Below are 288,358 nucleotides of genomic sequence, written 5' to 3' on the forward strand. Positions count from 1 at the left end.
TAACTTTTAAAACAGTCTGAACTGAGGTTCTCAGTTTTTAAATAAAATCCCAATGCCAAGTACAGGAGACCTCCCTATGAGCTTTTCTCCATGGAGGGCTGGGAGGTCCCAAAACAATACAGGCTACTGCCATTGCTTAGCTGCCCATCAAAACTAGATTATAACACCTTATTGCCAAAGATACATCTTGGATATGATATGCAAAGAAATCAAGCTGGGACCTATCTGGAAGCTCTTGCCCTACTGTCTAGTGTTCACGGTATTATAAGGAGCTGTTTTGGCTGCTGGAGGGGTAAAGACAATATTTTAACCAGCTGTGGTCCCTTCTTGCTACAATTCCAACCTACCAGCCAAGACACCTCCACTGGTGCAGTAGCATGCCTGGGGGTGGGGAGTGGCTAACTTCTTTCTGATTAGATTTGAGACTCATTCCACAGGAAAATAAAATAGATGTATTATAAACCTGGTCAAAGCCAAATGCCCTAGGGTGTACCTTATTACTGTTCTTCCGATAACTGGACGTGTTGTCAAAGTGTCTTCTAAATATTTACGTTTATACACACAGCCTGGCGCTTGATCTGCAGCAGGTGAAAGTGAAGGCAGACTCAGAACTGGTCAAACTCCTGAGAATAAGTGACTGTTTAGTGCTTAGCCCTAAGTGGGACCTCCACACAACCTCTGTGAAGATTCAGGCAACATCGCAGAAGGGGTCCAGAAAGGTTGTAAGAACCTGGAGTTGGGGAGGAATGCTGTGAAACACTGTCTTCTCAATACAGCATCATTATTACAATCGTGACTTCACAACAGCTATGGATACCTGCATAAAATCTGCATAAGACTTAGTCCTTCAGCTTTTCATCATGGAAGGGGGCAGGGCTCATGAGGCCCCAGCCCTTTCTATGGAGTCACTGGGGCAGTACGTGTGCCTGGGGCAGGTTGCTATTTTTTGCAGGAGCACAGCCACTGCCCATACTTTAGTAACTTTCTATCCATGCTCATAGAAGCAATCCTAGCTAAACTCAGTGTGTCCAAGGAAAAAGAAGAACAGGACATGAGGTGGGAGGGACTAGCTGGCAAGAAGAAACCAGAGGCATAGGAAGGGGATAAAAGAACATAATTGGGGGTGAGTAAAACCACAAGATATTGTATATGTGTATGCAATAGTTAAAAAGTAAAGAAAGCTGCCTTTTAGAAGCTCGGATATTATCATTCATGTTCCTACTTCAGCAAAGGGAGAGATGAGGAGGTATTCATGGGACCCAATCTGGTCTTTCTCTCCCAGGAGCAGCTGGATAATTTCCAAAGGACCTTTGATTGTCACAGCTAGAAACAGGGTGTTTGAGAGGGCAGGGTGGGGCGTGACTGGCCTCTACTGCAAGGAAATAAAAAGTGCACTTTAGCAGCTCAGAGACACAGAAAATCCCCCAGATTGAATAATTGCCCATCCATAACAGCAGGTAAAAAATCTCCCGTAGCACTATGAATGTGAACATAATAATTATGATGGCACGTTGGAGGACAGGAATCTTCCCACTTCTTTATGAGTCCTAAGCAATACGGTCTAAGAACTTATGGATAACATATCAAAAATTCCTTTGAATTTGTTGATATGATAAACTTAAAAGTATGAGAAAGAACACTCACCATTACCTAACTAGAAAATAGTTAGATTGTTACTGATAGAGAGAGAATCAGTTACTAGCGTCCATATATTCCCATAGAGTTTCTAGATTACTAATGTCAATTACATTTGACACTTACCTCTAATACCGCTCTTCTATTAGTAACCACTTAGCCAAGACGGGGATGATGTATTTTCGGCAGTCATTTCTTCTTTAAACTTATCTCTTGAGTTCCTCCAAGCCTTCGCAGGTCAACTGTACTTTTATCATTAGAATAGGAGAAATACTCATTTTATGCTATGATTTAGAATAAACTACTGTTTCCGCTTTTTCTTTCCTCAACAATGCGCACAGTTTAGTTAGTCCTTCAGGGAAACTAACCCAGACTCTTGTGAGTATCTCGTTCTCAACCATATAAAAAGCTATGAGTTAGTTTGTGTGGAGACTATATTCTTGTATTTTGATGATTACTAGGGGAAATCTAGAGAAAATCCATAACCAATGAATTCCAGAAAGTCTTGGTTCATCTTTCAAACTAGAAGCAAGCATAGAAGGTAAATTACACTAGAAATATATTTTTGCAAAATAAAAGAAGGGACAGTTCCTTACACTGTATAGTCTAGAACATTCTAGACATTGTGCTATACATTTTTCCTAGTCATTTAGTAATGTCAGTTCTCGCTCCTTTTTTGTGATGCTGGGAAACAACAGTTGGAGGATAATTGAGAGGAAGAAAAGATCTGAATGTTTCTGGATTTTGCTTTTCCCAGCAGCATGGTCAGATTGTTCTTCTTTCGGTGATTTCTTTGTCTGTGCTCCCTAAATTGTACTGTGTCCCACAGAGGCACAAGCAGCAGAAGGGTGGTCTCCTCAACAAATGTCCTAGTCTTCCCATTGGTGTCTCCTTTCATCTCTAGAATGACCTAGGGCTTTTGAGTCTATGGATCTAAAGGGTGAGCATTCTCCTGCAGTTCTGAGTCATTTCTGTATTCCCCTGTCATTAATTTCAGTTCTAAAACATCTTTTTAAAACAATCCCTTGGGACTGGAGAGATGACTCATCAGTTAAGAGCACTTACTGCTCTTGGAAAGAACCTGACTTCAATTCCCAGGATTCATGCCGTGGCTCACACCTGCTTATAACTCTAATTCCAAGGGATCCAAGAACACCTGCAAGAATACAGTGCCGATGAGCTTGTTCAGGGACACAATACTCCCTCACTCATACACACATAAAAATTTTAAAATCAATTCTTTATATTGAATTCTCTCTGTTAAAATTATTGACAACCTTGTTTTTCTAATTAGATTTTGTCTATGACAACCTTTACCTGATTATGACAACCTTAGAAGTAAATGAATTTATGTACAAGGGGTTTATTAACTTGTCTACTATTTCAGGGCAACCACAAATCAAAACTAGAATATGGCTCCAGATCTATAAGCACAAAGTTGCTAATATTTCAGGAGGAACCAGAGACAGAGAAAGACAACTATAAGAAATGTGTGCTTTCCTATTTTAAAATGTAATTTAAGAAGAAAGGTATAAGAATTATAATCATCTCCCTCTCTTCTCATATTTCCCTGTATCATTGTCAACCTATTAATAGATGGATCCTATTTCTGCTTCCTTGCAAGTCGTGGCTACAATAGCGAAAGGGTTATGAAAACAAAGGGTGATGAAAACAAAGGGTTATGAAAACAAAGGGTTATGAAAACAAAGGGTTATGAAAACAAAGCTACAGATGTGCAAGGATAAGAGACAATAGCTCATTGGAAACACTGAAAAAAATTACAGAACTGTGGGGGAAGTTGAATAAGATGAATCAAGGCCAGGTTGTGGTGGTGCACGCCTTTAATGCCAGCACTAGGGAGGCAGAGGAAGGCGGATCTCTGTGAGTTTGAGGCCAGCCTGGTCTACAAAGTAAGCTCCAGGAAAGGCACCAAAGCTACACAGAGAAACCCTGTCTTGAAAAAAAAAAAAAAAAAAAAGATGGATCAAGACTAATTATAACTGAGGAAGATAACAAAAGTCTCCAAGAGGGCCAGAACAGACCTCAGATGCCAGAAAGATTAAGAAATGGAGGGACCAATTTCTTTCTACAAGGTGATTTAAAAACAGAGGGATTAATTGGAGTTCTCATACACAGCAGTTAGACTGTATCCTGCTGTGGGATGTTCTGTATGGCAAATGTGTTGCTTTGATTGGTCAATAAATAAAACACTGATTGGCCAGTAGTCAGGCAGGAGGAAGTATAGGCGGGACAAGGAGGAGAATAAAGCTGGGAAGTGGAAGGCTGAGTGAGAGAGACACTGCCAGCTGCCATGATGACAAACAGCATGTGAAGATGCCGGAAAGCCACGAGCCATGTGGCAAGGTATAGATTAATGGAAATGGATTAATTTAAGCTGTAAGAACAGTTAGCAAGAAGCCTGCCATGGCCATACAGTTTGTAACCAATATAAGTCTCTGTGTTTACTTGGTTGGGTCTGAGCGGCTGTGGGACTGGCAGGTGAGAGAGATTTGTCCTGACTGTGGGCCAGGCAGGAAAACTCTAGCTACAGTATCCCTTTCCTACATTTTATAGCTCAGTGGTGACATGTCCCAGTAAACCAGTAAATGACATTGAAGGACAGCCAGAGTTTGGTAAAGTTCACCTCAAGGGCAGCCTTTTTTTTTTTTTTTTTTTTTTTTTTTTTTTTGGATTTTCGAGACAGGGTTTCTCTGTGTAGTTTTGTGCCTTTCCTGGAACTCACTCTGTAGCCCAGGCTGGCCTCGAACTCACAGAGATCCACCTGGCTCTGCCTCCCGAGTGCTGGGATTAAAGGCGTGAGCCACCACCGCCCGGCTCAACAGCAGCCTTAATGAGACTGTGGTGTGATAGAGAGATGGAAGGGAATCTGGACTTGAAGGGGTAGAGTGTGGAGAAGAGTCTTAGGATGCGCTCAGTAGCTCCTAAGCCATAGAATTAACTGGTCTTCTGGTATAGTGCTTCATCCTGCATATGAATACAAAGCAAAGGTGATGTAGATCCACGGGGAGGATGCATTGTGAGACTTTCTATAGGAGAGAAGGGACTGAGCAAAGAGTTGGGAGAAGAAACGTGACTATGAACCGGCTAAATGGGGGATGAGAACAGAAACCTGCCCACAACATTTTTCTACCCTTGGTTACTCTTATCCTGAACAACAACAATACCAAAAAAAAAATGATACCTCAAAATCACATTATACAGACCACAAAGTGTGGCCCATTGTCAAACTGCCAGCTCTGTGAAGCAATAGCTTGCATTTAAAGAAAGAAACCTTATCGGAAACCTTCTTGAGAGACTAAAAGAACCTGCAGTGAGATCCTTGCAAGTGTGGCAAAGTGGTGGCACACTTCTCTAGACGGAGTGGATATCCCCTAGGCCCCTTGCTTATTTGGGTACCACCTGATCTGTGTCAGAATTTGACATCCCTGGTAAAGTACTTGCCTCTTGAGTACCACCAAACCACATGTGTGAAATTGAAAAATATGTTATCTATCTTTTCAAAGAGAGAACTATTAGGAACCCCATCCTGTTACTCTTGCTCATAGGCTGAGTCTCAGATGAAGTGAAATACCATTTATAAAATAATTCCTAATTGGATGAATGCTTCCAGTAGTTGGTACCAAACTTTCTGGGCTCCTTCAAATCCATTCTCATAAACTCAGGCAGCAAATTAAAACCACTGTCGCTCAGGGGTTTCTTTGGCCATCCGTTACCTATCAAACTGATCTTGGCAGAGCGCCCTTTCCAGACTTGCTTCTGCTTGGTAATTTATCAAATTCTAGTTGCTAGTGTGGGGTTTCATTCTTAAAAAATTGATGATGAAACGCACATCCTAGAGTCATTGTAACTTTTTTTATTGGAATAAAAGCGATTAAAGGGGTTCAAGCCTCTGTTCACTCATGCTTTCAAGAATAGTTCTCATCCCGCTGCCCTTATGCCCTGCCTCATTGGTCACTGTTCAGTTCATGTTCTTCTCACAGGGCAGTGGATATCAATATAGTGTAACAAAGAGCTATACAAGAACAAGGGGACGCCCAGGGACAGCTGGTGAAACTACCTCCCCGGAATGTGATGAAGAGTCGACTATTAACCTAAGACTACACCATGGCTACTAACTGGTACCAAAATAACAAGCCCTTTTTCAAAACGGCCTCAAGTTAACTCTAAGAATGCTTTCCTACCACTTAACACACTTGGCTAGGATTGCCGGTGCTGTTTCCAGCCTACGGAACCCGCTCTCCTTTCGTGGGTCATCTTTTTTTTGTAATGAAATGACTTCGTAGGGTTTGGTTTTCTTGTTCAGTTTCTTTTCTCTTTGCTTCATAATTTCTTGAAAGCGAATTCTCTCCTTTTCCTCCTCATCTTTCTGTTTTTGGGCCTCACATGCTTCTTCTTCTCGCCTTAGGGTATCCATGTCTCTTTGCCACTGTGACAGAAATAATAATTCATTTACATATTGTTTTCCATGAAAAAGTACACGTCAAAATAGTTTTTCAAATCCCTTCATTATATGCCATTCTCCCTTCACCATTTTGCAGAGGCATGCCTCAGGTTTCTTATACTCGAGCAATTTTGAAAACCGCACAAACATATACATGCCCCATGGAAACAGAATTTCCTCCTAAAAGTAGGATTTGTTTCTACATCCCAGAGTATTTAGTTGTCTTATACTGTTATTTCTATGACAGCATGCATTATAAAATGAAAGATACAGCTGAAACAAAATAAACAAACACAAAAGGATAGAAAATACATATTAAAAGGCACAATCTTATATTATCCCTAATAGGCTGAAAGTGAAATTAATAGTCATGAAACTTCTTCACCGTGGCAGACTATGGGAGAGTTAGGAGGGTGTAAGCAGTGTTGGAACTAATGAAGAACAAACACCTTGAGGAACTGACCCTCTTCTAACACAGGCGCTGGAGGAAATGGTTAAAGGGAGGAGTGAGCCCTCTTCAGTCCGAGTGAGCAGAGTGGAGTCACTCCTGGCAGGATATGCTGGAAACCCCTAAGAATTCTTCCGGCACCCTCAGCTCAACCCATAGCATGCCATTCAGCCTTACTGACAATAATACAGTCTTGCAAAATGTTATAATACTCACATGAGTAAACTTTAAATCTAAAGCATAATACTTATATATTTATAGTGTATAAATGTTTAAATTTTAATGATACAAGAAATAAGTTACAATATGTTTTTTGAGATGTTATCTGCACAACATTATTACATATTCAGTTTCTTATAAAATAATTTTTGATGAAATACACAGAAAATTGTGGCAAAAACATCCATAATATTCAAGCACAGCCTGAAACTCATTTAGTTTAAAAATCTGTGATATTCAATAGCAACAGATACTTTTTCTCATATGTAAAATCTTATACTTTATATTTGGCCTTTTAAATTTTTTATTGTTTGCCTGTCTCATAAAATTATACCATTCATTGCTACATGCATCCATTCCCATCACATTCCTTTCCTTCTCCAGAGGGAACCCTTCTTATCAGCAAGTCTTTACTGTCTACTTTTTGTGTGCGACTCACTGAGTTTGGACAGTTTCCTGCCCAAACGTGGGTCAGAGCTTATTTACTAGAGCAAGGGCAATTTATTAGAGGCTGTCCCACTGGAGAAAATGACAGCCCAGCCTCAGTGACTGTTGACGGCCAATAGCCCCTCAAAGATATGTGAGGACTCACATATAATGAAATGTGGAAGTGCCCAGTCTTGTGTAAATCTTGTGCAGGTAACCATGATGACGTGAGTTCAATGGCTACAATGTGACCAGAAGACCTCTTTCTGCTGTGCAGCTCTTGAGCCTCTAGGACACACACACACACACACACACACACACACACACACACACACACACACACAGGTTTAGTTCTTATATTATTTTCAAGTAAAGAGAATTACATCACTTGCCCCCTCCAGCCCATCCCAGCCGCCCTCCCTCAAACCTCTCCCATGTCTCCATCTCACTCTCAAGTTGATAGCCTCTTTTTTTATTATTATTATATATATATATATATACATGTTTGTGTACATGTATGCAAAAACAAATAATTACAAGATGCTGAGCTCATTTTTGTATTTTGTAAATATATGGTTTCATGCTGAACCACCTTGCCTTGGATAACCAATAATGGATGAGGCTGACTCCTCTTCCCAGCAGTTGCCTGTAGTTCTTTATCTAAGAGTGGAGAAACCCACAATTTTTTTGCCTTTCATGTTAAGATTTCCATTGATATTGCCATTGTTCTGGTGCTGTTTATGCAGCCATTTCTAGGAGAGACTGTTTCACAGACATCCTAGCATTTCTGGCTCATACAGTCTCTCTGCCCTCTCTTCTGCAACCTTCTCGGAGCCAAAGATACGGGAGCTGTGATGTAGATGTATCTGTTGGGTCTGAGCTCCTCAAATCTGCATTACGTCCAGTTTCTTCTACAATGTTTCTTGAACCTTGAAGGGGTGATATAGTTGTTCCATCTGTGGCTGAACACTCCATCACCTATTCTTGGCAATTTGGCCAGTTATGGATTACTGTATTGTGGGGGTCCACAAAGTTTTCTAGTGAGACCTGAGCTTGCTTTACCCAGCAAGGCTGCATTATGGGATAGCTTGACCATGTGCATGGTTACCAGGTGACTGGAAGGGTCTGCACTTGGCTGTGCTAGGGGGAGGTCTTTTGCCCCACCTCTTGGCATTCCTATAAAAAGCCCTTTAGATGAGACAGGAAGGGCCAGTGAATATTGATCCAGGCCCTCCCGAAGCTATCCTGTGTTTCTGTCTGTCTCTTCTTCACACTCTTTCTACCTAATATTTCTTACCCCTCTCTCCTCAAGAGTACCCTGGAAAAAGTGGGAGCCAGTCTCCCACACTGTATTAACCCCTACCCAGTGTAGTAAGAAGGTTGGGTGCAGCACTAATATATGTATGTATATAAACATCAGTAGTTAATGTGCACTTGGTAAAACAATAGTATGAAGTTTTCCCTAGGGTCTACCATCTGCCCAGCCATTGGCTTCTAACCAGGTTGACAGTACCAGGAATGTATTGTCCCCCATGAGACAGGCCTCAAATACAATCAGAAAATGGTTGGTTATTCATATAACTATCATACTACTAGTGTGCTAGAGGGTACAGGTCATTGTAGCTCACAGGAGTCACAGCTGGATAAAATGGTTGATGACTTTAATCCTCAAATAGCCTTCATATCTCTTTCTATCACTATCAAGGCTAGTCAATAGGGAGGAAAATTTTACCTAAGTTGGAGCTTGGTTTCTGTATGTCCTATGACCAAAGCATGTGGTGTCTTCAGCAATAATAATGTCTTACTATCAAGTTCTGGTGAGCAATGGCAAGGATGATAGCAAATAGCTTGCATCACTCTGGAGCCTCCCTAGTCAACAACTAGTAGTAGAGATGTCCCACGCCTGTGCTAAAATTTCATTTATTTCTCTGTGGCTTTCAGGTGGAGGATTATCCATTGACAGAGAGTACCTCTATTCAATCTCCTCTCTCTCTCTCTCTCTCTCTCTCTCTCTCTCTCTCTCTCTCTCTCTCTTAAAGATTATCTGCTTTAAGAAGCATTATATAGTATATTTCCATATTGGTTTTTCATCTATCTTCCCCTCACCCCATGTTCCTCCTCTGCTTGCTAAGAACTTTTTATTCCCAGTATTGCCCCTTTTTACTCTCATATTCAATGTGTTCTACTGTTTCCTCCTCCCTTAAGGCCTCCTCCTACCTTCTTTCAAATGGAGTCTATCTTTCTGGGCCTTATGGACACTAAAATTTAAGTACACACTCTAAAAATCCATAGCTAGGATCTGCACATAAGGGAGACCATGAGGTATGTATCTTTATGGCCTGTATTACCTTATTCAGTCTAACATTTTCTAGATGTACTAATTTTCCTGAAAATTACATAAATCTATTCTTCTTTACCACTGAACAAAATTCTGGTTTATATACTCGAGCGTGGAAGTGCAGGGATGTCTGTTGTAGGGTTTGGAGTCCTTTAGGCATATGTCTAAGAGTGATAGAGCTGAGCTATACAGCAGCATTAATTTGAGCTTTCTGAGGAACATGAACTGTGATTATCATAGGGGCTGCCCAGCAACAGTGACAAAAGGGTCTCATTTTTGTTCATCCTCACAAGAATTCATAGTTACTTGTTTCTTTAATAATAGTCATTCTGACTGGCATACACTATTAAACTACTTTGAATTTGCAATTTTCTGGTGGCTAAGGATGGTGAACATTTATAAAAAGTATTGATTGTCTTTTGTGTTTCTTCTTTGGTGAACTCGACCTTCAGTTCCTTGGACTATTTTTAAATGAATTATTTGTTGTCTTGATATTCAGACTTTAAGCTCTTTCTGTATTCTAGAGTCTAACTTTCTGTTGTGTGTAGCTTCTCCCAATCTGTAGGCTTCCTTTGCAGTGTAGACACTTTCTAATCACTAGTTTCCACTTGGTTGGGAGCCTTATTTCATGGCTGGAGTCCTATTTGAAAGGCCTGCCTATGTCTTTAAGACCTGCATACATTATCCTCTAGTAATTTCAGAATTTCAGGTCTAATGTTGAGGTCTTTGGTCCTTTTGGAAATGATTGATCCAAGTACTATATTGAACAAGCATGAAAAAAAAAAAATGAGTGCCCTTGCCATCTCCCTAGTGTTAGTGGGGAGGCTTCAGGTTTTTCTCCATTTAAGCATGATATTGGCTATAGATGTGCCAAATGTAGCCTTTGCTTAGTTGACCTGTGCCGCTCCCCCAGACCTAGTCTCTCCAGAGCTTTTATTATGAAGGATTTTTTGCCAAAGACCTCTTCTATATCTATTAAGATGATTGTGTGATTTATGTCTTTGATACTGTGTGATGAATTAAATTGATTGGTTTTCATATGCTGAAACATCCCTGCATGTCTGAAGTGAAGTCAACTTGACCAAGGTAAATTCCTTTTTTTTATGTTCTTGAATTTAGTTTGCAGGTATTTTATTAAGAATTTTTGGGTCTGTGTTCATCAGAGAGATTTAGTCTGTAGTTTTCTTTTCTGGGTATGTCTTTGTCTGCTTTTAGAGTTAGGATGATACTGATTCTGTAAAAAGAGTTTAGAAGTGTTTCTTAATTTTCTATTTTACAAAATAAGCTGAGAAATATTGGTCCTAGTTCTTCTTTGAATATCTTGTTGAACTAAAGCTATTCAGACCTCATTGTGTTTTAAAGTTGGGATATTTTTAATGACGCTTTCATTTTTGTATTTGTTGCAGATCTACTTGTATTATTTGTTTCCTCTTGGTTTAATTTTGATAAGTCACATATATCTATAAATACATATAGATTTTCCAGTTCAGTGGAATATAAAATTTTAAGGTATTTCTTCATGATTTTTTCATGTTGGTATCTCTTATAATGTTTTGCTTTCATTTCTAATTTTTCTAGTCTGGGTCCTTTCTCTCCTTATTTTGGTTGATCTAGCTGAGTTTTTCCAACTTGCTTATCTTCTCAAAGAACCCAACATTCTGTTTTAGTGATTCTTTGGGGTTTTTTGGTTTGGATTAGTTTGGTTTTCACTTCTATTTCGCTATGATGTTAGTTACTTTTCCCCATACAGTGATTTGGATTTGATTTGCTCCTGTTTTCCAGCCTTAAGGTACAACATTAGCTCACTGATTTGTGAACTAACCCTCCCCTCTGAGCTTTAGGTGAGTCTTGCTCAGCACTGAATTCATATATATGATTATTATTACATGCTCATTTTTATAAAATTCCAGAATTTTTACACTTTACTTTTCATTTCTTCATAATTCCGCGGTATATTTAATCTCCATGAGTCTGTGTATATTCTAAGGTTTCTCTTGCTGATTTGTAGACTTGTTACACTGTGATCACATGGAATATAAGGAATTATTTCAATTTTCCTGGGTTTTTTTAGATTTGTTTTGTGCCCTAATATGCAACCTATTTTATGCCAAGTTCCTTGCGTGTGCTACTGAGGAGAATGTGTATTTTGTAGAGTTTTAGTACAATTTTCTGTAGATGTCTGCTCGGTCCTTTTGATCTATAGTGTCATTTAATTCCAGTATGCCTCTGCTGAACTGTCTAGTAGTGAGAGTAGGGTATTAAAGTCCTTGAATATTACTATGTTGTGATTAATGTCTGTTAGGTCTACTTGATCTATAGTTTCATTTAATGCCAGTGTTTGTCTGTTGAACTTCCTAATGGAGAGGTAGGGGAAGCAAAGTCACCGACCACTTGTTTTATGATTAATATTTGAGTGTAGATCTAGTTGCATTGTTTTATAAAATTAGTTGAGCCTGTCTTTAGTGTGTATATATTTAAAACTGTAATTTCCTCTTGATTGATTTGTCCACAGTTATCAGTGACTATCTCGTCTGACTAGATTCAGGTTGAAGTCTATTTTCAGTGATGTCTGTTTTCTTCTTGGTTCCTGTTATTTGGAAGATCTTTGTTCATCTTTTCACCCTAAGGCAGTGTCCATCTTTGATGACAAGGTATACTTCATGAAAGCAGCAAGAGAAAGGAACCTGTTTCTAATCCAGTCTACTAGTCTATGTTATTTGATAGGAGAATTAATACTATGCTGAGTTTTAAATAATATATGTGTGTTGATCTTGACATTTTGTTGTCTTTGCAGTTTTTGTTGTTTTATTTTTTAAAATAAAGATGAGGCTTTATTAGAGCATTCAGTGAGTTTTCTCTCAGAATCAACTTACAGAAGTACTTATGCTTTCAGCACTAGGTAAAGGTTTGACAACTTCAATGCATTTCATTGAATTTCTAAGGTGGAATGAGGCACAAATCCAACACAGTGGTAACCATTTAAATGCTTTCTCTGTAATATGAATTTTCTAATACACAACAAGTTTGGAAGAATGGTTTCAGCATGTTATATGACAGACGTTTCCTGGGGAAAGGTAACATGCACATATATCTACTCACACTAAAAAGGGAACTGACAGCAGGCCAAAGTATGGGCGCCAATAAAGTCCAACTTGGTAAACCAGTGAGCTGTTTGTCGGTCACTTACAGGAATATGGGTAAGGTGTTGCATACAGGAGCAGACTCAAAGACAGCTGCATCACAATAGGCCACCCCAGCATGAGACTCAGATCATGAATCCCTGAAACCTGGAGCACACTGCCCATCTGCAGGCATCACGAGAGACTGGAGAGTGGCCTTTACTGGTGACTCTCTTGGTTTTCGCCTTTTTCTGGCAGCATTGCCGGTCTGAGTGGCCTCTAGGGAATTAGTCTGGTTGCTTCTTTCTGGCAGCTGCACTTGTCTGAGAGTGACTCTCCACATTTTCTGTTGGTGTACTCTTCAGGAAGGAGGGGCCTACTGAATTTGTTCAGGCTCAGGGACCTCCTGGAGCTTTTTTAGGTGCTTATTTACTGTCTTAATCAGCTTCCCCTCATGATGGAATATTTCAGTCTCCAGGAAATTGCTATATAACAGAATATTCTTCAGGCTTCCATTTTGTCTTCAAATTGATTTTTTTTGAGGTTGAAAAGTAAAATGTTTTAATGCAAGATTTTTCTCATATTGTCACATATTCAGATTTTTTTTTCAGTATAAACTCTTGATGTTTTCTAAGATTTAAAAATTTCTGAAAGTCTTGTACAGGTTTCTCATGTTCACAATAAGTCTCTAGTGTGTAGCCTACAGTGGTCTGTAAGAAAAGAGCTCTGGATAAAGCATAAGCCACATTATTTATTACAGAAACTTTTCTCTCCAATGTGTTTTGCTGATGTCTCTTAAGACTGGGTGTAGTGTCACATTCACTACAAAGGTAAGGTTTTGCTCCTGTATGAGTTCTCTGCTGTGCACTGTTTTGAGGCTATTGTAAAGCATTTGTCACAATCACAACATTTGTAAAGTTCTTCTCCTGTGTGAATCCTCTAATGTACATTGAGATCTGAGGACCTGGTCAAGCATTTCTTACATTCACTACATTCGTAAGATCTGTCTACAGTATGGGCTCTATAATGGTCTTCAACTCAAAACAACTGAGAAAAGCCCTTATTGCCTCTTTACCTTTGTAGGGTCTCTCTCCTGTAGGACTTCTCTGCTCCACTGGTAAATAATATGTCACATTCACCTCATTTGTAAGGTCTCTCTTGTCAGTATGGGTTCTCTAAGTAATGGTTTTTAAGGTCTGACAAATAATGAAATGACTTATCCTGTTCTTTACATGTACAATGTTTCTCTACAGTATTAGTTTTCTAATGTAAAGGATTTGTCACATCCCTTGCGTTCATAAGATTTTCTTCCAGTGTGGATTCTGAAATGGATTTTAAAGTATGACAATGTGCTATAGAAGTTACCACGTTCTTTGCATTTCCAGGTTTTCTCTACACTATGAGTTATCTGATGTTTGCATGTAAAGTCAATTTTTTTGTCATGTTCTTTACATTTATTTCCAGGGTAAATTCTCAGACTTTGACTAATGCTGGAACACAAATGTTTTCCACAGTCTTTACATTTGCGAAGTTCTTCTCTGGTGTGCCCACTTTTCTGTCTGTTTTGGTTTGATGATACAACAGAGGCATCACTGTGGTTACTAAATGTACAGTTGTTGCTTTTCTGTAATATCACCTGTGTTATAAGGCACATGTGGGAAGGATCCATGAATCATTTTCCTGAGCTCATTACATGTACAACTTCTCTTAGATAGTCATTGGCTAATAAACAATTTGTTTTGAGCCTACATCTAAGACCTTCTTATGTTTACCACACATTGTATGATGGTTCTCTGATAGTCATCCTCTGGAGAAGCAGCCATTTCTCCCTGTTTCTCTCCTCTGGAATTCTCTCACAGGAACAATTACTGAACCTCTGCGATATAAATGTGAGGGCAGTGTTCTCATGAGCAGCAACTAAGAAACTGATCACATTCCAGTCCTGTTCCTGGTGCCTGTTTACCAGCCACACTGTTCCTTTTACCTGGGAGATTCCATAGCCACTGAAGGGCAGGTCTGCCACTGTAGTTTCTTTCCCAGATCCCACCACCACCACCACCTGGCTCCTGGAGGTACCTCAGAAAAATGACCTTTTGTTCATTTCTTGGTGCTTTTTTTCTTTAATGACTGTCTTAGTATTTGTTGTAACTTCTTGGGTATGTTTATCTTTCTCTTTACTCTTAAATACTCCTCTTATTCTTTATAGAACTTTCATGGTGATCATAAATTCCTTTACTCTCTCCTGGTCATCGAAAGTTTTTGTTTCTCCAATTTTAATGGCTTTGCCTTGTATATTAGGTTGGGTTGACAGTTGTAATCTTACAGAATTTGAAATGCATCTTCCAATACATTCTGACTGTTAAGGCTTCTAGTGAAGAGCCAGCAGTTAATCGAATGGACTTCCCTTTAAGTATGACTTGGTATTTCTCTCGAGAGGCTTTCAATATACATTTGTTCTGTATATTTAGTGCTATAACTATGATATGACATGGGGAGTTTCTTTTTCTGTTTCTATCCATCTGGTGTTCTGTGAGCCTTTTGTCTCTGGATGGGCATCTTCTAGATTTGAGAAATTTTCTTCTATGATTTTGTTCAAAATATTTCCTATTCTTTTTGCATGAAGTTATTCTCCATTTATGATGATAATACATAGATTTTGCCTTTTTATGGTAGCCCAAATATCTTTTAAGTCACATTCACACACTTTAAAAGATTTGTCATTAATCTTGACAGACTGATCTGATCTCTCTGACTTGTGTTTGAGCCCTAAAATTCTGTCCTCTGCAAGATTCATTCTGTTACTGAGGCTTCCCAATAAATGTTTTAATTTACTTATTGTATTACTCATTTCCATCATTATTTTCATTTGGCTCATCTTCAGTGGTCGTATCTCTTTACTGAGTTCTATTTTTATCTCTTGAATTGACTTATTTAATCCCGTTGTTTGTGATCTCTTGAAATAATTTTGCATCCTCTTTGAGGTATTTTTAAAAATATATTTATAACTGTTCTTTTTTAAGTGTTTGGAATTTTATCTGGGTTGTCTTCATTCAGGGCCATTACTATGGAATTGGTATGTGTTGAAGATAAGTTGTCCTGGTTTTTCATTTTCCTTGTGTTTTTTTTTTGGGGGGGGGGCTGGGTCCTACCCATCTGGGGTTAGATCAGTGGGTAACATTTTTTGTTGTTGCTGTTGTTGTTTAATTTGGATGGCCTTTCTACTTTTAGTGGAGATGTTTGCAGATTTTAGGAGATACAGGTTTTAATTAGCGAGATGACATTTTCTTCTTTTAGTCTGTTGTTTAGGGAACCAGGCTCTATCCTCAACCTCACTGCAAGTTGAGTACTATTCTACTACAACAGTTGCAGTCCATCAAAAAAAACACCATAAAAATGGAATATCAATTGACTACAAAATGGTCATTCCTTGAGTACCAATTGTTATGGGTAGTAAAGAGACACCAATATTACTGCATGCACTGGTATATTAGTTATTGTGGGTAGGAGTATAGAGAATAAAGAGAAGTAAATCATAGTAGGAATGCTTATTCATAACTTGTTTCTCTATGGGAAGTAGAGGAAGAGAACATGCATAGCAGAGGGAATGCTAGAAGCAAAGAAAAAAGATGGGTTGGCAATGTGGAATTTTCATTAAAGGTACACCAAAAAGAGAGAGGTAAGGTTATATACTCAGTGTAGAACAGTCTATTTCTCAGAAGATTGGATCAAAGATATTGTAAACTAGGTAAGCCTGTGTTCTTTGTGAGACATAAAGAATGACAGATCTAGAGGAAAACAAAGGTATGAAGAATAAGGGACACAGGTGGCCTGCAGAGGCTGACCTTGGGCAATAATGAAGAGCCTAGAGGGTAGTAAGAGCTGAGTGGAGACTTGGTATGGGGTTTGATTCTCAACTGACTTCCTAACACACTAGGCAGACCTTGGGGTTGCGGTGGAAGTATAGGTGGGCTCCCTAATCATAAATGGCAAACCAAAGGTGAGACCAAAGTACAGGCAGGTTTTGAAACTTCAAAACTGGTAATTAACTCTTCTTTTTTTATTTATTTCATTTAAAACAATTTATTAAAAGTCTGCTTTTTATTATAATATAAATGACAACATTTCTTCTTTCCCCTTTCTCCCTCTAAACCTTATCATGTACCCCCTCCCCGCTTTCCTGCAAACTAATGGCCTCTTTTTTACTAATTTTTATCATATACAAGTTATATATGTACATATATATATACATATAATATATATATATATATATATGTATATATATATATATATATACATATTCCTAAATATAACCCACTCAGTTCGTATGATGTAACCTGTATGTATATTTTCAAGGCTGACCATTTGGCAAACAACTGGTGCATCTCTCCCACTCCCAGCTTTCCTCAGTTGCCTGTAGCTCTTTGCATAGGATTGAGACCTCATGAGCTTTTCTCCATTCGGTCTGCCATGTGTTCTAGTGTCATCCTTGTTCAGCTCACATTTAGACAGTCATATTGATGAGGCTTTATGGATATGGCTTCTGATGTTACCAGAAAACATGATCTCACAGCAAACTCCCTGGTTCTCTGCTTCTTGCAATCCTTCTGCCCCTGCTTTCAAACTATTCCATGAGCCAAAGGAGCATAAGTATTTATCTTACAGATTTATCATTTGGGACAGGGCTCTACAGTTCTGCATTTTGATTGGCTGGGGTTTTCTGCTGTGGTCTCTGTCTGTTGCAAAGAGAAGTTTCCTTGAGAAGGGGTGAAGACTGCCCTTCTCTGTGGGTGTGAGGGCAAATGTTTACAGACTGTTGTTAGGGATTATGCTGGGTTAGTAAAGTAGAAGTTGTAGATTCTTCTCCCATAACCATGACTTCACTGGCATTGAGTAGTTAGGTAGGTTTTCTAGGACCCAACACGGTCTCCCTCTTCTTAAGCAGGTCTTAAGTCCAATTAGAGAGCTGTTGGCTACTACCAAAGTATACATGCCACTACTGCATCCTTAACATTATTGTGTCATGCTGGTTGTTCTCATAGCTGTGTAGGAATGCTGGTGGCCTCCCTCTGGAAGCTTGTATAATATCTTCTGATATCATGAAAGCTAGTCTTCAAAGAGGGGGAGTTCAGGTCAGTTCCAGGCCAGGGTATCTCTGGGCTCTATTTCTTCAGCAACAAGGCCTGACCATCCACCTCTTGTGTGTGTGGGGGGGGGGGAGGTAACAAAGACAACAACAACAGACTGTATTTGAGGAGTCTCTGTGACAGTCCTACATAACACCTAAAAGAAAGCTGTTCATGGCTGCTACTGGAGTTTTAGTTAGATGGTCTTTGGCACTTGGAGGGAGCATTGTCAACCCATATAAGAAAAGTTTATTAAAATTCTGTATGTATAATTATGCACAGAATTACATGTATTGTAGGGTTTTTTAAGTTATTAGTTAATAGTATGATTCCTTGTGGCCTTTTCAGACATCCTTATTATTATTTACCAACATCTTTCCTTCTCCCATATTTACCTCCCTCCCCTTCCCTAAAGAGTCCCCCTTTTTGCATTTCCCCTGTGTGATAAGTAAATCTTAAGATTTGCTAGTAAAATAAGATTTTTTTAAATCCTTAAAATAGCATGTACAAATATATCAATGTGTTTGAAAATAGTAAATAGGTTTTTATCATATCTTTATCATCCAGAAGATAGATTTTTTTCTTTTTCCCATTCTTCACATGGTCACAATCCAGAATACCAATTCCTTCTTTTCATTGGCCTCCATAAATACAATGCCAGTTTGTTTTAGCTACCCATGATTATTTCAATTCAGATGACATGGTGTATTGTTTTGATTCTTACCTACCATTATTATTTTCATTGTGTTACCTTCAAGTTGATGGGAAATGGAAACACCACTTACTACTTAATTCATCCCATGCACTCAACAATGCAGTCATCATGTTATGGATTATTGCAATGTACAAAGTAACTGAATTTGTTTTGAGTAACAACTAACTCCCCTCTTCCTTGCATGTTATGGCCATTCAACAAAATAAGTTGATTTGAAAAGAAAATTGTACCTGTAAGCTACAAGTATATATTTTTGTTTCTTCTCAGCATTACTGGTCCTACAGTCTGACAATTCTGCTTACTGACTATAATCCAAGCACTAAAATCAGCTGCCATGAGCTGGGAGGGCAGGTGGAGCAAGAGATCTGGAAATTTCATTTTGTGCACACACTCAGTGATTTACTCACTTTAAAACTTAGGGAGAGTAATTAAATTGCAATCCATACTCCATGGTTGCTGTTGGTAAGTGTCTAACAGGGCTGCTGTGATGACTGAATTAACTAATGTCAGAGCGGGTTTCAGAGTCTGAAGGATAAGGACGGACAAACATCTATTGTCTTATTCATTTCAAAGAAAATTGTATATGAAAAGGAAGCTTTAATAATATAATATCCCAAAGCACATCCAAAAACGTTCCCAAATTAAAAACTACAAACATTAGCAGTTTTATTAGGCAATATATCAAACAATTTGGATTTAATAATTTCTCTAATTTTTTTTTTCAGAGAGGATTGTTTCATACTTATTCCACTACAACACAAGCAGGCCCACAGCAGTGATTCTTAGACGATGCTTATAGCTTTGGAAAAAGCAAAGGATGGTGGTTCATAGATGCTATCTCACTTCTTTTCTCTGTCATTTAGACTATTATCTTCCACTTTGTTAGCCTTAAGGATCCCAAATCCACTTGAATACACACACATCTGTGTGTGTACATTATATAACAAATTGCTATGTGTATATATATGTGTGTGTGTGTGTACATTATCTATGTATAATGTTGGCAAGTTATCTAATATAACTTATCCCAGATAATTTTGATGAAGTGATTAAGAAAATATAAATTTTGAAATTTGTGAATCATTAGGTTTTGAGAAGACTGACATCTAATTTAGTAACTGGCCAACAAAATCTTTGTTAGTCTATAACAGAATAGAAGTATACATCTGATTTTGTGATGCAAAGACTATCAATCAGTCGCTGAAACCCAATGCTTATACCTATTATAAGACTTGCTTAAATAGCATGTGATAACTGACCATTCAATACAACCAGTAATTGAAATAATGCCTTCTATATTTTTAAGAAATCACTAATTTAGTAGAATGAAATGTAATCTAGAATATAACCAAATCTGATATATTATACTGAACTACTAGCAATAAAGTGATAAAAATAATTTAAACATATACTGTATGCTATGGCTTCCATGTGGTATTTGATGAGAAAATAGAAAATAATATCTCTCCTACTTCAGCTCCATTGCTTTAAAAATGTAGGAATAAAATGATGCTTGTAAGGTAAGAGATCATCAGCAAAACGGATTAAAGTGTTTTTTGTGAATGTCCTTATTTTGCCATTGCTTATTTAACTCTACTATGTACAAAGCAATTATAGATCCTTCTTAAATGTTAAGGGTAAGGTCATTGAAAAGAGAGTAAACCATTTTTTGTTCTATTTTTAGAACTATACTGTAGAAGTAACTGGTGTTCACTACCTAATAACAGATTTTTGTTGTGAGATATCAGAACTAATTCAGGAAACAGGATGAAGTTAGTGTCTCATGAAGTACCATGACTCAGTTAAGACATTAAGGTATGGCATCCCACTGTGTAAGTGTTGTGGTGCTTCACAGTGAAGCTTGGCAATGGACAGTCATGGATCAGCTCTTAAACATCACCTATGAATGCCTCAGTATCAGAAATACATTACATAAGTCAGTTTGTTTTTGAAGAACAAGAGTTTTATGCTAGTTTAAGGAAGACATTTCCTAGAAATGTCAGAGAAGCTATGCCCATGAAGTCTCATCAGCAAGGCTTCGAGAACAAGACCAGAACATGGATGCCACCATTAGACATGCTAACATGAAAGGGGGAAATATCATAGAGCTTCAACACTAGACAAGACAAAAACCCTACAGGTAATTAACAAATGCTAAGATTGAGAGAGATAGACTTCCCCAGGGAAGAAGCCCAAAATTGTTTATCCAATACCAAGTGTTTAGCCCTGAGATCATATATATACACTTAATATTATACAGACAGAGCAAGTTGTATTTATATATTTAGGAATGTAAATATATAAACAATTACATACATACAAGCTATAGATTCGAAAGAGAGTATGGGAAGGGTTGAAGGGAAGTAAGGAAGGGTCAAAATAATGTAATTCTATTTAATTTTTTAATTAAAAAAAGCAAGTCAGACTTACATGATGGTCAACGATTTCTGCCAATTTCTTATCTGCCTTGGTGAAGAAATCTGGATACGGAAACATGGAAATATCTAATACAGAAGTATGATCCCTTAAAAAGAACACAAAAAAGATATGTCTAGCATTAGGTTTAGGTACTATCCTTAATGTTTAAGTTTTAAATTAAGTTTAAATTACATTTAAGTTGCAATTTACTATTAAGCATCTTGATGCCACTTTATTAAACTAAAGTGCTTACTCCAACTAGATTTCTGGTATGTTAGTTTTTAGTTTGTCAAAGTCATTTTGGATTACCAAAACTAACATTTTGGGGGATAAGATATAACATATAGAATGAAAACTAAAAAATAATAATTTTTTAAAAAAGATAATTCTCTTGTGCCAGATGCAAACTCAACAGCTGGCTGATACATAGCAAATGAGATGTAAGGGCACAAAGGGTAGAGTTAGGATATTGGAATATCATTCTACTCAGTGGGGAGATGAACATGCCCATCTTTCTCTGACGCAACCCTGCCACCTTGAGAGCTCTAAGTGAGGCCTAAGCCTACAAGTTTGACCTAAGAAATGATGAAAACATGATGTGATCTTCATATTTCTTTAAGTTCGTTATATTGCTGTGATACTTTAGCAAGAGTTTGTAAATTTGCTGCTATTATAAAGCTGGTCCCCCAACTAAGGCAGATTTAGAGCCAAATTGTCCACATAATAATTCTACTATTAAAGATACTATGAAAAAATAGTGCATAGTGAAAAATATGTAAAGAAATGAAATGGTGGGAGAGTGGGGAGGCTTGAGAAGAAAACAGAGTTTTAAAAAGAAAGGCTTAGGGAAGAAGCCAGGGAAAGAAAACTCCTGAGAAATTTCAATATCCCCAAATGCAGTCTGATCAATATATTAGTTTGGAGTTATTAATTTTCTCATATTTGTTGCCCATTTCATTCTAACAAGCTCTACATTCTTGATTTCCATTGCCCCCTTGCAGAACCACGGTTACTGTTCCATCCTGCAGCAAACCCTTTCCAGATCTCCATCTACCTCCACCACAATGCTCCCTTCCCTGTAAATTGTCATCATCTCTCATCTGGACTCAAGTTTCTTCTTTAGAATGTGTTACTCCATGTGGTGGTTTGAACAAGAATGGCCCCATGGGTTGATGTGGTTGAATACTTGATTCCCAGTTGATAGAACTCTTCAAGAAAGATTAGGAAGTATGCCCTTGTTAGAGGAGTCATGTAACTGTAGGTGGCCTTTAAGGTTCCAAAAACCCATGCCACTCCCAGTTAGCTCTTTCTCTGCATAGTGGTTGTGTCTCGAGCTGTTAAATAAATGATAACCAAGCTATATTCCATAGACCCTGAGAGGTTATATATAGATGAAGGGACTAGGAGAGAAAATAGAATATATTTTATGGATGGACCAGGGGCAGGGGGTGAATTGGAACAGGAGGATCAGGTGGGGAGGGGGAAGGGAGATAGGTTTAAAGGAGGGAATGCATGGAGAGACATCTAGAATTGAGGGGCATTCAAGGGGTGATACAGAAACCTAGTTCAGTGGCAACTCCCTAAAATACATGAAGGCAATCCTAATGAAGTCTCAAAATATAGAAGGAGATGGAGTCCCTACTGGCCATCTTTTGTCACCAAACAAAGTTTCCAGTACCAGGACTAGGTTTCATCTAGTTGGTAAAGGGGTTGGCCAAAAGGATTCCTTGGAAATCCCCAAACGACCCAGCTATTTCCAAGAAGATAGATTGCTCTCTCCACAGACTGATAGCAGTGCACCATTGCTGAAGGCAACACCCACACAACTGAACATGGTGCCTACACAGAACCTTCACCACTAGGTTCTAGTGTCTTTGGGATGGAACAGTACTCTGAATGCTACCAAAAGAGAACCATAAACACCAACTGAGCTACAAAGCCTTTGATCTATAATGCTGTCCTGCCTGCAAAATATGCTCAGGCAATGGTGGCACAAAGCTTGTGGGAGTAACCTGCTGTGGAATATCTTTCCGTACGCTGTGAATATGTGTGGCTCCCATTGGTTAATAAATAAAGCTGCATTGGCCTATGGCAGGGCAGGATGGAGCCAGGTGGGAAATCCAAGGGAGAAAGAGAGAGAGAGAGAGAGAGAGAGAGAGAGAGAGAGAGAGAGAAGAAAGGTGGAATCAGGAGACACTGCCAACTGCCTCCAGGAGAAGCAAGATATGAGAGAAGAAGTAATATCACGACATGGCAAACATAGATTAATAGGAATGGGTTGAGTGAAGTTGTAAGAGCTAGCTAGCAAGAAACCTGAGCCATAGGCCATACAATTCATAATTAACATAAACCTCTGTGTGTTTACTTGAGACCAAGTGGCTACGGGACCAGGCAGGACACAGAGAAACTTCTGTCTACAGAAGTAAACCAACATCTGATTTGACTTAAGGCCCACTCCACAAAATGGAACCCATGGCTGATACTGCTTGAGCTACCGAGAAACAGAGACTAGATAGCCCAGAGACCAAGGATAAAAACAAATACTACTGGTCTTAAAAAACAAAAATAGTAATAAAATGGCTTGAACTGACATTCCCCTATGCTCACGGATCAGTGCCTTGTTCAGACGTTATTATGTCTGAATTCAAGTTATTCAGACCATTCGGATCATTGCTGTCAGAGAAGCTTCCTCCTGCAGATGGAAATAAACATGGAGACTCACAGTCAAATATTACACAGAGAGAGGAAGACCTTGAAACACACAGCTTTAAAAGAGATGTCTCCATAAAATCTCTCCTCTCAGAGCTCAGGGAACCCTAGAAAGAGGAGAAAGAAAGAGCCAGGAGGGATGGAGGACACCAGGAGAATGAGGCCCTATAAATCAACTGAGTAAAACTCATATGAGCTCACAGAGACTGAAGCAGCAAACACAGGACCTGCACACATCTGCACAAGGTCCTCTGTAAATATATTATAGCTTTCAGTTTAGTATTTTTGTGGGACTCCTGGGTATATGAATGATGGGCCTCTGATTCTTGAGTCTGTTCTTACGGCTCTTTTCCTTCTGTTGGTGTTTGCCTTGTCCAACTTCAATGGGATGGATTTTGTTTTATTTTATTATTTTGTTATGTTTTGCTGTTATGTTCTTTTTTGATGAAACAGAAATGGAATGAATCTGGATGAGAGCATGAACTTGGGTGAGTAGAGGGAGGGGAAACTGTAATCAGGATATATTGTATGAGAAAAGAATCTGTTTTCAGTAAAAGGGCAAAATATGTAAGCTTTCAGGTAATGGTGGCTATGGACTCACCCTCCGAAGCTGTAAGACTCAAAAAATCTTTCCTCTATAGGTTTTCTTGGTCATGGTGTCTCATCACAGCAGCAGAAAAGTAACTAAGACAGGCGTTGATACCAGGGAGTGAGATAGTGCTGTGATGGGCCCTGATCATACTATTTGGGGGGGGGGGGATGTGGAAGACGTTGGGACTTTGGGCTAGAAAAATAGCTGAAGACTGTAAGCAGGGCTTAATGAACCATCCTAGCAGGAACGTGGAAGACAGCTAAGGGCAATATGAGCTATGGATGCCCAGCTCAAGAAGTTTCAGAGGGTAACAAGATTAGCAACTGGCTAGCATCATTTTTGTGATATTTTAGCAAATAGTATGGCTTTTTTTTGCCCTTGTTCTAGGAATATACCTAAAGCTAAACTGAAAAGTTTTGGACTAATTTTGTTGGCAGAGGAGATTTCAAGACAGCCTGATATTGACTCTGTTGCTTGGTTATTAGTGATTACTCTTGCAAAGATCTATAATGAAAAAAGAGCAAGCAAAGCAAAAAAAAAATGTACAGTTTGAAAAGAAAAAGAGCAAGAAGAAATTTAATGCTAGAGCCAAGTCTGATGCTCAGAAAGATGAGAAGTTTAAAGAAAGGCCTGATGGTGAATGGAACAAAGGGAGTGGTATCCTCAGAGCAAGATCCCATCCAGATAAACTTCCAACTTGTAAGAAGGAAATGTAAAAAAAAAAAAACAAAAAAACAAAAAAAAACAAAACAAAAACTTCTCTTCCTAAGCTTATTCAGTAAAGAAAAGCAACAGATCAAAGCTTGTGCAAATGTAATTCAAGGGGAAGACCAGATTCCATCCCAAGCAGGCTTTAGAGTCATGAAGGACACAGCAGTAAAGGGGTTGTGGAATCTTCCTCCATGGTTAATCTTCCTCCATGCTGCTGAGGGCAGGAGGGGAGGGGAGCTCCCTGCATGGAGGCTCTGAGAGGACATTGTGTGAAGCTGTGAAGGTGAAGCCTGTATTGTGTTGGAGAACTCAAAATGTTGGAAATGTCAGAGCCATGGGATACCTGGCAGAAGACCTGAAGATGGGGAATGGAACTAGCCCAAGTAAGAGAAATGTGTTTATTGGTGAAATTATTAAGGCCACTCCACGTAGTTAAAAGGGAGGTTTATTTTGTGGGGTAACTTACAAGTGAAGGGATAGTTTACAGGGTCTGGGAAAGGTGTGGCGCAGTCTGGCAGTATTCTCTGGAGAACTCTACTTGGTCTGTCTCCAGCATCCAGGGTCCAGGAACTAAGATAGCCAGCGCATCTGGAGCTCAGGTCTTTAAGGTCGTCTCTTGGCCCCGCCTTGTAGGCATGACAGTTACCTAAGCCTCAATGGGGGTTGGAACTTCCAGATCAAAGCTGGAATGGCTACCCACTACATTTCCCCCTTTTGTCTAAATAAGAAGGTTCTAACCTAATACAAGACTATATACAAAGGAATGGTTATCAAATATTATCAAGGAGTAATGAGGGATAATGACCTAGATAAGATGGAACTACAACCAATGCAAACCATATCAAGCAAGAAACACATATTAAAATCCAGAGAAGTCTAGAGCGTAGGTAAATGGCATGTTACAAAGATCATTCCAAAAGGTGTCCTATCCTAAAGAACCTGAATCTAATACTTAATATGTTCTATCTAAAATAATACACACACACACACACACACACACACACACACACACACACACTAAGTTGTAACTATAACTGCTAGTCTTCAATCCCATCAAAGACCTGAGAAGGAATATAATGGTACCTGAGAAATGGAAGATGGATGCAAGCAACTTTCGGGAATCTTGCAAGAGTAGACAGAGACAGCTGGCAGCCTGGACAGTCACCTAATGTTTCTCAGCATTGTTGGTGTGTTCAAATTGGCTACAGGCCTAGAGTATCTGACAGACCATTTTCAGAAGCAGAAATTCTGAAAGACCATCTTACCCTGTCTTGGCAGAGTTCAGAGGTCACTTTTTCCTTGTGTCCCGCTTGTCCAGAAGTATTGTCAGCAGTTGAGGCAAGGGCAGTTCTTTGCCCAGTAGGCCATTTTGTGCCCAGAAGACAAACTTCCAAATGGAAATGTCTTAGAAGCCCAACGTTCTCTCAGGATCAAATTGGTGCTGCCAGGAGCAATTATGTCTCACGTCAACAGAATTCTAAGTTATTTAAATGCCATATTCTCTAGGTCTATGAAGTGTTTGAAGATTACCTGTCCATCCGACCTATGTATCTGTAAATATGGATAACTTAACTAACATAACTATAGAGATGACAAGTATAGGTGACTATAAATCTATGTCTTATCTACCGAAATAACCTAAGGACTAAGGCTTCATGTAAACAAGGTAAACAGTCTGTAAGCAAATGTATGGTAAAGGACGATGACTTCAAAATTATGACAATACACAAGATATTTATGACAGAGGTAGGAATGTATAGTGCGATATGCAATATGACAATAATCTTAAATATATATCAATATATAGAATATCCTAAACAGAAGTAGAATGTACATACAGTATGACAGATATAAATTTACATTTGTATCAATATACAAATATTTCAAATAAGAGTAGAAATTACCCACTACATGTGTTGCGTTTAGAAAAGCTTGGAGAGAAGAGCCATCTCAGCCCTTTGATACCTGACACAGAAGTACAGGATTTGAAGTTTTCCCTGCTGGGTTTCAGCCTTGCTCCAGTATGTGGTCACAGTTCTCCCATGCTTCCTTTTGGAATGGCAATACGTATTCTGTGACATTGTGTTGGAAGTATGTAGTTTGCTTATTTTTTATTTGAAAAGGTTACAATTAAGAAGTTGCCTTGATTTGGACTTTCTACCTGTTCACTATCTCCCCATTAACTACCATTATGGAATCCTGACATATATTATGTATTTGTGGAAGTGGTTTCATAATATGATTCCCAGTTGTCTTATTTCTCTACCTCATAAGTTCACTTGCAATTGCTTCATCATCCCTGTCCCCCTCACTGTTGTTAGTTCGCATATGTTCTCAATTGTTTTCCTAGTCTCTTCTCTGCTCTTCTTTCGTGCTCATTAGGTTAATACTTTTCACTCAAGCCCAGTGTCATAGTATTTGATCCTTCAGGGACCTTTTCTTGGTTACACTCATCTCAGCTGTAACTTTACATTTATCATGAGCCTATGTGAATTTAATGTTTTCCCAAGTAGCTGCCTGACCAAGAAGGTTTTTTATCAGTTTTCTTATCAGTCTCAAGTGCCCAAGACAGTGTCAGTAAATACCCCATGATGTTTTCATGTTTCCCAGATGATTGATGAACAAGTGAAAATTTTAATGTGCTTTAACCCTCTATGTTTTCTAATCCAGTATTAGAAGCCCAGCCCATAAATACTCAGAGGAGTGGTACCCAATGATGCAAGAGGATCACAATCAGGAGACAGGTTCAGAGTGAAGCAGATACTTGGTTCAAAGGAAGCAACATGCCACCAGGGAACATGGAGTGCCCCCTCCAACCCCGTAATATTGAAAAGCAGCATGGGCAGAAGAGCATTGCACTCTCCTCTCACTGCTCTATTAAAACATTAAAGAGAAAGGTGTCTCTAGAAAGCTGGGAGTTGGAGGACAGACAAGGGCTGACACTTGGGTTAACTATATTCATCCCACAAAAGCTAGGCATTTCCAAATTCAAAGAATTATGCTAAGTACTGTGAAGAGCAAGATAGAATCTTAAAAATTATTTAAAGGTTAAAAGCATTTAAGTAAGTTGTCTCAAATTCCTTCTTAAATAATATATACAAATTTTAAGTGCAAATTATATAGTGCTAAAAGGAAATTTTAAAAGGAAAACTTAAATGAATCTGTTTATATATTTGTGGTTTCTAGTTATATTGGTTGATTCATTCACACCAAAAACAAAACAAAACAAAACAAAACAAAAACGCATGGATAACAATGACTGTAAGACAATATAAGAGTGAAGGAAGCATTCAGTGAAATAATGAAAATCATGTTAAGCATATGATTTTGCTTCCATTGTATAGCTTTACTGTATTTTTAATTTGGAAAAATAATACTTCTCACCTCAAGGAGGTAAAGTATGCCTCAAACACTGTACAAGGATCAGCTGTAACATTGTTACATTATCAACATAATGTAAAGGAGGCTTTTAGCTCATACTTATCAATTACAGCACAAAGGAATGAATAAAAGAAAGCAATTGTGATGAGTCTTTAATGAGATGAAGTATTTTGGTGTTTTATAGTGAGAAGTAGAGAAACAGTTTTCCTGCAATTCATTGTTTCATAGTTCTGGAATGTTAGTAGTTAGTTCCTCCAGCAGTTCCAACGGGTGTGTAATGTTGGGGGAAAGGGGAGCATGCTTCTGGCTTCTCTCTTAGCTTTTGGGGGGATTGGCTATCCTTGACATCCCCTAGCTGGGGAAATACATTATCCTCATGTATCTCTCTTCCCAAGGGCACTTTCTTGTATGCCTCCATGTGTCTACTTTTCTGGTTCACAATGGTAGCTTTTTCAAGAGCATAGGAATACTGTCATCAGATTTAACATGACCAAAATAGCTCTAATGTTGTCCCAGTCTAACTAAGCTTTAGGTGGGTGCCTTTTAGGCTACAGGCTCCTAGCATCTCCCTAGTTTTATAACCCAGGATATTTTTTTCATGGACCTAGAGCCATTCCTTTAACTATAACCATCAATGAAGTTAACCACCATTCATCAGTTTCTGTGGGAAGGCCGGTAGCCTTGGATAAGTTACAATCAACTAACACATAAAATGAACCACTTTCTTCTCTGCACTTTCCTACCATCTTACAAACGCTCCTGGTTTTTGCTTCAGGTAATCTGAAGTTCCAGTTCTTCCTCCTGTTGAGCGTTCTCGAGTAGAACCCTATCTGCCTGCTTACTATACCCATTACAATATTTCCTTGATGCACCTGCCTAACCAAGCATGATCTTATCTTCAGATCCTCATATCCATCAAATTTGTAAAGACTTCTTTTGTTTCCCAGTAAAGACACATCCAAAGGCACTAAGAGTTGGGGTTAGGTAGCATGTTTGGGAGAACTCAGGTTGACACACTACAGACTACACAATATAGTGACAGAACAGTGGGAGGGAATACAGAAGGTTGATATGGGGAGAATTATGAAGACCAGGTATGGCTGGGGCCCAAAATGCAGTGAGGATGAGTGCCTCCCTCCTTCCCTTAGTCACTAACACAGCACTCATTGCAAAGAGGATGTTGTCCTAAGGATTGAAAAAATGACAAGAGAAAGAAAGTATTAGATACTGCCATCCAAAGCTTCTGTGTTCTCATGGAAACACATGCAGACATCTACAGGACCCTGAGAAACTGTTGTAAAATGGTGTAATACAGTTTTTGAGTTACAAAGTGGTAAAATATCTTCCTGAATGGATTCTGTGTGGTTGTTCTAATAGAGCTGTTGAGCTAGATGAAAAGTCACACTTGTGACCTCCTCAGTTTCTTTCATATGTCAAGGATGAGGAACACACATGGATGCTTTCCAAAAGGTGTGACTGATGATAGGATTCTTTATGCAGTGTTGTCCCTGAGTGAGAGTTCTGTCAGGCAGGACACAGGGGACAGGTGGCACACACAGATCAAGGCCTCTATGACCCAGGAAATGAAAGACTATTGATGACATCTATTAAGATGTTGGAAACCTCGCAGGATTGGTGACACAAAATTAGATGCAAAGCAATCAACAACCCAGAATTGAGGAAAAAAGCATTAAAAAAGTAAGTGCCACATTCACAGCAAAGTTTTCTCTCGCTGGGTTTGCTTCGTACTTGGAGAAAGGTGAAAGGCAAGTATGTGTTTTCAGAACTTTTAGAATAGCACAGAATGCAAACTTGGAAGTCCTGAATCTGCAAATTGGGAAAGACTTTTCATAAATATCTCAGTCTCTCATTTGGATGTCATGAAAATCTATAATTTGAAATTATATATGAATCATAAATAGGTTTAAACTAATAGTTAGATTCCCCTTGAGTCAGATCAGCCAGCCATCAGTTAGACAAGCATCCTCCCAATAATCAAGTTAAAACACAGAAGAAGGTAATTGTTTTTGGATGCACTGAGTATCCACCAGATTTATATATTCTTTAAAAAAATCTATTTATCTTTATTTAATATGTATGGGTGTTTTGCCTGTATGTACGTGTGAGCAGTGCTGAGGCCAGACAAGGGCTTTGGATTCTCTAGAATTGGAATTTCAGACAGTGGACAGCAACATAGGTGCTGAGAATTGAACCTGGGACCTCTGCAAGAACAACACATGACTTAAAATGCTGATCCATCTTTCCAACCCCCATTGATTTCTAACTTTTCATACATATATCTCAGCATTCATTAAAAATCAGCAAAACATAAAAAAATAGAAAACTCATATGGAAATTGTAAACATGGACTTCTAAATAACTATGACAGCCAGGCTGAGGGTGGGCACAGCAGTAGAGCAGTTTGTCTAGTGGGCATAAGGTGCCAGGTTTGTTCACCCTCCACCATTCCAAAAGGGAAAGAAAAGAAAATGATAAGAATGTTCAAATAAAATAGTGAGAAACAGAGAATTTCACCAGAAAATAGGATCGTATATTATTAGGCTTATAGTCTAATAATCTACATATTAACACTAGAATGGAAAAAGTCAACACATGAAATGTAAGATTTATCAGAATGATATAACTATAAGCAGAAAAGAAGATTGGCAAGTGAGAAGATTTTTTAAAAAGTAGAAATGAAAAAATAAAAAATAAAAATAAAGTAGAAATGGATGTGCTAGAGTAAGGACAAAAGAGCAAGGGAAGAGAAGAGATGGCCATGTTAATGTTCAACATCACATTCTTACCATAATGGAAAGCTGGAAATAGCCCAGATTTTACCCGAAAATATGTGGTTTTTTTTATTTTAAGTATAACAAATGAATGAACCACATAAAAAGATTAAACAAAAAAAAAGATATAAGAAAATATACAGCATAATTTTACTTATACATATTAAAACCATATAAAATAAATATTGCAGTTTTAAGAATGCACAGAGTTGAAGAAAATAATTTTTAAAAAAAACAGAAGAATGACATAAAATTTATAATAGTTTTACTTTTTGCAATGAAGAGGAAGAAAATCAGCTGAAAAGAGATACACAGAGAGTTTCCCTCACCACAGTTTGCAGAAAATAAGACCAGAAATCAGAATTCAAACTGATCCCAACTTTCTCAAGGCCCTGAAAGCCCCTGAGTATGTCTACAATGCCTTCCCTACAATGCAGTGCTGAAGCTCAGCTAGCCTTAAGAAAAGAAGACCTGAACATTTCTCTTCATTTTTCTTAAGAACCATGCTTAGAAACTAAATATTTCAAATCTTTTGGGGCATATTCAACTATAATTTTCAAACTCAATAGCCCACCTGTCAGATTTAATTTTTCATACATTTCTCAAAAAGGAGGTTTAAAATTAGGTGATTTTCTGAGTGCTTAAGGCAAAGATCTTTATCCCAGTTAATTTTTTTTTTAATTTTCTATTTGGGATGGCTGAGTGATGCAAATTGTAAATCATGTCTAATCATACTTTGAATATTACTTTTATTTTCTTTGCCTCAACTGACTCACCCAAGCACAGTCTCAAGTTTATATGCCGCTGCTTAGAAAGGATAAGATTTAAGGTATTCTACAGGAAACAGCATTTAAAGAAACTACAGAAACATTACCATCAAAGACAAACTAACACCAAGCCAGTTTTCTTGGCTACTTCTAAAAGGTAGACTGTAAGTAAAGGTTTATTCTCAACTGGCTATGGTTTATACCACCACCTGTGCCCACACTTACATTCTCTAGTAACAACTGAACAGAGACTTTGTGCTGTTCTCTAGATTTTAAGCTGTTGGTAGGGCTGATGAGCAAAGTTCTCATAACTACTTAATGTGGAAAACAGTCAGAGGGAGACTCTGGGGTCACTGGACCTCTGACATTCCCAATAAGGCTGTCTCAGGAGCTCTGTCTAAGACACTGGCTTCTATAATTTCAGTCCCAATATTCCCTGCCAGCCAGACTTGATCTAATGGTTTCCATATAAATTTCTGCAGGAGAGATTCAAGCACCTTTACCATGTTGAATAGAGCTTACAGAAGCAACAAAGCAACACATAATAAGTGATTTTTAACATTTTTTTTCAACTGATGGTCAAAATACCCTGTATACATGCTCCACGGAAGCAATTCTTTCTATATTTCTAGACATAAAATGCTCCAGTTTGGAGCTAAGCAAAATCTGCTGATACTCTTACATTGCCCACTCACTAAATGCCTTCCTGCAGTTTGTCAACAATCTCCTAAATCAATTTATAGATCAGAGTCTGGGGCCTTTTCATTACTTGAAGTGTAGACACTAATCTGTGTGATTTTCACAACAGGGTTGGAATGTGCTTGATGTAAAAATAAAAATTAATGTCAGAAGATCCAGTCAGGCAGACATATGCAAAGTGGTTTCACAGAGCGGGTGACATGGTGCTCCCCCGAGAAGTGTGGCTGCAACAGCACCTCTGAAGTGAATCAGGAGAATGAGGAGTTAGTAGAGAGGTTGCTGTGGGATGTCCTGTATGCTGTGAATATATGTTGCTATGACTGATTGATAAATAAAACACTGATTGGCCAGTAGCCAGGCAGGAAGGATAGTGTAGGCAGGACAAGTAGAGAGGAGAATGCTGGGTGGAAGAAGGCTGAGTCAGGGAGATGCTGCCACCACGAGGAGAAGCATAATGTAAGATACCGGTAAGCCACGAGCCACGTGGCAAGGTACAGATTTATAGAAATGGGTTAATTTAAGATATAAGAACAGATAGCAAGCAGCCTGCCATGGCCATAGTTTATAAGTGATATAAGTCTCTGTGTGTTTACTTGGGGGACGTGAGTGGGAGAGATTTGTCCTGGCCGTGGGCCAGGCAGAACCAGGAAATCTTCAGCTATAAGAAGTTACTGAGAACTGGACTGCCTATGATGCAAAGGCTCTGCATGTGGCTGTGCGTGTGACGTAAGTGGCTGTGCATATGAAGCAGGTGAGAGTAGCAATGCATCCTGAAAGGCAAGACCGGCAAAGCACGAGGGATGCTTTCCAACTTGAATTTTAGTGGCTTTGTTTGATTGGTTGGTATTTGTACGTTTGTTTGTCTTTTCATTGTTGGGGGGCATGTTGTTTGGTTTGGTTTGGGTTTGGGTTTTATTTTATTGTTTTGGCTTTTTGTTTTGTTTTGTTGGGGTTTTTTGTTAGTTTGTTTTTACATTCATTGAAATTGGTGGCTCTCTTGGACTGTTAGGATATTGTCATTATCAACCTGGGAATACTCTAGACACTTTTCTGTTTTCTCTTGGGACTGACCCTTGCTTCCTATCTGTTTCCTGACCCAGTTCCTTATGAGGGAGCAGAGTACGAAGTTAAAATATAACTAGTGAGCAGAAGTTAGTAATGTGAAGCCTGACACTGCATTATCAGATTCAATAGACTGTGGTGGGATATATTTAGGTATCATTTGTTATCTTAACTCTACCCAAACAGAATAAATTTTATATGAAATCTTCCTAGCTAACCAAATATTACCAACCAAATATATCCCGGGACAGTTACAGTTCTAGAGTTGGTATAATTAGTTTTCAATACCCTGAAGCAAGTGTTTCTCGGTCTCCTTGCTTCTAGTGCGTGATATCGTCATCATCATTTCAAGAAAATGATGTTAACCAAGACACTGCCTCCATTTTCTTCATGCGCCTCTTGTCAAGTCTTTGTGTTTATGACCAAAATAATACAAAGACAGTTGGAAGCTCTGGTTGGGTTGCTGGGAATGGTGAAAAATGATTCTTGTTATGGAGTGATTGCGTAGTGATTATAATAGTTGTATAATGCTACATAACAAATTACCCCCAAATTAGCAGGCTAAAACAACAGACATTTATCTTCTCAATTTTTCTGGGTCAGGAATTTGGGCAGTGCCCAACATAGAAAGGCACTGTCGCCAGGTACCTCAGACATCTCAAAGCTCAGTCAAGTGAGCAGCCACTTATGACTTTACTCACGTGACTTTGCCAAGCCTCATGACATTATTGGTTGTTGGTCAGACTCATCAATATCTTGCTACTTCAGTCTGTCCTGAGAGCAGCTCAAAATGTGGCAATTGATTTTCTTCAGGCCAAGTGCCTCCAAGACAGAAGTAACATTTTGCTACCTAACCTTGGAAGTGGTTTCTCATCACAAATGGCCCACTCTACTCATTAGAAGTTAAGAATTAAGTTCATACCACGTCCAGTGAAACCTATTAGACATCGACATGTATACTTGGGAGTCAAGGATTACTGGGGATCATTGTAGAGCTGCCCTCTCTGGAGTCAAGCCCTTTTCTGAGAAAAATCCCAGGATGCCAGCACGTGTGGGCCTTTTCTGCTGCACTCAGAAGAGGGCATCAGATAGTGTGTGCCTGGGTGTGTCATTCCGAGTCATGAGGCGAGGAGGAAAAGGAGTTATAGACAAGCAAGGGCTCCAAATCCAACCACAGTTTTAGATGACGTCTTTATTTTTATCCGGGACTACGGCCTTGTAGTCTTTGAGCTTCTAAGCAGGAAAGCTGTATGATCAGAATTCTGTTTCAAAAATCACTGCTCTGACGATTGTGCAGATTGAACAAGAAATACTTGGCGATGTGGGACCATTTCTGAACCAATTGAAGTAGAATGGCGGTGGTAATTATGAAAGATTGGAAGAGTGATCTTAGCAGAAGAGCAATTGATTGCCATAGCAACTATACAGATTTGGAGGAAGAAATAGAAGGATGTAAAGGGTATGCTTTCCCCTCTCTTTCCTGCCTCTGAGTGACTTCTTTGCTGCTGCAGAACATACTTAACAGTATGCAACTTTCAGTTTCAGACTCAACTACCGGGGATGCCAAACTTGAGTGTCCCATGACTGTCTTACTCTAGAAGCTTTCAGTTATGATGTATTGTTTTGGGGGAGCATGTTTCCATAATTATAAGATACACTGACATTATTAGTAATAGTAACTAGCAACACGTCTGGCCATTATCCCTTCTTATTTTCAGAGTTGTAGGTTGACACCAGGGCTTCATGCATGCCAGGCAAACACTCTTCCACTGAGTGACGTCCACGGTTCCAAATTATTATTTTAAAGTAGAATATCCTGGGCTTGGCTTCTCCCTCTCATTCATTACAGTATGGCTCTTGAATAGAATCTGATTAGTGGAGCCAGCATGCTGAAAACTGAGCACAATCTGGAAGCTGGATTTTCTGAAGCAATACAATGATCTAGGAGTCATTGGAGCTATGTTTAAAATGAGAACTATTTAAATGGAAGTGGAGAAAGTGCTTTTCAGATTCCTGAATCTAAAAGCAGACACAACCATTTGGTTTTAAGACAACACAGGTCCAAGCATCACAAGGTGTCTGACACTGTAGCACCAAGGAGACGCTTTCACCCTCCCCACATCTCATCGCTGATACTTATAATTAGACTCTAGAAAAGTAATTTAAAAAGCAAATAGAAGAAAACTGAGGGGTAGAGATTGTAGTATATCACGAATAAGAGTCTGCTGAGGAGGAAAAGAAGAAAGCTGGTGGTTGAGGAGAGGGGACTAGAAAGGCCCGAGTTTTCAGATATAGTGAGAGTTACCATCACTGGAATATCTGAGATCCAGGAAAGACAGGTAGGAGAATGCCACATCCAACTCTCACAAGCTAGTTCTTCTGTTTTACATGACAATGGCCATCTTGAATCAGAGCTACTGAGCTGTGGTGACCACCCTCAGAGGACACTCATGAGGTCAGGCCTACTAACTCTTCCTGGGGATACAGGTGGAGGCTCATGAGAATCTTGGACCTAAAGGGATTCTAGGGCTCATGGGGCTCATGAGGATGCCAAGGTTCAAGACCACTTATGAGCTCCGCCCTTCCCTGAAACTATGTAAAGGTGAAATAATTCACTTTGGTGGTATAGGTGCCCATACTAGCCAGGAGGCTCTTCAATGCACAGATTTTCACAAGCCATCTACATGGTGGATGAGTGGAACTCTTCTGGTACATACTAGTAACCACGGATACTTCCTGTGCTGTAGATGCCTTTCAGTCATCCATGTTTCTGTAAGCAACCAATCCCAATAAAATGGATGATTCACCCAGCTGGACTTGGATGGAATTTGATCCTCTCTATATGGGCCAATGGGTGTTTTGTTTTGTTTACATCTCTGGAAAATCTATATGACACCAACACAGCTAGAGTACTTATATGCCTTCTAGAGCTCAGGAACAGGCTCGGCATTTTGATTATCACCATGCCACATAGATGTAGATCTAAATGGTCTCTCATTGTCATATAAATATGAAGGCAGGAACACAAAGACAAATTATAAATATGCCTACTGGCAAATGTCAGTCCTCTGTAGAGTTCACTTTCACACATAGCAAGTAGAAGAACATTGTCAAAAGTCTCAGAATCATTGCAAGGAAAGAGTATTGATTCATCATTTCATAGATGAAGAAGAATATATAATTCTAAAAATGATTTTCTATAAGAACAGGGGGAAGGGAACGAAACTGGTACTTGATGCCTTTGACAAAATGTAAGGTGTAATATCTATAAAATAGGAGACATTTAGAAAAAATGGAACAAAGAAAAACTGTGGAACGAAAAAGTATGGAGTAGAAACAAAACGTGTCACAGTGAAGATTAACACAGCGACAGTCATCGACAAAACAGAAAAGCTACTGTGACAATAAATCTATGGTATGGAGCAGCCACTTGAGACATCTAAGTCCAGAGGAAAATATGAATTAAAAATAGAGAAGATAAACTAGATATACCAGCCCATGGCTGTAACCTCTGCACTCAGGTATTTGAGGAAGAAGGATTATGGAAATGAGGCCAGCCTTCATTACATAGTGTGTCTGGGGTCCAACCTTTTTGGAATTTTTTTTTTAAACCTTGGAAATTTTCTTATTCTCTCCAAATATCTACAGTTTTTTACTCACCTCTTAAACTGTTGCAAGTTCTGTCTTGTAAAGATAGCCCTCACTCTATGATGCCTTCCACAAAAGCAGGTCAAGCAAGGAATTTAGTCTCAGTGCTTGACAATTAAATGACATGAGCACCAACTGATCAGAATGGGTGACATAAAGGTTCTGACAAACTGATACTAGATGCCAAAAACCAAATGCCACTGTTCTGGTGCTCTGTGTCATTCTTTGGATGTAGGCACTCCAGTCCATAGATGTGATCTTCAGGCAAAAACTGTAATGTGTACATCAGAACCCTTAGTGAGCTTGTCTCGTGCATTCAACTGGACCACATATACAGCTCTACCGGTCCCAGTGATAGCGTATAACTCCAGCCTTCTCGCCTGCGTCAGTTAAAAACACATGCCTCTCTCGGTTATCCTTATCCATGTAAATGGCATGGTGGATGCAGGGAAGAACGGAGCCATAAAATCAAAGAGTCTGTTACTGGATGGCTATAGGTTAGACTAACAGACAAGGCATGCCACACTTGACTGTAATAGGATAAAAATACGTGTTCACTGCACTGAACCATTGTTAATTTAGGATCTGTTTCTGGAGCTAGCTTTGTTTAGGTAGGTTGTTGGCCCTTCTATTTCTTTAGACTCAGTTCTCTTAGGGGAGAGATAAGTTTATGGTTCACATACTTTTGTTTGAACATTTATCTTTAAGCTGAAAATGCCCAGACAATAATTTTATTTGCAGAAGTGTGTGTGTGTGTGTGTGTGTGTGTGTGTGTGTGCACTTCCTGAAACACACCTTTTAGATAATCACATTTACAAATGAGAACTGTGTTCTATGCTGTATTTCAACAGCTCTGGCTGGGTCTTTGCTGGCCCCACACTGTCTTCAGAGGAAAGCCCAAAGTCTCACGTGGCTTGCAAGGGTCACTGTTCTGCTCTTCAGGCACAGCCTAGAGTGTTTTCCCTCACCATTCACTTCTTCTTCATTTAGTCATTTAATCCTCTTGCTATTATTTTCAATAAACTCTCATAATCCTTTGCCTTAATGGGTTTTATTTTTAGTTCTGTTCCCTTCACCTAGGATAGCTCTCCTCCTTCCATGCCCTAAGTTGCTTCTCCTTCAAGGCTTAGCTGACTTAATTGCCTACCAACTCAACATTTCCTCACCTCTTTCACTGTGTTTCCTTTCAGGAATGCTCCTAACCCGTTATCTTCCTCATGCTTTTTATTATTAATAATTAGAAAAGCTATTTATAAAAATATTAAATATGTAATAGGTATTTTAAAATCTCAGTGAATATAGTATATTTCATCCTTTCTGTAAGTACAGTAAGTAATATAATTTTATTTTTTAAAGTTCAGCAGTTTATTTAAAGACAAATTTTTCCATAAAGAAATGCTAAAATGCTCAAAGATGCCTCAGTTACTGTTTCTGTTCACTTGTTAAATGAGCTATGGTCATTTGGGGTCACTTCTTTACAAGTCCCTTCTAAAGGAAAGGTGGCTACAGTATCTTGGCTAGAAGAAGTAACCCTTATGACTATAGTAAAATAAAAATGTTTCCTGTGCCAAAAATTTGATACATATGCTCAAAGAAATAAAGTAAAAGGCAGTATTAATTAATTATATAGAATTCATTTCAGTTACTAAATGAAATATTAATAACATTAAGTAGGAAAATGTGCTTTGTATCACTTGTAGCTGGTGAAATATTGCCTAGCTGTTTGGTCAGTATCTTACAACATTTTAGTTTTCTTTTTGGACACTCCTCTCAATTTTGAACAAAGCAACAGAGTGCACTTGTATCTGAAGAACTCATCCAGATCGTTTTAATTTCCTTGGGATTGATTTTGCAACCTCTGAGGCACAGGAAGTGTTTTGTTCTGTGTGCATACGGACAAACCCTGAGTGATTTAAAACGAGCCAGGTCAGTGCAGATCAATTTAGGCCATGGTGACCCATGAGGAGATGCAAATTAGGATTCCGCAACTGGGACCAAAAATAGATTGCGTCAAACACTCTCTGTGCAGACTCTGTAAATCATATTAGGAAGGAGAGCCATGAAAACCCCCAACTATACTACAGCAGTATGAACGAGAGGCAATGAAAAAACAAACGAGAAATATCCGAAAAAAAGATGCAGTCTCTGTTTTCATACTGTGTTTAGCAGTTTAGGAGCAAAGGCCCATAGCAGGGACAGCTGAATGAAAACCCACTAAAGACTCCACACCAATTGTGTGTGCCACCGACCATTTCTCTTAACTAGCCAGGAACAGACAGTCGTCCATCCCCAGTGCCGCGTGCAGACACTGCGCACGCATGCGCGCAAATACTCTTTAGCGTGTGAGTTGCTTAACAAGAAGCTATGGGGTGCCGCACCATGAAAACTAAAAGATATGAACTGATCGGTGAAGTGTCTGCACCTGAAAGGAAAACATGCTTTATCAGAATCACATTATTTAATAGTAATTGCTTCATGAAATGAAGATCGCTACTGTGTCTACTCAATGATTCATTTATTAATTTTCTGTAAGTGACCTTATAGCTTCTTTTGTTCCAGTTCTCCAGAGCACAGTGAGGCCTTCCTCGGATCTGCTAGCAGAGTTGTGCACTCCTTGTGCTGACAGCCTCAGGTAAAAGCCGCTCATTTCAATGTCTACCATATATCCTAACCCTAAGCTTTAGAACTCAGTAACAAGTACTCGGATATAAACACTTCACATCTGGCGGGACTCCAGATCACACGGTGGGAGGACTTTAGCTCTGCCTCTGTCGCTAGCAGCTGGGTACGTCACCTTATAGAGTTCGAACTCATCCTTTGAACCTCTCCTCTGAGCCGTTATCTCCCTGTCCGCACTCTCTGACCCTTGGTTGCTGGGTTTTTTTGTGTTTTTGTTTTTGTTTTTTGAGTTTTCCATCTCAGCTGCTATGTTTGATTCTTCTACTATTTACTTTTTAATCAGCAAAGGCTGTTTCATATGAAAGAAATAAAAGTTCAGTGGTCACCACTATAAATCATAATCACCTTAGTTAGCATCATCTGGATAAGGAATATTGCCGGACTAGAAACAATATTACAAAATGATGAGAAAAATACCAACTAAGAGTAAAGAACATTCCTAAATGTATCTGAGTCTAAAATCCATGTCTGAGGATATAAAAAGTGAGAATAATGGAATTAAAACCAGACAAGTCCATAATTATACTTGAGTATTTCAGCAATTCTCTCTCAATAATTAATATAGACTGTAGGAAGTAAATCAATAAAGATATAGGAGACTGAAATAACCATGACAAATGACTTTACGTATTAATTAACATTAATAGAATAGAACTAACAACAACAGAATATAAAGGATTTTTAAGTGCACAAGAAACACTCACAAAATTAGATAATATTCAGGATCATAAATCAAATCACAACCAATACAAGAGAATAAAAGTCATCTGAACAGGGGGTCATAGGAACACATACATGATGAAATCAGAGGGCCATGCAGAGCCAGCCCCACCCCCACCTTCCCTGGCACAGGCCCTCCCTGGACACTGTAGCAAGAGACCTGGTATTGACCCTTCTGAGTGAACTCTCCCCACCCTACTCCCAATACTCAGAGAGATGGCCCACCCATCACCATGGCGAGAGCTGACCATGATGGCATGAGCAGAAGGGAGATGGTCCCACCCTTCACCTGAAGTAGGCAGCCCAGGTGGCCTGGACTGATGAGCTCAACTACCACCCAGACCCACAGCTGGGCCTGGGGTTGGTCTACCCTAACATCCACCCCATCCAGTACCTGCTGGAGCTCAGGAAGGGACTGGTCCTGTGAAACGATACCCACAAAAGCTCCATGACTCAGGGTGGCCAAAGGATATTCTAGAGGAGTTCTGGTGAGGACCCAGTGATGATGGTGTACCAGAAACCCGAGGTCTTGAACCAGACCAACAACTCATGGCAATGAACATTTGCAAGGCAGGCTAACTGGGCAAAATGGTACACTGTGTGACTAACTGCAGCTCCCAATTTGACCAGGACAAATGAAGAGGTTTTGGAGAGGCGGGAAAGATGGAGGAGCAAAGAGGGGCGCGGGGGGGGGGGGATTTTTTGTTGTTTGTTTTGATTTTTATTTCTTTTTGGTTTTGGTTGGTTGGTTGTTTGCTTGTTTTGATTTGGATTGGTTTGATTTTTTTTTTAATTTTCTTTTGGGGGCACTGCAGAGAGGAAGGGAGGCTATGGAAGAACCAAGAGATGAGTGAAATTAGGGTGCATGATGTGAAATTCCCAAAGATTCAATAAAGAAATTACGTTAAATTTTAAAAATTATATGACACATGAGACCATGAAAACCTTAAACAAGGAAAAAGGTGACAAAAAAAATCTAGGGCATCTCCAAGTACTCAGAATCACACTGTGTATGTCTAGATGTTCCGTGATTCAAAGACAAAGTCACATAAAGATTATAAAGTGTTTTACTAAGAGGGACACATGGATCACCCTGGGAAGGGGAAATAAATGAGATCTCCTGGGTAAACTGGGGGCAGGCGGGGTGTAGAGGGGTGAGGATAGGAGATGAGAACATGAGGGATTAGGAGTTGGGGGAGGAAGGGATGGAGATGGAGAGCAATGAAAGAGATACCTTGAAAGAGGGAGCCATTATGGGGTTAGGGAGAAACCTGATCCCAGGGAAACTCCCAGGAATCTACAATAATGACCCCAGCTAAGACTCCTAGCAATAAGTGGTAAGGGTGTCTGAACTGGCCTTCTCCTGTAATCAGATTGGTGACTATCCTAACTGTCATCACAGAACTTTCATTCAATAACTGATGAATGCAGAGATCCACAGCCAAGCACTGGGTCAAGCTCCAGGAGTCCAGCTAAAGAGAGGGAGGAGGGATTTTTTTTAAGCAAGGGGGGACAAGATCATGATGGGGAAACCCACAGAGACAGCTGAACAGAGCTCGTGGGAGCTCACAGACTCTAGACCAACAGCTAGGGAACCTGTATGGGACCGACCTAGGCCCTATGCATGTGGGTAACAGTTGTGTAGCTTGGTCTGTTTGCAGGGCCCCTAGCAGTGGGACCAAGATCTGTCCCTGGCACATGAACTGGCATTTTGGAACCTATTCCCTATGGTGGGATGCATCGATATGCCTTAATGCAGTGGGGAAATGCCTCAGCTTGATGTGCCATGCTTTGTTGACTCCCATGGAGGTCTTACCCTTTCTGAAAAGTGGATGGGGGCAGGGGGTGGGAGGTAGGGGATAGAAAGAAGGTGGAGGAAAGAAACAGGAGGAGAGGAAGGAGGGGAAACTGGTTGGTATGTAAAATAAACAGATAGATAGACAGACAGATGATAGATAGATAGATAGATAGATAGATAGATAGATAGATAGATAGATAGATAGGTAGATAGATAGATAGCTGGAGAGTTTTCTCTCTGGGTCCCACCAAACCCCGGCAATCCGACAGCCCACTTATAAAATAAACACACAGACACTTATATTATTTAAACAGTTTGGCCTAATGCCTCAGGCTTCTTATTAACTGTTCTTATATCTTAAATTAACCCATTTCTATAAATCTATACCTTGCCACGTGGCTCGTGGCTTACCGGCATCTTCACATGCTGCTTGTCATGGAGGGGGCTGGCAGGTCTCTCCGACTCAGCCTTTCACTTCCCAGAATTCTCCTCTCTCCTTGTCCCGCCTATACTTTCTGCCTGGCCACTGGCCAATCAGTGTTTTATTTATACAGAGCGATATCCACAGCATAGATAGATAGATAGATAGATAGATAGATAGATAGATAGATAGATAGATAGATAGATAGATAGATAAAATACAGAGGTATTTTAAGCAGAAGGAAGCTGAAAACAACAACATGCTAAACGCAGCTGAAACAGTCCTTAGAAGGAAATGAATACAGGAAGACACAGGATGCTCGTCATGTTAGGAAATGTTACAAACTCTTAAAGCTGTGATCTTTAAATAACAAAGAAAAAATTATACCCTCAGAAATAAAGGGAAGCATTACAAATGCAGTAAGATTAACAAATGAAACTGGAAGTGGAAAGCAAGCAAGTCCATCTCTGCTCTCTGTAAATATGAATTTTATAAAGGGAGACTACAAAAATGGTCAAAATTAGAATAGTAGTAGAAATCTTATTTTAGAAACTCAGACACTTAAAAAATATACTACTCCAAACACATTAATTCTCATCACTTCAACAAGAGGACCCCAAGGGGCAAATGTCCTCCAAGGCATGAACTAGAGAAGATACTTGTTCTAGAAGAAGTGGATACAACATGACTATGCAGTACATTAAGGAGCTGAGCTCAGAGTTAAAACACTTCCATGAGAAAGAATGCTATGCTGTGTCCATTCACCATCATGAAGCTTTCAGGAAGAAACAATGTCAACTCAGGGGACGTTAAAGCCCCAATTTCATTAAAACCACAATTCCCATACATTTTTTGAGGCCAGTGCTGTCCTGACCCTAAAACCATAAAAGATGCTACCAAGAAATGCTAATGATAAAATTTCCGATGAACACAGGTATAGACACTTAAGTAATCAAACAGAATGGGAGCAAAAACTCAAGTGATACCTAAAAAGAGATAACAAGAGATACACACAGAGGAGTTACTTCAGGAATGAAAGACTGTTTTAGCATTGACAAACCAAACAGTGTAATTACCTATATCATTAGACTCAAAATGGAAAATCTTCACAAGTTTTACTTCAACAAATAACATAAAACCTTGTAGCCCATAGGCCAAATTCAATATAATGTTATTCACTCCTTGAAAACCTTAAGAATACAAAGGAACTCCTCCAATCTGATAAAGAATGTGACAGCCTGTGTCCTTTTCCACACGATGATGACAGTTGAATGCTGTATTGCCCAAGTCGGAAGCAAAGTAAGACATTTTCTCTTATGGCTTCTCTTCAGCAGTGAGCTGCTGTCCAAGCTAGCTTTAACTGTCAACTTGACACAGCCTAGAGCCACCTGAGAAAGGAATTTCAATTGAGGAACTGCCCAGATCAGATTGGCCTATGGGCATGCCTATAGAGATTATCTTGATTGTTAATTGATGGAAGAGGGCCCAGGCCACCATGGGCATCATCATCCCACAGGACCTGAGTAGAATAGGAACGTTCGCTAAGCATAGTCTCACAGGCCAGCCAGCAAGCACTCCATCTCTGTGGTTTCTGCTTCATACTCCTGCTTGACTTCCTGTCCTCAAAGATGGACTGTGACTTAGAAGTACAAGACAAATAAATTCTTTCCTATCATATGGTACCTTTGGTCAAAGTGTTTTATCACAACAACGGAAAAGAAACTAGTATGGGGGGGGTAACTAGAAATTTTAATGTTTTTAAAGAAATAAGAAACAAGGGCGGTGGTGGCGCATGCCTTTAATCCCAGCACTCGGGAGGCAGAGCCAGGGGGATCTCTGTGAATTTGAGGCCAGCCTGGGCTACCAAGTGAGTTCCAGGAAAGGTGCAAAGCTACACAGAGAAACTCTGTCTCAAAAAACCAACAAAACAAAACAAAAACACCAAACAAGAAATAAGAAATGAATAGCTACAAAGGTCTCCAATTTTTCCAAATGTTAGTTGACAGGACTCTCTATAAAGTCTTCGAACACTCTAAGAGTTATTAAATTTATAACTGAGTTTAATAAAGTTATGTGACAAGAGATTAATAGACATAAAAACATTGTGATTTTTACATATAGAAGACTAATTAGAACTTAGAGTAAAAAATCTGTAATGACATCAAAAACGCAATAACTGGATATAAATTTGAAAAAAATATGTGTAGGATCCATGTACTACAAATTTTAAAATACTGGTTAAAAAAAACACCCAAATTTACGTAGATGAAACCAAATACTACTGTTCTGGCAAAGCAACATAGCAATCAAGTGATTGATTACTAGTGACGTTCTCATACTCATACGTTTATCTTTCTCGGCCATCACCAGAGAAGCTTCCTCCTGCACTAGATGGAAACAAACACAGAGACCCACAGCTGAAAAAATGTGCAGGGAGTGAGACACCTTGGAAGACTCAGTCCTAAATGAGAATGTCTCCATGAAATCCTTTCCCTCGGGACTCAGGGAACTCAGCAGAGGGGGAGACAGAGAGATTAGAAGAGCCAGAGGGGATGGAGGACACCCAGGAAAAAGGATCTTCCAAACCCAGGAGAAGGGATGCACATGTGAACTCAGAAACTGTGGCAGCATGCACAGGGTCAGCACGGGCCTGCTGGGGTCCCAGCACTAAGGCAGAAGTGGCCGCAAGCCCACATCCCTAGCCGGAAGCTCTCTCCAGTTGATAACCACTCCCAAATAACAATCGGTTTTAGTCTCACTGGGAAGCAAACGGCCCTAACAGGGAGGATGCTCCATGGCCAGCAGTAATTGCCAAACCAAAACAAGCTCAATCCCATTTTTGGAGGTTCTTTTCCTCCTGGTGCTTTGTCGTCAAAACTCTTTTTTATTTTTTCCCTTACAAGTTCTTTGTGTATTATGGTTTCCGGTTTTCTGTTTTTCCGGGGTTTCTTTGTGTGAGAGCGCGTGTGTCTCCGTGTCTATAGCGTTTCTTGAGCTTTCTCTCCGGCTCCTTTTCTTCTGTTTGTTTGTTCTTTGTTTGGTCCTATTCTGTCCTGTTTGTTTGTTTTTTTATCTTGTTTTATTGTTTTGTAAGTGCCTGTTTGGACTCTAAGGAGAGAGAAAAAGGAAAGATATAGGTTAGTTGGGAGTAGTGGGGAGGAGCTGGGAGGAGCTGGGGTGGGGAAGCCACAGTCAGAATATATTGTATGAGAAAAAAGCTACTTTCAATAAAGTAAAATAAACTGTTTTCCACTGGATTGGGGGAAAGGGAAAGAGGGAAGGAAGGAGGGAGGGGAGAGGAAGGGGGAGGGGGAGGGAGGGAGGGAGGGAGGGAGGGAGGGAGGGAGGGAGGGAGGGAAGAAGTACACAGTGTTTGTGAGCTAGGGCAGCAGACGCTGAAGTGATTCCATTTTACAATTGACCTAGAAGTGGAGTATAATCTCACTGAAAATTCTTGAAAGATTTTAAGCAGCCGTAGACAGACTTCAGAATTTACATGGAATGGCAAATTTTAAAACCCTGAAATAATGAAAATGGTACTGAAAATTGAGAACGCCACCTGGTTTCAAGACCTAAAGAGCTGCACATAAAGGAGAAGGTATGGCTTTGATATTAAAATTGACAAATGTATTTTTGCAATAAAAATATTTAAGAAGTATATTCCTATACTCACAGCCGACTGTTTTTTATGAAGGAGAAACTGCAATTGCAATAGGGAAAGCGGTCTGGGAAGCAAAGGGTGCTGGGTAAGTTGGACTCCCACGTGTGATAAAAGTAACATTTACTTGTATCTTCCATGATACAAAAGTGGAATCAAAGTAGACCATAAACTTAATATAAGTAACAAATAAGAAACTTTTACAATAAAAAAAGATAAATGAGAAAGTTTTCATAAATTAGACCAGACTTCTTATTTTCTATTCCAAAACTATGACCAACTAAAACTTAAGGACTAGATTTCATCCAAATTTTTAAGTATTTCCCTCTTATGTAGAATACCAAGATTAAAAATAAGCAACAGACAAGGACAAAATGTTTGCTAAATAACTGTGTGCCAAAACATCTATACTATGTAAAAATATTGGTAAATTTCATTAACTGATAACAATGAAAGTAGGCAAGTGGTTTTACGGAAGTTGATGCAAGATAAAGGATGGTGTACGGGTGCCTAACTAGGACCCAAAATTCACTGTACATAACGAATCATCAGCAAAGGCAGCTTCAAGCCACAGCAGGCCCGTGAGAACAACTATGAGCAATAAACAGACAACCAAGGCACTAATGACCAGTGCTGCCCATGGGAACTCCCATAAATTCCTGATGAGAAGACAGCGTGGAAACCGCGCCTCTAGACACCATCGTGTCTGTCTTACCAAAGTGCTAGGCAAGCATTTACCACACAACTCAGAACTCCACCTGCAGGGATTTAAACAGGTAAAGGAACATAAAAATACATTGATTTAAATAGTGGGATATTTATGGTCACCAAAAAAATTCTGGGACCCGAATCCCTTGAAATGGTACAGAAATCAACACTCGGCACAGATACACAATTAAATGCTAGGCAGTGCCACAGAGCAGCTTACTCCTACACACAGCACAATGGCATGGGAAGATCACAAAGGCATCACGGTAGAAGAAATCGTTTAGGAGAGATTGTAGGCAATTTGGGTTAAAGTAGTAAGAATGCCTCGTGGAAATAATGGTACATATTAGAAAAACTACTCTAAACTGCTGATATTACAAAAATGACTCAAATAAAATGTAACTGAAAATTGGATAATTATAAAAGATATGTATTAGAATTCTAATAAAATTATAAGGTAACAAAATAATTATATATGTATATGAGTAAATACATAATGTTTTATTATGTTTAAGGATTAGAAATTTTGTCTTCTCAATGTTTATTCTTATAAATCAGGCATTTTTCCATCAACTACATCTTCAATGTCTTTTACCTGTTTATTACAAACCTTTAAAAATGATTTTCTGTTATTTCAACTTGACTGAAAGCACGTCTCCAATCTTGATTGGTTTGCTTGATTCACTTTTGTTATGCGCTGGTGAGAATTTGGGCTACAGGTTCTGGTTTTGCTTTTTGCTTTGCTTTGAAGTACTAAGAGCACTTATTCATGGAGATGGAGATGTTAGGGGTGTGGGGTTGCAAGGCATCTGTGACCCGAACTCCCTAGCCTCTCATTCTCGCTTCACTGATTGCTCGATGTATTAAATGTCAATAACACCTACACCGCAGGTTGATGATCAGCAGAGACATTCAAAATGCTTGTCACTGTTCCAAAATTGCTGGGCATTTGAATCAGTTTTTATGAAGTTCATCTTTTGCAGGCTTTTGTTGTTGTTGTTGTTGTTGTTGACTCTTTGACAGTTTTGTGTGTGGGTGTAACGATTTTTAGTCATTTTCACCTCAATTACGCTCTCTCTCCTCCCCACTCCTCACACTGAAGCTCCTCCTCTCTCCAACCCATCTCTCCCATCTCTGCCCTACATTCGTGTCTTCCGTGTGTGTAGCACACGGAGTGTAGTCAAGGTTGCTTTCATGAACACAGATGGGAGTTAAGTATTCAGAACAGACAACTTATCAGTGGATGCATCACAGATAAGAAAGTGATCCCCTTTTCTCCAGCTACAATTAACTGTTAATAGTCCCTCCGAGAATCATGGGGCCTAATTAACTTTTCCTGCTTCCTTGGTGAAATGTTGATAGGCCTAACCTAATGTAGGTGTGTACTGCTAACCCCACTGCTATAAGTTTACAAGTGTGCAATGGCCAAGTCACGTCCAGAAGATGTCTTTGTTCAATCTACCTCCCTATCTGCCAGCTCTTCTGTTCTTTCTGTTCCTTCTTCTGCAAGGCTACAGGTTACTTTTAAACATTTTGTCTTCATTTCCTCCACCTTTCACTTGCTATTTTCCTCTTTGTCTCTTTCCCCATGTCTTAGTTTTAGAATTTTATCATCCCCCCCCCAAAATGGCTCATTGTTTTGGGGGAAAAAAGGTGATGCATGGGCTTTGTGGAGCTCCTGACTTTGAGCAACAGAGAGATGATGCAGGTCACTGAGCCATCTAGAGACTAAGCTCAGTCCCCTCTTCAGGAGTTGTATCTCTTAATTTCCAGGGTCATAGCCTATGTAAGGCCCAAGCAAGGCAGCAGGACACATATTCGATACCCTTCCCAGGAGAAATGGAGCCAACTGAACTCAGCAATGAGCCTGACTACCACCTTCCTCTCTCTGTGGGACACATCATCCCCAAGTCCATGCCTAGCACATGATTTTGTGAGTTCATGCCCACTCTCTTCAGCTCCTTTTCTAGGTTTGTTATGGTTATTTTTCCTTTTTTTTCCTTCTAGTTCTGTGGATGTTCTATTTAAAGATTTTTATATCCCCTTATGTCACAGAGATGGGATGTTGGAGAGTTAAACATGAGTCTGTTGTAAGCTTGGTTAGAGGCTCTGGTGTAGAAAATACTCCAAATAAATATTTGCTAAATGAACTTGTTTAAAATGACATCTAAGATAAAACAATATACCTATATTCTACTAAATTCCTTTTTTGGGTTGTTACTTTCAATCTACTAGAGCACATCAAATGAAAAAGAATACTTCCAGGGTAACAAAAATTAGTCCCTTAGGATGTGTGATCTTGGGCATCTTTGAGAAGACAAGGGTATTTCTAAGTATACTTACCAGCCTTTTCCACATTCATTTTGTTTACATCCTTCCTTCACGAACATATATATCAAAGGTTACATTTTATGCTACTGCATTAGAAACACCAAATTTCTGCTATTTTCATCCATCCTGGCAGCCATCCCTGACCCCTGATGATAGGTAGGCATGATAGAAATATCTCTAGACCATGTGGACCAACTCTTCTTTTTATTGAAGGTTTTATTCTTTGATGTACCAGCAGGTTGGTGTCTCTCAGTGTCAAAAGGCTCACAAAGCTTCAAAGACACAGAACACAAAGACTGATCTTGAAAATACAAAATCAAATGTTCATTTTTTTAATCATATGAGTAAGCCTGACCTTTTTACTTTACACTAGTGAATTTAAAACTTTACCAAAGCGTTTATACTCCCCATTGAAATTCAAAAATAGAAATAGTTGATTGCAAAGGTCATTAATTAAAAATTGAAAAGCTATTCCAGGAAAATGCTAACTCATAACTACAGTTAAAATTACAATTATGAAAGAAAAAAGTCATAATTTTTCAACTTTATAGCAATCCAACAAATGTTAGCCAAAAACTATGACTATTAAAAACCAGTGGGTAAAAACTTAATAATGAACAGGATATTTAATAATAACAAAATATTTCCCTACAAATTTGTTAATTAGAAAAGAAATGGAAAGTAGCTTTTCAGTGCAAGAATCTATTGGACACCCCTTAACCAAGCGATGAAATTGAAAGTAACCAATAAAAGTAACAGCTATTATACCCTAGATACAATGCACCCACAAGGACATGTTGTTTTTCTACTATTCAGGCTGAAGATGGATAACCTGAAACCAGCCATGATGAAATATAGTCAGGTAAGCTTCAGTCCACAAAGCAATCTCCTGTGGTCCCTAGAAATTTAAGATCAAGAAACACAAAGAAGGTTGGAGAATGCTTCAAATAAAGAGAGAACGGAGAAGCAGCAACTGAACACAATGTGCAGTCTTGCACCAGAGGCTGGATCTGGAGGAACAAGAACTATAGGAGACTGTAAGAGGGGTGGAAATTACAGGTCATGACTGATTTCATGATAGCATTGGATTAGTTTCTATTTCCTGGTTTTGATCATTGCTGTGTGTTTATATAAGAGAATGGTCTTCTTTTTCTATGTTTGATACTATCAGGAAAAGGGGGTGATGGGTACCAAAAATGCTTACAGCAGAATGCCAAATATTTACTTAATACAAAACATTGCAAGATGTTTGTCATGTTTCCTGAATCATTTGTTCGAGCATTTTTTAAAAATTATCTTTAAGGAAATCTTACTACTTCATACACACACACATACACACACACACACACACACACACATACACACACACACACACAGAGAGAGAGAGAGAGAGAGAGAGAGAGAGAGAGAGAGAGAGAGAGAGAGAGAGAGAGAGAGAGTACTGTGTATATCATTTAGGTATTTACTAGCTATGATTAAGCTTTACATGATCCAACCATTAAATTTACTAAATGTATTCATTCAGTCTTGCCTTTTCCCTGTCTAAGCCATTCTTCATTCTATTTTTATAATATTCTCTCTGCTGCAGAGTCCAAACATATAGAAGTTATTCCTATGCTTTTTGCCAACCTTTTCCATGGCTCAAATTATTATATTCATAAGTTTTGTTAGTCCTACTTTTCTTTCAAACCACTCTCTTCTAACTCCATTACTCTTTCCGTAGTCCAAGTCCACTAGTGCATCTCACCAATACTACACTAGCATTCCTACCTGGTCACATGTGTTCTTCAGTCACACCAGCCTTTCTGCTGTCCCCTAATAAGCTAAACTGAGTGATTCCCGCCTTGGGGCCTTTGTGATTGCTCTCTGAAATACTGACACTCCAGGGTTTCGGGGCTGTCTTGTTTGTAACATGTAGACCTTAGCTCAGTTGTCATCTGCTCAGGGAAGCCTTTCCTATCGACATTTTATAAAGGAGCCACACAAATTTTCCATGCCATTACTTGAACATTTTTTATGGCAATTTGCACACACTAATCTGTTATGGAATATTATTTTAATTGGGCAAAGGTATGTTACATTTTTTTATGCTGTGGAAAATTACTTTAACTGTGTAAAGGTGTGTTAATTTTTTTGCGCAGCATTTGTTTAATTATGTAAAGGTGTGTTGCATTTGTATCACCTTGCCTGCCTAAGGCACCTGATTGGTCGAATAAAGAGCTAAATGGTCAACAGCTAGGCAGAGAAAGGACAGGCAAGGCTGGCAGGCAGAGAGAATAAATAGGAGTAGAAATCTAGGCTCGGGAGAGAAGAATGAGAGAAGAAAAAGGAGAAGAAAATGAGGGAGAAAAAGAGAGACATGCTCAGGGCCAGAAACCAGGCAGCCACCAGCCAGCCAGACACAGAGGAAGCAGGTAAGTAGGACATATAGAATGAAAGAAAGGTAAAAAGCCAGAGTCAAAACGTAGATAAAAAGAAACAGTTAATTTAAGATAAAAGAGCTAGCCAGAAACAAGCCTAAGCTAAGCCAAGCATTCATAACTAATAACAGTCTCCATGTCATGATTTGGGAGCTGATTGTGGCCCAAAAAAAAAGCCTGGTACCCTGATCTTAATATTCTAGTTATTTGTCTTCTCCATTAAAAGGGCCTTAAGAGAAAAGAACGTGCCTTCCCTATTAATCCCGATTGGCTGAGGAAGTTGTATATGATTAATAAATGGTTATCAGTGAGTGAAAATGAACAAATTATTCATGAAATGAATGAAAACGAAGTGCTACATTAGAAACACAGCCTTGTAATATTTCTACAGAGCAACATCTCACTGTGCATTGTTCTAGTCAGCAATTTTAGACCATGTTGGCTTTGAGTAAACAGTGAAGTTGCTGAGAAAAGGAAAGCAAAAACATCTCTCTTCAAGTCTAGACAAATCATTCCTGGAGACAAACTAAGCCTTGAATCTAGACCTATGGATGCTGAAAGTTTGCTCAGAATACCATTAATTGCTAAGTGTTTGCAACTGGAAGACTGCCATAAATATAAATGGAAACCTGGGATCTCTGCCTTGCTGCATATGGTGTGACCTTTGAGTTCAAATTTATTCAGATGACTCTCATATTTTAAAAGCATCATCTTTATGTAATAAGGAAAATTTGACACATACTAAGTAGAAAAATTATCCTGTATTTTAAAACATATAGGAAGAACTGACCATTTTTAACAAAAGATAGTGGAGATAATATTAGTATAGCATTTGGAAAGACCTATATACACAAAGAATCTTTTACCTGTTATGTATCATCTATCTATCTATCTATCTATCTATCTATCTATCTATCTATCTATCTATCTATTTATCATTTACCTATCCATTTGTTCTATATCTCTATCATATTTATGTATGATATATATCATTTTTCATGAAGCTATTGCAGAATTCTATGCTTCTAACCACTAAGCTGCATGCTTTTCAAAGGACCTGAATACAGCAACTCAGAAGAGAAGCATATGAATGTTTCTACTGCTAAGTTCCCAGGGGAAGCCCACAAGAGCCTACGACTGGTTTCCTGAAGTTAGTATATCCTTATGAATTGACAGTGTCTTCCTAAAATAATAGAAGCAATCAGAAACCACACCGAGAAAGCACCATTGGAAGCGCAACACTGTGGAGAGAGAGGAGGGAGCTGTCTTCACTTTTTGCTGCTGCATTAGCACACTGTCAAACGAAGATGCTGATAAATGAAGACAGGAAGAATTGGGTCAAGAGGATCAGCCTTCTTGGAAAGCTGTCTCGGCAACATGCTATCAGTGAGACATCAAACTGGAAGTTTCTTAGAGCTGTGGTCATGTCCAATGTTCTATTTGTCACTGAGACCTTTACCTGACATAAATGTCACACCCAACTCCTGAAGCCACTCCATCACTGTCATCTGTGACTGATGGCTAGCATCCCATGACAAGGCAGGGTCCATGGAAGGGTGGCCACCATTCAGCCACTTTACTGGCCTTAAGTACTTTAACATTTTAACTAGATCAAGACTCAGAATGACAGTCTGAATGCAGCAAAATACTACTTTATTTTTATCTTCAGTGTCCAATTTATTTAATGAAGATTTTAATTTTCTACTTAGATGACCATGCCATCTCATTGTCATATATAAATAAAGACATTAAATGTGTGCTTTAACAACTTGATAATTCAAAAAATTATGCACATATGACTCCAGATTATTATCTGGGACTCATCACTAGTAAAACTGTAAAGGGACACATCCCTTAATGACAGAGGTGCATTCTGAAAAATGTGCCATTACATCATGCAACTATCATGGACAATACCTACATCAACTTAGATGCAATTACACCAACTTGCTGCACATCTAGTCTATATGACATAAACGCTGGTAGACAAAGGCATGACATATATAATATAGACTAAAATGTTTATTATGTTATGTTTGACAAATATAGTATCTATTACAAAGTATATATATATATGTATTTATAGTAATATATATATATATATATATATATATATATATATATCCCATTCTTTGTTTCTAGGGTCATGATGAAGAAAACAGTATGAGATGAAATCAAGTACAAGAGAAAATGGCCCAACTCAGATATGTTACTATCATATAGAAGAAAGTTTACACTAAAAGTTATATATGATAGTATAGTAAATCTGTAAGCCAGTAACATAGTTATGTGTTATCATTACCTAGTATTAAGTCATACACATACGTGACTGACAGTGTGGCACTATTTACACCAACATTGCCATAAGCCAACAGTAAACACATGACATTACAAGACTAGCTAATACAATGTCACAGGAAATGGTAATGTTTTAGCTGCATCATAGTCCTGTGAGATCACCATTGTAGACAAGGACCATTGTTGACTGAACCATCATCATTATTCACATGACTTAATAAAATGTATGCACAGGTGTGTCTACAAAGCCACCATTTCTGTATTACTCTTCTTCCTAGTGGGGCTTGAACCAGAGAATTTTTGCATGCTAGGCAAGTTCTTGCTCTACCACTGAACTACATTCACAACATGTCTTTCCTTTTTATTTTGAAATCAAATTTTTCCAAGTTGCCCAAGCTCCCCTTGAACTCTCCCTGTAGCTCACACACGTCTTGAACAGGAGAATCTCCTGCCTCAGCCTCCTGAGTACCACCAAGTCTAGCAGCATTGTGGATGAAAGTAACCATTTTGAACGTTAACTGAGTTATTATTATGAGTGATACCAAAATTGACTGAATTAGTCCCAGCACTTGCATGCAACATGGTACTAAGAACTCCTAATTTGTTAGAAAAAAATAGCAGTGTATTAATTCGTCCCTCAGTTATTTACTACCTAATCTACATTGGCTCCCTTCTGCTGTAGTAATGAGACAGGGCAATGCTCCTGCAGGAAAGATCCTGCTCTCATGACATTCATTCTAAAGACATGTAATGAACTGGGAAAATATGTGCCTCATCCAGGTAACTAAAAACAGGAGATTTTAAAAAGATAAGTCTCAGAGGTGTAAAACAAATGAAATATATTCATGTATTCACCATGTGAGTGCTACTGTTGGAACAGAAAAAAAAAAAGAGATGTGTGGAGAGATTGGATGTCACCAAAGAAAAGCCAGTAGCTACATTAACAGACTCCCCATATCCCATTACAGTGTGGGAGCACAGACAGCAGCAATCTATATCCACACAGGGAAATGGGAACAAACAACCTCCCAAAAAAATCTTTGAATAAAATTAGAAGGAAAAAAAGACACAGAATGTCAAGGTCATAATTCACAAAGAAAGCTTCTTCAGTGACATAATTTGGCCCTATAGGCTATTCCTCATGACATATCAACTATAAACAAACAGTTTGCATGTTGAGAAAAAGACCAGAGAACAAAATTTTGGTTTTTTTCAATGTTCACTTTTTGATTTTGTTGTCTCCTATAATCAAGCATTCTCTCTTTAAGTAAGTATGATTCAATAAGTCAAGTAACTTGAATGAATGGTGACTTTCATTCAAATGATAGATAGATAGATAGATAGATAGATAGATAGATAGATAGATAGATGATTGATAGATAGATAGATAGATAGATAGATAGATAGATAGATAGATAGATAAGGGATAGATGATAGGTAGATAGATAAAGTAGATAGATAAGAGATAGATGATAGGTAGATAGATAAGTAGATATAGAGGGAGAGATAGAAGAGATAGATGATAGATTGATAGCTAGATAGATAAATAGAAAGTAGATAGATAGATAGATAGATAGATAGATAGATAGATAGATAGATAGATAGACAGATAATTGTTTTCTCCTCTTTCCACTAAGGTGAATTCATTTCTAAACTTTAAAAATCATAGAACAATAAACCTTTGCTTTTAAAATTATGAAAAAATCAAAACTGAAAGCACAGAAACGAGAATGGGAAATACAATGCACGAAGGCTGTCCAGAGGAGTAACTTTTTATAGTAACTAGGGCTTGACTTATTGGCTGTGCAGAGGAGAGAAGAGGGTTGATTCCTAAGGCATACTACTTACAAAAAAAAACAAAATTAGAATCTTGCAATTCTAGTTTGAATTATGAATGTACACTTACACATTGAATGAAATAATGGGTTCATATTTATGCTTATCTGAAAAACAGTATTTTAAAGGAAAATATATTTATTTCAGCCATGTTGCCCAGACTTACCTTGAGGTCATGATCCCCCTGCCTCAGCCCCACCCATGTAGGTATTACAGGTGTAAGTCTTCAAAATTAGATTTTTTCAAACCTCCTTAACCCTACCAAGCTAGAAATCATATACACTTAAATTATTAAATCAAACTACTAAACATCAAGAACAAAGAGAAAGATATTAAAAGTGACCAGAGGGAAAATATGTGTGTGCACAAAAACAAAGATAAAGGGAATAGCAGGTTTTTATGTGTATAGCTAGTACAAGATAGAAAATAACACACAAAAGAAATGGTCAAACTATGTTTAAAGAAACAACACTCTCAACACAGAATTCATTCCCCATAAAATAGTCTCCCTCAGATATTAAGGTACAATAAGCAATTTTCAGATGGACTTAAAGAATCCATCTCCAGTGGGCTCATATATTTTGTGCCATAAAAATATGTTTACAAAAGTCCCTCAGGCAAAAGGAAAATAGCATCCGGTAACTCTGGATTCTGCAAAGGAATGGTGACTAACAGAAGCAGTAACTATGTGAACACAGAGCGAGTTCCAGGCAGGACTACATGGTGAGACCCTGTCTTGATAAAGAAGAAAATTTGTATATGCACAGATGCGCAGTGGTATATTATTAAATCATAAAGAGGAAGTAAGTCCTGTGATTTGGACAAAAATGAGTAGAACCAGAGGACATCTGATTTACCTAAGAAATGTAAAGACTGAAGTATCATGTGTTTTATCTCATACACTGAAACAAAGTAATAAATTTTTTAAATGAATTCTAAAAAGAAGGAGTGCTGGGGACTAGAAAGAGGCAGGAGTAAGCCGGGAGGCTGGTGTGATGAACATGGGGAACAGAATCAAAGCATGATAAGCTCATGGATGTATCAGCAAAACCATTGATCTGTACAATATGTGTTAATATTTCTAAAAAGGGTATTTTGTGTCTATAAAAATGCCCATTTGTAGGGAAAAGCCACAGAAAGGCTGCCTATGGTATATCACAATGCTCATGAGTGATTCTAAAGTCTAGGCAAAGACTTGTGTAAGGCCAGGTAAGGGGCAGATGCGATGCCATTGTTAATCCTTTTCCCTTCATTATCCTGCTTCTGTGGCTGGAGCTATAGTGAAAAGCAAAGGTGTAGCTGAGAAGTGGGAACTGTGTTCACATCTGCTGTCCTGTGGAATGCTTGGGGAATTGTTTATGCAGGGCCTCACCACTTGATTAAATAAGGAACTGGGCAAAAGCACCAAAGGCCCCTGTCTTCACAGCCATATATAGTCTGGAAGCACCTACTCCAGTTTCTGTGAAACACTCATGAAATGTAAGAGCATCCAGACCTTTCAGAAGTCCAGAACCTGCACAGAAAGTCTGCTGCAAGCTATTGCACTACTTAGAGCAAGGAGATAGGTTATTTTCATAGCTTTTATTATAAGTAAGTCATTTTGTGTCATTGATTGTTAGAATGACCCGGCTAGCAGGTCAAAGAATGCAAGAAAATAAGTTCTGTAGCTCAAAGAAAAATGTGTTTGAATTAGAAACTATGCTTCAGAAACCCAACCTTTTATTATGTAGTTAAAAAAAATAAGATACTGCAATTACTAAAATGTCTCTTGAAATTATTTCTCCCCACTCTGGAGATGGTGTTGAGTGTGTAAATAGTCACATGGGCACTGTTTCCTTTACTCCTTGGGCAGAGCCCACAAGGCAGACCCTGCTATTCCCCTTTCACATAAGAAACAAGCTCCAAGGACTGACTGAACTATAACAAAGAACTGAAGTCTTCAGACAGCACATACGGCCCGTACCATGTTCCCTCAGATATATTTGGCTGATGAATTAAATCTAAACAACCAGCCCAGGTGAAAATTATATCTAAAAGCATACTCTTCTTTGTTTGGAGGAGAATGAATGAAAAAAATTCCACTTGGTTTAATATTGATTTTGATGTCGGAGCTGAGGTCTATATTTAGCTACCAAATTGACTGTTTTATTTTTCCTGACAAATTAACCTAATTGAGTTGCTTTGGTGTCATCCATTACACTCAATCAAAAACCCTGGGTGAGTATTCTTCAGTTTTGTAAAAAATAACAAGTCAATGACTCACTGTTTCAAACACATTTGCTTTACCATGATAGGTTCCCTACTCTGAAAGTAGCACGTTTCTTCAAATTATAATTATTTTTATCCTTAAAAGAATCATTTAATTTAGTATTCCATTTCATCCTTTCCTGGTAATCAAATGGAAAGTAGACTATCTAAGACACAATCAGAGATGAAAACAGAAACAAAATGTATCATCCTCTTACAGCATAGTCCAAGCATGTTAAGAGAATGATGGAGACTAGGATCCCCAGAAGTCTTCATGAACACTAAAGATAACCACTATGGCAGTCATTAGGGAGGCGAGGTGGTAAGGGTCCCATACCCTTTAACAGACTGATTTTTTGCATCCTCTTAGTGAACTGGAGTCCTGTCAGCAGCCCTTCCATTCCTCTACAAACAAAAGCTACACTCCCAAGTAAGACCTCACTGGGTGCAGAAAGGGGAAGTATTGGTCCAGTGGTAGAAAACGTGAGGTTGAAGTGATACAAAACACAAAGCGGAGACAGCGCTTCAAGATACTAGTTGTCAAGGTGAACAATGAAGGCAGCTTGGCCTGGAGGAGCACAGTGCAGAGGGGGAGAGGGGACCCCAATGGATTTTGTGGGGGAAGTTCAGTTGTAACTGAACCCAAGACAGTACTCAGGAGCCCCGGAGAGGAAAAGGGCACACTGAAATCTCATTTGAGAAACACAAGCTTCACAAGGCTGACAGCAAAAGTCCCCCTGTGTTTGTTTCCTTGCCTTTGTCTTTTCTTGCTTCATAACTGAAGAGGGAAATGCCCCATTACCATTCACAATCCATACAGCGATGTTTTAAATTTCTTGTAACTAAGGAAGCCACAGAGAAAACAGTCGGGATTTTAATTTTTCTTTTTAAGTTATGGATCGTAAAAAAGGAAAAAGAAATATCTAACCAGTAACAATGATCAACAACAATGGTTGAAAATAATAGAGTTGGGAGTGTGGAGATGGCTCAGTGGGTCAAATGTGTGCTATGCGAGAGTGAGAACCAGAGTCTCATGTTCAGTAGCCCCGTAAGAAGCTAGGCATGGTGGCACATGTCTTAAACCCCGTTGCTGGAGTGAGATCAGAGTTAACAGGAGGAACCAAGGTTTGCTGGCCAGCTAGTCTAGTCAAAATGGCAACCATGGGTTCAGCCAGAAACCTTGTCCCAATACTTAAGGTGGAGAGCAAAGTTGATCTCTGGTCTCCACATACACATACATAGGCAAGCACATCAGCATCATATACACATACACACACACACATATACATACATGGGCAAGCGCATCATCACACATGCATGGTACACACACACACGCACACACAACACACACACACAATAAAACAAATTCATTAAGGAGCACAAATAATATGGTTTTTAAAGATAATCAGGAGAAAATGCTCACATTTTATTTTTCTAAAAAGGACATACATGAGATCATGATATAAAAATATAAAAAAGTCCAAACAAGCTGCTTTTTAAGCATATTAAAATACTACAAAATATTGAGAAGATGCTAAAGCGTAACAAAAAATGAAAATGCAGGACATAGGACAGCATTGGCAGAACTGATGAAGATGAGTTCATATAAAAAGCCACTTATTAAACAAAACATTAAATTGACAATGATAGAATTTTATGTCAACAAAATGTAAATTCCACAAAAAGACATAAAGACCATCAGTGCTGCTTTCATATACATTTCAGAAACTTGCAAATGTAGAGCATATTCCAGTGATTTAAGGAAAAATAAATCATTACCTAATATGGTGTTTAACAGTTGGGTAAAAATACCTCAATGTTTAAATATTATGAACATGATATATCACAGTAACTAATTAGAAGGAAAAAATGTGCTCAACAAGTGAACAAGAACTGCTAAGTCACTGGGTAGTGGTGGTGTACACCTTTAATCCCAGAACTTGGGGGCAGATGCAAGTGGATCTCTGTGAGTTCAAGGCCAGCCTGGCCTACAGAACAAGTTCCAGGACAGCCAGGGCTACACAGAGAAACTCTATCTAGAAAACAAAAACAAAAAACAAAAAACAAAAAAAGACCTGCTAAGTCCTGACAAGCACATGTTAAACTCCTAACCAGCCATGCCCAGGCAAACCTTCAATAGCAAGGAATCTGCCTTTTCGCAGGGTGACTCAAAGACAGTCATTAGCCAGCATATGTTTACAAGATTGCCTGGATACCCTAGTCTAGAAAAATTAAAGAAAGAAATATGCTTGTTACTATAGGTGAGAGGATATACAACACAGATAGACGGTTGACCATGAAAACTTCAAGACAAATGAGAGAGTTCAAAGGTTTCGTTAAATATAATGATCATAAATCAATAGTCACGATATTGAGGAACCACTTTGAATTATATGGAGCAATGTACATAATCTCATTTATAGATGAAACATCTAAGTGAAATGGAATTATTATTTTCCAATAATTCAAATTAAAATTCAAGTAAATTATTAAGTTTGATCTTTAAATCTACAGAGAAGTAAAGGATGATAGATACATAAGATCAAGTTACTCATGAGAACTGAAGAAGAGGATTGGCTCTGACATAATGACTCATGGTAGAACCATAACCACTAAAACTGCAAAGACTCTTAGCAACAGTGGAGAGCGTGCTGAACTGTCGGTCTAAGGTAATCAGATTGCTGACTACCCTAATTGTCATCATAGAGCCTCCATCCAGTAACTGATGGAAGCAGATGCAGAGATCCACAGCCAAGCACTGGGCCTAGCTCTGGGAGTCCTGTTGAAGAGAGGAAGGAGGGATCATATGAGCAAAGGAGGTCAAGATCATGACTGGGAAACCCACAGAGACAGCTGACCTGAGCTCGTGGGACCTCACAGACTCTGGACCAACTAGGGAGTCTGCATGGGACTGACTTAGACCCTCTGCATATGGGTGACAGTTGTGTAACTTGGTCTGTTTGTAGGGCCCCTGGCACCCCGGTGCATGAGCTGGCTTTTTGGAGCTCATTCCCTATGGTGGGATGCCTTGTTCAGCCTTAATGTAGAGGGGAAGGGCTTGGTCCTACCTCAACTTGATATGCCAGGCTTCACTAACTCCCCATGGGAGGCCTTACCCTTTCTGAAGAGTGGATGGGGATTGGGGGGAGAGGTGAGGGGGAGTGGGAGTAGGGGAGGAAGGGACGGACTGTGGTTGGTATGCAAAATGAATAAAAAATTTAAAACAAGAAAAGAAAATATGAGAAAGTAAAAAAAAAAAAAAAAAAAAGACAGGAGGCAGAGCCAGTTGGATCTCTATGAGTTCGAGCCCAGCCTGGTCTACAAATCGAGATCCAGGACAGGCACCAAAACTACACAGAGAAACCCTGTCTCAAAAAAAAAAAAAAAAACCACTGTAGTATTAGCACATAAACAGACAGAACACGGAATTCAGAAGACACTGGATGTGTGTGGTATATGACAAGTGTAGCTATACAAACCTTTTGCAAAGGAATTACATACATGGAATGCAAGATAAATTGTACTGCATATGGGAAAACAATAAAATCAAATCACCACAAAGTGCTGCACACTAAATATTTTAATATTATAAAATATTTCAGACAGGTTAAACTCTAAGTGTGAGATCAAAACTGTGGTGGTCTGTTAAAAACATGTCACAATGTATTTAGGTAAGAAGAAAGAAAATATTTTTAAACAAGATACAAGCACTTAGAACACTTAGAGAATATAAGTAATTAAAAACAAAAACAAGAAAATAAATCCTAAGGAAAATGCACAGAAAATATAAACTTTGGGGAAATATGGGGTGAGGATTTTAATTTAACTTAAATTTGTGATCAAAAGAGTCAAACAAAGAATAGAAAACTTAGCACAAGAAATATGAATCAGAAATCTACTGAGGAATAGCCATTCAGCCTCTTGAAATATCACAGCCCCATGAGAGGAATAACAGGATGCAAATCAAAATATGTCACCAAGTGGCAAAAAAAAACCAAGGCTCTAAAATAAATTAGTGTCAAAATTCGGAATAAGAGGAATCCCCGTACACATTACCGCACAGATTACACAGCCACTGTGCAGAGTGGTCGCATCCCAGCCAGCAAGCTGTACATGCACTTGTACTTCCTGGACTCAGAACTGCTTCCAGGCCTGTCTCCCTAAATGCCTCACTTGTGTGCCCCAGGAAACATGAGCTAAAATACACACACAACATTAGTTGGCGTTTTGAGATCATATCATTTCTTCATCCTTTTCCTCCCTCCAAATCCTCCCACATACCCTTCCTTGCTCTTTCAAATCCATGGCCTCTTCGTTCACTGATGGTTGTTACATGCACATGTGTATAGACATGCTCAATCTGTGTAATGTTGCTTATGTGTATGTTACCAGGGCCAACCATTTGTTATTGGATAACCAACTGATATGCTCTCCTGGAGACGGTTATTCCTCCCACTCCCAGCTTCCCCTCACTCCCTGTAGTTTTTGCAGGACTGAGGTCTTACAGACTTTGTCCGGTCTACTTTGGCATGTCTACTGGCATCCTCTTGTTTAGCTTATGTTTAGGCAGTCATGTTAAAATACCAGAACAAAGTAGATGGCTTATGGATACACTATTATCTAAAATAAGTATAGATCACTGTGTATGAATGAACTGATACCGTCAGATTTCAGAGTAGTATTAATTTCCCAATTTGAGAGAGCAAAGGATAGTAATGTAAGAAAAAAAAGTGGTGTGTGTGTGTGTGTGTGTGTGTGTGTGTGTGTGTGTGTGTGTGTGTGTGTTTTCAAATAATATGAGAGGAATGAATCTGTGCAAGCTGAAATTCAAAACATGCTTGCACCTTATTTGAGGTATGTGAGTATGAATGTCCCTCATCCCTAGAGTCCATACTTTGTCTGTAAGAAGCATTCAGGCATTCTTTTAGCCTGACAACATTTCATTTAAGTGCAATTTCAAATGAGACACTGCTCACTCCAACATCAAAGTCCAGGAAGGTGTGAGAAATGCCTGTCTTGTTTGCCTGGATGTGAGGGTGACTCTGCTCTGAGAGGCAGGCACATCACACTGCAACATCCACCTCCAAAGCAGTTTTCTCCCTTGAAGTCCTCTCCAAAATTAAAAGAACCTTTATGTGCAATGCATCTTTGTGCATGTTTGTTGGTTCCTGGTAACTAAACATCGTCTTAAGATGAGTTGTGAGATGTCTTGCATGGAGAAACTAATAGTGTACATTAGCATGTGCAAACCCTGGTACGCAATAGTGTTGCATGTTCTTTGGAACTTCAGCTAAACCTGAGAGGGAAATAGCCTGATAACCACATCCGTATGGATTCAACAAGCACACACACTTAAGTTCACATATCTCTGAGGAATTTATTTAACAGATGTCAGCAGTATTCATCCATGAGAAGTAGGTCGTGACAGGCTCTTTTTTCTCTTCCATGTCTACATTTTCTATTTTTCCTCACAATATTCTTGTTTTACTCATATATTTTAAAGTTTTCTCATTAAACTTAAAATGCAGAGGCCCTCTGAAAAGACTGAGGTTCAATTTGTACTCAAAGAACAATGGAATAACAAGTCACTCAGACAAATACAAATCCTAGCCTATCAGCTCAAGCTACCAAGAACTCAGTCTAGTTAAAGTCTGTGTCACTTGTTGAATGGCATCTCTCTTGCATATGAAATCCAGACAAGATATGTTTTTATAATACTTTTAATTATAATATAATTACACCATTTCCCCCTTCCCTTTCCCCAATCCAACTCCCCATATGTATGCCCCTTGCATTCTCTCAAATGCATAGCATCCTTTAATTTCTTTAATTGTTGTTATGTGCACGCATACACACATACACACACATTCTTAAATACAGAAATACAACCTGCTCAATCTCCATAATGTTACCTGTATGTACATATCTCAGGTAAGCATCGTTGCAGAAAACCACACCCAATCAAAATGCAGAGAACAAGAGAATGTATGGTGCCCAGTCCTAACTAATACATCTACAATACAATCCCTGCACCTGAGGCTCAAGAATCATTGACAAAGACATAGCAGAAAGATGAGCCAGAGGAACAGAAAGTTTGCTGTCTGATTGTGTCTCCTAGAGATGTCAGAGAAGCTACACCCATGAAGTCTCATGGCTGCCTAAAGACAACCTGAACAAGGACACCACCAGTGGATGTGCTCACTTGGAATGAGGATAGCTCATGGGGTCTCAACCGCAGACAAAGGACTGCAGCAACTAGAGAATTCAGAGAGTGGGAGAAATGATCATCCCCAAGGAAGAGCTCCCAGCTGGTATGCAATACAAAGAGATATGCATACAGGTAACAAGATGCAGGCAATATTTAATGATATAATGAGGAAATATGTAGAAAATCCATCTGGATTCCAAAGGAGTATAATTTTATTTCCTTTCTAATTTTTGTTAAATGATTTGAGGTTGTAGCCATGTAACAAAGTCTTTCTTAAATCTGTTTCATGGTAATACATTTTTGTGTCCACTAAAGAATGGTGTTTTATGTCCTAAATGAGCTCAGATGAAATGTATCTAAATTGTAGTTCTAAACTGACAAGTGACTTGCAAAGTTATTTTATTCACTTATGCAATCATCCATTTATTTTCAAAATACATGTTTAGTGCCCAAGATCTGTGATATGTACAATATGAAAACATAGTCTCTTTTCTCAAGAAACTCATTCTTCATAGGAAAGAGAAACCATAGATAGAATTCCTCCTTCTTCCCAGGTCAGATGGAACCTGGTACACACAGATATGTTTTAATAGTAGGAGATGACATCATAGTGCTATGGCTTGAATTATGATGAATAGTTGGTTACAAGAAGAAAAGTGATGTTAACGAAGATGCCATTTTTAATAGGTAATATATAATTCTGGCTTTGTTATTATTTTGCAGGTAATATTGGTCAACCTCTATATTCTCATCACCATTTATAGGCAGATTACATTTCAACAGAAATCTTGCTTCCATCTATTATGGGATGAATTTTGTTGCCCACAAATTATACGCTGAAGTTCTAAATCACAGCACCTTGGAATGTGACTCTTTGGAAACAGAGCCTTCAAAGGACGGCAACAGTAAAATGAGGTCATGCGCACAGGCCTACATACAACTTGTCTTGAGTTCTTATCCCAAAGGAAGCTTTAACACAAGGGCACATAACCAGGATTTGTGCACACAGACAAAAACAAACGTAGGTGGAGGACACAACAAGAAGACAGACATCTTGCATGTCAAAGACAAAGGCTTTAAAAGAAGCCAAGCCACCCAATACATTGATTTTGCACCTTGTGTATCAGAACCATGAGAAAATGAATTTCTGCTGCTGGTAATGCAGGATGTTCTATTTTGTCATGGCATTCATAGAATGCTGATAAGGTACATATATGCTCATTGAAAATGAGAACGGATAATAAAATTTCTTTGAAATTAATGACAAAAGGCATTGCAAAGGTTCTAGATCTCAAGCTGAGCCAGAGCCAGCCCAGTGGCCAGCAGTATCTTAGGACTGTAAGCATTTCCCACATGGCATTCTTGCTGCACTTTTGACAGTTTATTTCCCTTACATGCACAATGTGCTCGATGACCTGAATTTTTAAGGGGAAAAAAAAAGGCTTTTTCAGTTACCTAGTTCTCTGGGTTTTTTAAGAAAGGGTTTAACTTTCAGGTTTGTTGGCAATGTACACAGGATAACACTTTTTTTTTTAAATAGATGGACTTTGGAATTGTGAGAATCGCTTATGTAAGGTCACCAACAAATATGATATAAGTATGTGGATTGGTTACTTTTCTATCGCTGTGATAAAGCACCATGACCAAGGTAATTTATGGAAGGAAGCAATTGTCTGAGTTTACAGTTCTTGAGGGTGGAGTGGAGGCAGAGAGTTCACATCTTGAACCAGAAAGCCAAGTTGGAATGGATTCAGGCTATGGACCTCAAAGCCCACCCAGAAAGGCCACACCGCCTAACCCTAACCTAAAGGGGCTCTGCAAACTGGGGGCCAAGTACGCAAACGTCTGAGCCCAAGGCTCCCATCGAAACCACCATAGTAGTGAAATCAAGTCTGCCTTTGAGAAGAAGAAAACTTTTCTAGTAGTTCCATTTTAAAATATTAGGAGTTTCTTAAATAAACCCAACATCCACTTAGGTGTTAACGAGTATTTCTAAATAGAAAATATTCTAACACATTGACTGAAAGCCCAATATTTTTGGCATTAATGTCATTTCCACAGGAGGAAAAGTGCAGCAACTACCGTTTCACTGAAGCAAAGCTTGCTTTGGGTTAGACTGCTGAGCTTCCATAAGAATCCCTAAGATATCTTTCACAATGGACCCTTGCTGTATTATACTAGTACTAGAAGTGGAAAATAATGTTCTTGGCTGATGATACCAACCATTATTCAGCAGTTGTTATTCAAAAGAACAAAGATAGTTTTGTAAATGTCTTAGTAAATCATTCTGAGAAGGAATCCAACTTTGTGTCATTGTGCATTTTGTTCAAGTAATTATATTTAATTATTATGTTTTGCCTGTCAGAAAGTTGAAAGGCAGAACTATAATATTAACAAGAACATTATATAAAGCATTCTGTGTGTGTCAATCACACTGGTCCTTGATTGTTATATTAACTATTGCTCTCTTAAGCAAAAACCAACCTACAACTATTCAGAAAACATCATTCCCCAAGACCACCAAATACAGTTTTCTGAAATATCTATATTTCCTTTGATAAGCTGCCTATGAAAAGACAACAGTTTGTAATGATGATAAACTATTGTCCATTCCCTATATCAGTATCCATCAGATGAACTAATTAAATCTACATGCTCATTTTGTGTAATGGAAATACAATCACTGCCATACAGCACTGTCATGGGATCAACATCAACTACTCTGGAAATGAAAGTCTTGCCTTTGGCTTAGCATTTTCTGAAGCAGCAGGAGACCATTATCTTGTGACAACATTTTATTTCATTGACATCTCAAATATATTCTTAATATCCTTTATATTTATGTTCATCTTAGAATGAGAGGATTAGAATAGGTGTTATTAGCGTAGAAAGGCATTTATTATCCCATTCGGAGCAGCATTAGCATGTGACACAGCTCAGCCATAAGAATCTCACAGTTCACATTGCATCTTTTATTTTTGTGCAGTCCCAGCAAAGCTGGCTCGTCTATGAATTTTCCTTGTGTTAATCATCCACACTCACCTAATTTCACTACTATCTGCTTTCTACTTTAGTTTATAAACTGTGAAAATCAATCTGCTCACCAAAATGTTAGTAAGCTATTTTTTAGTTTTCTAACTTTAAGCCAAAATAATAATCATAAATTTAAACTTTTACTTCAAAATAGATCGTTTCTCCTTTCATTTTGAAATCACTGTCCTCATCACTGTTCCGTGCTCCAAATGCTGAAGTTTGTGTATGTGTGTAAAATGGAGATGTGCAATAATTGTCTTTATAATTCAAACTGAAAGAAACAGAACTTTATCTGAAATATCACTCTGACTCAGGCCATTTGAGGGTGGGTTGGGATTACCCAGAGAAGAGCTCCAATTCTCCATCACATTTTTCATATGTAGATATAGAAACAGGCACTGTAAATTATTCAAAGTAAAATTCAGGGTGCTAAACTTGAAATGGATGATAGAATAAAGAAACTATGAAAATTCTTCTGTAATCATAGATGTTGAAAGTCTGTATACGAGGCAAAAGGCACAATTTTCAAGCTGTTTCCATCATAAGGCAATGCTTTGAGTTTCCAGGGTTTTTAATGTACTAAGGTTTGGGCTAGACCAGTGATGTAAATGCCTTTCAGCTGGCTGATGGAATCCTAGGCCCTGTTTGGTCTATTAGATGTTACAAAAGGAGTGTGTTGAATAGGAGCAGATGGAGATATTGGGGCTTGGGGAGGGGAAATCTCTCTTGGTGGATTAAAAGTAAGTCAGCCCTAAATCGTATACATGTGAGTGACACTAAATGGAGTCAGCAGGTTGTATTTATAGATTTATACATATGTATAATGTAGTAATAATTATAATGGAAGAAAAGAGGCCATGAATTTGAGGAGTGGATGGAGGAAAGCATGGAAAGAGTTTGAGAGAGGGGTGGGATGGGGAGTAATGCAGATAAAGTATTCATATATGAAGAACATTATCTCATTAAACTACCCCACTGTTTGAAACACATGAATAAGGCAGCAAAAGCTTCATGGATGGGTCCTTGGTTAGGACATACAATACTTAAACTGTCATTGTGTCTATGGGTAGATCAACACGTCCCTGGCAGACTTAGAAGTTCCTGAGAATACAGGTAATTGGTTCCAACACTTCATAGCCAGTCTACATGGTTTTATGACAATCATTTTATTCTGAAATATTCAAATAGAAATTATGAGCAATGTCTCTCAGACCTCAGATATTAACTGGGCTGCTTTTGCCTTTTTCCAGTTAAAAGATGATGTAATTTGTACACAGGTAAAGAACAATTTTAAATCTTTTTAATCTTAACTTTCTGTTTATAGACACAGTTGAGCTATAGCATGAATATATACATTTTAGTGCACAAGTGTACAATTTGAATTATCACCAAGTCAATGGATTTTGTTAAATAAAACCCAGGTCAAGAAATAAAAATTTAAAAAAATTTTAAAAAAATTTAAAAAAAGAAATAAAAATAAATTACCCAAATAACCTAATGTCCTTCGTGCTCCATCTCCAGCCATTAGCCATTCTCCAAATATGTCCTCTATGCAGCCTTAAAGCTCAAAGGTTGTTTGTGATTTTTCAACCTAATACAAATGTCATCATAAAGCACATATTTTATATCTTGTTTCTTGAGGTCATTATTAATTTCATGGAAAAACAGCCTGTCTGTTCTCCTTTTATAATATTTAATTAGCTTACCATAACTCATATCCTACTATCAATGCACATTTTGCATTCTTGAAGTTATCTATTTGATAGTCTGGTTTTTACTTTTTTGTGGCAGTTGTTAACTAAATGTATCATTTTCCAAGTAGAACTGTGCTAACATTTAGTAAGGCATTCACTCTTGAATGCAAATGATCTCCTCCAATAGTCAGTTCTGTTCCCAAGTCCAGGAAGCCCATGGACTTTAAAGAACTCTTTAAAGAATTCACTTGAGTTCACATTCACATGTACAAGGCATATATTTACAGTTATCAAAAGCCATTATAAATTTTAATGCAATACTTTTTTCTGCTGAGAGGAAAATAAATAATATTTTAAGTTATTCCCAACAATCATATCACTTAATAATATTTATATTAATTGCCTTTCATGTGTCACTTCTTTCCTTTGGCTATTCATTTCTGCTTTAATGCCTTCAAATTTTAATGATATTTAAATCTTATTTCATATCTTACAGAAGAAGACAGAAGTTGGTGCTGAGTGGTCTCAGTGTCCCTTAGAAATGGCAGAGTTGAAAATCAACCCTGTGCTTTCTCTAGGAAACAAACGATTTGCGGAAGTCAAGACCTGCCTCTGAAGATTCATTCTGTTTCATTTCTCGCTGGACTAGTCTGTGAGTGTGTTGGCTTTGTAGCTGTCATTTGACATGCAAATGCAAGTCTTTAAGAAGCCACCATACCCAGATAGAGAATTTAAAATGTCCTCCCAAGGAGCTGGAGAGAACATTAAAATGATGACAATTAGTGAGTTAAGTTATTGGCCACTTCTAAAAAATTTTTTTTTCATCTGGTTGTTTTTAAGACAATCTGTAGAAAAATTGCTGCCAGCTTCATTCCCCACCCTATAGGGCCCATCACAACTCTCTTGAGACCAAATTTCTTACTAACTTCTTTGATGTTGATGGGGAACTGTTGCTGAACTGGCTCTGGGGAGTGTGGTGTGGAATAGACAAACAGCAAAGACACACATACTATACAAAATAATGGGCTTCATTACGGCATTTCAATATAGGCCTCTCATGTCTCCATTACATTTACTCCGTCTTCTACTGTTCCCCTCTCCCTTTCCCTCAGGTATCTTCTTCCCAAATATTCCCCATTATACTTTTTATATCTTTAAAAATAAACACAACTGTAGGTTCTGCTTTTAAGGGAGAAATATTGTATTTTTATTTGAGTCTAATTTTGCTGAACACAGTGATCTTCTGTTCTCTCCATTCCCTGCAAACTATGTGACTGGTGTGTGTGCATGGGTGTGTGCATGGGTGTGTGCATGGGTGTGTGTGTGTGTGTGTGTGTGTATGTCTGTGTGTGTCTGTGTGTATGACTCTGTGTGTCTATGTGTGTGTGACTCTGTGTGTGCATGTGTATGTGTGTGACTTTGTGTGACTCTGTGTGTCTGTGTGTGTGACTCTGTGTGTGTCTGTGTGTGTGTACATGTGTATGTGTGTCTATGGGTCTGTGTCTGTGTGTATGTTGACATCTATGTGTGTGTGACTCTGTATTGTGACTGTGTGTATCTGTCTGTGTGTGTGCATGTGTGTGTGTATCTGTGTCTGTGTGTCTATATGAGTGTCTATGTGTGTGTAACTTTGTGTGTGTGACTCTGTTCATGTCTGTCTGTGTGTGTGCGCATGTGTGTGTCTGTGTGTCTATGTGTGTGTAACTGTGTGTGTGTGACTCTCTGTGTGTGCATATGTGTGTCTGTGTGTATATGTGTGTGTGTGTGTGTGTGATGTTTTCTTTATCTATTCATCTGCTGATGGGTACTTTGGTGATGCTGATTCTGTAACTTTGCTGTTATGAAGAGGACCACTGAGCATATGACAGAAACACCTCCATATCCATGCTTATTATGGCACTATTCACAGTAACCAAGGAGTTTCCATTCTATGCCATAAGAATAGATATGGAGGAGGGGAAAAGGTCAGAAGCTCAGTTCATCATCCAATAAGGTAACACCAAGATAAATACTTTATAATTGTTTTGTGTAATAAAAAGCAATTTACTATTTTACAGGATTATATGCACTAAAAAATATTTTTCCACCAAACTGAAGACTAGCCAGTGTTTTTCATGTGAATAAAAAGAATGTTTTAGGTCAAAATAATCATTACATTACTTTTTAGTTGCTTAATACATTCAATTAGAAGATTGGTGTACTTAATTTAACCTCATGTACCTAGTCAATATGCATTTGCTATTTATTTATTAATCATCAATATTTGTATTTATTTTCTGAAGACATCTTTAACATGTACATGATAACTGAATGAATGCCAGTAATCACCCTGGAACCCATAATTCCATGCACTATATTATATCCTCCATCATGGTACTTCACGGGCCACTTTTTCTGTTATGCTATTTATTATCTCTTCCTGAAATTTTTATTCATAAGATTTCAATGCTATATTATGCAGTTATGTAGGTGGGTTACAAAATTACTTCTAAGACTGTAATTTTGTTTGAAAAGTTAAGTATAGGGATAGAGAGATGGTTCAGTAGCTAATGGTATTTGCTGTTCTTACAGGACCCCTGGGTTCTGTTCCCAGCACCAACCTGATGGCTCACAACCTCCAAGTCAAGAGGACCTGACAGTCTCTAGTGGCCACCACAGGTACACACAACATATATATATGGAGGCAAAACACACACATTAAAAAAAAAATCAATAAATCTTTTATGAAAAGTAAGTGTGACCAGAAGACAGAAACAAAACTCAGGAAATCAAACGTTCATCACAGAACTGTTGATGAAGAGATGAAAAGTATACATGCAAAAACTTGTTTTGAGCTCTACTTTACACTTGAATTAGAGACAGTGACCAACATACTTTAGATTGAACAAACCCCCTTCTTTTTTTTTTTTTTCGGTTTTTTTTTTTTTTTGAGACAGGGTTTCTATGTGTAGCTTTGCGCCTTTCCTGGAACTCACTTGGTAGTCCAGGCTGGCCTCGAACTCACAGAGATCCGCCTGGCTCTGCCTCCCGAGTGCTGGGATTAAAGGCGTGCACCACCACCGCCCGGCACCCCCTTCTTTTTTCAGCTATACAACATCCTCAGCTCTGCTTCAACAGCAACAGAAACCCAATAAGGGAGCTGAAAGAGGCAGTTAAAAAGTGAGCAGACAAGGTCTTGACACATGCTAACTGGTAATATTTCCCCTTCTATCCCTAAAATAAGAAGAAGCAAGACAACTACATAGACCCAGCATTACTGATAGGTTGAAAGGAACTTTTAAATGGAAAATCAAGCCTATCAAACCAAGAATCATTAACTATTTAAGTAAAAAGACCCCCCCATACCACAACAAATCACTGTCACAGGGATTATAATTAGCAGAAGAGAACACTGAAAGAGGGCACCCCATCTATAGAAGAGGAACAGACATTTATAACCAAGTTCCAACCAGAGACTACCGCCACATAAGGAAAATTTGTTGGAACAGTTAAAATAGTCTTTTAATTAATGATGAGCGCAAATGATAGAAAGCAGGAGGCAGCAAATGGATTTAGCACAGTTAAGAAGGCTTTTATAATTAAATCCATAAATTTAAATGAGTAAAAGTAAATGAAACAAGCATGTCGCTCTGTCATTTGTAAAGGAGTAGCAAAAGACGTGGAAGCTGGTGGCAGGATGCATTTCAAGTGCCAAAGCCAAATGGCATGAAACAAAAGTTCTGTGTACAGGAAAAAAATACTTCCCCTCAAGTATTGAGAATCTTCCCATAGACCACTGCCCAGAAGGAGATGTTCAAGCAATTTCTTACGTTGGAAATGTGAGCCACGCTGAACTAACTCAAATCTATATAAGAAACACAGTACACTGGTAAAAAGCAGTATCATAGGTAAATATCAAAGAAAGAATAAAAATATTTTTGCTTATGTTTGAAGCCTCTTGTCTTCTATATTTTAAAATTACTTCAAAAAGCAGTAATTATAAATCTGTTAGTGGTACGATCTGTAAAGATAAATTTGTGCAACAATAAGTGGACATAAAGAATAATATTCTTGAAGACCAGAATTCTATGTATTGTTGAAATTAAGTTGACACCAATGTGAACTAAGATTTAAATAGTAATTATCTTAATTCCAAATTGCAGGGGAAATATGAAAGAAATAACTGTTTAAAACAACAAAATAAAACTGAACTGAAATATTTCATCAGAAGAAGACTTTGTACAAGAGAAGATAGAAATGGAGGAAAAGTAATGAAAAGGTGTGACTTACATAGAATGTTAAATAATGTCTGATATAACTCATGAGTAACTATATCAAGTATAAATGAACCAAATACTCCAATGTAAGGTAGAAATTGGAAGGATGAGTTAAAACATAGTACACACATATGCTATTAGTGAGAAATATACTTTTCCTTCAAAGACACAGATGGGTTGACAGTTAAAAGACTTAAGAGATTTCTAATGTAATGCTAAAGGTAGAGTAGGACTGTCAATGCTTACATTAAACACAGGGCTTTAAGACTAAAATTATAACAGAATAAAGGAGCTCGAATAATAACCAAAGATCAGCCTATCAAGAAGATCCATCTATTACAAAGATAAATGACTTAATAAAAGCCTTAAAGTACATGAAGTAGGAACAGTGTACAGTGAAGGACTGTTAGACAGTATAGCAACAGAGTGGAGTCTTCACCGACTCACTGTCTATAACATGTGAAACACACAGTTAAAAAATGTGGAGGAACCAGACAACTTGAACAATGTTACAAACTAAACTGTAGTCAACAACACAAACATTCACCGACTCACTGTCTATAACATGTGAAACACACAGTTAAAAAATGTGGAGGAACCAGACAACTTGAACAATGTTACTAAACTAAACTGTAGTCAACAACACAAACACCCCACTAACAACTGAATAAACTTCTTCCACAAATGAAGCTTCCATGTTCACTATGACCAGTTGTATGTGGGCCCACAAACAGGTCTCAATGTATTTAAAAAATTTTAAATCATCTCATTGCACAACAGGATAAAATGAGAAATAAAAAATGAAGTTTAATTATTTATACACATGAAATTAAACTATATTCCTAAATATTAATCAATTGAACTAACAAAATTGATTTAAAAAAGAGGTTGGGAAATACTTTGAAATGGATTAAAACTAAAACACAACATATCAAAAAATTGAAAAAGAGGGACTCAAATAATTAACCTAACTTTCTACCTTCTATGAAACTAGGAAAAGCAGAGCAAACTCAAGCCAGACCTAAGAGTTGGAAAAAATAAGATTATAGTCCAAATACATGAAACATGATAGAAACACACTTGAGAAAGTGAGAACCAGACGTTTTTCTTTGAAAGATTAACAGAAATGATAAGTTTTAGTTAATGTGATCAAAGAGAGCAGGAGACAGATGGAAGACAGAGAGATACAGAAAGAGAACTTAAATTTCTAAAATCAGAGTGGAAGATGAGCTATTGTTATAAGTGTCTCAGAAATCAAATGGTTTTTCTAAAGAAATATTGTTCATATTACAATAGAATAGAAAACCTGAGCTGGGGTGATGGTTCAGCAGGAAAGCACTTGTGATACAGGCCTGGCAACCTTCATCCAAAAAAAAAAAAAATTGATCTACCACAAAGTCCAGCAACACCACTCCTGGGCATATACCCAATGGCACTCTATATCCTACTACAGACATACTCGCTCATCATGTTCATTGCTGGTCTATTAAAACAGCAAGAAATTGGAAACAGCCTAGATGTCCAACAGCTGATGACTAGACAAAATCTGCTACATTTACACAGTGGAATATTATTCCGCTGATAAGAAAAATGAAATTCTGAAGTTTGCAGGCCAATGGACAGAGCTATAAACAATCACCACTATCACCCGGCTACAAACTCTGCAACCTAAACAGTGAACTGCCTGCAAGATATACTGGTTCAATAGTAGCACAAATGTTATGGGAGTAAATAATCACTTTCTTAATTGATTTAAGGTCCGTTCCATGAGATGGAACTCATACCAGGCACTGCTAACGTGGCCAAGAACCTGAGACAAAATAGATCATGGACCCTAGGAGAAATTCTACTATCATCATTCTGTTAAAAGAACCTGACAGTAAAATGACTCCTAATGACATCGTGCAACACCCATTGTTCTACCCTCGTGAGAGGAGGTTTTTCTTGCCGTAGATGGCAATCAACAGAGAGACCCACAACTGGACAATGTGCGGAGAATGAGAGACTTGGAACACTTAGTCATAAATGGGATGTCTTCATCAAATCCCTCCACTCAAGGCTCAGGGATCTACTCAGAAGAGGAGGGAGAAAGATGGCGAGGGCCAGAGGTAGGGGACGGTTTCAAGGAAACAGCATCTGCCAGAACCGTAGGCATGATACGCATAGGGACTCACGGAGACTGTGACGACCCACAAGACCTGCACAGGTTCAAACCAAACTAACAAAATCCCAGCACGGAGCAGGTGAAGAGAACACAAAGCCCCACCCCTGACCAAGATGTTGCGGGTACCCAGTGCCTTCTGGGAGAAGGAAAACAAGAGGGGCACAGGGCACTTCCGAGCAGCTCTCAGCCCAGAAGGAGGTGGACAACACAAAACGGACTCCAGGTTTTTTGTCTGTGTGCTTTTTGTTTTGTTTTGTTATTTTTGTTTTGTCTCAGTTTGTCATGATCTTCATTGTGGGTCAGAGGGGTTGTTCTTCCTTCTCTGAGAAAGAGAGGAAGCAAAAGAGAGAGATAAGGTAGGGAGGATCTTGGAGGTGTTAGGAGAGGGGAAAGATATGATCAAATTACATCGTATAAAAAATTTTAAAAACACATCTTTTAAAAAATAACTCCTCAAAATAAAGAAAAGAAGAATCCCCATAAAAACCAGATACAACTGGAGGAGTCTGTAATCCTATTATGCTTTTACCAGAAGGTGGGAGGCAGAGACAAAGTATTGCTGGAAGCTCCTGGGCAAGCTAGCCAGGTTTATGCAGTGCAAAGAGACTGTATCTCAAACAAGGTAGAAAGGCAGACCCCATACTTAAAGGTTGTTGACATGGCTGTACACACACACACACACACACACACACTTAACATGATAAACTAATTGAAATGAAAAAAATACCAATAAACCAAACACAATCAAAAAAGATGTCACAAAAAACAAGCGTAAAACACCATTATATATGGTGATATTTTATTTGTACTGAAATGTGATTTTATTTGTATGTTAATAAATAAAGTTGCCTGGGGGTCAGAGCTAATAGCAAGCCATAGCAGAGCCGGGCGTTGGTGGCACACACCTTTAATCCCAGCTCTTGGGAGGCAGAGCTAGGCGGATCTCTGTGTGTTCAAGGATACAGCCAGCATGGAGACACATGCCTTTAATCTCAATACCAACCATAGAAGACCTGGAGGTCTGTACAGACAGGCAGTGATGAGGCAGTCATGTGGTTGGGTTTACGACCAATGAGAAGGCAGAACAGAAAGTCTATATAAAGACAAACACACAGGAAGTAGGTCTCTTGGCTGAAGAGGATAGCTGCAACAGTGAAAGGTAAGGTTCTTAGCTCTGACCTCTTGGACTTTCATCTTTGCATTGGCTCTGTGTTTCTTATTTAATAGGATGGTTACTTCTACAATTATACTTATAACAAGTTATGGGAATTAAATAGTAACATGAAAAATGTATCAAACAAGACTCCCACCCAAAAGTCAGCATTGGTAAATTCTATTCTATTTATAGACTTAACTGGTATGTCACATCTTCTCCACTGAAAGTCCATAATTTTCACCTCATTCTATGAAAACAGGTAAATAACAAAGGAAATCAATTAATAGCCTCTAACAACAAAAAAGCACAAATCCTAGAAAACTAAATCTAGTAACATGTGAAAAAAATTACACTCTGAAATTGGAGTGTTCATCAATAGGATTAACAATATTTTTCTCCTAAGGAGAAAAAGTTATTTGAACATCTGGAAAGGTGCTGATGTGCTACATAATTATCAACTTAATAATGAACAAAAATTACACAATCATCTCACCAGACAGACAGACAGACAGACACACACACACACACACACACACACACACACACACACACACAAATATCTCACTAAAATGAAATGACACCAAATGGGTCACCCTTCACATCAAACATAATGAAGAGGGACCACAGTGCTCTTTTTCAATCAGATGAAAGGCTGCCGTGTTGAGCCCGCAGATGAATCATGCTTGTGTTAGGGATGTGAAGAGACGCCCATTGTTGTCACACCTGTTCAGTACTGTACTGGGTGTTCTAACATGGCCAAATATGTAAGGGAAGTAACAACACTCAGGTTGTGAGGAGAAAACAAAAGTTGTTGGCAAATGGGATAATCTTGGGTGTTAAATACTATGAATACACAACACATACATGAACAAAACCAAAAATATAATCACTAGCAAATGAATCACTAAGGTTTAAAGAAATAAGGTCATTATCCCAAACTCAACTATTTTTCTACACACTAACAATGAAAATTCTGAAAAATCAGAAATTGAAAATAGTTTTCCAAAGCACTGTAATCAATGCAAAACTAAGGATGATGTTAATGAGAGGGGGGATTTCTACATACTTCTATATATTTGAAGTTAAAAGCTTCAAAACATGGGCCTAAAGAGATGTTGTCCTGGTGGTTAAGAGTCCTGGCTGCTCTTTCAGGGAAACCTGGTTCAGTTCCCAACACCCACATGGCAGCTCACAACTGTCTGTAACCACAGTGCAAGGATGCTCACTCCTGACCATCGCACACATATAGATATACATGCAGCCAAAACACCCATACCATGTAAAATAAAATAAATACTTTTAAAGGGAGATTTATTGCCAAATTACCTACATAATCATTCTACTACTACAGATACTGTGAAAGAATAGGTCATAGTGAGAAACAGGTAAAGCAGTAAAATGGTGGAAGTGGATGGCGAGGGAGAAAAAGCAGTTGTAAAGATAAAGGCTTAGGGAAGGGGCCAAAGAAAAAACTCTTGAGAAGTTCAAGTATCCAAAAATGAAGTCTGATCAATGTATTAATTTGGTGTGCTTCACATTTTTTCATGCTTGTTGCCTATGTCACTCTAACGAGCTCTACATTCTTGACTTCCATTGTCCCCTTATAGAACCACATGTACTGTTCTATCCCTCAGTAAAGGTTTTTCAGATCTCCATACACCTCCACCACAATGCTCACTTCCCTAAAAACCATCTTTATCTCTCCTCTGGCCTTAAGCCTCTTTGGAAGTTGTTACTCAGTATGCTGGTTTAAATATGAATGGCTCCATGGGCTTATTTGGTTGACTGTTTGGTCCCCAGTTGGTAAAACTGTTCAAGAAAGATTAGGAGGTATTCCCTTGTTGAGGAGCTTTGTCACTGGAGGTGGGCTTAAGGTTTCAAAAACCCATGCCACTCCCAGTGAGCTCTTTCTCTGCATAGTGGTTGTGTCCCAAGCTGTTAAATAAATGATAGTCAAGCTACAATCAGTAGACCCAGAGAAGTTAGGTATAGAGGAAGAAACTAGGGGAGGGACACATGGATCTCCTTGGGAGGAGAAAATAGAATAGATTTAATGGATGGACTGGGGGGCAAGGGGAAATGGAACAGGAGGATCAAGTGAGGTGGTGGAGATGGGGTTGAGGAAGGCAATGCAAAGAGAAAACATCTAGAATTGAGGGGCATTGGAGGGGTGGTATGGAAACCTAATACAGTGGCAAGTTCCTAAAATACATGAAGGCAGTCCTAATAAAGTCTCCAAATAATGAAGGAGATTGTAGTTGGAAGTTTTCCTGTGTCCTGGCCAGCTGGCAGTCAGGACAAATCTTTCCCACTCATGTCCCCCAAGTAAACACACAGAGGCTTATATTAATTATAACTGCTTGGCCACTAGCTCAAGCTTATTACTGACTAGCTCTTACACTTGAATTAACCCATAATTTTTTATTTATTTATGTTTAGCCACGTGGCTTGGTATTGTTTCTCAGTTCTACCTTGTCATCTTGCTTCCTCTGTGTTTAGCTGGACTTGTGACTCAGCTCTTTCTCTTCCCAGAATTCTCCTTGTCTGCTTGCCCTGCGTATACTTCCTGCCTGGCTACTGGCCAATCAGCATTTTATTAAACCACTGTACAAAATCATTATCCCACAGCATTTCCCCTTTTCTCTCTAAACAAAAAGAAAGGTTTTAACTTTAACATAGAAAAATTACATACATACAATAGAATAGTTATCAAGTAAGAATTACAGTTATAATATCTAGTCTATTTGTATTTGGCAAAATTTTAAAAAATATTCTATCACTCCTATATCTGTGAGTTTAAAGTTTCATATATAATTTATCTTTTATCATAACCAAGGAAAATTATAATTATAACTATTTAGTTTTCAACTACATCAAAGACCTCAGAAGGATATATTATCTAAGTAAACAGGAAGAGCATTGTAAGCAACTTTCAAAAATCTAGAATTAAATAGCTGGGTCTTGAGGTAGATTGATTCCCAATTTTCTGAGAAACCACCATCCTGATTTCCAAAGTGGCTATACCAGTTTGCACTCCCACTAACAGTGGAGGATTGTTCCACTTGCTCCACATCCTCTCCAACATAAGCTGTCTGCAGTGCTTTTGATCTTAACCATTCTGACAGGTGTAAGGTAGTATCTCAGAGTAGTTTTGATTGCATCTCCCTGATAATTAAGGATGCTGAGCAATTCCTTAAATGTCTTTTGGCCATTTGAAATTCTTCCTTTGAGAATTCTCTGCTTAGCTCTACAGCCCATTTTTTTTAATTGGATTGTTTGTTATTTTGATGTTTAGTTTCTTGAATTCTTTATATATTTTGGAGATCAGCCCTCTGTCAGATGTGGGGTTGGTGAAAATCTTTTCCCATTTTGTAGGCTGTCATTTTGTCTTATTTACTGTGTCCTTTGCCTTACAGAAGTTTCTAAGTTTCAGGAGGTCCCATTTATTAATTGTTGTTCTCAGTGCCTGTGCTACTGGTGTTATATTTAGGAAGTGGTCTCCTGTGCCAATGCATTCAAGATTATTTCCTATTTTCTCTTCTATCAGGTTCAGTGTAACTGGTTTTATGTTGAGGTCTTTGATCCACTTCTACTTGAGTTTTGTGCATGGCAATAGATATGGATCTATTTGCAGTCTTCTACATGTTGAAATCCAGTTACGCCAGCACCATTTGTTAAAGATGCATTCTTTTTTCCATTGTACAGTTTTGGCTTCTTTGTCACAAATCAGGTGTTCATAGGTGTGTGGGTTAATGTTAGGGTTTTCAATTCTATTCCATTGGTCCACATGTCAGTTTTTATGCCAGTACCAAGCTGTTTTTATTACTATAGCTCTATAATAGTGCTTGATGTCAGGGATGGTGATGCCTCCAGAGGTGGTTTTGTTGTACAGGATTTTTTTTTTTTTTGCTATCCTGGTTTTGTTGTTGTTGTTGTTGTTGTTGTTGTTGTTTTTCCAAATGAAGCTGAGTATTTCATTGACTCTGTAGATTGCTTTCGGTAAGATTGTCATTTTTACTATGTTAATTTTTCCTATCCATGAGCATGGGAGATCTTTCAATTTTCTGAGATCTTCTTCAATTTCTTTTTTCAGAGACTTAAAGTTCTCATCATACAGGTCTTTCACTTGCTTAGTTAGAGTTATCCCTAAGGTATTTTATATTATTTGTGGCTATTGTAAAGGGTGATATTTCTAGCTTGATCTGCTTGGAAGCACCTTGGCAGCAGAATCAGAATCCATCTCTGGTGCATGAGTGAGCTTTGTGGAGCCCACTATGATGGGATACCTCATACAGCCTTGAGGCAGGGGAAGGGCTTGGACTTGTCTCTACTAAATGTGCCTCCACATGAGAAGCCTTGCCTTCTTGTGGGAGAGAGTGGGGGATGCGTTGGGAGGGGAGGCTGGGGGGTGGGAGGAAGGAAGAGGGGGATCTTGGATTGGTGCGTGAAATGAATGAAAAAAAATTTCTTAATAATTAAAAAAAGAGAAAAAATCTAGAATGAGAGACAGCTGGCTACCTGGGCAGTTACCCAAAGTTCCTCTGCAACATTGGGGCATCCTTCTTTAGCCTATAGGCCTAGAGTCTCTCAATTGCTTCTCTCTGTATCCTATAGAATGTTTGGAAGTCTCCTCTGGAAAGCAGGAACCTGAAGAATCATTTTGCCTTGCAAAGCTCAGTGGTCACCTTCCTATGGGTCCTGCTTGTCCAGTTTATTATCATATTATCAGCAGTCCAGGCAAAAACAGTTTCTTGTCCAAATGGCTATTTTTGCCAAGAAGAAGATAAACTCCATATGGAGTGGCTTTGACACCCATCCTCCTCTTTGAAGTAATTGGTGCTGCTAGGAGTAGACATATCTCACTGTCCAGAAAAGTCTAAGTTCTTAAAACATTTTAATTGCCATATTCTGCAGGTCTTTGAAGTGTTTGAAGATTGCTTACCTAATTGAAATATGTCTATGTATATCTAAAAAACTTAACTAACATGACTATAAGTTTGATTATCATAGATGACTAATTATTAATCTATATTCCTCAACTATACACTACAATTTTAAAGGAGTTGCACAAACAAAATACTTTAAACAGGAGTAGAAATATACATACAGTATAACAAAACTTTAAATTTGTATCAATAAACTACAATCCATAGCAATGTAAAACAAGTTGTTCTTTAAAATTAGAATCAATAATCTACTCTTTTATTCTATCATATCTATATCCTATATTTCTATATCATATCTCCCTTTCTTCTTTCAGAAAGAGAATTGACTATGACCAATAACAATTTGTAACCAACAACCTAAACAAAAATAAACATCCATAATCTATTTTTTGGGAGGAATGTGGGCATAGTGTTCTAGGCTACTTCCTGCTTATTGAGGGCACTGTATTCTTATGGGGATCCTAAAAAAATTATGAATTATGGTCAAGTCCTGACTGGAATAGTCTGTGATGCTGTATTCTCTGAGCCAGTTGCCTTGAAGCTGTTCTAGATATTGGATCATTTGAAGACCTCTCAGGAGGTCTTCCTTGATCAAACCATATTAGCCTGGAAGCAGTCCAGAGGTTCTCATCTTCTGTGGAAACAAAAGAGAACTTCTTTTCTAAAGCAACATATCCTTAGACATAAATTTTGAAATCAAGATATCTTTAAAATATACATATTGGTTTAACTCAGCAGCATTTATAATTAAATGTCTTTCTGCAGTTAAAAATCCCAAAGACAATATAATCCAGACTCTCTGTATAATTTCCGTCCTTACATGGCTTATTTTTTATATTACTTTTACTTTCTCTTTAAAGGCTGGTATATTACATATAAAATTTTATAAGTCTTCCTAAATGTTTGTTTCAGCTCTTCTCTACAGACACTTAACACAAATGGTCTTTATGTAGTCCTAGTTCAATTACAAATTAAAGCTGGCTTTGGAGTTGGAAAATGGCTCTCTCCTTCTCTAAACCCAAGCCCATATGTTAAAAGGAAAAGGAAAAATCTCTGTATCATGTCTGAAGAGCCATCTGGTATGAGACAGAAGAAAATCAAAATTAAGGGACTATTCTATTGCCACTAATTTCAATTCTTTGGATCTATTTTGATTCTTTAAACTTTTCTTAGATATTAATTTTATATCAAAATTTATAAGATTAATATATATATAGTTTAAACTTTTTGTTATGATTAATGGTCATATAGAATACTAATTCTAGAAAAAAGGCTTCATTTAGCTTCCTATAAATGTTTTCATGTTGGAATCTCTATCAGTTTTCTGCAAGGAATCATGACCATGCCTAACAGCAAATCTGAAGTCTCTAAAAGGATGATGGGGCCCCACAATGATGATTCTACATGGACAATAATAATACCACTAAGCTGAAAAACATCACTCAAAGATCAGCTTTGGACTACAAACTGCTCAGGACAATTTTGAGATGGCTAGCTGACACAGACTATTGGAGTGAGGACTTGAGATAAGCTCTGCACTTTGTATTATGAAGAGACTGGACAACAAATGATACAGCTAACTCTCCAAGGACTTGACAATTAACTCAAAATTTTTCTTTTCAGGATCCCCTGAAGGTGCCTTCACCCCCAAACAGCAGGAAGCAATTTTAAGAACATCATGCCCACATTCTCAATAGGTAGGGTGGGTGGTTTTTGGTCTTTCAATGGGTTTTGGGTTTGGGATAATTGTCATTGTTTAAGATGGTTGGTTACAAGTTGTTATTGTTATTGTTCAGGAAAAAAGCTAAACAAAGGAGATTAGATTTAAGGTTCTTGTTTGAAAAAAAGAAAAAGAAAAAAGAGGATATAGATAAGAGGTAGATTAGTGAATCTACTCTGAAAAAATATAGAAATGATAGAATAAAGGGTAGATTATTGAATCTACTCTGAAAAGAAAAAAGAGAGGATATAGATATGATATAGATAAAAAGGTAGATTAGTGAATCTACTTTTAAAAGGCAACTACTAGTTTTAAATATTTTACATTGAATAGGATTTTTGTATATTGTATATAAATTATATTGCTACAAATTTGAGATTGATTTATATAGATATGATAAGATAAAAAGGTAGATTATTGAATCTACTTTTAGAAAGCAACTACTAGTTTTAAATACTTCACATTAGATTGGATTTTTATATATTGTATACAAATTACATATATTGAGATTGATATTGTTAGAAAATACTGTACGTATATTTCTAATCTTGTTCAGGATATTGTACCTATACAGTTCATTTAACAATGTAATGCAATTTGCTAATCCTTGAATGTTATTATTACCAACTATTAGGATATAAAGGAATGAAAGCTAGTAGTTAAACATTACAATTGAACTTGTAGTCATATTAGGTATGTTTTCAAGGTCAAGCAGAGATATATTTTAGATAGACAGGTCATCTTCAAACCCTTCAGAGATCTACAGAATATGGCATTTAAGATGTTTTAATAACATAGTTTTTTTTCTTTTTTTATGACTATGAGACATGTGTGCTCCTGGCAGCACCAATCTACTTCAGAGAAGATATGGGCATTGAAGAAACTGCATATGGAGTTAACATTCATTGCGGCAAAAGTTAGCCACTAGGCAAGAAAGTGCCCTCTCATTGACTGCTGACAGTATGCTATGCAAAATGGACAAACAGGACACAAAACAAAGGACTACCAATCCTTGCCAAGACAAGTGTGGTTGCAGCTTTGGCAACAGGTGTCCTCTGAGGCCAGGACAATATGGCACCATCACTGAAGTGGCTTTGCAATCCTGAAAAGGTACAGTGCCCCTTCCTTCAAAGGCAGCTGAGCAGGCAGTGGACCGATGGCTTCTGGTGTGCAGTGGAACAGTACCTGAAACAGTTGTTCTTGGAGGAGTAACTAGACTGACGGAATCCAGCCTCTCAATGGTAGACTGGAATTTAATAAAGGAGATGAAGCCACCCACAAGCTGAGAATGGGAAACCAAATTCCAAAAACACCAGCAATTTCCAGAATTTGAAATCCTGAATCATGACATGACACTGGTGGAATTCAAATTTATCTAGTTCATGGAATACTCACACTAAATGTGAAGTCAATCTGTAGGCCTGTGTACATCCTGCCTCACAAATGAGTCTGTCAGATATGGTAAGTCTGTAAGCCAAAGATGATGCCCCAATGTTGCAGAGAAACCTCAAGTGAGTGTCCAGGCTGTCATAATTCATTTTTTGGAAGTCGCTTGTTTGCACTTCCTGTTTTACTAGGTAATATTATTTCCTTCTTGGGTCTGAGGGAGTTGAAGGTTAGATAGTTATAGTTTTCCATGTTAAGAAATTCAGGCCAGGCGGTGGTGGCGCATGCCTTTAATCCCAGCACTCGGGAGGCAGAGCCAGGCGGATCTCTGGGAGTTCGAGGCCAGCCTGGACTACCAAGTGAGTCCCAGGAAAGGCGCAAAGCTCCACAAGAAACCCTGTCTCGAAAAACCAAAAAAAAAAAAAAAAAAAAAAAAAAAGAGAAATTCAGAAAAAAAACTCACTGAGAGGTGCTAAGTGTGTAAGTTTGAAAGACATCATAAGATAGTTTTCTGTTGGTAATACAAGTTAGGATAGGAAGTGAATTAGGTACATTTTGGACTCACCAAAGTAGGATACATAATGGAATACTTTCTCTGAATTTGTCAAATGCAAATGGACTAGACATTGTTGATGTATTTATTGCTTGTACATGTTGTATATAGTTATTGTACTTATTGTATATAGTTTTTCTTATATTAGTTATAACTTTTTTATTTTTTTATTAGACAAAAAAGGGGGAATGTGGTGATATTTTATTTGTGCTGAAATGTTTTGATATTTTATTTGTGCTTTAATAAATAAAGTTTGCCTGGAGATCAGAGGAAAAAGCCAGCCATTATAAGTAAACACAAAAGTCATGCAATGTTAGCACACGCCTTTAATCCTATCACTTGGCAGGCAGGGATCTGTCTGGATCTATGTGAGCTCAAGGCCACACTGGGAACAGAGCCAGGCATGGTGGCACATGCCTTAAATTCCAACACTAGTTAACCATGGAAGTCTGGAGGTCTGTACAGACAGACAGGAAGTGATAGAGCTGGGCAGGAAGAGGAAGTAATGTAGCTGGACAGAGAAAGCAAATCAGATGACAGAACAGCAAAGCATATAGACTTGGGTAGACAGGAAGTATCTTGCTTTTGGAAGGTGCAGAGTTGGTGAGGTGAGGTTGACTGGTGGCTCTTCCTATTCCTCTGATCTCTCTCAGGCTTTAACCCCAATTTCTGGCTCCATGTTTTTTATTTAATAAAACCATTTAAAAATTTGTCTACAGGAGATGGTGTCCCACCTAGCCATCACTTGTCACTAAAGTTCCAGTGCCAGGATTGGGTTTCATCCAATTAATGAAAGGGGTTGGCCAAAGGGGTCCCATAGAAATCCCCAAACAACCCAGGCTGTTGCTAAGACAATAAGTTGTTCTCCACAAAAATGACAGCAAGGCCCCATTGCTGAAGACAACACCCACACAACTCACTGAATGTGGAGAGGTTGAGTTGGTGCCTACACAAAACTTTCACCACTACATTCTACTCTCTTTCTATGGGAAGGTACTCTGCAGGCTGCCAAAAGAGAAATATAAACACCAACCCAGCCACAAAACCGTTAATTTACAATGCTGTCCAGCTTGCAAAATGGGCAATGGTGGCATGCAATTTGTGAGAGTAACCACCCAGTGTCTGCTTTGATTTAAGGCCTACTCCACAAGATGGAACCTATACCTGCTACTTCTTGGGTGACCAAGAACCAGAGACGAGATAGCCCAGAGACCTAGGGGAAAACCAAATACTACTGTTCAAAAGAAAAGAAAAGGAAAGGAAAGATGATGTTAAAATGACCCCTACAGATATTCTGCTCTACTCATAGGTCAATGCCTTATCCAGTCATCATCAGAGAGGCTTCCTCTGGCAGCAGATGGGAGCAGAGACCCATAGCCAGACATTATGCAGAGATAGAGTCTAAATGGGAGGTTTCCATCAAATCCCTCAGAGCTCAGGAAATTGTGCATAAGAGGAGGCAGGAAGATTTAAAAACCAGAGGGGATGGAGGACACCAGGAGAGCAAGGCCCTCTAAATCAACTAAGCATGGCTCACATGAGCTCACAGGGACTGAAGCAACAAGCCCAGGGCCTACAGGGGACTGCACAAGCTCCTCTGCATATTTATTACAGCTATTAGCCTAGTATTTTTATGGGCCTCCTGACCATGAGAATGAGTGGGTCTTTGACTCTTGTACCTGCTCTTAGGACTCTTTTCCTCCTGTTGGGTTGCCCTGTCCAACTTTGATATGAAAGGTTTTGCTTCATTTTATTATATTTTATTTTGTCATGTCTGGTTGTTATCTTTAGAAGCCTGTTCTTTTCTAATGAGAGACAATAAGGAAGTCGATCCAGAGAGGAGGGGAGGAACTATAATCCAGACAGAGGGAAAACTATAATCAGGATATATTATATGAGAAAAGGATCTATTTTCAATAAAAATAAAACTTGAAAGCCTCATTGAGAGGAATTACGTATAGAAATTAAACCAGTAACATCTGCAAAGCCACCCCATTTTCATGGATTGGACCATTCCAGTATTATTAAAATGTTAATAATTTTCTTATTATATATATCATAGTATTTAAAATCCAACTAAATCTCTTTTCTGCCAAAATTAACAACTCAATTCTAATATATGGAAATGTAGTTGGACAAAAACATCAAAACAAACTCATAAAATGATTGAAAATCTGGAAGTGTTCACAATTCCCTCATTTCCAACTGTAATACTGGTGGTGTGAGAACAAGCACAGCATCAATAGAGCCAACTTGGAAGTCCACAAAATTGATTTGAAATGACTGTCCAGACAGTTCAAAGCAGCAAACAGTCCTTGGTGTAAATACTGTGGGGACAATGTGTTATCCACACACTGCAGAGTGAACTCGGACATCTCCCAAACCATATAAAGGAATTAGCTAAACTAGGTTGAAAGCTTTAGCATAAGAGATCAATAGGTAGAATAAAACAGCTAGAAGAAAAATGTACAACTCCCTTACTGTGAACTTGGTGATAGTGTCTTAGCTATGGCATCACACTCCGAAGCACCAGAAGCAGAAGGGGGAAACTGATCATAAAATATAATTAATGTAATATATTATGATTAATATTAAACTTTCCAAAAAGTAAAAACATATACAATGGGAAAAGGAATTTTTAAATTTTTAAATGTCTGACAAGAGATACATTTTTAAAGTACATTGCACAATAACAAACAAGTAACAAGATCAAGAGGTGGGCAAGTGACTTATTCAAAGAATCCTTAAACACTAAAGACAGAGACTGTCTAATAATGGGCACAGGTTTCATTTTAGATTGATTCAATTATTCTAGAATTAGATGTGTTAGTGATTACACGCTTACTAATATGAGAAAGTATTGAATTTGACAAGCCTAAAAGGTTCATTTTCTAGACTAGGAATTACATTTCAATTTAAGATAAAACCCCCCATTAGTCTAAATTAGATGGGTGCAGTAAACGTGAGAAGAATAATTTGGGAAATTTTTAAAAGGTAAACATTATTTAGGTGATATTTCCAAAGTAAATAAACTTGAAATATAAGAAATGCAAGCAGCGTTAAAAAAGAACAAAGTAACATTAAAATTATATTATTTTGGTGATGACCTCGCAAAGTATTTTAAAATGTAAACAAATTTTAAAACTTCAAGAAGTCTAAAATATTATTTTAAATAAAATTAACCCAATACAATTTTAAAGATGATATAACATTCAACAAACTCGCAGAGCATTGTCATGTAGTCATGTGCTCAATCCACCAGAAGATAAATGACAGTCTGTTGGATACTGAAGCAGATAACGTGACCAAAGGAACATTCAATGTGGCAGTGAGGCAAGGGAAGAATGTGCCAGGACCCAGGAACAAGTTCCTAGACCTATCAGTTACAAATTATCCCAGATTCTCAGTTACAAATTTCACTGAGAAAAAAATGCAAAGATAATCATTAATGGAAGATTTTTTTTTTAAGCTGGACTGTATACAAATGTACTTTGATACTTTGGGAGATGTAATGTTATTTGGAAAAAAGTTGAGACTGTAATTTATTACTTATAAAAAAATTAGGTGATACCAGTGATGACCAGAAATAACCTGGATTTGATGAGCAGGTGGGTGTTAAGATAAGTAGAGCAAGGTCCACATGATGTTAACTGCTGAAAGTGGGGTTTGTATAAAAGGGGGTAAATACAAAGGATCCTTTCTGCTTTTTTACATGCTTTAGAGTTTTCATATAAAAAGGAACATTCATAAGAGCAAAACACTAAACAAAAGGCCACAATAAAATAAAAATAAGCTGATTTTTAAATAAAAACTAGAGCTTTTGTGAAATCCAGAATTAACTGATAAGTTATGCCATGGTCATAAGGATTGTAAGAGTACCACTAAAAACTTAGCCCCCAAACTTATGGATATGAAATGACATAATCATTCTAGTTCTCTTATTTCAATTAAATTTAATTTTACTGCTACATCCCAACATAAAACTTGAATACATTTGTGCAGTGGCATGTGATTCTTTGAGACACATCAAGTTGTGCAGTGATTAAGTTGGGTTCACCATTTTATCTCCCCAAATATTGAGCATTTCATTTTGGTACAAACCCTAAATCCTTCCTTCTATCTCTTTGAAGGCTATAAGTATGGCTGAGTCCTAAGTAACTGTCTTACTTAGTACCTGTTCATCAAATCCACCTTACCTCTTCTTGCCTTGCTTTCCCACACTCCAGTAACTATAATTCTATTTTCAAGTAGTATGAAGTCAACTGCTTTAGATTGTGCATGTCACAGTGATGACACAGTCTATTACTGACTTTTTTCACATAACGAAATATCATCAGTTCTCTTAATATTAGCATATGGTAGGATTCTTCTTATGGCTGCATAGTATATCACTTTCTTATCTATTCATTATCAGATGAAAATCTCGATAATTTCTGTTTGTTGTTATTGTGACCAATGCTGTAACATGCACATGCAAGTATGTGCGTGCACATGCACACACACACACACACACACACACACACACACACACACACAGAGTAGGGCCAGTATTTCTTTAGCATGCTGATTCCACTTCCCTTGGCTATGTGCCCAGGACTTAGGTCATCAGGTCACATAGCAGTTGTAACTGCTATTTGGAGTCGACTCAACACTATTTTCTATTTTGGCTTTGCAAATATTACACAGTCCCAACAATGAGCAAATGTTCCACTTCCACTTCTTTGTCAGTACATGTCATCTTTTGTCCTTTATTGTCATTTGTCTGATAGAGTTTCTCACTTTGTAGCCGAGGATATCCTCAAACTCATGATCCTGCTTCAGCACCTAGAATGCTGGGTTTGGAGGGGTGTGCCACGTCCTAGCTGTTTTTCCCCATTTCGATCATATTTATATCTCTCTCTCCTATGTTAATTAGATTCTCTTTTTTAAATGTTGTTGATGAGATTTTTGAGATTTTTATATATTCTGCCAGTCCCTTATGAAATTAACAGAACTACTTATTTCCAGTGTTTATAGTGTTTCTTGTTATACTGTTTATTTGCTGGGGGAAAAAAAAAACTTCGTTATAGTCATATTTGTGTATTTTTTATTTTATTTCCTGTGCTTTGGGATGTCTTCCAGAAAATTTTGCCAAGCCAACATCAGGAAATATTTATCCTATGTTTTGATTTAGTCTGCTGTCAGAAACACTAAATCAGTTGAAGGGAAGAACACTCTGAAGAGAAAACTGGTGGCCCAGGTGTCAAGACCAACTCTGTGCTAACAAGGAGACAGCAAAATTACTTCCTCTGATCTATACATACTGTGTACATGCGTTAAAATATCACAGAGGAATCTGTACACATACATAATCATTAAGCATTAGTTGTTTAATTGTTCATGGAAATATGAATGTTAACTCTCTGGTTTAATTATTAAACAATATACACAGCTATAAAATTGTCATATAGTACCCTATAAATTTGTACAGTTAATATAATAATTTATTATGAGTACTGTAGGTACATGCTAGAGCAGCTATTCTTAACCTGTGGGTCATGACACCTTTGGCAAACCTCTACTCCAAAAACATTTACATTACAATTCATAGCAGCAGCAAAAAATTACATTTAGGAAGTAGCAATGAAAATAATCTTATGGTTGGGGGTCACCACAACACGAGGAGCTGTATTAAAGGGTCGAAGCCTAGGAAGGCTGAGAACCACTGAGGGAGAATCTCAGCTAGGAGTCTAATACAGAGTAGCTTGGTCCCAGCAGTTTGAAGCCAACCTGGACAATAATATGAGACTCACACCTCAGTAATAGTAATTATTATTATCTTAAATTTTTGGTTTGCCTTTATCCTAACATTTCAGCATTCTCCTTCCATTTATTCCATTTTGTTCCAAATTTGGTTACACATTGGATTTTTTAAACAATAACAGTGTCTAGGTTCTACTTCCAGAGGGTCTGATTTAATTTGACTATGCCTTGACTTTGGGATTCGTAAAAATCCTCTCAGGTGATTCTAATGTGCACCAAAGTACAATAACCACAGATCTATTCTAAAATAATAAACATGTTTCAGAGATCACCCCTCATAATGAACAGAACAAAAAGAAATTGTACTTGCTGGTTAAATAAAATAAACGCTTAGTCCAGTGTCTTTTTTTATAGTAAAGGTATGCTGGCATGAAAACATAAGGCTTTTGAGATAGAAAATTTAAGATTTCATAATCCAAAGATGTAATGAGTCAAGCACACTGAGAGAACCGTGGTGGTAATCGGTGTAAAATAAATTGGATACAATATTTTACTTCCTGACCCATTAGAAAAATGATAAAAAAAAAATATGCCATTAAGTTAGTACCACGTTTATATCCTTTATCTTTACTGGAACCCAAATGACAGACAGCTTGTCTATTCCTGACTCTATGACCAAATATCAATGGAAGGAAATAAATATTATATAATAAAAAGAACAAATGCAGGCTTCCCTTATGTAGAAAAAGAAATAGTGTATCTTCAAATGCCATTCTAGCCCAGTGATTATCTTTTTTCACTTATTTTTCAAGTACAATATAGTGATAAGAAATTCAACACCATGATTTCTTAGGAAACTTGCTATCAAATAACAGAATTACCAAGACTTCAATTCTCAATAATCAGGGGAAACCTAGAAATTTCACTAAGAATTTAAAACTTATTTTGATAGTTTTATTATGTTTTTTTTTTTCAGGAATTTTTTTCATGTGTTAAAACTAGTTACATTGAATTCACTTATACAATATCTAGGTTCTTTAACAATTTAAAATGATCATGAATGCAATTTTATTTCGTAAAGTTGATGGTGAAGTTTTCTTATTGGGCTCTGAACAAGGAAGCTACAAACAACTTAGATGAGCTAAGATCCTGAGCAATGGCACTCACTTGGACATTCTGGAGTAGGAGCACATAATTTTTTTATCTGTAAAGACTTCTAGTTTTGTCTCAACACTACATCTATAGAAATTTACTTAAGATGCCATCCTGTGGTGTAATTATGTTCCAAAGGTAAACACATGCCAGCAGAGAGTCTATCTCTACTATAGCAAGGCTGCAGTTTGGTTAGTAAAATTTAGTTCTGCTAGAGATGTTAAGAGGTGAGGCCAGGTTTGGATGAGTGAGCACATGCAGTCTGTCCTTCCACAACTGTAATTCCTTCCAGCCTGCAAGGATCAGAAGGGGAAGTAGGTGTGCAAAATCAAACATTGGAAAAACTGAGTTAGGCTGACTCACAACCTCTCCATTGTCAAATTAAAGTGAATGGACAAAGTATCAGACACTCCGAATTTTAAGAGTAAAATATTTTACCTATGACTTTGGCTGTAAAGAATCCAATCCCAGCAGCTGGAGAGATGGCTCAGAGGTTAAAAGCACTGGTTGCTTTTCCAGAGGACTCGAGTTCTATTCCACATGGTGGTGCATAACCTGGCATATATCTGAATGGAATGGCAGAAGTCATAAAGCCAGCACAGCTGCTTGACAAAGATCCAGCAAAGCTGAGCCGCATGATGGCCACTGTGCCACCCTTGGTTTTCATCTCCACTTGTTGCATACTTGGAGGACTTTTAATGTGTGTACATTGGGGGTATTGGATTGATGGAAAACTCTTTTATGAATCATTTATGCCTTCACCCAGGAGTACTGCTTCTAAGCTCCCCCAGGAAAGTCCTGAACATATACCCCTCCCACTTTTAGAAAGATATCCTCATCTACTTGAAGGTCTTCCTTACACCTTGGAGGTTGTGACACATAAAAAAGACACAGATCTCTTTATGAGGCTATGAGACATTTTTGAAACATCTGTCCCTGTACTTACACGGGAACAAGATATTCAAAACAAAGTAAACTCAAAAAGGTCAACAAGCTGGGCAGTGGTGGCACAAGCCTTTAATCCCAACACTCGGGAAGCAGAGGCAGGTGGATCTCTGTGAGTTCGAGGCCAGCCTGGGCTACAGAGTGAGTTCCAGGAAAGGCTCCAAGCTACACAGAAAAATCCTGTCTCAAAAAACAAACAAACAAACAAAAAGTCAACAAGATTCAATGGGCTAGTGGAGTTAGCCACAGATCAGATTGCAAGCCTCTTCCCACTGTGCACTCAGGCAATTACATGGCATATACAGCAACAAAGTCAGATTAACTGAAGTTACCTCAGCCCTACACAGAGACTTATATTGATGAGCAAAGAATGGAGTGAAAAGACGATTTTTTAAAAAATGAGATATCAGGACCTTTCTTTCTTAGAAAAGTTAGCACATACAGAGCCACTGTGGTATCATATGACACATTGGGCACTCTGACCACTAAGAGTTAATAATACACTGCTTGGGACATGACAATATGTCCAGACTGGCTTGATATTTTGTTTTGGTCTAATGTTCTTGTAGCCACAAAAGCTACTAGCCTGGGAACAGGCTGCCATATGTCTCTAGATTCTTAAAAATTGGGTTAAGGGTTAATGAGTAAAAATGATAACTCTGTTCATCAATGATGTCAAAACTTGAGGGAAAATGATTGGAAATGATCAACTCTGTTCTGTCAGAGTGTATTAATGATGACAAAAAGATGAGCAAGAGGAAGTGAAATACATGTCCAAAAACAAAAATGTTATGATCTATGTTTTGGAACAACATAAATGTATCTCTCCTTACTAAATTCTGTATAAATAAGCACTCTGGCTGCTAGTCAGTCAGGCTGCAAGATTCTCACCACCACCATGGCCTGGCTCACCTCTGTCCCCCACCAACACCTTTCATCCTCTGCTGGGACTAGTCCACCACTGGGGATGGCTCCCAGCACTGGGGTTTGATCCCAACAACACACACACACACACACACACACACACACACACACACACACACACACACTACTCTTGGATTGTGTGATAGTATTTTGCTAAGGTTTTTGTTTCTTTATCTATGTTCAGCAAAGATGTTAGCTTGGTTTTGTTGTTACTGTTATTTTAGTGTCTATGATTAGCATGTTTGATTTTGGTATTGGAGTAATGATAGTCTTATAGAATGAGTTGTAAAACATAAGCTCAGTTTTATTGGAAGCTTGAGAATTTACATTGACTTTTTAAAACAGTTGTTGGAATTCAGTGATGAAACAGTAAGGACACAGGTTTTTGTTTGATGGAAACATTGGTAATATTCCCATCTCTTCACATTTATTATTTATTATTTTATTTGTGAGTATGTGAATGTGTGTGTGTGTGTGTGTGTGTGTGTGTGCGCGCATGTGCATGTGCATACGGAAGCCAGCACTGTAGCTAGAGTTTTCCTGCCTTGCCCACAGTCTGGACAAATCTTTGTCACTCGCCAGTCCCACAGCCACTCAGACCCAACCAAGTAAGCACAGAGACTTATATTGGTTACAAACTGTATGGCCGTGGCAGGCTTCTTGCTAACTGTTCTTACAGCTTAAATTAATCCATTTCCATAAATCTATACCTTGCCACATGGCTCGTGGCTTACCGGGATCTTCACATGCGGCTTGTCATGGTGGCGGCTGGCAGTGTCTCCTCCACCCAGCTTCCTGTTCTCTCAATTCTCCTCTCTGTTAGTCCCGCCTATACTTCCTGCCTGGCCACTGGCCAATCAGTGTTTTATTTATTGACCAATCAGCAACAAAGTTGACATACAGACCATCCCACAGCACAGCACTTTTTACATGAGTGCTCAGAATCTGAACTTGGTCCACATACTTCTGAAGCAAGTACTTTACCCACAGAGCCATCTCCCCACACCCCTCTTATTAATGATCTGTTCAGTTTTACTGTTTATTCATAAATCAATCTTCATATATTGAATTGTCTAGGAATTTATTCACTCATCCAGATTTTCCTAGTTTAACACATAACTGTTGATAGTAACATCTTACGTTCCTCTGCATTTCTGCTGTGTCATGTAACATCTCTACTTTGCATTTCTGAAATCACATAATTTTCTTTTGCTCAGTCTATTTAACATTTTGAGGGGGTTTCATTTTCATTCCAAAAGCACAATTCTCTCTTTCTGCAATCCTTTGTAATGTTTTCCTCTATTTTATCTATTGCCAGTCTTATTTTTATTTAGTTTTTTCTAATTTGCTGTGAAATTAGGGGCAGGTGTTGAGACATGAGTCTCTTGCTTTTTGTCATGGATTTTAAGGCAGAAGAGAAATACAGGTTATCACAGAAGAAGCCAGGCTGGAGAAGATCGCTGAAGCTGCTGCAGGACCCAGGAGGCTCTCACAGAACCAATGGCTCCAAGTATGAATTTCTCATCTGTTCCTTATGTTGGGGCATGAGCATCACCCTCCAGGGCCCACCCTCACTCTCCTTACCCTCCAGGGGCTCGCCTTCAAGAGCACCACCCTCTGCAGGCTCACACTCACTCACATCACCCTCACTCATGTCTCTCTCTCTCTCTCTCTCTCTCTCTCTCTCTCTCTCTCTCTCTCTCTCTCTCTCTCTCTCTCTCTCTCTCACACACACACACACACACACACACACACCCAGGGCTCACCCCCCTGAGCATCAGCGCCACTCTCCTGTTTCCAATCTTTGCTGTCTGAGACCCTCAAGCTGCACACGAGGTCCTTTATTGGGTTCTTTCTCCTTCGTCTTTGATGGAGCGCTCACTGCCGTAAAGTGTTTCCTTGAGGCTGCCCTGACTGCGTACCACTGGCTTTGGTGTGCTGCATTTTCATTGTCCTTTATCTCAAGAAAAATTTTAATTTCCTTTTCTTTCTTGACATAATAAATTAAAGTAAAACACTGAATTTTGTCGTTTTACAAAGGACTAAGGGTCAGTGAGCTAACTTAGCTGACGAAAACCCTTGCTGTGCATGCCTGACGGCCTGACTTTATACTTCTAGAACCTACCAACTCCAGAAAGTTGTCCTCGGACTTACCCAGGTGCATCAAGGCATGTACACAAACACACGCAAAGATAAAATAAGACATGCTGAAAACACATTGAGTAAAGGGACAACCAAAGAGTTAGTAATTTCAATATCTCATACTTTAAATACATCCATTTCATGAATCGTAATTTAAACACTCATGAAATATGCATGGGAAATTATGGAAAGTACATGTAAAATATGGCATCCTCAAATCTGGAAGTCTTTATACACACTAATATTATGACACAAACTTCAAATTAAAGCATGAAGAAAACATGTCTGCTTTATTGAAACTTTCTCATAGCAACGTCATTTAATTCAACATAAGAATAACGACCCTGGGAGTACAGCGATGACTCAACAGTTAAGAATATGTACTGCTCTTGCAGAAGACCCAGTTCAGCTCACAGTACCCATGTCAGGGGGCTGGCATCCACCTGCAGATCTAGCTCTAGGAGCTCCTAAACCTCTTTCTGGCCTGTGTAGGTGCCCACACACATCACATGTGTTACGTGTGCATAAACAAGTAGTAAAATAATTAAAAAATAAGCTGATAATAAAATGGCTAAAAGATAAAAAGAAGATAACTACCTCCATAAAAGTGGCTGTGTGTCTCCCACAGAACTTGTTACGCCCTGCCTGGCTCTGGATCTTTCAGATATTTTCATAAGCGAGTCTTAATATTAAAAACCAAATGTGCCTCTATTTATTGTTCTTAGGATGACAGGTCAGCTTAGTTTGCACTAACTACCCTCTCTGGAATGTAAGTTCTAGATAAACCATGAAAACCAATTCTATAAAGCGCTAGAGAACAGCCAAGGGTACATAGAAGTCAAAGGGAACTGAGGTCGCACTGGGAGATGCAATCCTAAGTGAGACCTTCCGTAAAGAAACATGCCGGTTTCATCCTAAGCAGAACGGCTCAGAACACCAGCAAAAAGCTTCAGGTTCATCCCTTTAAGTGTTAGGAAAACTGGAGCCTTTTGGAATTGCTGTAAATACAGAGAATTCCATGCAGCAGGGTGCAAGAGAGGATGAGTTCAGGGCATCTGATGTAAACTTCCTTAAAATGTTAGGTGATCTATGACCTTAGACATTGAGCCAAGCACGCAACAGTTTTGTTTTTTTCTGGATCTCGCTCTATAGACCAGGCTAGCCTCAAACTCACAGAGATCCTCCTGGCTCTGCCTCCCAAGTGCTGGGATTAAAGGCATGTGCCACCACTGCCAGGCCCACGAAACAGTTTAAACTATGCTTATTGATAGATCCAAGAAGCTGAGAAATAAAAATGTTAGCTCACCATTAAAATTCAAAGAACCAGGCCTTAAAAGTAAAGAGTATTTTCCCAGACTAATGATTTCCCCCAAAACTAAAGATTAAACTAAACCACACTTTTATAATGAATGAAGAAGAAATTTCCACAAGTTCAAGTTTATCAACCAAGAATTAAATTGCTGGCTAACAAAAAAAAATAAACTCTTCATGGAAACTTATCAGAATCCAGAGGCCCCGCAATGTGATTTTTATATTATATGAAGTGGTTTAGTAAGGATGATGATACTGTGATATGTTGTTAAAGGAACCCAGCTATATGAAATAAAATAGATTCAGTTTTTTAAGGCCAAAGATGCATGAAACAGAATAGTAAAATGCTAATTAACGTGAAATGAGGAAGGAGGAGCAGCAGAAACACATGGGGAACAAGTGCATAGTTTTGATTTTTACAGTAAGTAAAAAAGTAACTATAGGAAAGAATAGAGAACTTTTTTCAATTAGAGAAATAAATATCAAGCTTAACTTTACAAACCTAATCAGGAGGTAGGCTGTATTCCCTTTCCCTCCTACCCTCCAATCCTGACCCCCTAGTTTTACCCCCAGCCTTGCAGCACCTGCTGGGGCCTCCTCTCCCTCTGTCTCCATTCCCTGAGGACTCTACAGATCTTCCTGTAGAGTCTTCCAGACACAGCTTTCTTCTCTCCTGCGGACCTTCTTTGCATGTGCCCCTCTGCTAAGCCATCCCTATTCCTTCATGTCACCTCCCAATACCTAGAACAAGTTCTACCCTGGAACTCCGCTGGCCACATCTGGCAGATAGTCAGAAGCACTCCCTACCAGGCAACCCACAGCCACTGCATTCTTTTAAGATCCAAGGAGGACAACAGAAACCAAGGAACAGAACACTCACCCAACAAAGACAAGACCAGATATCAACACCTACAATTACAACCATCCCAAACCCAGATGCCTAGATGTCTGGTTAAAAACACAATAATAGTCAGGCAATGTGTCTCCACAGGAACCCAGAGACACTACTTCAGCAGGCCCTGAGAGATAGCTGTAATATAGCTGTGATAGAGCCAAAGCACAAACAAGGACTTCAAAATAGCTATCATGAATATGTCCAAGGACCTTAAAGAGGATATAAATCAGCCCATTAATGAAGCCTATGAAAACACAAACAGTGGGATGAAATGAGTCAAACAGTTCAAGAAGTGACCGTAAAAACAGAATCCACTAAAGAAAACACAACTGAAGTAAAACTGAAAATAAAAATGTAGAAAGTCTACAAAAAACCTCAAAGGTAACCCTGACAAGCAGAATACAAAAAAATGGAAGAAAGAGTCTCAGGGATTGAAGACAAGATAGAAGGCATGGATACTTCAGTCAAAGAAAATGCTAAGTCTAAAAAATTCCCAGGCACAAAACATCCAGAAAATCTGGGACACTATGAAGTGACCCAAAATAAAATTAGTAAGAATACAGAAAAAAGAAACCCAAGTCAAAGGCACAGAATATATTTTCAACAAAATCATAAAGAAAATTCCCTAAGTTAAAGAAGGAGGCACATTTCAACATACAAGAATCATACACAACACCAAATAGACTGTACCAGAAAAGAAATTCTTTTTTGTTTTGTTTTGTTTTGTTTATTTTTATTTAACTTATGCATTTGTGTTTTTTTTTAAGAACTGTCTTTTTTTTTGGTTTGGTTTTATTTGGTTTGTGTGTATGTGTATTTTCTTCTTCTTCTTCCTTCTTCTTCTTTTTGGTGTATCCTTGGTTGTCCTGGAACTCACTCTGTAGAGCAGGCTGGCCTCAAACTCACAGAGATCCACTTGCCTCTGCCTTCCAAGTGCTGGCATTAAAGGTGTGCACCACCACCACCCAAAAAGAAATTCTTTATGACACATAATAATCAAAAAATGAAGTATACAGACTAAAGAAAGGATATTAAAAGCTGCAGAGAAAAAAAGACTAACTAACATAAAAAGGCAGATCCACTAGAATATTACCTGACTTCTCAATGGAGACTCTAAAAGCCAGAAGGGCCTGGATGGATGTTCTACAGACTGTAAGAGGCCACAGATACCAGCCCACAGTACTGTACTCAAAACGTTCAATAATAATGGATGCAGAAAGAAAAGCACTCCACAATAAATCAAATGTAAGAAGTATCTAACTACAAATCCAACTCTACAGAAGGAAAACTTCAACCTAAAGAGGTTAATGACACCCAAGAAAACACAAATAATAAATAATCTCAGATCAACCAATCAAAAGATAGGGAAAAAGCCACACCACAATAACAAAATAGCAGGAGCCAATAAACACTGTTCATTAATAACTCTCAATGCCAATGATGTCAATTTGCCAATAAAAAGGCACTAATAGGATGGATGCAAAAACAGGATCCATCCTTCTGCTCCATCCGAGAAACGCACTTAACACCAAGGCTAGAAATCACCTCAGTATAAGAAGGTTGAAAAAGATATTCCAAGCAAATGGGCCCAGGAAATGAGGTGGTATTATATGACAAAATAGGCTTCAAACTAAACATACCAAAAAATAGGAAGGACACTACATACTCATCAAAGGAAAAATCCACCAAAAGGGCTACCTTAGTTAGGGTTTCTATTGTTGTGAAGAGACACCATAACCACAACAACTCTTATAAAGGAAAACATTTAGTTGGGGCTGGCTTACACTTTCAGCAGTTTAGTCCATTATCTTCATGACAAGAAGCATGGAGACATTCAGGCAGACATAGTGCTGGAGAAGGAGCTGAGAGTTCTACATCTTGATTCAGAGGCAGCAGAAGGAAAAACTGTGTAGCACACTGGGCATAGTTTGAGCATCTAATACCTCAAAGCCCGCCCCCACAGTGAACACTCTTCCTCCAGCAAGGCCACACCTACCTACATATGCATCTATGTAATATATTTAAGGCATGTATATGTAAAGAAAAGATAAGCATTAAAAGTTGGTGCAGAGGTACTCATATGGAAGTAAAATTTCATGTAAGAGAGCTTTCCAGCAACAAAGAAGAATGCTTAACATTACAAGGATGGGTTCTTCAAAAACATTAATATAATAAATGTACATATACTTAATAAGAGAGACTCCATAAGCAGAGAGCAGACTCAGTTGGAAGATGTGAATCTACATCTGTAGTTGGAGATTTTTATACCTTTTCCCCACTAATAAATGGAATCCAAGAGATTAGTAACTGAGAAATCGCCAATTATCTTCATAGGCTCTTTGTACTAGATCACCACCCAGTGGTAGTGCATGGGTAGTTCCTGTGTCTAGAGCACAGCAAATAGTGGATCATAAAAAGGCCCATTACACTTGTTAAAATTGATTATGTTTTATATTTACTCTGGTCAGAATGGAGCTAAATTTGATAGGAATATTATGACAATCATAAATTTTCTCAATATTTGACATTAATAATTCTAAATAACCATGGGCCAAATATATAATCACAAAGATATTAGGAAACTATTTTCACACTCAGTTTTTCTTAAAATACCAGATCTCAAAGCCTCTGCTTGGAAGGGAATGTTTAGTTTAAAGAAATATTTGAGAAAATGACAAGAGTTTTAAAACCAAGGATCTAAGTTTCAGCTTTAAGATGCTAAAATTAAAGAACTAGACAATGTTTGCCCAAAGTACAAGGAAATAGGAAAATAAAGAATAGAAAATATTTTTAAAACACTACAAATAGGGGCTAATGAGACTAAATAATTAGTCACAATAGGTACTTCTGAGGTCCATGGGTTAGGCTAGTGTGTACTCTCCCTAGAGTTGAGGACACCAAACTCACTAAAGCCTCATGGAGCTAAAATGGCCAATTAGAAAGAAGAAATAACCAAATAACTATAATAATTATAATCAATATAGTAACTGAATTATGAAATTGCAAGTTTCCATCTGGCCCTAGAAATAGTTCTTTCCTTGTGCAAAGAATATCTCACCACTTTCCTAAAATCCTCATGAACTGGTAAAAACGTAAGCCATAAGATGCTGTGCCTGTTTTTGCAAAGCATTCTACTTTTTTTTTGTTTAGAAGTGTTTATTTTACTTCGAAATGCATTTATCTAGGGTAGCTTGCTAAATTGCTTCCACTAAAGAAAGTGACATCCTTTCCATTCTTTTCAGGCTCTAGCAAAAACTAGTGATGTGAAAACACCTTCTCCATGCCCACACTGGAACAGAAATGGGAAATACCTGCTCTTTGTTGTCCTAATGGAAATGCTGAAGAAGCACTGTAAGCGTGTAGCATAACCTAATGTACTGAGTCCCTTGAATACAAAATATTGGCATTCCATCTACTAATTAGCTTCTCCTTCTCAAGGAACCATAAGAGCAAAGTAGAATGTAAATGCTAACTAGTCTGATCATAATTGATCAACATAGTTTGTCCTCAGAACCATGTCGTATAACCCTTTAGAGGGAGTTAAAATGACATTTTAAATATAATTAGGGATTAAAACTTTTTCAGTGCCTATATTCAAATATTACAGTATAACTTTTCAAGAGACAAATTTATTTCACAGAGGTATAGCTCAAGATTTCCATCTTAAGCAGTGTAGGTCATCTTTTTAAAGGTGCTTCTGTGAGTTATGATTTAGGGAAATGAGAAATGACTTAATTCCAAATAGCCCTAAATGAAGACTTTCCCCATTAAAAATCCATTCCATAGGTCAGCAGATAATGGACTACCAAGATCCTCTTTAAAAATTTAAGTAACTGCAAAAGAAAAATGTCATAAAGATATTGTAAGTGGACGCTTCCAAACCATCAGTTGAATGTGGCAAAGTATAAGGGTTGACTTGTGGAGAACTATCACCCTTGGAGGAGAAACAGAAGAGCCGATGTCACGACTTTGCTTGAGTGTATGGAGTCTGATAATACAGAGGGAAGAGGTTCCAGCTTAGTTCTATTGAGTTTTAACACAGTTCTGTTGAATTATTCTGCAAGTAGTAGAACCTGGGACACTCCAGTATAAGAAGTACATGCAAATTAAAATACATGTGAGAGCCAAATCACTGTCAAAATAAACATTTTCCTAGTTTATCATTGGAAATTTTGTGATAAGAAAACGCATAACTGCCACAGAAATAGATGAACTTATTATTGTCGTTAAGATAGCAAATATAATTACCCAGACACTGATAATTATTAAGATGTAAAATATTTTGAGATTATTAATTGCTTTTGTGTACTTCGTTTTCACTATAAACTCTATTAACATGTGCAATGTAGTTTTTAAACAAAACAAATTAAGTGATACGAACACTGTTAGTAAATAAACTACCCAAAATTAAAGGCCAAATTCAAAAGTCTGGCCTTTTAGGATTATTATAAACTAAGAATAGTAATACTTTTTAAGTATTCACTGTATTTCTCATTATTCCAATGACTTGGTCAAATGTTGCCCTCATCAGGCCAGAAGTGGTTTACCAGTGAATTTCAGCTGAACTCGTCACTCAGTGGAAGGATGAGCTTCCATTTTCTCTGGCAGAGAAAATTCTGGAGACCCAGGTCAACTCAAAGACTAGTTTTAATTTTGAAAGGGCAATGAAGGAAGAGAAATGTTGGTTCAGCTCAGCTGTCACCTTTAGGCCATCATTCTCGCTTTTACAGGTAAATTAGTGTTGTCACCCCCTGGTTAAAATCACTTCCCTCTGTCCTCTGAGTAAAACGGAAGTGCTAGCTCAGATTTATGAACCCCGCCTAGCCTGGGCCAGTGGCAGCACCACATGCCTCCCTCTTTCATTGCTGGGCAGGCACACCAACCACCACGTTCATGACTGCACACACGGCCGTCTTTCTCCTTCTGGGCCTTGCACGGGCCAGTGCTTAGTCGACAGTCTCTGCTCACACAGTCTACAAGGCAGGGCTGTTCTTCAGCAGGTCCCCACCTAATTGTCACCTCCTCAAAGAGATCTCTCCTGGATATCTGAAATGGAATTTTGCATTTTCAATTTTATTGTCCTGTTAATTCCACTTACGGGACTTAAAACAACCTCTACCTCATTTGCTTCCTGAGTTATCTCTGGTGCATCTTAGATGATCATCTAGGTGAACCTGGGCAGTTAGTGCTAAACTCTGAACTTGCTGGCCACCCCTCTCTGGCACACAGCCCCGTGGATGGTGCAGGTGGACTTCAGTTCTATTTCGCTTTTTCTTATTTTTACTGAGAGCCGAAGGATTACCAAGCATCACCTCGACTGCTGGATTGTCTTAGCTGGCATGTCAGTTTGTTTTCCTTTTGAACCAGGTGGAAACGGACGGAAAAGTGACTACGTTTCAGGAACATCTGGAAACAAAGCCGGGGGAGCATCCCACAGACTGAGGATGGGATGTAAATGAAATAGTGAAAGATCATTTCCAAACTCTTGGAATCGGAAACATGAGTTTCCTAACTGTTGAAAAAACAATGGGGATGAGTGGATGTGAGGGAGATGGAGGCATTTTCGGTTTTGTGTATACTAAATCGGAAGTATTGATATATTCATTTAAATGATGACAAAATGGTGGTGGTTGTGTAGCTGAGTATAAAGCTGGAGGCAAAACCAGGCCAGGGGACCACTGGGGCGTGAATGAAAATCACCACTATTGTAAACCTCCCCCAAGGGTGACCTAAGTGATGTACTCCACCTTTCATCTATTCTAGACACATACACTTTCTGAGTTCAGATGTCAGTCCACTCGAGTGTGTGTGGAAATCCTATGCAATTCATTTGCTCAACATTTCTATTTCTCCTTCATTGTTTACCTTGGTTTTCATGTATCCAATATCCTAGCTCTGTAATAGAGAACAGGCCCTAAAATTTCACTCCTGAATTCACAGCAGCTATTTCTCCTTCACTTTACTTTTTAACACTAAAGACATTAACCTATGTGTTTGCCAAATGACTGAGCGTTCAATGGAGCTGTGCGACTTCCTTAAAGCAAAGTGATGCCTTTGGCTTTTCTGTACCTACAGAGGAGACCCTTACGATTGTATTATGTCAAAGGATAATTGATGTTCTGCATGTTCCATTCTTGTTATCTTCCTCCTATTAGATGTTTGCAAGCCAAAGAACATGTTCCTTTTGGATATCTTAGCAATTTATTATCCTGAACCAATCAGGTCATTTGCAAACACAGCACAGCACGTCAGTGTTCAGCTATAAATGAAAAAAGTTGTCTATTTATAGACATAGCAGTCGTATTAGTACGATTTTAATTCATTACTGTGATTTCTGCACAATTTTCATCTCCCATGTGGTAGGAATTATGCAATCCTCTATTAAAACTATCTTTTAAGAGGTAGAGTTATAGAATACCAATTATAAAAAAAATATGAAAAAAACATTTTAACAGAGTTGCCTAAGCAGAGCAAAGGGTTTCCTTGTAAATCTTGTTGAGCTTTCAAAGGGAGAAGCTAATGCTGGGGCAGAAATGTGCCAAGCTGAAGCATTTACAACGTTAACAAATCTAACTGTATCAGTCAGGGTTCTGCCCGGAGGGAGAAGAGAGCGAGGCTGCTTGAGATGCTTAGGAAGGCTCACAAGACACACAGTAAGCAAGATAGAGATGTAGGTGAGATGCTGAATCTCTTGTTCTAATCCAAAGGACTAAGACCTACCATTTAAATCCCAGTCTATAACTGTGAGGGGGATGTCAAAGTTCCAAGATAGGTATATATTTCAATTTCAGTTCGAATCAAGAAGTCTGACGGAACTGCTGTCTAAGTTCAAACAGTTGGGAAGCAGGATGTTCCTACTACACCAAGGCCAGTCTTTGTCCTAGTCAAGCCTGGAAATCATTGGGTTTGAACCTCTCACGCAAGGAAGGCAATCCCTTCACCTCAGCCTCTCAATTCAAACTTTTACATCACCCAATAGCATTGTCACAGACACTTGAATAAAGAGTGTTTGATGAAATAGCCAGACATCAATGGCTCAAACGAGATGATACAGTAAACCAGCCATCTCAGCGCCACATAATTATGATTACATATTTATTTTTTATTCAGATATCCCAAAGACTTTACTCAAGAGATTAACAAACATCGTGTTAGTTCTTTTTCATGTATACCGTTTCTTTCTCTGAACACTCACTTCAAGCCTTAGAATATTACTATAGTTCTATAAAATTGAGAGAGTTTCCCCAAATGAGACTGAGAAAAATCTTAGGTTCTGATTCCATGTCTACTTTCCTGCTTCTTATCTTAGCAAATTCAGTTAATGTTACAAAATTCTACTCCCCTTGAATACGAGAAGAACATTGGCCCAGCAGCTCCTGGGAATGGCCTCTGAAACTGCAGACAGTTTTCTACGGCCCTGGCTGTTTGGATTCCTCATAAGTAGAGATGATCTACCAGCTCTCAGTACAAGAGGAAGTCTTTTGTAGTGAATGTGGTGGTTAGCATGGCGGAACAACCAGGCAAGTGTGACTAACCTAAACTGTTTAGTGGCCCAATGGAAAAGAACAGTAGGTTTGTAATATCCATGATGTCCTCCAATAGGCACAATCACATTCACATTTATGCAGAACTGTACCAATTCTTTTTTGTTTGTTTGGTTGGTTGGTTTGGGGATTTTTTGTACCAATTCTTTTTAATCTAGTTTGGGCTTAGGGGAGGAAATATGAGAGGTGAAGGGAACTGAATAATTTAACAGTTCTTCCTGCCAGGATATCTAAACCAGACATAAGCATCTAATTCCTTCCAGTTCTTTATGATTAATACATAGAAGGCTTATTGTTTTGAGCTAGTTTCACTATCACTGAATCCTTAATGCTTGCTGCTTTCAAGGCTATAATAGTTACAGCACCCCTCTGTGGTCCCAGTCACACAAGACCACTTCCTATCACATACTACAGATAAAAGCAAATATTAAATTGAATAATTTTCCTACCAACCTTGTATTGTAGTTGCTAACTTTTAATACTTGTATGTATATGCATTTGTATATATTTTATAAAAAGTTACCCCAGGTCATTTTTTGCTTTTTTTTTTGTATGTGTGTATACATGTATATTGTATACATGCTTATATACATTTTGATGAAGGCATGCATGCACATAAAGATGCATGCATGCATGTGAAAACCTGAGGTTGTTGCCAAGAATCTTCCTCAATGATTTTTTTTTTTAATGTAACTGTCTCTCAATCAAACCCAGTGCTCCTGAATATGGTTAGTAACACTACGCAGCTTGTTCTGGGGAAGCAACTGTCTCTGTCTTCCAAGATTGGAATTATAGATGGCCACCAATGCTCACCAAACACTTAAGCTTCTACATATAATGGCTAGTCAACTTCTCAGCAATGCCATTTTATTGTTAAGTATAAAAATTTTTAAATAAAATTATATTTGAGGTTAGGGAGATAGTTCATAGTAGAAAACACACTAATACATTTAAGGTTAATTTTATCACTTATCAGCTAATTTCCTAATAAAATATAAATGTGTGTCCACTGCATAAGCAGTGTTACAGGTAGTTGTCACACCTTGATTTGAAAATGACAATTATCCCACTGTAGCTACCGATGAAGATAGCCAGATAAGATCACTCAAGTCAGGAATCTAATCTATGTTGATGAAATTAGCTGCCCCTCTTTTCCAATTCTCATTCATCAGGTAATAACATGCAGCTACAGTTAAAGGTGAGGGTGGTTGTATTTCACTGACAGTGAACCTGCTCAACCACTGAACACATGGACACTGAGCAAATTCCATTTCTGGTGATGGAAGCCCTCCTGAGTCAGGTGAACTACAAGAATTTTAAACTATGGGAATGAAAGAGAATAAAATGCCTTGATCACTCTGTGTTCTTCCATTTATATAACTATATTCTTTCCTAAAATATAATGTTATGTCTTTACATTCTTTTCAAAAAGTAATGGTATTTTTTTCTATCATATCTTCCAGCCAAATGACCATCATCCTGGGCTTATTGATTTATCATCCTTCTGAACATATCACACCAAGTAATAAAACCGAACAGAGCCATCATTACTGATTTCTGGGAGAGGACTGGATAAATTTATAGTAAGTCTATTTTGGCTTAGGTGCAATATTAACAGATTCCTAGTAAGCAGAACTTAAGAGATTTTCACTCTTTTTACATTGGGCTGATCAATAGACAGTCCATAAAACTGAACAAGAGAAGTAAAAGGAAGCTTCAGAGTCCTTTCATGTGACTTTTTTTTTCTGCATGTACTTGTCACCACCACCACCCTTCAGAGTCTGTGCTCAACTTGTGTTGACTGTTTGGCCAGCTGTGTTTAGAGTACTGCATGACCGCAAGTGTGATATGATGACTGGAAACAGCAAGGATGGAGATTTTGGAAGTACTTCTAAAAGCAAGTGGAGGGCTTTGCCAATAGGTTTGGAAAACCCAATTATTCAGCTGTTTCTGCTTCTTCTGCCCTTTCCAAGCCGAAACAAGAAAGGTCTTAAGCCTATGTAAATCAACTCACACTCAACTAGAGTGTCTCAGAGGCCACCTCATAGTATGCCAGGACAAAAAGTACAGAAGTAGGGTCTCAAGTTCGCAGAGAGCGGTTAGTTGTCCCACCAAGATCAATGGAGTATGTGACTTCACAGACTCAGCAATCTTGGTTCTCTAAGCCAAATAGAACTCTACTGTGGAAGTTGAGTGCAACTTGGGCCCCATCGTTTCAGCTCCTTTCCTCCTGGACTTTATATATATTGGTAGAAGGTGAACATTAATAGAATGAGACCAAAAGGCATTCTGTGAGGGAATAGCAGATATATTTCCTAAATGCATGGCCTTTAGTAAGAGGTTCTTAACAGGTCCCTGCTGGCTGCATCCCAAGCTATTTCTAGGCCAGAAAGAAAAGAAGCTAGAATAATTACCATGTGGCTGTTCCCTTGTGGTTCACTTATCACTATCTCTCCATCTTAATGACGGTATGATAATAGGTGGGTGATTTGTCACCCGGTTATGCTTTGAATGCTTACATTGTGTCTGACAACACTGGATTGCTTACATCAATGGTTTAGGAAAATTTCAATGCTTAAGGTAAGCTTCTTTCCTTTGAATACTTTTACATTTAAAAAAAAAACCCAGAAAGAAAAACACTTGACATTAATTCTGACTCAACAAGACTCAGGTTAGTGAACTACTGTGGATTGCCAAGAACTTCGTGACATATCACTTCAGAAATGATGGATGCTTAGCAATTACTGATCTCATATTGCACTAACAGTTCTGGCACTGAGAGTGGAAGCTGTTCAGAATGATAAATGGATATGACAATTTATTAAAGATCAAAGGCACGATTAGCATTGGGTACAGATGCAACCATTTAGAAAGGATGTAGGAGAAGAAAAACAAAAACAAAGACAATTTAAAATGTAGAAATTTAAACTTAGAAATGAAAGGCATATCTGTAGTGCCCATTAAATTTTTAAAAGCAGAAATTCTAAAAATTTAGCAGCGGTGTACCTTGGAGGTAAGGAAGGCATGTGTGAAACACAATTCTAATACCTTCATGACTTCATCTACCCATCTCCTGACCACGTCTCTCCTTTCTTCTCTTCTGGTCATTGGCATATGCTACCATATACTAAGGCCTCTGGTTTGACTACAGTCCTTGCCATGATCTGGTTAATTTCAGTGCCAAGTTTCCCTCTCTCAAATGAAAATGGAAGACATGAATTACTAGAACTAAAAAAGCTATGGGACAAAGGCAATTCCCCCAGCTATATGGCTCTGTGGCATTTATGCTAAAATAATTAGAAGAGACACACTGATATTCTTAATGGCACATATAATTAACAAATGTTACATGCATACACTATGGAATACTATTAAACTGAAAAGAAAAATGAAGTCATGCCAGGGGTGGTAGAACATGCCTTTAATCCCAGCACTCAGGAGGCAGAGGAAGGTGGATCTCTATGAGTTCATGAACATCCTGGTCTACACAGTGAGTTTAAGGACAGCCAGGGATACATAGTGAGATATTGTCTCAAATAAAAAGAAAGAAAGGAAAGACAGAAGGAAGGAAGGAAGGAAGGAAGGAAGGAAGGGAGGGAGGGAGGGAGGGACAGAGACAGAGAAGAAAGAAAGAAAGAAAGAAAGAAAGAAAGAAAGAAAGAAAGAAAGAAAGAAAGAAAGAAAGAGAGAAAGTCATGAGCCTTGCAGATAAATGGATGGAACTAGAAAAGATCATATTGAGTGAAGTAACCCCCACCCAGAAAGATAAATGTCACAGTTCTCTCTCATCTGAGAGTCCTAGCTCCAAGCTTTATATGTGAGCACACAACCTGTAGTAACTACAGACCAAGTAAAGAGAAAGGGAACATTGAGGGGCGGGAGAACAAGAGAGACAGGAATAGCAGCACATAAGAGATCTGAAGGGGGAAATGAGGAAAATGGGGGTTCTGGTTAGGAAATAAATACAGACTAAGAGGAGAGGAGGGTAAAGTATCAGTAAAGATGTCTGAAAAGGTCAAGAGAAATCATACTATTAACTATCTGCCTGAAAATGCCAAAAAATATGCATAGGTTTGTGTATAAATACACAAATATACATTAAATGAAAAGTTCCCATCTAGGCTGACTGTGCTCCCCCCAAGACCCAAGGACAACCTAACAAGTCCCAACTAGGCATGAAAGCCCTCTTCTGAGTTGTAAGTCAGGACTGTACAAGAGACTCCCAATATATTATAGGATGCTGCTGCTGCCCTTGGTTGCCCCCAGAGTTGGAAGTCCCTGTTGCTGAAGACATCATGCACTTCAGAGGCAAGCCCCAGAGGCTCCTATGGTGGTCTGAATAGGAATGGCACCTATGGGTTCATATATTTGAGTACTCAGTCATTAGGGAGTGGTGCTACTTGAGAGGGATTAGGGGGTGTGACCTTGTTGGAGGAAGTATGTCACTAGGGGGTGGGCTTTGGGGTTTCAAAAGCTCAAGCCAGACCCAGTGTGGTAGTTTGAATTTAACTGGGCCCTATAAGCTCATAGAAGTGGCACTATTGGGAGGTGTGGCCTTGTTGAAGGAAGTGTGTCACTGTGAGGGCAAGCTTTGAGGTCTCTTTTGCTTAAGCTTCACTCAGTGTCACAGTTCTTCCTGTTGCCTTCTGATCAAGATGCAGCCAGCACCATGTCTGCCTGTATGCAGCCATATTCCCCACCATGTTAATAATAGACTAAATTGCTGAAACTGTACGACATCCCCTCAATTAAATGTTTTCCTTTATAAGAGCTGCCGTGGTCATGGTGTGTCTTCACAACAATAGAAACCTTAACTAAGACACCCAGTGTCTCTGTCGTCTCTCTCTCTCTCTCTTTCTCTCTCTCTCTCTCTCCCCCCCTGTCTCTCTCTCTCTCTCTCTCTCTCTCTCTCTCTCTCTCTCTCTCTCTCTCCCTGCTCCCTGCCAATCTGGATGTAGAAATGCCAGCTCCTTCTCCAGCACCATGTCTGCCTGTCAGCCACCATGTTTCCTGCCATATTGATAATGGATGGACTAAATCTCCAAAACTGTAAGCCAGCCCCAATTAAATGTTTTCCTTTATAAGAGTTTCCATAGTCATGATGTCTCTTCACAACCCTACAACTTCTGGTATCCCACAGCTTGACAATGTTATCTAAAGAGCCTGAAATCAGCTGCTTTTTGTGGGTAGGAGACCCTTTCACTGATGTTACCCAGCCTGTGTATGAGGTGAGGGATAGCAACACCAAAGAACCATCTTTAACTCAGAGATCCCACAGTCGGATATGCCTATCTGTGCTTCTAGGTACCAAATTTTACAAAAGGGAGAATGGGGAGTACAATTAAACACTTTATTTCCTGTCAAAGTTGACTTAAGACCACCAGACTCAACATCCCACACTCTGTAGGACCCAAGGTGCACTGTAGATTTCTTCAGCATCCGACCAAAATGCTGAGAAGGTCACCAAGGGAGTCCTTGTTAGCCCCAACTGCTCTATCTTTTGTCTCTTTCTTGGTCCATTTGTAGATTCTTCCTTTTCATCTTCTTCATCTGTAATGACTGTGGACCAGACCTTTGGCATCTTATCCAAGAGCCATTGCAAAATCTAGTTCCTGAGCTATGGACGGCTGTAGAATCGACACTCCCAGCATGATTTCTGCAGCAGTGTGGGGCTTGCCCTTTGTTCCTTGCTACATCTCATTCCCATAAGAGAACAGCCTAATCCACTGAGGCACTCAGTAGTAAGCAGGACAGCCTGTTTTCACCCAAGTCACATCTTCCACAACATTCATATGTCCTGCTGTGGGATGGTCTGTATGTCAAGTGTGTTGCTGATTGGTCAGTAAATAAATCACTGATTGGCCATTGGCTAGGCAGGAAGTATAGGCGGGACAAGGAAAAGAATTCTGGGAAGTGGAAGGCTGAGAGAGAGACACTGCCAGCCGCCATCAGGACAAGGAAGATGTAAGGTACCAGTAAGCCATGAGCCATGTGGCAAAGTAAAGATTAATAGAAATGGGCTAAATATAAGAGTAAGAGCTAGACAATAACAGGCCTGAGCTAATGGCCAAGCAGTTTAAATAATGTAAGAGTCTGTGTGTTTATTTTATAAGTGGGCTCTGAGACTGGCGGGACTTGGTGGTGGGAGCTGGAGAGAAATTCTCCAGCAACAAATGGCGCCCAACGTGGGGCAAGAGTTTCCACCTAAAAACTTAGAAAAAAGATTCTAAAACGGAACTAAAAACAGCTTCCTAATTGTCTCTCTCAAATGAGCGGCAGCTGCCGGTTTGAGCTACTGGCGGGTTCCTAATGTGCACTCTCGACCTGCAGTATGGTAGGAGTGAGGCCTCTGCAAATAACACATTAAGCTATGTGATGGATTTAGCCTTTGCTAGTACAAAACAAAAAAAAGAAGTTTCTGGGCTACACGCTACTTTGGTAAAAGTGTAGACCCACTATTTCTGAGAGTTACGGCTCCCAGAGCTGGCGGAAAGCGGACCACCGCCATGTTGGGAAGCTGAAGTGGGCGGAGCCAGCAGCCACTGTGCCGTTTCAGGCTTAGAAGGCTGTAGTTTAAAGCAATAGGCTCACGCTAATATAAAAAAATAAGCCACATAAAGATGGCTACCACACAAAGAATCTGGATTATGTTCTCTTTGATATTCGTAACTGCAGAAAAACATTTGATTGTAAAAGCTGTTGCGTTATGCCAAAATGTATATTTTAAAGATGCCTTGACTTCAAAATTTGGATATAAGGATATGTTGCTTTGGAAAAGAGTCTCTGCTTTTGTTTCCACAGAAAGCCAGAGACTATGGATTTGTTCCAGATTAAGATACATCAGGTTTGACCAGCCAAGACCCCCTGAAAGGTCTCCAATGACACCATGGCCCAGATGATTCAACATCCAGAATGGTTTCAAGTCAACTGGCTCAGATATACAGCCTCACAGACTACTCCATGATCCTAAAATTTTCTTTCTGTCTCCAGAAGATACAGCGCCCCCCTCCAGCAGGAAGTAGTAAGAGAAGCTACGCCCAAATTCCCAAATATACCAAGCTGGCTTTAGAGATGGAATTGGCTCACTCCCCCTCTAAACCCAGACATATTGCTCAAAAAAAAAAAAAATGGTTAAGAGATTCTTGTGTCCCAAATCAGAAGAGCCCTCTGGTGTGGGACAGAGAAAAAACAATATTTTTATTTAAATCAGGTTGATTATAAATACAATCTCTTTCTAAAACAAAAAGGGGATAGTTTAGATATGATAGGATAAAAGGGTAGATTAATGAACCTACTTTTAAAGAGTAACAACTTGTTTAAAATGTTTTACATTGCTATAGATTTTAGTTTATTGATACAAATTTAAACTTAATTTTGTTATACTGTATATATATTTCTATTCTTGTTTGAGATATTATGTTTATGTAACTCATTTAAAATTGTAATGGATAATTAAAAAATAGATTAATAGTTAGTCATCTATGATAATATTTGTAGCCATGTTAGTTAAGTCTTCTAGGTATACATAGATATATTTCAGATAGATAGGTAGTCTTCAAACACTTCAAAGACCTACAGAATATGGCATTTAAAATGTTTTAAAAGTTTAGACTTTTTGGACAGTGAGACATGTCTGCTCCTGACAGCACCGATTTACTTCAGAGAGGAGGATGGGCATCGAAGACACTCCATATGGAGTTTATCTTCACCTTGACAAAAATAGCCATTTGGGCAAGAAACTATTCTTGCCTGGACTGCTTGATCAACTGGACATGCAGGACCCATAGAAAGGTGACCACTGAACTTTGCTTGACAAAATGGTCCTTCAGGTTCCTGCTTTGCAGAGAAAACTGCCAGACATTCTACAAGACACAGAAAAAAATGAATAAGAGACTCTAGGCCTGTGGGCTGAAGACAGATGCCCCAACTTTACAAGAAAACTTTGCATGACTGTCCAGGTTCAGCTGTCTCTGTCTACCCTGAAAGACTCCCAAAAGTTGCTTGCATCCTTCTCCCATTTCTCAGGCAATGTTATATCCTTCTGAGGTCTTTGATGTGGTTAAAGACTAGATACTTACAATTTTCCTTAGTTATAATAAAAGATAAGTTAGATATAAAACCTTAAACTTACAAATAGAAGATAGATAGGATCTCTTCTTTAATATTGTAACTATAATTCTTGCTTGATAATTGTTTTGTTATATGTAATTTTACTATGTTAAAGTTAAAACCTTCCTTTTTAAGAAAAGAAAAGGGGAAGTGCTGTGGGATGGTCTGTATGTCAAGTGTGTTGCTGATTGGTCAGTAAATAAATCACTGATTGGCCATTGGCTAGGCAGGAAGTATAGGCGGGACAAGGAAAAGAATTCTGGGAAGTGGAAGGCTGAGAGAGAGACACTGCCAGCTGCCATCAGGACAAGGAAGATGTAAGGTACCAGTAAGCCATGAGCCATGTGGCAAAGTAAAGATTAATAGAAATGGGCTAAATATAAGAGTAAGAGCTAGACAATAACAGGCCTGAGCTAATGGCCAAGCAGTTTAAATAATGTAAGAGTCTGTGTGTTTATTTTATAAGTGGGCTCTGAGACTGGCGGGACTTGGTGGTGGGAGCTGGAGAGAAATTCTCCAGCAACAATGTCCTACAATTGTCATTATTGACTTTCCTTCCAAGGACCAGATCTGAAAAGTCTTACCATAAGAACCAAACAGGGTCTATTCTTCTGCCCCTTGAGTTGAGCTTATCCAGGCATCATGGAACATGAAATGCTCTGGCTGGAGTGCAATCCATTTTTCCATGGATTCCAGTTCAACAACCTCTTCCAATGAGATGTTTTCCAATCCCATGTGTTTGACCAAGAGCATTCGAAGACACTGGCCCTTGATAAGGAAATCAAAGCTGACATGTTTGTGGAGCTCATGTTTGGTCTCCAGCAATTTGTTGATGATGTTATTAAGGTCAGCAACTTCAGAGAAGGTAGGGATTAAGAAAGGAACATCATCTACTGTGTATTTCTTGTTCCCATGTAGAAACATGCCTGGATTTGTGCCATGGTTGAAAGTACACAAGAGACTTCTCCACAAAAACATATGGGTTGACACTCAAGTAGCTCTAGATTAGACAAGTATGTGGCTAGCGCAATGGAAGCTGGGCTTTTGCTCTCTTCCTCCGGTTTCCTCAGACCACACCACGAGGTTCCTTTCCACAGGTGCCAAGCCCACACACATCAACTACCTCCGACTGTAGAGCAGAAATACAGAGCTTAAATTTGGTTTTTATCGCGGAATGTCCTATTGTCTAGAAAGTTTTGCTGGGTATAGTAATCTGAGCTAGCATCTGTGTCTCTCAGAGTTTATAGAGCATCTGTCCAAGCCCTTCTGGCTTTTATAGTCTCCATTGAGAAATCAGGTGCTATTCTAATAGATCTTCATTTATATGTTGTTATATATGTGTGCATGTGTATGTATATACATATGTATTATTTCTTTGTTCTATGCATTTAGTGTTTTTATTATTATGTGTTGAGGAGACTTTCTTTAGTGATCCAGTCTATTTGGTGTTCTGTATGCTTCTTGTACCTTGATAGGCATCTCCTTCTTTGAGTTAGGGAAATTTTCTTCTATGATTTTGCTGAAAATACTTTCTGTGCCTTTGAACTGGGTTTTTTCTCCATTCCATATTCCTATTACTCTCAGATTTGGTCTTCTCATGCTGTCCCAGACTTTATGTATGTTTTATGCCTAGAGTTTTTTAGATTTAACGTTTTCTTTGACTGAGGTATCCATTTTTTTCTATCATGTCTTCAGTGCCTGAATTCCCTTTTCTATCTCTTGTATTCTGTTAGTGAGGCTGGCCCTCTGTGGTTCCTGTTCAAGTTCCTAAATTGTTCATTTTCAATTTCCCCCAGTTCGGGTTTTCTTCAATGATTCTATTTTTACCTTCAGGTCTTGAACTGTTTCATTTCCTACTATTGTTCTTTGTGTTTTCATTTATTTCTTTGAGGGATTTATTGATTTCCTCTTTAAGGACCTCTATCATATTCACAAAGTCTATTTTAAGGTCCTTTTCTTGTACTTCAGCTGTGTTGCAATCCTCGGGGCCTATTGTGGTAGAGTTGCTGGGCTCTGGCAGGGACATACTGTCCTAGCTGTTATCTATTGTGTTTTACGCTTGTGTCTAGGCACCTGGGTTTGGGAAGATTGTAATTCTAGTCCTATCTTTGGTGGGTGGGTGTTTTGTTCCTTGGTTTCTGTTATCCTTTCTGGTTCTTAGGGAAGTTCTTGTGTCTGCTGTGTGGTGCCTGGTAGGAGATTCTTCTGGGATCATGATAGGTGTGGCCACTGGGAATTCCAGGTAAAATGTTTCTAGGTATTGGGAGCTGATAAATAGGAATGAGTTTGGTTTGGGGGTTGGGGGTTGAGGGTGGCACAGGAAGGAGGAAAGCAGGGTGTTCCACCAGGATCGGCTTAGTCCCCTGGGAATGGGAGCAGAGTAAACAGAGGCCACAGTAGGTGGTCTGCTACAGAGCTGGGATGAGACTGGGGGATTGGATTTAGAGATATGGATAAAGAGGTCAAGATCTGTATTTAGCCTACCTACTTCCCTGGCCAGAGTGGCATGTGGGTCCCAGGGAGTGCCTCAGGGGTTGCAAGCTGGGATGAGCTATGTGAGAGGAGGGGGAAGTTTGGAAAGGAAGATCTGTGTGGTCTACTGGAGATGGTGGGGGGGGAGAAAGGTGGCCTCAGCAGGTGGCCTGATGCAAAGCTGCAAATGAGACTGGGGGATGGATTTGGAGGAGCTTAGGGAGTGGTGAAGATCTGCAATTAGTCTACCTGCTTCCCTCTGAACGTTTTCATTGTGTAAACCTTTTCATTAAGCAGACATGTGGCTTCATATGTACTTGCTATTTGAATGACTCCATGATGTCCCCTGCACTCACTGAGCAGAATGTGCTGCCCAGGAGGTGTTGAAAGCAGAGGATTATGTCACTGCCTGCCTGGGCAGTCGTAGACAGTTTTTTAAATCAGTACTATGGTTTAAGGTTATCAAGGACTTCTATGCTTTTTTCCTCCAGACTTTTATGAATTTCCAATAGATTTCTCTCCCAGTCCCTTAGCATCTTTCTAAGGTATGGTTTACCATTTTATATCATCCTCCTTCTTCCAGACGCTGAAAGGTAGCATTCCTCAAAATTCCACCCTAGCCCTGCTGTCCATCCTACTCAGTGCTCTTCGCCAAGGCAACATTCCTTCCGCCCATGCCTTCCGTCACCACCTTCGTTCAGAGCCTACACTTCTTCCTGAGCTGCAGAACTGTGAAACTCACTGCCCACTTGACACTTCTACTGAGAGAATGTAGAAACGCTACCTTCAGCATGTTCCAAAGCAAACTTCGGTCTTCTCCCTCTGCCCCAATCACACCTCGCTGTCTCCCTTCCCTCTTTGACTGGAGCCCCTTTGGACTGGTTGCTATCATATTCTCTCTCTCTCTCTCTCTCTCTCTCTCTCTCTCTCTCTCTCTCTCACACACACACACACACACACACACACACACACACACGTTACTGAATCCTACTGCTTTTTCTTTAAATATAAAAATCTTTCTGCCTTCTTCCTCTGTTGTGACCAGTGTGATGTCTACACATTGTTTACAGATTAGATTACACTAGGATATACTCACTAATACAATAGTTTTGTACTTACACAATCCCAGATGTTAACATAATCACTTTTCTGTTATTAACATTTTCAATTTATCCATTAAACTGTATATATTACTGGGTCTCTCTGTGAAATTTAAGTATACATGTATCCATATATAAATCATATAAACAAATACATGTCTCCTAAAACAATTATTATTTTTAATTAAAAATTTTCAAAACTCTCCTAACTTTTTAAAAGCATATTAGTGTTGTGTAGAGTTACTGAATTGTTCAATAACACATCCAAACTTTCTTCTCTTCACTGTAACTTGATAGTCATTAATCAAACCTTTCTTACATTTATTTCCCTTCCCTCTACTCTCCCAGGCTCTGGTAACTGCAAATCTATCTTCCTTCAATGTCTTTGTGCAGAATTCACATGTTAGTGAAGTTGTGCGTTATTTGTCTTTCCGTATCTGGCTTGTTTCACTTAGTATAAGTGTCTTAGGTCTCAGTTGCATTGCCATGTGTAACAAGGTTTCATCCCTTTTATTACCAAATAATATTCTGCTTCCATGTTCCACATTTTCTTTATCCATCCCTCAGCGGATAGACACTTAGGTCCTTCTCATTTTATATCTAATTGTGATAATTCTACAGTAAACGTGGGATACAAATCTCCCTTCTACAAAGTAATTTCATATTAAACACATACATATACATGCATATAACCTCATAAATGTATATATCCAGTATTGTAGAATAAGCACTTTTAATTAGTTACTTCACAATTTCTCAAGAGTACTCAAAAATAAAAATATTATCATTGCCTTATTTAAGACACATTTATGTTTAGAGAAGTTGACTTACCTATTATCAGCTAACTATAATACTTATTACCTCACTCCATGTCAGAAACACACTCTCCCCTCTCTCTCCCTCTCCTCTCTCTTTCACACACACACACACACACACACACACACACACACACACACACACCCATCACTCCTCACTCAGCCACATAAAACGTATCAAGTGCTTGTGTGTCCTAAGATGAAACTGGAAATCCGGAGCACTTCTTGAAGCCCTTTACCCTGTGATGCATGAACCAACATCATCATTCTTTTATTTATTTGTTTTATTACCCTTTTCACCATTGGGACTTTCCTATTCTTTTTCCTCTGCTTGGCATAGTAACTGCATCCTGGGACTCCCCATCACCAACCCACTGAATGCTTTCATATGCCTTCATAAACATACCCCTTCCCTCTGGAACATATGGTGGTACCATGAACTCTTTTTCATCACACTCATTATTACAGATATTGACCATATATGTTTGGTTTTTACTTGTCTGGTTTTATTCAAAATCTATCTTATAAACTTGATTATAAGTTCCTTTGGGAAAGAAATATAGATATGTTATTACATATTTTATCTGGGGCATCCAGTAAATGACAATTGAAGAAGCATGTAAAAAGTAAGCTATTTGAGTACACAGTTTTGAATTCTACTGGGAAGATATGCTAGAAACACAAATGTTGATCTAAATGAGAAGCCAGCAGACATACCTCTGTGGTGGTATTGTGTTCCCCAAAATATTGTGTACCCTAATAAACTTATCTGGGGTCAGAGACAGAACAGCCACAATATTAAACATAGAAGTTGGGCAGTGGTAGCACACGCCTTTAATCCTAGCATTCCAGAGGCAGAAATCCCTCTGGGTCTCTGTGAGTTCAAGGCCACATTGGAAACAGCCAGGCATGGTGACACACGCCTTTAATCCCAGGAAGTGAGCCCTTAATCCCAGGGAGTGATGGTAGAAGGCAGAAAGATACATAAGGCGTGAGGACCATGAACTAGAAGCATTTGGCTGGTTAAGCATTTGGCTGGTTAAGCTTTTAGGTTTTGAGCAGCACAGTTCAGCTGAGAGCCATTCGGATATGAGGACACAGAGGCTTCCAGTCTGAGGAAACAAAATCAGCTGAGAAGTTGGCCAGGTGAGGAAGCTGTGGCTTGTTCTGTCTCTCTGATCTTCCAGTTCACCCCAGGACCTGGCTCAGGTTTGATTTTTTTAATAAGACTCTTTAAGATTCATGCTACATACTCCTGGCTATCACTTACTTTTTCTTTACTCTGTGGTACCTTACCTTTCTTTATTGTGTGGTACCTCACACAATGCCTGCATACAGAGGTCTTCAATTAGTGCTTTGTGGAGGAATACTACTTCTCATGGGAGTTCTGATTTCTGCTTATCACTTAAATCTGTAGGAAGTGTCTTCTGTGGTAAATCTAGGTTAGCCAGGAGCCTCATTTACCCTGAGAGGTGACAGGTGCTTACTCAGTTCATGCTCACATCAAATATCTGACTCTATCAACTATTTAAAAGAAGAAAAGATCAAGTTATATAAATTGTTGGCTTCATGTTTTCTGGGAGCTCAGAAGGTACAACAATTGTAAAAATTTGATTAATGTCATGTCCAAGCTTTCATTCTAACCAAGCAGGTAATAAATGCTTGTCAACTACTGTAAAAACATTTTACAATGAGCTGAACACTGCCCTTTTCTTTGACAGACCAAAGAGCATATGAAAAATGAAACACAAAACAAAACATGCAGATTTTATTTCCTGTCTCATAATTTTGTTGTCCCATAGGCTGTCTCTAGTTAATCTGTATTGGAAATGTAAAATTTTTTCTATCTCATTGATATCATTTTAATAGCTGTGTCATATTGAAAATTCTACAACATGTCATGCCGCCTTTAATGGTGAGTTCAAGGGGTGATGGTTGTTTTGAAGGCAAACATCTATGGTGAAAAGTGAGAACTAAAGCTATAGCATGGTCCCATTGTTGCAAAACAAGAGTTCCTGCCGAGATCAAGGCTCTACTCCAGCAACTGAAACAGGGAAGAACAGTATCTGGAACAAAGACAGGGAGGGTCACCTTCAAGACAAGACTGTGGGTAATGCTGAGAGAGACCAGTGATAGAAATTGATAAATGTAGCGTGTTTTAATCACTGGATTTCACCTCATTGTTCTTAAATATCAACAGGATAAAATAAAGAAGTGAGACTACATCAATCTGCAAAACTACACAGCAAACAAAAAATAAAAAATAAAAAGTCAACCCTAGCAGGAAGCAGAGAGGTATACAAGGTGTGAGGACCAGGAATTAGAGCTGGTTAAGCTTTTAGGCTTTTGAGCAGCAGTTCAACTGAGGTCCATTCCGGTGAGGACTCAGAGGCTTCCAGTTTGAGGAAACAAGATCAGCTGAGAAGTTGGAGGAGGTGAGGTTAGCTGTGGCTTGTTCTGCTTCTCTGATCTTCCAGCGTTCACCCCAATACCTGGCTCCGGGTTTGTTTTTATTAATAAGACCTTTTAAGATCCATGCTATACAACCTGTGTGGTGGAATAAGATTGTACGTATAATAAAGGATTGATACCTTACACAAAGGACTATAGGGACTGCAGGAAAGATGGGGGCAGTAGATATATCTTCCCCAGGGAAAAACAGACCACATTGTTTGTCCAGTGCCAAAAGGTCAGCCTTGAAAATACACATACAGGTAACATTATATGGACTCAACAGGTTATATTTAGGAAAATAGACATATATACAAATACATATGCATGCAGTAACAATTAATAAAAAAGAGGCCATGAATTTGAAGGAGAGTGGGAAGGGAATTATGGGAGGCTTGGAGGAGGAAAAGGAAGAGATAAATGTTGTAATCAAATTATAATCTCAAAAATAAACCAAAAAATAAAAGGTTAACATCCAAAATATGTAAGGAACTCATACAATCAAACAACAAAACACTTTTTGCAAACTAAAAGTAAAATCCACAGATAACTTGATTATTGGCAAAGACAATCTAAAGACGTTTTTCTAAGAAGTCATTCCAATGGCCACCATGTGTATGGAAAGATCTTCAACATCACTAATCAAGTCAATCAACTAATCAATCAGCCACAATGGCCTATCACTTCAGACCTGGGAAGGTGGCTATAAGCAATAAGTCAGAAGATAAGTGTGTGAGGTGTAGATAAAGGAGTGCATTCATAGCCTAGAGAGATGGCTCAATGATTAAGAACACATGCTGCTCTTATAGATACCCCAAGGTTCAGTTTTCAGCACTCCTGTTGAGTGACTCACATGCACGTGGAGCTCCAGCTCCAGAGGATTTGGTGCCCTCTACTGGCCTCCACAAAAAAAAAGGTGAAAAGATGAAAATAAAACTATGACCCGATTCAAGATCCTAGTTACTGAAACGTATCCAAGAAGGGGTAAAAAAAACAGTATGTTGAAGAATTATTTGTACTCCAAATCTCCAGAAGTTTTAGCACATTGCATGATTAATGTAAAATAATAATTGGTTTCTTATTACTCAAATTTTTCATAGGAGATAAAGAAGTAAAAGTCCATTCTCTGAAGAACCACGGCATGCTCTTTCTTTCTTTCCAGATAACAACTGTGGTCAGCAATGGTGATTACCGACATCTCTACTTTACTTTTCCATAATAAATCAGCATAACCACTGTGGTTAATATTGGTTGTTAATTTGATAGGAACTGGGATTAACTAAGAGAATGCTCCTGGGTGGGTCTGTAGACATTTCCAGAAAGGATTCCCTGAGAGTGGAAGACCCTCTGTCAGAGTGTATGCACCTTTCAGTGCATGACCCAGATACACAGTCCTGCTGTGTGCTTGTCTGCATTGGCTTTTGTGAGGGCATCTCTCTATCCCTTGCTGTTGCTGCTGCTGCCATTCCCGCCACCCCCGCTGCTCCCTCTGTCCTCTGATGGCCCCAACTTCCCGTTAGAGTTTTCTGCCTCTTCAGTGTACAGATGCCCATTGTTGGACTACCCAGCCCTTACCACGTAAGCCATGCTACTAAGTCTCCTTTTATAATATACATGTAGTCTATTGGTCCTGTTCCTATGGAGAATCCTACCCAATGCAGCCCTGAAGCATACACACACACACACACACACACACACACACACACACACACACACACACGATGTGATCAAAACTAGACAGACACAGCTTTTTAACTAGACAGAAGCAGGAGAAAAATAATATCTAAAAACAAAAACCATCATCACACTGTGTTCTCTGGACGTTCCTAGTAGGTTGTATCTTTAAAAAAAAAAGGCAAAACCATAAGATGCTTTTTATTTAATCTTTATTACAGTCTTAGTAGTATAATTTTACTTCGTGAAGAAAATAAATTATTTAAGAAAATCTACTAATGACTGGATAAGATGGGAAGGAGCTAACATGTCTGGCTCTTTACCTGCATGCTTCTCTTCAGAACAAGCCCAACTGGATCATACAGCTCTTTTATAGTTAAACTCCTAAGGCATAGAGAAGGTGGTAGCTAACTGACTAACATCAATCAGAAAGAAGCTGTCAGAAATACAATGTGGGAGCAAATGGTTCCAAAGTTCTATGTAATTATTACTTTTTAAATATTCGTGTCATTTTTTTGTGTATGAATGTTTGGTCTGCATACACTTATGGGCAGCATGCACATGCCTGGTGCCCACAAAGGTCAGAAGAGGGCATCAGATCATGCCACAGCTGGAGTTAGGGATGACTGTAAACCACTATGCGGGTGCTGGGATCCAAACCCAGGTCCCCTACAGAAACTACAAGTGATTATAACACCAAGTCATCTCTCCAGCTTCTTAAGTGATTATGATAACAGTATATCATTATAATTGTTTTATTATTGTTTTAATATCTTACCATGGTGCCTGATTCATAAATTAATTTATATGAGTATACGCTGGTTAGTTTTTGCCAGTTTGACAGAAACTAGAATTATCTAGAAAGAGAACATCTCAATTGAGGAATTGCCTTCATCGAGCTGGCTGTGAGCATATTTATGGGACATTTTCTTGATTGATTGATAAGGGCAGGCCTAGGCCATTGTGGGTGTTACTAGCCCTAGGCAAGTGGTCCTAGGTTATATAAGCTGAGAACGCCAGTGAGCAGCATTGCTTCAGTTTCTTCCTTTAGGTTCCTGCCTTGACTTCCCTCAATGATGAAGTATGATCTGTAAACCACATAAGCCCCTTCTTCTCCAAAGTTGCTTCAGCTGGTTTTTTATCATAGCAACAGAGCAAATTAAAACATATATATATATATATATACTGCAGCACCTTTATCACAATTTGTGTGTGTGTTTAACATTTGCTTATTTTTATTTATTCTTATTTTTTTTATTCATTTTACATACCAACCACAGATTTCCCTCTCATCCCTCCTCCCGCTCCCCCCTCCTGCCTTTTCTCCCCACCCCTTATCCCCTTCTCCAACAGGGTAAGTTCTCCCATAGGGGGACAGCTAAACCTGGTACATTTAGTTAAGGCAGGACCAAGCCCTTCCCCACTTTATCAGGGGTGAGCAAGGTGTCCGACCATAGGTAATAGGATCCAGAAAGCCGGCTCATGCACCAGGCATAGATTCTGATCACACAGCCAGGGGCCGCTCAAACAGAGCCAGCTACACAACTATGTCCTGTATGCAGAGAGTCTAGTCAGGTCCCATGCAGGTTCCACAGTTGTCAGGCTAAAGTTGGTGAGTTCCTTTGAGCTTGGATCAGTTGTCTCTGTAGATTTCCCCATCATGATCTTGACCCCTCCTTGCTCTTCCCTCTCTTCGACTGGACTCCCGGAGCTCAGCCTGGTGCATGGTTGTGGATCTCTGCATCTGCTTCCATCAGTTACTGGATGAAGGCTCTATGATGAGAGTTAGGGTATTCACCAATCTGATTATGAGGGTAGGCCACACAATTTTTAAGGACTCTCTTCAATGGCCTCCTATTTGAATTGTTTTCTTTTGGGGGGAGGGGGAGTTCACAGAAGCCTTCAATGTCGCTCATTCTCAGTTATGAGTCTGTAGTCATCGATACTACCACAAAAAGAAGCTTGCTTGTTCATAGCTGCCTGAGGAAGCATGGATCATGAACTTCACAGGCTTTCCAGCTGTACAGACCATGGACATCTCTGGACAAATCAGATTTCTAAGCCTCACTGTCCTTGTTGGAGGAAAACACACCCATGGACATCAGCCTGGTCTCTGGACAAATCAGATTTCTAAGCCTCACTGTCCTTGTTGGAGGAAAACACACCCAAGGGAATGCTTAACATGGCGGTTTTCTAGTGGAAGCCACTAGTGTCCGGGAGGGAAACAGAATTCATCTTTGATCATCTGGCAGCTGGCTGTCAAGGACTAAAGAAGACTTAAGGGTCTCTTCCTTGGTGAAGGTTCCTCTAAACTTAATTTCCCAAAAGTGTCCATGGCCACCTTTTACCATGGAAAAGGGCATGTCTCAATGGCTCCAGATTCTGAGTTTCTGGCATTTCTAACATCCCTTATGCAGCTGATACCAAACTTCAGATGGCTTGGCAGCTGGCTGGGTAACACATCTGTAATCCCACCACCAGACACGTTAGCTTAGGCGGTTGAGACCAGCCTTGACCATACAGTGATTTAGAAACTAAGAAAATGATTTATTTATGTACCCCCCCCAAAAAAAGGTTTTCATGTTTACCAGAAACTAGAACAGTAGTGAGGCCATATTTCTTCTTGAAATCCAAGCCCAGATACAGCCAACTGCTTTTGTAGAACTCCACAACCTTATCGGTGGTACAAGAAGAGGACATAATACTCTTTTTGCTCACCTTTGGCTTCTAGGTCCTCACGTAAGTCTTTTTTTTTTTTCTCTCTCTCTCTCTTTTATAGTGAATTTTCTCCAGTATGGATGAAATGTAGAATTTACCTTTCTACCTTCTCACTATTGGTTAAATGACACCTTGGAGCAGGATGCCTTTATGAAGGAGTCTTCAAAGGAGAAATTAGGTTTGCCTTTGATCATTCATCCATTCAAGAAGGTGTGTAACATCTTCATAGATGACCACAGAAGCTGGCAATCTATATTCACTTGAGTAGGCTGGTCTTCTTGTGAGGGCTAAAGTTACATTTTAAGTTTAAATTACTATGTTTAAAAGATTTGTAAAATAAAAACGCCTTTAACCTTAAGCCCCACTTGCCCAAGGATGGATACTTTCCTGGAATGCTAGGGCAATTGTTCATGTAAGAAAAAAAGCCACATGTTTTCACTTCAGTAAACAAGGTTGGTTGCCCCACCTGCACAGAGCGTGCTTGATTACAAGCAGGCATGAGGTGCCTCGGTGGAAGGTACGTACGTAGGTAGGCAGGAATTATGTATGTCACGATGTATGCTTGTTTCTGATTGGACAAAGGTGGGAAGTGTGTAGACTTATGGGTTTTGCCTTTCTAAGCACCTTGACTAACCTAATACAGTGCCATTCTCTGGGAAACCTAGGTATGAACCTGACTAGTGTCCATTGTCCCGGCCAGTACTAAATAAAGTTTGTTTTAATTAGACAATTGTAAATTTGGTCTTTCTGTTTGCTGATAAATGAAGTCTTCAAACAAAGCTTTGAGCAACTAAGCATTATTAATGATAAAGTTTTAAGTTACTATTCTATTCTTTTATTTATATGGAAGTTATCATGAATTTTCAGATTCAAGGTGTAAGTAAGCACAGAAAATGTGCTTTGTAGAAACTCGGATGCAAACAAGTTAAGAAATGAAAGTTTATTTTTTTAACTTAGTTTTGGGGGTTATAAATGTTCAGCCTTAAGGTAAACTTAAGATACTTTTATTGACAAGGAGAGAAAAGGGAAAACTCTGTGCTTTGAAGTGGAAGGGTTATATACTTGGTTACTTACTGCCTGCAGTTTTTATGAAACAGCAAAGAGCCATAATGATATTTTTCCATTTAAAAAAGAATGCTAAGGGGCAAACAAAGCAAGAAATACAAACAATGACATGTTCCACTAACTCAGAAGCACCACCACCACCCTCAGTTTAACACATAGGACCAAAATGATCAATTTCCTTTCGAGAAACTACATGAAAAAGAAATTCTATAAATCATTAAAATAAAAATATGTGCTTATAACTGTATAAAAGACAAAGATTTTGAATAATTTATAAGCCAAAACCACAATTCTCTCTTCAATTTTTGTGCTAAAAATAAGAGGGAAAATATCTGTTAAGACATTATCCACAGCAAATGATTCTTCATCGTGGAAGCTCCCAGTTTTTCCTTGCAAGTATGTTTCCAGATTTTCACACTGCAATCAGAGTGCTCTGCTGTGCTGAAGCAACAGAGAAATGTACCATCCTCTTTGTTGTCTGATGCCAAAGAAACTGAAGACAAATGGCTGAGGTGCCTACTAGCATACCAAAGTGCATGCTGGCCCCCAGGCCAGGCTCACTCAGTCCCTATGGCTCCTCTCTGCTCTTGACACCCCACTGCCCTCTCCTCAACCTCTCCAGCCCTGAGGCTTCACTACTCTTCCCCCAGCTCTATTCATAACTTGTAATATGTTGTATTTGGGTTTTGTTTCCATCTAAGTGCTAATCTCCATTTTATTTATATTTTGACCCAGCTGTTGCTCAAAAGTGTGTCAATCCCCAAACTTTTAGAAAATTTCAGATACTTGTACTTTGTCTTCTAGATTCACTATGGTGGTGGTGAGGGGGGACTTGGTATTTTTTTTAATCACCTTACATTTTTTAAAAGATTATTTGTGACCTAACATGATTAACTCAGAAAAGTTTCGATGGGACTTGAAAAGAAATTAAATTATAGTATTGTTGGGTGTGATGTTATTTATGTATCAGTTGGATATATTTGACCTAGTATTATTCAAACCCAATTTTTTTATATTGACCTATCAGATTCTTCTATTACTGAATGTTGGATATTGAAATAGCTATTATTATTGTGTTTCTGTCTTTTTCTGTCTTCCGGTTCATCAATATTTGCTTCATATATTTAGAAGTTCTCATATTGAGTGCACATGCATTTATAATGGCTAGACTTTTCTCATGGCTTAGTCCTTTTAGTATTATGCATTTTCTTTGTGTGACAGTTTGCTACTCAATAGCTATTCTGCTAGATACATAGATATAGACAGATTTTATATATATATATATAATATATATATATATATATATATATATAGAGAGAGAGAGAGAGAGAGAGAGAGAGAGAGATGGGTAGACAGGTAGGTAGGCAGACAGACAGACAGACAAATGGATACCTTTGTTTATTCTTACTGCTTGCTCAGCAGCCCTTTTCTATCCCATCAATGCTACTTAAATAAACAGGCCAAATAGATTTTTACAAATACAACTTATCGGTGTGAAAAAACACAGTCTTAAAGCCAGCATCACAAGTAACATTAAAACAAAGAACAATTGCAAGCAGAAATATGGAGAAAGAAAGGTCCACACCCAGGATGCTAATCTATTTTCAGAGAGATCCTGAAACAATAACCAGGTAAGAGAAAGGAAAGAAGGTAAAAGCACAAAAACTAAGAAAGAAAAATCAGCCTTTGGTACTTGGTAAAACTGTGTAGCTAGAAAATCAATCTCTCCGGGAATTTACTAAGAGTCTCTGCCAATTAATCTGCACAACATCACAGCCTAGCACACACATGAGGGACAAATATAGAGGCTAAATATGGAGAAAAGATTATATTAAAATCAAGATAGATGAAGTATTTAGCAATGAACTTGTCAAAAGAAATATATATATAAGTTCAAATATTACTAAAGAGCACAAAAGAAAGCAATTTTCAATCCATAATCCTATGTGTATTCAGATACTTCCTATTTGTAGAGGCCAGGCAGTATTTTTTAAATAATCAGTAGACATTTAAAAAATCAGCAATATTTTAGTCAAGTAATAAATAAAGATAAATACTTCAGAAAAGTCATTTGCAGTAATGGGAATAAAATGCATAATTAAATTGAAATTTATAGATACATTATCAGCAGCAATTTAGAGCAGCTAAATTTATTCGCTGTGTTCAGAACAGGCTAGAAATAAAAGATTCAGAGCATACAGGAAAATGACCCAAAATAAAGCCCATCAAGAATGATTTCTAAAACATGGAGATGGAATGGCAGATATAATATTAAAATAATCAGGTTGTAAGGTATCAAAGTTTAAAGTGCAATCTAACAATTATCAGTCTTCTACAAATATCCTGCTCAACTGAAAACTAAAACATCAAAAAAATAATTGTTAAAAAAATTAGTACATATGAGTTCTCTGTGATATTGTCAAAATAAATAGCAAAAATATATAATATGGTGTACTCTTTAAATGAGCTGGGTTGGAGAATAACTATAATCTTCCTGTCTCAAATAAAGCTTTCCAGGAATATTTAACAATGTAAATCATAGCCCATCATATAACGCCACAATGGAATTCTTTGTGTTTTTTAATATATCAGAAGAGTAGAAGCAGGGAAAATGTCTAAGTGTATTTATAATAAATAGTTTAAGACCCTGAAGATACCTATCACTGAAGATATGGCAAATACATATTGAAAATTATTTACCTAAATTAACATATCCCAATTCTACACTTTCCTAAGACTAATTCAAAGACATTTGCAAGTGTTTAAAGCATAAACCATAATAATTATCCTTATACTTGCAACTTATTAAATGATTACTGTTTAAGACTCTAAGGCTACATGTATTTAATACACATTAATTATATATATTTATGTATTACATATATACATTCAAATATGTCTAAAAATGAAGCCTTAAAACCTTTAAACATGGGATATGATTTTTTTTTTACTTGTATTCTTCCTACACGAGAATTACATTAACACGGATCTACATTATGTGCCGATATCTGTTCTAAACGTGAAGAGATCATTCCTGAGAAGGCTGAAACTTTCTTAAGAGCCTCCTCAGGATAAAACACTTAGGAGGTGGCTGTGCCAAGAACTGAAAAGGAGAGACTGAGTTAAGTAATATGCCACCTGATTATAATTTCTATACCTGTGAACTGTCATGAGTTGGAGTAATAAAACACTGTTCACTTACTTTACAACAAAACGTAGAACTCTCTTTTTTGCAGGCTGTTGTGTTTTGACTCTGCGCTTTCTTTGCAGATGGACGTCCACTGGCTCCTTTGAAGGGTGGTCACAGGCATCAAGAGAGGGGAAGAAGAGCTTGGAGAGGGTATTGGCAACTCTCCACCCAATGTACTTAGAGAAAACTTCTTCTCCTAGGTTCGGTGCAGCTTTTGTGCTGTACCTCGTAAAAGGGTCAATGGGGTCATTTAATTCAGCCTGTTGAAAGGAAAAAGGAGGAGTCTGAATATGATTGAATGAAAGAAAAATTTAAGTCATTTAATAAAAGATAAAGAGTACGTTCATTTCCTTTGACTAACAGTGCCTTCTCTCCATTAAATAAGAGTAACCATAGGGCCAGTGAAAGGGCTCAATGGGTAAAGGTTCTTGACTCCAACCCTGGGTAAAGGTTCTTGACTCCAACCCTGATGACCTGAGTTTGATCCACAGGACCCATATAGTGGAAGGAGAGAACAGACTTCTACAAGCTGTCCTCTGACCTTCACAAACACACCTTTGCACACACACAGTGTGTGCAACACACACACAAAATAAATAAAGTAATTAAAATTTTGTAAAATAACCTTTGCAATAAAAAGGTTTCCACCAATTTTTAAAAAAGGAACAAAGCAATATAAAGTAAAAAGAACATTTGTATATTACTTGACAGGTAATTTTTTAATGTAATGATAAAATTAACATTTTAAATATGATGCAGTTGACATACAAGAGTTCCATAAACACAAGCACTTGAAGTTTTTAATGAAATTTTCTTTACTCTGCTTGTACCTTAAAACCCCAGTAAAGTGAATAAAACATTTCTATAGAATGGATTTTTAAATCTAAAGAAATGTAGAAACAACAGCTTTGCATTTAGCTACAGTTGAAAATGTTTTAGGATTTTTATTCATCATTTTTTATTTTACTTCACAGATGCACAAAACATGAAAATTATTGTGCTGGCTACATTTATGTCAACTTGACACAAACTGTCGTCATCTGAGAGCAGGGGACCTCAACTAACAAATTCCTTTATAACATATGGCTGTAGGCAAGCCTGTAGAGCATTTTCTTAAGGCCATCCCTAGCCTTGTGGTCCTGGGTTCTATAAGAAAGCAGGCTGAGCAAGTCATGAGGAGCAAGTCAGTAAGCAGCACCCCTCCATGTCCTCTGCATCAGCTTCTGCCTCCAGGTTCCTGCCCTGTTTGAGTTCCTGTCCTGACTTCCTTCAGAGATGAACAGTGATATAGATGTGTAATCAGAATAAACCCTTTCCTCCCCAACTTGCTTTTTGGTCCCAGTGTTTCATTGAAGCAATAGAAACCCCAACTAAGACAACTATGCATATTAATCAGGTATCATGTTATATTTCAAAGAATGTAGATTCTAATCAGTGTTGTATGCCAAAACCATGACACAGTGGGAAAATTCTGAAACATTTCAGGAATTCTATTCAAAACGAAATACTATTTGAAATCACCAATATATATTCAATACTAAGACTAACTCTAAATACTTTTGAAATATTCAGAGGCTTATTTTCTTTGGCTTGACTCAGTAATAGCAAATAGAGATTTAGTAAAATCTCACATGTTTTATATTTTACAGGTGTTCATATTATAAGTTGGGTGCTGTTTATTTTTATGTAGTTTAAATTTTTATTTAATAGTGCTGGTCTTCGCAGAGCTCTTTACCATTTTAGATGCCTGGAGTGCCTGTTATAACGTTTATAGGGGTGGTTGAGCTGAGTAGACACTTTCGTCAAGAGATTACCTCCCTAGCAAGCATGAGGACTGATTTTTAACCCCCAGGACCCACACAAAAAATAATCTTCCCTTTGTAATTAACTGCAGTGAATACAGGGACTCCTGGATATTCAAGCGTTGAGAATACATGACAGTTGAGAGCTCTGCCCTGAAAAGGCCATTTGGATCATCTTCTTGACGGGTCAGGGAACATTGTGAAAGAGAGGGCAGAAAGATTTAAGAGTTAAAAGCTAAGGGAAGGATCCACAAACTACTATGTACTCAGCATGACACAGCCATCACAATAATGATCCTACAGTTTTGGTTGCCTGCATAGACCTGCACAAGACTGGGTGTGTCATTAGTCCGTGATGGATGGGGAGTTGTCGGACATAGGAGGGAAATAAAAGAGCGTATGATTGAGAATAGCCTGAATGTGTTATGTACATATGTGAAACTGGCAAAGAAAAAAATCTATGAAAATATTTTTAAAGTTTAAATTTAAAAACTCCCACAAGTCTACTGTACAAATGAACTATTATGAACATATTGAATTGTTGATCTAAGATTTTATTTCATGTATATGTGAGCATAAATAAATATGCTTTGTGTGTTTAAAAAAAGAACAGGAAATTTTGGTTGTAAAGGAAGAGTAACCTCAAAAGATCTATTTACGGCATGGTAAATACGGTTGATAATTGTGTCATATTTTGTTAAAAAATGCTGAGAGATTTTAAGTGGTCTGCAACCAAAAATGTTAACCACGTGAGGCATGTTAGTTGGCTTGATTTAGTTATTCCACAGTATATATAAATTTCAATGAACTGTATTTTACTTAAAAGTATATTCAATTTTACCAACTAAAAAATGAAATTAAGCCAGGCGGTGGTGGCGTGTGTCTAATCCCAGCACTCAGGAGGCAGAGCCAGGCAGATCTCTGTGAGTTCAAGGCCAGCATGGTCTACAAAGTGAGATCCAGGACAGGTACCAAAAACTACACAGAGAAACTCTGTCTTGAAAAGAACAACAAAAAAAATGAAATGAAATGTTAATAAGTGACATCATCAAAGCAGGGAATCTTATTGTGCTGTTTCAGATAAAAAGAACTTTATCAGTAGTTCTCATTAAAATATATCCACTCTTAAAGCATTTAAGTCCAATTATGTCTAGATACTGTAATCAGTATACAGTTATGTTCAGACTATTTACAGCTGAGCTGAATCTGCTGCCTACTAACGCGAAATCCTGGACAGAACATGCAGTCTGAGACAGGAAGTCAAACTGCATCTGACACACAGTAGCTGCTGTAATGTGAAACACAAGATTCCACAGGGCCTTTGCATCTAGCTTGAATTCCAGAGTGCTAGCACCTAAGCTTTAAACTACATTTTGTTTAGTCGGTGATTCTTATCTGAGTTCTTTCTGAAGGATTCCAGAGCCTTTGCAAAACTTAGCCATGAGAGGACCTGGGAAACCAGGAGGTCTCTTTACTGAGAACTGCTTAGGCAAATGGTTCCTTCAAACAACTCCAGATAAGAGGTTTTGGCATATGGAAATTGGTTTGCTAAAGGTGGTTTTTTGGGGGGTTTGTTTTGTTTTGTTTTTTGTTTTTGTTTTTGTTATTTGTGTGTGTGTGTGTGTGTGTGTGTGTGTGTGTGTGTGTATGTGTGTGTGAAACAATAAAAAGAGTGTTTTCCAAAGCCACGAGCATTCTGTCCATCCAAGGCTGGACCTCCCTGCTACAGAGAGCCTAAAATTCATCTTTGAGAGACCCTTTTTTCTTCAACAGACTCGTACAAAACAGAACACCAACAGTGATGTTCAGGTCATTATTTAACACTTCAGAGTCTAAGGCTTCCTCTGTAAGATGTCAATCACACCTGGACTGTGTCTTCAACTTACCACCTGTCTTAATTCTCATGAGAAAAGACACTTTAAAGTATATAGTAACATACACTGTAGCACACATGTAAGACTTTACTATGAGCATACAAACTACTAAGATAGAATAAATGAATAAAGGAATAAACTAGTATCCAGACCAGCAAAAAGAATGTCTTCTCATAACATCATGTATGGAAAAACACATTGTTATGGAAGGCTGCATTACTCTAAACCTACATTTTTTATGCTCTTTTCATCATGTCTCATTTGACTGTTCCTCACTTTCTTCTATTCAAGGTAGGAGCGCATATAGGTTAAGATGTCAGCAGCCTTATCAAGGTGAAGGCATTCCTTCATCTTTCCTCTGGTACCCTTGTCAGAAGCTCAGGAAAATCCCACCCTTCATTGATGACCAAGGACTCCTCATATCTCAATCAAACAAATATTTTTCCTTATTTATAAAACCCCTCCACCCAAATAGACTTCCTACCTTCTTCTCTAGGGTCTAGCCTGGTGACTGTCTTTGACCTCCTCGTCCATGCCTTCTCTCCAACCTGCCACATCTAACTCAGGTACCACATAAAGTGCCTCTGTACAGTCTCACCACCATGTATAGTGCACTGCAGCCACCATCTATGCTTCTGCCAGGACTCATCCTTTGGACCCTACCTGCCACTACCCAGAGGTTTCTTCTGCTGTTTCCAACCTTTCTACCCAGTCAGATGTGGCACCTCTTCTCCAGTGACTAGTCCACTGAGTCTCCATGACCATGCAAAAAAATTAAGGCTGAGACCAAGCAGGCAAAAAGCAAAACCTTCTTTGCTCCATCTCCTTTATATAAACTAACACTGGAAGGCGTGGCCCAGATTTAAGGTGGGTCCTCTCACCTCAAGTGATCCAATAAAGAAATATCCCTCCTAGGTGTGCCCATTGTTTGGGTTTTAGCTAATTCCAAATGTGGTCAAGTTGACAACCAAGAACAGTCATCAAAATGCCTATCTGCAGATGACATGGTTTATACATTAGAGATCCCAAAAATTCTATATCAGAAAACTTGTAGAAATGATGAATAAATACAAAATTAACTTGTGTAAATCAAGAGCTTTTCTATATACCAACAAATACACAGAGGAGAAGATCATGGACACACTCCCAGTCACAATGGCCTCAAAGAAAATAAAATATATAAAAATAAATCTAACCAAGGAAATGAAGAACCTCTATAATGAAAACTTTCAACCTCTGAAAAAAGAGACAGAAAAAGACACTAGACATTGGAATGAGAGCCCATGTTCATGGATTGATGGAATTAATATTGTTTAAAATCACCATTTTACCAAAGTTATTTACAGATTCAATGCAATCCCGATTGAAATCCTCATCTCATGCATCACATACACAGAAAAAACATCCTAAAATTCATGTGGAATCACAAAAGACCCCAAAGAACCAGAGCAAACCAGAGCAATGATGAAGGGATTACCATCCAAGATCTTAGGATATACCTTAGAGACATAGTAATGGAAACAAAGTGTTCCACACTGATCAAAGACCTAAGACTGAAACTGCTAGAAGAAAACATAGGCAAGACCCTCCAAGATACAGTTGTAGGAAAGGAATTAGACTCCATTTGTCCCTGAATTAAGGCCAACATTTGACAAGCAGGACTTCATAAAAACTAAAAAGCTTTTGCACAACTAAAGAAACAATAAAATCAGTGAGAGAAAGCCCACAGAATGGGCGAGAATCTTTGCCAGCTCTACACCTGACAGAGGAATGATCTCCAGCCACTAAGGAAATCAGTGTGGAGAATTAACAGAATGCTTAAAATAAATCTCCCCTATGAACCTACTATACCACTCTTTGCCATATGCCCAAAGGACTCAACATCATATTCCACAGGTCCTTGTTCATTCATGTTCATGGCTGCTCTATTCACAATAGCCAAGAAATGGAAACAATATAAATGTCCTACAACCAATGAATGGATAATGAAAATGTGGTACATACACACTGTGGATACTATGCAGCTATAAGAAAAGATGAGGCACTCTCTACCTGAGAACCTGCTGGCCACATCAGCCTGAGATTCTCCTTCCTGTCATCCATTGCCATTCCCCACTATCATCCCCAGCCCTGGAGCAGACCATCTGCAGGGGCCTGTCCACCCTCTCTGACTCCACTCCCTGGGAAATCCACAGATCCTTCTGAGACCCAACTTTCCTCCTTCCTGTGGACCCTCTCAGCACACCTCCCATTTCTAGCTCATCCCCCATTCCACTGTGTCAGTTCCTAACACCTAGAAATAGGTCCTACCAGGGACCCCCCAGTGGCCACACCTGCAGGGACTCAGAGGCACTTCCTGCCAGGCAGTCACACCCACCACACTCTCCTAAGATCCAGAGAGGGCAACACAAACCAAAGCACAGAACACCTACCCAACAAAGACAAGACCAGATATCAACACCTACAATTACATCATCCTGAACTCAGATGCCTAGATGCCAAGTTAAAAATACAATCAGTAACACCCAGAACAATATGACTCCACCAGAACCCAGCAACCCTACTATAGTAGGCCCTGAAACTACAACATAGATAAAGCACAAGACAAGGTTAGAAAAAGATATTGTACTCACTCATAGCAGGATACTAGATGTGGAACAAGGATGACTGGACTGCTACTCACATCACCAGGGAGGCTACCTGGAGAACAGGACCCCAGAAAGACACGGGGATCGCCCAATGACAGAGAAATGGAATGAGATCTACATGAACAGCCTGGACATGAGTAGGGGTAGTGAAGGGCAAGGGTCGAGGGAAAGAGAGCTTGGGTGAGCGGGAAATCCCAGCTGGATCAACAACAGAGAGGGAGAACAAGGAATAGAAGACCATGGTAAATGAAGACTCATGAGAATAGGAAGAAGCAAAGTGCTAGAGAGGCCCACAGAAATCCACAAAGATACCCCCACAACAGACTGCTGGCAATGGTCGAAAGACAGCCCAAACTGACCTACTCTGGTGATGGGATGGCCAAACACCCTAATTGTCTTGCTAGAAACTTCATCCAACTACTGAGGGATCTGGATGCAGAGATCCATGACTAGGCCCCGGGTAGATCTCTGAGAGTCCAATTAGCGAGAATGAGGAGGGTTTATATGAGTGAGAATTGTTGAGACCAAGGTTGGATAAAGCACAGGGACAAATAGCCAAACGAACGGAAACACATGAAATATGAACCAATGGCTGAGGGGTCACCAACTGGATCAGGCCCTCTGAGTGGGTGAGACAGTTGATTGGCCTGATCTGTTTGGGAGGCATCCAGGCAGTGGGACTGGATCCTGTGCTCATTGCATGAGTCGGCTGTTTGAAACCTGGGGCCTATGCAGGGTCGCTTGGCTCGGCCTGGGAGGAAGGGACTGGACCTACCTGGACTGGGTCTACCAGGTTGATCTCAGTCTGCAGGGAAGGCTTTGCCCTGGAGGAGATGGGAATGGGGGGTGGGCTGGGGGGAAGGTGAGGGGGGCGGGAGGGGGGAGAACAAGGGAATCTGTGGCTGATATGTAGAACTGAATTGTATTGCAAAATAAAAATTTTAAAAAAAAAAGAAAAAAGAAAAAGATATTCCAAGCAAATGGACCCAAGAAGCAAGCCAGCATAGCCATTTTAAGGTCTGACAAAAGACTTCAAACCAAAATTAATCTGAAGAGATAGCAAAGGTCACTACATACTCATCAAAGGAAAAATCCACCGAGAGGATATTGCAATTCTAAACAGTTATGCACTAAACACAAGTGCAGCCAAGTTCATAAAAGAAATACTACTGCTATTTAAATCACATATTGACTCTCACATTGTGACAGTGGGTAACTTCAATATACTTGTCTCACCAATAAACAGGTTGTCTGGACAAAAACTTAACAGAGAAATGCTGGAGTTAAATAATGTCATAAATCAAAAGGATTTAGCAGATATTTACAGAACATTTCACTCAAGCACAAATGAATGTACCATCTTCTCAGTATCTTATGGAACTTTCTCTAAAATTGACCACATACTCAGACACAAAGCAAGTCTCAACAGATAGAAGAAAATTGAAATAACACAGTGCATCCTCTCTGACCACCATGGATTTAAAGCTGGATCTCAATAACAACAGAGACAATGGAAAACTTGGTACTAGAATCCTAGCCAACTACTCAATGGTAGTGAAGTCATGGATCTTTCAGGAGAACCTGCAACACCTCTTTAGTGGTCTCTATGTATTCTCTAAACATTTGTCCTTATAAATGCAAATAAGCATAGTCTTCGCCCCCCATCAAGGAAATTTCTTTTTACAACACATGGTACCCCTCTATCAGAAACCACAACCAATCCAAACACAGGGTTGTGGAGCCCAGTCCCAGTAGACACAACTACAAAACACTCACACACCTAAGGCTCAGGGAACATTGCAGAAGATGGGTCAGAATGATTATAAGAGCCAGAGGACCAGGAAGTTTGCTGTGACATTTGTGTCTCCCAGTAATATCAGAAGCTTTATCCATAAACATAAGCTGAACAAGGGTAACAGCAATAGACATGTCAAAGTGGATGAGGAAAAGCCCATGAGGCCTCCACCCTACACAAAGAACTACAGGCAGCCAAGGAACGCTGAGATTGGTAGAAATAGTATCCCCCAGGGAAAGCACACCAATTGGCTATTCAATATCCAATGGTCAGCCCTGAAACCATACGTATGAATGACATTATTCAGACTCAGCAGGCTGTATTGAGGAATGTAAATGCATGCAATAAAAATATTAAATAAGGAGGCAATGAATTTAAAGGAGAGTGAAGAGGAGCATATGGGAGGAAAGGGCATGGAGAAAAGTTGTAATTAAATTAAGATCTCAAAACCAAACAAGAACTGAAATTAAAATTTTTAAAGTTGTATTTCAGAATCATTCTCTCTGGAAATTGCTAGGAAAGAACATAGGCTCTACAGTTTGAAATAACTGAAATCAGGTTTTTCTTTTCCATATCACCTGAACTCATGGCATGTAACTCTCCAGGCCTGTTTAGTGTTGAGTTTTGTTCTGCCTTCCAATTTGCAAGGGTTAAGTGTGAGCATGTAGATTATTGTTCCGGTAGACAGCATAAAACTTAACAGACCTCATCTCCTTTCATGGATGCGTAGAATCTGCTCCTACACCAAACCAGAAACACTTGGCCCAGCCTATGGCTTCTCAAGGCCAATTTGGTCCCTAAGTGACTTTTGTATTAGCAAGTTTATCAAATGAGATCACACTTATAGTTCTATAGTCATAGTCTATATTCAGCTTCCTTCTAATATGCTGTAATTCAGACATTTAAATGCTACATATGCACAAATATAAGTCTTTAGTTCTTGTCCATATACTTAACAAAATATTAATAATCACCCCTTAAATTAGATTCCTACTTATTCCTACTATTAGCTTGCTTGTGAGGCATCTCACAATCCCCAACTTTGACCATTCTGTAAGTATTTACATTTTCTCTGACTGTCCCTGTTTTTCAGTGATGTCTATGTAGGTTTTAATAAGTCAGGGTTGTATTTATTATTGGACTATTAACAGTTGACATTTAGTTTTGTTTGGGAAAATGACCATTTTTAGTGTCTATGTAACTTAGAATTAAAATTGTAAGAGTGAAATTCCTGATGATGAGTTCTTCTACATATATATTCTAACCACAGGCAAGAACAGATGTTTGCCCTTCGGTTTTGTAGTGGGAAAAAAGATGGGGAAGCCAGCATTAATGCAGGTTGGTAGGGAGATGATAAATCAGCAAAGCAGAAATTCTCCCAGGGAAATAGGATGTACTAGCAATCCAAAAGGAAAAGAAAAGGAAAAAGCTCCCCAGAGTCCCAAATTTTCAGTGTAGAAACAACAAAATCTGAGCTAACTCAGATTGCTAGTGATGGGAGGTGTCTCTGCATTTTCTAAAGTAATATTAGAACTGAAGTTATTTTCTTGTTTTGATTAACATTTTTGCAAGTTTAAGTGCCTAATTGTTACTTTCTATAAGAATTCTAATTGCACAAAGGAGGGCAGCATGTGTAATTCTTTGTCATTAAAATTCTGGCCATGAGGGCATCATTTCTCATTACCTTGGACAGTTTTATAAATGCAGGATCTCAGTCTCTACCCCTGTAAGGACATTCAAGTTTAAGACAAAATGACAATCAGGATTAAAGTAAGGACTGAATGAGAATATTATGTTTCCCACTCACAAGTTATGTGGTTTTCTCTAAGTCATTCAATCTCTGTACATTTTTCTCTACTGCTGAGTTGAAGACACAACAACCTGTCCAAGGGTTCTTCTAAATGTTGAGCATAAAAGTTGACCATGTTTCCCAGCTCTTTCTGACCCCGAATCTCTTCAATGCCAACTCCTCCTTTACATTTACTTCCAGAAAGGACATGATGTAGTGCAAGCAATGGGCCTTTGAGTAACGTTTGCTGACAGGGCGTGAACCACCCACCACTTAGTTCCCCCCTGAGCCACATTGACAACAATGGCAGGAGCGCTGTGGTCTTAAGTGAGTGAGGCGGACAAGACACTTAGTGCTTTGCCTCGCCTGTGTACTGCAAGGCTCTCTGAGCAGCACGGTTGTCTTAAAGATGGTTCTGTGCCTTCAGCATTTTGTTGCTGTGAAAAAAGGAAAGTCAGACATGAAGGAGGAGAAAGGTAGGCATGCAGAGACTAATGGAGACCTACCACCATCTTGACTGGTCAATGGACCACATCAAAAATGTGGAAACATTACTAAGTATCAAAACCATTTTATTTTAACAATCTTGCCATGAAATTATAACCACCAAGGGTTTTACCTGATGAGTCAAAGACACTCTGAATAAAGTCACACATTCATTTGAGCTGTGCATATTTCTCTTTGATATTCCAGGTCATGTACCAGATGGCAGAAAGCCTTTATACATGATGGCTTCTTCTGCATGTGTCAACATATGGTACTAAAGCACCAGCACAGAGAAGCCTTGCTCAATACAAGTCTTTCTGGAAACATTTCAAACAAAACACACTAATTAACATTTGTTGATTATGCCACTCTGCATATGTGACAGGTTTTTTTTCTTTATATTGGGTTTATATTCACTTTGTTGCACAAAGGACTTGTGTTTAGGGATCTACTCAGAATTGATTTTCATTTCAAATATTCTTGTTAGATTTTTCACCTCTCCCCAAACCTCCCAAAGCATCATATATTATGAACAGATATAACAAGATTATATAGATATATATTGATAGCAGAATGTTATTACGGATTAGAAAGAATACAACGTATGGCAGTACATAATGTAGTCAGCAGTGGATTTATCAGTGTTGAAGATGAAGTTTTAAATTTAAAAAATATTCATTAAATTTAAAAGTCTATTATGCAAAATGCATATTTGATTTTAATGCATGAGAAGATTTCTGTTTAACTCTGTAAACATTCCAGTACATATCTTCCCCATATGATACACGGTAGATTATAATACAAGCCCCACGTCACTCTCTGTAAGTTACGGTATTGTCTGACATGAAGAGTCAAAGCTTGTGCTACAGACATAGTTGTTGGCCATACCAAAAATAAGAGTGTAATAATACATTTTTAACTTGGGCCAGATTCCTTAAGGCGCAAGCCTTCGCTGTACAGGTGTTGTTTTTAATGTTCCCTACTCATGTGGAGTATGAAAGGAGCAGCTAAAAATAGACATGCTCTAGTCACTTGCGAAGGACGTCCTCTCAACAGTTTATATCACAGAATCTTCAAAAGAGGCATCAGAGAAGACGTGTAAGAGGGTCCTGTGGGACTTGTGAATAAGCAAGTTACTAAAAAAGCATGAGGACGCATAGGGATAAAGAACTAAACCTGGTGGAGTTTTTATTGCAAATGAATGCTATCAACACAGTGCCCAGAGGAAGAAATAAAAGCGAGAGGTTCGTTCTGTGGTGCTCATGTTTTACAGTAAAGGTCACTTGTTTAGAAAATAGTCCCATTCCTTCTGATTTAAAAACACAATGTTAATGGAGCCAAGGCATTCATCCCTGTGACCTGGGGGTCAAATGTGCTCATTTTCAAGACCATGATTTTGGTCTGCCTTCCTTATCTGATGCGACGCTTGGTGAGCCATCTTGCTATGATGGTATTAACTATCTTAAGAAGGAGAGGTATAAAAATATAAATGGATGTGTGTGTGTGCACTTAACTGAGAAAGAGGCACAGAAGGATAAAAATGTTGGCTTTGGAATTCAAGAAATCCAAATTCCATGTAGCAAAACCAGGAGCACAGGGAGGCTAAGGCTGAGGCTGACCATGGGGTTGAGAGGGCTTCGACAAGCTACTGCAGTTGGTTGAAAAATAAAGAAAGGAAATTTTTAAGGATTTAGTTTAGAGATTATTTCTCCTAAAGCCTATACCTCCTATACCATCAAATAATGAACTTAGAAAAACCTTTTATGACCAAAGACATAAGAATGAGGCAAGAGAAAACACTGAAATAATAATAAAGCAATTGAATGGACACCAATTTGCATCTTATCTGTGCCACCGTAAAAAAAAATAATAGTAATTCTTAGCTTATAAAACTATCTGTGGTGGTTAGCTTTAACGTCAGTTTTACATAGCCTACAATCATCTGCAAAGACATGGTGACCAATTGCCTAGATTTCATTGGCCTGTGGGAATTGTCTTGATTGTGTTAATCGATGCTAAAGATCATACCATTCTCTGGATTTGGATTCTGAACTATATACAAAAGGAGAAGAATCTGAATACTAGTATGCATGCATTAATTCATTCCTCTCTGCTTTCTGGTGTCACGTGACCAGTTCTCTCAAGCCCCTGTCACTTGGTCTTTCCTGCGGGGATGGACTGTAACTAGGAATCATGAGATGAAATTAACCCTTCCTCCCTTGTTTTCATCAATGTATTTTTATCACAAAAACAGTCAAGGAAACTAAGACACCAGTGAAAAATTAAATTGAAAAAGTAAACCAGAAATAAATGGAAGCTCACAAAATTCACTATCCCCTGAATCATACTACATCCAGATGTGCATCACCCAAACACATCCTGATATACACACATGCAACTCAAATCTTAACCTATAACAAAGATGGAGCAGCCAGAGCTTTCGTATAGTTTGGGGGGCTTTTTGGATTATCAACTAAAGCCTTTCTTATGACTCAAACATTTCATTTCTCAATACCCAGTTCTAGTCAATCAGTGTAAAATTTCAGTTTCTGCATAACAAAAACTGTTTAAATATCCACATTTCTATAAAGGAAAGTCAGATTTATGAAATTCCTGGGGAAATAGATGAGTCTAGAAAGTATAATGTTAAATGAAGTGACCCAAATTCAGAAAGACAAAAGCCACAGCTTCCCTCTCATATGCAGACCCTAGCTTGTACTGTATAGGTGTATGTATACAGATGGGTGTAAATGTGTGTATGCAGACACAAAACTAGAAAGGAGACCAAAAGGAGATAAAACTAGAAGTGCCAAGGAAGAGGCAAGGACAATAAAACAGATGTACAACAAAAGCAGAACAGAGGGACGAAAGAGGGAGTGACAGGCGAGGGTCAAAGAGGAAGGGGTGGAGACACGGGGCGGAAGCATCGACTGAAACAAACTTTGAAGTAATGCCTTCTCTTTTTTAAATAAAAGTTAAATAATTACCAGCAATTTTATATGAGACAATGAGAAAATTTGCACCAAAACGTACAAGACTGCTTAGGGTAGAACTGTCTGATGGAAAATGTCATGCACCTCTCCATCAACAGGAAATATGATAGATAAATTATATATTAGTATGATAAAATGCTGTGGTGGTATTGTGTTCCTCAAAATATTGTGCACCCTAATAAACTTATCTGGGGTCAGAGAACAGAACAGCCACTAGATATAGAGGCCTGAAAATGGTGGCACATACGCCTTTAATCCTAGCATTCCAGAGGCAGAGATCCATCCAGATCTCTGTGAGTTCAAAGCCACACTGGAGACAGTCAGGCATGGTGACTCACGTCTTTAATCCCAGGAAGTGAGCCTTTAATCCCAGGAAGTGATGGCACCAAGCAGAAAGGTATATAAGGCATGAGGACCAGGAACTAGCCTGGTTAAGCTTTTAAGTTTTTGAGCAGCACAGTTTAGCTGAGAGGCATTCAGTCTGAGGAAACAGGATCAGCTGAGGAATTGGCAAGGTGAGGTGGCTATGGCTTGTTCTGCTTCTCTGATCTTCCAGCATTGACCCAGTACCTGGCTTTGAGTTTGTTTTTATTAATAAGACCCTTTAAGATTCATGCTACAAATTGCTGAGCCCCAATTAAAACTGTTACACAGAATATTGATGAATCTTGTAAATAGGTTAGCTGGCACAGACAAACCCTAATTATGTAATGTATGAATCACACAAACAAAACCTAGAGATCAGGATAAATGCCTTATCATAGGGAGAACACAATGCTTAGAAAGGATAAATGATGAAGTCTTAGTCTTTTAAATATTTTCATTAACTATTCACTTCTTAGGTGTTCAGCTTTGATATCTCAGAGCTAAACATTTTTAATCTATGTGTCTTTACTTTGTTTCTATTTCAATAAAAATGAAGATGAGACACAAGGCTTAGGGCGTCAGAAAGCACAATGAATGAAAAATTAAACCATACACTCCAACACTGTTTAATCCCAGGAAGTAAGAAAGTGCTAACAAGAAGAGGAGCAGGAGGAGTGAAAACAAAATCGAAAACCACAGTGACTGGAGGTGTGTGGAAACCACAGAGGAATACATTGAAATAGGTCCCAAGAGCCACAGCAGGCACTATGTGAATAAGAACAAATAGTGTTGGATAACCATTCAGAAAGAAGTTATAGCTCGAGTTTATAAAGATGGCTGAACAATATGTAGATAGTTTGAGACAAAATACTTTCAGATTACCACTTCACCACAGAAGGAGATCCAAATGGTGCAGAGGTGAAAAAAATAACATTATTTGCATTAAAAACAAAACATTTATACCACAGATTATCCCTACATACCAGTTATCCCACTATCTATTCAGAGAACCAGCTACACCACCACCCACCCAGAGGACCATCTATCCCTCCATCCACACACAGGACTAGATTTTCCGTGGTCTTAGCGTTACTATTGCTATGATGAAACAACATAAGAACCTTTGGAAGAAAGGGTTTACTTTGCTTACACTTCCATGTCACTATTCATCATTAAAGGAAATCGGGCAAGAACTCAAACAGGACAAGAACCTGGAAGCAGGAACTGATACTGAAGCCATGGAGGAGTGCTATTAACAGGCTTGCTTTTCATGACTTGCTCAGCCTACTTTCTTACAGCATCCAAGACCACCAGCCCAAATGTGACATAAGCCACAGAGAGCTAGGCCCTCTCTCATCAATGACCAATCAAGAAAATGCACCACAGCTTTATCTCATGACAATCTAATGGGGCCTTTTTTACAGTTGAGATTCCCTTTTCCAAAATGACTCTAGCTTGTATAGAGTTGACATAAAACTCTAGCCAGAATAATTGACCCCTTGTCAACTTGACAAACTAATACAACACTATTTAACAATAACTTTTCCTATTTTGTTTATCTCCAAGATCTCACACTAATAAATATCACAATATAAACTATAATACAAAGTTAAAAGTCCTACAATCTTCGCTAATTCCAACGCTTTGAAATTCAATCCTTTTTAAAGAATCCAGAGTCTCATTAAAATCCAAAATCTTTCTCAAAGTCCAAAGTCTGTCCACTGTAGACTCATGTAAAACCAAAATAAGTTAAGTACTTTCTTATTCCAAGAGGGAAAAAAACAGAGCACAGTCACAAGCTAAACAAAATAAAACCAGCTCCAACAGTACAAAGCTCAGTGTTAGACTTCTGGGATTCACTCACCATAGGCTGGGCTCCTCCCAAGGGCTTCCCACAGCACACAACAACAGCGTGTCTCAGAGGCTCAGGCTAACCCCACTCTATGACTGCTGCTGTGTTGGTTGTCCCAAAGCACTGGCATCTCCAAAATGCTGGGGTTTCTTGTTACAACTAGGCTGCACTTTGACCTAGCCTCTCCTGGGCTCTCTTCATGATACCAAGCCTCAGCTCTTTGCATGACCTCTTCAATCCCGAGGCTTCAATTGCTACTCAAGCTGTATCTTCACCAATGGCCTCTCCTGGCCTCTCACAGTGCCAAGCCTCAGCTGCTCTCCATGATTCCTTCATGCTTTCAAAACCACTACCACCTGGGTAACTCTTCTACATGACCAAGTTCATCTGCTAGCATAAGGTCCAACCTTGACCACCTCTGGAACATAGATAGCTTCTGTGTGCTGAAACTGAGGAAACACTTCCCGGAAGATTTCACCTCAGTGATGCTGGTCTCCTCTTAATCCCCGAAAATTTCTCAGCTCCAGCTGACCAGCATCAATTGTCCCAGTAAAGCAAAGGTTTCCCTTAGATGGTTCTGGTCTCTTGTTAATCACTGCTGATACCTCAGCTCTAGCTAGTCAGAACCAGAGACTATTAATTCAAAATTGCAAATGACCCCAATAGAATCTTTAAGGGACTCTCAAACTTCCCTCTAAAACTCCACAATCCAAGCCTCCATGGTCTGCATTAATCTCAACATTTTTATCTTCCAAACTCCTGCAGAACAGCCCACCAAGCTCTCAATACTCAATGGCTTTTTGAGCTCTCAACACTCAATGGCTTCTCCAGCCCAAAATTCCAAAGTCCTTCCATAATCTTTCCAAAAGCAACATGGTCAGGTCTGTCACAGCAATATCCCATGATCTTCTGTCAACTTCTGTTTTAGTTAGGGTTACTATTTCTGTGATGAAACACCATAACAAAAAACAACTTGAAAAGGAAAGGGTTTATTTGGCTTACACTTCCACATTGCTGTTCATCATCAAAGGAAATCAGGACAGGAACTCAAACAGGGCAGGAACCTGGAGGAAGGAGCTGATGCAGAGGCCATGGAGGGATGCTGTTTATAGGCTTGCTCTTCATGGCTTGCTCAGCATTCACATGCCATACTCACACACAAACATGCACAAACAACACACTCAAGATTTTTTTAAAGGAATTCAGTAGAGAAAGGGAAGCCAGAATATAATATGGGTTTGATTTCAAGTGTTTGGGTAACTGTGTATCTAAAAGAGAGTTGGTTCATCTTGTAGAAAATATGAATCTTCATTTAAATTTTCAATTTCCATGTCTGTAATATAAAGGTAAAAACAACATATATCATAATTTTATGATAATCCAATAACTAAATACAAGACACAGTAAATGTTTTACCAATTTTAATAATCCTATTACTGTCTTTTTTTAAGTGGTAAGAGTGAAACAGAAGGATGGTACATGCATATAATTTTGTTTCTTGGGAAGTGGAGGCAGTCAGGAATTCAAGGCTGGCCTCTAATACATAAGTTTGAGGCCGGTATGAGCATAATGAATCCTTGTCTCAAACACTCAAGCAAAACAAAAATAATAAATACAGTGTAGTGGGATAAAATTCCATTTTTATAGCTCTCAAACCCCAAACTCACTGTCTAGATGTATCACTCCTACACTCAGAATCTTAACAACACAGCCATTTACTTAACTCACAGTTTCAAGGCCAGTGCTGGGCTGAGAACAGCAGAAAGATGGTCATGATTTTATTGGACTCATTTCTGTGCTGACTGGAGACTGACCAATCTTGGGGAGGGAAGGGCATGAGCTAGGAAGGGTCTGCTTGACACCCTGTTTTATCTAAGCTTCTACTGGATGACTTTGGGACAAGATAGTGGAGAGGTTCCAGGAAAAGACACAAAAGACTTCCCTTAGTAAGCAGCTTTCAAACTTTGGCTTATGTAAAATTTGCCATTATCCAAATCAAGTCAAGACTTGGAATAGAGAAAGTTATGCAAAATGTCAAGAAAAGAGCCTCAAATAAATGTGAGCAATCACTATCACTACAATTTCCAAAGCAGTAATTCATTATTTTGAATATATATGTAGTGTACGAATTTTACACTACAAAATTACCAAACGACTAAAATTCAGTGAAGATAGTTTTCTCTCCAAACAAATTGCTCTATTTAGATTCTTTATATTTATGAAACCAAGCAAATATCTACCCTTTGATATTCTAAATGTACTTTTCAAATTAATGCTTACTACTGCACAATCCAAACTATTTTCCAAACTAGACAAGTCAGCCAAAGACTTCCTCATAGTACCTCATCATCTAAGAAATGTTCTCTTACCCTGCCACCTTCCATCACTAATTAAAGTCATAATTTATGTTTGCAGCTCAAATACTGCTTGAATTTAGCAATGGTTTATTTCTCAGTACTATAACATAGTATCATGTAAGCTTCTAGAATGTGCAATGTGTTTTGATAGGGCTACCCATATATTTAATCTCTCATTTCAATGATTGATATACTTTTGGAGAATGTCTACTGGGTAACATACTAAAATTTATATGTCAAGATTATTGTTTCAGACTTCTTTGAATTTTTGTATTAAGTAAAAATAGACTTCACAGGGCTCAATAAGTACATTCTCATACTTTAACTTTTTTTAATTTTTAGAATTTATTTATTTACATTTTAAAAAGGGATTGTTGAAAATAATTCCCTGAAATAATCCAAGTGGCAAAGTACAGCCAATACATTGATGAAACTTAGGTTTATTCAACTGAGCAAAAACCTCTTAGAAGCTGTTAATGATATGAAACTGACTGCTTCAGACTGTTCTAATGCATGCCACTATAGTTAACAATATTCAATCACATCTGTTCTTTCCTGAATATATCAAAATTAAAATACCAATTAAAAAGCTAATATATCTTCTCCTTAAATGTTTCTTACTGGTACAATCTCAGGATTATTATTTAATAGTGGTAATTAAGAGATGTGTTTTACTCACAAGTTAGCAACAATCTACAAGAGGGAACAGATAGTCTGCCTACAGGCTCATAGTGCAAATCTAAAGTTCGGGAATGTAGCAACTGACATTTCTAAAAATATCAAACATAAAATTCATGCAGTGTTCATGCAGAAAGCATTACTAAGCAGGCGGCCACAGAACTAGAACACTTTATAACTTTAGAGGCAGTGTCGATGGGATGCCTCAGGTTTACGGACTCAATTTGAACTCTCATCATAGGCTCTGTATTTGACTTTTCCAGCTCCACTAATGACACAAACAGGATTCAAATCCCTGAAATTCTAATTATAGTCAAGGGCACAGTCAACAACAAAGCTGTCTAGAATTTCAAATCCAACAAAGTCTTGCCTATATCCAACACTTGGAGAGGTCATTTTCACCAACAAGCTTGTGACACTGAACATCTGGGAGGTGTGCTGCTTGACCAAGGAGAAAAGGTTTGCATCGTGTTACAGGCATCGACTGTATTTTCATCAAGACATGCTTTCCAACTAAAACTGAGAAATCATCTCCAATAACTTTTATGTCTCCTGTTGACTGGTCACTACAGCAGCTCTTCAGTCTCATAATATCTACAGTCATCGGAAGGGAACTATAATCATTTCTATTATATGCGACCCAGCAGATCAGCAAACAAGAAGTCCCTCCCCTTGAGCACACAGAGAGCCACAATGTGATGGCCTCCCATCTCTTTCATGACATCTTTACCAAGTCTTTCAGTCCTGTCCAGAATCAGCCAACAGGGAATAAACACCTTTTCCAAGCCCTCAGCATAATAATTAGGCATACAAAATAAATCTAGAGTGTAGCCTGGTTCATCATCACTAATCACGACACTGGGGCTCTGGGTCACCAAGGCAGAGTCAGACTGTATTCATGGGGAACAGCAGCCTGAGGAGGAAGCTGGGGGAGCATTTTTTTTTTTTTTTTTTTTGCTATCTTGAAAATTGTATTAGCCTATAGGAAACTTACAATTTTTCCTCCATTTGTAATATCTTAGCAGTAAACAAATGCAAAATAAATGATACTTCTAAGTCATATAGATCCTTAGGGTTTGTGTCTAGAAATTACATTTTTGCTCTTCAGTAATTCAATTGGCTCTAACTCTAGATAACCCTGATAGAAGGCAGGCCTAGACTGATTGTCTTCTGGTCTTCCTCATATACATATACTTATGTCGTATTACATAATATTAATTTAATACTAACTTAATTTATACTAAATTAATATAGCTGCTTTTAGAAACTTCTAATTTAGAGTTTTCTCTGAAGAAAACTTGCCTCCTAATCACTTCCTAGTTCAAGTAACTGATATCCCTGGAAACTCTTCTAAGCATTGAAAACAAACCATCACGTGTGGTGATTGAGCTCTTATCTAGCAGTCTGCTAACTGCCTGAGTACTGTGGCTTTGTCATCTAGTAGCTAATACCTTTGCTATGTCTGATTGACTTATGAATTTCAAATGTAATTATCTATAGATATTTACTAAAACTCTGAAAAAAGAAGAACATCCTATATCAAATGATTGGCCCAGAAATCAGGCATATAAACAGAACTCTAATTATAGAAGACACAAATAAGGGCTGGCTTATTAAGTTGCAGTATCATCCTTTTGAGATTTGAGGTGGCATAGAAAATAGATAAAAGATCAGAGAACAGCAGACATGATTAAAAGAGTGATAGAAACAAACAGAAAAGAATAAATATCTGTGAGAGAAATGCACCTCCTATTCTGTAAAAAGTTGTCCAGAACTCTGATTGCCATTCCCATTATCCTTCCAAAGAGTCTGTAGTGAGGGGTGAGGGTCACAGAGAATATTAGACTGTGGAGAATTTCAGTCCCAAGTCCCAGTAGAGGGATTATTGAGTGATATGCTGGTGGCCACTATAATTGATTTGATATTTTCTTTTTTATTGTTGTTTCATTCTAAGTTCTCAACCAAAAAATAAAGATAAAACTTAAGTGGAGCATAACGGCAAACATTTTTGTTCCAGTGGGCAGCCAATTGTCTGTTTTCTTCCAAGGGAAAACAAAAGCCTCCTACTCTTCCATAGCTCCTAAAGATCATCACTCGAAGCATACTGAGGATTAAAAAGTTGACATGTTCAAGCTTCATTTTGTACTAAGAATATGGATTACAGACTCTGAATCATCAACCGGGCCCATTCACATGCTTTGACAATGTACTGTATACAGTGGAGTCAATCAACTGACCTTCCACCTATTAGTGTTTATTGAATCCAAAATAACAAATTATATAATTGAATAATTAATCATTAATTTAAACCCAAGAAAGAACAAGAAACTTAGACAGCAGAAAAAAGTATACTTGAAGGTGATGGAACTGACTGAAAATAAGACATAAAGAAATAACAGCATTTTGTAAACTCCCATGGTATCCACATTACTGCAACGTCATATCTGCGTTTCAGGAGAGAGACTCACTAAGTTCAAAATGGCTTTCTTGGAAAGAAATGTACATGGTCATCCAGTGAGAACCATCTAAAAGTCTAGAAAATGGAAAAGGTAATTTTAATTTAAGGAAAAGGACTTGAGTGCCAATGAGTCCAGAGAAAAGGAAACTTTATGATAGATATCTCAGTTACTTGTTCACTGCTATAAGCGAGCTCTAAAACACCCATGAGACAGGAGACAGCTGTAGTGTTTAGTCAGCATACTTAGAAATGCCTCTAAAGGAAACAAACCTACAACAGAACGGTTTGCCCCTCACAGTGAACTTCTTCAAGCAGCTTACTAGGTGGTGCCTTGGGCCTGACATGCCCGTCAGCATGGCTGCTTGCCCTCACCACCCGAAGATGGAAACCTGAGGGACCACAAGGACACTGGCTAACATGCAGAATTTCATTCACAGTTATATCCAAAGCTAAAAGTAACTCATGCCCATGAGAGCCCCATCGATTCCAGCTCAGCTTCCCCACCCCAATGTTATGGAACCTTTATGTAACAATAGTAGTCATACTCCTGAAATCAGTGGGACTCCATCAACTCCGGAGGTTTTTCTAGCCTTTGGACCATAGTTTTACCACTTGAAGACACAAAGAAACCACTACAGAGGAAAAAAATTAATTGGTTTCCTTTGTATGGTAACTATCTTCTATTCCCTCAAAATGTTTTTCAGTTTTTTAATTTTTCATGTGAAGCTTATCAACATTTGATGTTTTTATATTGAATGCAAATGTTCCCTTCCCCATAGCTCCATTATAGAAATATTAAGAAGATGAAGTTTCGAAACATGACTTTTATCTTTTTATTTATTTGTTTAGCAAAAATTTTATTTGCCTTACAATATTAACTCAATAATCACAGGAAGCCTATGCATTGAAGGCTTTCGGCCTCACTTTCTGAGAAGAACTGAGGTAGAAATACACTCAAGGTCACTCAAGTACAGCATTTCTGTACTGGGCTCCCATTTGCACGAGGGCCTCCTCGCTGGGGTTTCCAAGCTCTGTCATGGGGCCTTCCCTCTCCTCTGTGTGTCCAATAGCAGCTCTGCCTGTGAGCAGGTAAGTTTTCCTGAGCACACAGCTTTGGACGTAAGAAAACTGAGGCAGTGGGGTATAATTTGTCCTAAGTCCAGGTGATTGTGTGAAGTTGGAATTTAAACTATTGTTTCAAATTTAAACTCTATTGTTTCATTTCTGTTCATGGACGTTCCAGTACTAAAGTCTGATAAACTTCTTCACATTTTTCATTTATTATCTGACATGTTTCCAATGGCAAATAGGCACACGTAAGTGCACAGGTTGTCATGACTTATTGCCGTGCTAAATAATGTGACAGTGAATACATTTATCTTGGTGGCCTTCATACACTAAATAAATTCTATCATTTTTTTATTTTTTTTCAGAAAATCACTCATTCTCACTGTACTAGTCGGGGTTCTCTAGACAAATATAACCTATAGGATGAACATATATTAAAAGAATTTACTAGTATCAGTTTATGTTTAAAAAAAAGTTACAATTGTTTCACACTTGAGAAGCTGAGAACCATCAGCAGTTGGTGGCTGGGGCTGGGTGCCTCCGCAGTAGGAGTAGACCCACTGTGGATATCTCACATTGGAGAAGCCCAGTAGTTGCTCAGTCCATGATGCTGGGTATCTTAGCAGTCACTATCTGGTGTCAAAAACCTGGAAGTTTCCTGGAAAGCTGCAGGAAAGCTGGAGGACAGAAGCCTAGAGACTTTGGTTCTGACAGCAGCAAAAGGGTCAGCATCAGCATCAGCAGCATCAATATTAGCATCAGCATCAGCAGCATTATCAGCAGCAGCAGCAGCAGCAGCATGACTCAACTCAGAGCAATGGGGAAGGCTGAGCCAACAAAAGGGGAGGGATCTTTCTTCTGCCACGCCCTTTGGATCTAGGATCCTATCCTAAGGTGACTCTCACACCTTCCCACATCATTTACAGCAATCAGGGCTTTCTCTCTTTTTTTTTAATTATGTATTTAACTTTAATCATTAACAATTACTGCCCAGCTAAATCTAAACCATCATTTTTTATATACACTAAATTGATTATTTCTGGAATGGTCTAAGAATTCAGAAATATATTTGTAGCTTTGGAGGATGGATATTTTTTAATATTACTAAAATACAATCAAATCATTCCCTCTTGTTCCCTTTGCTACCTCCAACTCCTTCTGTGTCTTTTTCTCCTTGCTCCCTATCAAATTTCTGACTTCTTTTCCTAATTTGCATATATATGAATTGTATATATATACGTGAGTTATATCTGTGTGAATTATAGATGCATGCATAAATATATAAACACAACCTGTTGAATCTATTTCGTGTTGTATGTATGTATGTGATTTCAGAGCTGACCACTGGTATTGGCTAGCCAATTAAGAGGCTCATCCCTAGCTCTCAGCATCCTTTAGCGACTTACAAGGCAACTTGTTTTTGTTGTCACTGTTTTGTTCTGTTGTCTATGGGTAGTCCCTGGAGATTTCCCCTTTACATGTCAGCACGTCTGTTAGTGTTGTCATTGTCTAGGTCTTGTTTAAATAGCCATATTTTTGAGGCATCATCCAGTAAAGCTTCCCTGTCATTCCTAAGAGAAGCAATCTTACAGCAGACTTCCTCTGGCTCTTACAATTTTTCTTCCCCTCATCTTTGATGCTCCCTGAACCCTGGGAATTGTGTTGAAGAGGTATCCAGTGGGCCTTGCCATCACTCCATCACTTCTTCTCTGTATTTTGACCAGTTATGGTTTTCTCTGATGATCTCTGTCTGTTGCAAAGAAAAGCTACTTTGGTGAGAGTTGGGAGCTATGCTGATGATGGGGTGAGTATTTAGAATACAGCTAGGACATGTGCTAGTGTAGTAAATTGATGGTAGTATGCTCTCTTCTATATCCATGATTTCGCTAGCCTCACGTAGGTGGCTATGTTTCCAGTACCAGGAAGGATTTTGCTCCTGTTAAGCAAGCCTTAAGTCCAATTAGAGAGTTGTTGGGTAGCACCAAGATATGAATGCCACTATTGCATCTTTAGGGAAATCTTGCCTTGCTGGCCATAGTTGTGGTCCTAAGGCTTCACAGCTGTGTAGAACTATTGGTTCTACCCCCTTGACAGGTTGCATAGCACCTTCTAGGACTATAAAAGTTACCCCCAGGAGAAGACTTTCAAATCAGGTCCTCAGAGTCCTGTGTCCAAAGTTCATGGTGTCTTCAGCAATAGGGACTTACCTGGGAAGCGACCAAGGACAACAGCAATAGCCAATCAGGACACTACTTCAGGGTTAGCTCCCTACTCAGGTGATCCCAATTTGTGCCAAGTTGACATTAAAACCATCCTTCACACTCTGCATTTTCAAATACATTAGCATAAACTTGTAAAAGACCTTCTAACCATTGTTTTACAATTATTTTCTTAGAGTTTTATTCCATCTACCCCTCCAGTTTTTGTGATGAACATTTCTCTAATTTTCCAATTTTTACCTATTTTACAAATTGTGTATTTTACTTTACTCCAAAGAACAATTTCTGCATGAATCAATTTTATATATTTTATTGCATAGTCTATTACTCCATTTTTCTTAATCTCTTTTTATTTTTTGCAAACAGATTAAACTTTTTCCCTAAATTTTACTTCTTCATACAGTTATGGTCCATCTGAAGGCCACTTGTGTGTATGTGCATGGTGTATGGGATTGTGTGGATGTGTGCATGAGTGCAAGACATGAAAGTAAAAATAAAATTACTGAAGAAAACCCAAACTGAGATAAAACTGGAAAAGAAAAACTTAGGAAGTCAAACAAAAGCTTAGAGGTAAGCCTCACCAAAAGAGTATAAGACAGGGCTGGAGAGATGGCTCAGCCATTAAGGCTAGACTCACAACCAAAAATATAAAAGAGTATAAGACATGAAAAAAGTGTCACAGACATTGAAAACAAGATAGAAGAAATGGGGGACTGAAGAGATGGCTCAGTGGTTAAGAGCACCGACTGCTCTTCCCGAGGACTTAGGTTCAATTCCCAGCACCCACATGGCAGCTCACAACTGTCTATAACTCCAAAATTTGACACCCCCACACAGATGTACATGCAGGCAAAATGCCAATGCACATAAAATAAAAATAAATTATTTTAAAACAAGATAGAAGAAATGGATACCACATCAAAGAAAATGTTAAATATGAACAAATCCAAGTACAAAATATCTAGAAAATCTTGTACACTATGAAAGACCAAATCCACAAATCATAGGAATAGAAGGACACAAAGCTGAGGCAAATGTACAGAAATTATTTTCAACAACATCATAGAAGAAAATTTCCCTAACCTAAAGAAGAAGATGCCTTTCAAGTTATAAGAAGCATACAGAACACCAAATAGACAGAACCCAAAAAAAATTATCTAAAACACATAATAATCAAAACACTAAATAGATACAGCAGAATATTAAAAAGCTGCAAGGGAAAAAGACCAAGTAACACAGAGATCCATTAGCTAACACCTGACTTCTCAATGAAGACTTTAAAAGTCAGAAGGACCTGGATGGATGCTCTACAAACTCTAAGAAATCACAGGGGACAGCTGACCTCTCAGACAGCTCCTTGTGGAAAATAGTGCCTGCGTTCATCTACTCCACCTCCCTTCCCAGAAAGAAGCCTCAAGTCAGAAGTACATGTAATAATGCTCCTGAAACACCTATTACTTACCAAGCTTCTCCACCATTTTTGTTTGTTTGTTTGTATTCTGAAAAGAGGGGAAAAACTATGACCTTGTATGTACCTACTATACATCTGTCAGAACTTTTCACCATATCCAAATTCAATGGTTGCATTAGTTTTGCTTGAGCTGTTTCATTTGTTTGTTTGTTTGTGGCCTGGGTCTCTTACGTTTATTTAATTCTGCTTACACTAAAAGTTTCAAGGCTCTCATTTTCTGCTGTCCTCCAGAGCTCACCTCTCATCCTTAAACAAAAATAGTCAAGAACGAAACTCTAAAATCCATGCTCTCAATGACGAATCACTACTGCTCACTGAACGTGGAAATTTCAATTTTCATAGAAACCTGACAAACATCACTCCTGCTAATAGAAAGACATGTTTGTGGACTTACATGGGCTATAGTTAGTGCGCTTTGGATTCGTGGATCTTGTTCATAATCCTTTATCTTTTGGAGTGTTTGCCATATCAAGTTTCTAAGTCCATCCTGTTCTTCATCACCCTGAAGTTCCCATGACATCTTCACCAGGTTATATACTATGCCATAGTATCCAATCCAGACCACCTTAGTACCTGCAAAAATGATGATGATGATGATGATGATGATGATGATGATAATTCTTTGAGAATATGCTTCTAGTTGCATGAAGAAAAATACAAATTCTATTTTATTCACATTGATAATAATTAATGCTAATTAATATAGGGAAATTTAAATTTAGAACACTCCCTAACCTAAAAGCCACAAAACAGTTAGGAATTGAACTATATTAGGTTCTACTCTCAAGATTATCCTTAGTAAGAGTGAAATAATTTCATTTATTCTTAAATTACTCTTTTTACCTCACTATGCTATCTTTCTATGTGTGATGCTTAGCATGGATAATTCTGACTTAGGTAGAGACAGGAAAAATAGATGTTGATAATAAAATCATAATACAGTGTTCAAGGGGAGATAAACTAAATGTAGTAAAAGAACATTATGGAAATACTGAGCCTATGCAAAGAACTTAAATTCTCAAAAGAAAAAGAATAAGCTTTCACAAAAATGATAGAAGATTTTTTTAAATCTCAAAACTCCAATACGAACAATTATTATTTTAAAAAGTCAGACATAATGGCACACACCTTTCATCCCACCACTCAAGAGGCAGAGACAGGTGGATCTCTGTGAGTTTGAGGCCAGCCTGGTCTACAGAGTTCCAGGACAGCCAGGGCTACATAGTGAAATCCTGTCTCAAAATAAAAAACAGAGTATAATTATTATTTTAATTGGCAAAAACCGGCATGCCAACTATGTCTGAATTCTAATCTGCACTATAATTCTGTTATGTAGACTTTACTATATTTAGCACATAAAAGGAAGCATGTGATGTCAACTCATTTAGAAGGTCCCCTACTGTCACACAGCTAATGAGACAGGTAAGGGGCTACGCAGTTTGTGCCATGCAGTACGTGCCCCATTTCAGTCAAGAACGTTTCTTTCCACTCTACACGTTTCATTGACAGGGAAAGAAAAGACGACAAGGTACAAAAACTAAGTAAAAGACTAGGACATGAAAAGAGAAAGTGTGTCCACATTTTAGAAATTTGAGACGGAAGTTGAAGAACGGAACCTTTCTCACCCCACCCTGAAGGTCCATCCTTCACCCTCTAGCTCACTGGTGTGGAGGTGAGAAGGGAGACAGACGTGCAAACAGGAGGCTGCAGTCAACAAGGCGTTTACAGAGTTCCTTGTCCCTTTGTCAGCTAAATTATGTGCGATTGAGGGACTGTGGGGCTCAAAATTCTGTGACTGGGGAAGAAAATGAGCCCATTAATGAATAGCAATGTTTCTCACTACAAAAACAGAATATAATCAAGAAACACAAATTTAATTATATGTTTTCTTTCTTGGGAGATAAATACCCAGTGGCTTCGAGCAGTGCACCAGCTCTGGGGAACTACAGTGACTTAATGTGAGGATTCGGAGAGCAATAAATCCTTGAAAAGATGATAGATTGGGACTGCCAGAGCAAGACTCTCAGTGAAGGCTGGCAGGGTAAGGAAGGGAGTTGGAGAAGGCAAGACCTTACTTACACAACCTGGTCAAGTAGGGTAGTTTGGAGAAAGGATAGAGAAGGATGTGGGAGTGTGGCTACATGTAAGAAGATACCTGATTTTTAAAAAGTCAGCACTGCAAATAAATGATATACCAGATTCCCACTTGCCTTTGTATTCACATTTACTGCAGGTTAAAATGCTATTACTAATCCATGGCATATCATTTGTCTCTGTGTAAATCCCAAATTGGAGAGCCAGGCAACAATAGTTCTGTCATGTCACTACATCTTTTTAAAATACATCCATCGCCCCTCATTCATTCCCATCCCACTTGCAAATCACACTACAAAAAGAAAAGTCACACAAATACTGGGGGTCTTGAGTAAATACTTAACTCTATCTTCTATGGTTAATGTAAATCGTTCCTTTCACTTAACGGTAATTCCATCCATACAACAGTACATCTACACTTCAGCTGCTTCCTAGCCACTCTTCTGCTCACGGTCTGTTAAGAAACCCTGATTCCTCACGGTTAGTTTCTGCCCCGCCCTCACAAAATTATGTTTATATCACATTGGAATTGTGCGTGTCATCCATCGTTCTAGGAAGGTGGGAATTATTTGATTCACTCTGACATGCCTAGCACTCAGCGTCATAACAACACAGTATACAAGAAGAGGTATGGAGAAAACTGTCTCCATGTGTCTAAGATTAAGGTGTTGCTTAAAACACAGTGCTTTTGAGGACAAAATCAGAATTGTGCTGAAGAGAATTAGGCTAGTTGACCCAGTAACAGGACTCCTGCGGAGACGTAGTTATAAGGAGAGAGAAGAGTGAAGATGACTGAGAGGATTTCACACAGGGCTAAAGAAGAGAGTTCATATCCATACAGATGCTGTAAAGTAGCTAACAGTAAATGGTATCCTATGTAATGGTTGGTGTTTCAGCAAAGGAGTAATTAATTCTATGTTTGTTCCATGCAATGTTATATCTCTTTGATCAGTGAGCTGGGTAGCCTTGACAGGAGTTGTAATGAGATAATCTAGGTCCTTACTGTGGTAGGCAGCAGGAGATTGGAGAGGAAGACACAGACACTGAATACCAGGGAGGGCACCTAATGAAGTCTTTGCTTTGAGTAGAGAGTATGAAGGTAAAAGGAGAGGCACATTTTTAAATTTAGAAACAGAAACAATAATGAAATTACTTGCAAAAAATGATGCCATTATGTGAAGGAGTCAGTTTGGGAGACGAGGTGAAGAGTGTCAGGAAAATGTGGAAAGATGAAGGAGGAGTCCGGCTTCTGGTGGCACACGGCCCTTAAAACATGGCTAGAAGAAATGTAGGAAGAAAGACATGAACGGTACTGTGCTGTGGGATGTTCTGTATGTTAAATGTGTTGCTCTGATTGGTTAATAAATAAAACACTGATTGGCCAGTAGTCAGGCAGGAAAGTACAGGCAGGACAAGGAGAGATGAGAATTCTGGGAAGTGGAAGGCTGAGACAGAGAGACGCTACCAGCCGCCACCATAAAGAAAAGCAGATGTAAAGATACTGGTAAGCCATGAGCCATGTGGCAACTTATAGATTAATAGAAATGGGTTAATTTAAGATATAAGAACAGTTAGCAAGAAGCCTGCCACGGCCATGCAGTTTGTAAGCAATATAAGTCTCTGTGTATTTACTGGTTGGGTCTGAGTGGCTGTGGGACTGGCAGATGAGAAAGGTTTGTCCTGACTTTGGGCCAGGCAGGAAAACTCTAGCTACGGTACTGCTTTGCATACCAGCAGAAAGAGAACACTGGCATTTGTTACAGGTAAAGGGAAATTTTGAGAGGATTGGGTTTTTTGTTTTTGTTTTGTATTACATTTTGTGTTTGTTCGTTTGTTTGGTGTGTGTGTGTGTGTGTGTGTGTGTGTGTGTGTGTGTGTGTGTGTGCATTTGTAGGCATATGCATGCCATGGTGAGTATGTGAAGGTCAGGGGACAACTTGAAGGAACCAGTTTTCTCCTTCGACCATGTGGGTCAAAGGTCTTAAACTCAGGATATCAGGCCTGGTGGCAAATCACCTACATCAACTGAGGCAGCTCATTTGTCCCAATGTTGAATATTTAAGTTATTTTTCAAACTGAGTCTCAGGTGAGAAAGGGTTTTATAAGATTTCCTTTGTTTTCGCTTATGCATGTGTTCATGCAAATGTGTTATTTAAGCATGTGGTGTGCATGTGTGGGTGCTCAAGCAGAAGCCTATGAAGAGCAGAGAAGGGGGTCAGACCCCTAAGAGCTGAACATACAGCCATTTGTGAGCTGCCCAACAGCACAGGAAGTACTCATGACCACCGAGTCTCCCCAGATGTGAAAAAGGCTTTGAGTCACAAAAAAGGACCGTTACTATAGATTTTTAACTCATTTTTAATTGATAAATTGTTTTCTGGTTTTTCTGTTCTGGGTTTTTTTGGCTTGGTTTGGTTTGGTTTGGGGGTTTTGGTTTTGTTTGTTTGTCTGTTTGTTTGTTTGTTGAGGCAAAGTCTCACATAATCCAGGCTGGCTTTGAAAACTTGATTGACATTCTGTTGGGATAACAGGTAGGTGCCACTATGCTTGAGTTTAACTCCTATCTTATTTACTTATTGACTCCCGAATTCCACGTTCCTTTTCGTGACTCACCACCCATAACTGTGTTTAGACTCTGGGAGAAGGTCTCACCAGATCACCCAGCATAACCTACAGCTGTTTCTCTTGAGGAGGAAGACGCCTTGGCTCCGAGTCTCAGCTGCTCACACCTGTGGTCAGGTAGCCTGCTGTGCTCTGATCTACAGTGAGGCAGAACTTCAAGGAATGTGTCCTGGAGCAAAGCTGCTCACCACACGGCAGCAATGCTGCTCACCACACGGCAGCCAGGAAGCAGCAAGGCAGAGAGAGATAACGGGGAAGGACTGGAGTCCTGAGAGCCTACTGCAGGGAAAGCCCTACCACCCCGCTCCCTTCAACTAGCTCCAACTTCCTAGGGTTCAACATCTCCCAGGACTGTGCAGGCTGAGGACTGAGCCTTCACCACATGGGCCTTTGGGACACCGCAGATCTTGCAACATAAAAGGAGGATGTCTGCAGCATTAAAAAAAAAACATTTAGCTTTTGTGTAGCTAGAGTTTTCTTGCCTGGCCCACAGTCAGGACAAATCTCTCTCACCCGCCAGTCCCACAGCCGCTCAGACCCAACCAAGTAAACACAGAGACTTATATTGCTTACAAACTGTATGGCCATGGCAGGCTTCTTGCTAACTGTTCTTATAGCTTAAATTAATCCATTTCTATAAATCTATACCTTGCCACGTGGCTCGTGGCTTACTGGCATCTTCACATGCTATTTGTCATGGTGGTGGCTGGCAGTGTCTCCTTCTGCCTTCCTGTTCTTTCTTTTCTCCTCTCTGTTAGTCCCGCCTGTACTTCCTGCCTAGCCACTGGCCAATCAGTGTTTTATTTATTGACCAATCAGAGCAACACATTTGCCATACAGAACATCCCATAGCACTCTCATTGCTGTGTATTCACTACACATGTTTCCTGGCTACAGAAGGATATTTTCACACAAGTATACTTTGAGCATATTCCCTGCCACACATCTACCTAATCATTTATCTTCCCTCCCTTTTTTCTTTCATACAGTTTTACATCTAATTTCATATCATCTATGCATCTGTGATTTTATGGATCTATATAAAATCTAGGAAGAACAAATGAAAGGTTATAGGCAGTATTTGATTTTCTCAGAGTGACTTAACTCATGTAACACAATCATCTACAGTTGCACCCATTTTCCTGTAAACATTTATAATGAAAAGGTTCCCATGTCCCCTGTATATCACATTTTCTTTATCCATCCCTCTGCTGATGAACATCTAGGTTATTGAATCAGCTACTGTGAGCCGTGTTGTGATGAACATATGTGCCAGTATGTTCTACACATGTTCACTTAGAGTTCTTCAGATAAATACCCAAGAGTGGTTTAACTGGGTTATATGCCAAATCTGTTTTTAGTTTGGGGGAACCTCTACACTTATTTCCTTTGTGACTGGAGTAGTGATAGTCCCACTAGGAGTCTATACTCTCTCTCATTTGTTTCCCCAATTGACTTCCTTTCTGACTGGGTGAGATAACTCCAGCAAAGCTTGACTTTGCGTCTTTTTGATGGTTGAACATTGTTCTTCATTTGTACTGCTTTTCAGAACCACCTGTTCCTTTTCATTAGCCTATTTATTCAGTAGTATGTACTGACTTATTGGATTTCTTATGTAGGCTTCTGAGTGACACATACTTGCTCCGTTGTTCCATTTGCCTGCAGTGTCTCGTCCCAAACTTTCTTTCACCCTGAGTTTGAACATCTTCAGTGATAAGATGCATTCCTTGGAGTGCACAGAGACCCTGCTTTTTGTTGTTTACAATCCAGCCGCCAGTCTGTGTCTTTTGATTGACGAAAGGGAACCAGTGATATTTAGGGTTATTGAAGGGTGTGCATTCATTCTTGCTGTCTTGTTGGTTATTTAGTGCTTGGTGTTTGTTTTTTTACTTATTAACTGTTCTTCAGTCTTTAAAAGTGGTTTACACTTTCCTATTGCCCCATAAACGTGCTTCTCTTTAGTCCAAAGGATTCCTTCAGCGTCTTCTGTAAAACTGGCTTAGTATTTATAGATCCCTTGTTTGTTTTCACTATGAAATCTTTTGGTGATCCTTCAGTTCTGACAGCTTTGCTGGATATTTTAGTCTGGAATGGTAAGTGTTGTCTTTCAGAGACTGAAATACAATATTTTAAATGGCTTATAGAGTTATCTGCTGCTATTCGGATAGGCTTCCCTTTGTGATCTGGTATTTCTCTTGCAACTGTCAATATTCTTTTTTGTAGTATATATTTAGTGCTTTAACTATAACCTGCCATGGACAGGTTCTACTCTCCTCTTATCTGTTTGGGAATCTAAATGTCGGTTGTACCTCAGTGTGTATCTCCTAGACTTGAGGAATTTTCTCTTGTGGCTTTTTAAAAAATGTTTTCTATGTCTTTTACATGAAACTCTTTTCCTATTTCTGTGTCCACACTTCATAAACTTGGTTTGATCATAGTGTCCTGCAAATCTCATATGTTCTGTGTGTACTTTCTTATTAATCTAACTTAGACATTACCTGAATACTCTCATTCATCTCCCTCGTCTTCAAGTCCTGTATTCTGTCTCCTTTTGATCCATTTTGCTGCAGAGCCTTTCTGCAGAGCTTTTTATTCGACATCCTGTACTTCTTACTTCCAGTCATTCATATTGATTTTTTTCAATATTTCTATGTCATTATTGAACTCCACTTTCATATCCATTTCTTCTTTCCTTCCTGTTGTTTATGTTCTCTTGGAATTCATTCAAGGGTGTATTTGTGCCTTCTTAGATTTATTTGAACAAACTTAAAATTATTGTTTTACATTCTTGTCAGGGACATCAACTAATTTACTCTCATTAGAGGGCACTCCTGTGAGTTGTAGAAGAATCACATTGCTTCGGTTTTTCATGTTTCTCATACTTGTACATTGGTATTTTCACATATGGAGTCAGATTACTGGTTGGACATGTCTTTTAATCACCCTCATTCACTCACTGGAAGTGTTTGCAATGTTCAAATTGCTTAGGGAGAGGCGGGGCATGGTGAGAGTAGAATGAGGTTTTCATTTTTCTTTGCTAAACTGGGGATCTAATTCATTAGTTAGAGCATCAGCACCAGGATCAATATCCAGTATTCCCAGGAGAGAATATTAGTCTTTGTAAGAACAACTATCAAAGGACAGTGCCACTATGAAAATGCAGTGACTATCAAATAAAAAAAAAATGATCACCTCTTCAGCTCAAATCATTTCGGGAAGTAGAGGAACACTTGCAGCACTGTGTACACTGAGGTATTAATTACTGTGTGTGAGCGAAGGGAAAACAGAATAAAACTAGTGGTTGGTACTGGAACAGTAGAGAAACAGAGAAAAGAGAAAAATATGTGGAAGTGGAGACAGGGCTGAGAAATAGGAGAAGGGGAGAGGGATGACTGTGGGTGCAGAATCCGAATGTGGCCTCTTGCCTGCTTGGAGTCCAGATTCTCAGTGTTCTTCCTGGACTGCCAAATGCCAGGCACACCTGTGGGAGGTCAGATCCCAGATGCTGACTGGGCCCATCAGTGAGAGGTTCTCTACAGGGTGGGCTCGGAATACTGATCCCTCCTGCAGGAGATTCTCAATGTCTCTCATATGGAATTGGAGACTGCATCTCAATTCTCCTGCAGACTCTGGCTCTAACCAGGCTTCCACCTCACTGAGTACTACACAGTTCTCATGATCTTTCTCCTCTACAACTCAGAAGTATTCTGTCGTCCATGTTTCACCGTCTACCTTAGCTCTGGGTTTGCTTGCCTGGCTGCAATCCACAGAGAGTCTAGGATAGTCAAGCTGCCTCCTGAAGCAGGGCCTTGTTTTGAAATGACTTCTCATCATTGCTTCAGTAGAGTGCCTAGAAAGGAAGTTCTTCCTGGTGTGCCAGGGCCTCTCCTCCCTCGGCCAGTGCAGGGGACAACTTCTGTCTCCTTCTTCTTCCTCCTCTGGTCTTTAAAATGTCTGTTAAGGAATGCGTATGGCACAGTTTCTGAAGTCCTCTGTCACAGCTGCTGCCCTCTGGTGATGCACTCCTGATTCCCTAGGAGGGAAGAGCTTTCAAACACACCAGCCCCTCAGGGATGGACACTAGATTTTCTCCTGATTTATAGTTTCCCATTTTGTTTTGCTATTTAAGCCACTGATATTTAGCTAGCATCCATCTCTTCTGATAGATGTTATCCAACATTCCACAGTTTATTACCTGGCGATTCTAAGCAATCGTGTCTGTGTGTGGTTCTTTGGCTTCTATTCTCTTGACTTCAATCTTTTCATCTTCCTCCTGCCTTAGTCTCCCAAAGAGCTGACTTTACAGTGATGTGCAACCATGCCCATCTCCAAACCTTTTGACCTTGTAAAAGAATGGTTAAAATATGTACAGACCACTTTTCTTCATACATTTAAATTCTTAATTGAAGAAGAATATTTTATAAGATTACAATAGTTCACATCATATTGAATATGATTTGGTTTTATAGTTCTCAAGCTCAATAACAAATCTATAAAATATATTCTGATAGTTGTGTTCTCAAACTCAAAATTCTTTTGAAAATTCCTTGTAATTTTTTTTAAGTAAGCTGCTTAAACTCCATTGGAGTATTGTTGATAGATAATGTCAATAAGGAGCATCTATTACATCTAGTGTACTGACAGCTAATGATGGAAGAGACCTTTTGGAGACAGACAGCATGTACCGCAGCTGTCACAGAAAGCCTTCTCGTCTACACATCTAGACACTTCCTGTGAAGCATGCCTGATACAAAACTCCTAGTCCAGGGACCAAGGCACAGCATAAGGCAGACTTCTGTCCTGCTATTGGAGACTCTATGGCGGGTATCAACTGTGTCACTTTAAATACTCAGAGAAGCAGAGTCTGTGTGTGCAGCTAAGTAGGCAGTGTCCCAGGAGAAGGGAGAAAAGGGAACCAAACTGTAAGTTCTCAGAATTTATTGAGAATTCATGGCATTTGGCAGCCAGGATTAGAAGCTCCCTTTTATAACAATGTTTTGTTTTAGTGACTGGACTCATTGTAGCCTTTAATTGACATTATGGATATATAGACTCTAAACAGTCAGCAAACATGGAATATAAGTGTTTCTGTGTATAAGTGAGTGTGACTACAGCCTCTGTGATTTTGACAAATATAATTCTATATTGTGAAATCAAAGCATGGCTGAAAGGTAGCTCAAACGTGTGATGCAATCCAAAGCACCACCTTTATTAAATGTTATGAAGAGTGAGACCAGTGTGAGAAAACTAAGACTCCCCAGCAAGCCATGCATTGACAAATGCAGAGCCGAGGCTTTCTGCCAGCCACTCTTCTCTACACCAGTGAAAATTAAATCAATGCCTTTGGAACACATCATTCTAGTGGGAAACATGGATATGAAGAAAGTAAACAAAACAGCATCAGTTCGTGGTGGTGCCACAAGAGTCACCGATGAGAGCATGACAATGTCTAGAAGAGAAAGGAAGCCTCAAAGAGGTGATGCTCAGCTACTGTCCAAAGAACTCCTGAAAAGTGTGCCCAGTAGGAGGTGGAGGACACAAAGGCTTTGGTCCTGGGGTAGTTTACACATTTAGAGAAATAAAAGAAAGAATTTTCTGGTCTAAAAAAAAAGTGTCTTCTTACTTGGAGGGGCCATTGAGATGGCTCAATGGGCAAAGGTACTCGCTGCCAAGCCACATGTGGTGACTTTGAGTCCGGCAACTCATATGATGGAAGGAGAGAACCAACTTCCTCAAGTTGTTCTCCAATATCCACTAGCACGCCATGATACACTCATGCACACACATGCATGAGCACACACATACACAAATAGACAAGCAATTTTTTAATGGCTCTGTTTACTTGGGATAGGTAATCTGTGATTTGAAAATATGATTTTGCATGGGGGACTGAGCCACATAAAAATCAGTTCAACCTTTGGAAATGCCAGAGACAGGGCCAAGACATTCAGCAAGCTGTCTGTCTAAGAGGTACAATAAAAAACTGTGAATAAGAAGGCATGGGAAACCTCCTCCAACTGAGCGTACTCTTAGTGCCTTATCACTCATTGTTACTGGAGGAAAATGTACCCATACAACCCCACTGTCAGAGGACAGTAGAAATGTAAGTGCTTGAATGCTCCCTAGCTCTGCTTCATGCTAACTAGGGATGGGGGGTACTACTTTTAATTTGTATCCTTCCATAATAAAGGATAAGTAGTTTCAGTTCTTTAACAAAATACTATAGTTGGACCTTTTCATCAGGACTGTCAGCTCCCTAATAATGACATGAAGACTTATTATTAATTATAAAAGATCAGCCAATAGCTTGGGCTTATTACTAACTAGCTCTTACAACTTAAATTAACCCATTTTTATCAATCTACTTTGTGTCTTGTGGCTTTACCTGTACTCTCTACTATCCATGTTGCTTCCTCTCCATCTGGATGATGACTCTCCTCTTCTTCTTCCCAGTGTCCTCTGTGCCTAAAAATTCTGTCTAGCTATTGGCCATTCAGCTTTTTATTCAACTAATCAGAATGACACATCTTCACAGTGTACAAAAAGATTATTCCACAACAAAATACCAAATACAAGAGTTGTCTCAGGGATCCCCAGGATCCCAGTAGGTATCAAAAAAAAATCTGGGACCCCTCAAGCTTGCATCTGCTGTCAAGAGTTGAGGTATTCTTGAGGACTCCCAAACTTCAGAGTAGGTAACAACAGAGACAGACAAGACTATGAACATGAAGGTTGCAGTTCTGGTTATATAATATAATCACTTTTCAGAATGTTACTAAACTATAAAAATAATATTATACATACATAATATATTTACATATAGTAGTATCAAAAGTTATTTTTCATGTATAACCACATTTGATTACTACTACACATATTAAGCAAGTATGCAATGGAATAAACTAAAGAGAACCATCCTTTACAATATGCTCATCATTTTTACAGGTAATACTGGATGCCAAAGACTAAAAGTCAGCAGATTCTTTTATTAGAATGTGATAGTTGACTGGAATAGGATGCCAAGTAGGGGGCCAAAATGTTCATGAATAATTAAGGAAGTGAGTGGAACTTGCCTTACTTAAATTTCATAATCTTTTCCAACTGTAAATTATGGAAATCTGTTAATTAAAAATAGGCCGGGCGGTGGTGGCGCACGCCTTTAATCCCAGCACTCGGGAGGCAGAGCCAGGCGGATCTCTGTGAGTTCGAGGCCAGCCTGGACTACCAAGTGAGTTCCAGGAAAGGCGCAAAGCTACACAGAGAAACCCTGTCTTGAAAAACCAAAAAAAAAAAAAAAAAAAAATTATTTTCTGGAGTTGTCATTGAGAAGGATAAGAGAAGCTCATTTTTTATCAGGACCAACTGTGATTCTTACAAACAAATGTAAAAATGCCAGACTCCTAATTCCTTGATTTTTTTTTAATTTCACTAAACTAAATTTATACTACCATGAGATATGCATTATCTCAACAGAAGTAGGTAATTTTCACAAGCTTTTATATTCCAAAGCAAAAAGAAGAAGAAGAAAAAAATTTGAAAGACAACCTTGGGAAGTAAAGCAAAGTAATAAAAATGTTATATGTTACATAAAACAACAGCAGAAAACTCTTTCACAGAATGGGAGATGGCTCAGTTGATAATGTACTTGCTGTCCAAATACGAAGATCTGAGTTCAGGTCCCTTGAGCCCACCGAAAGAAGCTGGGTGTGGCAGTACAGCCTGTCATACCAGCACTGAGGGTAGCAGAGACAGGTGGAGTCACTGGCCAGACAGTCCACCTAATGTACAAACTCCACGTTCAGTGAGAAACATTGTCCAAAAAGCTAAGTGGGGAGTGATTAGTGAAAGACACCCCGTGTCAACTTTTGGCCCTACATACATGTCCACACTAGCAAGTTCACACACATTCCTCTCTCTCTCTCTCTCTCTCTCTCTCTCTCTCTCTCTCTCTCTCTCTCTCTCTCCTCTCCTCTCCTCTCTTCTTCTTCTTCTTCTTCTTCTTCTTCTTCTTCTTCTTCTTCTTCTTCTCCTCTCTCTCTCTCTCTCTCTCTCTCTCTCTCTCTCTCTCTCTCTCAAAATCTATACTCCTGAGTAGACTGAGATTCTGAAAGACAAGTTTTCTAAAATTCAGAACTCAAAGACAGAGCTATGCTCATCTTGAGTTTCAAGCATGCAAAATTTCTGACACCAAATCATGTCCAATGAACTGTTTTGCTTTGTTTTGTTTTGTTTTTTACATCTGTCTTTGCTATATGCATCTCTCTCCCATTATTACATAAATCTCTCATCAATTGTCTTATTTATCATTCTTTCTGATCAGCAGGTATTTTGGATATGATTTAAAAACAAAAAAGAAATGGTGACATCAGAACACAGGCACAATAGGAAAGCCTAGATCCTCCTTCTGCCACAGAGATACACCAGTTTACGCTGGGAGAAATTCAGAAACTAAGAGAAAGGCTTCTCCATGCTGGGAAGTGGGAATTTAACCACACCAACACTAGTAGGAAGACTAGAACCATCCACACTGTAACCGCTCCCACAAGCCCAGCACTGTAAAACTGGAATGGAGCAGTCAGCTAAAGCTTCCCCAGCCCAGAAAAGAAAATAGACATCTAAATTCAGGAAGCCTACAGGATTCAAAACTTTGTACAAATAATTCCACACCACGGCACACTACATTTAAATGTCCAAGCTAGCAAATTCTGAAGGCAATAAGAGAAGAATCCCTTGTCATTTATAAGAAGGGTACCAGGAGACAATGAGTGAGTACCATTAGACTAATGAGTAAGTACCATTAGACTAGTGAGTGAGTACCAGGAGACTAGTGAGTGAGTACCAGGAGACTAGTGAGTAAGTATTAAGAGACTAGTGAGTGAGTACCAGGAGACTAGTAAGTGCCAGGGGACTAGTAAGTGAGTACCAGGAGACTAGTGAGTAAGTACCAGGAAACTAGTGAGTGAGTACCAGGAGACTAGTAAGTGCCAGAGGACTAGTCAGTGAGTACCAAGAGACTAATGTGTGGGTACCAGGAGGCTAGTGAGTACCAAGGAACTAGTCAGTGAGTACCAGGAGACTAGTAAGTGCCAAGGGACTAGTGAGTACCAGGAGACCAGAAGTGGCATTTTCAGATACTTTCCTGAGGAGAAAGTGTGATGATATTTAGTTTGTGCTCTAACAAATAAAACTTGCCTGAAGATCAGAGGGCAAAGCCAGCCACTAGTTAGCCATAGAGGCCAGGCAAAGGTGGCACACACCTTTAATCCCAGCACTTGGGATCTCATGCCTTTGCTCTCAGTACTTGGGAGGCACACACGCCTTTAATCCCAGCACTGGGGAGGTTGAGACAGGAAGTGATATGGCTGGGTGGAGAAGAGAATATAAGGTGGGAAGAATAGGAACAGTCTTTCCAGCTGAGGAGTTGGTAAGGTGAGAGGTGGCTGTGGCTTGTTCCTCTGCTTCTCTGATCTTTCAGCTTTCACCCTGATATCTGACTCCAGGTTTTTGAACCCAATTAGGATTAGAGCTACACCTGGCATCCAACTTGTGGGGCATGAATTCATAAAAAAGCTGCTTGCAACCATTGGCTCATGCTGGAGCTACACAAGGCCAGAGTCACTACCCCACTGGCTAGATTTTTTCCTTTTCTTCCCCAAGCCCTCTGAGGGTCTGGGAACTTTTTCTGTTGTAGCCTTTCTGCAGCAGACTTCACAGGCTTTGGGGCTTCAAAAGCCACAGGAGTCAGCTGCTTTCACATGTTGCCCATGTGGATGGATGGCTCTCTGGCTTCTTCTCTCTCCCAATGGGTTGTGGCTTCCCCTGGACCCCCTCCTCAGGCTGCTGCCACACTAGGTAGCTGCCTCACTTCACTGTCATCTGAGTCATTATTATTAGCAGATTTGGTGAGTCAATTGGGATTTCTTAAAAGGGGAATTAGTTTTTTTTAAAAAGTTAGCGACAGAGCGTTTTGCCACATTAAAAAATGGGAAACATTTTTATAATGGAGGGAGTTAGGTCTCTGTTTGATAATACACTAGATGGTTTGAAAATGGAACAATTAGATGAGAGGATAATTAATGCAGATAGGATTTATGTGATGTCATTTATAAATATTATCTGTTTGATCATTATTTTATCATTAAAAAAGTTGGTTAATATGAGTGCCAAGATAAAAGTTTCAGAAAAAGTTGTTAAAACAGATCACAGAGATATTCAGACCCAGACAGAGGAATTTAAAGGAGAACCAATCTCAACATTTTATTACAAGGTTACAGAGAAACAGCCTAAGGTTTTCAAACAGTCAACCTTAATTTATCCAGTAACCTTATAGGAACTGCCAAATGATAGATCCTTAAGGTTGTGTAAGAGCTGAATGGACTCCTGTGGAAATGTTAAATTTGAGGAGATTCAGGGAAGCAATAGTCTTATATGGCATGCATTCACCTTTTGTGAAACAGATGTTAAACTTGGGGTCAACTTATAATAGAATAATCCCTCAAGACTAGAGAGACTTGGTTACAGCAGGCTTGGAGCCTGGTCCTCAGTTACAGTGGAGGAACTGGTAGAAAGATGAGTCTAAGATCATTGAACAATGAAGTAGGGCTAGTGGTCTTGAAATATCCCAAGATCAACTTCTTGGAGAGGGAGAGTATGCTAATGTAGAAAGGCAATCTTTGTATGGTGACCTGGATTTATGCTGTGTGGCATCCATGAATGCTTAGGACAAAATTGAAGAAGTAGGAAAGAAAATTGAGTTATTTACTAAAGTTAGTTATCCAGGGTTCAAAAGGAGCCTTCACTGATTTCTTACAAAGATTGACTTCAGCAGTAAATAGAATCATACCAAATTCAGAAGCTAGACAAATAAATAATTGAGTCTCTGGCTTTTGAAAATGCTAATGCACAATGTAAAAGGTAATTAAGTCATTAAAGGTAAGATCAGCACCCTTGGAGGAACGGATCTGAGATAAAATCAATATTAAATCTCAAAACCATGATGATGCTTGGATAGGAGAGGTGATTTCCAGAAGTTTGAAGAAAAACAGAAAAGTCAAATGTCTCAATTGCTGTAAACAAGGTCACCTAAAAAGGGACTATAAACAGAGCATTCCTAGAAACAATGTTTTTTCTAAGAATAATCCCAACGGATTATGCAGAAGGTATGACAAAGGCAGGCATTGGACTAACAAATGTAGATCAACAAGAGCCAGACATGGTAAGCCTTTACCATCAGGAAATGCCTTGGGGGCCCTCTTAAAAGACCCCATGTCAAATTCAGTTCAGTCATTTCCTGTCATTGTGGAGGAAACTCCTTCCCAGAGCAATTAAAGAACCTAATGCCCATTGTAAGAAACCATACTGCTATGGATAATAGAATAGCTATAGAAGAGAGGGGGAAAAAATTCATCAAAGTCTCTAAAAGGATGATGGGCCCCACAACAATGATTCCACGAGGACTATGGTAACACCACTAAGCTGACAAACACTACCTAAAGATTGGCTTTGGATTACAAACGGCTCAGGACAATTTCCAAGTGGCTAGATGAGATGATCCAAACTCATAGATAATTCTAGCCAGGACTTGAGACAAGCCAGGCACTTTCCCATTATGCAGAGACTGGGCAACAAATAATGCAGCTACCTCTCCCAGGACTTGACAATTAACCCAAATTTTTCTTTTCAGGATCCCCTAAAGATGTTGTCACCCCCAGACAGCAGGAACTAAATTTAAGAACATGACTCCCACAATCCCAAGAGGTGGGGTGGGTGGTTTTTAGTCTTTCAATGGGCTGTGAATATTTGTCATTGCCTAGGGTGGTTGGTTACAAGTTGTTATTGGTAATGGTCAGGGAAAAAGCTGAACAAAGAAGATTAGATTCAGTGTTCTTGTTTGAAAAAGAAAAAAATGGAGCTACAGATAAAATAGGATAAAAGAGTAGATTATTGAATCTATTCCAAAAGAAAAAGATACAGATATGATAGGATAAAAGTATAGATTACTGAATCTATTCTGGAAAAAAAATATAGAAATGATAGAATAAAGAGTATATTGAATCTACTCTGAAAAGAAAAAAGGGAGGATATAGATATGTTATAGATATGATGAGATAGTTATGATATAGATATGATAAGATAAAAGGCAGAATCTGCTTTTAAAAAGCAGCTACTAGTTTTAAATACTTTACTTCGATTTTTGTATATTGTATACAAATTTTGTATATTGATACAAAGTTGGGATTATTTTTTGTTAGAACATATTGTACATACTTGTTCAAGGTATTGTACCTATATATCTCATTTAAGAATGTAATGCAAATTGCTAATCCTTCCTTGAAAGTTATTACTATAAACTATTTAGGATAATAAAGAAATGCAGGTTAGTAGTTAATCACCTACTACAATGGAACTTGTAGTCATGTTAGGTATGTTTTTGAGGCCAAACAGACATATATTTTAGATAGACAGGTCATATTTAAACACTTCAGAGATCTACAGAATATGGCATTTAAGATGTTTTAGTAGCATAGATTTTTTTTTCTTTTTTTTATGACTATGAGACATGTCTGCTCCTGGCAGCACCAACCTACTTCAGAGAAGATGATGGGCATTGAAGAAATTCCACATGGAGTTTACTTTCTTTGTGGAAAAAATAGCCACTGGGCAAGGAAATGCCCTTACATTTTCTTGACCGCTGACAGTATGCTGTCCAAATGGACAAGCAAGACACAAAAGAAAGGACTGCCAAACTTTGCCAAAACAAGGTAGGACAGCCCTTCAGAATATCCTGCTTCATAGATAAGTCTGTCAGATATGCTAGGTCTGTAGGTCAAAGACAGATGTCCCAATGTTACAGAGGAACCTTGGGTAACTGTCCAGGCATCCAGCTGTTTCTGTCATTTCTTACATTTTTTGAAAGTCACTTGCTTGCACTTCCTGTTTACTCAGTTAATATTATTTCCTTCTTGGGTCTCTGATGGAGTTGAAGACTTGATAGTTATAGTTACAGTTTTCCTTGTTAACAGATTCAGAAAAGAAATTTACTAAAGAAGTGTAAAGTGTAAAAGGTTGAAAGACATCAAAAGATAGTTTTGGGTTGGTAATAGAAGTTAGGATAGAAAGTGAATTAGTACAACATTTTGGACTCACCAAGATACAAGAAATAAGGAGTATTTTCTATGAATTCAGCAATTGTTAATGGACTAGACGTTGTTGATGTATTTATTGTCTGTATATATTGTATACAGTTATTGTACTTATTGTATATAGTTTTTCTTATATTAGTTATAACTTTTTTATTTTAGACAAAAAAGGGAAAATGTGGTGATATTTTGTTTGTGATCTATTTTTTTAATATTTTTTTAAATTTGTTTTAAATACATATATGCATGTGTGTGGGTATGTGCATGTGATATTGATGTGAACACAGGTGCCCACAGAAGCCAGAGGATCCCTGGAGCTGGAGTCACAGGCAGTTTTAAACATCTGACATGGGTACTAGGGACTGCACTGGTGTCCTCTGCAAGAGCAATACAGAGTCAATCTCCCAGCTACCTCTTCATCCTCCATTGCTTTCATTATTAGAAATAATGGTTCAAAATCAGACAGCAATAAGAATGAAGAGACTAACGTAATAGTGGAGACTAAATAGGCCTAACAGACGTGGACAGAATGCTGAAGGTGTAAATTAAGTAAAATCTTGGAGAAAACTGGGTCATATAAGGCATCAAAAGAAAGACTGGAAAATAGCCTAAGACAAGCAAAAACACAGCATACTGAAACTTCAGAATGGTGCCACAGCAGTGCAAAGAGGGATGTTTATTGTGATAAATAGTCTCAAATTATTTTACAACCAATGAGACAGAAAGAGACAAACTAATCCCACAGTGAGCAGAAAGCAACAAGGAAAGAATTTGAATAGAAATAAAGGAATAGAGGATAAAAAAAATTAAAAGCAAAGAGTTTTTGAATAATGGACAAAATTAACTAATATTAATTTAATACACCAATAAGAGACAGATAAAATTAAAAATGATAGCAATATCACAACTGATGTAAGACATAAAAAGGACAATGAAACTACTATTAAAAACTGTAAGATTCTGTAGTTACACAGCCCAGTATAAATAAATGTTTCTAGAAATGTGTAATCTAGCAACTGTAGGGGGTAGAGCACTTTCAAACTCATTTTATGAAACAAAATATGATCACAAGAAAAGATCAACATCCGGATGGTGGTGGTGCATGCCTTTAATCCCAGCACTTGGGAGGCAGAGCCAAGTGGATCTCTGTGAGTTCGAGGCTAGCCTGGTCTACAGAGCGAGATCCAGGACAAGCACCAAAACTACACAGAGAAACCCTGTCTCGAAAAACTAAAAAAAGAAAAAAGAAAAAGAAAAGATCAACTTATGATACCACAAGATTAAAAATATGATACCACAAGAAAAGAAAAGGTACATATCAATATCCTGATAGACTCAGATGCGAAACTCCTCAACGAAGATACTAGTGTGTGAGACAGCTTCTCCCTACAGTGCCACATACCTGAGTCAAACAACTCAAGTGGGGAATTATTTATGATATTTTGGCTGATGGCTTCAGAGACTTTATTTATGGTGTCAGGAGCCTGGGGCAGAGGAGGTTTTTCATCCTGTGCCTCCCAGGAAACAAAACAAGTAGATGACTGTGACCCAAGGCAGTCTTCAAAGGCGCCCAGCACCACATCCACTCCAGCTGTGCCTCACCTCCCAATGATACCACCAGGTATTCCAATCATGGTCCTGTGGGGACATTTCATACTCAAACCGTAATATTGCACTAAAAAGATCACACATTGAGAGCAAAAATTGATCCCTGGGACAACAAACACAGTTCCATAGGGCATATCACTTAATATTATGTATCTACTAAAATAACGAAGGACAAACTCCCACATGATAGTAATAATTTAAATTGACGTCTGGTTGTTCTCAATTAAAAAGAAGCAGACAGGGTATTAAAAAATAAGCAAAATAATGTAAAGGTCCCTTTATAACTGTTGAGAGATCATGTATGTGACTGGATCTCTGTGACCGTGAAGAGCAATCAAGAACAGTAGAAACCAAACCACATTTAAGATGTTGCTAAAGAAAATGGCGGGAAAATAAACTTGCAAATCATGTGTTTGCTAGTGATTAATCTCCAAAGTATATAAGGAAGTTATAAATTCAGTGAATTAAAAAAAAAAACAAAAAAAAACAAGGGGACTGGCAAGATAGCCCAGAGGGTCAAGGCATCCTTTACACAAGCCTGGTGACTAAGGTCACCTGAGGGTGAGAAAAAAACAACCCACAAAATTGTCCTCTGACCCTCACACTCACAATGTGACATGTGTACCCCCACACCATACAGGCACACATTGATAAGAAATAAAAGTTAAAAATAATTGCAGCCTCGTAACTTGAAATAGAGAAAGTATACAGGAGGATTTGGAGGGAGGAAAAGGAAGAGAGAAATACAATATTTCAAGAATTAAAAATATATACTGTGAAGAGAGATGCTGGGTTATTGATCTTGAACAGGCAGATGTTTGACTACATTTTGTACTAACATTTTCTAGCTTTCTCTATGTGTCCCTTCTGAGGGAACAGTGAATCTCCATAGTCACATAGGCTGACTACATAGTCAAATCTCTCTCCATAGCCAAGATGAAAATCCACAGAGTAGCCTGGAGGGTGGCATACACCCACAATCCCAGCACTCAGGAGAATGCACCTTTGGAGTGAGTTCCAGGCAAAGAGTGGCCACATAACAAGACCCTATCTCAAAGAGACAAACAAAATCAAAATAGAAATTTATCCAGAATTTCTCAAAAAATGAAACAGCGACTACCTCGCTCCCGCCAAAAAAAAAGACAAAGGACTTGAAAAGGTGTTTCTGTAAAGAAGATATACAAATGGCAAAAGGGATATGGATGATGCTGAAAGTGACCGGACCAATGGAATCAAAACTGTGAAGAACCTGGAATCCTTTTACACTTTTGTGGAGAATGCTAATACGGTGCAGCCACTCTGGAAAGCTGTAAATGACTTCTCTGAAAGCTTCAAAGGCAGACTGCCACATGACCTGCCCGTTCTACTTCGGGAGATTTATCCAAAAGAATTAAAATGGAGATCTAAAAGCATATGAGCATCCCTGTGTTCATGAGACCTGTTACCTGCAGCAGCACGTATGAACCTTAGTGACATTGTGGCAACTGAATCAAGCCAGTCACAGAAGGGAAAGTACTTCAGTTATGCATATGGCAGGTAATAAAAATGGTTAAGATCAGGTTCCGGCTTTGGATGCATCAAAACTGGCCTGATGCACAGATGGTTGGCATGACTCTGGACAAGGGTGATATGCAAATTCTTGAAACAGTCATGTCATACATACATCATACACATGTAAAGGAAACATGAATATATGTGTGTGCACATGTACAGATATAATTTCATATATATTACATATACTTTATGTATAATTTGGACAGGAAGCCTAAACCTCTCCTCTCTTTTCATTACTGATATGCTGTTATGAAGTGACAGGTTAGAATCTACTTTGGCACTCTGAATGTTTGAAAAACTGTTTTATTTCTGGCTCATTACTCTTTTCATATATTCTTTATATTTCACATAGATTTATATAATTCATATATGTTTATATATTTCATATATATGAAAGAAAAAAGAGAACAGTTTGCAGGGAAGGAGAGGACAGTGGTAGGGAGAGAGGACAGAGATGGGTAATGGAATGAATAGTATGAAAGTACAGTGACATTTTCAGATGAAAATGTCATAATGAATCATTTTGTCTGTGAATTTTAAAAAGGAAATGAATGGCAAGGAAAAATAATTAAACTCAGAATGAAAGAGTAGGACAGTGAGTCCAAGGGGTGATGTGTTGTACAGACTTAAAGTCCTGAGATCTGTACAGGAATGTGACCACAGATAAATACTATGCTGCATGCTTAAAATCTGTTTAAAAAGTAGTTCTCCCTTGGCATTTGTAAAATATTCCTTAATTTATAAAGATTACAATGAATACTAGGACAAATGTCCTTAATGTGGCAATGTGGGATTATATATGTATGTATGTGTGTAAGTGGGCATGCACATGCATGTGTGTATGTGTGCCTCTACACACATATATAAGATAATATTAAAATTTAATGTTGATCACATCAAAACACTGAAAAAACTATCCACTCTAAACCTCAACAAGCATCAGACCAAATAATGTGAAAGACTGAGTTAGTGATTTCTCCATCTGACAGTTACCAGGTCACTCTCTGCTCTTTGTTGTTTTGTTTTGGGTTTTGTTGTTGTTGTTTTGGTTGTTTGGTTGGTTGGTTTTGGTTTTGGTTTTGGTTTGTTTGGTTTTCTGAGACAGGGTTTCTCTGGGTAGCCCTGGCTATCCTGGAACTCACTCTATAGACCAGGCTGGCCTTGAACTCAGCGATCTGCCTGCCTCTGCCTCTTAAAGAGTGTTGGGATTAAGGGCTGTACCACCACCTCCCAGAAACTAGCTTACTTTTGACAGATAGAAGGGCTGGAAAGAAAAGTATTAACTTCCAGGCCAGATAAAATATGGGAATAAATCATTCTGAAACACGCCAGTGACCTTAATTCTGACACATGTAACACAGAATTTATAAGTGCATAATGAGTTACATTTTATTAATGCATATATTTCAACTCCTTAATTAATTTGGACAGGAAGTCTAAACCTCTCTCCTGTCATTGCTGATACACTGTTATGAAGTGACAGGTTAGAACGTATCTAATGCTTTAGAAATAGCTGCTATTTTTAGGTTGTTGCTCTTTTCCCTCTGTGTTCAGCTGTAGATGGATTTTAGACAACTGAATCAAATGAAATACTTTGTATCATCTGTGCTTCAAAATGTTAATTCATAAGATTGTAGGCAAAGTGCTTGAAAAATTCAGTTTGTTATTTCACAGTGGTTTTCTGCTGTGGGATGAGCCTTCTGTATGTTGTGAATATGTATTACTCTCATTGGTTAATAAAGAAGCTGTTTGGTCAATAGCCAGGCAGGATAAGGTTAGGCAGAAAAACCGAACTAAGGAGAGAAGGGCGGAGAGAGGGGAAGACATGAGAGCCAGCAGGCCAAGAAGCAAGATGCCAGAGGACCAGTAAAGCCATGGTCATGTAGCAATACATAGATTAACAGAAATGAATTAATTTATATGTAAGAGCTAGTGAGTAATAAGCTGAGCTAACGGCCAAGCATTTATAATTAGTATAAACATTTGGAAGTTTATTTGGGATGGGGAAGTCAGGACAGAAAGCTCTGCCTTCCGTTTACAATTCTCAACCTTCCCAATGCTTGGACCCTTTCATATAGTTCCTTATGATGTGGTGATCCCCCATCATAAAATTATTTTCATTGCTACTTCATAACTATAATTTTGTTACTGTTATGGATCATAATGTAAATATCTGTGTTTTCCAACAGTCTAAGATGACCCCCGTGAGAGGGTCATTAACCCCCAAAGGGATCTTGACTCATAAGTTGAGAACCCCTGCCCTATAGTAACTGCACCACAGATAAGCAGAACAAAACAGTAGGGACCTTTTAATTGAAACATAAACAGAGATGGATAGAAATGATGACAAAACTTCCTGAGAAAAATGGCAAGATTTTTGAACTCTAAAATATCCCAGTAACCCTTTACCTAGTTAATTTGGATTTTATGAAAATCCTAAAATAAATGTAGAAGGTCAGTGTAAGCTTTTAAATCTATAATTATTTTCTATAGATGCCACACATTGCATTTCACTGAAGCAGTGTTGACAGGAAGGGGGGGGGGGGGTGCCTGCTTTCATGTTTGCTGAGCATGTCACGGTCATAGGCCACAGAATGTAGCTGTTTTAACATCACTTTGGAAATGGAAATGCAAACAAGCTATGGAGTCTTTTCTTCCTTACACTTACTATTTCCAGTTATTGTCACCCATTCTGAACTGAAAACACTCCCTCCGCCTCTCCTGCACTCTCCTGAACTCTCTGCCCAGCTCAAGGCTGCAATACATGGGAGATGAAAGAGAACCCATAACAGGTCCTACCAAGCTGCTTCTGTGTTCCAGGGTCCCAGGCCCAAGGCCATTTTCCCTGCAGTGAGGTTGGTCCAGATCCCCATAGCCCCACCTTGAAGTGTCAGAAAACAGAAAGCATCCTGGAGAGCTGGTGTACTCATCACATCATGGAAGCTGTGGGTACTCTCTCTCAGAGAAATTTACAAGAAGGGGGAATGTGTTTAATATTCCAAAACCTGACTTGCAGGTCAGAGTACAGCACACAGCTTCATCTCGGGGAAGGAGGCAGTTGAGAAAAAGAGATACACACAAGTTAGGATTTGTTCTTGGTCCAGTCATAGCCATCACCAAGCTTAGAAATGACACAGGCCGTGAGGATGGCAACACCGATGACAGAATTCCTTTTATCATCCTCTCTATGTCATAATGTGCACACATTCTCCAACCTTCATTGGCATGTTAATGTTAACCAATTTTTATGCACAGATTTTATAAAATTTTGTTGTGAATTGTCTAATCATGTCTTTTAAAATTGTGATTTCTCTGTTTTATGGATTCTTTCTTTAGCAGACATGAAGATACTATATTATATTTTCTTTTAGTTATTTAGTGGACTATTCCACAAGGAACTGTGAACTTATGAGGTAGAGTTACAATGTGTGATCATTAAAATTTTAAATATCAAATGAATAATTAATTACACAAGTTCAACTTATTGATAATTCTTTCCTGTCCCTGATTGAGTGCTACATATATCAAATGCTACAATGGATGGCATGTAAACAAATATTTGTGGCCCACATTTATGCATGTAATTCTGTGTACATGCTTGTGTATGTGTGTGAAGATATATAGGGAAGCATACTGCTTGAAGGCAAACTATCTCCCAGCTCCCAAATATTCTTAGTATGAGCGACACACAGAGAGCCAACCAAGGCCAAGCTGTTTAATAATGCTGTCTCACAGATGGATCACAGTAACACAACAACAAAGCAGTTACTTTCTAGGGTAGACTCTTCACAAAGTATTAAACTACATAGACAGGCCAGGGTCAAGTTTAGGTCACTGCTCAAAGACTGTTAGATTAGACCAAGGCTCAGACGCATTCAGTCAAGTTATATGTAATATTCTCATAGGAGCTCCATGTTTGAGCTCTTTTTTAAAAAACAAGAAAGCTGGAAGTAAATAGAATGGCAACACAAACTAAGTGAGTAAACTCAAATATTATAAAGTTTTAAAAAATTAAAAGGTGGTATTTGACAAATGTAACAAAAAATCAGTATCTAAACAATGATACATTTTAAATAAGAACAGAAGTTGTCAACATAAAAAGACTTTGTCATTATTAAACTATGTACACACATATAGGTTAAATGTAAATAAGATAAAAAAAAAAAAAAAAGCTGCCGGGCGGTGGTGGCACACGCCTTTAATCCCAGCACTCGGTAGGCAGAGGCAGGTGGATCTCTGTGAGTTCGAGGCCAGCCTGGTCTCCAAAGCGAGTTCCAGGAAAGGTGCAAAGCTGTACAGAGAAACCCTGTCTCGAAAAACCAAAAAAAAAAAAAAAAAAAAAAAGCATTGTGGTGGTGTGAATGAGAATGGCCCCAGAAGCTCATACGTTTGAATGCTTAGTCACCAGGGAGTGGAACTGTTTGATAGGATTAGAAGGATTAGGAAGTGTGGCCTTGTTGAAGGAAGTATGTCACTGGGGGTGGGCTTTGAAGTTTCAAAAGCCCATACGAGGACCAGTCTCTCTCCCTGCTGCCTGTGGGTCAGGATATAGAGCTCTCAACTACTTCTCTAGCACCATGTCTACTGGCCATGATGCTAATGGACTAAAGCTCTGTAAAGAAGCCCCCAATTAAGTGCTCTCTTTTATAAAAATTGACTTGGTTATGGTGTCTTGTCACAGCAACAGGACAAGGACTGAGACAAGCATGACACTCATCAGGTATCTGTGAAAATAAAATAATATGCCTGTTCTACTTTCATTCTGCTGCTATGATAAAAGATTCTGGCCAAAAGCCACTTAGGGAAAAAAAGAGTTGATTTCATCTTACATGCTTTCTGGCTCATTCATTAGCTTTCTTATACAACCCAGGACCACCTGCCTAGGGATGATAGTGCCCACAGTGGACTGGGCCCTCTGTATCAATTAATAATCAAGACCATCCCCGACAGACATGCCCACAGTCCAATCTGATCTAGGTAATTCCTCAAGAGAGGCTTGATGACTCTCAGATGACTCTAGGCTGTGTCAACTTGACAGCCAAAGCTAAGTAGGACAGCACCTTAAAGCTAGCTGTTTAATGTTATGAAATAAAGTAGTGTTAGATCTTCACATATCAAGCACATATAGAGCCCTCTGACATTTAATGTTTCTAAAAAGATAATAAACTCAAAATATATAAATTTCTTGACTATTTACATTTCTAATGTTTTGACTATTAGAATGTAAAGATAATAAAATGTGTGACTAAGTTATTTAGTATTCTGTACTGAAGACACAATCCTGAAATCTTTTCGACCAAAGAGAAGCCATTACAACAGCCCTTCATGAGCCCACTAGCATTAATTTCCACATAAAATTTGCGTGCACTGAGAACTAAGTATGAGTTCTTCTGCCTCATGACTCTCTTTCTCTATCTTCCTTACTGCTAATGGTTTTACAAAAAAAAAAAAAGTTTTACAAAAAAGATAGTCTTCTGCATTGTTCCTGAAGACTTTTTTGTGTTCAGTCATAAGACAAGAACAAACACAGACATGAAAATCCAGACTCCTTGGAAGTGGAAAAATATAAAGGGAAAGACTAGTCTAGTGAAAAAAAAAAAATGGACGAATGAGAAGGGAACAGAATTATAACTGAAGTGTTAAGCATTGGACTAGTAAAGAATCTTGGCATTACATAAAAGAAACAATTAGGAAGGGAATTAGTTACCCACAAAACTAACCAGAAAAATTGCCACATTACACAACAGGCAATAAATCTTTTGAAGGAGGGGTAAGAAGAAGAGATATTATCTCCAAACTTTGAAGTACATATGATATATTGAAAGATACCTAAAACATACCTGAATTTAGAGAGTGTTAAATGTTATAGTGCAATAAGACAACAGGAATGGGAACATTTGAAAATGGAATTTAAAATGTCCTTAATGCTAATTAGCAGAGCCCACTAGGTAGAGGCTCTGGTGCCCTAAGCGGGAGAACAGAGCATGTCAGCTGGGAAGCAATTGTGCAAAAGAGAGTTTTCAAGCTGTGGAATCATAGTGTGCCTGATTTTCATGATCCTGCAGCATTTGTAGGTAAAAAGCAAAGCCATGATAAGTACTTCTTTTCATTTGTGACTACTTAGTCATCATAATATCTATTGAAATGTTTCATTTTTAATTTTAATGCATTTAATTATAATTGAATTACATCACTTTTCTATTTCCCTCCCTCCAGCCCCTCCAAGATACCTCCTCCAACTCCTCCCACACCCCCACTCTCGAATGTATAGCTTCTTTGTCTTTGATTATTATCACTTTATCGTACATATATGTGTATGTATGTATATGTTACAAATATATAAAAATAACGTGCTGTATGCGTTTTTGTTCTTTGTGTTTATATGATTTCAGGGTTGACCGCTTTGAATTGAATCATTGTCCTAGTCAGGGTTTCTATTGCTTCGATGAAACACCATAACCAAAGCAAGCTGGGGAGGAAAGGGTTTATTCAGTTTACACCATCACATCACTGTTCACCATCAAAGGAAGTCAGGACAGGAACTCAAGCGGGCAGGAACCTGGAGGCAGGAGCTGATGCAGAGGCCATGGAAGGATGCTGCTTATTGGCTTGTTCTCATGGCTTTGCTCAGCCTGCTTTCTTATAGAACTCAGGACCACCAGCCCAGAGATGGGCCTTCCCCCATCAATCTCTAATTAGGAAAATGCCTTACAGGCTTGCATGTGGCCAGATCTTATGCAAGGCATTGTCTCAACCCAGGCTCCTTCCTCTCAGAGGGCTTCATCCCAGCCATCATTAATTGCCTGTAGTTCATTGTTTAGGGGTGGGACAGAACATTTTCTCCCTTCCCTGTCAAGGGGTGAAAACCTCCTTTCATATGGGTAGTAGTCCAAGTGACTCTCTAACAAGGTAGACTCCAGCTGTTACCCTTGTTGCCTCTCAGGGGCTGAAGGTAAGTCCCTCACTGCTAAAGACACAGCACACTTTGGACACAGGACTCTGATTATTTGAACTGGATCTAACCTGACAGTTACCTTCATCCAGTCTACTTTTCATGGTACCAGAAAATATTATGCAATTTGCCAATGGAGGAAAGCAATTGACAGTCCTACCAAGCTGCAATTCCTGTGGCCCCAACAATGACCAGCATAGCAAGATAGCTGTAAAGGTGCAGCAGTGGCACTCACATGGTGGTGGCAACCAACAGCTATCTAATTGTACTTAAGGCCCTCTCAACAGGAGGGAAATCATGCCTCATGCTGGAAACCAAGCCATCTTCCCAAGGCTAGTGAGGTCCTGGGCCTTAGAAAAGAATCTCCTATCACCACTTTGCTAGATCAGCATGATTCTTTTGTATATCCTAAGTCTTATCCCTATATCCACATATAAGCACAGCTACCACCCTTCAGCAAACAAGTTTCTCTGTACATCAAATGGTGACCATCAGAGAAAACCACAACTAGATGCAATGATGTGATCAGCTTACCATGGTGAGCCCAGCTACATCACAACTCCTCTATCTGTAACTTAGAGAACATCACAGAAGGGGCAGAAATACCAGAGCAGACCACCAGGGAATCTGTTGTGAAATAGTCACTTCATTGAAACATTTTTATTAGCAATATTCCCATAAGAATGTTCTTTGTGTTGCTTGGATAGAGCAGGACACTAAGATTCTGTTAACAGGTCATCTGTCTGCTCTGCACCTTGCATGGTTTGTTTTGTTAGTTTTTAAGAGTTTGCCAAACTGTATAGCCATTATTTAATCTTTAATGTACTTCATACTTTACAGTAGAATGCGACTGTATACCATCTGTAATTCCCTACTGAGCATATTCTAATTATAAATATAAAAGGTTGGGCTTGAATATTCAAAGATACTTTAAAATTATTTTACGTGTATGTCTGCATGATGAAAAGTACTTAAAATTTCCAAAATTATGTAAATAGAACTGAACATCTATCTTGTACATAATATTCAAACTACAGAAAAAGTAACTATGTGTGTACAGATGCAAATACACACATGTGGTTTTATTTTTGTTTGTGAAAATATATGGTTCATTCTTTCACTAATATTTGTGCACAGGATTACAGTAGGTTTATGTTTACAAAACTTTCTAAGTTTCCTTGAATACTGTGTTTTTAGATAGTTCATAAAATTAACTTGAATATTTATTTTGAAAATAAATATTGATAAGTGGGCAATTCACTTATCAAGCAATAGAATTTCATGATAGCTATTGACACAGGAAGCCATACACTCCATAGAAACACGAGAACTGGGAGTCAACATCCTACATTCAGAGGTAAAGCATTCTCTTGTTTTGATAGGGAGAAGTAAAATTGTAAAACACAGCTTTTGATGTGTACTTAGCCAAATGTCATTAAGTAACCAAATTAACTCAATTATTTCATAAAGAAACTACAAAGATTATTCATCACTGACTGTTCTAAAATATGCAGAATATTAAATGGCATATCATTTATTGCATATAAATGTTTTATTGTAGAACATATGCTGATATTTTTACAGAGTGCTTTTGATATATCTATTTTCTTCCTCTAGAATCAAGTCTTTATAAAGGCGTCCACTGCTAAAAATACCTTCTTGTCCATTGTGCAAAGGCACTGAAAAAAATTCTGCTTAAGTATTCCATTGCAAAATTCAAGAGCGATCATGGTGTCAATGAGGAAAAAGTTATCCATTGTCTCCACATCACGTGTGAACATACCAAGAGCACCTTCTAGAACCCAATCTGTTAGGGACTACTGCTGCCTGGCCTCTACCATGATTCATTTAAAGAATAAAACAGTGATTCTCAGTCATCTGCAGCCCTGTCTCTTCAATCCACAATGATCTGCAACAACTCTCAGTATACCTGTGAGGTTCAATCAGCCTGAAAGGTCTTCTCAAATTAGGGTCCCTCTTCTAAAAATAGTATCAGTGACTCTGCTAGTCTCAAGAATCATAGTACTAGGATTATTTTTAGATTTGGCATTCAAGGAGTCAGGGATGAAAAATGACCCACAATGAAAAGTACAATGAATAAAAGTGAGTAGAAGTTGAGTGTGTGGGCACAAGCCTGAACCCCAGTAGTGAGAGGATGAGGAAGGAAGATGGTTAATTTCTGGCCAACTGAAACCCCATAGCAAAATATAATAGTAAAAGTAATTGATGATGATGATGATGATGATGATGATGATGATAACAATGATGATGATGATGATGATACAGTAATTGAAGAGAAGTTTCTTGATAGAAAAAAAAACAGGAGAGAAAGAGAGAAAAGGTCGCTACTCACAGGAACAAAGAAAACCCCTCAGGGAGGAGCAGAGTGGAGAGGAAACCGCAGTGCAGACACATCCCACAGTCGCTTCAACCATCTCAACTTTGCAAATCACATCATCGAAATCAGAAACCTACTGAGCTTATTTTACGTATCGTCTGTCTTATAATTATTGATTTATAAAAATCCATTTTATAAAATTCTGTCCCTAGGAAGTCTTGCTGAATTGAAAGCTATTTTTTATATTTAGATGAAAGCATTTTGTGAAAAGTTGTTATTATACATAGAACACGGGGACACTGAGAAAGTATTATTCACTAAATTGAAAAGCAGGTTACTTACAGTTGACAGAGATCTTGGAAGAGAAATATTTCAAAAGACTTAAAATGCTTGTTCCCTCTAATTCTGGGGGTTCTTCCGACTTGTCCATGAGCACAACCTCCTTCTGTAGACTTGTGCAGTCACAGAACCCAATCAAAGCTGTTTTCCTCAGAGAAGAGGTAGCCGCGTATAAGCACACTTCTGAAATAATTGTTGTATATGTGAAGATAACCTCTGAGGCCCAGGAAAGGTCATATGCCTTATAATTTTCTTCCTGAAACAAAAAATTCAAAAGTATGCATTAGAAAATCAAAGTATATTCTGTCAGAAACCGTATATGTAGTATGGTTTTAACAAAAAAAAAAATGTATTCAAATGTCATGCAATTGTTATAAAACAAATTAAAATTTTCAAAATGTACTCATTAAAATTTAGTTTGGGATGGGTATGTTTTATAAAAAAAAAATTAGTTCAGAAATTTAAGTAACTAATATGTATGTTAAGCAACAAGCATTCAATTTCTTTAGTAATCGATGCCTGGTAGGTTGCCCAAGTGGTTGTCCTTATACCCATTCATATACTGGCAGCATTAAGTGTTCTTAGCAGGCTAAAAAAAGGAAAGACTATATGAAGTTGGAAGGGAACAGCAGAAGAAAGTGGTATGGGAGAAGGAGACAGATTTGATCAAAATAGACTATTTACGTGCATGAAGTTCTCAAATAATAAATTAAAAGAAATATTACTCTCCATATAATGTTGGAAAATAATCTTCTCTAGTGTGTGTAACTTTCATATCCCATAGAAATACAAAAATATTACAACTTTTGGGACAGAATTTAAGAATGTATCCCAAGAACCTGTTCATAGGAACAGGCTCACAGGGAAGTTCATAGAAAAAGAAATGAAGCAGCTAGAGGAGAGGTATCTCAGAGCATAAATGCTTGCTGTGAGAACATGAGGACCTGAGTTCAGATCCCTAGCACCCCTATAAAACACCCACAGGCAGCAACACATGCCTGGAATCTTAGTATTGTGACAGGGGAACAGAACATCCCAGGGGCTCACTAGCCAGTCAGCTTACCTGTTCTGTGAGCGCCAGGTTCAGTAAGAGACCGTCTCAAAACATAAGACAGAGAGTGATGGACAAACACACCTAACATTGACCTCTGGTCTACAGACACACATACACAAGCACAGACACCCACAAACACCACACACACAGGGGATGTGGCGGGGGGCAGAAAGAGAGAGAGATCATAGTATTTCACTAACTAATGTATTTCAAAGAAACAGTGAAAAATGCAGTTAAAATTTCATTTCTAAGAATGATAGCTCCAGATGCAAAAATCCTACTGGTGATGAGACCACACACTTTGGTTATAGGGTGCAGGGAAATCAAGCCGGAGTAGAACTAGAGGCTCCCTCCATAATGGCTAGTGTTCCTACTTCCAGAATGTCCTATGCAGACTGCTGGGAGACAAAACTCAACAGTACCCCCCAGATGTAGACGCTGAAAGCTATAATCCCAGTCTCCAAGGAAGACAAGTTCACTGGTACAATAGCAGCAGGACTCTTTGATGGGTAACCAGCCACTCTGTGATTTCATTTGAGGTCTAGTCCACAGAACCAGATACATGCCCGACACTGTAAATATGGTCTAAAGTCTATGGCTGTGGTGATCACAGACCTTAAGTGGAAATACACTTGTGATTTTTACTAAATGAGCATGTAGAAAAGGGTCTTCTAAATTTTCATGTTTAAACCCATAGACTAGTACTATGTTGCTCTTAACCTTGGACAGTGTGGTGGTTTGAGTAAGAATGGCCCCTGTAGGCTCATAATTTGAATGCTTAAGCATCAGGGAGTAAGTGGCACTACTTGAAAGGATTAGGAGGTGTGGCCTCCTTGGTGTAGGTGTGGCCTTGTTGGAGGAAGTATGTCTCTGGGGGTGGGCTTTGAGGCTTCAGAAGCTCAAACCGGGCCCAGTGGCTCTCTCTTCCTGCTGCCTATGGGTCCACATGTAGAACTCTTAGCTACCTCTCCAGCACCATGCCTGCCTGTATGCCACCATGCTCCCTGCCATAATGACAATGGACTACACCTCTAAACTGTAAGCCAGCCCTGGAGAAACGCTTTCCTTTATGAGAGTTGCTGTGGTCACAGAACAGAACACTGACTGAGGCAGGCAGAGAGGTTTGTTTTAACTCTAGACAGCAGTTCATACAGAGTTTCATACCCAGTCAAATGGTGAGAATAGGTGAGTGCTGAGCCCTAAACAGGATGTGCATCTCTATTACCCTCTTGAAGGCACCGCAAACATTGTAGAAAAGGGTTCGGAAAGCATGTAAGAGCCAGAGAACGGGAAAGGACGCTGTGAAAGCACTGTGTTCTGGGTAAGACACAGATGTTGCCATCACGAAAGCACAGATGCTATAGATACCTGCCTCATGCCAGCAATCTTGAGACCACATTCCGTCACTGCTGGTGGAGGGACTCATGAGGCCCTCCCCCAACCAGAGAATCTATTGGCAGCTAATGATTTTCTTTAGCTGCATAGCCACTGGTAAGTGACTCAACTCTGGTAAACAGTTCCCTACTTATACTCTTACAAGCAGCTCTAACTAAACCCAGAGTGTCAAAAAAAAAAAAAAAATGATTACGCCCTCAATGTTTGTGCTACTTTTGCATGAGAATCTCTTGCAGGCAGGTTAGCTTGGTTGATCACAAGGTCTGTAGCTTTGTGGGTGGCTATCTTTCTCCTCTGGTAGCATGCAGAGTACCTTCTAGTAACATGAACACTAGTCATTAGGGGTAAATAAAGGCTTTAGTGAGGCACCTGCCGGACTTCTCCACGTTCAATAAGATATGTAAGTGTTGTCTTCAGCAACAGGGCCTTCTGTTCAGTTTGTGGGGAGCAATGAATAGCCTTGACATTAGCCTGAGATGTCTGAGGGGGTTCAATGGGACCCCTTTGGCCAACAACTCAGTCAGACGTAACCCATTCCTGCCAATGAAGGTTTCACTCTGTGGAAAAAGATGTCTAGCTGGGGCATGGCCTCCCCATTATTTGGTGGTGTCATTTATATTTTATTTCAAAAGGCTTCTACATGATTTGCTTATATATTATGGTTTCCAATTTTGTGTTTTTATGAGTTTTAGTGTGTGTGTGTGTGTGTGTGTGTGTGTGTGTGTGTGTGTGTGTGTGTTCTTGTGTACTTTCTTTGGTTTGTTTCTTTGGTTGGTTGGTTAGTTTTGGTTTTAGTTTATTTGCTTTCTAAAGAAAGAGAGAGAAAGGGTGTGGAATTGGGTGGGTAGGGAAGTGAGAAGGATCTGGGAGAAGTTGAGGAAGGGGAAACCATAATCAGAATATATTCTATAAAAAAAATTAAATTAAAACCATAAAAAAAAGGAAAAATCAAACACAAAGAAGGGGGAAAATGACATAAAACAGTAGAAGGTCAGCAGAATTTGGGGGAGGGGGAAGAGAGGAAAATTAAGATGAATATGATTACAATATATTGTATTTATATATGAAGTTGTCAAATAATACAAAAATAAATTAAAAGACTTCTAGTTCGATATTGTTTCTTAACTGTTAAAAATTGAAAACAAACTTAATATTCAACAACAAAAAAAGAAATGATCCCCTTTCCATTAAAATGTAAAATTTTCAAAAACTTTTATAAATATTATTATAAAGAATTTTCAAATAAGAGAAACCACACACCAGAATTAACCAGACCCAAACTCTATACCTCTTAATGAACTTCTATATGGCTAGAATAACCATTTAGCATTTCACACTGGATTATATACTTTCTCCCTCATATGTAGAATCTAATCAATAATATATGTTTTTGTATAAACAAATGTACACGTGGTTACAGTATAACAGGCAGAAAAGAGAACAAGAAAGGCTATCAGGAGATAAGTAAGGACTGAATGCAGGTGATGGACACAGTTATAAAAGAGCATATAAAGCTAACTGTTCTTCTAATTCTAACTCTGTCATGGGGTGTATGTTTTCTAGTGATGGATAAGTGCATACAAACAGATTTGATAATAAATGTATAAAGTACAAAATATAATAGACATGATAATAAAGTATTTATGATTAATCATAAAGTTATGATAAGTGAATATTCACTTTTATATTTAATTATTGAATATTATAGGTTTATACACATCATGTGCTCAAATATGATATACAATTTACATAATGACAAGGATAAAGCATGTTTCCAGTCGGGTCTTTTTCACATCTAAATGGCAAGGTGTTACCTGGTTCTGGATAAACAAGCTGCTGGAGAGGAAACTGCTCACTAGGTCCATCAGTGTTTTCAAGCAGGCCATGTTCAACTTAGCAGCTTCCCCCAGGACCAGCAAAGCCAGTGCTGAATCCAACCTGGATCATGAACAAATAAGAAAGACCTTAACAAAAAGTAATAGTAACCAATTTTAATGAAAAAGCATTGAAGCCAAAGGGAATGAAGGCTTGGATTATCAGATATGTTTATTTTCTATATTAAAAGGGTTTTGATTGGTATGAATTACAATAAAAGTCTACAAACAAGAGTGACATTGTAAGGATGTATGAATTTAAGATACTGGACTGACAAGGCTGGCTTAATAAGCACTGTGCATCCTTCCCATCTGTCCACAGGTCCTGCGGGATGCAGCATTCAAGGGCTGCAGTTCTCCAGAGAGCCCTCAGTTCCTTACATGAGCTTTCGACTTTGCCTTCTTCAACTGATTCAATGGAGTCAATGGAAGAATGTTTTTTTTTTCCAAACTTATAAAACAAATGACAAACTATCTAGGTAAATATTCCAAAAACAGCATTACTTTATTTTTTGAAAAGTGGCATATCTCAAAATAAAATGTGTATTTCACAAAAATAAATAAGATCATAGGTTAGTTTTTTAATGCTATATAAGTGGGAATTTATAATGAAAGTCATTATCCATTAATGTTCATATGGAATGAGGTTTTCAAGAAATTTTACACTTCGTGCCCTTGTATTCAGTTCACCCAACTGAAATAGAAGTAGGTTGAAAGAGAATTAAGAGATAGCAACTGTACAACTGATGGCCTATAGAGCTGCTTACTGCCTTGGCTTAAGGTAGTTGTAAATTTAACATCCAGGATATTTAACAAGTATGTTTGAATTTCACTACTATGCTATTCCAGTCACTAAGGTTGGGTCTGTTCTTCATCCTTTCTCTATGAAAACACTCAACATGTTAAGTGAATTAAGCCGGGCTCAAAAAAACAAATATCTGGGCTGGAGAGATAGCTCAGAGGTTAAGAGCACTGGCTGTTCTTCCAGAGGTCCTGAGTTCAATTCCCAGCAACCACATGGTGGCTCACAACTATCTGTAATGAGATCTGGTGCCCTCTTCTGGCCTGCAGGCATACATGTAGGCAGAACACTGTATACATAGTAAATAAATAAAATCTTAAAAAAATATATATATCCATATTTCCCTCTTATTCAGAATCTAGATCCCAAAAAAGACATGAAGGTAGAAAGGCATAGAGCGGGTCCTCTACGGGAAGGGATGGGAGCCTGCAAAGTATTGAGGAAGAGATGGGATGGTAGATATGATCAAGGTACATTCTGTGCTTGTAAGAAAACTCCATAATGGAAATCACTATCTTCTACAATTAAAATATGCTAATAAAATAGGTTTTAAAAATACAAAAAGGGATGCCTTTTAGGAGACAAAGACAATTCTAAGTACGTGGATAGAGTCTTCCAGATCTCAAGGCGCTTTCACACCAATTATCCTACTTGATTTCAGTTTGACAACTTCAGGCCCATTTCAGACTTTTCAATTCTCTTTCTTTTTAACCTTATGGACTGTAGACACAGCTAAGCCTGAGAGCCATGCATTCATTCCTTTTAATGTTCACTTAACTGTAACTACCATCTTCTCTGGCATATCGTTTTGTTTTGCGATTCTTCCTTTCCTAAGTCATTTCTTAAGTGTTTCAACACTAAACCTCACTGTAGTGGGGGCCAACTGTTGCCTGCTTAAAAGAGCAGGAGTTCCACTCAAGAGAGCAAAAATGCTTGGCACAGATTGTCCCCTCAACATGGAATGTTGTGCATCTTGGATGGAATATATGAGTAGATTTGTCAAAAATGACAGATCTATATCAAAATGTACTGAGCTATAACTTAGAGATAATATATCTCAGAACATTTGACTTCAAATTAACTCTTTATGTCCTTGAACATTGAAAGCACCATGTGATGCTGATTTGGCCAATAAAATAGAAACAAAATTACATCACCAGGTGTGCTGATACACACCTGTAATCCCATCCACTGGACAGGCTGATGCAGGAGGAATATAAGGTCGGAGCCAGTCCAGGCTACATGATGAGACTGTTTCAAAACAAAACACAAAAGCTAAGCTATTATTTAAAAAAAGGTAAAAGGTAAGCTATTATTCTTCTGGTTAATTTTTAAAAATGGCATATTTAAGGAAAAAAAATTCCATCTCCTTCATCCATTCTCTCCTCCTGCCTGGAACACATACTACTACCAGAATGTGAACTTCCACTTTATAGTAACAGCAGAAGTCATGTGCTAGGGATGGCGGCACAAGAATCAGGAGGACCTAAGGACCTGCATCACAACACATTTATGTCCTGTGCAGTAATGGAAGCCCTATCTATCACCCACGTGTAGCTGGATTTCTCTAACACAGGGAAGACCAAATCCCAACCGATACACCTAACACAGTACGTATGACCGTGCACTTTGGAGCCAGAAAGAATGCACAGAACTCTAGCTCTGCTACTTAAAGTATATACTGTTGAACAAATGGTGCATCCTCTTTCAATCATTCCCCCCAGCTGGGTCTTAATTTAGTCATCCACGTAAATAAACAAATAGCAAAATCTAGTAGTCATGGGTCATCATCAGCTTGAAAGGACTGGATTAGAGTGTTGGCTGAATTGAATTACTATTTCTCCAGTGCTAAAAGGTAAAGAGATTGTTAACTTTCTCTGCAAAGTCTTGGAGTCGCTGAAAGAAGTCTAGTGACCTCCAAGTCGTGCCTCACACTCACCACACATGCTCCACAGAAGGGTCAAGGTCCATGGAAGACAGAGTTCAGAAGCTTCCACCACGCCACCCTGCCCCTGAGGACAGCCTGCCTCCATGGCCTTTCTCTCCTCTGTCCTCTTTTACGTTTGGAAAGCTGTATCTAAACTAGTGCATGCTCACTGAACTATGGATTGGAAAACTATCTCCGTGCCAGCCGCTTGAGGCAGAAGGAAGTCCTGCCTCCCTAGAAACACACTATTTCCAATCAATGCTGCAGGCTGTAACACCTTCTATAAGCAAAACTGCTTCTGCCAAAAATAGAATAGATGCATCAATACATGTGAGCTGAAATTTGTTAAAAGTCAAAATTGAAAATCAATGCAAACACAGGGAAGAGCTTGAGCTGGAAGGGGCTGAACATTCGAAGGTACCACTGCCTCCTTCTCAAGCTCACTGAAATGCAGAAGAAGTTCAGCTATCAGCAACATGATTCACAAAGCTGTGAAATGAAACAGGCACCAAGCAAGGTAAGCAGGTATTGTGCATTTCCCTTAACTGCATAAACAAAAAGACTGATCCAGGCTTCACAATTATTTACACCCACACACATCTGTAAGGAAGTGAGACCGTCAGCATCTGGAAGAGTTCCGGGTTCTCTTTATTCCTCCAAACTACATTCTCAATGAGCGGGTTGCCATTCTGGAAAAACGAAACTAAACTGTCTCCAATTAGTAGCATTCATAGCAGTTATTCCAACCTTGCCATAAATATTTCAGAAAACACTGCCTATATCAAAATCTATACAACCTTGAAAGCTGATAACAGGCAAAGGTCACATGCAGCAACTTACAGGGACAGCACAAGCCATAAAATTGGTGGACCTGGATTCAGAGAAGCACTAAGGAATGCCCCATCTCAACACTGGGAAACTCAGCAGCCTGTGTCCCAAAGAAAACATTGCAGAGAAAACTAATTACATTCATCTTCAGTTTGTCCTGTGAGTCACAGAACCATGGAAAAATACAGATAATCTTTTACCTTAGGATACTGGATTTTTAAAAATGTGTCCAGAATCTTCATTCTGTACTTCATTTTACCTTTATCTCTTCATCATCAGAGTTAGCAAGATTCAGATGATAAAAGATTCTGAGAGGTACATGGGGAGGCAACAAGGAGAAGAAATGCCATTGGGGTGCAGGGGTGGGCTTTACTGAGTCTGGGGACACCTGGAGGTCCTTGATGATCACAGTGGCAGGGTCACAGTCTTCAACCACTTAAAACCACTGTGCCAAAAAAGGATGTCAACGTCTGTGAACACCACTACCTTAGCCTCAAATATCTAATGTAATGGGTCTCTTCTCATTCTGGGGTAAATAAAGAAAACTGGACAAGCAGACTCCCTCAGAACCAGTGAAAATATATACTATGACAAGCACTTAAAAAAAGTGCCAGCCTAATTCCTCGGAGAAGACCATAACTCTTAAAAATACTTCTTACAGGGGCCCAAGGATCTGAATTAGTGGGAAAGGTACTGCACACACAAGGGTGAGTACCTGAGTTCTAATCCCCCAAATCCACGTAAAGCTGGATGCAATACGGAATACATTTGTAATCCCAGGGCTCCCCTGACAAGATGGGAGGCAGTGACAGGAGGATTCCCCGAAAGCATGCATAATTAAATGCAAACACATCACTAATTCCTTTAGTAGAAAGTAGCCACTTTTAAATAATTAGTTGAATATCATAAAGAAACACAGGAATATATTAACACATGGAGTAGAGCAGGGTTAGAAATCTTAGTCTAGTCTTTATTGTGTACGGGGTATTGCTAATGTCACCCTTCTGGACACACAGTTAAAAGAATTCTTTTCTCTTGCACTACTTGATATTTTTTTTAATATATTTGAAAGAGATGGCTACATGAAAATTCTGATCTTGATCCTGTGTGCTGAAATGGTTCTTCCACTGTGTTACAGGAGTTGGCTCATTCTTGTGTCAGCAGGGATGCCACGGGGGAAAGACCAAAGGCACTGTCAGGGAGCAATGCCTGTTTCTCAGGCACACCACCACTGATTCCTCCTCTCCTATCAGTCCCCACAGCCACTTCCGGCTGTCTGTGTGGCTAATGGCAGTGAATCCAGCCAACAGGATCCTCCGTTTCTGCTCCGACTGGTTTTTCCAATACCATGGAAGTTGTGCAACATTGGCTGTGGCCCCTGTGTCATGGAGAGCCATTCCTTAGTAAATACTGCCAAGCCAAAGAGGGATGCAGTCACATTTACGTTGTAATCCTGGCAGCATATCGCCACATGTGACACATTATTGAGGGCAAGATTTACATCCAAGAGACCAGTTAGGAAATGACAGTAGCAATAGATGCTAAACTTTACAGCAAGGCTGTGAAAGGGGGGACAGAGAGCGAGGGAGCAAGTGTGGACTGCAATAGATGTATTTGCAGCCCATTCGGACACTAGGTTAGGAAAGGTGGGCTAGAGGCAGAGGTGGGCAGATTTCTATGCGTTTGAGGCCAGCTTGGTCTACATAGTGAACTCCAAGCTTGACAAGGCTATATAGTGAGACTCTGTCTCAAAAAAAAAAAAAGGCAGGGGAGTTGGGGAGGAGAGGAAAGGAGGAGAAACTGATTTGATTAACTTATAAGTAACATTATGCCGGGCGGTGGTGGCACACGCCTTTAATCTCAGCACTCGGGAGGCAGAGCCAGGTGGATCTCTGTGAGTTCGAGGCCAGCCTGGGCTACCAAGTGAGTTCCAAGAAAAGCGCAAAGCTACACAGAGAAACCCTGTCTCGAAAAAACCAAAAAAAAAAAAAAAAAGTAACATTACACAGACTGAGCAGGATGTATTTATGTCTAATATATCATATATATTATGTTTTATGTGTATACACATACACATATGTAACAACAATTAAAGAGGTCCTGATTTGAAAGAGAGAAGAGGTTTACATGGGCAGATTTAGAGGGAGGAAAAGAAAGGGAGAAAAGATGTAAAAGGAATGATTGTTTTTCCTCTAAATGTTCAGCGAACTGGTCCATCAATGCTAAGGGACTCATTGAGAATGGGACAAGCAGAAAGAGGTCTGAAATGTAGGTCTCCTGACTTGAGGTTGGATGGTGTCTTCACTTAATGATGATGTGGTGACACATAAATTTGTATGTGTCCCACTAGCGGACTAAATGATTACAAACAGGGTGGAGGATCTATAGATCTTTCAAGAATGGAATATGAATCAAGAAGAATCAAGAAACTGGAAACCTGAATACTCACACAGCCACCTCAACTCGTGGAGACTGAAGGGAGAGTGTACCATGACTTTTGTTTAAATGCTTCCCATGAGACTTCCCCGTGAACACTGGGGTTACCAGGGCTCTGGATACAGATAGACAAGGGATGGCAGTGATCTATCCGAAATGTGCAGGGTCTACTGTCCCCAAGAACCTGATTCTTTGTTTTGATACAAACACAAATACTCTAAAGTCTGCTAAACATATGCCACATTGATACAGTTTTAAATCATCAAGCTTTTTTTTTTTTTTTTTTTGATACATGCAAGGGGCACATTGAACTGGCTATTTTGCTTTGGGTGTTGGGATTTTATGATGGTGTTCTGTTGAAATGTCATACACTTTTCTCAGCAATCTTCATTGGCCAACAACTCAATCAGAAATACAGTACTTTTTTCCATGTTATATTTGAAAGCGTTTGGAGCTGGTTTGGGCTGACAAACAGGTCACTTTGTGAAAGATCAAACTACAAGGTAGAGCACTGAGAGTATGAGATTGAATATAAAATTCAGTCATTCAGAAAAGGCCTGCTTTTCAGCAAGTTGCCTACCTCAAGCTCTGGGTGGACAAAGTGGACTGTGTGGCAGCTGGGGGCTCCTGCAGTCTCCAGGCCTCTGACTCTCCTGTGTGTTTTATTCTGTGCTGGTGTTAGGACACCCTTTCCTCTTGGGACATCATGGTCTCCAGCAAGGCTGTTCTAACTCTATGATAGATTGTGTGTGTGTGTGTGTGTGTGTGTGTGTGTGTGTGTGTGTGTGTGTATCCTCTCATGAATCCTGTCTATTCCAAGACTTTAAAACTCCTGATTGTTTTTGTTTCCTTTTGTATTATAGATAGTGTAAAACTGGGGTTCTAAGAAGTCATGAGGGAGGATATATGAGTTAGCTACAGACCAACCAATCAGAATGAACAGACAAGAACTACTTATTTATTTGGACAGATTTGGCAACTGTAAATGAAATTTCATTGGCTATCTTGGTCAAGTTATCTTTCATTGCATTAAATAACTGAATGTTATTCATCATTGTGTTGTCTCTGACATACACAGGAACTGACATTTCTTGGGTTACTCCTCAACACTCACTAATGTCGTATTTTGGGGGCTAAAAGGTATCATCCCTCAAGTGTCACAATCAAGAAAAGCTTGACAGAGCCCACTTCTCACCATCCCTTCAATATCTCTATTTATTCTAAATATAGTTTATGCCTCAGTTTTCACATTCCCCTCAATGATATCAGAGAGAACACCATGAAAATGACAGAAGATTCCCTAGAAGGCATGAAGGTGTTTCTGGTGTAGTTCTGCTATTTAAATCAGTGCTTTGTTTTATCTGGAGTGATGACCTCGTGGTATCTGTGCATATTGTTATGTAAGTACTCTACACACTATATTAAGAAAAGTTATTTTATATTTAATGTGATGCTATTGTGAACAGATTTAATGCAAGCTTTAAAAAAGTTAGTCAATCTCTTAAGGATAACTTTACATTTATTTAGTTGTGTGTGCTCACGCATGTGTGTATGCAAGCACATGCCAAGGCACATGTGTGTAGGTGAAAGTTAATTCTCATTTTCTGCCATGCTTGTTCCAGGCATTGAACTCGTGTCTTCAGGCTTAGTGGCATGTGAGGAGCCATCTCAATGGTCCTAGCAAGTCTTTAATCATCAATAGTTTTTGTTAACTAGAATCGTGTTTTTAGTTTTTTAAAGAAAGATTGCCTTCTTAAAATGAAAAATACAAGAAACAGTATTGCTGTGGGATAATGCTTTTGTACACTGTTTTAATAAAATGTTGATTGGCCAGTAGCCAGGCAGGAAGTATAGGTGAGATAAGCAGACAGGAAGAATTCTGGGAAGAGGAAGGCTGAGTCAGGAGATGCCAGCCTGCCATCCAGGGAGCAGTATGTAATGGCACACAGGTAAAGTCATGGAAAACGTGGCGACACATAGATTAACAGAAGTAGGGCTGAGTTTAAGTGTAGGAGCTAGTCAGTAGTAAGCCTGAGCTAATGGCCAAGCAGTTTTAATTAATGAAAGCCTCTGTGTGTTTACTTGGGTCTGAGCTGTTGCAAACTGGGCAGGACACAGGAAAACTTTCAGCTACACAGTATTAAAAATAATTTGGCACTATTCAAACAATTGTTGTGTGTAACACAAATCTTAAAAGGTCTTATTAATAAAAACAAACCCGGAGCCAGGTATTGGGGTGAACGCTGAAAGATCAGAGAAGCAGAACAAGCCACATCCAACCTCATCTTGCCAATTTCTCAGCTGATCTTGTTTCCTCAGACTGAAAGCCTCTGTGTCCTCATCCAAATGGATCTCAACACTACTGCTGCTAAAAGCCTAAAAGCTTAAAAGACTCTAGTTTCTGGTCCTCATGCCTTATATACCTTTCTGCTTCCTGCCATCACTTCCTAGGATTAAAGGCGTGTGTCAACATGCCTGCCTGTTTCCAGTGTGGCTTTGAACTCACAGAGATCCAGATGGATCTCTGCCTTCGTAATGCTAGGATTAAAGGTGCATGTGCCACCATTTTCTGGCCTCTATTTCTATCTAGTGGCTGTTCTGTTCTCTGACCCCAGATAAGTTACTAGGGTGCACAATATATTGGAGGACACAATATCACCACAGTTGTGTCCATTCTATTATTTGCAGTCACTGATGATCACTTGATCAGTTTACCTCAGTTTACCCCTCTGTTCTTCAACACTATGCATTACTTGTCCCCGATTTTGTGATCATTCTCACATCCACCCAGAAAAAAGAAATAAAGATTCAGATGACCCAGGCAGTTGACAGTGTACTGATGTCCTGGGAAACGTCCTCTACTAGGACACTTAGAATCTTGCTCTAGACTCTGATTTCAGTTTCATTCTGAAAATAACAACAGTTTATACTATCTCTAACCCCAAACCTATGAAGTAGTGGTCTAAAATAGCTGGTTCTTGAAGACCTGTTGACAACTTTAACCATAAATAGTCAGCAAATTAAGTAAATATGTGTTGATAGAATAACATTTAAAATGGTTAAATAATTAATACAAGGCTGAGGCAGGACAGAGAACCACAGATTCAAAGCCAGCCTAGATTGTACAATACTTTCAAACCTAAACTGAGCTACATGAAGCTCTGTCAAAGAAAGACAGAAGAAAAAAGAGAGGAAGAGTGTTGCTGGTTGTGTTTGGTCTTTTGGGGGACCCACCACCCAGCTCCCAAATAAATCACACATGGAGGCTTATTATTAATTATAAATGACCAGCCTTAGCTTGGCTTGTTTTTTGTCAGCTTTTCTTAACTTTAAATTATCCCATCTACCTTTTGCCTCTGGGCTTTATCCTTTTCTTACTTCTGTATATCTTACTTTCACTTTTATTCCACAGCTGGCTGTGTGGCTGGTAGCTGCATCCTCTTCTTCTTCTCTTGCTCTTTCTTCTTTCCTCCCAGATTTCTCCTTCTATTTATTCTCTCCACCTGGCAGCCCCGCCTATCCTTTCTCCTGCCTCAATATTGGCCATTCAGCTCTTTATTAGACTAATCAGGTGTTTTACACAGGCACAGTAACACAGCTTCACAGAGTTAAACAAATGCAACATTAAAAAAAAAATGCAACACATCTCTGCACCATTTAAACAAATGTTCCACAGCATAAACAAGTGTAACACATCTGAAAATAATAGTCTACAACCGAAGAGGGAGAGGAGGAGAAGCGGGGAAAGAAGTGAGAGAGAACTCATATGTGGAGAAATAATACATCTGCTGAGTTAATGTCTAAAATAAATAAGGAATGCAAATAATTAATTCAAGGTCAAGCAAACAAATATCCCAATTTAAAAGACAAAGGCCCTGATTTGAAATCTGATTTGAAATTTCTTCTTTGGTTTTTCTGAGAGGGTTGGTTTTTTTTGCAGGGGGGGAGGGGGGGACACTGACGGGGGACGGGCTGTGTTGGTTTGGTTTGGTTTGGTTTTTGGTTTTTCAAGATAGGGTTTCTCTATGTAGCCCTAGCTATCCTGGGCCTCACTCTGTAGACCAGGCTGGCCTTGAACTCAGAGATCTGCCTCCTTCTACCTCCCGAGTGCTGGGATTAAAGATGTGCCACCACTGCCCAGCTAACTCAACAGTTCTTAAAAGAAGCCACACAGCTTCACAATGTTCCACTCCACTAATAGTCAAAGTAATAAAATTGAAGCCACAGTGAAATCTCACCTCACACTCACACACAAACAGCACACTGAACTCCACAAACATAGATAAGTATTACTGGTCAACCTATGAAAACTAGTCTTCCTTCCACTGCACCCAATCTGCTTTTGTAGGCTATCCATGACCCTTCTTAAATTAACGCATGGACTAGAAGCTAACCCTTACTGGGATTCCATTTTCTTGTCTATCTCTTTGAGAAGCACAGATAAATAGGATCAGTACACTCCTTTCCAATATGTAATAGATAACTTCATTGCTCGGATCTAAGAACATAAGAAGTAAGAAAATGTTTTAAACACAGGAATGAATTTCCCACCAGTAACACATTTCATTTAATAGAGACAAACGACACAGAGCATCCAGCAAAACAAGACAACAGAGATGGCAACAATTCACTGATACAACCGATATAAAATCTGCACAGCGCCTTTGTCTTCGGGGCTGAGGCCATAAAGTGCATTCATAGTCAACAGAGCCGTGATTAACATTTCAGCACAAAGGTCTCTCTGAGTCACTCTGGATTTATAGAATTGCCCTTACCAGCATTTCGTCTGAAGCTGCGATTTGTGGAGGAGGAGATGTTCAAGCACTTTATTCAGCCGAGGACTATTGTTCTGAACACAAGTCCAGGCAACCACGCAGTGCCAAAGCAGGTGGTTGACTTCATAGCCCCCGTTGTTCAACTCAAAAGGGTCCTGAAATTACAACATGGAGAGAGATCTGCCAAAAAGTTCTTTTAATTTGCACAAACATTTAAATACATTTTAAATATAAACTTCAGAATGAATATTCACTTATATCTCATGTTTTACTAAGTGAAGTAATTTACAAGTATTTTCATTGGGGATGTATAGTTAATAGAAGCTTTCTATTTTTATAATCAATATGTGTATTTATCAGGGAAATAGTCTACAATAAAACACACTTCCCAGACCCTATGCAGGACCACTATTGGATGCACAGTTCCCAGACTCTCTGCAGGACCACCACTGGACACATGGTTCCCAGACCTTCTGCAGGACCACCATTGGACACATGGTTCCCAGACCTTCTGCAGGACCACCATTGGACACATGGTTCCCAGACCCTACACAGGACTACCATTGGACACATGGTCCCCAGACCTTCTGCAGGACCACCATTGGACTCATGGTTCCCAGACCTTCTGCAGGACCACCATTGGACACATGGTTCCCAGACCCTATACAGGACCACCATTGGACACATGGTCCCCAGACCTTCTGCAGGACCACCATTGGACGCATGGTTCCCAGACTCTATACAGGACCACCATTGGACACATGGTCCCCAGACCTTCTGCAGGACCACCATTGGACGCATGGTTCCCAGACTCTATACAGGACCACCATTGGACACATGGTCCCCAGACCTTCTGCAGGACCACCATTGGACGCATGGTTCCCAGACTCTATACAGGACCACCATTGATCACATGGTTCCCAGACCTTCTGCAGGACCACTATTGGATACATGGTTCCCAGACTCTCTGCAGGACCACCATTGGATGCACAGTTCCCAGACTCTCTGCAGGACCACCATTGGACACATGGTTCCCAGACCCTATACAGGACCACCATTGGACACATGGTTCCCAGACCTTCTGCAGGACCACTAATGGACACATGGTTCCCAGACCCTATACAGGACCACCATTGGACTCACTGTTCTCAGACCCTTTGTGTCTCCCTTCTTCACAACAGCTGACAGAAGGCAACAGGGAACATTTAAACAAAGATCTGTGACAAACCGCACTCTGAAATGCAGATTTCTCTACATTAACAACCAAATACATGTCTTAAGGAACATGGCCAATGCCTGTTAAGCAACTGTTTTTAAGACTCCAAATTCAGCTACAAGGAGGCTTTTGTTTTCTCCAAGTGTTCCCTGCCAGCTTCATTAAATAATTGGTCTGCTACAGTGACCCGCATTCCATGACAACACAGCACTCTCATTGTTTTCTGTTTGTTTGTTTGTTTAGCCAAAGATACACACCCTGTTCTACATACTCAGATCACTGACAGTTCATATTCCATACTAATAAGAAACACTTTAAATCTAAAGGGCTTCATTGTCTTCAGTTATTATATAAGCTATCATCACTAAATTTAAAGATAGTTTTTATGTTGAGTCCTCTTAAAAGCTGGAGGTTCACCGGGCAGTGGTGGCACACGCCTTTAATCCCAGCACTCGGGAGGCAGAGCCAGGCAGATCTCTGTGAGTTCGAGGCCAGCCTGGTCTCCAAAGCGAGTTCTAGGAAAGGTGCAAAGCTACACAGAGAAACCCTGTCTCGAAAACCAAAAAAAAAAAAAAAGCTGGAGGTTCATATAAAATTTCAAATTAAAACCTCTCAAGTTTCTAGTAAACTGTTATGCTCTTTGGAAGTGTGTTGATTCTTTTCCTGTTGGGGATAGTTAGATCCTGGAGAGAACAGCTAGAGGCAAGGTCTGCAGAAGTTTGCTGGGCCTGGGAGCAGTAATTCGGAAAGGAAGCCCTAACCAAAGCCATGTTTGGAGTGCTACAATATTCCACAGGGAAGCTGTCTTCCGAGATAATGTAAGGCATTGGACTGAGACAGGCTGACTTTGGTAAATGCACACATAACTCAATTTTCTGCTTTGTGGTGGAGCCCATTCAAAAAGCAAAAGCCATATAAATGAAATTGTCTCGGTAGCCTCAGGTGTCTCAGCCTGCATGTCTGACAGTCCTTAGGTTTCAGACTTCGTCCACATAAACAGAGATATAGATCTGTTTTGAAACTTTGAGATGGCCTGATCAATTAAATTAAAACAATATTTTCCTAGTTCATAGATACTAGATGGCTACAAAGACTATTAAGTTAGGCTGTGTGTGTGTGTGTGTGTGTGTGTGTGTGTGTGTGTGTGTGTGTGTATTTGTGCTAACACATGATAAAGAAAACATTAGGAGGTAGGTTGTGTAACCAAAGCCTGTGAATAAGACAGGCTGAGACAAGAGGATGGCAAACTTGAGGATACCTTTGGGAAATTTAGGGAGATACTGTCTCAAAAAAAAAATGTAATAAAAAGGTAACATTTGGGATTATGAGCAAGACCTATGTTTCATTTCAGTTTTATATGATGTCATTTTTCACACATCATGGAGAATGAGAAAAGGAAGCCTCATAGATGTCACTTACAACTGTCTGGTCTGGCACAGCCGAGTCATTTTGTTCTGCTGGACATTAGCACAAACTACATGCCCCAGACAAGTAGTTGTAGTTCAAGACCATGATTTTTAAAAAGTCGCGTAACAATTTCTATTCTTAAACACAGACAAAAACAAAGCCACTGTGTCACCCACGACATACACAGTCATAGAATCATCCCTCCTTTTCAATGAGGGAATCTATAGAAGCTTCTTGGGGCTCCCCTTGATCTTCCAGGCCTAAATGCAGTGAAAAATGCACCCTGCACTCTCCTGCTGAAATACTCCATAGCTCCTCCTGGAAGCTCAGGCTCCTTCCCTCTCCCCCTCCACTGAGGAATAACCCCATTGTCTCTGACAAATTGGTGCTCCTCCTCTTGACCTTTGGCTTAATGGCCTTGGCATTATCAAAAGAAAAGACTTAATGTAATCATGAGAATCCCATGATTCAACCCAGCACAGACCAGGAAAGAGCAGCCCTGACAATTATTATATGCCACAAAGTCTGTTGTCTTTACAGTCAATCAGTCTAATATGGTTGGGAGATAAATGCTGCTTACAAACCGTCCACAAGAGCACAGAGATTCACGAGAGTTTCAAAGCATTGTGACGCTCTAGCGTGGTTATATACACGCTCAATCAAATAAAAATTAAGACATACTTTATTTTTGTCTGTAATTCCTTATTATTTCACTTGGCAAATTGTCAAGCTGTGGCGGCTTTGAAATAGAAAAGGGGTGGAGCTGGGAGGCCGTTCAGCAGGTGAAAGGTCTGCTACACAGGAGTGAGGACCTGAATTCAGATCCTCAGCCATCAACAAAGCTGGGCATAATGGTGCTCATCGGTCATCTCAGTAACGGGAGGTAGACAGAGGCCAGAAGATAGCAGATGCTGATCCCTGGCTTCCACACACACATGGACACACACTTGCATACTCGTGAGCATATATACAACAAACACATACCCCAAAAAAGGAAAAAAAATTGAGAGTGACTTTACTGCAAGATCATTTGGTAAGCCCAGAATTCAACGACTTTAGAGAATATTTTTCCGTCCCTTTCTGCTTGCCTGCCTACCTTCCTTGTTTCTTCTTTTTCTTTTACTACTTCCTGTGATTTCTCTATCTCCCTCGATTGCTGCCCAGCTCCAGACTGTCATCTGCAACTTGTACAGGGCCTGCTATGAGATTTACTGGGAATGTAGACAACTCCAACACCTTGGCATTTATGAGACTGTGAGAACATGACCTTACCGGGCGGCGGTGGCGCATGCCTTTAATCCCAGCACTTGGGAGGCAGAGCCAGGCGGATCTCTGTGAGTTTGAGACTAGCCTGGTCTACAGAGCGAGGTCCAGGACAGGCACCAAAACTACACGGAGAAACCCTGTCTTGAAAAACCAGAAGAAAAAAAAAGACCTTTGAGAGACTGGTCAGGGTCTTTACAACTGAGATGAGCTTGGAGGTGTGAGCTCTGCTGTGGCTGCTCAAATGTTTTGACTTTCATCTGTTTTCAGTCATTTTAGGGGTCAACGACATTGCCATAAAAAGACCTCATAATGCAAAAGTGTCAGCCAAATAATAACATGAGTCACTGAATAATGCTCCTAATTTTAAAAAGTGTGTGTCTCGTTCCAAAGCTGCTCTTGGCATCATTCACACTCATGGTACAGCAGAGTGTCCCCAGATTTTGATCCTGCCTTTTCGCTTACCGAGCATGTGACACGTGAGAGGGTAAGACTGCTAATCACATCGGAACATAAAGTTAGTGTATCTGCTACTTTCCCGGGAACTATGTGTGCTTTACATAATACTATTTAATAAAGTCTCTACTCCATTTTAGCTGTGTTTCGAGTCCAAAGAACGATGTTGTTGTTATGACGCGACAACTGTGCTCAGAAAATCCAGCTCTGCCACTAAGCAGAACACGGAATTTCGATCCTGCAACGGGGCTCTGCAAACGCAGAGCTAATTAAAAATGTACCGCTTGTCCAAGTCGGCAGGAAGTATGGGTCTGGATCACTTAAAAGGACACAAAAGGAAGAAACTAAAACCAAAATCCGTACTGTGTATCTTACAATATGTAAATTCCACAGGATTTTTAAAGCAATCCGTGTATTGCTTTTAACATATCCAGCAATTGCTTTTACTCCATCTCCACGAGCATTAAACATAAAATATTTTACAACGGCCAACACAGGCTGTGGATGGACCTTTTAGTATAATCGGAAGATAAGGGATGATGGATAGATCAATAAATCCTGGATTGTAATATAGCGTCAATAAGGACAGGAGGAAAAATGGCCACTACAGTAGCTATTACATTCTATTGCCTCTTCTTTTTCTTCTTTCATTCCCCAAAGTAAGGAATGAAATGGGTATTGAATGGGCAGATGCTCAACTGAACTGGAGAGGCTGGCTTAGAAACGCCGCACTGGAGAAATTGGGTGGAAACTAGGGAACTTTAGGGCTTGCAATCACACCATGAATCAGAGCTGATTAGACGAGCGGTGATTTAGGAGCGCTGTGGCTCCACTATCCTTTACAGTCTTTAGATTATGAAGTAATTGGAGAAGAAAAAGAAAGGCAATAAACCTGACAGCCCCAAATGTGTTATAGTCCCCTCGGAGAATCACATGGATAGAGCTGAAATAGTATTTAGGTCCTTTGTTCTACAAAGTGGAAATGGTACCGGAAGACCCGGTGACTGCGCATGCCACTCTCAGCCGATGTATTCATTCCACGAGCTGTCGGCTTGGCCCCGTCTAGCAGCACACCTCCTGTGCTTCCCAAGGGTGGAAATAGATTGGTTCTTCAGGAGCACCAGCACAGAAACTAACAGCGGCCTCGCCTGAGCCAGAGCATCTGCGCAGCATGTAGATCACACAGCACCGTATTTAGAGAGACAACACTACATTCCTTCGACGCCTCTGCCGAAAGCCACTGTGAACTGCCTAGCCTAAAGCGAATACCTGATAGATTTTCAATTATGGATGCCTGTGTTTTTAGGTCTTTCCATCCACAAAGCACAATTTTATTTATTCAGTTAAGGCAGCTCTGATGGCGATGATCATGATGACCATGGATCATAGAAAGGAGCAGAGCTTATTTTTACACGGGAGCAAACGGTGGTCTAGCTGAGCAGACCACCTCGACATCGCACAGGTGGTGGCCAAGTAGGTCATTACTCTTTCGGATCAATGCTCTTTCTGCAGCTTACTATCTTGTTTTAAGTGTGTTCGTCATCAAAACACGTTTTAAACTTTGAAACAAATGCCTCTTTTTGCATGACACAATTTGTGTCTACTACTAATTATGGCCAAATGGTTCAAACTACTTAGCAAACATCACTCTCTATATAGATGGTTTATCACTAACGAGCCAAGAGACAAATACTTAAGGCTTAAAAATTATAAACGTGCACGATAACACGTATTTCCTCATCTGTTAAATTTGGTTAATGTTTGAAAGGCACTAAGGGGAGTGTGGGAAGACTATGGGGTCACACATAAATAAAGCTATTTTTTAAAGGAATTTTCACAAATGTCCTTATCATTAGAACTTACATTAGGTTAAAAGTGTTTTTCCAGGCTGGGGAAAGGGTCCAGGGGATAAAGTGCTTGCTTCACAAGTGTGAGAGCCAGAGTGTAAATCTACCACACACACACATTAAAATCTGGGCTGCTTGGGCATCCCACCTGTAACCCCAGCTCTCTGGAATCTGAGACAGGATCTCAGAGCAAGCTGGCTAGCCAGTCTAGCCAGGTGGAATGGACCATCTCCAGGTTCAGGAAAAGACTGGGTAGGTCAAGAGAGTCCAGAGCAATCTAAGAAGGTTCCAGCATCCACCTCTGTCCTCCCCATCCACATAAACACACATGCACACACATTGCACATACGCATTTACACACACGTGCAAATATGAATAAACACAGAGCATGCACACCACACACACACAAGCAAAAGACATGAATTTTGTTTCCTTTCTGAGAAATTAAAAAGAATAAATTTTCCACTTATAAGCTATAAAAATTAAAATAATGAAAAAAAATCCCTGTTCCACAGTTCTCATTATTTTTCAGAAAATATTTGAGTGAAGGAAATAAAGAGATTATTACCAAAGAGACTGAAATTCGTCCTTTGAAAAACATCTGTCTTATACACAATTACATGGCTCATTGAACTTGTTTGCATAATTATTGCTTATTGCATAAATTGATTATTAATAACATAAGTGAGGAAAAATTAACTTGGTATACTAGAATTATTTTAATCTCTCAATTTGAACTTTTTGGAGGGGGTAGGGTCTCACTGTGCAGCTCTAGCTGGCTTTAAACTCACTAGACCAGGCTGACCTTGAACTCACAGAGATCTGCTGCTTCTGCCTCCCTTGTGCTGAGATTAAAGGCCTGCACTACCATGTCTAGACAGTTTGAGCTTTGGGAAAGTTTTGGTTGACTTCAATGGCATATTCAGCATTATTTCACATGAAACACTGAGAACATGACATATCACATTTGTTTCATGGCCAGTCTATACTTTACATCCTTACCCTTAATGAAATAGAATATGATCAAATGTTAACCTATGAATCTAAGCTATGCTATTATTTGTTGTTAAGTGGCTGAGATGGGTCCTGTGCTTCCGGAAGAGGTGTTATGCCACTGTGTCTTTTAAAGAAGTAACAGATCATGTTGATGGCCCATTCCTCATCTAGCAATCTATGGTCCAAGATTTGTGCATAAGCAAGAGGGTGTGCTGGTCACCCTCCTCATCTCCCCTCCCCCAGCCAAGCTCAGCTTCAACATTGCCTCATGGATTGATAAGAATGAGTATAAATCATAGTCATTTATCTTACAGCTATGTGACAGGGTACAGCCACCATATATGGTAACCTACCAAATCAGAATATAAGGTCTCTGGTCCATCTGTACATCCCCATTCTGTTTCAGAATGAAGTTCTCTTTTACATATAATTTCTGATGTTTTCAGAATGAACTGCACATTGGAGAAGATGTTTGGATACTTGTGGTAGGAGGCTTCAGAGAAATAAAGTGCTGTGGGAAGAAAAAATCATTTGTGAAAAATACTTTATTACTATCTTGCATTGTGTTCCATTTGTCTTTTAGTTATTAAAGTACAATTAAATTCAGTACCTCTGAGCTCCTACTCGTTGCCCTAACTAGTTAAAATTTACAATGTTATGTGTGTCCTCTAGTGGTGAGGAAGAAAACTACACCTTAAACAAATCAAATTCAAGTTTTTATAATTCAGAGCAGCTTTGTGTGATGGTTGAATGTACAATTAAATAATATTTTCTCCCTCTCTCGGCAGCCATTAATTACAGGTATCTCCTCATTTAGGAGTAGAACTTTGTGAGATTTCTCCAGTGGTCAGCCCGAAACACATACACTCATGAGCAACACTAAATGGATTCAGCATGCTCTGTTGATAGATACATATGTACATAGATGTAATTAAAGAAGAAGAGGCCATGAACTTGAAAAGAAGTCTGGAGAATTTGAGGGGGAAATAAGGGGTAAAAATGATGTATATATAGTATTCATCTATGAAATTCCTTAAAATTTTTAATTAAAACATGTATATGGTTTAACATATTATGTATATTATATATTATAATATGTAATTATTTGTTATATGTGATATTATGTTAATACATACACATGGTTACTATTCAGCTTTCTCCAGGGATGAGCTCCCTGATAGACTATCCAGTCTCACATGGTCGGCCTTAAACACATTTACGTATGAGCAACATTAAATGGATTCGGTGAGTTTTTATATGGGTTGTGACATCCCAGCATGCACTAAGGTGTTCTTAGCTTTATTAATCACCTGTAACCTACTCCTCACTTGTTTTTGTGATAAGTCACGTTTTTCCAAATCTTGACCATATTAGTCAATATAAAAGCATCAATTTCCTCCTGACTCCTCACTTTCCTACACATGCAACCTAGAACCAATTAACTAACTACTTTGCTATCTGACATCCCATTGCAATCATTTACATTTTCAATATCCATCCCTCCATGATTCCTTCTTCCCAGTGTCTAAATAGATGCATATCATAGTGTGTGGAATCGCAGTGCCAATGACATTTCTTCCCCCATCGGAACAATTTAAAAAACACTGCTCTGCTTTAGGTAGTGCTAAAATATTCTGCTGTACAACCACACTGCGATGGTCCAGAGCCCTCCTCTCTCCCTATTCTAGCCCAGCATCTACAGTGCCAGTAGACCTACTTTAGAATATGAACTTCATTGCTCTATAGTTCAGTTTGGCAGCTATCATTATGAGTGAGAAAACTGAGACTCAGTCATCACATGCCCTTGGGTAGAAAATGAAGAGCTGATCGCAGAAGGCTGGAGGAGGGTGAGGAGAAGAACAGGGACAGTGAGCAGATGGTCAAGGAATATGAGGTTTCAGTCAAGGTTAGATCCTGGACATCTATGGCACAGGTGGTGACTATAGCTCATGGGAATGTAGATTTCATTCAGATCACAAGGAGATTGGATTTTGGCATCTTCTTGCCACAAGAAATTCTAAGTTTCTGAGGGAAAACACGTACCAAAGAAATGCTGCCTGGCCCAGGAGCCGTCCCTGGAGGCATTACTTTTCACGAAACATAAAACAGCTTATGCGCTTTAACAGTGACAGTCAGAGAATCTTAAAATGTAGCATAAAACATTCATAAGCGTAAAACAAAAAGATATTCTACCGTATAAATATGGTTGCAGCCTAAGTAAATGTTGTTTAAAATTTTCCAAGTGACCATGCAGGAAAAATACAAAAAGTCGTAAGAAGATCAAGTAGCCAATCTGTCAAGACAGAAAAGAGAAAAGCAGTTTTGTATCACACCAATAAATGCTTAAGAACCATAGAGAAAGATAAACCATTTTATTATTACATTTACTTTTGATAAAACAATTTCCAAGTCAGTTGATATTATGTGTTTTTGAAATAACTTTAAAACGTTTATGTCAAAATTGAAATGTTGCTTCAGCCAAAAGAGGAGCTTGAATAAATCATCCCCACCCTTTTCCAAATGGCCCACACTAGATTCTGTTCCATTCTGTATCTTCAGAGCAACATTGTTTTCCCACATTGTAGATCATAGCCCTTAAATAACTCATGAAATGAATTGATGGAGTTTTTATATAAAAATAAAGCACATGAGGAGAGAAAATATCATGATGGATTTCACAGTTCCCTTTAGTTCAGTATATTGGAGTCTGTATATTATGCATTTGTAGATCACAGTGTGGTATATATTTCTTCGTATGGCTGTTAACCAAAACAGTTTGAAACACAGACTTGGGGGATGCTGAAAAATACTATGATCTTCATAGCATGCTGCACTGAGCCCCCATCCCCTCATATAAAAAAAAAGTCATCATGTCACACAGTAAACACTGCAAACTGTTACTTCTGTAACCAAAATAAAACACGTCTATAGCTACACATGGGCAGTTTTACACAAGCTACAGAAAGTGGAATATCTGCAAAAACAAGGAATGCATGATATTTCATATAATAATGTGAAAAAACACATAAATTTTGAAAGCAAATAGACTGCGTTCTGTGTAAGTTACTAAATCGCAGAGCCCTGTGAAAGAGCAGGAACAATTACCACCAAGTCTGCATGTGACAGAAGTCAAACACTTGAACAATGGTGCAAAATATGAACTGAGGTACATGTTAAAATACAACAATGTGCCTCGCCCAGCACAACTAAGGGAGTAAGAAAAACCAACGCTGTTACAGGGATGTGAGGCTAGGATGCTCTTTCCCCAAATCCTCTCACTTACAAGTAATCACTGAATCTCGACCAGCTCTCTTATTTTTACCTTTCTTATTAAAATTAATTCGATGAAGAGGGATTGGTATTTAGAAATCTTTCTAAAACTTAGGGATACCGACTTTTAGACCTATACACGAAAATAAAGTGTTTGCAGCGCATGCACAGGGCTCTCTTCATGCAGTTGACTCTAAGAACGGGAAGTTCAAGGACAGGGAATGAAAACCTACAAGCCAAGCAACATACAGCAGTAGGTCCAAAGACGCTCTTACAGGCACAAGCTCCTGTAATTAAAGATGAAGGCTAAACATCTAGTCACGGGGGAGAACTGCTTGGGATTTTAAAAAGGATTGGTGATTATACTGAGAGCAATAATAAAGCATCTAATTTCATAGTCAATGTCACCTGACCCACAGGGTGTCCTTAGTTATACTACATCTGAGGAAAACAGTTTAAGATTTCATTTCTAAAGCTCTAAAGGCCATTTTTTATATATATTATTCTCTATACTTTCAGAAGAATGCTTCAAAAATTAAGATTCCACATTTAGAAAATCGATAAAAGGAAAGACTGCACAAAATCTGGAGTTGGGGCGATGTCCGGGAATCGTGTATTACTTATTTAATCAGGCCTTAATTGTTTCATTAAATAAGGAACAAATGGTGACAAGAGAGGTCGGGAGTGCTTTGACAATGCTGCTGCAGTAGCATTAAAGGCCAATTTATGGAAAACTGCTGCTTTCCAACCAAAAGAATCTTCCTCTGAGTGGTGACATGCCATTGCCACATCCCTTAATAGGATGGCCAATCATCTGGTCAAGGAAAGGACAACCCCTCAGGAAGGCAAGTTCACCATAAGCCATGCTGAAGGAAGTGGAGGAATAATTAACCCTGTGGGATAATGTGTTCATCTGTTAATCCCAAAGATTCAAGGTCAGCATTGGAAGTGAGAAGGACAAGGTTTTTATAGCTCAGAGGTGGAGGGTTCCCAAATGGGGGGGAAAGGCTGGCGTGCAAAATAGGTAGAGTTACAGGAGCAGAACATAAGCATAACAAGTTAGTCATAATGACTTCCTAAAACAAAGACATGATTGCAATGTAGTCTTAACAAGGTATTCCTCACAACAGGTAGTCATAGAAATCTTTTGAAACAAAGGTAGGGTTGTAAGATGGTTATAAACAACTTTTGAAATAAAGACCTGGTTGCTATTTCCTGGAACAGGCAGTGCAGAACCATTTATAGTTAAGGTTACAGGTGGGGCATAGCCCAATCCTTGAGAAAAAAAGGTTTAATCATAAACAGGGATGAGCCTAGTTGGTCTCTACTATAAGATGGCTTTTAAGCCTAAGTTGGGAGCAGACTGGTCATCAAGATACAGGTGGGAAACATGGAAACCACATGCAGGCATGCTTGCCATGAAAAAGGTGGAATCAAGTGGACACAGACACTGTGGAAGCACCGAGCAAGACCACTGTCTCTGAGCTTCTCCAGCGACCTCACTCCATGTCTCGACTTGGATTTCTGTTAGAGAAAAATTAATTACATAATGCAGCTTCATCTCTGGATGTATTGCTTCTGCATTAGATTAAATGCCAGGTCATTTAATTTTTTTAAAACACTCCTATAGCTTCTCATCTTCAGGTTGAGTAATTGCATGGACAGGTTCTTGTAGCGGCTATGAATGATCAGCATGTGACTACATAGTTTGCACGATGATAAATGCTTAAGTGTATGAGACATGTTGACTTATTTGTGTCTCACAGTGTATGGGCTATAGTAGCCTCCATTTTGAAAACAGGTGAAAAAATTGTATAAGAGAGAGTTGAAATAACTTAGCATTTCAGCAGGAAAGGTTTTGAAAACCTAGAGAGACATTATTTGTCTAAAGTCCAGTGGACTTTCAACCCGCTTAGTTCTCAGCTCATTCATTTAAAAGCTAACTCTTGATTGTTTGAGCCAATACAAACCAGCCAATGGAGAAGCATGGCCTGTGTGCCTCGGCCCCACCCTGCCCTTTGCAGAATGCTCCTTACGAAACCACAAGACCGTTGGAAGCCTCCCTTCTGCTATTTTTTTTTTTTTGACAGAAAATTTTATTGGAAGGTACCGTTGCTGATGTATGCAAGAACACAGTAGAGAAGCCACCACGGTGACTGCTCCATGACTAGTAAGAAGGTTTCAATGAGGATAAGGGAGAGAGAAGAACCAAAGGCAGCTGAAGGAGTCCAGACCGGAGAGAGAACTTTCGGAAAGCTCCAAGACTGGGGTCATGAGGATCAAATATAACTGTCTCCCCCAAACTCCCTAATGGTGGGTAGATCCAGGAATATTCCCTTATAACCAGAGCTGTAAAATACATAGTTTGCTCAATCAATTTCACTTGTTTTGCGGACGTGCTACATGCACTGCGATCTTAAGGAAATCTTTCTAATCTTTCTTTCCTTTTTGGTAATAATAAAACCATTATTTAAGCCTAATTTATTTGCAATAAAACCACTAGTTATTCGTAAAATTATTTTTATAATAAATTTTCCCACGTAAACTGTGGCTATTGTGAATCCCGGAAGCATTTGACGAGGGACTTTCCGAAGTGTAGCCCGTATGATGATGGCTCCCCGCTAAGTCCCTCTAGAATGACAGACTGGGGATGGGAACCACTCACCTCAGATTGAAAGATTAAGGTTATTTCTCAGAAGTTTTAAATAAAGGACATAGCATTAAAATTCCCTAAAAGAGGGGGCTAGAGAGAGAGTTCAGTGGTTAAGAGCATGTGTTGCTCGTGCAGAGGACTTGGGTTCCATTCCCATCACCTACACGGAAGCTCACAACTAGAGTCTACACACACACACACACACACACACACACACACACACACACACAAGCATGTACACAAGCAAAAGACCCATACATATAAAATAAAAATAAATAATTTTTTCTTTTTAACCCTTAAAAGTAAATCTATGCACACTTAGAAGAACAGTATGATGATTTTTAAATAATTACATTCTTGAAGTTTGTGAAATTCTATTTTCGCAAACTATTTCAACTTGGCTATCAAGCAGCAATCTACTAGTCACACTCAAAGATTGTGAAACTATCCTAGTAAATGCCAATGCCCTGTCTGATCCTGAAGCAGACACCACTGTAGTTCCCTGTCGTTTCCATCTATAACAATTAAAACACTCTCTAAAATTTAAGACGTACCTTAAGCAGTTTTATTTCCACTGAATATAAAAAGCCCTTCATGAATGCATCACAACACAATCGATATAAAACTGATTCCGCGAGGAAAAACAGGGCAGGAAGCTGATCACAATCAAAGGAAACGTGGTCCAGGGAGGCGTGGAGCATATTTAAAGCTTCTGAAACGTCAACAACATGAAATCGTGTCACTGAAAAGTTAATCTTGCCTTTTTGCATATTATACTTCCACCTTGCAGTTCACTATTTGTCCTTCAGATTCTGGGGTTCTGCTGTACCCATAAATGCTTTCCACCCTTCCTAGTGAGAGGCACCCCAAACTTCAGCCGGCCTAGTAACGGCTTCAATCAATAGAACCCGGAAGAAATGGCAGTGGGTGATTTCCAAGGCCAAATCCCCAAAAGAAATGCAGCCTCTACGTAAACCTCCACCCCATGCCCCTCTCCTCCCTCTCTCTTCTCTCTCCTTTTCCCCTTCTCCCAGACAGCAATGAGGCTGCTGGCTGGTGGTAGACCACAAGTCCTCCCTCCCACAAAATCTGTTTAACATCCAACAGAGGTGGGAGTGCCGGGATGCGGAGCCATAAAAACAAGTTAAGTGAGCTCTCAGCCAGCATTACCAATCCCAATTCACATGGGAAATATCCTCTGGCCTTAGCAGTTAACATCCTCAAACTCATTTTATAAGGCGTACACATAACATTTAGTTTAACGAGAGAAGGAATGTTATCCCCTTAAAAATAATGTTATTTAATTTCCTTTTTAGATTGCATAGAGGTTGCTTGAAAGGAGTCATGTAAGTGAGAAGTAATAAATGAAAAAAAGGTCGTGAGCAACGCTTCTTGTTTTAAAGCAGAAAGAAAAAAAGCCAAGCCAATGGCCATTTGATTAATGTTTTATAAGTAAGAATATAAAGTGCAAAAACACCTTTATCTAGGTACCTGCCATAGCTAAACTTATTCAAAGACAGTATACAGTGACTTTTAAATTAATTACCTATTTTGCAGAAAGATATAATGACTATACTGAGAAAAAGCTTTTAAAAAACTCTTTTGTAATTAAAAAGTTTAATAGTCAGCCAGGCAGTGGTGGCGCATGTCTTTAATCCCAGCACTCGGGAGGCAGAGCCAGGCGGATCTCTGTGAGTTCGGGGCCAGCCTGGGCTACAGAGTGAGATCCAGGACAGGCACCAAAACTACACAGAGAAACCCTGTCTCAAAAAAACAAAAATGAAAACAAAAACAAAAAGTTTAATAGTCAAAGTCCTAAGCTCAGAATTACAGAGGAAACATTCATAATTGAGACATTATGAGGTATTTTGATGGAGAGTGGAGAATTTACAAAACTTACTTTAAGTTTACTAAAACTTTACTTTAAGTTCTCAAGTCATCTCTTTGCAAATCTACAAACACTTGGGGTTCATCTGCAATTGTATCCACACATACCGTCTTGAATCTCCCCTTTGCACTGAGCCAGATAGATGACCTCTGCCCATGCAGTCGGAAGATGCACGTGCTTCCCAGAGCCCAGCATCTTGAGACCCAGCTTCCTCTGTGATGGAGAAGCAAATCATGAAAACAGCAAATGGAAATGTGCATCCCTTCGCTTGTTTGTTCACTGGCTTTATCACTTCTTATGTATATTCTGAAAACCATTCTTCCATGCCAATGTTTTTTGATCAGAGTTCAAGAAAACTTTACATTTTTCTCTTATGGAGAAACTTCTCACCAAAATTATTTGGTTATAAACTTAAATTTAATGAACATTAATATTTTAGCTCCACCTACTTACAAAGGTAGCTGTCTGTACCCACATCTTTATTTTTTCTTTTTTTTTCTTTTTTTTTTTTTTTTTGGTTTTTCGAGACAGGATTTCTCTATGTAGCTTCAGAGCCTGTCCTGGAACTCACTCTGTAGCCCAGGCTGGCCTCGAACTCACAGAGATCTGCCTAGCTCTGCTTCCCGAGTGCTGGGATTAAAGGTATGTGCCACCACTGTCCAGCTATTTTTTTTTCAATATTATATAACAAGTAAGCATTTACCAACTACAAAATGAAGTTTGCATACGGAGCAACCAGAGAACTGACCCTTACCTTACACCTAATGAGTAGTCTTCTAGCTTGTTCCAATAATTCTTCCTTTTCTGCTGGAGTCTGTGGATGGTTAAATTTCAATATGAACTCTTTGGTGATTGAAAATGATGGCCTGTATAGAAAAACAATAATTATAGCGATCACCTTCAAATTTTAATTAATCATCTTCTAGTAGGTAAGCATAGCCATGCTCTAGGAAAAGTACTTTACTTTTTTAATTATAATGTTTTACATATAAACAAGAGCAGTAGCATCAGCGGAACCTGAGCAGATCGCCCAGACCTACTGAGAAACAAATTCTCATTTCTAAAGGTGTTAGTCTTGTGAAAAACTTCCCTGAAATGGTTGCCAGCAGTCTTTCGATATTTTCTTCATAGGTAAAATTGAGCACAGCTTCAAGTATGCTGAAGGCTGATTTATCTCCTCACGTAAATCAGTGTTGTTCCCATGTAATCTAAATCTACATTCCCTCCGTGTGGATTCATTACAACTGTGACCACAGTGAAGTGTCGAGGGAGAAAAGATACATGGAGCAAAGTCAGCGAGAGAGGGCACAGGGATGCGGCGTGAGGGAGATGCCATCGGGGCTTCCGCAAGAAGAGTGGCAGGCCTTAGGGCCCCTCACAAGATTCTCCTCAGGATCTGCTCAGAGCTGGAGTGGAGGAAGTGGAGCCCATCTACAGGGACAGCCACATATGTGGTTAGACAGGAGATAACACAATTCTGAATACACAATTTGTCTGTTTGTGACAAAAACAGTCAGATGAATGGAGATGGGAGAGTAAGCCTGTGGGTATGGAAACTTCAATGACAGGAGGAAGACTCAAATTAGATACATCTACTTTGGCATCATCGATACATAACAATGTTACAGGATATTTGTTTACACTAGGTGAAGATGTATCTATGTTTTGCCTCACCTGCCTAAGGTACCTGATTGGTTTAACAAAGAGCTGAATGGCCAATAGCTAAGCAGGAGAGACTAGGCGGGACTTCCAGGCAGAAAGAGGAACTGAGGGTTAGAAACTGGTGCAGCAGGATATCACCAGTGAGACACAGGACGTACAGAATGGAGGAGAGGTAAAGAAGTATGTGATAGAACATAGATTAACATAAACAGGTTAAGTTACAAGAGCTAGTTGGGAACAAGTCTAAGCTAAAGGCCAAGCTTTCATAATTAAAATAAGTCTCCATGTCATTATTTGGGGGATGGTGGTCCCCAAAAGCAAGTCTGACAAGAAAGTCCTCCCACATATCAATACTTAGCCTTATAAAGGAGAAGGGCCTCATGCAGAAAGGTAAGAATTATTTTAAAGAGAAGTAGGAGGGGAAAGTTGAGGTCTTATAAAGACAATGAGTACAGCATTGATGAACTCCAGGGGATTGAAGGAGGCTGTGGACTCAGCTGCTATCAAAACAACAGTAAGGTTAAGTCAGGCATGTTAGCATTGTGAGTCAGAGGCCGGAACAGGCTACAAAGCAAGTTCCAGGCCAGGGAGGGCTGCATGCTGAGATTTCCTCCCACCAATCTCAAAAAAATCAGGAAACCATTATGAAGCTGTTAAATTCAATGAATTATATCCTTTGCAGTCAAATAATTGTTGGAATTGTGTTTCTAAGAAAGATCTAGAAAAATAGAAAGATGTTTATTTATGGTTTACTGTATTCAGAATCTACTAAATTGCTCTGCGGTGTATAGAGAAAATGAATGAAAATCTAATTTCCCACTGAATAAATTATAATTCATCTAGCAGGAAGATATGCCAAAAATAATGGCATTGTCACACAGTCTCAGAGTGAGCAGAGATAATGATAAGACACTCTGCAAACTGGAACTGCACACAAGTCACTTGGAGAAGAGTTAACGAACTAACCAGTTCTTTGACACCATCCTAAGCATCCCCTGTACCAGGCACTAAAATGTGCATCAAGGATACAGAGGTGGGAAGGAAGCACGTACATCCTTGACCCCCTGGAGCGCTCAGTACAATGTGGGAGAAACTGAAGGGTTTGGACTCACGTGGTCCACCAGAGTTGTCGTTGTGAATGAGTAACTCCATGTTTGACTTTCTTTTCCCCATTCCACTTTTTATTTATAAAAGAGCTGTTAATTAGACATGTGAAGACAGCCTGGAAGCTCTTTCCTTTTTGCCATCTGGGATTGCACAGGGGTTTTTTTTTTCTGTTTTTTTGTGTTTATTTGTTTATTTGTTTTGTTTTTCTTGGGTTTTTTATTTGTTGTGGTGTGTTATGTTTGTTGTTTTAAATCTACTGGGAGCATCTACAGAAGAACCCTAAATTGATTTAACTTTCCAACTGATACAAAACACTGTGGGGGTCAACAGAGGTAAAGGTAGGCCCTTTGCTGATTTTTATGTTCTCACTAAAAGTTAGTTTTCAAAGTACGAACGTAAGTGTGTTGTTGGCGGCAAACTAAACATTTACCAGTCCACCAGCACCCAACACAGCCATCAGGAGCAGCCAAGGCCAGTGGTTAGTGCACATCTCCACACCCCTTCCCTATGCTGACAGCATAAACTCACCTATGCATAGTTTCCCACAGCCTCAGAGTCCTTCACATATAACTAAAAGGAAGTTTACAGATATAAATACCTACATAGAAAATAAAAACGATCCAGCCAAGCGTGATGGTACATGCTCTTAATCCCACAACTTGGAAGCAGAGGCAAGTAATAGCAGGTTCCAGTCCAGCCAAGAAAAAGGAGGAGGAGGCACAAATTAATTAATTTTACATCTAAAGGAAAAGAAGAAGTATGACTGCACACTTAGCAGAAAAAGAAATAATAAAGATTGGAATGGCGCCAGACGGTGGTGGCGCACGCCTTTAATCCCAGCACTCGGGAGGCACAGGCAGGAGGATCTCTGTGAGTTCGAGGCCAGCCTGGTCTACAAAGTGAGTTCCAGGAAAGGCGCAAAACTACACAGAGAAACCCTGTCTCGAAAAAAAGAAAAGAAAAGATTGAAATGGCAATAAGTCAGGTAGAGAAATAAATACAAAAGTCAGAAAAATAGAGTTATTTTGTAAAACTAAACACAATTAACAAACTCTTAGGTTAGCCAAGAAAGAAGAGAACTCAAATAAATAGAATAGTATATAAAGGAGATAGTAAATTATTTCTGAAATATAAGTGCCCAGAGATTATGATAATTGAATATCAATAAATTAGCTAACTATCAAAAATGTGTAAATTCCTTAGAAACATACAAAAACTGCCAAAACTGAGGCAATAGAATCAAGAGGTAGAAGGGCTAAACAGAACAATAACAAATAAGGAGAGCAGAGTATTGATTAAAATGTTCTCAAGGAAAGAAATCAGGATCAGATGTCCCCATAAATAATCCAGTCAAACATTCCAAGACTGATAGACCTCTCTTTAACACGTTAAAAATATAGTAAAATGAGCACTTTCTAACTCTTGATATCCAAACCATGCAAATACTAAAAGAATTAAACGTGCAGGGCATTCCCTGGTTTGCATATCTAAAAATATCTTTAGAAATTATGAGTACACTCCCTACCCAGACTTCTCACACCCTCACTACCCGTTCTGTGCCTCCTCCACCTCTGACAAGCACTTCAGTACTCTTGGTTCTTTTCCTGGAAGAGTGACCCAGACCTTCATTCCTGATTGCTCTGTGCCCTCTGTCATCCTGCCTCGATTAGGGTGTCACATTGACTTTAATCACAGGACATGGCAACACGAAGAATATCTTGCACTCTGGACATAATCTTTCCTATCTCCATTATAGAAAAATAATCCAATCTTCCCATGGTAATCTGGATCAATCACTCCTCCTAACATTATTATTCCCTCCTTAGACTGCTGGCTTAAGGGCATCAGAAGTCCAAATTGACCAGGGGCATGTCTGACCTCCAGTTCAATGGAATATTTATTGTGGCTTCTGGCAGGATCTCTTGCCATTCTGCAACTAAAACTTCCAGGCCAGCAAAACTGAAGTTGCAGAAACAGTAAGTGAATGTTTTCCTAGTGGGTTACTAGGGTGACAGTGAGTGGAACTATTCCCTTCTCTACCCTGAGCTCGTGAATCCAGCTATGGGAGAAACCATACCATACATTGGATGTTGATTTAAAGAACATATTGCCTTCTGGAGAACCCTGTTCCAGCCTCCAGGCTACTGCCACTGGCACTGTGTCTTCAAAAGTCTACCTCATCGTTCTCTCGGGGAGCTGCTTCAGGATGGTGGGTAACATGTAAGACCAATGGAGTCCGTGATCGGGGGCCCTCAGTCATACTTCGAGGCTGTGAAGTGAGTTCCTTGGTCAGAAGCAATACTGTGTGGAATACCATGATGGTAGATAAGGCCTTCTGTAAGTCCCTGGATGGTGGTTTGGGCAGAAGCATTAATACAGTGAAAATGGTCATCCTACCAAAGCAATCTACAGACTCCATACAATTCCCAACACAATTTTTCACTGATATTGAAAAAAAAAAACTATCTTCAACTTCATATAAAAATACAGAAAAAAAGCAGGATAGCAAAAACAATCTTGAATAATAAAAGAATTACTGGAGGTATCATCATCCCCAATCTCAAATTGTACTACAGAAGATTTCAGTCCATCTTCAAAAAAAAAATGACGTTGGACAAATAGAACAACTGGACGTAGAAGAATGTAAATAGATTCATACTTAGCACCTTGCACAAAACTCAACCTCAAATGGATTTCGGACTTCAACCTAAAACTAGATACCCTGAACCTGATAGAAGAGAAAAAACAGCCTTGAACTCATTGGCACAGGAAAAGACTTTCTGAACAGGCCACCAACAGCACAAGTGTGAAAACCAACAATTAATAAACAGGACCTCGTGAAGCTGAACGGCTTCTGCATGGAAAAGAACGCTATGATTCAGGCAAAGCAGCAGGCCACAGAATGAGAAAAGATCAACACCTCCAATAGACAGTTAGTATCTAAAATATACAAAGAGCTAAAAAATGGATATCAATTAAACATTTTAAAAGGTGGTGCAGAACTAAGAGAGCTCTCAAAAGATGAAATACAAATGGCTGACAGACAAAGAAATGTTCAATATCCTTAGCCTTCAAGGAAATATAAATTAAAACTACTTTGAGACTTCATCTTACTCCAGTCAGAATGGTCAAAGTTAAAAATAAACAGTTTTTTTTAAAAAATGAGAGCTAACAGGGGTGCTGATGTGGGAAAAGTGAAACACTTTTCCTCGCTGGTGAGAGTGCAAACTGTACCGCCACTGTGGAAATCAGTGTGGCAGTTCAATGGATCTACCTCAAGGTCCAGCTATACCGCTCTCCAGCATATTCCCAAAGGACTTTACATCCAGCTACAGAGATACTTCCTTACCCATGTTCACTAAGGCTCTTTTCATAACAACCAGAAATTGGAAGATGTTAGGAGGAGGGCTACCCTTCGCTGCTGGTGGATAGAGGAAGAGTCACTGTCTGCAGTTGTGTGTTGACTCCTGACTCCACCAAGCTCCGGGGGATAATTCCAATCCAATAGTCACATAAACGGCCCCAATTAAAGGAAATGGGTCACACAACAAAACCAAAAATTGTGAATCTGGAAAAAGAACAGGTTGGAGATCGTAGGGATGAGAGGGAGATAAAAGAAAGCTTTTCAGGGAGGGAGTAACCAGTTATTATACACATGTAAGAAATTGTCGAGAACTCATTTAATAATCAAAAAGAAGGAAAGAAAAATAAAATGTCTGTTAAGCACTGTTACTGAAAACACCATATACTTGAGTCATAGAACATGGAGAAATCAAGCTGGTGCTCACCCTGAAAGCTTTAACCCTATTGGCTGGCTTTCACAGCGCCGGAAAGTACAGGGCAGGCTACCAGAGAAGAGAGGTAATCATGAATCTTACCCAGCTGTCAATCCTTCAAGCTATAGTAACGATAGCCTGGCAAGACACGCCCACTGGTGTGTAGTGGGTAGCCATTCCAGCTTTGATCTGGAAGTTCCCACCCCCATTGAGGCTTTGGTAAGTGTCACGCCTAAAGGCTGGGCCGAGAGAGGACCCTGAAGACCCAAGATCAGGATGCACCAGCTCTCTTGGTTCCTGGACCGTGGATGCTGGAGGTAGACCCAGCAGAGTTCTCCAGAGAACACGGCCGGACTGCGCCACACCTTTCCCAGACCCTGTTACCTGTCCCTTCACTTGTAAGTTACCCCACAAAATAAACCTCCCTTTTAACTACGTGGAGTGACCTTAATAATTTTGCCAATACTGGTGCAATAGTAGCATGAATATTATGGAAGAAACCAATCACTTCCTGATTGTATTTAATCACTAATCCATAAGATGTAAACCAGATTTTATGCTGTTGTTGGGCCAAGGACAGGCCTTAGGACATAGGGGTGATGCTAATACCCTTAGTCTGCTAAATAGTCATCATATTAAGCCAACTCCTGATGATCTATTGTTATGTCCATACGATAATGCATTTCCCAACCCTCATTGGAAAACCTTCTTTTAGTAGCAGATAGTGATGAGTACAAAGACCCACAACCCATCAACGTGCAGGAAATAAATGACTGCAGAACCCTGAGCCCTAAATGGGACATTTATATCATGCCCCCATTGTGTAAGAGGGGGTGAAGAGATTGTAAGAGTCAGAAGTTGGTGGATGACTTCAGGGAAACAATGTTTTCTGGACACAGCCAGACAGTTAAACAGATGAGCTCACAATGGTGGCAACGACACACATAAAACCTGTGCAAACTCAAGCCAGACAAAGTCCCAGCTCAGAGAAGAGACGTGGGCGTGGAGTCCCAGCCCTAGTGAGGCATTACTAGCGAGTGGTAGCTGCTGAAGACGGTGAGTCAGTTCTCTCTGAGAGTGTAGCCCCGAATAGGCTGACCGTCCTCCGGTGGAAGACCACACATCCAAGAATATATGGACAGCACAAATTGGACCTGATGAGTTTGAAAAGAGAGAGAGAACACAAAGTTGGGTGGGGAGTGAAAAGGAGGGGCCCTGGGGGTTGTTAGAGGAAGGGGTGAATGTGATCAAAACACATTGTATGAAGTTCTCAAAGAAGTAATAAAAATAAGAAAATGTAAAATACAGGTGCTCTAATAAATAAATCAATTTTTTGTTTGTTTTTGTTTTTCAAGACAGGGTTTCTCTGTGTAGCCCTGGCTGTCCTGGATCTCCATTTATAGACCAGGCTGGCCTCCAGCTCATGGAGATCTGCCTGCCTCTGCTTCCTGAGTGCTGGGATTAGAGGTGTGCATCACCACGCCCAGCTTCAATCCTTCCTTTTAAAAAGGGAGGAGGGACATACAAACTGAATAGCTGGTTAATAATTATTAGTTTAATTATCATTAAATATTTACATACTTTGCAGGTATGTTTGTCTTAATTTAACACTTTTTTCATTGCTGAGTGTGGGCACACATTAAATTTTCCTACGTACACAACATTATATTTTTCCTTTATAGTTTAGGAACTTTCTCTTAGAGGGAAGGTAGCCTGGGACCAGATCTTGGGAGGTATTTTGACTGTGAGGTAGTGTTGGAATTTTATTTGTGACGTGATTGGAAGGCAGTGCAGAGTTTAAGTTAGAGCAGGAAAAGATGACATTTACAGACTGAAAAAGAAATCTGAGACAGCTGTTCAGAGAAGAAGTGGGTGAGCGTAGAAAAGGGGGCCATGGGAGGCTGGGCACAGTGACGGGAAGTAGACTAGGGTGAGGGGAAGGGACCAGTGGTGACAGCAGCAGAGGGGACGAGACTGTGCTTGGAAATGTGTAATTACAAAGCACCAAGGACTCACCTAATGCCTAGCTGTAAGACCACAGAAATATGTCCTATGATTTAATATTGATGCAGCTACCCAATAGTCATTGTTGTGGTTTCGGTTTCTCTATGCTGTTATGCATGTTTATATATGTATGTGTTATTAGTATATTACTAATATATAGTAATAAATATATATTAAATTAATATACATAAATTTGCTTAGTGAACATCTGGTGTTTAGATATGCTGATTGAAATGTCCAGAATGTACACTGCATTATGAAAAGGGAAAGAAAGCTTAAATAACACACTGAAGTGCATATCTTTAAAAGTTAAATATATATATATATATATATAAAAAACAAGCCGCCACTCAGGCAGTGGTGGCACACGCCTTTAATCCCAGCACTCGGGAGGCAGAGGCAAGTGGATCTCTGTGAGCTCAAGGCCAGCCTGATCTACAGAGTGAGTTCCAGGACAGCCAGGGCTATACAAGTGAAACCTCGTCTTGAAAAACCAAAAAATTAATTAATTAAAATAAATAAATAAGCTGCAACTCAAGATCTTGGAGCTCTTTTTGGAGTATCAGTCAGAATCATCTATAGGAGCTTGCAACGTGTGTGTCTTCATAGTAAAACAATATTAATGAACTTTAAACAGATTTCCCCTGATAACAAACGTGGCACCCCCAGGTATGCCTATATACATACTATCTAGGGTTTTGAATATAAATTTAAAATTTATTTTCTGAAATTAAATATTTTACCTCAACTGCCTCATTAACTCTGAGATGCATTTATTTCTAAAGCAAAAGAAAGCCTTGGGATGAAATAGTATCTAATTCGAATTCATGTGCTTAGAAAATCTTATAAATAATTTCATTTTTGTCAATTATTTTTCAACATAGGTTGTGGTCTGTAATGCTCCATTGGGAATATGCAAAGTTAATAATTTCCTGCTTTCAGTGCAGATATTGAATGCCTTAATTGGTCTCCCACAGATCATGTTAATAAATATTAAACAGGAAATAAAAACAGCTATTTTTTAACAATTTCTTTCCCATTGAAAATAGAACAAATTAACCCTTCTGTTAGTAATATACACTATAAACATACAATAAATGATAAGCCACAGGAGGAATGATAAAAAAAATAGTATAGGTATTTGAAAAATAAAATATAATTTAGCTTCCTACATTCCAATTTCTTCGAAATATCAAAGGATTTCACAAAGATAAACCCAATCTATTCCAGGAGTAAAAAGTACAATCTTGTTAAACAGGCAGCCCACAAAGACCATCATTTTAATTTTACATAGAAAGCAAAACATACTAAAGTCTCTTGGTTGCATGGATACCTAATCCAAACTGACTATTTATATCAACTGCAATTCAGTTCATTCATAAAAATGTAATGAAAATATTCTGCTAGCTCCCAGGAAAGCTAGGTGAGGAAGGAGAACCAGCCTCAGGAAGCTCACAGTCTGGGAAAGGAATGTGGTGCTTTGTGTCCTAGTCACTGTTCTGTTACTGTGACGAGACACCATGACACCATGACCGTGGCTACTCTTATAAAAGAGAGCATTTAACCGGGTGCTTGTTCACAGTGTCAGAGGGCTGGAGACCATGACCATCATGGCAGGGAATGTGGCAGGAGGCAGCCAGGCATGGTGCACTAGCTAAGAATTTACATCCTGATCCACAGGCACAAGACAAAAAGCTAACGGAGGACAGTGGGCTTTTGAAATCTAAAGCACATCCCCAGTGACACACCTCCTCCAACAAACCTACCTCTAACCCTTCCCAAAACAGTTCTACCAACTAGGGATCAAGCATTCAAATATATATGCGCATACTATGTGGGCCATTCTCATTCAAACCACCACACTTTACAAAACATTTCACATAGAGGAGACCTACTAGGAGAGGGCAGTAAAATGCCATGAGAATTCAATACTCTTCAGTGACTCAGTATAGGTGAGCTGTAATTTCCCATCTATTGAAACAGAGACAGTATCTCATGGGAGTTTAAAAAGCAGTAATCCAGAACACACAGCCTGTTTGCTGGCATAAACTCGGTGCTGGGTAACAGTCAGTTATAAACATGACTATTTTTCTTCAACAATTCAGGAAATGCTTGGTGCTTGAACTGACAGGACCTAGAGGACAGCAGAACAGTGACTGTCCATTCACAGTCCTTTCTCTGTTACTGTGAGTTCATAGTCACACTGGGCAGAGGAATTGGGCAGAAGCCAGTGAAAGCCATGCTAAATCAAGCTAACATCTAAAAAGCTAAACCAAAAGGCTTTATGACTAATTTGGGAAAAGAGGTTGTATGTAGCATGAATTCTAATTGGTCTTAATAAAAACCCGGAGTCAGATATAGGGGTAAATGACATAAAGAAACAAGCCACAGCTGCTTCTTATCTCTACCAAATCCTCAGACCAAAAGAGCTGAGCTCCTGTCTCCATCCAGCCTTATCACTTCCTCTCTCCATCCAGCCTTGTCACTTCCTCTCTCCATCCAGCCTTATCACTTCCTCTCTCCATCCAGCCTTGTCACTTCCTCTCTCCACCCAGCTGTATCACTTCCTGTTTCCTCCTCCCAAGTGCTGGGATTAAAAATGTGTGCCTCCCAAGTACTGGAATCAAAGGCATGAGATCCCAAGTGCTGGGATTAAAGGTGTGTGCCACCACTGGCTGGCCTCTAGTGGCTAGCTCTGCACTCTGATCTCCAGGCAAGCTTTATTTGTTAGAGCACAAACAAAATATCACCACAGTTGTGAGCTAGGCATGCAGATGGGCTCAGGGCTTTTAGCCTACATGAGAAGAAAACATCATGAGAATCAGACAGGAAAAACTTAGGCAGATTATTTGTATTACTCAATGTTAGCATTTAGGAATCTGTACTGGCCTGCCCTTAGGGTCCTGGCAGGATATACCTCAGCTGCAGCCACTAAGAGCACCCTCTGTGTGCATTTGCTACGTTTCCTTATAAAAGACGGGCCTTGTACACATCCTGACTCCTCTCTTCCCTCTCTGCTCTCCCTTCTCCCCTCCCCCCTCTCCCCTCTCCCCCCTCTCCCCCCTTTCCTCCCTCCTCTCTTCTCCCCTTCTCTCTCTCTCTCTCTCTCTCTCTCTCTCTCTCTCTCTCTCTCTCTCTCTCTCTCTGTCTCCTTTCTCTTTTTCTCCCTCATCCTCAGGGACTGGTCTCTGACCCCCTTCTTTGCCCCTTTCTCTCTCCTTTCTTCAACAAACCTCCTATGTGGACCCCGTTGTATGGTGTGACTCCTTCCCACTGTTTTTAAAATACAACACTCAAGATGTACTTGGTTTGGTTTTTCCTATGGGACAGCCATACACTATATTCATGAGGCAGGCATTAAAACGGAGGTAAGACCTGCAAGCAAAAATCTAATTTCTCCTCTGTGTCAGAGAGAGTTTAAACCAACACTTTTCAAGTAGAAAATTCCTAAGAGAAGGAAAAAAAAAAAAGCTTAGAGGAGATGTGTGGATAAATCCAGGAGAGAAAAAAATAAAGTAAAAATAACAGAAAGATATCTAGGAGACTAACAAGTGAGATATTGGGATTCAAAGTATATGTGAATTAATATGGAAAACTGTCCATTACTCAAAACACCCACTGGACTGATGTACTGAAGACCCATCTTTGACCCATGTGTCTGACCCTGACACCCTCTGACCACTGTTGAACGGGTCTGATTCACACTAGCTCAGGCCAATCCTTTCTCCAGGAATTTCAAATGATTGGCTGAACATAGATTTAGGTTACCCCAAATTCCATGTTCCAATGTGGAAGCAGTTTCATGAAGTTTTATAGTTTTATAGAGCAAAGAAAGCCATTAATCAAGACAAATTTAAAATACATTGGTGAGGCATTGACAGATACAGAGAGATGGGGACAAGGGAGCTTTTCTGTAGGCCCAATGCTCTCTGAGCTTTGGGTTGGTAGAAGCTAGTGGTCTGCTAAGTTATTAGATTCCATCTTTCTATCTGTTAGTCACAGGATGTTAGTTCTGACACAGAGGTGAGTGAAGAGAGCTGCCCTGATGCTAGAACTAGACTAAGGTAAGTTAAACAGCTTTTGAACCTGCAACATTCCAACCTCTCCACAGAACTGGAATTCTAATCGTCCGTCATATGTAAAGGTATAGCTTCTTTCAGGAGTTTTTGTTCACAACTATTTAGGAAGGATTAGGGGATTGTTGGAGAAGGTGTGTCACAGGTGGGGAGGATTTGAGGTTTTAAAATTTCATACCAGGCTCTACCTCCCCTCACCCATCTCTCTGTCTTCTGTTTGTGGATCAGATGTGAGCTGTGAGCTCCTCCATGCCTGCCTGCCTGCCACCATGCTCCCTACCATGATGGCCATGAACTCACCTTCTGAAACTATAAGCAAGCCTCCAGTTAAATGCTTTCTTTTATAAGTTTCCTAGGTCTGAGTCATGGTGTCTATTCACAGAAATAGAAAAGTAACTAAGAAGACAGTAATATTCAGATTGTATCTGTCAACTTAATCATGATACCTTTGATATGTGCTAAAAACACACAGTATTCAATTAAAAAATAGGTCTGGCTACATCTTTTGGTATGGAGTTCTACAAGGTAGCCTTATTATATCATCATCTTCATCATCATTAATTATCAGAGTTTGAAAATTAACCTATCTCATGAAAAAAGTTCATAGTCACAAATAAAAAAAAAATTAAAGAAGAAAACAATTCCCAAACTGTACATATCTACAGATACATCAATACTGAAGACCAAAAGACATTACAATTCATATGTAAAGAGTTGGTCAAATCATTATGAGAGTAATTTCATTATAGAAATTTTAAAAAATATGTTTTTAAGAGTGTTAATCGACACATGGATTAAAAAAGAAACAAAAACTTAAAATATTGACTACTCTTTATTGTATATAAATTTGGTACAGCAGGTTAAAAACAGATAGTGGGCCGGGCGGTGGTGGCGCACGCCTTTAATCCCAGCACTCAGGAGGCAGAGTCAGGTGGATCTCTGTGAGTTCAAGGCCAGCCTGGGCTACCAAGTGAGTTCCAGGAAAGGTGCAAAACTACACAGAGAAACCCTGTCTCAAAAAACCAAAAAAAAAACAAAACAAAAAAAAACAAAAAAAAAAACAGATAGTGTCTAAGTTAGGGTTTCTATTGCTGTGAAGAGACACTTTGGCCACAGCAACTCTTATAAAGAAAAACATTTAACTGGGCAGCTTAAAGTTCAGTCCATTATCATCACAGTGCAACATGGTGGTATGCAAGCAGACATGGTGCTGGAGAAGGAGCTGAGAGTTTTACATCTTTGATCCGCAGGCAACAGGAAGTTGTCTGAGACACCGGGCATGGCTTGAGCATATATGGGACCACAAAGCCTGCCTCCACAGTGACATACTTCCTCTAACAAGGCCATACCTACTTCAACAAGCCACACCTCATAATGGTGCCACTCCCAGTGAGCTTATGGGGGCAATTACATTCAAACTACCACATTCTACTCTTGGTCTCCATAAGCATGTAACCATACAACAACGCAAAATACATTTAGTCCAACTTCAAAAGTCTACCATAGTCTCAACAATGTTTTAAAGTCCAAAGTTCAAAGTCTCTTCTGAGATTCATGCAGTCTCTTAACTGTAATCCCCTATAAAATCAAAATCAAAAAACAGATTACATACTTCCAACATACAATGGCACAGGATATACATTATCATTCCAAAACATAGTGAAGGGAGAATAGTGAGGAAATACTGGACCAAAGCAAAACTGAAAACTGGCTGGGCAAACTCCAAACTCTGCATCTCATCTCCATGTCTGATGTCAAAATGTACTTCAGATCTGTAGCTCCTTTCAGCTTTGTTGACTGTAACACACTTCTCTCTCTTGGGATGGTTCCACTCCAAACTTTGCATCTCCATGTCTGATGTCAAAATGCTCCTCAGATCTCTAACTCCTTTCAGCTTTGTTGACTGTAACACACTTCTCTCTCTTGGGCTGGTTCCACTCCTTGTTAGCAGCTCTTCTTCTCAGGCATCCTGTGGCTCTGCCATCTCCAATGTCTTGGGGTCTCCAAGGCAATATAGGCTTTACCTTCACAGCTTCACACAATGGCCTCTCTAGACCTCTATTCAGGGACACCCCTGACACATGCCTGGCCTCATCAGCTTTCCTTAGTCATGGAGGAATATTCCATAACTCATTTTTTTCTATCCTTGACTCTAAAGCCAGAGCCATGTGACAGAAGGTGCCAAGTTCTGCTGCTTGCTGAAGGTGGAACATGGCCTCCTCATTCAATTACATCTTCACCAACTTTCTGTCTTTGATGGTTTCCTTCACTGCCTCAGCCAGGCTGTTCCGGAACTTGCTCTGTAAACCAGGCTAGCCTCAAACTCAGAGATCCATCAGCCTCTGCTTTCCAGGTGCTAATATTAAAAGTGTGCACCACCACACCTGGCTCTAAACTTTTCTTTAATTCCTTTTCACAAGTTGGAAACTTAGCTGGGAGGGATCTTGCCCTGAGGTCACCACTCCCTTTATTCCATTTCTTAATCTGTGTATCTCCTCAAACACAGGACTTTGCTTCATTCTACTTCCTGGTGCTCCTTTTCTCCTCAAATTGTACATTTTGTGTTTTTCCTTTCTCAGCTTGCTCCTTTTCATTATAAATCTTCATTAGAGTTAACACTAATAACCACATGACAGAGTCTATACTAGGCTGTTTTGAGAGATCTTTTTGCCAATGGAAGTAATCCAAATCTCTTCACTTTAGCCTCAGCCAGACTTTTCAGATAAGGGCAAAAAGTAGCCATATTCTTCATGAAAATATCACAAGACTGGTCTGTAGGCCACATATTAGCATTCATCTCCTCTGAAACCTCTTGATCCAGGCACCAACAGTTCAAATCACACTCACTCAGCACTACTGTCCTCTATGTTCCTACCAGGATGGCCCATTAAGCAGCACTTAAAGTGTTCAACTGCTTTTCTAATTCACAGTTCCAAGGTCCATATTCCTTCAAACAAAAGCATGGTCATTCTTATCAGAGCAATACCTCAGTCCCTGGTACCAAGTTCTGTCTTAGTTAGGGTTTCTATTGCTGTGAAGAGACACCATGGCCACAGCAACTTTTATAAAGAGAAACATTTAATTGGGGTGGCTAGCTTATATATAGTTCAGAGATTCAGTCCATTATCATCATAGTAGAACATGGCAATGCGAAGACAGACATGGTGCTGGAAAGGGAGCTGAGAGACCTACATCTTGACTTGCAGGCAACAGGAAGTGGTCTGAGACACTGGGCATGGCTTGAGCATATATGAGACCTCAAAGCCCATCCCTATAGTGACACATTTCCTCCAACAATGCCACACCTACTCCAACAAGCCACATCTCCTAATAGTGCCACTCTCAATGGGCTTATGGGGTCATTACATTCAAACTACCACAGATAGCAATTTCAAATTATAATTAATATTCCTCCTCCTAAAAATCAGAAGTGCCCACAGGATGAATGAGGTCTACCCCTTGCTGCAGCCATGATACATGGAGATGCAGCAGCAACTTTGGGACAGATTCATTACCCTGAAGAGAATAAATAAGGAATCGAGTCAGTGATATGGGAGTGCACAGCAGCATGAACACAGCACTCCCCTGAATTGGTCATGCTTGACTCAATGATCTTGCCTGGACTTCTAAAGTCAGACACTGGAAATATCTTCTGTCATCCTTGACTTATGTGAGTGACTGCAGAATCTGCACACTATGCATGTCCAATAGGCTTTATGGTCCACAACTGGAAGAAGAGGGACTGGCCTCTAAGATCGTTTGTAACCTGACATGGTCTCTAATTCCATTTTGATATTTCTTTAGATTTTAAATTCACGATGCAGTCATAGTAAATGCTTCGAAAGTACAGGTCCTCCAACTTAATAGCCACTAGTAAATAGAATTCTAAGCAGACATTGGAAGAAAAGGTTGGGAATACATACTGAATTTTGAGCAAAAGCCATTTAGAAGAAAATTCAGAATACTTTCCTTTCTAAATGTTTGCTCTTGAATTTATAAACTTTCTCTTCTGAGTTTGGTAACAGTCCAGGGGCTCTCAAGGTTATCCCTAGGAAGCACACTTGAAAACAGCCAGACTTCTGGTGTTTAATGTCATCTATCCTTAAATGTTATTATTGATCTCAAAGAGATTTAGTTAGCTACATGGATAACAGTATTTGAATTCATGTATTTAAATAACAAAGACAAACTGCTTGAAATGCTTTGCTTAAGAAAGGACCTTCAGGGAAAAGTAGAGGAAGTGGGGGTAGGCAAGGAATTGAAGTGGGGGAAAAATGGGGAGTAGGTTAGATCTAAATATCTTATATACATGTATAAATATAATATAATATATAGTATAATGTTTAATTCAAAAAGAAAAGACATGTATTTCATCCTTTTCATTTCCCCCATTATTCACTGAAAGTAAAATAACATGACTGATAGATTCATATGCACATGATTTTCCAAAAATCCTGACACACACATCCACAGGACAGAAAACCCAGAAATATACTCATGTGCTTACAGCCAAAAGATTTTTCACAAAGATGCCAAGAACATATATTGAAGGAAGGACGGATTCTTCTGTAAATGGTACTGGGAAAACTGGATACCCATATGCCAAAGATAAAAGTAGACCCCAAACACAAAACTAAAATCAAAATAGATCAAAAAACTAAATGCAGTACTTTAAACTATGAGATGCTAGGAGGAAATCTGGAGGAAACACTAGTATGGACAAAGATTTTGGATAACATCCCCAAAACACAGACAACAAAAGCAATAGATATGAAAGGATCACAACTTGGCCCAATGAAGAAAAGAATTAGAAGCTGAAAAGAGAGCTGGAGGCAGGGATGAGACATTTGCCAAAGATTCGCTTGACCAGGACTGATATATACAATATGTAAGGAACACAAACAGCTCAACAGTAGTAAGACTAGGCAACATAACAAAGAGAGAGATGATCTAGATAGACACTCATTTTTTAAGAAAGGAAGAAACATAAATAGCCAACAAATTTGAAGGAAGAAGCCTCAGCATCACTAATACAATCAGGGAAATAGAAATCCTAACTGTGATAATATGCCACTTTACCCTGGCCAAATGGCTATGTTTGGGAAGCAAAGTCAGTGAAATATAAAGAAAAGTGTACTCTTCTCACTGTGGGTGAGAGCAGAAACTGAAATAGCCATCATTGAAAATGGTGTCACATTCTTAAAAACAAAGAAACAAAAAGAACCAAGCTAAAAATGGAACTTTCAGATGACCCATCAGTTCCAGGAGCCAAAGGAAGACCCACTGTAGAATAAATGGATAAAGAAAATGTAGTATGTTATAATTCCTAGCTACATGCGCTGTCTAGCAGTCAGGCAAAATGCTTAGTCACCCCAGGGCCTTCTGTCCTACGTAATTGGTGCACCGAGTGGTCACATAGTCTGTGCTCTGTGATCACATAATCTATGTGCATGCATGGTGTAGCTACTTAAGCCCATATGCGCACGCACGAGGTGACCTATAAAAACAGATTCCACCCGTTCACCACCCTCCAGCTCTCTCTCTACACCATTCGTTTCTGGTAGGCATATTCACATTCTCTATACTTCCCCTCCCTGATGATACTCTTATAGTGTTTTCTCTCACCCAGTAAATAGCGCTGCAAATAAATAACAATAAGCACACAGTAGAATGTTATTCTGCAATAAAAAAAAAAAAGAATAAAATCCTGTTTCCAGCAACATGATGTAGCTAGGGGACCTTATACTAATTGGAGTAATCCAGGCACAGTAATATATTCTCAGTTATATGTAGAAGCTAACATAGTTTGTCTCCTCAAATTTGAGAGTAGAATAGTGATCATAAAGTCTATGATTGGGGAAAAGGGAGGGGATAGAGAAAGAGATCAGGTACCAATCAACACACAGGAATACATTCTAGTGCATTATAGAATAATAAGGTGAGTGTAGCTTTAAAAATTATGTACCTCAAAAGGATCTTGAAGGGATCAAGGGTTCCCTGCACAAAGAAATGATGAGCATTCAGATTTGAACATTACATGCTCTTCACAAGTATAGAATTATCACAATATGTAATATGTATAACATGTCAATTAAAGCAAAATTTAAGTAGTAAATACATGTGACTTTTCCATTGAGCATGAGATGACCTTCTGATGCCACAAGGAACTGTCTGATGAAATCAGGAGTATCCCTTCTTGGAATAAACTCACAGATGTAGAATGGAAATGGTATCCAAGGAGAAAATGCAGTAAGACAGGGGATTCTTAATTTTCTTTCTATCAGAAGGTGTTATGCCAGAGAACACTAAAATTTAGACAGTTCAGGGTTAAGTCACAGTGTACTATTTGTCTGTAATGTGTATGAACATCTCTCACCTATATACTTGAATGTGTAAGAACCCAGAAAAAAATGGCTGTAAAAGGTAAATATTCTTTACTAATCCCACTGGTTCAAAGCCCAAAAGTGAATGCCTTACTCAGTTGAGCAATCAATGAGTCCTCTGGAAAGAGAATAAAGACAAACTGGGTCTATAGAGCACTGCTAGTAGCTTTGTTACAGAGAAATTATGTCACGAGCTACCTAGAAACACATTGCAAACTGCTATAAAATGGCAAAATTATTGTAATCAAGACAAACACTTCTTTTTCAGATAGAAGACCAAAGATATGAGATCCAGGATGGTGTGTCTGCATAGGAGGTCTACACTTGGTTTTCTTGCTCCTTTGTTGTCCTCAACATATATCTTCCATTTTGTGTTTCAAAGCCTCTGCTCTAGTGGCTGCAGCCACCTCCCAATTCCCACTAAAAGAAGCAACAAAGAACAAGAAAACATGCTTTTCCTTGTTAAGGAGCACAAAATTAAAGTCTAACAAAATTTCTGCTAACATGGCACTTAAAGGGATCATACCCACAGTCCCATTAACAGCAAGGAGACCTGAGAAAGGCAGGTTTTAATGCTTCACTGTGTGTCCTACTGAAATTTCTGTCAATGTGAGCAAACGAGAAAAGGGATCTAGGTAAGGAGCAATTAGCAGTCTTTGCCACAGTGACTATACCACAAGTTGAGAAGGAGATCCCACCAGTTGTCACTAGTATGATCAATTCTCGGATTATCATTTTTGCTACGTAAGGCTAATTTCCGATTGTGTCCCCGTTAAGGTAAATGTTAGACTATGGAGGAAAAGCATGTACTCCATTACCTTATCATGCTTCTGTGATCTTGACAATGTCAATTTGATGAGAGTAAAAGGGAAAAGCTAGGATACAATGTGCCTGCTTCTACAACTGAGAAGTCTACTGATTTTCTGAATGTGTTGGGGACAGAGTGTGAGCCGTGGATTTGTGATCAGATCAGACTACGAGAGAGTATCTCAGATGGGGGGAAAAGTTAAAGAACAGCTGTTTCAAATTGTATCAGATAAGTAGAACTGGTATTGAACACTTATCTGAGACCTTAAGTTACCAATAAACTAAACATGTATGAGTTACATAGTAACAAGTTAGTGAGATACATATAAACAAGTTAGTGAGATACACATTAACAAGTTAGAAATATCCAGTTCCTTGTGAAACTCCTTTAAATATGATAAATTTATTTTTTCTTACAAATATTTCCAATATAGCCCTACTGTTACAAGCACTTTGTTGATTTGGCCATTCCTATACTAAGCACTTGAAAACTTGCAATTTTAAATGTAATCAGTCCTGCTATGAACATCTTCATACAAACAATTTTTCCTCTGCTGCCTAGGCTTCCAAGAGTAAAAGAATTACTAAGTCAATATCACTTGGGCCTGTGTTTCTGTTTCTAATGTCTTTGACTGTTTAGACGCACTGATCATTTTTACTTGCTTATCTGACATATTGGTACAACGTTGAATACATCACTATGGGGTTATTGATAGATAATAACTTTTCCTGCCTCACCTCACTCTCATACAGATTAGTATAATCTTAGAATAAAACCAGAACTGCAACAACTAAAACAATAAATAAACACAGGAAAAATACACTTCTTGGGATGGTAAAGTCTTAGCAACAGCTCCCCTAAGTGGCCCTTGCATTCATTTCAGAAACTTTATCCCAATCATTTTAAAACGGGAAAACATCCTATTATGTCTAAATTTCAAAGCAAAATCCTAAAAGTAACTAAAATAGCCATTATTAAGAGTTTTTGCTCATGCATCTCATGAATCCAATAGCAATTTAAATTACACGAAAATATAGAAAAATGTTTATTTAAAATAAAATGTGTAATTTACAACTTTTACAATATATGCTAATATAATACATGAAACTAATTGAAAATATTAATCTTTCATATTTTTATCTCCAGATACAAAGCTGTGATTTTTTTTTATAATTTCACAATTTTTTTACGTATTCTTTTTTCATGTGTTACATTGTGACTGAAGCTTTTCCCTCCCTCCTCTCCCCCCAGTCCCTCCCCGGCACTTCTTCTCCCCCACCCCACCCCCATCTACTCGGCCTCCATTTCCCTACAGAAAAGAGAAGGCCTCTCAGGGAGAGCAACCAAACACAGCATTTCAAGTTGCAATAATGATGATGATGATGATGATAATAATAATAACAATAATCACTTCACCTCATATTAAGGCTAGATGAGGCAACACAGCAGGAGGAAAAGGTCCTAAAAGCAGGCAAAAGAGTTAGAGACAGCCCTGTTCCCACTATTAGGAGTCTCACAAGGAGACCACCCCTGACACTGCCTGGAGGGCCAGGAACCAGGGAGTGGATGGCCCAGAGACCTAGGATAGAACCAAGCAAGACCAGAAAGGGGAGGGGGGGGAGAAGAAGCAAATTTCACAATTTTTTTAATTTTCAAAATTACCGATAATGAATTAGAACACGGACATAAAATAGCATAAAATCTCAAACTTACTTTGGTTTCTGACTCTTCTTTCTATTTGCACTTTGAGAAGTAGATTTCAAGAGTTCTTCATGGTAACTGGAAGATATTATTCCAAATTTATTGATCACAGGTGACCTGTTAACAGGCATAGTTACAGCTCAGAAACCTAGAGAAAAAATTGTAAATTCTCATTAGAATACGACACAAAACACAACAGCAAATCATGTGCAATCTTATAAAATGTATCAAGAAGAAAACCAGGCACGCTGAGGAATAATTTAAACGGACTTTTGAGAATCAAACCTAACGCCGATGCCCAAACCCATGTGTTTTCTATTATGCCACTCTGCAAGCTGATCCATTCACAGAATTCTGTAGTCTTTGCATAAGTTAAGTCTTATTTGTGAAACCACAGCAAGACCAGCGCAGCTGACCAGGAGAATGCGCTGCACCACAAGGCCAGTGGGTTTGCCGGACTGCTCTGGGCCAGATTCTCCACTGGAAGAGGGAGAGCAACTCCGTCCTGTGCCTGAGAAGGGAGTAGCAAGGAACACGTCAGTTGTTCAGAACAGGGACTGGTACACAGCAGGCTTTCCACTAAATGCTGGCCACTGCTGATAGAGCATCATGCTTACCGGGGTTTTCTGAGACAATGTGTTAATATCTTTTTACATTTCCTGTCTTTTGATCATTTGGGTTATACTTCCTGATCTATCCCCACTACCCATCTTCTGTTTCCTCTTGAAAAATAACCTGAGCATATTTTTATGGATGTATAAACAAGACCAGGGCACGCTCTTCATGTGTAGTGTAACATTTAAAGCAAAAATTAGAGTAAAGAAATAGGTTGATCATATGTATACTGAATGATTTTTCATTTCTTAGATAACTAAGTTCTAAAGCTAATCCTTTGTATCATTTAATAGTTTGACAGGAAACAAAGTGCACTCAAATGGAGTGAGTGAAGGAATTCTTTCTAAAACCATGGACAGTTAAAAAAAACAAGAGGGTGTTCTGAGGGTCTAACAAGAATAGAGTGGACAGCTACCTCTGATCAGATCAGACTGGAAGAGAGTCACAGAACGAGGGACTGGAGGAGAGTGGAATTTAATTAAAAATGTGTCCTTTGGCTGAGGAATGCAACCAGCTTGAGGCTGCCCTCCAAGAAGCCTGGAGACTAGACTCCACTTGCCTTCCAGCCCCAGTCTCGACATCTGCCTGTGCTTCTGGTTAGCTAAGCTGAATCAGAACAGAAGGCGTGGCGCAGAATGGAGATGAATGGGAAGCGGCACTGACGGGTGATGGGGCAATGTCTGGCACAAAATGGCTCACAAATGTAAAACTGTGGTCTTCAATCGCTGTCGCTCTATGGTGAGGCTTGCTTCCCACCATCCACACCTTTTAGAACGCTGAAGCAAAATCCTAAGTCAGCAGCAGCCTTGCGGAGAAATTTTGGATGATGTCATTCAGCAGAGCTTCATTCACTTTAGTGTATGTAGACTACCAGCTACGCCAAGCAGAATGACTATGTTAAGAGTATATTTTATTTAACAGCAACCAGTGTTAAAACTGGGCATTTCCGCCTTAAAAGACACCCAGAAAGAAAAACTTCAAATTCGTATCAAACAAGAATTTGATTTTCACAGACAGCCCAGAAGCAGAAATAAGCAGCTGAGTTCATCTGATAAATCTAATAAATTCTGCAAAGTTGACAAGGTATTAATGGGATATAAAATTATTGATGTGATATGTTCAAGTAACCTATGTAACGATTATCTTCCAAAGAAGACAGCCCCACCCCACCCCCGGGAAGCTCTAACAGCCCGTTGGTAGAATGGTGCAGATACCTGAAACACAGCTGAGATGCCCAAGTTAGAATCTGACGTATTCAGGTTAATTAGTTTAAAGGAATGCTAAATGGATGGACAGGAAAAGGTACAGGGTGGATACTGAGAGCCTCTTGGTAGCAGAAAGTTCATGAGAATATACAGCAGTGCCAACTAGAGTTCAGAAGGTCAACCTGTCAGAACCAAGGGTTCTGTTAGAGGAAACCATCACACATGGCGTTATGGGAGTACTGCCTTTTGAATGAACTGGCTGTCTCTTGTTGTAAACTTCTTGTGCAATAACAGCTATGATTCTCCCCATTTACCGTGCATCTCCATGTTACGTGTACATGTAATCTCACGATTGCATCTCAATCTTGGGCACAATTTTCCCTCTACATTTGGGCTAATTGGATAACTGTCTCCAGCTGTGTTTATTTTTTATTAACATATATCTGGCCAGGGCCATTCTCCGGACAAACCTGTTTCAGCAAAGATACTTTTTTCCAAGGACAAAACTGCACATAGATAAACATTAGCTCATCTCACTTACAGATAAGAGAAAATAACCACTAACAATTAAATCCTCAACTCCTTACCTTCACCCCGAGTTATTTACACAAGACCCTAACATAAGAGATTTACTGCTCTGTGGTGGTATTTTACTTGTACTGAAATGTGATTTTAATTGTATGTTAATAAATAAAGTTGCCTGGGGGTCAGAGTTATAGAGCCATAGCAAGTGCGTGGCGGTGGTGGCTCACGCCTTTAAGGACCTGGAGGGCGGTACATACAGGCAATGACAAGGCAGTCACGTGTTTAGTTTACAACCAATGAGAAGGCAGAACATCTAGACTATAAAAAGACGTACACACAGGAAGTAGGCCTCTTTTTCGGAGAGCTCTCTTGGCTGAAGCAGGATAGCTGAAACAGGAAGGGTAAGGCTCTTAGTTCTGACCTCTTGGCTTTCTTCTCTGAATCGGCTCTATGTTTCTTATTTAATAAGACAGTTGGTTACATCTACATTTGGCGCCCAACGTGGGGCAAGAATCCATTAAAACCGCTTAACTTGGCTTGGCGGCAGGTCCGGGTTCCCGCCAGGGCGGCCGGCAGGTCTGGTTTCCCGCCAGGGCGGCCGGCTCCCTAGCCCGGGCCCAGGTCGGCTTGGCCTCAGGCCGGACCAACCTTGAGCTACTTGCTTAAAGCCAGTGTTACAAACAACTCAGGCCTGCCCTGCCGAACAGGGCCCCTGCCTGTAAAACCAACGCACGTGGTTGGAGCTTAAGGTAGCCAGAGCCAAGGCTTGACTAGGCTCAAGCGGGAACACGTGGCTGGATTCAAGCTCTTAGGCAGAACTTGTGGCTACGCTTGCTTGCTCTCTCTCTCTCTCTCTCTCTCTCTCTCTCTCTCTCTCTCTCTCTCTCTGGACTCGCACCTCGGACACTAGGTGGCTGTTTGAAATTCCCTCGGATTGGTACTGTTCTACAAGGACTTGGTAAGTCACTTAACATATCAGATATTTTAAAGAAAATTATTTAAAAGAAAAAAAATTTTTTCCACATTAAAAAAAAATGGGTTTTCTGTGTACATTGGAAGAAAATTTGTTTGCACTTTTAGACAGTCTGACAATGGAACAGCTATATGAGAAGATTACTGTTGATCGAATTATGCATTTTATTACTATGTTTATCCTCATTTTACTATTTAAAAAGATAGTCAATTTAAGTGCCAGGATGACAGCTTTAGAAAAACCTATTAAACCTGTAAAAACTCAGACAGAAGAAACTAACAGTGAAGCTGCTTCAAGATTGGATCATAGGGTTACAGAAAGAAAGCCTGTTTTCACACAGTCACCCTTAGTTTGTCCAGTAACCGTACAGCAGTCGCCTGATCAAATGACTACACAAAATATTTGGGCTCCAATTGATATGATAGATTTACGAAGGTTTAAGGAGGCAATAGTATCTTATGGTATGCATTCCCCATATGTAAAGCAAATGTTAAACTCTTGGTCAACATATAATAGGATTGTACCACAGGACTGGCGGGAGCTGGCACAAGGTGTTCTTGAACCCAGTCAAAGGCTTCAGTGGCTAACTTGGTTCAAGGACGAAGCTAAAAACATAGAAAAGCAGTGGAGGGATAAAGGAATACAAGTCTGCCAGGATCAGCTTATTGGAGAAGGTCAATATGCTTCAGCACAAACACAATGTTTATATGATGTCCAAACCCTAATTTTATGTCGAACAGCAGCCTTGAATGCATGGGACAGAGTTGAGGAACCAGGAAAAAAAACTGAGTCATTTACAAAGGTTGTACAAGGCCCAAAAGAATCTTTCACAGATTTTTTACAAAGACTGGCTTCAGCAGTAAAGAGAATGGTCCCGGATTCAGAAGCTAGTAAGATAATAATTGAATCTTTGGCCTTTGAGAATGCGAATGCAGCATGCAAAACAATAATCAGGCCGTTAAAGGCAAGATCTGCACCTTTGGAAGATTGGATTAGAGATACGGTTAATGTTGAAGCTCATGAGCATGATGATACATGGGTAGGAGAAGCAATTTCAAAAGGTTTGAGGAATGTTAGATGTTTTGGATGTGGAAAGCAAGGACATTTGAAAAGGGACTGTAAACAGGTCATTCCTAGAAACAATGTTTCTTCAAGGAACAATGGCAACAGAAAGTCCCTTCCTTCTGGAGTATGCAGAAGGTGTGGTAAGGGAAAACACTGGACCAACGAATGTAGATCAACAAGGGACAGACAGGGTAATCCTTTGCCTCAGTCTTCGGGAAACTCCCAGAGGGGCCTCATGCAGGCCCCAATAGCAAATCCAGTTCAAACCTTTCCTGCAGTCGTAGAGGAAACCCCTACCCAGAGCAATTAAATAACCAAATGCCTATTGGAATAAGTCATGCTGGTCAGGATGATGAAACAGAGAGAATAGAAAATTCAGGAGCAAATATAAAGAAAATTTTTTGGCAAACTTTTATTAATGAACAAAGACCAAAATTATCGATAAAAATAAATGGTGTTTTGTTGTCTGGTCTGGTAGACACAGGTGCGGACATTACCATAATTGCACCAGAATTTTGGCATCCAACTTGGCCTCTTCAGGAGGTAAATGTTCAACTGTTAGGAATTGGGACATTATCTCAGGTGAAACAGAGTGCAAGATGGCTCAAGTGTATAGGTCCAGAAGGACAGAGAGGAAAATTGAAACCATATGTAGCTAACATAGCTATGAACTTGTGGGGTCGAGACTTGTTGCAACAATGGAATACTCAGATTAACATCCCTCCAATCTCAGAAACAAATCATAAATTAGCACATGTTTCTGAGAGAAATATTAGAAGGCATTATTCTGAGTGGTCACCAGCCATCCATATTATACAAGAACAGGGCACAACAACTGATGATCTTCCAAAGACACCAACAGCTCTACCTTTAAAATGCTTAACAGACAAGCCTGTATGGGTCCAGCAATGGCCTTTAACAACAGAGAAACTCCAGGCTTTAGAAGAGCTGGTAGAAGAACAGTTAAATGCTCAGCATATTGAGGAATCAACCAGCCCTTGGAATTCTCCTGTATTTGTTATTAAAAAGAAATCTGGTAAATGGAGAATGGTAACAGACCTTAGAGCAATTAACAAAGTAATTCAGCCAATGGGCTCTCTACAATCTGGAATTCCTTTGCCTACTCTGTTACCAAAAGGATGGCCTCTCATAGTTATTGATTTAAAAGACTGTTTCTTTTCAATACCGTTACAAGAAAAAGACAGAGAAAGATTTGCTTTCACAGTGCCTACTTATAATAATTCTCAACCGGTTAAAAGATTTCAATGGAGGGTCCTCCCACAGGGAATGTTGAATAGCCCAACTCTGTGCCAATATTTTGTACAACAGCCATTGGAAGTGATACGTAAAAAATTTCCTAAATCTATACTTTATCATTATATGGATGATATTTTACTAGCTGACTCAAATGCAGATACTTTAGAAAGAATGTTTGAAGACGTAAAGAAAATTTTGCCTTGCTGGGGATTACAAATTGCTCCTGAAAAGATACAAAGAGGAGATTCTATTAATTATTTAGGATATAAAATAGAGCTACAAAAAATTAGACCCCAAAAGGTGCAAATTAGAAGAGATAGACTACAGACTCTTAATGACTTTCAAAGATTATTTGGAAATATTTCTCATCTACAAACTATTGTTGGGGTAAAAAATGATGAACTGCATAATTTGTTCAAAACCTTAGAAGGTGACAAGGACCTAAATAGTCCAAGAGAGTTATCACCTGAAGCTGAGAAAGAATTGGCCTTGGTAGAAAAGAAAGTACATGAAGGGCATATCGATCGTATTGATCCAAAGCTGGATTGCATTTTGGTTATTTTACCTTCTAGGCATTCTCCTACAGGAATATTAATGCAGAGGGAAGATATCATATTAGAGTGGATATTTTTACCAAATAATCCAAACAAAAAATTAAAAACTTATGTGGAAAAAATCTCTGACTTGATTTGGAAAGGAAAATGAGACTTCGTCAATTAGCAGGAATAGACCCAGCAGAAATTGTCGTACCTTTAACTAAGGAGGACATTGAAAAATTATGGACAGAAAGTGAACCTTGGCAAAGAGCTTGCAGTAATTTTTTGGGAGAAATTAACAGCAAATATCCCAAAAGCGATAGAATTGATCTTATAAAGAGAGCTGATTGGATATTGCCTCGAATTGTACGGGTAAAGCCCATATCTGGAGTTCGTACATTTTATACAGATGCCAACAAACAAGGAAAAGCAGGTTACAAATCAGAAAATTTAAGTAAAGTGGTTCAAAGTCCTTATAATTCAGTTCAAAAATCAGAATTATATGCTATTCTGTTGGTATTAATGGATTTTTCAGAACCTCTCAACATAGTAACTGACTCTCAGTATGCTGAAAGAGTAGTATTACATATTGAGACTGCAGAATTTATCCCTGATGCTTCAGAATTAACTTCATTATTTATTCAATTACAAGATACAATCAGGAAAAGGAGTCATCCTTTATATATAACTCACATTCGATCCCATACTGGTCTGCCAGGCCCTCTAGCACAAGGCAATGATGAGATTGATAAGTTATTAATAGGAAATGTGCTGGAGGCCTCAGAATGTCATAAAAAACATCATGTCAATAGTAAAGGTTTAAAAAAGGATTTTTCCATAACCTGGCAACAAGCCAAAGAAATAGTAAAGAAATGTCCTACTTGTTCCTTCTACAATCAAACGCCATTACCAGCAGGATGTAACCCAAAGGGTACTCAAAGGAATGAAATCTGGCAGATGGACGTGTTTCACTTTGCAGAATTTGGAAAACTGAAATATGTACACCACACTATTGATACTTATTCAGGATTTCAGTGGGCAACTGCTTTGAGTTCTGAAAAAGCTGATTCTGTAATCACTCATTTGCTAGAAGTTATGGCCATCATGGGTATACCTGCACAAATCAAAACTGACAATGCTCCATCATATGTCTCTGTTAAAATGAAACAGTTTTTTGCTTATTACAATATAAAGCATATTACAGGCATACCACATAATCCTACAGGTCAAGCAGTTATAGAAAGATCAAACAGAACTCTAAAGGATATGCTAAATAAACAGAAAGGGGCAACAAAAACCCCCAGAAATAGACTACATAATGCTCTATTAACTTTGAATTTTATTAATGCCAATGAGAAAGGAACAACAGCTGCAGAGAGACATTGGATAATAGAAAAAACTACAGAATTAAATCAGCCTATATATTTTAAGGATTGCTGACCTCAGAATGGAAACCAGGGTGTGTGTTACATTGGGGACGAGGTTTTGCTTTTGTTTCTACAGGAGAAGATAAGTTGTGGGTACCATCAAAATTGATAAAGGTTCGATTTGAACAAGAGAAACCTCTTAATTAGAGGAGGTGATAGCTCATCAACCAACATGAACATCCAATTTAAACTAACTTATACCAGTAACACATGTCTTTTCATTTAATCAGATAATAACTTGCCAAAAAGGAACATCCCCAAAATTAGTCTTGGGGAAAGGTTTTTGTTTTTGTCTTTTAGGAGAATGAAGGTTAAGGAATCTGAAGAACACTGGACAAATAAGACAACTGAAGGAAAGGGACAAATCATCTATCCCAGGAAGCAGAGTGAAATGGCGTATGGGTATATATTATCTAAAAAATTTTATGTCTTCCTAAATGTTTGTTTCTGCTTTTCTCTAAAGATTTAACACTATTGGTCTTCTAATAGTCCCAGTCCAATTAAAATTTAAAGCTGACTTTGGAGTTGGAGAATGGCTCTCTCCTTCTTTAAACTCAAGCATGTTGTTAAAAGGAAAATGCAAACTCCCTGTATCATGCCAGAATAAAAGAGCCATCTTCTGCTATGAGACAGGAGAAAAGCCAAATTAATTAAGGGACTATTCTATTACTAATCTCAACTCTTTGATTCTATTCTGATTCTTTAAACTTTTCTTAAAGTATAAATTTTATATCAAAACTTACAAGATTAATATATATAGATATATAGATATATAGATATATATACATTTTAAACTTTGCTAAGATATGAATGGTCATATAGAGTACTGATTAATTCTAGAAAAAAGGCTTCAATTAGCTGCATATATATGTCTTTGTGCTCGAGTCTCTTATCAGTTTTCTGCAGGAATTCACGGCCAGGCCTAACATCAACTGATGTCTCCAGGAAGAAGTTGGGGCCCCACAACAACAACAATTCCACGTGGACAATAATAACATCACTAAGCTGACAAACATCATCTACAGATCAGCTTTGAACTACAAGGATAAAGATAACTTCGCCCATACCCAGCAGGAAGCAATGTTAAGAATACGACGCCCACATTCCCAAAGAGGTGGTGTGGGGTGGGTGGTTTTTTTGGTCTTTTTAATGGGTTTTGGGTCTGGAATAATTTTCATTGTTTAGGGGGGTTGGTTACAAGTTGTTGTCAAGGGTTAGGAAAAAGACTAAGCAGATTAGATTTAAGGTTCTTATTTAAAAAAAAAGAGAGAGAGAGAAAGAAGAAGAAAAAGACAATTACTAGTTTTAAATACTTTACATTGGATTGGATTGTTTTATATTGTATACAAATTATTGAAATTGATATTGTTAGAAAATGCTATATGTATATTTCTAATTGTACTTATATCGTTCATTTAACAATGCAATTTTCTGATCCTTGAATATTATTATTACCATTAGGATATAAAGAAATGATAGTTAGTAGTTAGACATTACAATAGAACTTGTAGTCATATTAGATATGTTTTAAAAATTGAGCAGATATATTTTAGATAGGTCATCTTCAAACCCTTCAGAGATCTACAGAATATGGCATTTAAAATGTTTTAATAACTTAGAAAATTTTTCTTTTTTGTTATGACTATGAGACATGTCGGCTCCTGGCAGTACCAATCTACTTCAGAGAAAATATGGGCATTGAAGAAACTGCGTATGGAGTTAGCTTTCATTGTGGCAAAAGTTAGCCACTGGACAACAAAGTATCCTCGAATCAACTGATGACAAAATGGACAGACAGGACATGAAACAAAGGACTACTGATTCTTGCCTAAACAAGCGTGGTTATGGCTTTATCAAAAGGCATCTTCTGAGGCCAGGACAATATGGCACCATCCCTGACGTGGCCTTCGCAACTCGGAAAAGGTACAGTGCCCTTTACTTCGAAGGCAGCTGAACAGGCAGTGGGCCGATGGCTTCTGATGTGCTGTGGAACAGCAGCTGAAACAGTTATTCTTGAAGAGTAACTAAGCTCACGCCTCTCAATAGTAGACTGGCATTTGATAGAGAGATGTGGAGAAGAACGGGATGCTGAGATGAAGCCATATGTATACAGCCAAGAAGAATGGAGAGCTGAACTAAAAAAACCATCAACATTTTCCAGAATTTAAAATCCTGAATCATGACATGACATTAGTGGAATTCAGGTGTTTCTGGTGCATGGACTGCTCTCACCCGATGTGAGGTTGAACTGTTGACCTTGTGTACATCCTACTTCACAAATGAGTCTGTCAGATATGCTAAGCCTATATAGGCTGAAGATGATGCCCCAGCATTGCGGAGAAACCTCAGGTGACTGTCCAGGCAGTTGGCTGTTTCTGTCAACTCACAAATTTTTTGGAAGTTGCTTGCATGCACTTTCTGTTTTTATTTTTGTTAGCTAATATTATTTCCTTCTTGGGTCTCTGAGGGAGTTGAAGATTAGTTAGTTATAGTTGAAGGTTAGTTAGTTGAAGATTAATTAGGATAGAAAGTGAATTAGATACATTTTGGACTTAACAAAATAGGATAATGAAATTATCATCTCTGAATTTGTCAAATACAAATGGACTAGACATTGTTTAGACATTTATTATTTGTATATATTGTATATAGTTATTGTACTTTTGTATATAGTTTTTCTTTTGTTAGTTATAACCTTTTTCTTTTTTTTTCTCTTTTTATTAAAATAGAAAAGGGGAAATGTGGTGGTATTTTACTTGTACTGAAATGTGATTTTAATTGTATGTTAATAAATAAAGTTGCCTGGGGGTCAGAGTTATAGAGCCATAGCAAGTGCGTGGCGGTGGTGGCTCACGCCTTTAAGGACCTGGAGGGCGGTACATACAGGCAATGACAAGGCAGTCACGTGTTTAGTTTACAACCAATGAGAAGGCAGAACATCTAGACTATAAAAAGACGTACACACAGGAAGTAGGCCTCTTTTTCGGAGAGCTCTCTTGGCTGAAGCAGGATAGCTGAAACAGGAAGGGTAAGGCTCTTAGTTCTGACCTCTTGGCTTTCTTCTCTGAATCGGCTCTGTGTTTCTTATTTAATAAGACAGTTGGTTACATCTACACTGCTCACATTCCTGGGATGATGTTTTAGCCATTTGCTAGTTACTGAGTTAAGGCAGTTACTTCCCACTGACCCAAGGAGATTGCCTACAAGGCCAGGCAGGTGATAGGTACCAAGCTTCTTTCTTGTGCAAATTAAGTTTTAATTCCTCCTCAGCCAGGTGCTATTCCTAGATTCTCTAATTGATCTTAGCCTTTAGATGACCCTACCAGAAAACTCTCTTTCAGTCACTCCCCTTTGGGGTTATAATTGGAAGCTAGCATTTATTGCTTTATGTGTGGATCCTTATCACTCCTTTCTGCGCCCCTGAAAATTTCAAGCTTCACACTGCTTTGCCAAAGAATTACTGCATGTGTATACACTGGTTCTCTGAGAGTACTGGGGAGAACTGATTGAGAAGAACAAAGATGAGGACAGAGATAGAAAGAACTAGATAGACATGAGAGAACAGCAGAAGGGACTGAGAGCAGGAGGAACTGAGAGGAGCTAAGTATGAGAACAGAAAAGAAACTGTGTAGGTAGAATTGACTTAGAAGGATAAAGTGAATGGACTAAAGAACTCAGTATGCTTAGATTCATTGAATATCCCCCAGATTAGAATCCTCAGCTAGTTGTTAGACTCTTCCACGGACCCTGGGAGCAAACAATATAGGCTGGACCTATTATTGTTTGCGTTAGGAGGAAAAGTGTTTGAAGGTCTCTGGGGCTGCATTTTAGGCTTATTGACTCAGCGTCTTGCACAGTGTTCATTGTGATTAAGCTCTTAGGAAGCTAGCACCTAAGTTGGTTTACAGTATGGAAAGGATTGCTCTAAGATGTTTACACCTGCTGGTCATCATGCCTGATGCCTCCAGCCTTTGCTCAGTACAAGAGTAAACACTCGTGCCCGGGTGGAGGAGAAACATCACATTTTTGTTTAAAATGTGGAAATGCTGATTCTCCATTTCTGATGGACCCTTGGTAATGCTGGAAACTGGATACATCTGGCACCAGTTTATAAACTAGGCAGGCAGTGTCTGTCCTTTTCTTAAGTGTTTCTTATCAAATTCTCAGGACAGCTACAAATGTGAAGGCATCAGTAGAGGAATTACTAGTTTCTGTTCTTATTGTGTTTTCAACAGGACACTGTTGCATTGTAAGGCATTTTGAGATTAGTTTTTGTTTTTAAGTTTTTTTTTCAAATAAAATACATTTTAATACTTTCAAAGATTTTTTTAACTTACATAAAGTCTTGTTCTCATTTTAGTATAACTAGCAAAGCAAAATTTAAATATAATCTTGATAAATTTGTTCTAATTTACTCATGACAAGCCTCACCGGACTATTTTTGTCAAGAAAACACAAAGCGTTTGTGACCATGGCAACAGCCATATATCAAATAATGTCAGCGTGTTTTCAAAGTTATGACACCAAAGGAATTTTTTTCCTTTTCAAACATTAATTTTTACTAGGGTAGAGCCTTTTGTACCCCAAACTGGACTTTAATTCATGATGTAGTTGAGGATGACCTTGAACTTCTGATCCTGCTTTCTCTTCCTTCCAAGTGCTGCGATTACAGCAATGTGTCACCAGCCTGGCTCCTGTGGCACTGGGGATGAGTGAACCCCATGCTTTGTGCACACTAGGCAACACACTATAGGGAAAAATCACTAGCCATCTTGAGAGACGTTCCCCACCCCCGCCACCCCACCACCCCACCACCACCCCCCCGCCCTCCCTCGCCCCAAAGGTATTTGCTGACCACCAGTTTTAGAACTGACCAGAAGTTGAACTCATGGGAAGATGAGGCTGGAATAATAAATCTGAATGTATATCCTGGGTTCAGCAAAAGCAGGACATAGGGAGTAAAAAATTTATGTCTCTGTAGATACCCTGAATCCTGTTAGCCATCAGTAACCTCATGCTTATAGTTCAGCCAGTAACTTCAAAGAACTACCTCATCCCTAGCCCCCTCATCCAATCCCAAACTGCATGTAAACCTTTCCTATATAAATCCCTTAAAATGAGTGCTCGGGGCATCCTTCTCCACCTGCTGTGTCGGATGTTGGACATGAGGACCAAGGCCTGGGCTTGCTTGTTTTGTTATTAAAAAACCTCTGTGTACTTGCATCAGATATTGGCTCTGTGGTGGTCTTGCTTGGGGGTCTTGCGACCTGGGCACAACACTACCAACTTCTATCTAGTATGGGTGTATCATATCGAGTTTGATATTTTTAAACTATTGAGAGAAAAATATGTTCTCTCTGAATACATACTGTGTAGGGAAGAAACAGATATTACCCCTTAAATGCCATCTAAATTTTAAAAAACAAAAGTTCAACTCTAAAAGAATTTTGAAAGGAAGCATTAAGTTTAAAAGCCAGCAGGAACCTTAAATCTTTGTGGTATCTCTTAATGTACCACTCTGTTACTCAGTCTTTAAAATGCGTTCAGTTTGGAGAGCGACAGTTAAGAACTACATCAAAGCTGTTTTCTTGTAAAAGGTTGATTCTGCAGCACAGACATCCGCTCACAAAAAATGCTTCCCAATAACACCATATTTTGATGTATTTAGCATTCGTTTACAATATAGGAGCATAGCCATAGAACAAATAAATGCAGTAAACGTCTTCATTGCAACTTGAAAATGCACATATTGCTAACACTAGCAATTGCTATACTATATTGTAATTTTAACATAATAGCCAGTTAAAGGTAGAATTTTGGGGGCCAGTGAGATTGCTCCGCGGGTAGAGGTACTTGCTGCAAAGCCTGAAGATCTGAGTTGGATCCTCAAGTCCTATGTGGTAGAAAGAGAGAATCAATTCTTGGAAATTTTCCTCGGACCTCCACATGCACGCAATGGCTGGCATGCGATGCGTGCGTGCGCAAACACACACACACACACACACACACACACACACACACACACACACACACACACAGTAACCATTCTAGAAGTGGCGAAACCCGCAAGAAAGGAGCCGACAAATGAGGCAGACTAAAGTCTCATGGAATAGCAAACTATATTCAGAGCATCAGACTATACTCCGAAGATTAAGAAGACTCATGTCTAAAGTAATAGTATCTATGCTCACCATTACCAACATCCAGATGGCTAACTATGTACTTTCTTGTTACCCAGGATTCTAGACAACACTCATGAACCAAAAAACATTTCCCCAAATGGAAAGAGGCATGGTTTTTTTTTTTTCAATATAACCTGTACCATAAAAAAAGAAGAGTCACATGAGTAAAGTATCCAGTCCCAAGGACAAGCCACACGCAGCAGACAAGCTGCACATGGCAAAGACATGTTTTTCCATGGCAGCATACAAACAATTAATAATTGCCAGTTGCAAGGAATAATCTGAAGTAAACTCACTCTCACCCTACACCTGGGAGGGGTATGAAAGTATAATCCAGAACACTTCTTTGTTTTTTAAGAAACTCAGGTCACAAGACTCTTGTTTTCTTGGAGTTTTCCTCACAAGCACTCAGAATTCTCCTTGCACAACTTCGTCCTTGGACCATGTTCCAACAACACACACATAAATAAATCTGTTAAAAAATAACAAAAAGAACTCTTGTGTACAAGTAGAATTAGCAGCGAACTACCTAAAACTGAGAAAGATTGCATTTCTTTTTAGAGAAATTGTTCAAATTAACTTGGGTAAGATACCGGCAATGACAAATTGTCATCTTGGAATGAAATTCTGTCAGAGATGGGAAATAATTCAGACAAGCAAAGAACTGAACAAACATTTTTTTTTTTTTTAATGAAGCCAGGTGACCTTAGTCCTACAATTTGACTTATGACCTTGGCCAACCATGTGGTTGGCTTTGAATTTAAACGCACCATCCAGGTGAGGCTGGGGCTCATCTGCCATTTTCTCTCCCAGCTTTACTGATGTATAATTGACAAACCTGTATGTATTTATGGAATAGATTGAGATGCTTTGAATATGTAAATGTGTCAGAGACCAAACATGGACCATGGAAAAGTACTAGCTAGGCCAGAGAACAAGCCCCTACCTTAAACCAGATGCCCCCAAAGATAAAGAACAGGTCAGGCAGGTCAGGTAGCACAGCAACAGAACAATGGGCCCTGACCAGTGACCTTACCACCTAGCAGCCTCACGACTTGCACGACTTGCACGTCCCCCTTCACCTGCACGTACGGCACGTCGTGCACCCCTTCCCTCCTTCCCTCCCCCTCCCATGCTATATAAGCCTTGCTGAGGAGAATAAAATTTGCAGCTTGGTCAGAACACACTGTCTTGCTGTCTTCTCTTGTGTCTCCCCATCCCTCTCATTCTCTCCCACAGGTGGGTCGCCCCCATTGACACCCCGCTGGCCGGGGCATAAATGCTGTGAAAAGATGACCATAGTTAACAAAAATATGTCTCCTCTCACATACAAATTGTATCTGTGTGGTGAGTGTGTTTAAGACTTATCTTAGAGCCTGGCTGCAGTGGCGCATGCCTTTAATCCCAGCACTCAGGAGGCAGAGCCAGGCAGATCTCTGTGAGTTCGAGGCCAGCCTGGTCTACAGAGTGAGATCCAGGACAGGCACCAAAACTACAGAAAAAAATCTGTCTCGAAAAGAAAAAAGAAAAATAAAAAGACTTACCTTAGCAATTTTCATGTATACATTGTTAACTATGGTCTCCAGGTTGTACAATAAGTCTGCAGAACTCACCCTCGTGTCTAGCCGAGACTGTGCCTTTGGTTAAGGGTTCCATGTCTACCGTCGGCCACACCTCAGTGAACATCATTCTACTCTCTGCCTCTGGAGCTTGATATTTTGAGTCTACTCATGAGTGAGATCATGCAATATTTGTCTTTTTGTGTCTGGCTTATTTCACTTAGCAAAACATCTTTCAGGTCCATCCATTTTGTCAGAAATAAGTACTCCTTTTCTTTCTCAGGCCAATTTAGTATTCACACATACATGCCATGTTTTCTTTCTCCGCTGATTTATCCACAGACGTTTGTGCTGACTCCGTATCTCGGCTTGTAGGCCGCAATGAACACCCTCTGACACCATTTCCATCTCCTTCGACTGCCTCAGAAGAGGGCCCTCGTCGCCCTTTCTCCCTTCCACAGCAACCTCCTGTCGTTTTGTACTTGCTACTAATTTTTGGAGCACTGGACAAAGAATATTCCCAAGCTCACCGACACTTATGATACACAGAACTGTGATATACTAAACGAACATTGTCCTGTATCTCTGATTTGTGGTCATTTGGTTTTGTGGTGATAGAAAACTAAAAGAAAAATGTATTGTCTATCAAATGGTATTCAAGCATAGATGTTTGTAAACACAGAGTCAATGTATTTCTTAGACATTACTTTTAGTATTGATAGAATTTAGTAGGAGAATTTATAGGAACTAACTACTATTTGAACATTGAAAATATGGTATTTATGTTAGATAAAAGTTAAAATTAATGTTTGAAATTGATTTTAAAAATTTAAATTTCTAGCCGGGCGGTGGTGGTGCACGCCTTTAATCCCAGCACTCGGGAGGCAGAGGCAGGCGGATCTCTGTGAGTTCGAGGACAGCCTGGGCTACCAAGTGAGTTCTAGGAGAGGCGCAAAGCTACACAGAGAAACCCTGTCTCGAAAAACCCAAAAAAAAAAAAAAATTAAATTTCTGCTATAACCTGTCATGATTCCTATTTGAGATCCACTTTTTTACAATGATTGTTATTAAAACAAAATGTGTAAATAATAGCAATAGAGTCATTCAGTCCATGCAAAGAATAGTAAGAAATTCAGAGTTTTGAAGTATTCGAATAAAATGTAAGTGTATTATGTTGATGACTTGTTGTTCTGTATTCGCTACTTCTCTCACTAATGTGACAAAATACCTTACAAAATTCTGTAAGAAACAAAAGATTTCCTTTGGCTCACAGTTTGAAGATATATGGCTAGCATGGTATGGCTAGCATGGCGTGGCTAGCATGGGTAGCATGGCATGGCTGCAGTAGTATGAGGCAGCTGGTTATATTGCGTTGACATTTAGGGGACAGGAAAGATGACCACCGCTGTTCGGGTCCCCTTTGCCTTCTGTTACTGGCTGGCACTTCAGCCCATGAAACAGAGCTGCCTACATTTAGGATCGAGCTCCTCACTTCAAGTACCCTCCCTAGAAAATCTACACAGACAGGCCCAGGGCTTAGTAACCACGTGGTGCTTCTACGTATCCTTAAGTTGGCAATCACAATTAAAGCATGAAGGTCATTTGTCACATTAAGAAGGTGGATGTTTTAAATCCACAGTGTCTGTTCCATGTGGACATTTGGGGTTCTTGTTTAATAATAGTTTCATATTTTGACAGCGGTTTTAAGTTCACAAGAAAAGTGAGAAGAAAATACAGAATCTGATATGCATCCTTCTCCCTCACTTGCACAGCCCACCCCATCCTCCACTCCCCGCCCCGGCCCCCCCACAAGAGAAGTGTATTAGCTACAGCTGGTGGGTCTACATTGATGCATCATAATCATCCCATCCATTGATCACACTCAGGTCACCCGTGTACACTTTACAAGCCTGAGCAAATTTACAACAATTTCCACCTGTTTCAGTACCACACGTCAGTGTCTCCACTCTGTTAAAAGTCCTCCTGGTCATCCATTCTTCTCTCTCACTCTTCCACCTCCACAACTAACATGTTTACTCGCTCTGAAATTTTGCCATGTCCCACTGGAATCACACAGAAAAGCCTGTTCGGATTTGCCCCTCCCAGTTATTAGTATTCAGTCAGGGTTCTTCCTCATCTTCTCATGACATACCATAGCACTTCTCTTCTTTAGTGATGGATAATCTTCCCCTATATGGATGTACAAGTTGCTCTGTTTATGTCCCGAAGGGCACCTTCATGGCTTCCAATATTTTGTAATTATAAGTAAGGCTGTTCCGGCACACGTGTGCAGGTTCTTCCATGGACTTATATTTGGAACTCACATAGGTGAATACCAAAGGGTATTTGCTGCTGGATCATAAATGTATTTTGTTTTATAAGGAACTTCTACATTGTCTTCCAGTGTAACTGTAGCATTTTTTTTTCCAATGGATTAGAGTCCTTGTTGTTCATAGTTGAAAGATAATAATCTTTCAACTGGTGGTGGCACTGGTTACCAGCGGAAAAGTCATGAGCCATGGCCATGACTACCAGAGTTACAGAGAGCTTTATTAGCAGGGAAAGTGGGGGAGGAAGCAGAGCAGAACAGAGAACACACAGAGAGAGGATGGGGTCTGCATTCGGCTTTTTTTAAGGCACAGAATGCACGACCACACTGCATGTACATAGTCGTCAGCGCCTGCTGATGACATAAGACACAAGACCCCGAGGAGTGAGAGCAGGATCCTAACAATAGTTCCATTATTTTTACATTGTCAAGGTCTTAGCTCTGGCCGTTCTGATAACTGTGTAGTATATTCATTGTTTTAATTCGCATTTTCATGATTGCATGTCACTGGGCTGTCTTTCTGCTTTATCTATCCTATACATACCCTCATTGGTGAGGTGTCTATGAACGATTTTGTCCCCTTTCATAATTAGCTGTGCATTCTCTTAATAATTGGTCAAGGACTTCTTTGTATATGTCTCATAGCATTCCTTGCTGAATGTAACTTTTAGAAATATTTTCTACTACTCCATGCTTATCTCCTCATACAGAGTAGTATCTAAAAGTCATTGCCACACTCAGGGTCATATATGTTTTCTTCTGCATATAAACTAAGGGATGAAACTTATGTCACTAATTGCTTTTCTACAGTTCATGATTTAAACAATAATTTAATCAAACACATTTATGCTCAAACGAGCACACTGGTATTATCATAGTTCCCATCCGCAGGGCCTCCGAAGGCCACAGGACTTTAAGAAAAGATGAAAGAGAGAAAACAGATATTCACCTGGGGAGTTTTCAAAATCAACTTGGCTGCTCTGCTTTTCCTTGAAGATTGGAGGGGAAGAGACTAACCTTGAAAGGGGGCTGGGGAGAAAAGAGGGAAGGAAGGCAGGAAGGGAAGGGGGTGGAGAGCAGGGTAACTTCAGACTATGCGGATTCTGGCCGCTCCTCCTACCCTCTGCCGGAATGTGGGAGAGAGGCTGGGAAGGGTGTGCAGCAGCTTCTCAGGGATGACAGAAACTGTCCCTCATTGACCGACAAAGGCTCTTGGCCTGGCAATTTCTCAGGCATGGGAAGTTATTCTAACGACTGGATCCGACCCATAGGTAGGACCCCCCAGTGGTCCCTGTAAGGGCTGGAGACCTGAAGGGGTGTCAAGGACCATGTCTCTGTCTCCTGTGCTGTCCTCAGTAGGAGGATCAGGAAAGCAGTCAGGCGCCAAGGAGCCTGGGGACCTGGTTCCTGTACTTCTCTTTCCAACCATCATTCAAGTTTCAATTTACTTGTAAAATGGATGATAATATCTAGTGAGAGTTGTATATAGATTCAATAAGGTGAAATACTTGAAATGTATATGTATGTATGTGTATGCATGTGTTTGTATTTATGTGTATATATGTGTGTTTGTATGTATGTATACATACATGTTTGCATGTATGTATATATGCATGTATGTGTGTATATTTGTATGTATGTATGTATATATAAAGTATCCCGGTATGGCAGCCATTAAATAGATGATGTATGATTGATAGATGCTCAACATATACATACATAGAATATATATATATTTTATCCAGAAGAAATTGTGTTTTTGAGTCCAAATTTAGAAGTAGAATGGATGTTTGGAAAAACGTCTACTAAAAGAGGGTAGCAAAAATAAGTTTATAGTTGCAAATTCAAGGTATATGGGGTAGCAAACTAATCAATAATGTAAGTAAATCATTCAAACTCTACCTTCATTGTTGTTCTATGACTATGAAGAAACACCATGATCAAGGCAACTTATAAAATAAAGCACTTAATTAGAGACTTGCATATGGTTTCAGAGGTTGAGTCGATAATCATCGATCGTGGCAGAGAGCATGGAGGCAGGCAGGCAGGCAGGCATGGTGCTAGAACAGTAACTGAGAGCTCACATCACATCCAGAGGCAGGAGGCAGAGAGGCTGAGTTTGGTGTAGGCTTTTGAAACTTCAAAGCCTATCCCCAGTGACATACCCCCTCCAACAGGGACACACCTCCTCCAACAGGGACACACCCCCTCCAACAGGGACACACCTCCTCTAACAGGGACACACCTCCTCTAACAGGGACACACCTCCTCCAACAGGGACACACCTCCTCTAACAGGGACACACCTCCTCCAACAGGACACACCTCCTCTAACAGGAACACACCTCCTCCAGCAAGGACACACCACCTCCAACAGGGATACACCTCCTCCAACAGGGACACACCTCCTCTAACAAGGACACACCTCCTAATCCTTCCCAAACAGTCCGCCAACTGGGAATCAAACATTCAGATCTATGAACCTATGGGGGCCATTCTCATTCAAACCACCACAGCCTCTGATACATTATTTGGCTAAAAATAGAACCTAGAAACCTGGCAATAAGGCTTCCCATGGTATATAAATTGGTACTGTTTTATTCTTTCTAAGGATAGGAAAAAGCAGAGAGTAACTAAATCAGAAAGCTTGAAGAAGAAAAAAACAGAAAAAATAAATAAACTTGAACACAGCCCCAGGGAAATGCACAGCTGCTTTGTCCTTTTGAATATGTAGTCAAAGAAAGGGGGCTAGCTTTCTTTGCGACTCCAAGAAAGTAAGTAAGAAGTGTCCTGATTACATCCTGGTTACCACTGAAAGGTACAGCAGGCAACAAGAAAGGGTGAGAGGAATCCATCTGCATAGGCGTAGACAACACTTTGAACAACATGGTATAATTGAAATGGGACTATATAGAATACATTTAACCACTAGGGAGTGCATATTCTCCCCAAGGACAGTTTCTAAAACGTTGATCACATTTTATTCCACATCGTAGGCTTTAACAGCCACAAGAGGGAATCTGCAGAGTCCATTAGTTTTCTTGACATCAAAATACAACTAAATTAGAAACAGTCCAAAAAAAAAATAAATTAGCCCTCCATGTCTGGGGAAATAAAAATTGTAAATCATATGTAGATCAAAAATGAGATACCAGCAAGACTTCTAGAATGCTTAGAACTAAATGACATAAACATCACATGTAAAAAATTGATGTGTGGCGAATGGCACTCCAGGAGAGGTATCAGGAAAGCCAGCTGAGATTAGGCAATATAATAAAGGGTGAAAAAATAGCAAAGTGTAGTCCAGAAAAGTAAAGATTAAGAGGATTTTTAACAACAAACATAAATGATACATAGAAAACACCTGAAAGATATTTTTTAAAAGTGAATGCACTCAAAATAATATTCTTTAGGAAATTTAAGAATAAAATTATAAAGGAATTCTGTTTCTAACTACAACACCTAATTGTAAAGACAATGCCACCTGACAAGTTGTGAGGTGTGGAACAAGAGAACTCTCCTACAGCACCAATGGGAGTGGAAATACGCTTTAAACACTTAGGAAACCGACTCGTGTTTCTGAAAGTTAATCACACAGCTAAACTGTGATCCAGAACACTCATCTCAAAAGAAATGAAAACCTTGTCACAAAAGCATTGTACAGCAGTGTATAATTATTCATCAGGAGAATAAAGAAACACCTAGTGGAATGTCTAGATAACAGTGTTGATCTCACTGGTCATGGGCAGCGAAGCATGGATCTCACCAACGCCACACTGACAGACGCCCAGCACGACAGTCTACACAGCTCTGGTCCCATTTCCATCGCTGTAACAAAAACACCCATATAAAAAGCAACTTAGGGGCGAAAACTTTATGTTAGCTCACAAGTCCGGGTGACAGTCCATCTCTGTTGGAAGAAACAAGACCCTCACTCTGTAATAACAGATTCAAGAAACTAGTGAAAATCAGAAGTTTTGATTTGACCATGCTGGAGAAGTGGGCACCAGTCGAGAGAAAAGGCAAAACTGGCTGACATGGCCATTCAGTGTGAAACGGTGGTTATTCGTTGTGCTTCCTGAAAAAAAAATAATTGCTCCATTTTTCCCAGAAGCCGGCACTCAAGAGAGTTGTAATCGTCCACTCATCTAGCATAGACCCCTTCCCAAATTCCCCTTCCTCCTGGCACTCGAGATTCCCTCCCTTTTCTGATATGAAGGTTCAGACTGCAAAATGGTGTGTCCACGAGCCAATAATGCAGAAAGCCTCTTCGATAAAAGTTGGGGGCTTGAAGTATGCATTGTTGGCATAAAGAAAGTACAAAACAATATGTATTGGACATATAAGTCCACCAACTGTGATTTATAACTAACACAAGCATTTTAATTTTATAAAAACGCAATTTTCCAGAAATATTAAGTATCAACACAATATAAAATAGCCATATTCATATTATTGAAATGAATGCTTTAAATAAAGATGATTTAGGAAGCCTTGGATGATATGGATTTAAAAAAATGATTAAAATTTAAACAGCAACTTCTTGCATTCATGTCCCATCAATCACTTATTTACTCATTCAGCCAAACTGATATGAACTGATAGCATAATGATAAAACCTTGCTCTGACACACTTAGTTAACATCTTAAATTGCTTTTACTCACCATAGGAAGCCATTTAGCTCTGACGCAAGCTGCTCATGTGATAAATGGCTTATGAATGAATTGCAGAAATGAATGTAATTGTCTGTGAATTCTTATATAGGGTGTATGTTGTATGACAGTATATTTCGTTTATTTTCAACCATCAGTACACAATATTAAATAGAGAAGCATGCATACATAAACCCAAAATAAAATTACTTTTAATAACATTGTGTTCAGCACTACCAAAGAGTGTCCATACTGGTCACTTTAAGTGGTTGTCATTAAGAAAGTCATTTTGATAGACAGAGTGAAACGGCTAACAGTGTTTGAGATTCCTACATTTGAGAGAAACAAACATGATTAAAATATGGTTCCTTCCCATAACAAATTATAACCTAGTGAAAAGGATAGGCCCATATAGCAATGTGGTTACACTTGACAATGCTGACTCCTTGATCATACTGCAGGTAATTTTAAGGGGAAAACTGCCCCCAAAAATAAGAAAGCTACTACCACATTCTGCAAGAGCACACCAACAACTAGAGAGTAGTCCATTTTAAATTTAGATTGACGCCTTCCTCTTACAGTAGTTGTCTATCTCGATACTGAATTCTATAAAGGTAAATATCATTATTTAATGAACAAAGTATCTAGAATGGGGGGGGATGAATAATCCTGTCTGAAACTACCTAATGTAACATGGACGCCTTTTAGTCGTTCCCACCTTTGTCGTTGGACCGTGCCTAAACAGAGGTCTGAAAGTCATTCCTTAAAAGACAGAGGAGCCACTAGAGAAAAGAGACTCATCAAAGAAATAATGGTGAAAGAGTCCCTTAAACTGAAGACACACAAAGTTTTGATTTGAAAAGATCAAGACAAAAGGTAAACTACGAAGACTGAACGTAAATGACCAGTGAATAGCTAGAAAGAGACAACTGTCTCAATAGAGAAATGGCTGGATTGTGGCTCCCTGTGAAGCCATCCATGACTATTAGGACACTGGTTATAGAAATGTAAGAAGCGGCATGTGGTAGAATATCTGAATATCTTTGTGGAAAAAAAGCCTGGCTGACAAGGACATGGATGAGTCCACAGGGTGACGAACAGCTTCACCCTGTTTCTGTGCTCTAGAACATTAGCCACAACTAAAAGAAGGAAACTCTTGAGTTGTATGGGCATCAAACACTAGTTGTCGAGTCTGGAGCTACAGTGATGCAGGATGAGTGTGATGGTCATTAGAAGAGGCTTCTGGGTGCACAGAGGAGACAGTGTATCTGTAGATCAACAACAAAGAAGTGTAAATAACCATAGACTCCCTTCCTTACTAGCAATGACCTCTTCATAGTGAGTTGAGATCACGTAGACAGTCTGGGAAAGAAGAAAACTATAGGCTTTATTCTCTGCAGACAATCTCTCCTAGACATCTTGTAAAAAGCAATGTTATCGTTAATTTGCTTCCTCACCCATGTGACTGCTAATCTTGGTTGTCAATTTGACTAGAGTTAGAGCCACTTAGTAAACACTTTTGAAAGTGAAGTCCTTTCCACCATAGTGTAGCTGAAGAGGGAAGCCCCACCCTGCATGTGAGTGTAACTAGATCATAGACCGGATGCCTTAGACTGAATGAAAGGGGGGGAAAGAGTAACAGAATCGTCTCTCCCTGCTCCCTGACTGTGAATAACAAGTCATCAGCCACATCATGCCCCTGCTGCCATGCCTTCCCTTCCATGATGAGCTGACTGTATCCTCTCTAACCGTGAGCCAAAATAAGTACTTCCTTCTTTAAGGTACTTTCAACATCTATTTCATCACAACAATGAGGTCAGTAACTAACACATATCACATATGCAAACTCAATGTAACATCAGTGACCATGACATAGGACAATGAAATTGGATGTTAAATCAAAGTATAAATGTTCCCTTATCTGTGAATTAGCCACAGTTAAGAGAGGCTCAAGAATCCAAGAACGGGTCCAGTGAGACAGCTCTGTCAGTAAAATGTTTGCTTGTATAAGCACTGGGATGTTGAGTTGATGCCCCACCCTCAAATTCATGTCAAAAAGTTGAGCATGACGAACATGCTTGTTATTCCTTCTAGTGCTGGGTACGTGGAGACAGGTGAATCTTCAGGGCTCATTGACCAGCCACACAGCCTTCTTGGAGAGTTCTGGGCTAGTGGTAGACCCATTCTCAAGAGCCCAGTCCCAGTGGATATATTTACAAAATACTACTGCACCTGAGGCTCTAGGAACACTGCAGTAGAGAAGGCAGGAAAAATGTAAGAGTTGAATGATTAGGAAGTTTGCTGTAAGATTGTTTCTTAGTAATGTCAGAAGCTACACCCATAGAGTCTCACAAACGTGACTGCCCAAACATTACTTGGAAAGGACAATTGACATGCAAGGTGCATGGGGGAAACTCAGAAGGCATCAACCCTACACAAAGAACTACAGGCCACTAAGAAAGGCTGAAAGTTGGAGAAGTAGTCTTCTCCAGGGAAGAGCAGAACAAACGGCTAACCAATACCAAATGGTCAGCTCTGAAAACACATACAAATAACATTATACAGACTGAGCATGTTATATTTAGAATATATATGTATGCATATATATATATATAAACACATATAAACAAAAATTAATGAAAAAAGAGGATATGAGTTTGAAAGAAGGCAAGAAGGGATATATGAGAGATTTGGAAGAAGGAAAAGGAAGGGGAAATGATGTAATCATATTATAACCTCAAAAGTAAAAAAATAAATAAATACCGCACACACACACACACACACACACACACACATGCACTCACGCACACAGAACTAAAAAAAGCATAAGGAGGTCTCAAACTGGACAGATTTACCAGGCCCCTCCTTCCACAAGAGTAACAACAGACTGTTGAGGATCGCTCTCAGACAAGTCAAGCAGGCAGGAAGAAGCAGGAACCAGCCCGAGCTGCCTGGAAGAGGTTTAGACCAACTGGGGCACCTGGAAAGGACATTCTGTCACCTGTTGAGCTGCTGTTGTGGGACCACGCAGTGTGCTGCAGGTCCCCAGCTTTGTGAGCTGTCTGTCACCCATGCTGGGGTGGGTTTTGGTGAGGCAACTGTCTCGGAGTCATTTCTGATCCTATAAGTGACCCCTCACCCATATTTCTGTAAGCGACCCCTCACCCATATTTCTGTAAATGACCCTTAACCCATATTTCTTGATGAACCAATAAAACTTATTGGTTCATCAAGTTGGACTTTGGTGACATCTGTACTTAGGTCTATCATGGGTTCCCTGTCTGGGGTGAATAGATGTGTGTTGCATATTCCCATAAAAAGTCTCATCACACAAGTGTATCCTCATGAACATATACACATAGACAGACAGACAGACAGACAGACAAACAGACAGACAGACACACACACACACACACACACACACACACACACACGAGTCCAAGAAATAATAAATGGTTCTGTCTTATTCCATTTACCCAGTTGCTAAATGTAGATCCATTTGATTAGTTAATATTCATAATTTTTCCATTATTTTCACTCATTCCAATATTTTGTCTCCAATATTATTTTCTAATGAATAACAGGTAAAGTTTTTTGGTATATTTTGTCCTGTTACAGACGTTAAATCTCTGTATTCAAGCCAAAGTTTATCGGCCAGAAATCCAACCAAACAGAACCTCCCTAGACATCAAAACACTCTCCCCTCTGTGCAACTGCTTGGCTTGCTTTGTTTCTTTTGAGTGATGTAGAGTGGATCAGAGATGCCAGGAAACACAGTGATAATGATCATGAACATGAGCATGTAGACAAAAATTCACAGTGTGTAGGAAACTGACAAAACACAAACCTTAAAGTACAGGTTGTCAGTAAGCAAGAGAGCCATCGACTGTGTTAAAAAGATTCCTAGAAGTGGATAATGGAGCACGAAACAAAAGGAAGTCATTCTGAAGGCTACTGTCAGATGCTGGCTCATTACATAGCAATTTCATTATTATCCCCTTGAAAGTTGCTCAATTCCTACCCTATAAAAAGGATGGAAAACTGATATATCCTCTTAGACAGCTACCTGAAGCAACCTAGGTAATTGCTAAATGGTCTTATTAATAAAAAAATTAATAATAATAAACAGATCCAGATACTGGAGTGAAAGCTGAAAGATCAGAGAAACAGAACAAGCCACAGCCAACCTCACCTCATCAATGCCTCAGCCGATCCTGTTTCCATGAATCCTCAGACTGAAAGCCTCTGAGTCCTCACCCATGAGGGTCTCAGTTGAACTGCTGCTAAAAAGCTTCTAGTTCCTGGTCCTCACGCCTTATGTATCTTTCTGCTATCACTCCCTGGATTAAAAGCATGTGTCCTTCCCAAGCAAAGACATGAGATCTCAGTGCTGAGATTAAAGGTGTGTGCTACCACTGCCTGACCTCTATGTTTAATATAGTGGCTGGCTTTTTCTTCTGATCCCCAGATAAGCTTTATTGGGGTGCACAAATAAAATATCACCACAGGTATGATTAAAAATTCATCGTGCTTACTTGAACTCAAATCCCCAGAAAACAAAAAGACAGCTTACCTGTGTTAAAGATTCTACAAGGGCAAATAACTAAACTCCTTGGTTACGGAGTAAGCAGTTACGGACCAGGACTGAGTTCCCCAGGCTATTTTCAGTCTCTCTGAAAGCATTTACTGCCCACCCCATGTCTGACCTAACGTCCTTGTGACTATCAAAACCATTAAAATGTACTCTTAGTAATCATCAGCTTTCACCCATCCACAGGCTAAGAATGTAACCAGATAATGTTACAATGTAAACATTGTAACAAAGCTTTCCCCATTCTGCTATAACCTATACCTATGATTCTCCAACAAAGTGTTTGGTAAATGCCTTGATTTATGACTGTCTTTGTTCTGTAACTAGTAAGATTTCATATAACCACTTCTCTAATGGAACATGATATTTGGGGTAACCTGAATCCCTGCTCCTAGACCATGGTTGCCCACATTTGGATTAAGAATAAACCATTTTCTATTCTCTTAGAGGCAAGAGCTATGTTTTGGTGTTACCATTTATATGCACAAATCTTTAGCTTAGTTTGAATCTGTGTCTGTTTGAAGCTTTATAGATTGTTTTTCTTAGAACTAAGAAGCACCTGAATATTTCCGTCTGTAATGATCTCATTATTTCATTTCCCAGGTCATTTCTATTTAAATCAGCTGAAATAACATAATTGTATATTGCTACAACTCAGTGTAAATCTGCATATATTTTCTCAAAAATGTATTTATGCATTTGATTTTAGAGTGCTATCCCACACAGACTCCATGAGGGATATTCTGTAAATATCTTTTAAGAATTAAAAGAATTTGGGATTTTAAATATATAATGATGTTTTTTTGTTTTTTTGTTTGTTTCTTTGTTTTTGTTGTTGTTGTTGTTGTTGTTGTTGTTTTTTGTGGCGCTCTTGCCCCCAAGGAAAAGCCACAACACACGACAGAATCCACTAACAAGAGTTTTATCATGACAAGGACATAGGGATAGATGTGATCAGGCCTGTGGAAGGACATGTGTGAGAAAGAGGGCGGGAGAACATGGGGCCACCTTATAAAGGCCAGGACACACCTGCACACACAGGCCCACGTGGCTATCCCACGCATGCACGTCGATCATGTGGTCATGTCTGAGCATGGCTACATGACCACAGTAACCATGGGGCATGGGTCACGCAGGACATATGACCCAGAAATGACTAGGCAGAGATGACTAAGTGTCCCGCCAGGCATGCACAACCATGAGGGTGTGGTTGGAATTCCTATCATCTGAGCCCCAAATTTTTAAATAAACAACTAAGAACTGTGTCTACACTTGCGTTTTGTTTTAATATGGCCTTTTCCTTCAAGCATGACACAGCGATTCTCCCACTGATGCCCTGGAGTACAAACAACCCGGACACAGCAGCCATGAAATAAGCACGATGATACAGTGATGGCCAGCTCTGTAGTGATGGGTGATTGACAGTTCCTAATGGAAGCAGAGGAAAATGAGGACCAGAGCCACTATCTCCTCCTGACCCCAGCAACTGCAAAGGATCCTGGGAGATCCCACAGTACAGGAAGTGGACAGTTGAGAAAGTGGATCTTCATGACTCAGCTTTCCTGAGGTGGCTTCTGTAGTACAGTGGGACTTTGCAGAATGCCGCTACTTTGTGTCACTCATGTTCCTGTTAGTTTGTCTTGCCCATGCACACTCCTGTAAGTAATCTCAATAAAACCATTGTTTCACCAGTTGGGCTTAGGTGAAATCATCTATTATTGGCACCCTCACTGGAGTGAATCAACACTGTTCCCATTTCCCCAGGAGATGTTACACAACAGATTTTTACAAAGATTTTGAAACACAATGCATTTTAAGAAGAAATATACAGGCTGTGGTCCAGCTAGCTAATCTCACAATGGCTGGCTATGAACAGAAGGTCCAAGAATCCAGTATCTGCTCGATCCATGAGTCTGGATGTCTCAGCTGGTCTTCAGCAGAATCCTGAAGAAGCAGCTTTAACGCCAGTGAAGGACCGGATGTGCTAACAAGGACTGGAGCAAGCAGGCAAAAAGCAAGAGCTTCCTTCTTCCATGTCCTTACAGAGGCTTCCAGCAGAAGGTGTGGCCCTGATTAGATCTGGATTAAACCATGGATTAAAGGCACGTTTTCCCACTCGAATTAAGCAGAAATCCCTCACAGGGGGCCCTCTACTTTGGGGTTTTAGTTCATTCCAGATGTAGTCAGTTGACAGCCAAGACTAGCCATCACACGGTTTGAGTCTGTTGTGTGCGAGCACCATGTCCTCCTGCTCCTTCACAGACCATTGTCTCGGTAGTTCCTCTCAGCACGCTTATCCTGGTGTGTCTCCATGTGAGTTCCATGGCATCCATCCAGCAGAACTCACTGATACTTTGGAGCAAGTTTGGGATGTTTTCATCTCTGGATATGGGGGAGGAGGTTGTTTTGTTTTCGTTCTCCTCCCTGGTATTCTCATTAGGTAAGTGTAAATATGCTGAAGGGACCCCACTTTTCAATTCAGGTCAGATTCATGTTCCTCTTGTTTTTCTTTTGGGGGGGTCGCTGCATACTCACTGCCAGTCTGCAACTACCCTGATTCTGACAGTCTCAACTTACTGTTAACTTTTCTAATAAAGTTTTTGTTGTTGTTGTTTTGGTTTTTAGACTTTCAAGTCCAAATTTTTTTCATGTATTTCATATGTTGTGTGTGTGTGTGTGTGTGTGTGTGTGTGTAAATTCCTGGCTTTATTGGTATTCTACATTTTACTAAACGTTTGCTTGAGTTCTTCCATGGTTTCTCTAAATACGGTATCCATTAGATCTCTGAAAATACATAATGGGCTCTTAACAGGGTAGAGCTGCTAAGTTTGACATCTTGTCCCTTTTAAGGAAATTTTACTCATTTTTCCCCCTCCTGTACATAAGTTGTGTTTTCCTGATTCCTTGTGTGGTTTAAAAAATACATTTAAAAAAAAAAAACTGCCGGGCGGTGGTGGCGCACGCCTTTAATCCCAGCACTCGGGAGGCAGAGCCAGGCGGATCTCTGTGAGTTCGAGGCCAGCCTGGACTACCAAGTGAGTTCCAGGAAAGGCGCAAAGCTACACAGAGAAACCCTGTCTTGAAAAACCAAAAAAAAAAAAAACTAACCATTTGAGGCAATACATTACGGCAACTACGGTCAGAGATTCTCTTTTTCCACACCTAGAGGTTTTTCTTCTTTGCCTGGGTGTGTGGGCGTGTGTGCCTGTGTGCGTGTGTGCCTGTGTGTGTGTGTGCCTGTGTGCATGTGTGCCTGTGTGTGCGTGCCTGTGTGCATGTGTGCCTGTGTGTGCGTGTGTGTGTGTGTGTGCCTGTGTACGTGTGTGCATGTGTGTGTGTGCATGTGTGCGTGTGTGCCTGTGTGTGTGTGCCTGTGTGCATGTGTGCCTGTGTGCCTATGTGCGTGTGTGCCTGTGTGTGTGTGTGCCTGTGTGTGTGTGCCTGTGTGTGTGTGTGTGCCTGTGTATGTGTGTGCATGTGTGCGTGTGTGCGTCTGTGCCTTGGCTAGGCTGTTTTAGTAAACTCTTTTCCCTCCCAGTGTGAAGCCTCTGGCACCACTCTGCAGAAAGCACAGCCATGGGCATGCACACAGCATCCCGGGGTAACAGTGGGTTTTGGCGAGGTCTCATTAACTGTCTTTCCTTTCTCTACGAAACTGTATGCCTCACTCAGTATTAGAGCCAACCCATCAGTCTCCAGTAATTATCAGACGATCATTTTATGACTTGAAAAAATGTTCTACAGAGCAAATTGCTCAGCAAAATGATGGCTGTAGTTTGATTTCTGCCGCTGTGATAAAAACACTGGCCAAAAGCAAATTAGGGGAGGCAAGAGCTTATTTCCACTTACAGGACACAGTGCATCGTTGAGGACAAAGTAGAAACTCCATCAGGAGCGTGGAGCAGAAAACATGACGGAACGCTGCTTGCTGGCTGGCTCACAGGCTCATCGTGCTTAGCAAGCTTTCTTACACAGCCCAAGACCACCTGCCTAGGGATGGTGCCACCCGCAGTGGGTTGGTTCTTCCTACATCAATTAATAATCAAAGCGGTCCTCAACAATCCGACTGGGACGATCCCTCGGTTGAGACTCCCTTCTCACATGAGTTCAGGCTGTGCCAAGTTGACAGTTGATGCTAATTATTACACTGATAGCATTAAATTTGGGTGAAGGTTGTTTTAAGGCCAGTTTTTGAGACTCTCTGATACTTCCATTTCCTAGCTATTATGAGTAGAGCAGCAATGAACATACATGACCAGGAATCACCAGGCGGTGGTGGCGCACACCTTTAATCCCAGTACTTGGAAGGCAGCAGCAGGCAGATCTCCATGCGTTCCATGACAGCCTGAGCTACACAGGGAAACCCTGTTTCAGGGGGGAAAAAAAAAAGTAAAAAGAACAGTAATAATTGACCAGGTATCTATGAAGCAGGGTGCAGAGTCCTTTCTGTATATGCCCAAGAGTGATGTCTTAGTTGTGGTTTATGTTGCTGTGACCAAACACCATGACCCAAAAGCCAGTTGAGGAGGAATGGGTTTATTAGGCTTACATTTCAGCATTGCTGTTCATCACTGAAGGAAGTCAGGACAGGAACTCAAACAAGGCAGGAACCTGGAGGCAGGAGCTGATGCAGAGGCCATGGAGGGGTGCTGCTTACTGGCTTGATTCTCATGGCTTGCTCAGCCTGCTTTCTTATAGAACCCAGAACCACCAGCCTGGGAGTGGCCCCACTCACAATGGGCTGGGCATCCCCCCCCCCATCAATCACTGGTTAAGAAAATGCCTGATAGCCAGATCTAATGGAAGCATTTTTCTCAACTGGAGTCCCCTCCTTTCAGATGACTCTAGTTTGTGCGTCAAGTTGACACAGACCAGCCAGCACAAGTGGTATAGCGGGGTCATATGATAATCTATTTCTAGCTCTTTGAGACACCTTCACACTGATGTCCGTAGTAGCGACACCAGTTTTCACGCCCACCAACAGTGACTAAATGTCCACCTCTCCCTACATGCATGCAAGCATTTGTCATCTCCTTTTAAACCATTTTGACTGGGGTAAGAAATGAAGCTAGTTCCTTTAACAAAAGTGTCCCATATCTTCACATACCTCAATGCTTTCTCCCTGGGTAGTGTCCCAAGGCATGACTGTAACAACTGAGGTACAATGTAGCTTCTAGCCATTTTGACTCCCCTCTCACATTGAACTTCAGTGATGAGCTGGAGTGAGGGATTTGGGGGCAGGGGTGTTCTCTACTGGATGAATATTGAGTCTCCTTTCTGTGGGTGGATGGTTGAAAACAATAGTCCCAACCTCTCAGCCACATCATCAGAAATGTGGCATCCAACTCGGATTGGAGGATTAGAAATACTAGCAAACTGCCCTTGGTGGCCAGATACACCAAGGGGGGGGGGGGGGGGGTTCGAGACAGGGTTTCTCTGTGTAGCTTTGCGCCTTTCCTGGGACTCACTTGGTAGCCCAGGCTGGCCTCGAACTCACAGAAATCTGCCTGCCTCTGCCTCCCGAGTGCTGGGATTAAAGGCGTGCGCCACCACCACCCAGCCCAGATACACCAGTTTTGATCAGGAAGGAACTCCAGGAAAAGAGATTCCCAGTTTCTTGGTCATGCTGACATATAGTGATGCTCACCCAAGTCCAGCTTAGGGGAAGATGAATAATGGCTCATGTACATCTTTCTATGAAAGTCCAGTATTTGTGTTGGTGCCTGCCCTTATGATTAGTATGTTTTGCTTTGGTACATTCATTAATTTTTTTTTTTTTGCCAAAGTAATATTTTGGCCAGCTCTCTTTCAGTTACATTCATTTCTTCCAAATTGCATCAAGTTTCTGGACTACAACACCAGCTCAATGCTTCTGCTAACAACCCAACACTCTTTGAATGTGTGCTCAAATGCCTTGTCATTTATAAAAGTTTTCAAGATGAGTTCCAAAAACAAATAGATGCAGGACTCAATCAAATTTTAAGTAGGTAAGAGAGTAAAACAGAATAAGGAAATAAGGTAAAGATGGAGGTGGATAAGTTGGTGCCATAAAATCATATTTATTCATTTTGCCAGGGATATACGACGAGTCTATCTTAAAAATAAAGCTCAAAGCCACCATTTACCGTGTTTAGAAGCTTCAAACCTAATGGCTTGTGGAAGAAGAAGTTATTCCTGTAAAGTTACAAGGCATTTTCCCCAAGGCCACCATAAAGAAGACAGACTTTAATGGAATGAGTGCCCTCCTCAAGGTAAGAATACTAAACAGCTTCATGGGGCGGTCTCCTGTGCTCAATATAAGTAAGCGCTATTCCAGCGAGCAATAAACCCACTGCCTAGCTGCTGTTCCGTGCTGTAAGGATAGCGCCAGCCACCAGGGGTCGTACCACCCGCTAGGCAGCGTCTGCAAGTGCACGGGGGTACCTCTGTCTGTCAGGGCTAAGGTTGTGCAGAAGGGCATTAGTGTCCAGAGCTGATAGTGTTTCATGAGCAAGACTGATGCTCTCAAGATGACAATAGCATCCTACTCAGATGGCCCACCATGAAAACACTCAATTTAAATTTCAAAGAATGCTGCAGAGCAGGTTTCCATTTTGTAAGTTTCTGTAACATGTATCTGTGTGTGAGAGTGCATGCATGTGGGGGGAGGTGAGGGGGTGGAGGGATGGGTGTTGGTGTGTTCTCTATGTGTGCGTGTGCACGTGGGTGTTGTTGAGTGTGTTGATGTGTGTCTGTGTGTATGTGTTTGGGTTTTATGTGTATGTGTGTGTAGTGTGGGGAGTGTGAGTGTTGAGGTGTGTGCGTGTGTGTGTATGTGTGGTGTAGGGAGTGTGAGTGTTCGGTAGTATGTTGGGATGTGTCTGTGTGGGGGCGGTATGGATGTGGGTGTGGGTGTATGTGTGTTAGTATGTATGTTCGTGTGTGTGTGTGTGTGTGTGTGTGTATGGGTGTATGTGGATGGATGTGCATGTGGGTATTGGTGTATACCTCTGTGTGTTAATGTCTGGAACAAAAGGAGAATGAAATTTGCATTCAAACAACGTGGCTTCATTTTAACTTGTTTGATGTACTGGAGCTCCAAATAAGAAGTGCTTAAAAGAAAGTAAAGATCACTTTATTCATCAGAATTCCAGGTGTCTAAGAAGAGCAGTTCTGGAAGAAGCAACTACCACAGAGACAGTAGCCTGTCCGGGGGAGGGGTGGTTTCAAAGGAGCTTGGCAGGGTGGGGTGGAAATGAAAACCTGAATGAAGGGGGGGGGGGGTGAGGCAGAAATGCAAGGCCTGTGAAATGAAGTATTTGTCCGAACACTCCTAAGTCCTTTAGAAAAAAAAATAGTTAACTCACAGAAAGACTTTTTTGTCCTTATTTATTTAATCTGTGTAACAAATTATTCCAAAATGCAGGGTGCTGAAACAGTGATGGTTACGTGTTCCTCACATGGCTGCCCTGGGCTCGGAACTTCTTAGCAGCTTGAAGAGGCAGAACTGGCTTGGGTTTCTCCAGAAGCTGGAGTCAAACAGCGCCCACAGCTTCTGTTGGATTTTGGTGGGGGACTTCAGACTTCACAGATTTGAGTAGGTCCGCTATCAAAAACGGTCCATTCGAAAGTAATGCGGGGTGGTAGCGACAGGCTCCGTTCCTAAATGGGAATCTCCTCTGTGGGACTTGGGTGCCTTCACCTTGCAGAGACTGGCTGCCCACCGTGCAGAGAACCCACGAAGGCAATGGAAGCTTCCATACACAGCCGTGAGGGTCTGTGTCACTAGCTTATGGCCATCATCATTTGTCGGTGGCTATAATTCAGTGTGAGCTGTGACCACAAAGCAATGGGAATCAAAAGGGGCAAAGACGACTGGGACCCATCCTGAAGGCTGTTCACCACAGTCGCATGGGATTGTTTTTTTTTTTACATTTCTTGCTTTTGGCTTTGGTTTTTGGTTTCTGGTGTTTGGTTTGGTTTGGTTTGTTGTTGGTCTGGGGTTTTTTGTTTTGTTTTGTTTTTGTTTGTGCATATGTAAGCTAACAAATGTAGATGTATCAGAACCTAAATTAATTCCGTTTGTAACATTGTTGAATTTATTTTGATCAAATTTTATTTAGGATTTTTAGAACTACGTCCAAGAGATTTTGGTCAATGGTTTTCTGTTTCATAATCCACATTTTAGCCACAAGTAAACTATTATCTCTGTTTGCCTAGTTCTCACCATGTACATATTTTCTCCACGGCTGTGGCAGACACCACGGCCTTGCTCTGGACTCTCATTCTCCTCTGGACTCTCATTCTCCTCTAGACTCTGATTCTCCTCTGTTATTGCAGATCCTCGCTGTACTTCCAGAGGCAATGACCTTGGCTCAGTGCTCTTGGCAAGACTTTTACATTTTCATTTGCGATGGGAAGCTCTATCTAAATCTTTTTGTAAATTACGTCTTTTGCTTTTTGAGATAATTTTATGATTGTATCACTTCTCTTTCCCTTTCCTCTCTCCAAACCCTCCCATCTTCCAGACTCACTTTCAAATTCCTGGCCTCCTTGTTCATTCATTGTTGCTACCTACATATATGGCATTTCTACATCTGAACCGGACATTTTGGAATAGTCTGCCTTTCTGATAAATCCCCGGAACCTTCTTTCTTCCTATTCCGTCTGCCTTCCTGGATGACAGAGAGAAGGGTGGCAGGGAAGTTGTCTGCTGCCTGGAGATGACCATGAAGACGAAAATGATCAGCAGGAAGGCAGAAGTGTAGGACACGCACGGATGGTGATGCTCTCGGATACCTACCTTTGTGTTGTTATTAAAAGGACAAACCTGTGTTTGGAAAAGCTGCTGTAGTTAAGGGGGGAGGGTTGTGTTTCATCAAACACAACCCCACAATGTTCCTTGTACTCCTGAAAACCCGATTCAATCTATTTCTTCAGGGCATCTTCTAGAATTAACAATCATAACTTCTACGTGGTACTTCATAGCGTATAAAATGCTTTCACGTACATTGAACTTACATTTTCACATCAACCTTGTGGCCAGAACACAGTTTTCTCCACCCTCTTACCTCTCTAGAGTTGACACAACCTAGTCTTATGCTGTCAAGTGCACTACAGACCAATGACCCCCAGGCTTCAGTCTGACTTCTCCTGAGATCTCGGCTTATTCTTCAGGTTAATTCTGGACACCCAACTTGGAAACAAATCCTTAGAAAGCTGTATGTACTACCTTCCTACTCTCAGACCTCAAACACCGCTCTTAGCCTGGTATTTCTATTTAAAATTCACAAACTGAGGATTTGAGTTATTCTCACATCCCTGTTCCCTGAACTGCCCAAAGCAATCAGTCCTCAACTCCTACCTATTCTACGCAAAAAAAAATCTCTCACTACTTCATGGCCACGGCTTGCATTTAAGAGCTGCTATTAAAAACATCTAACTGGTCTTCTATAGGCAGGCATTATAAAGGGAAAATCAACAATTATTTTTAGTTATTCAAATAGTTATAGAGCCGCTACAAGGTACTAAATACCATGGAGTTGGAATTACGGTTTCATCAAAAGGTCTGTCATGTTACAGCAGGAAGCCAACAGTCCTGAACAGTAAACACAGATGTAGTAAGTGGCTTACGTTACACTAAAATGCAATACAAAGTAGTGAGGGTAAAATGATTCATTAACATGCTACAGTTGCTTTGAAAAGATTTTTTAGGGGGGGCTGGGGGGGCTTTGTACTGAGTCAACAAGAAACAATTAAAGAAATGAACCCAGTTGTTATAGAAGAAGAAAAACAAATTACAGTGTGATTAGTTTAAAATAATAATTCCCGAAAGTACAGTGTGGAATATAACCTCTTACACTAAAATCCATTCCAAATGCTGTGTGATTAAATAAATTTGTGGAACATTGGACTGAACAAATTGAAATAGATTGTCATGCTGTTAAGATTTTGGGGGTTTATTAGTGTGTGTGCAATGAATCTCCTTGAATGATGCACAATGTGATGTGTAATCTCCAAATTTATTGGCAAGAAGAACTTTTTAGAACACAACTTCCTGGAATTATATGAATGACACATTTTGGAAAATGTTCAATAGTTAAAAGCAAATGAAAATCCAGCACTCACCTTGACGCTGAAGAGTTACGTGGGAAATTGAAACATTTCTAGACATTGCTCATATTGAAATAGCTCCAGCAAAATGACCATTTGCTTGGCAGTTTACCTGCAACCTGACATAGATGTGCATCTTTGTTTTTAAAAGGTTAATTTGTTATTAATCTCTGGACTACCTTTTAAAGCTTCAATTAAAACAAGCTTTGGAATATATGGTTTCAAAGGCAACTTCTGAGAACTAGGTCCTACGAAAATTAGACCAAGCTTTTGGAAAGGTTTCTTGCATTAAGGAACACCAGATTTAAACTATAGCCCTAAAGAGCAAAGGGTAATTTGACCAAAGACCACAGTAAGGACAGCGTCGGTCAGATGGACTTCTGACATAAGCTTGAATAATAAAAGACTTCTGCCACACTCTTACCCCCTCCTAGGAACGCTCCCTGATTGGTAACTTTGACATTATTTTCAAGGTCATTTGTTTTTGTTTGTTGTTGTTGTTTTTAATCTAGTCTCTGCCTCTTACACATACTAATCTTCATGTTTGAATTTTCTCTCTGAAAATCAAAAAGTGTACGTGTACAAGAGGAAAGGAGGGTGAGGAGGTGGGGAGGAGGGGGGAGGAGGAAGGATTTGACAAACGCTGGAAAACATGAAGACTGATCAGCAAGGCAGCCCATGATGCCCTAGAACCAATGCCCACACACCCGCCCCGCTCCGTCCCCGTCCCCCACTTCCTTTACTCTCCCCAAAACACTGCAGGGCACAGACTCTACCTCTAAGCCTGATGCTGTAAGCGTGGTAGGTAGACCTGGAGTCCCCAAAGGCTAGAAGTCTCTTCGAATAGCCAGGGCCTTGGAATCCTGAGAGGTGACGTTCAGCGCATGCATATGGGTCATTTGTGGTCCCGGCTACCAAAGAGCTGGACAGTAACCTAAGTTTCCAAGTCACCAGCCATACTAGCAATTACTCACCCTGCGCTCAGGACTCCCGGAACCCTGTTGGTTGCTAAGGACTCTGTGCCCGTCGCCCTTGGAGACTGCGGGTTGAACTTTCACGGTCTCCTGAGAAGGATTTAGCCAATCACAAGCTGTAAGCCAAATTCCACCAGCCCTTCTTCACCCCACCCCCCACCTCGTGTGTGTGTTCTGTTTCTAGACATCAAATGCAAACAACTAAACGCCTTCGTTGGCTTTGGACAACGGTAAAGCACACAGCAGTGACTCCGCGTGGTTCCCTCGCGTACAGCCGGCCAGCAGCCCCACAAGTGGATGGGCAGCGGTTAGCTCTTCCTCCACGTCTAAGGCCCTCTCAGAGAGAAGGGCGCCTACACAAAGGTAACCATCACGGAGTTTTGAAAGAAGATGCTGTTGCCAAATGTCTTTCTGTAGAAAATCTGGAGCCAGACAGAGCTGCAGTTACCTAGAGTCAGGGTGTTTTGATACTTAATAACCACAAGGGGGCGAGTTTAAATTCAGTGCCTTAAAAAACATCCTGTAAGAGTACAAAAATGCCGATTAACGGAGGAGAGATTGTGTGATTACAAAGGATCACAACTGGAAGAATTAGGGGAAAACATTTCTAGTTACTTGGAAAGCCAATGCACGTACATCTTCCTAGGACACAAATTCCCTAAAAAATTGGGCACTTCAAGAAAGAGAACCAAACTGATGGAAACCGTAAATACATCAACCTGAGCTAAGGTATCAAATAGGTCTTTTTTGTTTTCTTTTTTTGAGGGTGGGAGTGGGTTCACAGTTTTTTAATTGAAAAACATCATTTTATACAATATATTCTTATCCTGTTTTCCCCACACAAAATTCTCCCAGATCCTTCCCAACTCCCTACCCACCCAACTGTATGTTCTTTTTTACTCTCTCTTTCTCTCTAAAACAAAGAAAAATGAAAAAAAAGAAGAAATGCACAAACAAAACACCCACAAAAAACAGAACCAAATAAACAAGCAAAGAACCATTAAACACAAAATGCCCAAACAAAGCAATATGATATAAAAGGGCTACAAAACGCTGCTGAGTTTGTGTTGGCCAACTGCTTCTGAGCACATGGCCTGCCCTGAATTGGAGTTAAAATACCCAGACAGATCCATTGAAGAAAAATGATATCTCTTTGCCAGTGGGTATCAATCGTAGATAGCTTCTCGGTTAAGGATGGGAGCCTGTGTCCCCCTCTCAGCGCTAGGACATCTCCTGGCTTAAACCTAGACAGTCTGGCTTGAGAGTGCTGCCCCAGGCTCTGTGAGCTCACCTGGGCATGAGTTCTGTTGTGTCTGGAAGACAGTTACCTTGAAATCACCCACCACCTCTGGCTCTTACAGTATTTCTACCTAGTCTTCCACATGGTTCCCTGAGCCTTGAGGTGAGGGCTTTGATGAAGATAGATCATTTAGGACTGGGTGCTCCAAAGTCTCTCATTTTCTGAACATTGTCCAGAAATGGGTCTCTGTATTAGTTATCACCTACTGCGAGAAGATATGTCTATGATGATGGCTGAGTGTGGCACTGATCTACGGGGACAGCCAATCACCACTAGGAGTAATTTTATTGCTATATTGTTACTTTAGGAGAATAATAGTATTAGGTTTTCCCCAAGACCCGTGACCCCTGTCCCCAGTCTTCAGCCATTTTAGCAGGGTCACATATGGATTCCATCTCATAAAGTGGGCCTTCAATCCAATCAGAGGGTCACTGGTTACTCTCACATTTACGCCACTATTGAACCAGTATATCTTGTAGTCAAGTCACTGTTATATGTTGCAGGGTTAGTAGCTGGGAGATACTGATTTGTCCTCCGGAAGTATGCAGAATACCTTCCAGCAGTGTGAACACTAGACAGTCAGTAGGGGTGAAAATTCCAGTTAGGCACCAACTCGACTTTTGCATAATTCTATGACCTGTTGTCTTCAGCAATGGGGCCTTACCATCAGGTTGTGAAGAGCAACCAACAGCCTTGGCAATCACTTGGGAAGTCTGGGCATTTCTATGGAGTACATTTGGCTGATGAAACAACAAGACATAGCCCACACCTGGCTTCCTGGCACTAGAAGTTCTATTTGATGGCATATGATATTTAGTTGGGGCGTTGTCTCCCCTGTCAGTTTGGTGACCCCATTTAGATTCCTTTCAGCGTGTATGTATTTTAGGAAGCTTCTACAGTAGCGAGTTTGCACATGACCCCAATGCCCCCTCCGATGGCCCCTTAGTGTTAGTTGTCCCTCCCCAGGTCCTCAACCTTACTCCTCTCTTCCATCTCCCTCCCTATTTCATTCTCCTTTTCCGGTTTCCTCTCTGTCTCTCCATAACAATGTGTTTGAGTTCCCCTCCCTTGGGAAATCCTCTCCTCCCACCTAGACCCTTACTAGATCCTAACTGATATGGTTAAAATGAGTGTAGCACACATGTTGAAGGTTTAAAATCTAACAACCACATATAAGAGAAAACATACAGTATTTGTCTTTTGGGTCTGAGCTATCTCACTCAAGTTGATTTTTCCTAGCTCCAACCATTAACCTATAAATTTCATAGTTTCATTCTTAACAGCTTGCTTTATATTCCAATGTGTAAATATACCACTTTTTCATTGTCCATTCATCTGTTGATGGACATCTAGGCTATTTCCAATTTCTGGCTATCATGAGTAGAACTGTAATGAACATGGATGAGCAAGTGTCTCCACAGTAGGATGTAGAGTCCTTTGGGTATATGCCCAGCAGTGGTATGGCCGGATTTTGAGGGAGATCTATTCCCAGCTTCCTGAGGAACACCACACTGATTTCCACAGTGACTGTCCGAGTTTGTGCTCCCACCAGCAATGAACAAGCATGCCCCTTTCCCTACATCCTCGCCAGTATGTACTGTCATTTGGTTTATTGATCTTGAACAGTCTGATCAGTGGAAGACAAAAATCGTAATTCCGTATCCTACTACTTTACTGAAAGTGTTGATAGCTGTAGAAGTTTCCTGGTAGAGTTTTTAGGGGCTTTTATGTATAAAATAATACCATCTGCAAATAAAGATACTTTGACTTCTTCCTTTTCTCTTTATATCCCCTTGATCTCCTTCAGTCGACTTACTGCTCTAGCTAAGACTCCAAGTACTATACTGAATAAGTATAGAGAGTGAATATCCTTGTTTAGTTCCTGATTTTAGAGGAAATACTTTACGTTTCTTTCCATTTAGGATGTTGTTGCCTGTGGACTTGCTGTGAACTGCTTTTACTACAATGAGGGATGTCCCTTGTGTTCCTAGTCTCTCTAAGACATTTAACATGAAGAGAAGGTGGATATTGTCAAAGGCCTCGTATGGATTTTGTCTTTCAGTCTGTTTATGTGATAGATCATGTTTATTGATTTATTATGTTGAACCATCCTTGCATCACTGGGATGACGCCTACTTGATCATGGTGGATAATCTTTTTGCTGTATTCTTAGATTCAATTTGTAAGTATTTTAATGAGAATTTTGCATCTATGTTCATAAGGGATATTGGTCTAAATTTTTTTCTATCTTTTTTGGGGGGAAGGGGCTTTGTATGGTTTTAGTAACAGAGTAGTGGTGACCTCATAAAAACAATTAGGAAATGTTCCTTCCGTTATACTTTATAGAATAATTTGAGGAGTATTGGCATTAATTCTTCTTTGAAGATATGGTAGAATTCTGCACTGAATCCACCTGGCCCTGGGCTTTTTTTCTTAGAAGACTTTTAATTACTGCTACTCATGGTTATGGGCCTGTTTAAATTGCTTATCAGATCTTGATTTAACTTTGGTAAGTCATGTATATTAAGAAATTCATCCATTTCTTTTTGTTCCAGTTTGGTGGAGTATAGGCTTTTAAAGTGTGTCCTTATGATTCACTTGATTTCCTCAGTGTCTGTTGTGATCTCTAATTTTATTACTTTGGGTCTTCTCTCTCCATCTTTTAGTTAATTTAGCTAAGGGTTTGTCAATCTTGATTTTCTCAAAGAACTAACTCTTCATTTCGCTGATTCTTCATAAATATTTTGTTCCTATTTCATTGCTTTCAGCTCTGAGTTTGATTGTCTCTTGACGTCTACTGTTTGGGAGAATTATTTCTTCTTGTTGTTGTATAGCTGGCAGGTGCATCATGAAGTTACTAATATAAGGTCTGTCTGGGTTTTGATATAGGCACATAATGTCATGAACTTGCCTCTTAGAATTGCCTTCATTATATCCCATAGGTTTGGGTATATTGTCTTTTCATTTTAATTCGATTCTAAAAAGGGTTTACTCTACTTCTCAATTTTTGTCTTGACTCAGTTTCCATTCACTAGTGAGTTGTTCAGTTTCCATGAGTATATATATCTTCTGTTGTTTCTGTTGCTGTTGATATCTAGTCTTAATCCATGGTGGTTAAATAGGATGCAGTGTGTTGTTTCAATTTTCTTATAACTGTTGAGACTTTCTTTGTGTACAATATTTGGTCAATTTGCAGGAAGTTTCATGACCTGCTGAGAAGTATATTCTCTTCTGTTTGAGTGAAATGTTGCGTAGATGTCTGCTAAGTCCATTTGATTTATGTCATTAACTCCAGAATTTCTGTTTATTTTGTCTGGATAGCCTGTCTACTGGCAAGAGTAGGGTGTTGAAGAGCCCACTATCACCATGTGAGGGTCCACATGATATTTTAGCTGTCGTAGTGTTTCTTTTATGAACTTGGGTGCCCTTGTGTTTGATGCATAACTGTTCAGAATTGCAGTGTCCTCTGGTGGGTTTTTTCCTTTGATGAGTATGTAGTGTCCTTCTCGATCTCTTCTTATCAGTTTTGGTTTGAAGCCTATTTTGCCACATATTAAAATGGCTGTACCTGCTTGCTTTTTGGGTCCAATTGCTTGAAATACTTTGTCCATCCTTGTACCCTGGGGTGATGTCCATCCTCAATGGTAAAGTGTGTTTCTTGGATACGGCACCATGATTGGTCCTATTTTCTAATCCAATCTGTTAGTCTATGTATTTTATTGTGGAATTGAGACCATTAATATTGAGAATTATTAATGAGCAGCATTTATTGATTCCTGTTAGTATGGTGTGGGCTTTTCCACCTTTTTTTACTTGCTGGTCTGGGATTAATTATTCCTTGTGTCTTCTTGGGTGTGGTTAACCTCTTCCGAATGAATTTTTTCCTTCTCATGTCTTCTAGAGCTGAATTTTTATATTGAAATTAGTTAAATTTGCTTTTATTGAGGAATGTTTTTATTTCTCCCTCAATTGTGATAGTTTTGCTGGATATCACCTGTGCTGACATCTGTGTTCTCTCAGAGTCTGTAGAACATCTATCCAGGCCCTTCTGGCTTTCAGAGTCTCCACTGAGAAGTCAAGTGTTATTCTAGTGGGTCTGCCTTTATATGATACTAGATCCTTTTCCCTTTCAGCTTTGAATATATTTTCTTTGTTCTGTACATTTAGTGTTTTTGTATGCCATGGGAAATTTATTTTATACTCCTGTCTATTCAGTGTTCTGTATACCTCTTGTACCTTGATAGGTACTTCATATCTTTGGTTGTGAAATTTTTCGTCTATGGTTTTGTTAAAAATATTTTCTGGGCCTTTGGCTTGGGTTTCCTCTACATCTTCTATCCCTATTTTTTGTAGATGTGTCTTTTCATAGTGCCTCAGATTTCCTGGATTTTTGTTGTTGTTGTTGTTCCTGGGTATGTTTAGATTGAATGTTTTCTTTGACTGAGGTATTCATTTCTTGTACCTTGTCTTCAAAACCTGAGATTCTCTCTTCCATGTCTCGTGATCTGTTGGTGAGGCTTACCTCTGTGGTTTTTGTTTGATGTCCTAACTTTTTCATCTTCAGTTTTATTTCAGTTTGTGGTTTTTTTTCTTTAGTGATTTTATTTCTATTTTCAAGACTTAAACTGTTTTTATTATTTCATTCAACTGTTTGTATTTTCATGGTCTTCATTAAGCAATTTATTCATATCCTCTTAAAGGTCTTAAATATTCATAGTTGCCATCTTGAAGTCCTTGTCTTTTGGTTCAGGTATATTTCATTCATCAAGGCCTACTGCAAGGTTACTGGGTTCTGATGAAAGGCGTATTGCCTTGGCTGTTCATGTTTGTGTTTTGCACTAGGATCCGGGCATCTGGAATTATAATATTTGAGGTGTTTCTTGGTGTGGTTATTTGCTCTTATCTTTGTTGGGTGGGTGTTCCTTTTTTGGTTGCTGCCGGCATCTTTGGGTCCTAGGCAAGTGTGGTGGTTGTGGGGTCCCCGGTAGAGAGTGCTTCTATGGGTCAGCAGGTAAGAGAAAGGAATGGAGACGGGCTAAGAGGAAAGGCTGAGGGAGGCCAAGGGAGAGAGCTAAGGGGAACTAGGGTTGGCTCCAAGAGACAAAGTCCTCAGGGAATGGAGGTGGTATGGCAGGAGGGGCTCCTTCAGGCAGGCTGCTACAGGACAAACAGAATTTAAAGAAAGTACAGTGAAGGACAGAAAGGATAGTGAGAATTGCTCCATACAAGTGAGAGACTTTGTCTCAAAGGAAGTGAAGACTATTCATAGGATGACACACTGGTGTGCACATTCACATATCTGAGCACACACTTATGTTTAATAATCACATTTAGGGATCTATATTAATGAGGTTAGAGGAATAAAATGGGAAAATGTTTTCTCCTTTGTCCTCCAAGATCAACTAGGTCCCAGGGAACTGTAGAGCAGCCCTTAAAATGTTCAGTAACCATAGGGTGCCAGGAGTTCTGGTAGCTGGAAATATTCCCAGAGAGAGCCCCCCAGGGTGGTCCCAGCTTGGGTGGATAGCCAATGTAACACAAACCTTAAAGGGTCTTATTAATACAAAACCTGGAACCAGATACTGGAGTAAAGGCTGAAAGATCAGAGAAACAGAGCAAGCCACAACCAACCTCATCTCGCCAACTCCTCAGAGAATCCTGTTTCCAGGAATCCTCAGACTGAAAGCCTCTGAGTCCTCAGCCCTGTGAATCTCAGTTGAACTGCTGCTTAGTTCCTGTCTCCTCAGCCTTATATACTGTTCTCCACCTAGCCATGTCACTTCCTGAGATTAAAGGCGTGTGTGCTTCCCAAGCAAAGGCATGAGATCTCAAGTGCTGGGATTAAAGGCATGTGCCACCACTGACTCTATTCCCAGTGTGGCCTTGAACTCACAGACGGGTTTCTGCCTCCAAAGTGATAGGATTAAGGGTGTGTGCCACCACTGTCTGGCCTCTATGCCTAATCTAGTGGCTGAATCTGTCCTCTGATCCCCAGATAAGTTTACTGGGATACACAATATTTTGGGGTACACAATATATCACAAGCCAAGGTACCTACTACTCTCAGAATCCCTAGCAGAAGGTCCCTGGAGTCCAGATAGGAGAGGACCATACCATGAACAGAGAAGAACTAGCCTGGAAAATCCAACTCTACCATCAAGGTCATCTTCCTGCAGGGCTACTCAGCCCTAGGTCCTGACATCCTCTTTAGTCCTACAGCAAGTGGGTAGCCCAGACAACCAACTCTCTCAGCACATGTGTGATTGTGACTACAAGAAGAGCGGGAGACAGACTTTGGAATTTCTCAGGCAGAACAAGAACAACCGAAACCAGATACCATGCTTAAGGGAGTCCTTGTTTTCACTAGAGATATGGAAAGAAGGATGAAAGGGGGCACAAAGAAGGAGGAAGGGAAGAGAATGTGAGAGAGTGTACCAAGGAGCAAAGAGCAGAGGTAGAGCCTGAATCCTCCTTAGGCTACCCTCCTCAGTCCTTGACACAGCATGAGATCCCAGAGAAATTGCTAATCCACCCAGAAAGGAAAGCAGGTCTGGGGCAATTTTAAAATGACACGAGCAAACCCATCACTGCTCATTTGAGGCACTGGACCTTCCCTCAAGTCTCCTCCCTGCCTGTCTTTTGTGTAAAGAGCCATCTAATACCTTTAAGTTGGGCACCAGAGCCTATAACACACAGCTACATGGAGCATCTCTTTCCTCCTCCCATTCAGCAAATATCTACTGCCTGACTAAAGTGGTGTCATCCTGTGGGGTCAAGTGCATGCTCAGATGCTGTGGAATAATACTCTTGTACGCTGTAAAGATTTGCTACTCAAATTAGTTTAATAAAATGCTGATTGGCCAGTAGCCAGGTAGGAAGTATAGGCAGGGTGACCAAACTAAGGATGCTGGGAAGAAGAGCTGAGTCAGAAGTCACCAGCCAGATGCAGTGGAAGCAAGATGAGAATTCCACACTGAGAAAGGTACCAAGCCACGTGGCTAAACATAGATAAGAATTATAGGTTAATGTAAGTGTAAGAGCTAGTCAGTAATAAGCCTGAGCTAATGGCCAAGCATTGATAATTAATATAAGCCTCTGTGTGATAATTTGGGAAATGGCTGATGGGTATTTGGGAGTTACTGGCCGGACAGGAACTTCCGCCTTCACTCAGAGAGGAAAATGATTCCACCAGGAACTGTCTTCACTTGGACAGGTAAGGATTGCTCACTATTGTCCAGACAGGAGGAATTCAGGCATTTGTCCAGCTATGAGACCTTGAGGCATTTTTGAGGCTAAAGTGGCAGAAACGTGCCAAGACTGCTTGGTGATCAATTCTGTGCCAGCGGCATAGATAGCAAAGTATCTACCTTTCCTTGGACAGTTTGCCAGCAGGCTGGAGCGACAGGCTTTCAGCCAAACTGACTAGTGTATAATACCCAAAGAACATCAATAAGGAACTGAAATGTAATCCCAGCACTTAGAGAGTGTGATACATAAGCATAATGGGATTTTATTCAGCCACAAACTCATATCATAAAATTTGCACAGTATTGACTGGATAAATAAAATATATGTGAGATAATCCAGGCTCAGAAAGACAAATACAACACATTCTCTATCATGTGCCTAGCTGTTACCTTTTGTATGTGTACATCGTAGTAGTACTGTGTGGTTTCTAGGTTATGAAACTAGAAAAAGAGCACCGGGGTGCTTTAAGGAAAAGAAGGGGGGCAGTAGAACATGTGTGACATGTAAGTGGAGAGGGGACCACTGAGAGCAGAAGGGAGCAGTGGGAAGAACAGCAAGAAGATTGGGGGATGAGGGGCGGGAGATCAACCTACATGACATGGATTTGAAAACGCCACAGGGGCCTGGAGAGCTGACTCAGCTCTTGCAGCAGACCCATGTTCAGATCCGACGCCCTCTTCTGACCTCTGAGGGTACATGCTGCACATACATACACTCAGGCACACACATGCACATAAATAAAACAGGTTTTTAATTTTTAAATTTTAAAAAAAAACTTTTTGAGACAGGGCCTCACTGTGTATCACTGGCTGTCCAGGAACTCACAATGTAGGCCACGCTGGCTTCCAATGCACAGAGATTCACCTGCCTCTGCCTCTCAAGTTCTGTGATTAAAGGCATGAGCCACATGCACAGCATCTTTTTTTTGAAAGAAAGAAAGAAAATGACATAAGGGAAGCTCTTACTTTCTATATTGATTTATTTATTAAAGTTTTCAAGCAAAAGAATGTTAGTAAAAGAATATTTTTTAAAAAGAACAAACTGCTTCAGGAATTTTTAAAAAATATTTGTTGGCTTCCGTGTATATATGTGTGCATACATATGCATGCAAACACACTGTGCACACAGACATGTGTGTGTTTACATATCCTATGTACCTATTAATTTTATGTGTGTATACATATGCATATGAACATACTATGCACACAGACGTGTGTGTTTACATATTCTTATGTACTTATTTTTTAACTTTTCTATTTTCATCTCTCCATTTTTCTGTTTTTGTTTAACTTAGTTTTCAGTGCTTGGGATGAAACCTTGGGTGTCACAAATACCCTATCTACCACTGGTCCACAGTATTATATCCCCTTTGACTCTGTGCCTTAATTCTGATCCCTTCTTTTTTTCTTTACAAATTTTTTAATTTATTTTATCGTTTTATGTGTATGTGCATGTATGTCTGTGTGCCACATGTGTGCCTGGTGACCTTGGTGGTCACAAAAGGACATCAGATCCCCTGGAACTAGAGTTAGAGATGGTTGTGAACTGCCATGTGGGTGCTGGGAACCGAACCCCAGGACTCTGGGAGAGCAACAAGTGCTCTTAACCACTGAGCCAATTCTCCAGCCCTCTTTATCAGTTTTGATTTTTCCATACCTCCCTGTTTTTTTCTTATTCCTTAAAAAATTAATTTCATTATTGTAGCACTTCTAAACTCTCTATGACCCTTTCTACCTTTTTGCTATTAACGATGATAGTGGTGTCATATTTGCTACTAGTTTTACATAGTTCCTAAAATTTGTATCTGTTAGTCTGCACATGGACATGGGGTGTGTGTGTGTGTGTGTGTGTGCTTGTGGATTGTATGTGTACTTTGTGTATTGCTTGTGTGTGTGCTTGTATATATGTGCTTTTGTGTGTGTGATTGTGTGTGTGTGTGTGCACTATTTTGTGTTTTTCTCAATTACTCATCCACCTACCTACATGATCCAAAAGCAACCTCATTTCCAGCAGGACACATCATTTGAGGCAGAATCGTAAAAGGCCAGAACTTTTAAGTTCATCTTCTTGTTGATGGGGCACACAGAGACAATACTTTCTTTTCCTCCTGCGGCATCAAACGATGCCCACGTAGTAGAGAGCCTGCCCCAGGAGCAATGAAACTGATCTCCCTTGCAGGCAGGCCAGTGATGCTGCTCTTCCTTGGTCACAGTTCTTTTATTGGTAGTGGTGGTGGTGATTGCAGGGTCAGTGTGTGTGTGTGTGTGTGTGTGTGTGTGTGTGTGTGTGTGTGCGCGAGCATGTGTGTACATGTTGATTGCAGGTGCCTGAGGAGGCTGGAGACTTCAGATGCCCCTAGAGCTAGAATTACAGGGTATTATGAGCCACCTGACATGGGGACTAAGAACCAAACTAGAGTTCTCTGTAGTGGGTAGCCATTCCAGCTTTGATCTGGAAGTTCCAACCCCCATTGAGGCTTCGGTAACTGTCATGCCTACAAGGCGGGGCCGAGAGAGGACCCCGAAGACCTGAGATCTGGATGCACCGGCTCTCTGGGTTCCTGGACCCTGGATGCTGGAGGTGGACCAAGCAGAGTTCTGAAGAGAACACCGCCGGAACTGCACTACACCTTTCCCAGATCCTGTTACCAATCCCTTCACTTGTAAGTTACCCCACAAAATAAACCTCCCTTTTAACTACGTGGAGTGGCCTTAATAATTTCACCAATAGTTCTCTGCCAGAAAATAAATGCTCTTAACTTCTAAGCCATCTCTCTAGTCCCCCACAAGTCTCTCTTTTTGTTTGTTTTGTTGTTGTTGTTTTGTTTTTGAGACAGGGTCTTTCTACATAGCCCTGGTTGTCCTAGAACCTGCTATATAGACCAGGCTGGCCTCAAACTCCCACAGATCCACCTGCCTCTGCCTCCCAAGTGTTGGAATTAAAGGTGTGTGCCAGCATACTGGGCACTCCAGGTCTCCTTTTTAAATGGTTCCTAAAGGAACAGGATTGGCAGACTATCTTGGAGAGTGTGCTGTGGGATGAAAGAAAGAATTGTGTTTGGAATCTGCTGATTGGCTGGAGTCCAAGAGTTCTAATATCTTGTAAAGTGTTGGAATGAGAAGTACTTTGTGTCCAGGGAGAATGAACCTCAACACTCAGCCAGTGTTGCTTTTGGAAGAAAATGGAGATGTCGTTGGAGCTTCCCACACAAAGCCTTCACCCTGTCAGCCACAGCCCCAGACCCTGTCACCTTTGAAATCCTTATCAGAATGTGTATCAAATGTACCAATCACTAAAAAAGAATAGATTCTTCTTTCTGGAAATGTCTTTAAATTCATTGAAGTATACTTTAAATTACAGGTTGAATTTAATTAGGAGACAGAAATTCCTTTTTTTTTTTTTTTTGTCCCTTGTTTTGTGTGTGTACAAGAGTGTTCATGTATGAGTGGGTACTTCTGTGTGCCCATACATGTTGAGGACAAAGGTCAACCTCTGATGCTACTATTCAGGTGACCTTTTTAAGCCAAAAACCTGTCATTGGCCTGGGGGTTGAAAATTAGTTTAGGCTAGCTTGGTCTACACACTTCAATGATCTGCCTGTCTCCATATTTCCAGAGCTGTGATTACAAGGGCATGCCATCATGCTATTGTTCATGGCTTCTGGGATTCTTAGGTCCTGATGTGCTGAACACGGTCCAAGAATTCAATCCTGTGAGAGGAGAATTCTGAGTGCTTGTGAGAAAATGCAAAGAAACCAAGACAAGAATCTTTTGATCTCAGTTTCTTCAAAAACATAAAATTGTTCTCGGGAAACTAGAGCGATGTGGTGGAGGTAGAAACCTCCACTATGAGTCTCCTCAATAAACCCAAGATTGACATGTAATTGTGAGATTACATGTACACATAACATGGAAATGCACAGTAAATGGGGAGAATCATAGCTGTTATTACACAAGAAGTTTACAACAAGAAACAGT

At 39.4% G+C, this 288,358-nt stretch overlaps 1 protein-coding gene and 1 pseudogene across 3 annotated transcripts; both read right to left on the bottom strand.

The window, feature by feature from the left end:
• Window positions 1-5,489: 5,489 nt before the first annotated feature.
• Window positions 5,490-237,994, bottom strand: Tmem232 (transmembrane protein 232). 3 transcript variants are annotated; one of them, XM_059278233.1, is made up of 13 exons: window positions 237,864-237,994; window positions 217,089-217,200; window positions 216,442-216,547; window positions 215,001-215,158; window positions 210,717-210,816; window positions 208,877-209,034; window positions 201,339-201,493; window positions 190,511-190,634; window positions 186,251-186,503; window positions 155,996-156,174; window positions 129,758-130,005; window positions 20,916-21,009; window positions 5,490-6,082 (listed from the first exon to the last, which is right to left on the bottom strand). In XM_059278233.1, exons 1-13 carry the CDS (start codon window positions 237,980-237,982, stop codon window positions 5,834-5,836), a joined length of 2,055 nt encoding a protein of 684 aa, XP_059134216.1. In that variant the 5' UTR covers window positions 237,983-237,994; the 3' UTR covers window positions 5,490-5,833. The 3 variants fall into 3 exon arrangements, with proteins under 3 accessions (XP_059134216.1, XP_059134218.1, XP_059134219.1); XM_059278235.1 differs by lacking the exon at window positions 237,864-237,994 and adding an exon at window positions 221,280-221,425; XM_059278236.1 differs by lacking the exons at window positions 216,442-216,547; window positions 237,864-237,994 and adding an exon at window positions 221,280-221,423.
• On the bottom strand, window positions 107,386-115,201 carry LOC131923578 (ribosome biogenesis protein WDR12-like; annotated as a pseudogene).
• Window positions 237,995-288,358: the final 50,364 nt, after the last annotated feature.

Source organism: Peromyscus eremicus, chromosome 13 (assembly GCF_949786415.1).
Source record: "Peromyscus eremicus chromosome 13, PerEre_H2_v1, whole genome shotgun sequence".
In the NCBI taxonomy this organism is placed as follows: Eukaryota; Metazoa; Chordata; class Mammalia; order Rodentia; family Cricetidae; genus Peromyscus; species Peromyscus eremicus.

Coding starts and splice junctions, on each gene's coding strand:
- Tmem232 (XM_059278233.1), bottom strand. CDS start 237,982: ATGCCTGTTAACAGGTCACCTGTGATCAATAAATTTGGAATAATATCT. Junction 201,494..208,876: donor AGACCTTATATTCTGATTTG/GTAGGTTACCAT, acceptor TTGTAATTTCAG/GACCCTTTTGAGTTGAACAA. Junction 21,010..129,757: donor GTTCTACGTTTTGTTGTAAA/GTAAGTGAACAG, acceptor GTTCTTTTTAAG/GGATCATACTTCTGTATTAG.